This window comes from Cololabis saira, chromosome 23 (assembly GCF_033807715.1).
Source record: "Cololabis saira isolate AMF1-May2022 chromosome 23, fColSai1.1, whole genome shotgun sequence".
Lineage (NCBI taxonomy): Eukaryota > Metazoa > Chordata > Actinopteri > Beloniformes > Belonidae > Cololabis > Cololabis saira.
In genome coordinates, this window is record NC_084609.1 from 24,094,492 (window position 1) to 24,338,284 (window position 243,793).

Genomic DNA, 243,793 nt, shown 5'->3' on the forward strand with positions numbered 1-243,793 from the left:
TTGCTGCAGAGGAAAAAAATAATCTCACGAGGAAAACAAAAATATTGCTCACGCCTCGGAGCCTCTTCAGCATAATATAGCAGTCAAAAAAAAAAAGAAAAGAGAAGAGAAGTAAGAGGGATACAAAACATGTACTGTATGTTGTACTATTATACAAATTTATTGAAACACATGGCTCTTCAGAAGGGATTTCATATGGATCCAGACCGTTAATAATCATTATTTTCTCCATATACTGCTCCCTGGCTTCCTTGTTTAAGGTATCCCGGTAAATTCCAGTTCCTTTCCAGCAGTTTAAAGGTATTGTGACATCATTTTTAACATGCTTTTAACACTATTAAAAGTCTTGGCCAACATCCCTCAAATGTGTCTAAAAGAGTGTAACAAGAAAAACGTCACTCTAGTACTCTTTTCCTGGCTTTTTATTACAGTGTTTTTTTGCGCCGTGAAAAATGCTTCCTTTCCCCCTTTCCTGTCAATCATTGCTCCGCTCCTCCTCCAAACCTCCTCCTCCTCCAGCCATACGCTCACAGCGGCGTCGGAGAAGCCGAGAGCGACAGGCGAAGCATGCACGGAAAAGCAGGAGGGCGAACCACAGCAAACAATCATAAAAATAAAGGCATGCAAGCAGCACTGTCCCCTTATCTTAAGTCCAGTCAGTGGCCGCGGGTCTTCTTAGCAGTTTTCCTCCGGTGATTAGAACAAAAGAGGCTCTAAACAGCTCCTTGTTAAGCCTCATTTATGGTCCCGCGTTAAATCGACGCAGAGCTTACGCCGAAGGGTTCAGCGTATGGTGCGCGTCGCCGCGTAACCTTACGCCGTAGGCTCTGCGTCGGTGTAACGCGGAACCATAAATCAGCCTTTATGGTGCACTGGAGAGGAGAGGAGGCAGGGAGCTGGGTGGAGGGGGCGGTGATTTAGCGGATCGTTACGTAACGATCCGCCACCAAACCACATGCGCCGTTTTTGCATAGTTATGCGGAAAATCCCAGAAAGCACACAATACACTGAATGTTAAAAGTTTGTTGTTTTTTGGGTGTAATTGATGTCAAGACACCCAACAAAACACAAAAAAATCAAGAAAAATGTGTTTTTCATGTCACAATCCCTTTAACATCTTTTTTTTTGCGTTCAGTCTGTTCACTTGGTGAAACAGAAAAGCATCCCGTCTTCTATCAAAACAAATGCAGCGACGGGACAGGAGTTTTCCGGCAGTACGCGCTGGTGCTCATGGGAAACGTAGTGTTCTTTCTGGTAAAACACTACCGCTTTTGTCCAAAAGATGCCGCCAAACTCAGAAAAGCTGAAAGTTACGTTGTGCTGCTTTAACTGTCTGCTGTTTCTCATCATTTGGGCCGACCACCCGTCATGTGGGGTAACCAACGAATGGCAATTATGTAACAAATTCAAAATTTAATGTCTATCAGTTTTGGTTCAAATATAAATCATTGGTATAGTATGCATAAATGGCTTTATGAGGGTGACACTTCCATTAGGCTATAGATAAAATGTATTTCAAAATGGTTTTCAAAAAGTAAAGGACATATGAGTCTATCTTTCTTGAAAAGTTAATTTAATTACTGATACTTATTAAAATATAAATTTTGTTAAGGAAATCTATTAATTTTGAGATAAATAACTCAAAGGCCTTATACATCATTGAGCCACAACTGTGATTCAGGCTTAAAGCTCCCCTGCTACACGTCATTCAGGCAGCCAATCAGCACAGAGCCTCATTAACATAGCCCCCCCTCCCCTCAGAATTCCTCATAGAGAAGGTTAGAAACGGTAAAAATAAAGACATGGCCCAGAGGCTGAATTTCTCATTTATGTAGAAAAAACATTCAAAAGCTTGTTTTTAAGACATTCAATGCCTGTTTAAAATATACATTAAATGTCATAATAGGTCACCTTTAAATAATGTTTAAAGGGATTGTGACATGAAAAACAAATTTTTCTTGATTTTTTGTGTTTTGTTGGGTGTCTTGACATCAATTACACCCAAAAAACAACGAACTTTTAACATTCAGTGTATTGTGTGCTTTCTGGGATTTTCCGCATAACTATGCAAAAACGGCGCATGTGGTTTGGTGGCGGATCGTTACGTAACGATCCGCTAAATCACCGCCCCCTCCACCCAGCTCCCTGTCTCCTCTCCTCTCCAGCGCACCATAAAGGCTGATTTATGGTTCCGCGTTACACCGACGCAGAGCCTACGGCGTAGGGTTACGCGGCGACGCGCACCATACGCTGAACCCTACGGCGTAGCTCTGCGTCGATTTAACGCGGAACCATAAATGAGGCTTAACACGCCTCTTTTGTTCTAATCACCGGAGGAAAACTGCTAAGAAGACCCGCGGCCACTGACTGGACTTAAGATAAGGGGACAGTGCTGCTTGCATGCCTTTTATTTTTATGATTGTTTGCTGTGGTTCGCCCTCCTGCTTTTCCGTGCATGCTTCGCCTGTCGCTCCGACGCCGCTGTGAGCGTATGGCTGGAGGAGGAGGAGGTTTGGAGGAGGAGCGGAGCAATGATTGACAGGAAAGGGGGGAAAGGAAGCATTTTTCACGGCGCAAAAAAACACTGTAATAAAAAGCCAGGAAAAGATTACTAGAGTGAAGTTTTTCTTGTTACACTCTTTTAGACACATTTGAGGGATGTTGCCCAAGACTTTTAATAGTGTTAAAAGCATGTTAAAAATGATGTCACAATACCTTTAAGCAAATGAAGCAATTCTCGCCAAATACAGTAAATTCCAGTTGTCCCTGAACGCACCAGGAGGATAATCGGTCAAATTTAGAATTCCGACCGGTCCCTGAATGCACCTCCTCCGCGGCGCTGCCCGGTCCCGACCAGATCTCGGCTGAAAGCCGATAATAATATAATACAATTGCAAAGCTGCTGTGAAATAAGGTGTAATACATGCACTGTAATTATTTTCTGTATAAAAATTGAATTTAAAAAGACGGGTTTGACTCAAAATCAGTGTGGTTTTATTTAAGTGGTCTCTGTGTCGGTAGAGATATGAAAAAAGCGAGCTGCATGTCGGCAGTTTTACTGGGGGGATGATTTGGACCGTTTTTATTTCAGGGGGGGATGAGGGGGGGACCCCTCAACTCCAGTACTGATTAATAAAGTGTCTTATAAATCAATAATTTTAAAATCTCAATCCTTATTTTCATTTAAAGGTCAGGGCTTATAGGCTACATATTTACACTGTGTAGCCTGAAAGTGAACTGCAACTTACGTGCGGACGCATCTTTGCTGACATTTGGCCGTGTCTTCCTCCAGCGCCTTTTTTTTCTCTCTCCCTCTCGGTGCCGCCTTTTCTCTTTTTCTTTTTTACCCGGCTGGGTGTGCATTATTTGCCTCTGGACTCGTCTCCCGGTCCACTCGCGCACACGCACACGCGGCGACGGCGCGCTGTCTGTTCGGTGATACTGTTGGGGCGGGTGTTAATTTGAAACAAACCAACTATCTTGCCCAACTCACAAGCTACTGGCCTGAGTGGCCTCTGATTGGCCTGGCCTGACTCTCTAACTTAGAAAAAAAGTCAAATAGCCGGCGCTGCGGCGCACCAGCCGCCTGTGTAAAAAAAAAAAAAAAAAAAAAAAGAGAGAGACGCAGGCGGCATCCTAGACCGGCGCATCGGGAATACTCCCGGTTCTCCCTATGGCCAGTCCGGGCCTGGTTAGAGTATTAGTTGCCGCAAAACTAACGGCGTCTCAACACTGATGCACAGGGAGGTGCGCGCACATAAGCGCCCCGCCCCCCCGTCCCCCTGCGCGAGCCGCGCGGGAGCGCGCCCCCTCCCCTTTCTCTTCCCCAACTCAGAGCTGCAAGTTTGCGCGTTCACGTGTGTGACAGTCTGAGACAGGGTGGCAATGATTCATTCGACATAAATATTCATTCAAAATCACGTATTTGAAGGACTTTATTGAAATTCACACAATATTTTCACATTACAGTAAACAACATATCTATGAAGTCGGATGTCAATTTTGACATTTTGTGACAAAGACATAGCTTTTTATGTTATTAGTTAATTTTTTTAATTTTTACAGTGACGGAGTTCTTCAAAAACAATATGTTCCAGTGTATGATTTTTTAGTCCTGTTGTAAGCCAACTGAAACTGCCATTTAATTTTCCTTACACAAAATCTCTGATTTTTAATTAATATTTTACCAGAAATACAGAGTGACATAAAAATGCCAATTCCTTTCAAATTACGACCACGATACGCGACACGGTCAACAAGGAACATACTGACAATCATATGTGTCGATTGTATTAAGATTGGATGAACGAAACAGCCATTACAGCACATAATTTGATGAAAAATGTATTCCTGACCAAAAGGTGGCGCTATGGAGTTCATCCAAGATTGTCATATCCACTTGTTCAGAATGGAAGCCTGATTACATGTATTGATTTTGTGTTGATTCTGACCAATTATGTTTAAGTTACAACAACTTTTATGTTCATGGCGAGACACCGAAATTTGACAACTTCTAACAGCCACGCCCTTCGATAAGAACGTACAGTTTTCTCTGTCAGTCATCGTCAATGTCTTACCTATTATCTGACCAACTTTGAGATCAATACACTCATCTCGCTTGGAGCACAGATGCATACTACAAGACATGACAATTCCTGGTGCCAACAGGTGGCGCTACAACCGATCCTGAATATTCCACCATAGATGTCTTCAGGCTCAACCTACAATCATACACATACGTTTTCAACCACATCAAATCATGTATTGCTGAATTACAGCCAATTGATGTTTGATGGCGAAGCTTAAAAATGACCTCAAACTTCGCCGGATCACTACGGTCAAGCCCTCTGGCAGAAACTTAAAAGCTTCGCAATTTAGCGTCGGCCATGTGTCTAGATTGTACAAACCAAGTTGTGAGCCAATTCGATAAAATCTCTAGGAGGAGTTCGTTAAAGTACGAGGCCTAGAAATGATCAGAATTCATGAAAAATGACATTTTCTGTTCAAAATGCCGGACTTCCTGTGTAACTTAGACCATGGGTCCAAAAGACTTTTTTGTAGCTCTTTGTCTAATATAATACTCACATAAAGGTCATTGCTGTAAGTCAAACCATATTGTGGGGCTCGTCAAAAAACATAAAATAGGTGGCGCTATAGAGCCCATTCTTGTGGACCCATGCCTGTCGCCCATAAAATACGTAAATTTACGCGACTCTGGAAGCGTGTGCAAAATTTGGTGAGTTTTCGAGCATTTTAAGGCCTCCAAAAAGGCAATTTATTTACGGCGAGAATAATAATAATAATAATAATAATAATAATAATAATAATAAACATCACAGATACAATAGGGTCCTCGCACTTTCAGTGCTCGGGCCCTAATTAAAGCTGCAAGCAGCGATGAACGGGCCCTCGCGAGTTCAATTTGCACTAATTATGGTCAAGGACTCAAAACCATTCAAAAGTCATACCATTCAAAAGTTATGGCAGAAAGTAGGAACTATCAAATATGGACTAATCAGATGAAGGGAGGGCGCTCTTTTTGGCGTCTATCGTCGCCACGGTAACGCTTTTGACTGAGAAAGGTAATGCGCATCGTTACAGGATCGAGATGCACATTTTGATGTTTAACACACCTGGCTGCACGTTATGGTTCGGGCGAAGAAACGGCTGAAGAAATGGCATAAATTGGGGCCAAATTTCACGATTAATTCAAAATGGCCGACTTCCTGTTCGGTTTCAGCCATGGCGCCAAGGGACCTTTCTTTAAGTTGTGACATGGTACAGATGTGTACCGATTTTTGTGCATGTACGTCAAACCGTATTGTGGGGCTTGGGGCACATAGTGTCCTAGGGGGCGCTGTTGAGCCATTTTGCCACGCCCATTAATGTAAACCATTAAATATCACATTTTTCACCAGGCCTGGCTTGCGTGCAAAATTTGGTGACTTTTGGGGCACGTTTAGGGGGGCAAAAAGCCCCTCATTTCGTCGGAAAACTAAAAACGAGAAAAAAAACGAGAAAAACAAGAAAAACTTTTTCTACAGATACAATAGGGCCTTTGCACTGTCAGTGCTCGGGCCCTAATTAATGCAAAGCCAATTACAAAAAGTAGCTACCTGTAACTACCAACACATTGCATCAAGATTCTCATTCAACAACCTGACCTAAGCAAGCATAAGGCTACTGTGGGAAGAAAAACAAACCTTTTTACAGGTGGACACGTCTGTCTGAATCTGGCTCAGGAGGGGACCATTAACCAGCTGGGGGTGGAGGGGACAGGAAGGAGGATACTGCATGCAAGGTGAACCACAGCCCACAAGAAGTGCTCTGTAACGGGTTACAAAAACTGTCCAGAAAACATAAGCTCCTTTTTTTCCCTCAGTTGCACATACTGCCAACACCTGTTAGCATAGTAGAGCAAGAAACATCATCATGGACACCTCTCACCCCTGTGGTCTCCTCAAACATTCACCCTCAGGAACATATCACGGGTTAATCAAAACACCAACAGAATAGTTTCCTTCCAAAAAGCCATTTGGTCTCTGAATCAATGATTATACATATAGATAAATTATGTTTATAGTAATATATACTGGCTGCAGTCACCGGGTTTGTGGAGTTTTACAGCAATTTTCTATTTAGTTGTTTTCTTTCTCTGTCTTTCTTTCTTTCCTCTGTCCAGACATGGTTTATGTTATTTTTGCGTGTTTAATCCAACTGGGATGAGCGCTGCAATTTCATTGCATATGATGTAGAGATAATAGAGGCATAAACCGCCTGCAGGACAGCAATGGGCCATTAAAACTGCTTAGGAGGGGCTCAGTGAATGCAGCTAAGTGTCTGAGGTGTTCACCAGGCCTTCAAACCTGACACCAAACTAAAGGGATATACGTATTTATAGGTCATAACCAATAGCCCACAGAGACAACAAAGACCCTCCTGCGGTGTCCCAGAATCCCCTCATCGCCGTTGTTTCTGTGGCACGATGATGATCCACATAAATTCCAAAAAGTTCCAAATTAGGACTTGTAATGACGAAAAAAAAAACAAAAACAAAAGAAACATGCTGGAACAAGAATCCTGCTCTACAAAAGAAATCCCCAGGACGCGGAGCGCCGATATTTATTCAGGCTGGTATGGAAGCAAAGACAGAAATATTTGAGTCTGGGAGCTGCAGCTCGGTGACAGTGAAACAAAACTTAGCAGGAAAGAAAAACAAAAGTCAAACAGAGTTCAACAGCGCAGCCGAACAGAGCTAACAAAGAGCGCCTCATTAAAGCGAATTCGGAAACGGGTCGCTGCAACAATTCAAGAGTGCAAGGAAACCTTAGCAAAACTTGTGCAAATATTTGGAGGTTATGATTTGAGACATTGGCATGAGCTTGTTTATTTGATCCGAGATACACTAAAAGTGGAAGTGGAGTTTGCTCGGGTGGTGGAGCCAGAGGTTGCAGCACAGTACAGTCTTCATTATACAGCAAACAGCTGGAGGCCTCGGGGAAGGTCGCGCGTGTTGATGTGCGAGAGTGCGTACCGGTCCGGGGAAAAGGATTTGGACTTAATTGGCAGCGGCATGTCAAATGTTACTGTGAACCAGGCTGGCACCCATGTTCGTCAAAAACTCCCTCTTCCCATCAGGCGGAGCAGCTCATGAATGCAAATGAGTCCTCCGGCCCCTGAGCGACTTTTAGCATCCCACTGCTGCCGGCAGCGATGATGGAGACGGGGAAGCTGGAGGCTAGAATCTGTAGATTAAACTGATGAATCATAAAATAAACTCAGACTGATGCAAAACCAAAACTGACCATCTGAACCTTCCAAACATCTAAATAAAAACACCCATAATGAACAGATTTTCTTGTTTAGGCCACTTTTCTGTACTAATTTACACAAATTCTGCTGGAGCAACACGAGATGATAAAACATCAACGCCATGCTCGATGTAGGCCTTTGAAACAACTCCCCTAACAAATGTAGACGTTAACGAGAAAAGGAAACCAAGATAACTCCTTAATAAGTGAAGATGCAGAGCTCCTATTAATACTGGCCGTTGTGTGAGGACAAGTAAGCTGACAGAGAATTATTTGCAAATGAATGCGAATTAGCTTAAATAATGACCTCATTACCATAACTACTTATGTCCGATATATCACAGGGATATGGTGGGGAATTAACCCGCTCAAGTGCCTCTCGTTTATTATGCCTCCACCTAATTCGTATACCATATTTCAATAATGAATGTCATTTTCCACTGTCACATGAGATATTTATTTAATATTTTTAGAATGGCTTGTCATATGTATTCTGCTCTGGAAGTTAATCTTCACGGGCTAATGTTAGTGTTCCTATTTTAGGGGCTGGGAAGGCTCTCACAAAGGAAGAGTTGGTCGGGAAAAGAAAAAGAAGTTTGTAACACTGTGTTGCCCATTAAGTTAAATGTAGTTTTCCTGAACCCATCCTTTTTTCTTTACGAATATTTATTGATTGTAAATTGTACATTCATTGATTTTCTCTACCCATTTAATCCTGAACAGGGTCGGGGAGGGGGGCAGTTTATAATAGATGTAATATTTGCTGTTGTAATGTTGAAGTTGTTTCTATTATCTATAATCTTATTATAGATATATTTATATATTATAGATTATATTCTATAATCAAAATATCTCCATAAAACTCAAAATGTTGGGGGGGTAGAGTGGTAGTAACATGCAGGACGGATGTTTTACAGTCCTGCATCAGGCTGTTGTTGGTTTCTTCTCGGTGACTGTCAGTTGATCATGGAAATCCTCTCTCCTGAAATGGGTTTGATAAACTTCTCCAATTTACAGACATCTCCACTGGTAGGGAATGTACCAATCCAACTGCCTTGAGGAAGGGCGGGCCTTAAACAATTAGTCATACAGGAAGTCCAATACATAGACAGATAGGACTGTGAAGCATAAGTTTTACAACACTGGCCATAACAGACTGGTGGAACATCAGAAAGTGGAATCGACTCAGACAGTTCTTGCATAAGCTCGTGCTGTAGGTTTTCCAGTTCAGCCTCCTGTGGAAGTTAACCCCCAGGTATCTGTAGTCCTCACCCAGAACCCATCTCTCTAGTCCTGCCAGGAGAAGGTGATTTCCTCCAGGCACAAACTCCACAAACATGTCCACCAGCACTCTTCACTCCTCCTGTCCTTCCCTTATACACCCACCAATAGGAGCCAAGTTCAATCACTGATTTCTGATTGATGGGGATCGGGTGGAAATGATCTGATTTTTTAAAATGTATTTTTAACAAAATTACATTATTTAATATACAGTTATATACCTCATGTATTCATTGTCTATCAATAAGTTTCACCATTAACAATTACAGTTCATGTCAGGTGGGGGATGGGCGTAACCTTTAACTGAGAGTGGAAGCTGCAGCGAGTGAGTGTTGCTAACTTAATGACTCTATATTTAGAGCTTTTCTGGGGACAAATTGTAAAGCCAGTCGCTACTGGACAACACTGGCTGACGTAGATGTTGAGCAAACTTGAAGCTCCTCTGCATTTCAGCACTGGACAGCGACTGCAGTGGTGCAGCAGCTTCTACTCTGCAGTCTGGAAATAGTTTTTTTATTTTCTTTCTTTCTTTCTTTTTTGTGGATTTCCAAAGTAGCGGATTGGGACTCGGTATCGGCCAATATTCAAAATCAAATGATTTGGACTCAGGAGCAAAAACAGGGCAGACTTACCCACTTGCCAGTATTCACAACAACCGTTATGGTTACATGCTTCCTGCTGTTGATTGCGTTCTTTCTCTGACTGTCTGGATCCCTGTCCACGACTCCAGAGGCAGCTCCTTCTGTGTCCATTACTACTCAAATCCAGAGGAACCAGACTTCTTCTTTGTGTCAAAGAGGAAAATAATTGTGATTTCCAAGTCCAGCCCTTGAGCATCACTGCCCTGCATGTTGTAGGCATTTCCCTGCTCCAACACACCTGATTGAAATGAACGGATCATGAACATACTTGTGCAGACTTTGCTGACAAGCTGATGGGGATCCAGATCAGGTGTGTTGGAGCAGAGAAACAGCTACAACATGCAGCAAAGCAGCCCTCGTGACCTTAATTGGGAACGCTGTTGTAGCGTAGCTAATCTTAATTCATTGTAAACGCTGTAATTGTTAACGTTGACACTAAAAACTCCCAGCCCATTCTCAATATAAACATGAATGCATTATGTGAATTACCAGTCAAAACACTGCTAACAAAGTGATTATAGTTAAAACATTCCCACAAGCTTTTGCTTCACTGCACTTTTAAAGGCTCCGCCAGTGTGGTTCGCTGCAGCAGAATGAGATTTACAGTCAGGGAACAGTGGACTCTAACTACAGCATCATGCATTAAAAAAACATGCAAACAAGGGAGAATAAATCTCTTTAAAGTTGAAAATACTGAGTTCATGTTTTGCTGAAGTACAATGAAGCAACAAACTAACAGCATCAGTAATAGTCCTGTTAACACCTCAGTCATTGCCTAAAAACAACTAAAGCGCAAGAGATCCAGCATTTCCGTAGCTTTGAGCAACATTTATGAACACTAAGGTCTTCAAAAATGGGGGCAATGCAAAGCAGGCCGGCTTTGCATTGCCCCCAGTGCTCACACTACCATAGCTGCGGACGTTACTATGGAAACAAAGTTCCTCCACAAGGTTTTTGGTCGTCTAATGATGCCAACAGCTGCAACAGTACGTGCTGCTCTACAGCCAGCGACTACGTACTTCCACTGCCGTCTAGCCTCAGGCAGGAGCCTTCTGCCCACAGCTACTGGTGAAAGCAACAGTATGGTGGCTGTTTGAAATCGTTCTGCTCTGTGCAGTTCTACCATGGAGCATTATTGGCCACCAAAGTCCTGGTTTGATGTAGACACTGGATCAAAATCTGAATCTTGACTGGACCAGCGTATTCAACACTGATGATTTAAGAAGATGTTTTTATGGTTCGGTAGATGACCCAGTTACCAAACTTGCATGTTCAAGCCTTTAAAAAGGATTAAACGACTCCTGGGAGTTGATTCAGGTAACCCGCGGCTCTAGAGCTGCATGCGGCTCTTTAGCGCCGCCCTGGTGGCTCCTGGAGCTTTTTCAAAAATGTTTGAAAATTGAAATCAATGGGACAGGGAAATATATTTTTTGTGTTAATGTGGTTTCTGTAGGAGGACAAACATGACACAAACATTCTGAACTTTTTCCAATGCTGTAAAAATGTGTAGAATAAATATTACATTTCAACATTTCTGTTAAAAAAGATTTCAACATTAATCTCGACATTTCGACTTTTTTCACGAAATTTCAACTTTTTTCTCAACATTTCGACTTTTTTCTCAAGATTGTACTTCAACATTAATCTTGACATTTCGACTTTTTTCTCGACATTTCAACTTTTCTCTACAAATTTTCCCCCAGTTATAACTAATAGAGATACATGCAGCATGTGTTGCCTTCATTCTAAGGCTCATACATACAAGACTTCATTTTTTGCGGCTCCAGACATATTTCTTTTTTGTGTTTTTGGTCCAATACGGCTCTTTCAACATTTTGGTTTGCCTGAGGTATACGATCGCTACAGTGGTTACACTGACCCGTCCGCATGGTTCATCCCAACTAATCCGTCTTGTTCTTACACCTCCATAAAGAGTGAGAGGTACTTGTCTCTGACATCTTTGGATGTCTCACCGGCCACGCCGGTCCCCCGGTCTCCTCGGCTCTCACCTGTACTCTCGGGTTCCTGTGGAGATGGTTCAGTTCTTCATCCTCCTCTACATTTACTACGGCTGGAGAAATGTTGCTGGAACCGAGGCTTGAATCCAAAACACAAGTACGTTATATCAAAATTAAGTGTTAAAAGTTTTTGCTGCGTAAGTTGTTGAAAAAAAAGTGAATCTTCCTCTATAAGCCCGTCAAGCGTTGTGGCCCAGGCCAGGTTGAGCGGCTTCATGGACGTGATAGATGATGAGAGACTGGTTTGTTTAGCATGTATTTTGTCCACCAACATCCAAGAAGAAGGCATTTGTCAAGCATGCAGACATTTAGTTTAGAGAGAGATTGGACTTATGTTTCTGTGTGTGAGTGTGAGTCATTGTGCAGGGTGCTAATAGCAGTTAGAAGGGTGAGTTACGGCCAGAATGACCTGCTATCCTTTTCATTATTTGACTAATTGCCTCCCTAGCTCACACAATTACAAGTACACCCACACACGCAGGTCACCTCGGTCCACTGCCGTCCACATGGCACACTGAGTGTGTGAGAGTATTATTATATGTCATCTAAATAAATAAAAACACAGGTTGAATCCTACAATGTTGAAGTTTACTTTTTAAATGAAACATTTCTAAAGATAAAAGAAAAGAACGCTTGGTAATTCCCCCGCAACCTCGTCACGTTTGAGACTTGGAAGCCCAGCTGTTACTAAACAGATGTGCAGGTTTGATGCAGCTAAATTTGGAAGTGCCCAAACGCTGTGATTAAATTTTGAAGATCACGACTGTTAAAATGAACCGCTGACACAGATCGTTGCTTATGAAAGGACGAATGCCGAGGAGCTTGGAGTCGTTTTGGAGGGCTGGGACGTGTAGCTACATCCTTCTTCAAAGCACAACAAATCTGGCAAGTCCTCCAGAAAAAGGCACATATGAGCCTTTCAATGCAGGAAGTGTACCACTGGCTCCCGTTTAACCAAAGCTCTTGTGATGTCTCGTGATTATCTTACGTTAAAAAAGACGTTTAAAGAACAAAAAACACTACAATCGAGCGCCAAGTTGTACATCCACGTTACATTGACCCGTGGAGGCTGTGGGTAAACGATCCAGGGTAATTTCATGCATCCAGCCTATCAGACGGCATTTGGAAACTGCTTTTTACATGCTTCCAGTAAGGACCTGAGTTTTAAAACCATCCGTACCAGAGCGCTCCTCGCCCCTGTGGGGCCTTGCAGTAAAACCAAAGCACACTTTTCCTTCCCTGGAAACTGCAGCAGAGGTTTCTGAGACAGCAAATCACTTGTCTCTTGCTTGCTCCCAAAACATTTCGAAATGGAACGAGCTGTCGGTTCCCAGAGGCAGATGTGGTTGCCATGGTGAAGTCAAGAGCAACGATTTATTTGGCTTTGACGAAAAAAGGGTTATTTAGAAAATGATTCCGATAATAACACCGTTTTGCCACTCAGACTTTCCATATTGGTGTGTTATGTTTGTTTCTGGTGTTTTTTTCACTGAAAATACTTTACATGGCAGTCTGGGGGCCGTTGTTGTTTTTCTGAAGCTTTTACACAGAAAGTATAAAGCTAAGAATATATTCACCGAGCTTGTAAACAGCAGCGCCGGAAAAAATTGATGTCAAAATACCTGGAGCATCATGCATCAGCCGCTGAAGTGTCAGTTCAGCTGGAGAGCTGCAGGGAAACGTGCGTCAGCTGGTTCTTATCTATCAGCATCTGTGCTTCCTGTCAAAATCCAAGAAGGTACAACTTTCACAGAAATAAGAAGAAAAAAAACAAGCAAACGTCAAAAACCACTTGAAAGTGGTGTAGCAGTGACAAGCAAACGCTGAGAATGAAGACTGTAGTGAGCAGATCTCGACCCAGACGCCAGTATTAATGGTTAACCTTTGCTGGAGTCTCCACTGAGTCCAGCACAACCACCCAATTAGTCTGCTGGCGGAGAAAATAACATCAGAGGAGAATATCTTCTGGTTTTAGGCTCCTTCACAGTAAAAACCTTGCTCCTCATCAGTTTAAGTTTTTGAATATTTTTTCTGTTTCTGTTGAAAGTCACTTACACTCAATCAATCAATCAATCAATCAATCAATCAATCAATCTTTATTTGTATAGCACATTTAAACCACCAAGGTTGACCAAAGTGCTTCACAGAAGTTTAACAACAAATAAATAATAAATGCTAAAACAAACACAGTAATAATTAAAAACACAAAAATTTTAAATTACTAGTAAAAACCCCAATAAAATTTAAATTGGTAAAAATTACCTTAAAAGTGACTATTAGGTGCCACTCAACTAATTTTGGTTTATTTAGTCCAGGGGTCGGCAACCCGCGACTCTAGAGCCGCATGCGGCTCTTTAGCGCCGCCCTAGTGGCTCCTGGAGCTTTTTAAAAATTGTTTGACCTTTTTTTTCCTTTTTTTCTCTTTTTTTTTTCTTTTTTTCTTTTTTTCTTCTTTTTTCTATTTTTTTCTTCCTTTTTCCTTTCATTTTTAATCTCAACATTTCGACTTTTGTCTCGACATTTCAACTTTTTTCACAAGATTGTACTTCAACATTACTCTTGACATTTCCACTTTTTTCTCGAAATTTTGACTTTTTTCTCGACATTTCCACTTTTTTCTCAACATTTCGACTTTTTTCTCGACATTTCGACTTTTTTCTCGAGATTGTACTTCAACATTAAGCTTGACATTTTGAATGTTTTTCTTGACATTTTGACTTTTTTCTCGACATTTCGACTTTTTTCTCAACATTTCGCCTTTCGCCATTTGCCTTCATTCTAAGGCTTATACATACAAGACTTTTCATTTTTTGCGGCTCCAGACATATTTGGTTTTTGTGTTTTTGGTCCAATACAGCTCTTTCAACATTTTGGGTTGCCGACCCCTGATTTAGTCAAACAAATAAGTACTTAATAAAAAAAAAAGAGTAATATTAACAGATAAAGCAAGAGTCCTTAGCAGAACAACATGACCACTTAGTGTAACTGTTAAGAGACAAACAGGAAGAGTTTTGTCTCGCACCTCAAGCAGGACTCTGTAAAAGTAAACCAAAAGTGGTTTTCTGGGCCTGCATGTGTGTTTGTTGTGATGTATGTGTGATACACGCAGATAATACTAAAGTGGACAAGGAGACTCAGTTGTCAAACCATGTCACCATGTTGGCAGGGATTCACGTGGTAAATGGTGCCGCGGCAGGGAACGTCTCTGTCAGACAAGCTAAAAATAAACTGAATCTCTCAAGTAAAGCAGCGGGGAAGACGGGCCGCTGGCTGACACTGACATGTCGTTTACAGTCATTACAAACTGCCTCTAAACTGTGTGTAAGTTTGCATCACTGTCTATCTTCCATCATCTTGAAATAGAGGAGATGACGAAGGAAAACAGGAGCTGCTACATTTAACCTTTCAAAAATGTCATGCGCTTGAGCATTCCCAGGTTTTTTTGTTAAGTCTCTGCATTTCATGATTTTACAGTCTTGTGTGTTTTTGTTTTATCTTTCCTCTCTGTCTCACTTGCTTGTTGCCACCTGTGTCCTGTCAGCCCTGGATTTGGTCTGTGTGTTTCCGTCTGAAACAAGGAGGACAGCGACCCTCCAGGACTTGGAACCCCCTGACTCAGACTTGGAGATCATTTGCGGCAAATCCTAATTAAAAACATTGTTAATTAAGTTTTAATTATTTAAAGACCATAGTTTTTTAAAGATAGGAACATGAAGCACATATTACCTCCATCATTTCACATTGGACATTTCTATCATTTGTAAATGTAATGTGTACACTATTAACTATTTATCAGTATTTTAATTTCCAACCAACTGATTTAAACGTATTAACTAATGTTTGTATCAAAACTCCCACATAGATAAATCAACTTAGTTTTAAAGGCTTTAAGAAACCGTGCCACCGTCTTCTTACAGGACAAACTCAAAATCTTACCAGGAATACGTGTCTTATTTCTAGTTAAAATGTCAAATTTTTAGTCAAAAAAATCTCATTACACTTAAAACAAGACCCATCACTGGAAAAAACAACAATTTTCACCTGTTTCAAGTAGATTTTCACTTAAAATAAGTAGAAAAATCTGCCAATAGAACAAGATTTTTTTTGCCTGTAATGAGAAGATAAATCTTGTCCCACTGGCAGATTTTTCCAATTATTTTCAAGTGAAAATTTACTTGAAACAGGTGAAAATTGTGAAATAACAAGTTATTTTTCTGGTAATGACTTGTTTTAAGTGTAATGAGATTTTTTTTACTAAAAAGGAGACATTTAAACTAGAAATAAGACAAATATTCCTGGTAAGATTTTGAGTTTTGCAGTGAAGGGAAGGAGTTTCATGTAGGATCTGTGCTCGGAGACATCAGGGCACCAGTTGCTAGACAAAGCTTTGCAGGAAGTGGTTAGACGTAAAGATGAGATGGAGCAAACGAGCTATGGCAAAGAAGATTTTCTCAAACACAGGAGTCAGGAGAGTTGAGGCTCATCCAAGAGCTGAAGCTGTAAACTCACAGCTGTAATTCAGGGTGAAGAACTATTTTGATTTACCGATAGAAGTTGCCGTGTTAGACATTTCTGCAGCAGTCTGTTGCGTCTTACCAGTCCCCACAGGTGGTTACCTGAACTAGCTTCACAGACAAAGCTTTCACACAACTGTCACAGACCATTTTAATTCTTGCACATGCTCAGAACAACAGTGCGGGCAGGCACATCAAGATGTCACTCTAGTATGCATTTTAACATAGCTTTGCAAATGATGGATTTTTATCAAATACACTTATACAGCAAAACAGAAATACAATTCACCAAGACCATTTTTGATTTTCCTCTATCTTTATGGTCAGCCAGGTAATCTGCCATTGGATGTGTCGAGGTATCATCACAGAGAAGATGGATATGTGCAGGGAACGACAGCTTGGAGCAGCATGGAGATGATCCTGCACGTCACCAAAAACCCTCCCTCTAAGTCAGAGAAGGACTGTCATTTTTCAAGCTAGAACTGAACAATGACACCAAAGATCCGTCATGGTGTTGGTGTTTAGCTCCTGTTTCATTTTGATTGGGTGGCTGCCCAATGTAAGCTTTAATGTGTGTAGAAACATTTATGAGTAAGAATGTTTGTAATGAATAAGATTCTACGCAGGTGAACATAAATTCACATTATAAATAATGTACGCATTTATGTATAGATGAATACAGGGGTTCAGGGTAAATAGTGTTCATATACAGTGACATAGAACTGCACATGGCAATAAAAACTCAGGGATCTTCTACTTTATACTCAGGTTTACCACAATATATATTTATACTGTGTAAAATTCTTACAATTAATTTGTGTAACTTCTAAGTACATCAAGATTTTTTTATTTTATGTTTAAGCATTTCTGTTACTTTATACTGCCATCATGTTTGAAATAAAGATCTTTGAAATGAATTGAATGTGCAACTAAAAAGAAGTTGAAGTTCTTTGGCTGACGGCTGGAGGCTGAATCTAGTAACGTGTCAATATTCACTGACTCACATGTTAAAAATGTTTAACTTTACAGCAGAGATGAACATATTTACAGTCTGGTTCAAAAAATAGTTTTGGTCTCCACCGATAATATGATACGGCTACAGGTTGGAGGGGGGGGTGACGGCATCACAGGCTGTCATGGTCTTAATGTGATGTAAGAAAGGAAATCAGAACCAAACAAATCCCAACAAACCCCCCAATGAAGTCCTTTATTTTGAAAGACTTGATAGGTTGTGTGAAAACACACCAAGTGGGACAAAAGAGATGTATTAAATCTGATGGGTTGTGACGATGCTTCGTTCTTGTGAAGGATTCAGTGTTTTGACAGAAAATGAAGCGAAACCATCATTATTTTTTCCCCTTCTGGGTAGTTTGTGCCTTTTTCAAAAACCATAACTTTTCTACCACCAGTGTGCAGCAGGTGATGTCGGAATGAATTCTCCTCGTTGTTGTTGTCCCTTGTGATGTCATAGAACTAAATTGCATCACAGTGGAATCACTGAGTTCCAAAACCAACTGCTTGGAATGTAAATGTGAGCAACATTTACATTTGATCTGAACTTCTGGATACCAGCAGTGACGTTTGAGTGTGAATAATTCCTGAACTTCTGGATACCAGCAGTGAAGTTTGCGTGTGAATTATTCCTGTTTAAGATTAACATGAATAACTTGATTTTTGAGTCGTCCGACGTCCGCCATCTTCCAACCTCTGAGAGAGATTCAGGTGACACATCAGTTGCTTTTCATGCAAAAACCTTCCTGTTGACTCTGTGTTAGTCTGTATTGATGTATATGTCTCAACTTAACTAGAAAATATGAGTAAAACAAATATTTTTACATATTTTTTTACTTTAAACTAAAGATTTTCTGTTTTTTAATCATCAAATTGTCTTTGTTATTCTCTAGGAAACTAGTTTTTTCTCTTTTATGTCAAGAAACACACTTTGTTAAAGCTTACTGGATGCTGCTGAAAACAAATGACATATATTTGTGTTTATACTGTGTTACTTGCAGTTAAACAAGATTTTAAGACGCCGAACAGCATAAATGACTTATTTCTGGGGGGTTTTAGCAGGTTGATGCTGATGTGTGCTGCTTCAGAGTCGCTAGTGAATCAAAACAGATTTTGAAACCAAAGTCTAAAAACACTGTGGATAGACTTAAATTCACATTTTATTTATATAAAAAACTCATTGCCAATATGCTGCTTACTAACATGTATTCACAGGTTACTAACTAGTTGAATTACTTGGGGGGTTTTGTTAATTTTTCCATTGGAAAATGAATATAAATACATTCAAAATGAATATTTCACTGCCAAACCTTTTTGAAGTTATGATAAACATAGTTATTCATATTCAGCCAAGAACTTAACACATTCAGTTAATAATAATAATTGCATATAACTGTAATAATGCAGAACTTTATAAAAGAGAGAGATCAAATATGAACTCTCTGATGTCAGGACTGCAGGTTTTACTACATGCATCCAAGTTAATATGAGCTTCTTTTCCTGGTTTCAGAGGGCGGTGGCAGCACCACCAAACCCATCATCGTCCTCTGGGAGGATGACAGGGTTCCTGCCATTAAGAGGAAGGCCAGCAGGCCTCCAGAGGCCCCTGGAAAGAGGTCCAGGGATGGAGGTGAACCTGCTGCTGTCTCAGCAGAGACCGTCAAGGAGAGGAAGAGGGAGAGCTGTACCGAGTGGCTGTCGACCACAGAGACCCCTGGTAGCTGTGATGTCCAGCCAAGCTCCAGCAACCCCTCAACCCCCCGACAGGACAACAGGAACACCTACATGTCAAACACAGAGAGGAGAGGTACATTCATGGTGGTCTGAAGACACATGAAGGACCTTTTACTGTCATATTTAGCTCACCACCTATCCAACTATAGACATGGAGGGGTTCTTCACTCTTGTAGTGAATGTGTCCGTGTTTGTGTCTGCAGCACATTTTGAAGCAACGTACCTGCAGCTTGAGATTCTCGGGGTAGGCGGCTTTGGATCAGTTTATTCTGGGAGAAGAAGAGCTGATCGTTTCCCGGTAGGTATCACACCTCTCTTCTAAAGCCTCATGAGTACCATCTCTAATTGACACACTGCTGACTCTGACCTGCAGGTGGCCATCAAACACATCCCTAAAAAGATTGTGAAGACTCGACCAGTGGTGAGCAGTCTGATCCTCAGTTTTGTTCTCCCGTTACGTTGTTGACGATCAAGAAGTCACACATACGAAACCGCATCTACTTCATCGTCTGTTTTGTTCCTCACATTTCAGTTCCACCTTGGGAAGGTGCACCAGGTCCCGCTGGAGGTGTTCCTCATGATGAAAGCAGCAGGCCGACCGGCTTCGCAGGGGAAATCTGCAGTCGTGTCGTTGTTGGACTGGTATGACCTGGAGCAGGAGGTTCTCCTGGTCATGGAGAGACCAGTTCCCTCCGTGGACCTGTTCACCTACATCATGAACAACGATGGTCCCCTGCAGGAGGACACGGCTCTGGTACTGAAGCTGGGTGGAAACCTGCTTTGTTGAAGCTTCCACGGAGAGCGGAACCAGCTCCTCCTGCAGCTCTTTAACCCACGTGTATCTCCTTGTTTCAGAGCATCATGAAGCAGGTGGTGGATGCAGTCATGCACATGCACTCCAACGGAGTCTTCCATCGAGACATCAAATCGGAGAACACCCTCATACAGACCGGCTCCGACGGTCTTCGAGTGAGGATCATAGACTTCGGATGTAGTTGCATCGTGACTGACCAAGTTTACCACGAGTTTGCCGGTACGTCTGACTCCCGTTCTCCGTTCCTCTGCTGATCTTCGTGCCTGGTCCTTAACTTCTCCTTCCTCCTGGCTTGTAGGAACCTTAGACTTGGCGCCCCCAGAGTTTTACCTGTGTGACAGCTACGAAGCTGGCCCCACCACAGTCTGGCAGTTAGGTGCTCTGCTCTATTTTATGCTGGATGGACTTCAACAATTTACCACCATCGAGTTCATCTGCAAGGAAAACAGATTCAGCAGTGAGCTGTCGCCCGGTAAGAGAAGGCTGTTTTGGGGACGATCGGAATCTCCCAGAAATAGGTGAGAGTATTTCCTGATCCGTAATGTTTGTGGCCTCTCTTCCAGGCTGCCTGGACCTACTGAATCTGTGTTTGGCTGTGGACCCTTCGGAGCGGGCCACCCTGGAGCAGCTGCAGCGGCACCCCTGCTTAACGCCACACTGCTCACCCTGATTCACCTCCCTGAGCTGTGGACTGGACAAACTCTTTTAATGACACTTTTTACTGTACATATACCGTTCTTTTTACAGTGTCTATTTTATTTTGTACTATTCTATTTCATTTATAGGCTACCTATTCTACTTTTATTACTTTATTTCTACTTAATCTGTTTTTGAAGGAAAACACCACTCCGTACTGCCTTTAAGTTTGTTGTGCCCTGTATAATGACAATAAAAGTCTGAATCTGAATCTGTCTCTGATATTTACAAACTAGTTTTGATACTAGAACTCCATCTCCAGTTACAAAACTGGCTATTAAGCTAATAAGCTAATAAATATTTTGATTGTGTGATTTGTGTCACTGACTGCATGATTATGAATATATTGCAGTGTCAACAATCGCCCCTAACTGCTTATTTCTAAAGAATCCGTTCATCCAACATAGTCTATGAAAAAACAGTTTGTTTTTTTTGGGTGGTGGCATTTCCCAGCTGTCACTGCTGCAAAAATACCATTTAGCTACCAATGAATGAGGACATACTGCACCAGTCACGAGAAAGCACTGAACAGAAGTCATACCAGCATCCTGACACTAAAAACTGCACAAAAAACAAGTCAACGCCTGGCTAACTTCGCTTACTACACTTCAGCCTCCATTAGCATCTGTTAGCAGTGATGCTAACAGACAAAGAGCAGCTGGTCAACTAAAATGACTAAGTTAACAAAACTTGGAGCTGTAAAAATTTAAATTTTCAATCTAAAACTGGGCATTTGGGAGATTGTCTCACTTTTGGAGCCTTTAGTTGTCAGCGGAGCAATAAGAGCCTCAACCTTGAGGTTAGATGTTTGGCACTTCAGCGACCACCTGAAGAGTCAAGGCAATTCTGGTCAGTTCAGAAGGATGCAGGACAACTTGGCTGCAGGAGTCGGCTATTCTGGGGCTGCCAGAAGAAACCAACGAGCTACAAGCCTTCACCTTCACCACTTTTCTGGTCTTAGTGAGGACTCGAGCAGCAGAGTTCTGGATGAGCTGCAGTTGTCTAAATAACTTTTTAAGCTGGATGTAAAGATGCTGTTACAATAATCAAGCTACTAAATATGAAAGCATGGACTAGTTTTTCCAGGTCCTGCTATACCCTTAAGGTGATAGTAGGCTGACTTTGTTGTTGCCTTAATGTGTTTTTCCTAATTGAGGTCTGAATCCATCACTACACTCATTACCTTTACATTTTACATTTACCTCAGTTTTATTTTTGTTTCGCTGGAGAAAGTTATGGCACATCCAGTCATTAATCTCCTCAATGCAATTACCAAGAGCCTGTACAGGAGGCTCTGTCTCCTGGTGCCATCTGCTTAGCTATGGCAGTTTATTTTGTTGTTTTTTATAATCACTAGTCACATCTCAGTCACTACACTTGTAAATACTGGGCGGCAAATGTGATGACAGTTCACTATTTGCTGTTCTAGCTGCCAATCAAAAGACCACACCCCTAATTATACATAAATGTGTTGCTTTTTTAATTTTACCTGATGCGGTAAAACTAAATCCACCACCTGAACAACTGCCATGGATGTGAAACAAACATTGTTAGAGCCCGGCTGTTTGTTTTTCTTCTGCAAAATTGGACATTGCCATTTTTCCATTTCTATTTCATTTTCTTGATTCATTCCAGACATGTCAAAACCTGTGTATTTTAATATGTGATTCAATGAAGATCGACTTGCTTTTACAGCCAGCCTCCAGTTAAACCCTCCAGTGGCCAGTCAAGGAACTGCAACTCTTCTCACTTCTGTATTGGCTCCAACCTGAAAGTCTGATTGTTGGCTCTTGATACCCATGCAAGAATGCTTTATGGTGTTTTAAATGCACCAGTTTTTATCAACTCAAGCATGCCAGTAACAAGAGACGTTGGCTGGCAGTAGTAGTAGTAGTAGTAGTCTGGTTCAGACCTTCATATTAACACTGACATTAAGTTGTAGGAAAGTATCAGTTTGAGTTGGGTTTCCCTCCAAAGATATCCATCAGTTTTCATGACACTGTGGGTCATTATGTGATTTCTATATTTAAGTCTTCATAGCCTGGTGAGTGCCTGACTAATAGGAGAGGGATTGTCAATGTAAAAATCTGATTCTCTTGACCACCGTATTTCTTTGACATCCAGCCACCTCTACTGAAGAGAGCAGACTCGAAATACGTAAACACACCAGATCATCGTCATTATTCTAACACAGTGACTAAAATCTACAGAAGTATCCTGAAGAAAGTCGAGCAGCTGATTGACTTCACTCTGGTGGACTGAGGTAAAGAGAAAACCGCCCATAACAGTGTGTTGACATAAAAGTCCCTTACTGCCACCATGTGGCCCATCATGGGCACTGCAGTTCACCAGTTCAAAGCAGAGAAGTACAAACTCAAGAAGCCAGAGGCATGAAGATACCTTAAATTCTTTTACTTAAATTAAAAAATGTACATCACATTATGGTTTTACAATAGACATGTCTTTTTAAAAACTCAGTGGTTTCTTTTTCAATGTACATTTCAATAACATCGTATACAAATTCCTCTTTGAGACGAGAAAAAGAAAAAAAGAACAAAAAAAAAAAAAAAGAAAAAGAAGAGGCCATTACAGCTGCTGTCAGTGATAAATTACACCCTAATGACTGCAGGTCTCCCAACACTTCCATTTACAATAAACTGACCAGATATTCTGAGTGCTGTCCTTGTTTTTAATTACTCATGTCAGTTATTCTAGCCTTGAGAAAATTAATATGCGCTTTGTCCAAAATGAGACGGTTAAGTAGTGAACACTCAGTGGGTGGATGTTGAAATGCCTTTGGAAAACTTTCATTAACACTGACACGCAATTAAAGGACTGCACAGTTAATCAAACAGTGAGGACACGAGCTTATGAAGAGCGAGACCTGGAGAAGACAACACCACTGTTTTTGACCAGGTCCTAGGAATCCCTTTGGCAGCTCGGCCAGAGCAGTCGACAACTAGACGAAGAGACGCTGCGTCTTCCTGGTCTCCTGCTCACCGCCAACACATCCCTGGAGAATCATTAAGTGTAAAAAAAAATAATAATAATAGAGGAGGATGTAATGGAGAAGATGCTGATCTGCTTTCCATAAATAGCTCCATGTTCAGGGCTTGGACCGGCAGCTGATGGTTTCCATGGTAACCTAACCTGCAGCATTCCATCATAGCACTGAAACTTTGCCACAAACGATCGTTATCTTAAGAGAAGCCCCTAAGTCCGAATTAAACATTGTCACTGTCAGACCAACAAGACATTACAGTAAACATCTGTTGAAAATTTGTCTTTGTTGAGTCAAAAAAATTAAATAAAATCCTGCTTTGGTTCTGTGTTCATCGTACGGGGCAGCTGGTCAACTTACTCTCATTTAGAGCCTTCTAGCAAAATAAACTATAAATCTGTTGCCTTCGAACAATACTTCATCAACAGCATTACATCCATGCTATAGATTTTCCACTTTAATAATAAGATAAAAATAAAAAATAATTATCAAGGCCTGCCCTGCACTAGAGCGGGTAAAAAATATATATATAATTTTCAACTTTCCCATAAAGACATTTAAAAAAAACATCTGACGTGTTTTTTTCGTCCAATAAAATAATGCATGTTCGAGAATTAAAAAAGAAAAAAAAGGTTGCTTTTGGCATTTAAACTAATTTTTCACGCTGAATGGTGCAAAAATAAATCCCTGGCTGGACAGAAAATACACAGTTGATATATTTGCATGAACCACATGGACAAAGTGTCAACAGCAGTGATGTTGTCTTTCCAGTCTAATGAAACACGTGAATCTGGCATTTACAGCAACTACCACTGAAATACGACCAAGTGTTGCAAAATACTGCTCTGACCGGCGTTTTCCAGTCAGGGACGAGTCGTGACGGGTGCACAGCCAATGAGAGGAGACGTTAATTCAACAACAGCAGTCCAGTCTTCATAACTCCACATTCAGGAATTCAAACTGGCTTAATTTCAGCCAAAAGAAAAAAGAAAAAACAACAAAAAAAAGAATATCTTACAACCATCTGTAAACATGAGCGTAGGCAGAACATGGCAGACAGAAAAATAAAAGTTTTGGCAAAAGAAAAATTCAAAATGCTCGACATTTATCACGTGATACATTCTGTGCTTTATCCGAGTGCGGCCCTGGTCGGGGGTCCCGGGGGCCCCCGGAGGGCCGCGCCTCATGTTCAACAGATCACAAAAAGGCTTCAGGTAAAAGCTTGGAGGCTACGACTAGCCGTCTAATCACACAGTGAGTCCGCAGATTCCACCTGCTCAAATATCCGACAGGTGTCCCCGTCCATGGATCCGGTTAATCCTCCACTAAAATTAAAATCCATGTCTGGGAAGGCAGCTGAAAATAAACTAAAACATACACGTGAAGAAGAAGAAGAAAAAAAAACAATAGCTATGACCAATAAGTTGAAATAAAAAAAACTTTTTTTGTTTGAACTGGTCTGCCGCGTCTCCGGCAGCTTCATATCCAGCCCGGCTGCTTCGGCTCGACCGCCACTAGAGGAGCGGTACGTGAGAGAAGCCTTGACACTTCAAACGTGAGAGAAAGAAAATGAACAGATCCAAAGAAAATGTCAAGGTCTCCCTTTTAACAGTGTTGAATGAGGTTGAGGAGGAAAATCAAAGCTTGTGCTGCCGAGATGGGGACTGGCGCTACGCTGCCGTCACTCTCTCTAGAAAGCGCGGGGAAGCGTCCGGTCCCGGGTCACCCCACGAGACCAACCAACGTCTCCCGCAGTTTGGCATTCGGTTTCTACACATGGTGCCGTTCTGCAGGGACAAAGACCAGCTTCGTTCCTGTGAACGGTGTCTCAAAATAAAGTGACGCTGAAATATTCTGATCAGTCTTCACGTCTAGCCACGTACACACAAATACTAGCATTTTTAAAACAAAAAGCCCACATGTAGAGCAACTAGAAGAGTGCTGGGGGGGCCTGAAGGGATTAATCTAGATTTAATAACATTGACCAACAAGCCTGAACACACACTTGGATTTGAATTTCTAGCTTTGAAATATTGAGATGCTAAGATATCTAGAAGTTGTTTGCGACCACAATCGTTCCTGTTCTTTTACTGGGACTTAGAAATACTGAATAATAAAAGGTAGAGGTAAGCCGGAGAACTTTGTCACATTCAGAGAGCATCTCCTCCGCTAGCTGCCCATCTAATGAGTGCACCGTTAGAAAAACACTACATTAAAAGAAAAAACAAACGCACACAAACACAGGCACAGCCCTGGCTCCGTGAGGTGGAAACGAGGTTCAGGCAGCCGCCTCCCTAAACCATAACAACATCGCTCCAGCCGTCACCGACGACGGGGGATAACGAAGTGTGACATCAAGGGGAGGCTTTTTCCTTCTTCTGTACTGGTGAGAGGATGAAGCCCTCCCCGTTTTTGTTGATCATTTCATTTATATAATAAACAGATGGGAGGTGATCCAAGAATCCTACCCTGCCTTTAATTGGGACACGGGCAGGTTTGGAGATTAACTTGCTTCCATGAACCTTTCCATGGTTACCTGTTTTAGTCTGTCAGCCCCATAGGCTACAGTAGTTCCATCATTTGTGTGTGGCGTAGCGCCATAAAGCGATACCCGTCATACGAGACGACCAGGATGGGAGTCCATAGTTACCCTGGGTTCTTTCTAGCAATCGTAGGGATGGAAATAATCAGATTTTACTTCAAATGAAGTGAAACGTGATATCTTAATATGAAAAAAACACAAAAAAAACCAACTCCTTGGTGTCAGTTTAGAAGAGAGGTGTGATAATCGGGACGGAAGACTGCGAGAGCTAGAGGAAACTTCCTGAAAGTGATCAAAATATTCCTTCAAATAAAACTACAAAATATATATTATAACATCCAAAGACACTTGGATAGGATAAAGGTTGGATAGGAGATGTCAGAAAGACCCTTCCTTCATTTCTACCGGTGATTCAGTTCTTTTTTGGTTGTTTTGATGTGAGAGCATTTAATGGCTCGTCATCAGTGTGTAGCGCAAATTTCAGGTAACATACAAAAACAAAAAGTAGAAACTAAAAGGTATCCTACCCAACTTTTAAGTGAAGCATCAACTGTTCTAATTTAACCTCAAGCAGGAACAGGACTTGATTGGCAGCTTTGATACTTTTGCTAACAGACTAGCTGAAGGTCAAACAAAAACCTCAACAGTTCCAGTTCAAACTTCTAGTAAAGTGCAGAAAACAAAGAAAGCTCTCTTTATACAGTTTTTGCCTCAACAAGTAGAGGTTTAAACATGGTTCTCCAACTGTGCCACACGTCAGTGTCCTCTACCACCAGCTACACACCCAAAAAGGCTGTTAAAGACAGAAAAAAAGGCAAAAAGCTCACGGCGAATTTCACGTATGCTCACAAACACAGAAGCAAATGCTGAACAATGCGTGTTCAGGATGGTGAGATCTGCTGTCCCTGCTGAAACGAGGCAGAAAAAAGGAGAACGAAGACAAACGCAGCAGCGATGTAAACTAACAGGAAGGCTTGGCATCCGTCAAGAAGAAACCTGACGTTTTCACGGCTAACAGAAATAAATAACAGTTGCGGACGACTCAGACATGTGCACATCTTAAGTTCTGTTGAGCTGTGCTGACAAAGCACCACTTTAACACCAATATAACGACATTAATGAGTTTGCTGTGAGTTATAGAGCCATAACGTACATTTGTTCCTACACGATTGGAAACTAAGAAAGAAAACAAAAAAAAAAACAAAACTAGAAAAAAAATAACATTATATCTGCTAGTTCTTTTTTTTCTCAAGATAGTAACTTTACATCCAGGTTGAGAGTCCGTTTAAGTCTTCCTAACACGGCGGGCTTAGCTCCGCTGACGGAGGGAGAAAGGAAGATGGAGTCACCTGACACAACGGCGCACACACACTCACACTAACACAGAAATGAGTGATCCGGCCGGTCCGGGAGGGGGAGAGGAGAGCCAGCCCCTCTGCAGCCCTCTGGCCATTGATAAAAACCACCCCGATCCTCAGGCGTCGGTCTAAACACGGGATTCACCAACTGGAGCCAGGCCACGACCGTCCCAGAGGAAGCTGAGGCCCGTCACCGGAGGGAGGGGCGTTTCAAACCGTCTTCCAGTTCAGGTGAAGCCCAGGAGGCGGCGCCTCCGGGTCTGTGGCGGCACGCAGGCGCTCTAGAGCTCCGCGCTGGCCGGGGGTTTACAGGTGGTCATGATCTTCATGTACTGAGTGAAGATGGCCTCGAAAGCCTCGTCTCTGTGGATCATGGCACCGAACACCAATGGCTGCAAGAGACACAGGGATTTAAGCAAGTAGTAAGGCAAGGCAAGTTTATTTGTATAGCAGGTAATAAATAATAATAATAAAGGTAATTCAAAGTGCTTTACGTCAACATTAAAAGCGGCAAGACACAATTAAACAGTAAATAACAAATAAAATGATAAGAAAAAAGGTAACATAATAGAAAGCACAAGTTGTTAAAAAGTACAGCAGTACAGCAGGTACACATCTCATTCTTAAAATGGCAAGAATTACGTTTCTACACTGCAAAAACTCACAATCTTACCAGGAAGATTTGTCTTATTTCTATTTATTTTATATTTATCTATTCTCATTTTTAGTCAAATAATCTCATTACACTTAAAACAAGAGTCATTACCAGAAAAATAACTTGTTATTTGACAATTTTCACCTGTTTCAAGTAAATTTTCACTTGAAATAAGTAGAAAAATCTGCCAGATGGACAAGATTTATCTTCTCATTACCAGCAAAAAAATCTTGTTCCACTGGCAGATTTTTCTACTTATTTTAAGTAAAAATCTGTTTGAAACAGGTGAAAATTGTTGTTTTTTTCCAGTGATGAGTCTTGTTTTAAGTGTAATGAGATTTTTTCGACTAAAAATTTGACATTTTAACTAGAAATAAGACAAATATTCCTGGTAAGATTTTGAGTTTTTGCAGTGTATACGGTCAAAACGTACAAAGACCGGGTCAAATACAGTATTACAAAAGTAATCTGTAACAATTCGTACTGTGAATTAAACCAATTTGATAATTCTATGCCACAATGCCTGTGTCCAGGTCTTATTTCACAGAAACAGAATTACGTTTCTGTACGGTCAAAACGTACAAGTAGTACTCATCTTTTACAACTTTTCCTATTTTTAACAAGGCAAAATCCTCATCATCGCTGCTCTGAATCAATCCTGCTATCCAAGTGCTCTCATGGAGGAGGTAGAGACTCTGGAGGGAGGCTGGAGGAGGCTCTGCAGGGGGAAACATGCTGCAGGGGGAAACATGCTGCAGGGGGAAACATGCTGCAGGGGTTTCTCCCGTGGAGTTTCAGGAAATTATAATCCCACATTCAGTCTTGTGGACTCCAGATCCCCTCCCTGAGAGAAATGTTCACCGGCTTCAAAAACACTGATCATTTTAGCCTCCATCGTGGCAGGAGAGCAGATGTTCAGGCTTTGGAACAAAAATAAGACACCGGTCTCCCTTGATGCCTTTGATTTCCCACAAATCAGCCGCCGCAGGTTCCCCAGATGGTTTGAGTTCAGGCTGCTGCAGGTCAACAGAGTTAATGACGGTTTATTTCCCATCAGCGGCTCGTTCGTGTTCCAGTTGTTACTGTGACGCTGATGTGTCTTCAGCCGTAACAGCCTGACTGTCTGACCCCGTCTGTCAGTCATGACAGCAGACAAAGAACATATCTGCTCCCCGTAGAGAAACAGTGAGTGTCCAGGGTCTGTTCTTATTTCCTCTATTGGCTGTATGAACGCAAAATATGGATGGAAACTTGTCCCCTATTTGTCAATGTAATTTGATTTTAATTGTGATAAAATAAGCTGTACAATTAGCAAGTAATAAACTGAAATTCTTAAAGTTATCGCTCCTTTAAGAGTGTGCGCTGTTGAAACTGACATGAATGTCTACACTGCAAAAACTCAAAATCTTACCAGGAATATTTGTCTTATTTCTAGTTAAAATGTCTAATTTTTAGTCAAAAACATCTCATTACACTTAAAACAAGAGTCATCACCAGAAAAATAACTTTAATTTTCACCTTTTTCAAGTAAATTTTCACTTGAAATAAGTAGAAAAATCTGCCAGTGGGACAAGATTTATCTTCTCATTACAAGCAAAAAAATCGTGTTCCACTGGCAGATTTTTCTACTTATTCTAAGTGAAAATCTACTTGAAACAGGTTAAAATTGTTGTTTTTTTCCAGTGATGAGTCTTGTTTTAAGTGTAATGAGATTTTTTACTGAAAATGAGACATTTTAACTAGAAATAAGACAAATATTCTTGTTAAGATTTTGAGTTTTTGCAGTGAAACACACTTAGACTCATTATTTTGGTCGACTGGGATGATTTAACATTCATCTTTAAGAGGAGGAGAAAACGTTACAAGGTAGAAATGATGACCTGCTATCTGATCAGATGTTTCTTTGTGAGTTACAAAATATCAGTAATCGGCAGACTTGGCGTGCTCACTCAAAAAGAGCAAAAGTGTGTCACCGGGTGCCAGTCCAAAAAACATATCAAAAAATCAAAATCCGACAGCACTCACTTTAAGTACAAAACTTTAATAAATGGTTAAATCACTGCACAGCAGCAGGAAATCTGACGCGTTTCAGCTTACAGCCGTCCTCAGCTGTGAGTTACACCCTGACCAGGTTTATCAAATGCCATTTTCTTGGGACAGACTGGATTGAAGACATAATTTTTTTAACAAAGGGATACAAGTTTGGGATGATTTGGATTCATGTGTCATCCCTGAGACTTCACCATTGATCCCACCTGCTGGGTTTTCTGGTTTGCGTCGTGGCCTTGTACCCTGCTCAACTCTCTCACTTGTGTTGCCTGATTCAACGAGCTCGTAAATCGGTTTAATGTTGGCACAGATGAGGAAATGGCTCCGATCCATCACTACAAAGTTTTCATGTCACAAAAACCCAAATGAAAACCCAAACTACTAAATATGATTTAATGTAGATTAGAACTTCTGCAACCCGTAAAACTCAGACCACCCTCAACTTTCCCCTCATCACTGAGCAAACTTATAACAGAACAAATCCAGCTTCCAGATCAGAGACTGAATTAAAATCTGAGTTTTATACATGATTTTAATGTGCAAAGCCAAACTTTTACTTCCAATCTTAACAGCTGACCTGGACATCCTACCATAAATACATCTCTGCAGTGTCCAGCTAAAGGCAGCAAAAGGTTATTCACCGCATTTTGTTAATTTGTAAATGGTAAGTTGAGTAAAAAGACAAACATATACTAGTAGTCTAGTATAGACAGCAGTCTTTACCTTCTGAGTGGAGGGAGTGGCTATGGAGATTCCCATCCCACTTCCTGGCAGGACTGACAACACTTTGTACTGTGAAGGAGAAGATCAGATGTTTTCATCTCAACTCTTCCACATCCATGCTTCAGTGTCTCCAGGACCAAGAAAACGGTGCAAACCTTCTGTATGTCTGTGATGTCCACCAGCTTGATGACTTTATTCTTCTTGGAGGAGCTGGACCGGGAGCTGGAGCTCTCAAAGCACAAGTAACTGACGGAGAGAAGAGAGAGGGGTTAGGATAGGCAGTCTCAGATCTCTTTTATGATCCTGGTCCTGCTCAACGTTTCTTCCCTCCTAAAGGGGAGTTTTTCTTGCCACTGTTTGGCTTAAGGTTTTTCTCCCACTAGGGGAGTTTTTAACCTGCCATTGTTTATGTTATGTAATAATTGCTCGGGGGTCATGTTCTGGTCTCTGGAAAGATGCTACAGACAACTTCTGTTGTAATAGACGCTATAGAAATAAAATTGAATTGAAAATTGAATTGCCTCCATGTGCAACACACAGCAATCTTCAACTAGTTCGAGAAGATGGCGAGAATTCGGATGGAAAAATCTCATACGCTTTTTTATCATTCCACACATTAAGACTAAACAAACACAACAAAAACAGAATTGTTGGCGAGGGTGTGATCATGTAGTAGCCAATTTTTCTCATATCTTTTGGACAGGTCCAAAAATACAATTATTCTGGCATAATGTTATCCAAACAACGGAGGAAATTGTAAATCTAAGAATACCTAAAGACCCATGGACTGTATATCTGGGACTTAATTGAAAAGAGAGACATCTACCTCTTCAAAATATTGACTGTTGCTGCTAAGAAGGCCCTGACAAGACTCTGGATGAGAAGAGATCCCCCAGAACTGAGACAATGGCTCGACATTGTTGAAGAAATATATGCCATGGAAAAATTGACTTTTTGTTTGAGAATTAGAGGAAGGGATTTTGCTCAAAAGTGGCAAAAATTGTCTACATTTAAGGTCAAATCCCAGCCATGCCATTAAAGAAGGGAAAGAAAAGAATGGCAAAATACTAAATCTCCCCCAGGAAGTTATGATGTTATAATTGTTACTATCATTTTGTATTTTTATTTATTTTTATTATTTTTTCCTCTTTCCTTTCTGTGAAACTTGAAAAAGACAAAATAAAAAGTATTAAAAAAAAAGAGAAAAAAGAAGAAAAAAAAAGAAAATTGAATTGACTATTGAATGCGCTTTCCACAGAGACTGATGCACTTACTTCTCTGTGACGTAAAGAACTCCGTTCCTGATGTAGTCTGTGGGCATCTTGCGGTCTCTGTTTATCAGGCAACACCTCCAGCCGTTCTCACACACTAAGAACACACAACATGGAGAACGTTGTTTGCTTAAAACGACAGAAATCCTTGATACTCTGCAACTAGATCATGTTTCAGTGTACAGCCTTTGAAAACGAAAGTTTTAATTTATTTACAGGACTGTCTCAGAAAATTAGAATATTGTGATTTTCTGTAATGCAATTACAAAAACAAAAATGTCATACAATCTGGATTTATTACAAATCAACTGAAATATTGCAAGCCTTTTATTATTTTAATATTGCTGATCATGGCTTACAGCTTAAGAAAACACAAATATCCTATCTCAAAAAATGTGAATATTCTGGGAATCTTAATCTTAAACTGTAAGCCATAATCAGCAATATTAAAATAATAAAAGGCTTGCAATATTTCAGTTGATTTGTAATGAATCCAGAATGTATGACATTTTTGTTTTTTTTAATTGCATTACAGAAAATAAAGAACTTTATCACAATATTCTAATTTTCTGAGACAGTCCTGTATTTTCAAAAAGCTGTAGTAAGCAGTCTCACCCGCCAGAGGGCGCTCTGACTCCAACAGGTTGAAGATCTCGTGGAAGGCTCCCTTCTTGGTGCTGTGAGAGCGACCGGTCTCCTCCTCCCTGCTCACGCCACACTGGATGGTGGCGAGGCTGCTCCGGGACACCACCGGCTGCACCTGCAGAGACGGGAGGTGGGGAAGATAAAAAAGGGCGGGGGGGAGGAAGAAAGAAAACAGAGGTAGAAAAAAACCCACAACAACGACAACAACAACAGGATGACAGGAAAGCACAAGTGAATTAAAGAGACAAGAAGGAGGGAGAAAAGGGGGAGAGGAGAAGACAAAAGAAAAGCAGTTCATATTATTGTAAAACACTTCTTCACAGAGCTACTGCAGTTGCAGGACAAACAACAAAACAAACGAAAAAAGCTCTTCAACTTTTAAATGCTGCATAATGTGCATCGCTGCACGTGCACTTCATTGCATCAGGCTCAGGTGGAACGTGCAAAGCTGAGAGTGAGGTCATCATTCACTCAGCATCCGTAATTACACAGAAACATTTGTTAGTCGATGGAAATGATGGATTCTCTTACTGGAAACATGTGCTGACTCATTCCTTCAGGTCTTTTCTTACGTAAAACAAAGTTCTGCAACTAACCTATCACGTTTCAGGGTTAATCATTATGTCTGATGGGAAACAGGGTGGATTTTCTTAACTAACTAACATCAAATCAAACTAGTCTAATCAAACTAGTCTAAGTGCATCTCAACTACGACACTTCTACCTCTCACACGGCATCTACTGTATGTCCACGGAGTCAGAATGTCAGCAGTGTCAGAGCAGCTATACCTGTCCGGGCCAATTTTTAAAAAAGAATACCAAAACTTTATGTAGTTGCTGAACTCCTGTTGACATTTTGATCCATTTCGCTCACACATCCACTCACAATCACAAGGCACGTCACACATCGCGCACACACACACACACACACACACACACACACACACACGCAGACACACACACACACACGCGCGCTTTGAGGTGAGCTGGCAGCACACCCAGGCACAGGAGGGGGACCAGAGGGAGGCACACCAGAGCTCCTACCTTCTCAATGCAGGAGAGCTGAGAGAGAGAAACGACAGAGTACACCTGTGACTGAGGCCACGGCAGGGACGCACATGCTCACACTCTCATGTGAGACACACACACACACACACACACATTCTGGTGTCCACACAGCAACAACAGACAGTGAGTGGCTGCTGTGTGATGTATTATTGAGGACTCGGAGGGATGATATTCTGGTCCATCACTGATCTCTTCTTTCCTCACTGTCCCACCACGGGGGGGGCGAGTGGCAGCGAGACCACATGAAAGGCTGAAGCTGAAGGACGAGCTCCACCCACACCGCCATCCCAACATCTGACTCTACCTCCAGTTTAACCAACAGAAATGCTTTTGATTTTAACTTTCAACTAAGATTAGATTAACTGGTCAATAATGTCCAATGAGGACAAAAATGAGGGTTCAAGTACATTTGCAGTGATAGGTACCCATGGCTGAATGGCTTCAACACCCCCCTGCTACTTTCAAAAAATGGCAGAACGATGAAGTGAGTTGAGGTTTTCAGGTTGGTTTTATTAGTTTTTTTTAGGGGGGGGGGGGGGGGGGGGGGGGGCATAGAGCCTACAAGGGCTTTATACTGTATGTGCACGTTTTCTGACCAATTGGTAGTAATAAAAAGAAAAAGCCCAGCTCTTTTAATAAGTTTTCATCAATGATTTCTGTAGAGGATAAACTATGACGGAGTATTAGGGCCAAACTAAGACAAAAAAAAAAATTGGAAATTACGAGAATAAAGTCGTAAAATTACGAGAATAAAGTCGTAAAATTACGAGAATAAAGTCATAGCCTAATGTTAAGAGAATAAAGTCGTAATATTACGACTTTATTCTCGCAACAATATGACTTTAATCTTGTAATTTTACGACTTTATGCCCGTAATATTACGACTTTATTCTCGTAATATTACTTTATTCTCATAATATTACGACTTTATTCTCGCAACAATATGACTTTAATCTTGTAATTTTACGATTTTATTCTCGTAATATTACGACTTTATTCTCGCAACATTAGGCTATAACTTTATTCTCGTAATTTTACGACTTTATTCTCGTAATTTTACGACTTTATTCTCGTAATATTAAGACTTTATTCTCATAATATTACGACTTTATTCTTGCAACATTAGGCTTTGACTTTATTCTCGTAATTTTACGACTTTATTCTCGTAATATTACGACTTTATTCTCGTAATTTTGCGACTTTATTCTCCTAATTTCCAATTTTATTTTCGTCTTCGTTTGGCCCTAATACTCCGTCGTAATAAACAGCTCATTTCATGACAAGTTCATATTCCCACACCTATGTTATTAGAAACACTGAATAAATAGAAATGTGACTGTAAAGCCATTTGATTTGGTAATGTACATGGTATCAATGAAGCAATAATTAGTTTTCCATCTCCATGAACCTTTACTAATTAAAAAGACATCTAGTGGGCAGCTGGTTTCAGATTAGGTCCATTTTCACAGGACATTACGGATGAGCCTATAAAGTTTGGTCATTACTATTTGGAAATATTGGCTTTGAAATGTAGTTATATTGTCAAAGCCCACCAATGAGAAACTGCAGCTGCTCTCTACACTTGAAGCATTGTTGAAATTAACCAGTTTTTTTCCCCTTAACCAAACTTAATTGCTTGATAATATATTGGCATGTGAGATTGATTGTCCTGTAGGGATGACATTTCACAAATATGGTGTATTTTAAAAGAATGTCAGTGATTGTCAGCATTAACTCTCTTTAAATCCTAAGATAAAGTGCATTTTTGTGCCACACACAAGACTTTGAATGGCATGTGACTTGAACATTGATTGTTCAATTTAAATTTTCATCAGCCTGCTGAGGAGATGAAGTCTCCTAAACTCCGTGGAAGTCAGTTGAATGGCATCAGATTTTGGTTCTAATCTAAATGTTACTGCAGATAGCATCTAGCTAGATGCTCCTGTTTCTATTTATTGCAGCCTGTAGCTGTTTGTACTTAAAAACCTTTTCTGTAAAGGCAATGAGTTTAATGTTTGTGGAGCAGGTTTCTGTTAAAGCTGTTCTGTGTCTCCCGAGTCAGTGCAGAGTTAGTTTAGAGGAGTAATAACCCTGAGAGAGAAGGTGATGAGGTAGGTGTATGATGTTCCCTCCTTACCCTCCGCGACACCGTGGCGTTGGTCCTCTCTTTGAGCTGGGGGTCAGTGGGAAGGCTGTTCCACACTATGTAAGGTGTGTCGTATTTGTCCCGAAGCTTCGGACAGCTCTTAAACAGGAAGTCTATGACGAAGAACTTGATACCGGCGTAGACGCCTGCATGGAGGAAAAAAGAGTGCAAAAGAGGAAGTTATGAATCAAATAAAGATCAGCAAACTACCCGTTCCTGTTTTCCAAACAACCTCCCTTTGTGAGGACTTTCATTTTCAGTAGCAAGCTTTCTATCATTTATGTCCTTGGCATTCACCATGCAGCCTTCTGCATCTCTTCAGAAGTCTTTCACTAGATTTCACTTTCAATTCCCCTGCACACAAACGTCAGCTGCATCCACACACCAGGGGTTGAGACTTGAAAAGAACATACTCAAATCTGCTGTAGGAGATCTAAACATGTGATAAGTTTTGTCCTTTCCATCACTAGCCTTAGGGCTGGGCGATACGGACCAAAAGTCATATCTCAATATTTTCTAGCTGAATGGCGATACTCGATATATCTCGATATTTTTTCTTTGCCATAATTGGGGTTTCCCCCAAAGCATTATAGCATAGCATCTCTGTTAGCTTCATTTTCTTCTGAGGCAAACAATTAAAAAAACAGTCAGTTTTAATACAAAGCCTCGTGCCAAATGTCACACAGGTTCCTTTATTAACAGAGGTCTGCACAATATCAAAATGTATAAAACAAATGAAATAAAAATAAACTGCATATATAGAATAAAAATGCTTCTTGAATAAAATAAAACAAATATCCCTTTCCTGCATAACAATTAAATTAAAATACACTGTGCAATTAATACAATGTAGACAGTAACAGGCAGACTTTTCCACTGAGGTTGACAGTTGTGCAAATCTCAAATAAAATATTCAAGTTAATTTGTCACAAAATAAGCTATATCAAAATCATAAAAACATTTTTTAATAAATCAATATAAACGATATTATCTCGTACCATATCGCGTTTGAAAATATATCGATATATATTAAAATCTCGATATATCGCCCAGCCCTAACTAGCCTCAATGTCAATGTCAGCTTTATTTATATAGCACAAATAAAAGAACTATGGTCAACCACAGAGCTTTACAGTAAACAGTCATCAACAATAAGAAACAAAAAAAGGAAAATAAAATATTTTTCTTTTAAAAGGAAAAAAAAAAGGTCTTGAGGCAACTTGCAACAAAAAACAACTTCACAAATGCTGCAGGTCATCCGGCTTAGATGGCTAAACCCCCATTCTCTTCTCTGACTGGATCATACTGTAGCTGACTTCAAACTATAAAAAGATCAAACCTGAGATGTGGTAAAGAACCGGGCTGCTCATTGCAGCCTGGTTCTTTCGCTCCAATCTGCTCTTTTTTCTGGCCTGACACCCAATTTAATACCAAACTGGTTCACAAAGCCATTGCAAGTGTGCAAACATTACTTGATAACCAGAGTGATGTACTGTAAGTAGTCTGGGGATTATAGACGCTCCATTCATTTACAGGAGAAGTTATGTATTTAGGACTCAGTGCCAACTGTATTTGGTTGGTAGATTAAACACAGACTCTGTCAACACTTATTTATACCCAGGGAAATTTGAGTCAGTCTTGAGAGAGTTTGTTTACAAGTATCAACCAATATCAACACATAAACCAGTGTTCTGCAGCTGCTTCTCGGGGGCAGGAGGGGTGGGGAGTGGTTACAACAGTTTAGGATGAATGCATCTGCTTGTAAACACTAGATGGAGTAAGAGAGTGTGTACTGAATGTCAGAAAAAAACAAACACAACAGAATAAACAAGCTTTGTGCCCGTCTCTCACCGATCATGAAGCCCATCAGCTTGTACGGGAAGACGCAGGAGGAAATGAAAGCCACCCACAGGCAGATGTAAAGTTTCCGGGTGCTCTCGGGTTGTACCCACATGAACAGGCTGATGGGAAACACACACACGGGGATATATATTAATTAATATATTAATATTATATTAATAAATATAAGCAAGGGGTTTTATTAATATATGTGATGCTGCGCACATGAACATGCATGCAACATAAAAAACCTACTTCTTAATCTTTTCCAAAACATCTGCCATCTTTCCAAACAGGTTCTGTAAAGAGATGATACACTGCATGAGCAAGAAGAATTCCTCATCTCTCTAAACTAACTAACAGTGTCACGTTTCCATCTCAAACCTGAGCTTTTTGTGCAACATCTAGTACCAGCTGGAACTTTTCCGACACAGTCAAGTCTTCCTTTGGAGGCTCCTGCAATAAACAAAGTCAAAGCTGGAGAGTAAATCTGTGTTCGGACCTCTAGTGGTGAACACATTTCCTTCTGACGGGTGAAGCAGGAAGTGGGGAAGTGTCTCACCATTGGTTCAGACACCTCAGGCACGATGCTCCACTGGATCCTCCAACCTCTGGAAAAACAAGACGTAGCTTTGATGCATTTGTTTCCCCCCCAGTAGTGTTTAGATGAAATTACACTCATCTGTTTTAAAAAGGAATATCAAACAACTCTCTGTCTATTATTAAACAGTGTAAACTTTTGTTAAGGACCAACACAACAGCTACTGAAGCAGTTTCAGGTCAGAAAAGAATATACATAAGCAGCAAAATGTTAGCAGTTGGTTCAATAGAACTGAAGATCCATTTCGTCCCACTTTAGTGTGGATAAAGTTTCAACAGAAAAGCGAAGTAATGTTTCCTTAGTAAGTGTACAGAAAGTCTTTGAAAAGGACAGTTTGTACAGGAAAAGTCTATCCTGACATCTCCTTCCAGTCATGAAGTCTGTACATGTCCAGCAATGTCATCCGCGACTAAATGAGGCAAGCTTATGGCCTCTGGATCAGCCCTCAGATATCTATATATGATTACTACTTGTACTTGACTACATTTTCTGGACATTTGCAAAGTAAAAATTCCTTCGGTAATCTGCAGAAATTCCATCCACACCACCACTTAAATGAAATGACACTTTTCATTCTTGCCAGAAGCTTTAAACATCATTTACCCTGACGTTGGTCTGCTCTGCTAACTTTAATTGCCATTTTGCAGCAAACGCAGTCCAACTCAAAACTATTTGCGGTCACATGGTTCTGGTCCCTGACCAAAACTCCCTCTCTATCATCTAATATAAACTGGAAGTTGACTGAACTCCAGGATGTTCCTTTAAGATGTCCTACTTTGATAAAGCCTCTGCAGTTGTCTCAGTAATAAAAGCGTGGCTTGTTTATTATCATACAGTTCAGTGATGATTATCCACATGAGCATGTGGTTTTAAAGAGAAAAAATAAAGAAAAGGCAATTCACAATATTTCCTGTGTGCTGCCATCTGTTTCCAAATGAAACATCTGAACACTAGTAGTAATAACATAATAAGATCTGCCACAATGACTGCTGCGCTAAAGCACCAAACAAATGATTGTTCTTTTACCTGGCAATGAGATAGTTTAAGGACAAGCGCAGGATGGCCAGGAAGAGGAACATGGGAATCGCCCAGCCGTGCCAAGCAGCATTCATGTAAATCTAGAGGCAAGAAAACAAACATACGTTCAACACCCATCACAGTGGTTGATAACGGTCTCCTGAGCTACGCTGAGAAATAAAAAGGGTTTCCTAAATGAATTAGAGACAAAAATTCTGAGGTTTAAATTCACTGTGCTGAAAGATTCATGGATTTCATCAAAACAGTCATTTCATCATTTTCAGTGAGCAGTTTATATTTCGAGGTGAACAAAGAGACTAAGGACAAGTTGACAACATTTAACCCTTCTAGGGTTGGTTCTGATCCGGATGGGAAGCTTTTATCGTCAGCTGATGTTGCATAAGTGTCAAGAAAAGACAAAAACAAGAAAAACACGAAATCATTGGAGGTGATTAGTCTTTTGCTTTAAAATGCTCTGAGATCCACCCAAGTCACAAAAATAGACGACACCACGTGCTTAAGCTGATATAAAAAATGATAATTGTGTGTTGTCTTTACTGAACACAACCATGAAACATTTAACCTGCTGGAGAAAGAAGTGAGGGGAGTAATCGGCTGGTTGAACTGCCTGTGGCATCGATGACTTTGTTTTTAGTAACTCTGGATCAGACGTCTGGAATGAACTTCGGACAACTTCTCCACAAGGAGGGAGTGACTGCACCTCTGTGAGGTTAAGGTCTAAGAACTGACGAGGTCCCTTCCTGAAGCCAGAGTTTATTTTCCAGAAGTCATTGTGTGGATTTACTTCAATCGTTCGCTGATCATCCTGGTTCATCACCCAACTGCTGCCACATTCTCCCTGTCGGACACCTTGCTAAACTTGGGAATTAATATCCCCCTTAAAAATGGTAAGTGGTCCAGGCCCTGAAGCAGTGAAGACAGACGAGATCACGGCCCTCTCTCCCCCACACCCATCTGATGGGCTGGTAAGATGTGCGGCAAACTGTGCAGAACTTTTATCTTGAAAAATGTAACTTTTGTTTCATCAGAGCAGTGTTGTGAATGGAGGAACCCGTGATGGTCCACCGTGCTCAGTGACTTGTGTGTTCTCAGACTCATAACCTGGATGTTCATCGTTCTAATTCCACTGACGTCTTAAAGTAGATATGCACCGATTGTTTGGTAACCGAAATTGTTCGGCCGAAAATGGCAAAAAAACACTTTCGGTGTTCGGTGGAATAAGTGGGAAAAAAAACAAACAATTATTAACGGCGTTGTAATATAAGGAAATAGACTCCGTAACCGGTTGCGCACCACAAACATAAATCGTTGGCCAACCAAAAGGTAACCACATAAGAATTTTACCTAAAATTCACCAGGAGATGGAACCAAAACAACATAAATCAATCTATTTTTATGTTCAATAAATATTTTATACCTTGTAATTTTGTAAAATATGTTTTGAAAAGCATGCCTAAATCAAATGTATTTGATTTATGCAATGGTGAAAAAATTGGCAAAATAAATGAAAAACTGCAAAGAACCATGTTTGGTATTGTTACGTATTCGGCCAAGTGTTTATTATTATTTTCGGTTTCGGCCACAAATTTTCATTTCGGTGCATCACTATCTTTAAGCCTTATTCACCTCATTTAAGAGTCGGCCTTGTATCTTAAGAGTCATATTTGACTCTCTGTGGTTGGACACCTGCTTCTAAGATGAGTCACAGTACTCAAATATCCTCATTAGTAGTCAGTTTGCATAATTGTGGACTGATAGTTCGCTAAAGACTTCAGCAGAGATACTTATCAACTTAAAATATTAGAACATCAATTACAAATCAAAGTAGATCTAAAGCACACCTCCAAGCTCATTGCCTTCCCTGGTGTGTACACGACCGACTTGACATTGAAGCAACTTCTCTACAGGTCATTAACTTCTTCCATCCACCACCGACTGTTAAATAAGTGAGTCAAGTAAAGATTTAAAAATGATAATTGTCATTAGCTTAAACTCATTGAAACCTCCCAAGGGCCCACATACTTGATTTGAGCTACTGTGTGATGCGACTGGAGTCACACGTCAAATTAAGATCATTTTTAGATGCTGAGATGGTCCTGGCGTCAGAGAGTTGCAAATCACTGAGCTGCAGAAGATTTGGCACGACTGCTTTTTGTTAATAAGCCCTAATTAGAGCTCTGTGGCGGTTGGCAAAGTCACTGTAACTCATCACTGTGAGATTACTTTGCTGTTCGTCTCATTTCCTTGACAAGCTCCAGGACGGAAAAGACAAATGGGATCAAAATAAAAAAAATAAAAACTTTACAGCTTGCATTTTTCCCCATTTAAGGTTATATCTTTAAAATGTGTTTAGGTTAAAACAGTTTAAACGGATGAATACAAGTGTGTTAAGCTGTAGATGGGAAACTTACAATGAAGGCAATAGCTGAGGTGTAGACGGAGTGCCAGTTAGATAAGGCGGAGAGGTTCCTTAAGAAGTTGGTGACAGGCCTGGCGCCTCGCTCTGGGGGAGAAGCATAGAGGGATACTTCCACTGACTGCAGTACAAATATCATCTGCTGATGTTTGGTTACACTTATGCAACGCTTTAAGACAAAGGGCTGTCTGAGTCTTTCAGTACTTTCAAATTTAAAACATTTATAAAATGCCTTCATACAGCATTTCTTCCATTGACATTACATTCTAAAAGTGCCTGTCTCTTTTCAAGTTTTGTGTGTTTGTGTGTTAAAGTACTCACTGAGTCGCCTCATGTTTTCTGTCAACCTTGAAGAGAAGCACAAAAAGTGATGATTAGAATAACAAGCAGAGAAAAAGCAGCTTTTTTTGCATGAGTGGAGGAGGCAGCTGGATGGCCTTCATCAGTGTGCTGTGACTCACGCTCCTTTAAAGAGAGGTGAGATGGAGCGGCACAAGGAAAACACCTACAACTTCTTTGGTTCATCGACTAGCAGCCAAAACAATGTCATGGAGCATTTCAAAGAGAAACGGTGAGCCAGCTAAGGTATATTTCATATAAAACAACAGTATATGATTTTAGTTATTATTTAGGAAGGCACTTAAGTATAAAATGGCTCTATACTTCCTAATAAAATAATACAGATCAGTGAGTTTTCAACAACTACAGCTCAGCTAAACCCCTCCCATCCTCCTACTGCTCTGTCATCTTCCTGTGAAACTGCAGAATTGATACCCGAGTACTTCATGATCTGTTCGGGGGGCACATTTACCTTTTAGCACTTAGCGGTTCCTCTGTCTCCACGGTGCTTTCCTCCGGCTGGAAGCGGAAGTCTTCTATGTAAACCCCAAAGCGCTCGTACAGCCACTTCTGCAGCCGTGAACTCCACACCTCCTTCTGCTGTTTTTCTGCTGTAACAGAAAATAAGTGAACAATTATGTGGTGCTCAGATAAAATGACGTACACCGAGTGATACGATTTTGTTAATCAACATTTATTTCCACTCTTTTAAACCCGGCCTCAGACAAATACAGGGAAGCAGATGTAATGAGGGGTATTTGGAAGTGTAAAAGTCATAAAGCACTAATCCCTTTTCCTCACAACTGAATGGAGAAAACGTTAAATTGAGACAGAGATGATCCATCCCATAAGGAGCCGAGCCCAGAAGGTTATAATAAACCTATTTTAATAGTAATTCACATCATCTGCATGTCTGCCAGGTGGTGGCAGCAGCTACCCATGATGCTGCTCAGTGCTACCCTCTCATGTACTCAAGTATTCAACATTCAAGCCTTCTGATCCTTCATCTGATGTAGATTAAAAGCCACCGAGTAACATTGTTTATATTTTGTAATGTAGAACTGCATCAAAGTCAAGTACACATTTATGAACTAACTGGACCTAAAGGCTCTCCAAACAGAAGCTGTTTGGAAGTAGGAGACTGATATGACCTCATGAGGATAACTTTTTCAGCTCCAGTCAGCTATTGATGAGTGACAACGATGGCTGCAATGATTACTTGGAATAATCGAAGTCATAGATTATAAAAAGTGTAAAAATCGACAGAATTTTTAGCATTGACACGTTGAAAAAGCCTGCTGTAAATACTGGGGATGAAAAAATATTTACCACTCAGTGAGAACTGTCCATTTGTTATTTTAGTGTACTCCAGGAAGTGCGTTTGCTTACTTGAGGAGAACATATAAATGTCAACAATGGAAACTAGAGGAGGGGGAGTAAACAAGCAGCGTCATCAGCAGACGCCGCCGTCTTGCAGCTGTTCAGCGATGATGCTGGTGATGCTACGGAGGACCTGAGGTCCCGGCTACATCAAGCATCTTCTGCCTGCGTAAGCTTTTGATTTTTTTTACCACTTACGCTATGAAATTCTCTCAGATTTCTTCAATTTCTTTATGATATGCACTGCAAAAGGAGGAACATTACTTCAAACATTTCAACGTTTTTTTCCCACTCATCCGTTGCCAGACTTGTCTATTCCCCTCAAAGACTTCTCAGCCTTTCATGATGTCTCCTTTTGAGGGAGATCATCATCACAAGCGCCTGTTGCCATCAACAGATGATTGCTGACACAGTGACAATAAAAGGCCCCTCATCTCGTCACCCATTGGAAACATATTTATCTTCCTACTAGAAAAAAACTGTTTACTTTATGTGCTGTGAGCGTGAAATGGAAAAGGGGCACTTTTGTTAATGAGTAGGAAAAAAAAAAAACAAGAAAAAAAAACCCTAGATGTAATACTGTACATCTGCAGTTCATACTGCACAGAATTTAAAGTCAGTGTAATAACCACTGCATTTCTCCTCCCTTTTATTTGCAATTTCCATATTGTTAAACAATGTTTGACTTAAGTATGCATCAATTAGGTTAGCCAACCTCAATATTTTTAAATCACTGTGGCTGGATTGAGGGGGCGGAGCTAATGAAGCACTTGCTAATGCTGAAGGGCTCCGGAGGAGAGACTAGAATCTTCAGCTGCTGTGATGTAACGCCTAAGTGCAGACTAATTAACCATGATGGTGCTGGGCAGCAGCAGCGACCTGACAGGCCAGGTGATTGTTACAAAGACCCATCTGGGAAACTGTCTGGACAGCATGTGTAAAAGGACCAGAGCTTTTAGAGAGGACTTGGCAGGAGTTTGAACTCCATCACCAACCACCACATGATAGTTTCACCCCATCAGAGGAACAGAGTGAAGCCAGTTGGTAAAGTTTGACTCTAACAGAACATAGACATCTATTCGCAGAGAAAGGCCTGCTATCTTTCCAGATAAGATTAATTCAAAACTGTGCTACTTCTGCTCTGGTGCCATCATCTATTTATCGGCAGTCGTTGTCACAGTGCGCACATCTACTGGAAACGCCAGCCTATTAACTGCAAGTTGCAAATCTGCAAAGGTGTCCGTGGGCAACGGGAACACATTTACGGACTTGACATTGTTGAAACTGCGACAAAAAGTAATTTACGATTCATACATGCGAAGAAAACACAAACAGGCTGTAAGCTCCAGCCAACATAAAAGAGATTAACAACCGTCACATTTACATATTACAATAAGCAAACACCTTTGTGCAAAAAAGACATGCAGAGGTACACAATCTACAATAAACATGGTAAACTGGAAAGTAAGTGTATTAATTCGACAGCTTTCTTGTATGAATTAATAAACTAGAGAGATTATGCAGCTTGTTACAGGAAGTACTCCTGAAAGAGAAGCGTTTAGGAGCTTCCTGAACATGCAGAGACAGTTCTGCTCTTTCAGCAACACGTAGATGCAAAAGCAGAAGGTGTTGAGGAACCACAAACAGTAGGAGAACAGTCTCAAGAACCGTCTCCACTGAGATCGCCTGGTGTGAAGAGAAAGCTGGGCCAGTTGATGTTCTTGTGACGAGCACAACGTTAAAGAAGAAGGTATAAGCCTTTACAACTGAGCCCAAAGTCACTCGGAACTTGCCAACACTCGGCTACAGTTTGATACGAGCAACCGCCGGCCAATGACCAGAGGTGTGGGACGAGCCCTTATCAGTAGAGCCCAGACGCATCACCACATTCTGGACCTCATGCTGAGCCGTTAGGTAGGCCAGCTAGGAGGACATTGGAGTAATCAAGGCAGGATATAACCATGGCCTTGAGTTGAGTGGCACCGAGTCAGGCGATTGGTTGTATGTTGTAAAGCAGCATAATGGGGAGACGGAGGCTTTATAGCCAGAGAGGGATGACTGAACCTTTAACAGTCCATCTTGTTATTTTGTAACCTTGGCAGGAGCGACAGTAGCGCATAGCGGCGTTTCTTCTTTTATGTGGAAAGGTCAGAGAGGCAAGATGAGATTTGTGCAGATTGTGGGTTCATCTGACAGGAACGAGAGGTAAAGTTGCACATCATCTACACGGCAGTGATATGAGAAGTATGTGGATGGACAACCTGGCCCAGAGAGGTGGTGTCCATGCCAAAGAAAAGGGGCCCAAGCACCAAGCCTTGGGGCACCCCTGTGGGCAATGGGATGAAGTTGTTTTTTTCTTCACCACGACACTTTCAAATAATGCCCAGTGTGATAGGATCAGAGCCAAGAACCTGATATCCTGGGATGCCCATGTTTGAGAGTATAGATAAACAATGCTGTGGTTTACTGTAACAAAGGCAGCTGGTTTAGAGGGATAAGGACCAACGCACTGCTCTGGCTGCTCCTAGGACTTCTGTGGAGGTGACCCGTTAGAACCCAGACTGATTAATAAAGAAAGTTACCTTGTGTAAAGAAGTCAGTGACCTTTTAAACATTTTATAGAAAAAACTTGTTTTCATTTAGAATAGGAAATACACGTCTTCATTTAACAAATGTGAGAACTGTGGTAGGGTTGCACTAACCTGGATAGTTTTGTTTACCAATGTATAGTCCCTGATCTATTTATATATTCTTATAAAAGGGGAGATGCATACGTCTAATCAAACGTACATTCTTGTTGGACTCTGATGACGAGCATCAACTCGTGCACACACCTCCAATACTAGCCAAGGTGCAGACAAGTCTGCCCTACATGAAGTGATCTAAAATCACAACCCATTTTCCAAAATTAGCCTGTCCTTCCCCCTTCTCTACCCACCAAGACAGACCGTTAGCCAGACAACACACACACACACATACACGCAAGCATCATGAGGTCACTTGAAGTAAAAATATTAAAACACTTCTGAAAACAACCAACCCCCCCCCCCCAAAAAAAACCCAGGTAACCTTATTGAGCTTAAAATAGACAAAACATACATCAGAATATACTGTTAAATACTGTTCCACCTACGAGATCCTCATTGCCCTTACAATTATGTTTTAAAATAACACTGACAATGATTATGGTGGTGCACATTTGGAAAAATGACGGCAAATAACGGCTCCAGCGTGACAGTTCTCATGCATTATTGTGGTTTAGCAGCGGTTGACTTGCTCGTCGTACCAGCAACTGCACACCAGCAACCCCCCTCTGTGTAAATGTCAACTGTCACGCAATCTGATTCATGTCCTACAGTAACCTGCAAACCCTTCTAACCCACTCTGTTGTTAGTAAGCACTCCACCACCTGCATCCTCCGACTCCATGAACACACACACACAAACAGTCTTCATTTACTCCCCCTCTCACAACACGTCAAAGTCCTCCTGTACCAATTGCGTGTCATTTCCCCAGACTCTCCCTCGTCCGTGTCTTACCCGTTCCATTTTTCGAGGGTGACTGCTGTTTTCTGGGAGGCTGTGGTGGAGAGTCCTCAAGTCTGAAAGGGAGAGAAAATAGGGAAAATTTGTCATGCGTCACTATCACAGCTTGAATATCCCAAGAGGAACAGTTCAGGAAGTGCCGGGATGGATAAATAAAACTGTATCAACAACAGATAGAAGGATGGATCTGCTTGCGTAAAATCAACAATCTTGCAGGAAATGCTTGACAAAATAATTTTTCGTCAAGAGCAAAGAGTGAAAGGGGAGAGCCCACATCAAAGATGTGCATGCATGCTCCTCTAATTTCACATTAGCTTCACACCATGTTCTTATTCAGCTGTGACAAGCAACTTAAGCACATCATGAACAGGAGCAAATACTAGAATGTGAATGAAGCCAGTAGTGGTAAAGACATGCAAGCTTCGCCAAGCTTGTTGTCCTGTTATCGATGAGAGAGGAATGGTTTTCAGTAATCAACTAGTTGTCAAAAAAAGAGCTTAAAAGCCTTTTTTTATTCATTTGTCAGATTTTTGTTTTTGATATTTTGGTATTCTCTCACATTTCCAGATAAATACTGCAGACAGAATATTAACTTGTTCACATATTGACTCCCTGGGGCCGTGCTGCTGAGCTGGTAATCACTTGGAGATCACCAGAGGAATTTCTCTTGGCAATCGCAGCAGTCATCATCTGATCACGGACCCAGACATGCAGAGCCGCACACACACCCGGGCTGACTCCAGTACAGCTTCCTCGTCACAGCATGCACTTTGCGACTCAAACTGGCGCGTGACTTTTTTTTTTCCACCGCCCTGCCCTCTTTCCACCACCATCGAAACACACAAACACACCTCCTTGTGGGATTCCCCGCCCACCAAGCTGCTGATGATGCTATTTATAGCTGAAACCTAGCCAGTACTGGCACACACACACTCGCACACACACACAAATCTGACCCCTCATGAACTCGGCTGGTCTGAAATGTCAAAGTGCTGTGTCACCATTAACCATCTTTCCCTCATGATCACGTCTTTTGTCACACATATCTCTTCCTCATTTTCTGTCATGGTGTCACGAGCTGCTGACTCTGCGTTCTTAGTTACCTGGTTTTGAGCACCTCATTCATCTTCTGCTCCAGGTCTGCCCTTTTGCTCCGCTCTCTCTCCAGCTCCTGTCGCAGCGAGTCCACATTAGTCTCTTCCCGCAGCTTCCTCAGCTCCTCCTCTGGAGAGAAGAAGAAAAAAACATAATAGAAATCCTGTGGATCAGTAACTCATCTGTGGATTTGGTCATAAAGCCTCCTGCGTGCAGAGTCGGGGTCATGAAGACGGCAGCATCAAACTTCATTCATGTGAAATTCCATCCTGCATTTGCACACAGTAACTGTTCATTCCAAACTTCAGCTCGGTCAAAACAGTTAATGATATACATTTACTGCATATGGAGAGATGTTTTAAAAGGGGAACTAATAACGTGTTAGAAGAAGTTCACAGATGGTACAGCTTAGAAAATAACCAAGAACCAGTTTGGTTTTCCTTCTGGGAAAAATATAAAAGTTTGAAGATTGTAGAAAAAAAAGGGGAGAAAAACAAATCTTTAAGTTTGAATTTTCCAGATGTATTTTTTCCCCTTCCTTTTCTCATTTTATATCATTTCAGTTATTTATAAAGTTCAAAAAAGGTATTAGAAAGTGAAACACACACACACACATACACAAAAAGTTGAAAGAATCATGGGGGAAAGGTTGATTACTTGATTAAAAAAGACAAATATAAAAAACAAAATTGAAAGGAAAAAAAATATGAAAAATACAGAAGTGAAAAAAGCACAGAAAAAATGTTTAAAAATGTAAACAAAGTTAAAGTTCAATATAAAAATCTTTCATTTCTCATGTTTACTTATTCAAATATTTATAAAAGAACAAATCTATCCCTTATTTTGCTCCTGAGAAATTTTTTATATTTCTAAATTCAGGTGAAAACGATCAACATTAGTATATAACACACTGGGAAGTGAATGGTGATGTTAAAATATCACTCTTGAGTAAAATGAGAACAATTAGCTTTTTCCATCTGCTGTTGTGGCATCACATCCAACGTGATGAAAAACGTTTTTTTTATTCAATTCTTTAATGTTCCACTTTAAGATTGGAAGACTAGATCCTGTACTGACTCTGAACCTTCAAAACATGGATGTCACAAAGTTTATAGGACCTGATATAACCACTTCTCTGCTTCTGCGGTTGAAGCCGCTACAAAGTTCCCCACCGGCTCGGAACCAGCACCGGAACGTGTTTGGTAGAAACGTGGAAATCCAGTACTTCCTCCTCGTCAATCAGAGTTCACCGTCAACTGGTTTCAGGTGTCTGAACTTTCTCTGAGTTGAACCGTGTCAGTGTTTCCTCAGGGCCCATTATCCTGGTCTAAGAGGACGCATGAATATTGGAGGAGAGAGGCCGATAGAAAGGTGCACGTGTGCAGAGCTGCCACAGAGCTGCCGTCAGCTCCATCACATTAGCAGAGCTATCCAGAAACCACTGACGCAAGTTATATTTCATCATACAGAAAGTTATGTTGGTGATTACAAATCAGTAAAATTGCCTGGACAAATTAGGAGCTCATTCCCATTGAGATTATTTTAATACAAAAAGCACACAAGCACTTGGGGTTTTATATTATAAGATCTTTGCTGCAATTGTCTTCTTACAACCCAATCTCATGTCTTATTCTTGTCCTCCATCTTTTTTACATTAATGTCAACAAAATATTCACCATCTGAGAATCAACTTCACATTCCTGGGGGAGGTCATCTGATGTTTTCCTCCAACATTTCTTAAATATCCTAAAAATTCCTCTCTTTCTCAATTCAAGTATGTTGTAATTTCAACTCTTCACCCTTGTATTACCATAAGTAACTGGGCCAAACAGGAAGTTCATAAGAAAGCATACAACAGAATGATCTACAACAAATTCTGTTTTTGCTTTTCCTTTTTTTTTTTATTCAATAAATAAGAGATGGGGTAATACGTCACGCATTACTGATCATATGAGATTGTATTTACGCAACTACAAATTGTAATACGTATATTTAGTGTCCTGTCATGTACATCAAAATTCCTGAGAGTGAAAGAGGGTGTAGTTTGGTCCACAGCTGTAAACAGTAAATACATTTTACAGCACACACATCCTTGTGTTAGCAGAAAGGGAGAGGGAGACTGACTGAGAGCCGGAGGGCTGAAATCATGACAAACCTCATACAACATAAATGAACCGAGACTGAATAGTCTCAACTAAAACAATCTGGATGATTCATTTCTAAGGAAAAGCTTTACATTTTCCTGAAGCATTCTTATTAACTGTCCTGATCCGTAAAACCGTAGAAGTAGAAGAGGGGGAACTTTCTTTTTCACATAACTGAGCAAGAGGCTGGCCGAAGGTTGAATTTGGCTAAGCAGCTTAATGTTCGCGAGCTGCCTGATGTCAGAAGGTCCACAGCCAAATATAAACCTATTAGATTAATTGCTAGAACCAGTGGCAATGCATTGTGGTTGTTGTAGGCAGAACAAGTTGCTTTAAGCCAAGCTAAATCCAAAGCTATACGACCGCATCATTTGACTCACCAATCAGTGTGTGTGTGTGTGTGTGTGTGTGTGTGTGTGTGTGTGTGTGTGTGTGTGTGTGTGTGTGTGTGTGTGTATAAAACATTTATTATTTTATATATAATTGCATTATATACTACAGGACTGTCTCAGAAAATTAGAATATTGTGATAAAGTCCTTTATTTTCTGTAATGCAAAAATGTAATACATTCTGGATTCATTACAAATCAACTGAAATATTGCAAGCCTTTTATTATTTTAATATTGCCGATCATGGCTTACAGTTTAAGAAAACTCAAATATCCTATCTCAAAAAATTTTAATCTTAAACTGTAAGCCATGATCAGCAATATTAAAATAATAAAAGTCTTGCAATATTTCAGTTGATTTGTAATGAATCCAGAATGTATGACATTTTTGTTTTTTTTAATTGCATTACAGAAAATAAAGAACTTTATCACAATATTCTAATTTTCTGAGACAGTCCTGTATATGCCAATGTAAGGGGGGGGTAAAATTGATAAGCTTTGCTTCCTTCAGCTCCTTCTCAAACTTGTACTTAATCGCAATGTGCCATCTTTTTTCTTTAATATTATTATATATACACACACACCATTTGTTTTTATGCTTGTGCATGTTTGAGACAAATAAAAATCAAATAAAAAAAACCTGTAGTAACTGCATATTCGAGTGAGGTTAAAACTGCAGCGCCTGGGTCTAAACCACCTGAAAGAAGCTTCAATGTTTGGAAGCTGCAAATATTTTATTAAAAATGAAAATATATTCTTCAAAGCTCGAAGCATGAACAATTCACTTTAACTGTATGAAACTTAGGGCCCGATTGTGGCCTGGCGCCTGAACCATGCACGACATCATGTCGTAACGTCTCCGGGGGACTCAGAAATAAAACGTCTTACACAACCGCTGCTCGCACAAACGAAGCCACTGCATTGTTACAGGCTTCCACTCATTAGCCGGCGTCTCCATTTTCATACCTTTTGGCCTTTCAACAGTTCCCCTTCCTCGGCTCTCTCCCCCGTGATAAACGCCACTCCCTTCTTTATCATGTGCTGTTATTTCTGATTACAAAATGATCTTGCTCCACAACCAAATGATCTTTCCTAACGCTACAAAGACAGACGCATCAGCCCATGAATCCATAACATATGAGAAATGGGCCAGCTAGCGTGTGATACAACACAGCATGACAGAATGTGTGTCAGACAGAAAGATGGAGTACAATCATTTCTCTGTACCGCAGAGGCCCTCTACATCAGATACCATATTAATGAATCTGTCAATATGTCTGTTCTGCTTCTAAAGCCTGATAGCTTCCTTCTATATTAGCCTCATCCTGGTTTATAACATCACAGGGTCTCTTTGGCCTTTATGAAGACGAGTAACTAGACCACTTATCTGCAACAAAGAATAGGGATTAGCTAAATGCCATGTCAAGAGATGCCACTTTTAATCATGCTGATCCCGTCTACTGTGCCGGCTTTCCATGAAATCCTAATTCATACATTTAAAAAAAAAAAAAAGCATCAGTTTAATATGAGTTAGCACATGATGTTATCTTTAAATAATGGTTTTGAAAGCAGAACTAAGCGGAGACGCAGCGGGCAGATGTCAGTGAGGCCGAGGGTACCAAAGGGGAGCTGCTTCTTTTGCATTAGAAGGGTTAAAAACAGAAGATGAAGGTGAGAAAGCCTGAAATGTACATTTTTGAGCCACAGTTTGACACGGCTACGGACTGAAGGCAGGTTAATCAAAATTTGACCATGGAGGAAAAGAAACTTTGATAACGGTCAAGGAGCAATATTAATTCATAATAATTCCTCAAATTAAAAATGACAGCATGCAAGACATAAAACAAATTGCAAGCCCTTGAGAGAGATTCTGAGATTCTACTTTAGACAGACATAAGTTTAGGTTAACAGCTTGCTGAGATAACTCAAACTACGATCAGCTGATGGTGACATCTGGAGATGCATCTCAGTGGGAATGATGACAGAAGACAGAATCGAAAACCTCATCTTATACAAAAGTTTATGCCGTAGAACACAATGTTTTGTAATCAGACCCTTCAGGCAGATCTGTAACTTGAAGCCCAGGAACTTACTGAGGCTGATGTTACTCTTGCTTCTGATTCTATCAAACGCTCCGTTGTAGAGCAGCTCAAAACTGTCAAAGGTGCAGTCGTCCATCCTGCACACGCCCAGGCGTCGACCGGTCCCCGAGCTGCTCCCGAAGGACCGGGACGGCAGGGTGGCCGCCCTGCGCTTGTCTACGAACTGAGCCACGGTTTCAGGTTGTTGTAGTCCACCCTAGCTCATTTTAGCCCATCTGCTACACGAACCCCCTCAAACTTCCCTCGAGCGCCTCAAAGGACAGGTACATGCTCCATGGTCATGTCACCTCCAGAGACCAGGCAAGGAAAGTTTTTCTGGTGCAAATTGAGTATTGTGTTGAATATTGTGACGGCCTCCGCAGAGTGAGGGTCAGTGGCCGGAGCTGGGGAGAGTGTGCTGGTGGAAAGAGAGGGGAGGTGGGGCTTTGCTGGGTAGCTGGCACGCTACGAGGACCTGTAATCGGAGATTTCTAAACACGCTGGGCTTGGTAGAGTTAGGAGTTCCACGTAATCATGTTTCCAAACAGCTTCATTTAAAAGGGTGTGCTGTAGGGATGGGCGGTATGGACTAAAAAATGTATCACGATAATTTCCGGCATTTATCCTGATAACGATTAAAAAATACCAATTCAACTCCACCTTTTCAACTATAAATCTATCTCGCTCTCAGATCCGCCATGTTTGTTACACAAATCGTCATCCATGGGAATTTATCCTTTCTTTCTCTTTCTTTCTTTCTTTCTTTCTTTCTTTCTTTCTTTCTTTCTTTCTTTCTTTCTTTCTTTCTTTCTTTCTTTCTTTCTTTCTTTCTTTCTTTCTTTCTTTCTTTCTTTCTTTCTTTCTTTCTTTCTTTCTTTCTTTCTTTCTTTCTTTCTTTCTTTCTTTCTTTCAGGCTCATTTCCTTCCTTCCTTCCTACCTTCTTTCCTCCTGCTCTCTCCTTCCCTTCCTCTTTTCTCCCTTCCTTCTCCCCTTTTCTCCCTTCCTTCTCCCCTTTTCTTCCTTCCTTCCTCCTTTCCTTGTTTTCTTCCTTCCTTCCTCCTTTCCTTGTTTTCTTCCTTCCTTCCTCCTTTCCTTGTTTTCTTCCTTCCTTCCTCCTTTCCTTGTTTTCTTCCTTCCTTCCTCCTTTCCTTGTTTTCTTCCTTCCTTCCTCCTTTCCTTGTTTTCTTCCTTCCTTCTCCCCTTTTCTTCCTTCCTTCCTTCTCCCCTTTTCTTCCTTCCTTCCTTCTTTTTTCCCTTCCTTCCTTCCTTCTTTTTTCCCTTCCTTCCTTCCTTCTTTTTTCCCTTCCTTCCTTCCTTCTTTTTTCCCTTCCTTCCTTCCTTCTTTTTTCCCTTCCTTCCTTCCTTCTTTTTTCCCTTCCTTCCTTCCTTCTTTTTTCCCTTCCTTCCTTCCTTCTTTTTTCCCTTCCTTCCTTCCTTCTTTTTTCCCTTCCTTCCTTCCTTCTTTCCTCCTGCTCTTTCCTTCCTTCCTTCCTTCCTTCCTTCCTTCCTTCCTTCCTTCCTTCCTTCCTTCCTTCCTTCCTTCCTTCCTTCCTTCCTTCCTTCCTTCCTTCCTTCCTTCCTTCCTTCCTTCCTTCCTTCCTTCCTTCCTTCCTTCCTTCCTTCCTTCCTTCCTTCCTTCCTTCCTTCCTTCCTTCCTTCCTTCCTTCCTTCCTTCCTTCCTTCACGTTGTGGATTTAACGCAGAACCATAAATCATTTTTACACAAAAACTTTATCAAAGGGAATTTATCGTTTTTACCGCGAGATGACAAATTCTTATCGTGAGGAATTTTTTGGACGGTATATCGTGAACGGTAAAATATCGCCCATTCCTAGTGTGCTGGTACGGTTTAGTTTTATTTTTGTATCTCTAGTTTGTGTACTGCATGTGTGTGTGTGTGTGTGTGTGTGAGCATATGCTAATGTGCATTGTTACTTCAAACTATGCAAGAAACTGCTTTTTCATCTAAGTGGGCAAAGTGTTTAAGACCTGAAAGGAAAAGTACTGTGTGAGTTTTTCAATCCAGGCCAGAGACAATGGCTTCTTTCATCAAAGGAGGGTGGGGGCACGGGGAGGTTCAGAGAGAGAGAGGGAGAGAGAAAATCTGCTTTCATTGGCCTCTCATTGTTCACATTCACAACAATGTTTGCCAATACACTAACTGACTTGGACTGAGAGGAAGGCTGAGTTTGGTGGCCTCCAGCCGATCTGCAGATGTACGCACTTCAAGGCACTGACCAATGAAGGAAAAAGGCAGGGGAATGTGGGCGGACGGGGGTAGAAAGCACCACCAAGTGAAGAGCCGAGACGTCCAAAAGATGATCACCTCATCATCTCTGCACCTCCCTTCCCTCTCGACGGCCTCAGTTTCACCCTTACACTTCACCATGAGGGTGGACTTCAGTAACTGAATGCCAAATATCACAGCTCTCCTTTTCTCTGGTGTCACGGCGTCTTCACTAACCCCCTGTTGGCCTGGAGCCAGACTCCTCTACGGTCGGAGAGGGGAGCTGCAGGACGCCCGGCCCTGCTGATGTGGATTGGCTGTGTTGTTAAAGTTCATGTTGACGGCCCAGATACATGCCGGGGGAAACATAAGCATGTCATATTTGCTGAAGACAGGAGTGTCCTTGGAGCGATGGCAAGTTGAGAAAAACAAGTTTCCACGGTTCCTAAGAACTAAAAGGTTAAAATTAATTAAAAGGTCGTTTCAACAGTACTACATCAAAGTACGGGGAGAAGGACTAATGCAGAACCTGCAACAACCACGAACATGCCGAGGTTATGTCAGGTTCAGCTCCATTTAACACAGTCATCTTTCACAAACTCATTTATAGGAGCCTCTGCTGTGAATTGTCAAGACACCGTCTGCAGCATTGATTACTTTGTCACCTCCGACAGAAAACACCGTCCTCCTTAACAGGCACTGTGAAAAAAGATGCCTAATTATAATGCAGCATGTTCTGTTGCTGCTTATTAACAATTTATCATCTTCACCATGCAAATAATGAGTGATGAGGCAGAGTGAAACAAAGAACTTGCATAATAATCTCAAAATTTGATTGTTCAATTACTTCTATTATCTCATCTAATTTGGTTCTAAATAATAATTATTTATATTTATATTATAGAAGCTGGGAAGTAACTAAGTAGTAAGTAATTATTAATTATTACTTATTACTTTTGCAGCTTCTAAGAGGATGGCATCTTCGGTTTTGTATTTAAATACAGCTTGCCTACACTTACTGAGCAAACTAAACCAGTGGTTCCCAACCTTTTTTCCTTGGAGCCCCCCCTACTTGTGTCTAAGACCAGCCGGGCCCCCCGACCCGTACGTACTAGCACCAAAAGAGTAAAGTGATTCGTTACAAATCTTTAATTGAAGAAATGAACATTAATTATGTTTTTGTCATACATTTCTCTTTGGTTTACCCTCTATACATATATGACGTTGTCTTTCTCACCTTCATTCTGTGTCACCAATGTATAAAATACGCACAGAAAATAATTGCAAGGACATAAAATAATTTCTGAAAAATGTCTCTTTTAATATGAGAGCAACATTTTTTAACATTTTTCCTTTAACAACCTGTCGGAGTAGTAGTATGATTAAATGTTGAATAATGATATAATAATAAGTTATTACGTTTTTATCCTGCTAAATCACTTAGAAATATATTTTGGTAATTCTAAAATACTACGTGGGTTTATACAGACTTGGACTACAGTATTCCATTAGGTGTGTTATTATGATTTTTTATTTATTTAACATGCGCAAATATAATTTGTACAACTGCATATCCTCAAAGCAGACAAAGTTTCGCGCCCCCCCAGAGATCTCAGGTGCCCCCCCAGGGGGGGCCCGGACCCCAGGTTGGGAGACACTGAACTAAACTTTAACACTGATCTAATCATCTCAGGTTGCAGCATAAATAACTGAGGAAACATTAGTAAACATATAAATAGATGTAATCAAAATAAAGATCTTGTGACTACTATAAGAAAAGTTGGATGAGTGGTATAGGTGGAGTTAGTTGATCAATCAGAAGGTTTCCTAGCACCGTCATGTGACCAGGTGTCCCCAGGCAGGAAACTGAACCCCACATGTCAAATTTAGCGCAGCAGTGTAATAGAAAACACTTTTTTGGCGATTGCCCGTCTCCAGCGTCACTGATGTGACGTGGTCACATGGAAATCCACCTATTGTCCATATTGCCTCTGCCACTCTCAGCACTAAATCCAGATAAATGTGTTGGGTTTGGATGAGATGGATGTAAACAAAATAAAGCAAATAACTGCAGAATTTAGGGAGACCAGGAATATGATGATCATCGTCTCCAGCCTGGGAGAAAATCTGGCGGTGATAGAACTTCACCAGGACAACTGACTGGACAGGAAGTGCAACACTTGGGCAGCTTCCTGTACAGTTCAAGGAAGATTCAATCCTTAAGTGCTCGGAGTAAGTGCAGTAAGGGCAGCAGTATCAGCATCAGAGCCAGCGACTCAAAGAAACTGAAAAACAAAATTAAAACACTTGAAAAAAAGCTGATAATGCCAGCTCTGAGCTGGGGACTGCTCTGGAGCCCATCATAAGAAGATTGTTACGCTAGAAATAATGGACCACCACCACACACCCTTCATCTATAGTTTCTTCACTCAGAGGACTTTACTGTTTCTCGTGGTCAATAGTACCCAGCAACAACTTAATATCTGTTTGAGATAGCTAAGGTTTTTTTGTTTTTCATTCAGTTAAACATGAACCCTCCTTGACCTTTTTCCAGCCTTTCAGCTAAACCACTCAGTGGGTAGTAGGAAAGCTATCAATCACGTAGCTCAAACACCGCACAGTTGTGAGAAGCCGTAGAGGAAACGAAAGTTTTAAATCCGTGTGGGTTGAATGTGTACGTATATATCTCCACATTTGTACAATCCGTGATTTTTAACACCCATCTGTGGTTAAAGAAAAACCCCAAAACAAAACGGACACTTCCTTACGAGCGAAGGCGGTATATACTTACTGCTGGTGAGGTGTATTGAGGAGGAGAGGACACTAAAGGGAAGGCACTGCATTCCAGACCTAATTCATCTCTGATTCCATTAGCTTTCACTTGTGCCTCTGCAGGATTGTTCCCGTTTGTGTGTTCTTCCGCACCGCGTGAATGAAGTAGGGCAGCGGCTAGGACACCATCGATCACCCAGACACTGTAGAGCTCCCAGCCTGGCCCATTCCCCCGGACGACCTTCAGTACACCAACCCACACACACGCCAACACACCCTGGTCCCTTCCAACTTCATGGAACTAGTGCTGGTAAAACCAATAAACCCCAATTAGGGGGAAGCCTGTCTGCTGCACAGAGCCATAGGAGAACACAGACGTAGTGTTGGAGAAGCCCATTTAAGCTAGTGTCCATCTAGGCATCACTAGAAAAAAAATATTTGTTTTTGGGTTGTTTTTTTTTAAATAAACTAATGAGTTTCACTAATTATGCCTTTTGAAAGGCAAAAACCTAATGTATAAAAGTATAAAAACCACAAACGAAGAGAAAAATTATAGAAAAATCAAAGTCAGAGGAGTGAAACACAAAACCAGCAGTATCAAGAGAGAGCCGAGGGGAGAGCGAGGAAGTAATAAAAGCTTAGCACATTAAGCCTGCAAATATAATGACATGAGGTGATTTCCACAGGCACCACCCTGCAATATTTTACCACCAGTTGGAGCGCCTGTTCATTTCAGTTCGTCTGTTACCCAAGGGGCCGATTCTAACTGATTTAATCCCTTCCTTCATATCCAGTACTCAAACAATCGCAGGTGTGTCGGAGTAAATGCTCTACACATACATGTACACACAGACTAACAAACATTAGACATGATGCAAAGACAAAGTTTGGATCATCGTCTTGTGAAGGTAGAATAGTAAAGAAACGGACAGCCTGCAAGCGATGTTAATGCTACTGAATAATTAATGATAAAGATCACGATGAATAGAATTTGTGACAGTGAATAAGTCAATTTTAAAATGCTATTAAAATAATTTATTGAATTGAAATTTTATTTCGAACATGAAACAGTAGTGAATACAAAACAAAACAATAAATCAATAATAAAGTAATGTAAATAAGAAAACAATAAACAAAATAAATATATATAAATAAGTGAATAAATAAGAACATGCATCCATCATAATTAACATGCTCGAAAAGGAGTAGGAAGAAGTAAAAACGTATTAAATCCTACCCCTTAAACTCTATTTCATTATAATCAAAATTAATTTAATTTCTATACAAAAAACAAAATCATATATATATATATATATATATATATATATATATATATATATATATATATATATATATATATATATATACACACATATACATATTTATCGATGTATTCTGAACTCTTATTTGACTTTTTTCAACTCAGGTTCCATCAAAATCACTTTTTAACTACACTTTAACAATATAGAACCAGGACCAACGTGTAAACCCCATCAGAAAAGGTTTGAGGTTATATGTTGACTTTTTATTTAACAGAAGACTGTGTAAACCTAATTTATTTTACCATTTCTCTTATCAACTTAATTGATACATTTTTTACTAGATATTCCACAAACATATACCATAATGAAGGCGGTATATGTTGCTTTAAATTGTATTTTTCTGCATCAATCTTGCCATCACGGAAGTGTAAACGATCATTGCCAAAGGCTCGGAGACAACTCCATATCCCCACAGAGCCTTGCTGTTGGACTCTGTTCAATACTACTTTATTAATCCCTGAAGGGGAATTCTATTTTGCAGCAACTGTCAGTGTTTACTGTAAGTTTCTCTAAAGATTTATTGTGGGATCTCCAGACCAGGAGACTGTTGCTGAATCACCATGCTGTGGACGACTCCAGAACAGTCCCCGGAGCAGAGTCAGCTTCCCTCATCCGTTAGGAGAGGTTTTAAGATTCTGGTCCTGATGCCGTTTCCCCAACAGATGACTGTAGATAAAAACTCACGCTCCACCCCGGAGTTAAAGATGTGCAACATCTTGCTGTAGACAATGAAGAATCCAAACTTCCTTGAGAGGTCATAACCTTTCATGAAGACTGAAGACCCTTAAATACAATCAGTTACTACATGATATAATTTCTCTTTGGATTTAACTAAATATTTTTGAACTGAACTAGTACAAATGTCTAATTGATTATAAAGTTTCAAAGATACAAACAGAGCATCCAAAACCTGTTTAAAGGAACCTTGTTACAACAACATCCTGATTAATATCAGTGCAGATAAACACTTAAATGTGTGGTGGTCTCGGAGGAAGCTCTCACCTCCACTTTGCCTTTACTTGCAGAGTCATTATTCTGAACATTGTGCACTTTCATTATATGAAGATATTATCTAGGGGGCAACCGATGAGTTCTCATATTAAAAATGGTCAGTACTCAGTCAGTTAATCAATCATTTAGTCATTTTCCAACTGTACCAACATTTTCTGATTTGGTTTTGAGACATAACAGGAAACTACACTGAGATATGCATCTGCCATTGATGACGACAACCATATGAGCGAAGTCCATCTACAACACTTTACTTGGAATGGGGAAGAATGTGACAACTATACATATGAAAATAAAAAGGAGGTAGTCTTTTCAAGCCAGTCTGTTGGTATGTTCATAAACACACGAGAAGGCCAGAAGAGCAGGAAATAAAAAGACACTGTACCACGAGAATGTTCACTGGCTTTTCTGCTGTGTGATCTCATGTCCGCAAACCTGGTTACAAATTAACCAATTAAGAGTCCTCAGAATAGTACGGGTCGGTCATGACCAACTCTGGGGGGGAGAGGGGAAAAAAAAGGCAAGAGTAATGGCATCTACACCCACACCATCTGGAATGGAAACTCACTCCCCCTCTGAAGACTGAGAAAACAAACACACACACATACACACACACTTGTGTTTGTTACAGCGTGGGCCCCGGCTTTATTTTAGGCAACAGAAAGAGGGACGTTGGAGAGAAGACACCTACACTCAGTTCACCATGAATTTAAAAAGATTCAAGAAGCAATTGAAAATGAGAACACAAGCCGTGTTTTTTTCCTTTTGCTCTCATTTCCCAACAGTGCATCCTTTCCTCTTTGATATTTTTTTCTCCCCCCCAACCCACCCCCCACAGTGACAGTAACGCTGTGAATGTAAAACTCAAGCTGGAATTAGTCCTGAGAAGATCAGAGGAGTTTCCTTGCAGCTAGAAAAGTGAAGAAGCTCATCTATATTTTAGACATGGAGCGGACGGTCTTTAAATTAATATGCAGGATCTGCTGATTGATGGTAATTGCTAATCTCTGTTAGCCATGGGCAATTTAAGCATGTATGGCTGCATGTGACTATTACTTTCATTACCAAATTGTTAGCTGACCTTTTTTTTTCGTCCTTCCATCAAATCAAACCTTTTCCTGCATGGAAAAATCCATTTACTTCAACCTTTCTAGAGTCAGTTTATACACAGATTCATAAAACCTTGTTTCCAAAGATGCTTTGAAATGTAAAAAAAAAAAAAAGTGTGGAAAAGACAGTTAAGTTAATCTTTTTCAGACAGAGTGGAAACTGCTCGTCTCGGTCTCAGATTTGTTGAAAATGGTAAAAACTCACAGAAAAAAAAAGCTAACTAAATGTTTGGTGCGACCGTGTGGATGGACTTCTTAGATGGTGAACAGGAGGAATTTTCAAAGCCTCCTTCATGTTTTAAACCAGCAGGATTGAGGAGCATAGGGAGGATACTACCACAATTACCACAGCATAGACAGAGGTACATTTTAATATGTACTTTTAGCAGCAGCATGTGAAAAATAATAGTCTAAATCAGGGCCAGGGAAGCCTGGTCCTGCATGATTTAGATGTTTCTCTGCTTCTTCACACCCGGATACAAAGGACTGTGTCATTAACACACTTGTGCAGACCTGAATGAGAAGTCAATGACGATCATTAATCCAGAATCAGGTGTGCTGATGCAAGGACACATCCAAAACATGCAGGACTGTGGCTCGCTAGGACCAGGGTTCCCTACCCCTGGTCTAAACGCTCCAATATTCAATCGTTTACCCATATTACGGGTTGTTGATTTATTCAGTTAAAAAGCAGACTGGTGACATGTTGAACGTGGACTGGCTCATCATCATACACCAACCAGTCACGGATTCACCGTTATCGGACACCCTCTACTCTTTATCTAAAAAAAATTAAAAAACGTTAAATTTTAGATTCCTTGCTGCCACGTCTAAAGTACAATATACAGGCAAACAGACAGACTTCGGATACAATCTTCATTATGAGATGTGAAGAACTTCCCAGTTATTGTTCACGTTATTATTTGTTTTACAGCATATAATCGCCACAGAGGCTGTAAGTTACACAAACTGACTCCACTACCAAAAAAATACCTCTCATCGGGCAGGTAGCTCATTTCCAACCCTAGATGTTGTAGCTGCTACATTGTCCTTTTTTCAGTAGAATATGTGATGTATGCTTCTTTTAAGGGAGGTAACCAAAACAACACCATACTGGCATCATCACTCAAGGCATGTGGAGATCAGAAACATCACAGGACAAAAGTGGAAGAGACGTACTTAAATTCATTGAAAATATGATACCAGCTTAAGAAAATAAGTGGTAAGCAAAGCAGGTATCGTGTCCCTACTGCATTATTGCTGTATTATTATTTTCCTTTTAAAAGAAATTCTCAAAGCATAATTCCTACTTGGTCTTTTGCACATTTAAAATTGCACAATTTTGATCCAAAATTATTCAATATCACGTTAACATGAATGGTGCCCCCCCCCCCACTGATGTGATTCGTGTCATGATCCAAACTGTGAGGTATGTGATCAGTTGCAGCCCTTCAATCTGGTACCAACAGGAGTACAATACGCAGTAATCTTTTAAAGCATGTTGAGTCTAAACAAACCAGATGATTTAGCTTATTATCGTGAGCGGATGTGACGTTGACAGGGCAGTCGTGTCGATGGAAGTCAGTGTTAAATTAACAAAGTGCAGGCTGCAAATGGAAAAGCCCACATTTCTGCCTGCTGCTCTTCCAGTTTGATGTTCGTCTCTATCAACTCTTGAATATTCATAGGTGGTTGTTCACATTTTACACATCAGGCCTTGATTCATGCTCAGAACTATCCCACTTACGCAAATTAATCTGAATAATTACTAGAAACGGACAATTTTTGTAACTAAGCAGTTGACAAAAACAACATATTTTAACTATATTTAAATTAAACATGAGAACATTTTAATAATGATCTAATCTTTCAAATGTTACAAAGAACAATCAAAATGGAGTCATCTGAGTTGTTTAAGAGCTCCCAACAATTCACGCTCCTGAGGAGGAATCACTGTAACAGCAGGCATCCCCGAATCAACCTACTCAACCCTGAACGATACAACCATGTTGGTCCTTATGTCCCCCAATAAAAACTCAAGCTTCACTTCTCTTAGCGCAGTAAACTCCATCCATGCATTTTCTATACCCGCTTAATCCTATACATGGTCACAAGGGCCTGCTGAAACCCGTCTCAGTAAGTTGTTTTTCCTATATCACCCATGTTGCAGGAAATCCATTATACAACACAGTAATCCATAATGTCTTTCTACAAAAACTCTTTTGTCCCCTGCCACTAATCCCATTAGTTTGACCCAATGACAAACTGTACATACAACAACATGAGAGTGTGTGTTCATTTCTGCACAAGCATGGGGCTAAAACCAAGTAACTCACTATTCGCTGCTGGAGGACAACCACAAAAAGCACAGACAAGCATCCAAGAGCAGGAAGGAAAATAGTTATGAAATACTCAGGACTACAGGACCGAAACCACTGAGCTCCATTAGGTTCTAAACGACTGTCAAGGAAAGCTTCGGCGCGCCCTGAAGTACGATTACATCAGACAGGGGGAGATCGAAAAACACGAAGGAAATGGATAACACAGTAAAGAATGACTGGAGGAAAAGAAAGAAAGGGTAGAAGACAAAAAAGCACTTCAAGCAATAATGGAAGGAATTTAAAAATATCATCCTTTACAAGTGTAAGTTTGAACCCTGAAAAAGTCAAGGGGCTTCGTTCTACAGCAGCATCTGCTTTAAGAGTGTGAACGAGAGGAAAAGGGAGAATTAAATGGTAGCTGAGCTGGATGGGGTGAGTTTATTGATGGACGAGATGGCAGATAAACACAAATAAAACATGGCAGCAAGGGAAGGACACACAGGAAGGAAGAGAAGTTTAAGAAAGGAGCCCTCATGTAGTTAGCAACCTGAGTATGAGATTGAAGTGAGGCCTTTTAGCTCAGTCAGGGGCATGGAGGGGGGGAGAGAGGACATGGCCCGAGGTATTCCCTTTCACACTCTCATTCTCTAATAGATGCACACGGACATGGATGTGTGTGTGTGTGTGTGCTTGCTTGGGAGGGGCAGCTCACAATCCATTACACCCCACAGGACTGTCAACGTGCTGCAACAGTACAGGACAACCAGTGCAGATGGGAACAACAATTACAGTAAATGTTTTCAGGCAGAGTTGGTGCTTTTTTTCCTAACCAATTTAATCAGGAGGGCTCACTTTTGGCTTTTTTTTTCTTTTTTTAAACAGAAAAAATGTAAACTACGTCAATGTTAAATTAGGGATCACATATTAGATATTTTTTAGGCTATCCCATTTCTCTGACGTCATTGGGTGGGGGGCGGGGGGTCTGCTCACAACGTCACAGAGCTGCTTTTACTGTGAGCTGGTGTCCTGAATGCAAATGCTCCGCACTCGGTCAAGAAACTGAACCTAAAAATAGGCTGGCTGCTACAACAGGACATTTATGCAAAGCTGATCTCTCGCCCTCCTTTACTGAACCAGAGAGCACGAACTGTTGGATCCACGCATGCATGAAGGGATACAAGGGCATTTAATAACGTACAGCCGGAGGCTTGGACCAAAGTTGTAAAACTGACTCAACAAACTAACAACTAACCATTAAAGCTCCAAACTCTGACCAAATGGTTGCATTTGGCTACCAATGTTTTGAGAGAGTTCAAGTGTTTGTTACAGCTACCTCTGCGAGTGTAACCTGCAACTTCAACACTTTTATTTTATGTTTAAAGACGTGAACCAGCTGTGTTTGGTACATGTAGTCACCCAGAACATGGTTAAGTATTTCATCTGTATGTAGCAGGATATAAGTCACACATACACCACGGGTGCGATGACAAGCAGTCGTGCTAACGCACATAGTACTTTTAGTCCATCACCTGAATCACCCGTTGAGAGTCCACACATTCAATTCCCACCATTTCTATGCAGGCCAAGTTTAACTACAGTAAATTCAAAGCACCGCTGGCGATGAAAAATGGAGCGGGGAGTTCGGTTAAAAACAGAGTTTGACAGAGAAACTGGTTTCTGAAAATTCAAACATGATACACTAGTCAAACATAACACCCTGGAACATAAAATATATCAGGACATATACACCAATAAATCAGCAAGGAATTAGAACTGAATCATTCAGCCTTCAGAAGAAGCTGCAAAATTCAACAAGAGAAGTGCTGCCATTGAATCAAATTATAGTGTTGTTCAACACTAAAACGTTTGAGTGTATTATGGTTAAAGAGGGAGAAATTTGTTTTAATTGAGTTGCGTGTCAATTTAAAGTGTGCTCAAAAGCTCAGCGATGTGAAACACCACCACATCTGTAATAAGCGTTTTTATCAGACGATTCTGGAGAGTCGGTTGCGTGTTTGAAGGATATTGCTGCTGCAGCTCAAGTGCCACACACTTCCCCCACTCATCTAAATAAATCAGTTATGCTGCTACCTTTAGTTGACATGGAGTATAAATCACTTTTAGAGCAAAAACAAACAAAAAAAATGATGTCATGTACTGTAATTTAAATGCATTCTGAGCAACCCTCAGTATCTCCCTCTTTATTAATAATAGCATCTTTGTAAGCTAGTTTTAATAAATATATTTATAGACTGGTTCAAAAAACAGCTTTGGTTTCTATCCACTGATCTCACTTATGACAACTAAAGCCTGAATTAAGGTTCTGCATCAAACCAACACAGAGCACACGCCGTCGCCGTGACGCCGTCGTGAATTTCGTCGCGGTGCAGTACCCCCCGTGACCGCTAATTTGCAATCTTTTCCTGAATGGTTTATCCTACTTTTTCCGGTCACAGTGAATCAAAGAGATAAGGACAATTATTGTGCAAAAAAACAAAACAAAACAAAAAAAAAAGGAAGAAGAAAAAAGCGCTGAAAGTTCACTGCTTCAAACCGGAAACCGGAAATGCGTTGCTACCAAGCGAACCAATCACAGCCTTCTCCGTCTGCGTGTGGTCTGCGTCGCCTCGACGCGTAGTTACAATTTTCGGGAGGTGACGGTGTCAGTGACGGCGTGTGGTCTGCGTCGACGCGTAGCACATGACGTAAGCACAGCGCTGTTTTGACACAGAACCATAACTCAAGCTTAAGGCGGGTCCTTTTTTTTGTGGATCAGCTGAAGAACTGAAGCAGCCGGTAGCCACAGCAAACTTTAACTAACATCTGGTGGGGGTGTCCCCGTCAGCTGGTACATTTCTGTGTTCTATAGACTAAGACTAAGGGAAAAAGAGGCTTCAAAACCTCTTCAGAAAACCCAATAGGTCACGTAACCGATGCTTCACACATGTTATTTTACAGTCCATTATAGCTGTATCGCTTCTTGTTTGTCCAAACTACAGGTTTGGCAGAGGGCCATACTTCCGGAAATGTGCGTGTTAAAAAAAGAAAAATAGTGGCGTTAAAAACAATTTGCATTGAAATATTCTTTTTTTTCCCCCCTCCTCTTTGTCTGCATATATATTAATGGTTAATACCAAGTTTGGTCAAACTTAAAGCGTATATATGCATTTTAATCTTCTTTTTTTTTTCCTTTCAATTGAAACTGAAATATTCTTAATGCATTTGACAGGTGGACACACCTCCCCCTATAGGCCTAATAAAAAAAAATGCCTGTCTTGACAAAAAGACTACTGTATTTTCTGGACTATAAGCCGCACCCGCATATAAGCCGCACCCGCTCTATTTGTAAAAAAATAATAAAAAAAAGATATACAAGCCGCATCCGCTCTATTTACTACATGTACAGAACGATTTTGAACTGTAAATGATGTACATGTTTGTACCTAAATAGATCCTTTCCTAACAGTGTCTTTTAACACGGCAGCAACTTTGCAACTTTGCTTCTACCCACTTCTATCTGCTAAAGAAGAAGTAGCGTATTCTTCTTTGCATTTATTTTGTCTTAGTTTTGATTTTAATTCCGGTTAGAGCGCCCCTGAGCGGTGGAAGAAAAATCCACAGAATAGCCGCATGGTTGAAAACCTATGAAAAAAGTAGCGGCTTATAGTCCAGAAAATACGGTACTATGATTTGTTTAAAAGGTCGTGGAAGTGGAATTCAGTGCGGTACTAACAGAAGGAGTGAGCGGTTGAATGTTTTGGGTTATGTTTGACTGTAACTTAGTGATGGTAACACAGCGAGGGGCTGCTCAGCTCTGCAGGCATCCTTGCTGATTCAGACGGACCCAACACTGAAACACGATCCTCATGATTAGCAGCCCAGATCTCCTGCTGCAGGGGGGAGGCTGTTCATCACCACTTCCTTTATGTTCTTAGTGAAAGTTAAAATATTACATCACCTGGCATCTGACAACCCAATGGAAACAGTTTTGAGGATTGAAATCAAGACATATGAAGGAAAGCCTTGTTAAAACTGAAACCTAAATGACATTTAGTCAAAATACTAACCTTTATATGGCGGGTAACAGACACTTGCATTAAACATTATTGCTTTTTGAACTAAATGCAGGGTTATTGTGGATGCACTGCTACTTAATAATTCTCTGCCTCTCTGCTATAACATGGTAAACTGATTAACACCAGCTCAGCGGCTGCCTGTTCCCTGGATGCGCACACTGTAATTTCATGGCTACTAATATTCAGAAAGCAAAAACAGGATGTCTCAGCCAGTTATAAACATCACACGAAACAATTATCCCAGTTTATTTAGCATCTTGTGCTCCTTTGTTTCCCCCTTCAGAAGACGGGATAAAATACTTAAAAATAAGCATCCCGTGAAATCAGTAATGGCAGAAGTAGAACCAAGTGCTTGTACAACGGTAATAGTCTGGCTTTTATGTTAAAACACAACCTCTTCAGCTTTATGTAGAAACCACAAAGACAAAAGACACTTTCACCGAAAAACAACTTTGTCACTTTGCTGGGGGCCACATAAGTCTAAAAAAATATGTCGTTCAGACTCGCAGGTCACTGTGACATTACTTCAATATGAATACAATTATCCCGCCATCCTATCCTACTGCATTTGCTGAACCCCTTAAGTAAGTGATACAAAGTTGTAATTTTAGATTTTAAAAAGTGGGGATGACTGTAGAAGAAGGAGAGTGTAGTTGGTAGAAAATGTATCAGGTTGTCGGGAAAGAAACGGGTCATCATCATTATTATTGTCAGACTATCGATGATGCATTAAACTTGAGCTGGCGTCCTGCTACACACTTTTTCAGCTGCCTTTTGACATCTTTCCATCTTGGATATACTACAGCCACTCAGCAGAACAGATACAGGTTTTTGGGGGGGGGGGGGGGGTTCTCTGTAGCACATAAGATTCCTGGTGTAGGAATGCTCTAACTGAGACTAGAGGGAGACACATTTCCTTAATGAAAAAATCATTTATAAACACAAAACACTACAAGGAGTGGGGTTAGTGTGTAGCCAGAAAGGTTTTCTGGGGTGTTGAACTTCAGATCAAGTACTCACGTAGGAAATGTTTCTCCAATAAGGCAATTTCCAAGTGACCCTTGATCTCACTGAGCCGCTCCGACTCCGACCTCTGGAAGTCCTGGATGGCAGCTGCCATCACGGGAGACCCCGAACCAGCCTGTCCACACAAGCACATAGACGCACTCATTAATGCACACAGCACATATATAAAAAAGGTGTACATATAATGACCACACACCCAAACCAGCACTCATGGAGACCCAGTTTTTGGAACTCCCTCACACAAACACACCAATCCAAGCAGGGATAGCCCATACGGTCCAACACACACACGGATCAGCGCAGCACCATGACTCACACCACTGTGTCTACTCCACCTTAAATCCAGCAGGAACGAGGGGAGTGGAGCAAGGCGAGAACGAGGAGAATCCCCCTCTTCTACGGCAATACTGATGACTCAAACCGCACAAACAGCTTTCAGACCTGACACAAACACGGAGCAGCTAGGTGGACCCGACTGAGACGACGGCTGGAGCGATGGAGCAACGACTGGAACGAGCGAGAGGAGAGACCAGTGTGCTAGCGGATGATCAGCACTGCAGGTTGAGCATCAGTGCTCGATTACAGCGAGGGTCCTTTAAGAGAATTTCTGCCAAACACACACACACACACACACACACATACACACACACACACACACACGCGAGGCTGCAGCAGTGTGTTCTCAATGGCAATCGCATAGATTGTGTGCCTGCAGAGACGCACTGCATTGTCTCCAACTGATGTGCTCCCTGCAAAAGGAAACTCCAGAGAAAAAGAGAGAAATAGAAAGGAGAAGGATGGAGAGATGAGACTTAAAGATGTATAGTGCCACTCCATAAATAATTACTTATTTAAAAAAAAACGAGAGCCTATTTTACGTGTATATCGAGAGGAGAGGGAAACAAAAAAAACAAAGATGTTGATGCCACACTTCTTTTTGCCTTGGATTTTGTTATTCCTGTCAACATGTGCATCCACACATGATGCACAAACACACGTGCACGGTGTCTGATCTGCGCCTGCAACCCTCAGAGTCTCCTGGTTAGCAGAAGTAGGTCAAGCCCTGACGTCACCCTGGACGGTCATCAACGGGTTAATTATTGCATTCCCCCTTTTCCTCTCTCATGACTGAGGCTGAGGATGTGAGCTTGAAGAATCTGTGACATGCGATGAAAATTATTCATCCATCCCATGACTGACATGCTCTGGATATTTCAAGAGACAACTGTGCAAAAGTGACCACACTTCAAAGCCTCTGAAAGACAAGAGACACAAATAAATGATGAGGCTTAAGCAGGGGAGATGAATATTAGATTCCATTAAAATGGAACTATGATGCATTGATACCAGAGAAAACGCCTACGACCAAGATTAATGAATTACTTCCATCCAAAATAAAAATCTCAACAATTGGAACGAGTATCCATCACAACAGAGATCACTATCACTAAAAAACACAAGCATGTCACAAATAAACACATAGCTTAAACTTAAGAAGGAGCTATAAACTCACACAAGATCACTGAAAAGTACCATCATCATATTATTCTGAAAAACACCAACCACATAAAGCCGGCAAAGTACTTCACTGGATTTAAAAGAAAAGATGTGAAGATGTAATCATCACATTATTAGTAATGTTAGAATGTTCACCTCTCCATACCCTGATAAGAGATTTAAAATAAAACAATTCATAGTCCGACTAAATCAGTAGTGTACTCTACAGGTATAGTTTACATGTCAGAGAAGGATACAAGAACTTAAAACAGGAAACATGAACAAAACAGGCCATCAGGAAGCCTGCATAGATCTGCAGACTCGAGCATGTCGTTTTCCAAACCAGAGGAACAATTTGGGAGAAAAATGTTTGTATTGAATTTAAACTTTCCACGTGACAACTCGTTCTGAATTAAATTAATGAATGAATTAAAATGGTTTCATAACAAGGCACTTAGGTGCGTGCTACGAGTCTAATTCTGTTGAGAAAAAAAAAGTTTTAAATTAATTATCATTATTATCATTATTATTATTATTAAGGGATGCAGTGTTGATTGGCTGAAACTGTTCACCACAGGTATGTCACAGCAAAGACACCAATTTGTACAAGCTGTCCAGTTAAACGAACTCGACAGAACATAAACTTTAATCCATTTTACTACCTTAATAACTCCAGCATTCATTTCCACTTCATTTTATCATTTCACAAAACACAGCATTAAAGTTTCATGATTAATTCAATCAGTCTTACACTGTTCCCATAAAGTCATCAGCCCTTAAACTGTAGGAAAATATTTTAAAAAGCCCAAATTATAATTATTATGATCATCATTATTAGTATCATCATCATTATTAATTATTACTATTACTATATATGCATTTTCTGCAAGAAAAACTACCGGACGACAGTCACAGAACAGGGAGACAAAGATTCAGAAAACTTGCTGGCTTCTCCAGTTTGCTACGAGTCAGCACATTTCCGCTTCTACACCGTTCTGCTTCAGGTAGCCAGTCTCCGCTCTGGGTATTTCATGAATGTGATGAAATACATCCTAATTTTCCAAGTGGATATCAACTGTACCCTCAAGATGAACTGATCCTACGAACATCTCTCAACTCCATTAGGCTTATCTGTCTTACATTTCCTCTGAAACTTGATCTCTTTTCATCCTTCCTCTCACCGAATAAAGAAAATGCTCCTATAAATCGCAAGCTTGCCTGACTGCCGAAGCAAGACATAAATACCGGCTGGTTTACCCAGGAGGACACCTCCAGGGACGTCAGAAACCTATTCTCCCTCCGTGTTTCTCTCTGCATTTCAAGCCTGCAACTGTTGCTGTGAATCTCACAGTTGAGAGAATGAAAACAGGGTGATGTCAAACCTTGACGTGCTCATCCCTCCGGAGATCTTCACGTTTGGCTGATCGCCAAACTAGCCAACATTAGATGTTTTGAAGAGGGGAAAAAAAAACAAGCAAATCTGTCACTTCTGATGATTAAAACAAGCACTAAATGTGTCTCGCCAGTCAAACGCTGAAAAAGAAGTCCTAGAGAGACCACATTAGTGGATCAGTGTTTGTCGAGGACGTGTAAATTAAATGTTAACAAGCATCTGCTTTTTAAAAATGACAATTTTAATACCCTTTCAACGTATTAAAAGATTGTGTGAATGTTTTGCTCCATTCAAAGCAAACATATGCACACAAAGATAACGACAAACCCTGCTATGAATGGTATGAACAGATTAACTACACTGTTTTCTATCTGAATTCGTCTCCCAAACAGCCACAACTTCCTGACACACGTGGGACTTGAAAACGGTAAAAACTATTCTTGGGAATGTACTGATTTCTCAGCTGAGGACAAGAATTGGCCAAGTTTTCATCTCAGTCCAGCCTGACTGATGATTTTTGTTCTTTGAGGTCAGTAAACAGATCATGCACCCAGCATTAAGGAATCTCGTTTTCCTGTTTCCTGTTCCAACTAAAGTTTCAAACACTAGAGCGCCTTGTGCAGGACGGTCCTCTTAATCTGACTCCTCAGCATTTCCCTCATCAATAACTCCTTTGATTTTGCATCCTGTATTTTAACCAATTTGCATTTCTAAAGGCATTTAACTTGACATGCTATCATTGTGTATCTTATTGTAGAATCACAAGGCAATACAAGTGTGGTTTTTGTACAAAACCATGTGCAAATACTAGAAAAAAACAGAAAAAGGTCTGTTTTTTCACTTATACAAACAAAAAAATAAAAGTGCAAGTTATATCAACAATAAAACATCTGTCTTTTAGTCATAAACATACAATAGGGGAGAAATGCGAATTGCGAAGGTTAATAGTGAGTAAGAAAAGAGATAAGCTGTCTGTTCTATCCTTAGTTTTACTGACAGACATACGCAGCCTCGTCTCAGTTCTTTTTATTCTAATCCTCATTCAGACTTCCAGCAGCAACTGATCTAAACCAAGGCAACAAGAAGACACAGGACCTGTGGGGCTGGATTACTTGATTATTAATTATTACTAATCATTTACTAATCATTTCCCTTTAAATACAGAGGCCACACCCAGCCCAGGTTCAATTCTTAGACTGTGAGCCTTTGTGGTACATCTTCCTCCATCTCTGCCAAACTACTTTTTAGCAAAGGCTAATGAAGCCAGAAAAATATTCAAATAACTAAAATAAATAAATTATAAGCTAAAATTATAGTGCAGCCTGACTCAAATCACGCCAAAAACTCTCATTGTTGGTGGATATTTTTGTACCCCAAGGACCCAAACGTGGGAAACTGTATTACCTACAAAGTGTGAATGAAAAAAGGCAGGTGACATCACACTGGTGTCCGTACTGCCTGAACACCATCTGCTCAATGACATTTTGCCTATTTAATATGGATGACGGCAGCCAGTTCATCAGAAAGCATCAGGGCAAGCATCCTGCAGGCCAAGGGCACAAACTGTCCTCTTCCCAGTGGATGAGGTAATGAAGGTGAGGCTTAAACCTGAGTCACATGACCTGATCCAGGAGGGTGGGGAGTCCTCACAGAGGGAAACCAAGAAAAGCCCCATGTTGGAAACAAGAAGTTCTCACCATGCATGAGCATCCTTAGCATGATCACTGGATGATGGCATTTCTTATGAGACAAAACATGCTTATGAATGTGTGTGTGTGTGTCCCAGCAGGGATAAGAGCTAGCTCGGTCTATTTCGGTGCTTCTCAGCGTGACTCATCAGTGCTGTCATGTGGGCGATGGCTTCCCAGTGGGTTGGTTCTCACACAGACAAACACACAAACACTCAGACACACAGATGCACACACGAGGTTCATGCAAACGCTGACACATGTTGCACATGTGCGCTGAAGTGCCGACAGAGCCGGGGGGATAGATCACAGATGCTGTTCCGTTAACATCAGGACTTGAGAAGCTTTCAGAAGCTACAGGAATACTCACAGATATGATCAAAAACACTGCAAAGCTCCAGTTTCATCACAGAAGTCCTCAAGGTTTTCATTTACAAAGTGATTGATCCAGAATAATTAATTTGCTTATCAAATATCAACATGACAACAATACTAGTAAGGACCATTTTTTCTTCCCACTTTGTATCAACGTTCCTCCACTGCCGATCCCGGAGAATGCAATCCTCTAAGGCCAAATTCCTGTCTCCTTTATCATTTTCCTGCTTTAATCTTCCCACTTCCTTCATTTTTCATTGCTCTCCTGCCATCCAACATCTCATCTCAAAACTACTCTCGTTATTTCCTCTGCTGTCTGCTACAGACATGAATGTCATATGCATCGTAAATCCCTAGAACATTCATCCCTGGGGTTTTCTCCATCCATCATCCGTTTCCTGGTCGGGTTAAACAAAGATGCGAGCTCGAAAAAGCAACACAACAACAGCTACTACATGTGTCCCTCGCTCTGTTTTCTTATTAGGAGAAACTGATGCCACATTACTGAGGTTTCACATCTCAGATGGAATTATTCATGAATAAATAATAGAATAATGAACTCTGAGTTTACCATCGCCCACCACTGGGCAGGGAGGAGAGACGGGAAAGAGACGGGGGAGAAGGAGAGCTGGATAAATGACAGAAAGCAGAGATGTGGCTGTGGTATCATGTGGTAGTGGGCACTCACAGGGTCTCGCAGGATGTCCTCCGTATCTCGCAGAGAGGCTCTGGGCTTCAGCTGCATGTCTTCGCTACATTCGTTGTCAGAGGCAGGTGGCGAGTCGCCCAGATCCGGGTAGTCGTCTCGCGTTCTGGGCCCTCGGAAGCGGATCTTGTCCAGGCGCTTTAGCATGGTCAACACCGCGCACCTGGGCTTTACCTTAACATGGCGGACGGCAACCCTGTGGTACACGACACAGAACACAGGAACTTCTGAGGCTGCTCTGTGGCCAACCGGTGTCCAGGGAGGAGTCAATATTCCTGCCGTTATCACCGTCTTCACACCAGTTTTGCTTTCATTTTCAACAAAATGCACCTCATTACAACCACAAAAAATAAATATAGTTTCTTCTGTCTCTGATCTTTTCAAATCTCTCTTGTAGTCAGTTTGTTTGGTGGGTTAAAAGTTAGCATTTCATCATGTTTCTTTATTTTTAAAAACAGAAAAGGAAAAAAAGGGAGGGATATTATAATTTCTATACTCCTAAATTAAATACTTGCCCTTATTTTTTAACAACTTGTGCTTTTTATTATTTTACCTCTTTTCTTATCATTTTATTTGTTATTTAAGACTTTCTGAAAACCACGAATGAGATGTGTACCTGCGGTACTCTACTGCCCTTAGTTTTCAGCAACTTGTGCTTTTTATTATTTTACCTCTTTTCTCATAAATGTATTTCATTTTAGTTGTTATTTACTGTCTAATTATGTCTTGCCGCTTTTAATGTTGATGTAAAGCACTTTGAATTACGTTGTGTTGAATTGTGCTATATAAATAAACTTGCCTTACCTATATAATTATCTATAACAATAAATTATTACAAATTACTATTGTCTCATGTTTTCTATTGTTTATTTCATGGTATTGCAACACACCACTTCTGACAATATATTTTTCTTTTCTTCAATTTAAATGATATTTTTGTGTAACTATATGCATGCAGGGAGGAACAGGAATACCAGCATGGGGGAGCAAATTTAGAAAACACACATAAAAATCGACCAGCGAAGAGCTGGAGCTTGTTCCTAGAGAGGGCCGACCTCTGCACCTCTGGAGCAGAGGCATCATTTGAATCTGCAGACAAGCGGCTCAAGAGATCACTCAGGTGCTCCAAATATCCCCCGAGTCAAAGTCTAGGACAGACATTTGTCTGCAGCCCACCACTCAAGCAAGGAAAGGAAAATGAAAGGAGATACGGACAGCAGGTGTTTTTCACACGTCTGTGAAAAACACTGGACTCCTAACGCTCCTAAAGCTAGAGCAGAGACGTTTGACACGAACTGAGCTGACACGCTGAGATGAAACCAAACAATAAAAATGCTTGGAGCTGTTTTGAAAAATTGACATCTAAAATCATTGTTTTGTATTTTAGAAAAAAAATGTTTTATTTTTACATTATTAAACATTTGCAAAGAAATTAGACATAAAAAGGAGAAATATAATAACTATGAATAATTCATTAACTATGAAAAATTAATAATAATTATACATTTTTGACTACATAATTTAAGCTTTCAACAAAGACATTATGAATTATTCATTTACTGAATTTCCAGAAAAATTAACCATATTGTTATTTATATTATTTTTAGCTGATAAAAAAAAAATTAAATGCAACTTATCTTGGGATGAGACTTTTGTCTCATATGGGTCACATAGCACAGCGCTTATGTGAGCGCCACCTCGTTTAATTAACCTTAAGATGTTGAATCAAATCCATCATCCTTAGGTTTTATAGAATCAAACTGCTGGAAGTTTGCTTTTTTATGTATAAATGGAAACGATAAATGAAGAAATAGACTGAAAAGACAATAATCACTGCAAATCCAACATGACATGTTCATCAGTAACAGACACACGGGTCCAGTTTTTCTGAGAGAATTCAAACAGCATAATATTGGGATAAATGACAACACGGGATGGGCATTGTTAGGATTTTGTTGCGTTAATGCTCCCTTATTAATATTACTCTGTATAATAAAAAAAGAGAACGATTAGACACTTACAAAACAATAAAAACCCGTTTCTAACAGCTTTTTCTGTCACTTGTTCTGTTATATTATTACTGTTTCTTTGCCTTCAGTGGTTTCAGGTGGACCGATCTCAGATCTGCACAGACTGCTCTGCTCTCCGTACTTCACACTTTATCTTCTGTTTACTGATACCAATGTGAGAGCTGCTGCCAGTAAACCTTACCGAGCTCAGCTCGTCACCGCCTGTTACAGCTTCAGCCCATTCTATGGCAAGATTACAGACATGCAGGCCACAGCTGTAATAGAATCACGCAGCCGCTGACGGAGATCAATCCTGACACACGTGTCTAGCACATCATGTCCACTGCAGATCTCCTATTCACCTTTACGTACAAGAAGCATATTATAATGAACTCCAAATTCTGTGCACTCCTACAATGGACAGGCCAGCTTTCCATTCATCCACTAGATAATGGATGGATGGATGGATGGAAATTCTGTGCTTGAGGGGAAACCTCCATGCAGCTTGTAGAGCCACCTGCAGCAGCAATAATTTGAAGTAATGCAATCTTATCAGTCTGTCATTGCTGTGGAGGAATTCTCCTTTACACCTATGCCTCAGTTCATTAAGGATGTCCAGCACCTTCATTCATTTATTACAAATTCTCCAGCCTCACGTCAGCATTGGTCCCTCCGGTGAGAACAGTTTTTCTAATTTGGGCCACTTTAACGTATAACATAATAAGACTGCATCTCGAAGAGAGATCGGCACATTTTGTTCCAGGCCGACCAGCAGACGAGGGGAAAACCATGTTATCACTTCAGGCAATGGAGCCACATCAAAATAAATTGATTTCTCAAAGCCTCTGACAAGACTCAAATGTCATTTCACTTTGGGGATGGAGTGGATATGCTCCTGACAGACGAACTGAGGTCAATTTAACTTTGCATTTACAGAAAAAAAAAAGAAAAAGGGAAGGGGACTGGTTGTACAGGTTGCTGGCATCTCCTTGCAAGTCTGTACAAATCAACTACCAACAGACAGAGCTAACATTAACATTTTGTTCTTAAAATATTTCGTTCTACCTCAAAACTGGTTTAATTCACATCGTTTTGGTCCCCAACAATAGATTACACTCCATGTCTTATAATAGACCCAAGGTAGTTCTGACTCTGAATGTTCCTTTAACAGGGTTATTGAGAGTAATCTGTCCAGATTTTAATTTATCAAAGCTGTAGGACAGATTTCTCATAAGACACCGTGCAGAACACTAGTAGGATGGAGCTGTCTGGAGGGTTTCCGTGAAAGAGACACTAGCAGAGAAAATATATTGTTTGAAATGGGAACTCATGTCCAGCAGCTTTGTGACAGTCTGTATGACGCAACATAATCCAACCTCTAACCTTTAATGCTTTAAAAAGTCTCAACCTCCTCAGTGTTTGGATTGTGTTTCCCCTTTGGCCTACACAGGAAGATGGGACAATCATACCCTCTTCGTCTTGACTAACGGTTCCCAGCAGCACAAATTCTGACTTCACTTATTTATTCATGTAGCTTCCAAAGCAAAAGCAGTTGCTGAGAGGTCGTGAACTTCTTCATGGCTGTGTTTTGGTGTCAAGGGCCAAGTCATGATCATGACAGTGAGCTTACAGAAAAAAAGCTGATCCAATGACAAAACAAATCATGAAGGATTCTGACTTGAACATTTATAGAAGAATTTCTGTACTTGTCACCATTTAAGTTTTGCTCATGACAGCTTAGTTTGGAGCTGTGTTGTGTTCCTGACTTGTAACAGGGGTCATATGCTTTCAAAATGCACCCTGACCATGAAGGAAACACCTACAGAAATTCAGCTAAAATACAAGCACACCATGATCTCATTCAAGGGAGTATTACTCATGATAACTATAGAATATCATTCAAAAGTAAATGCAAATAACTCCTGAGGTGTGTCACAGACATTACCTGTATATACACATTTCTTGGCCAATCGCCACAATATTTTACATCCTAATAAGTGTCCAAGTCAAACTGACAGTGAGAAGTCAACCACCTTTATCAATACAGACTATGAAAGTAAAGTAAGTGACATCATTAATACATTTAAGAGAAGTTAGTTACTCATTCAGGGGAAACTGATATTTTGGTGACTTCCAGGGGAAATGTCAAAGAAAATTCTAATGTGTGTAGTTGTTTCAATGTTGGATCAGCACTTCCCATGTTAAAGAGGAACTTCAGTGAACAGGGTGGGTTTAAATAGTGTGACAAAAGAAAAGATATAAAACTAGAGTCTGCAATTTCATGGCCAGCTCCGATTTCCAAGTCTGACTATGCAAGTTTTATTTTACAGATATTCTTTCTTCCTAAAAAGTATGGTAGGCGAAAAGCCAAGGCCTGTTGATTGATTGTTGTGGCTGATTAATCAGCTCTGGTTTTACGTTTCACCAATAATCAGAATTGGTAGTGTTATAGTCAGCCGCACAGCTTCCCAAATCTCTGCTCGTGACTAGAGCAGTTTTGCACGAACCACTTCACGAACCACTTTGCACTTTCATCTTCAGGAAGAGGGCCAGACCAGCATGCTTTGCAACGGAGCAGACATGTCCCCGACAGCAGCTCCACATGAGTTCATATTTCCTCCCTCAGGGCTGAATGGAAACAGTGTGAGTGGCAGGTTAATAAACACTTTCCTCCCACTTGTTGAGACACCTGTCACCGGGAAACCTGTTCCCACAAAAAAAACACAATTACACTTGGAGCATGCACCAAGCGACAGCTCTGTAGGTCACAAAAGCTGCTTAAACTACCTCTGCTTCATGCCATAAAACCACCCAAAAAATAGTTATAAGGGAAAAAAAACACCTTTATAAAATATTCATGCAGTTATTGGTCTTGTTTGAAGTTAACCATTACATGTTCTCATGCTTTTCTCCGACTCCTTTCAATGCTGGGGTCCTTGGGCTACAGCCCATTCATGTATTTTCTTTTAAAAGATTTGTTTCTGGTCTAGAGCAAGTTTTCAACCACAACATTTTAAAAAGAAGGATGAAAAAGAGGACGGGGGAGGAGGAGGAGGAGTGGGCGGCAGCTCAAGGTCTGATCACTGTAAATTTTACCGTGGAAATATGCACGGCCCTCGCAAGCTGCCTGGGTATTGACAAACATAAATAAGTCATCATCAGGTACTCTAGACACATTGTCTGGGGAGGGTCTGTCAGTCAAGACATAAAAACAACAGCACGTCAAACATGTGCACAAAGCCAAAAATGGCAATGTAGAAACACGTGCAAACTGAGGGTGTTTGTTATCCCTCTAAACACTGGTGAGGCTCGAGTTGTGTGTGCTTCCCCTCCACAAGCCTCATGTACTCACTTTCAACGTGAGCATGCGTGCTTTCTCCCTCTGAGTAATCTGCTAATGACCCATAGTGGCTTGGGGTTACTGTTGGTCACAGTCGCTTCAAGATCCTGTCACGGTAAGTCGCTGAAATTAGGTGGTCAGCGACAGTGTAATGCCTTTTGGCCTAGATAAATGTTCTTAAACTGCATTTACTGCAGGGGATGATTGATTTACAGCAGATAAATTGAATAACTTGTATTCTTTCTTATCAGTTGTGTAAATCATAAGACAATTATACGAGAAAAGCAAACAGCAAGCAGGAGATGTCGTTAAGAAAAGCAGTTCAGACTGGAAGTGCGGTCATCGTGTAATTAAAGAAATTCAATTCACAGTTGCTCTAAAAGGAGACACTAGTTGCTCTTCTTTTTTTTGCATCAGACACTGTTGGAGTGTTTGCTCTGTTTGTAAACCGCTCCGTTGCCATGGCTACTATGGTTGTCAGGACATCTTCCAGGGCTGACAACATAAGCAAAAATGAAATACCCAGTTTCAAAACAGAATTTATTCCTATTAAAAGCAAACTATGTAATCGTACATCTACGGAACAAATGGGGGCGGCGTAACACGAGGCAGCCCATTGGTCGGCCCCTAGCGCTAGATCAAAATGTGTCAACTGAGGTAACCACGCAGAAAATAAAGAGTTCATTTGAAAACAGACTGAAGGAAGAACAATTTAAGCTGCTTGTGTTATGATTTGTTCAGAATGCAAATGAAAAGACAAACGAGTAAAGGAACAGATAAGCGCGTGTCAGCAGCAGAGTATCTGTGCTAAAGAGGAGAGGAAGTGAGTTAAACGTCCCCTGTAATGAAAAGGTAGTTAGATACTAACTAACGACAATTGTGGTGTTTTGGGGAAAGTTTACACCCTCCTCCAGGCTTTGTGGGATCCCCTTCCTCACAGTCACTGCATACATGCAGTCAATAACCCTTTTAAAACCGGAATATAAGCAATAACCCGGTTTTGCACGGCATGTAAACACCAATAACCCCTCTGAATAACCGGAATTTGCTCATATTCCAGTTTTTAAAAACCTGAATATGACCCCTGGGTTACTCCTTTTCTAACCTGAATATTTGGTCATGTAAACGCCTAACGGGATATCCCCATCAATCGGAACATGAATTTGTTTTCTGTGCATGTTCTTTTCGCAAGGAATCTTGTTCTTTTGAGTCCAGGATGTTCTTATAAACACGGAGAAACGCAAGACCACGCCACACTTTTGGAGTGAGGAGGAGGATTTGGGCATTTGTAGACGGTAGAAAGTACCGGGATAGTGAAATTTACAAAAAGGTGAGCGAAAAGTTGCACGAAGCAGCATTTGTTTTGAATTTGGATACAGGAAGAAGCGGAAATGACGGTAATTGCGTCATGATGTTCTACACGCGTCGCTGGTTTGATCCAGATATCCCAAATGATTACAATTACATGTATACAGGGCTAACCCTGTTTGCTCACGCATGTAAACGGAATATTCCAAATGTTTCAGTAACCGGAATATTAGCAATAACCCGAATTTTGACTGCATGTAAACGTAGTCACAGACACCAGACCATGTCTTGGACTTAGTTAGGAATTCCACTCAAAGCTCCAGATGTTTGGCATGTTGAGATATCCCCCAGCGGTCGGTGAAGGCTCAGTGACATGTCGGCGATCATCACCGAGTCGTTCATGCATGACCGAGGGCCAGTTAGTGAGCACCAACTTCTCACCTATTCACCATGCAGATACTCTGAGAGCTCGGCCTAAACTGTTTATCCTTGTGATTCTCTGGACATCGCTGCGAGTAGTATCCCAGCCACTTCTTTTTGAACATAGAAAAGGTAGACTATAAAGATTTATATCCTGTTTAGTGAGATAAAGTAACAGTACCAGTCTTGCTGGACCAGCTCGACTTGCAGCGCAGCATTCTCAGCGCTTCTTACATAAGCGCAGCTAATGTACATATTTAACATGCCACTGAAAGGGTTTTTTCTTTCTTAAATATTTCAAAAACCTACATGTTACATACAGAAGCCTCATGAGAAAAAGCAGGATCATCTGAAGGGCTGACAGTCTAGTTGAACAGCCTCATGTACTAACCTGAAGCCAAGATTGCTTTTTCAGACACACATCCTTCTTGCAAACCACAATACTGCATTTTTTATGGAGTGCTGCTATAGTCACCACATTGTTCAACAGCTGTGTAGACTTTTTGTTTGACTTCTGAACGTACAATGCACAGCATCACGCAGTCATCTTCCTTTCATGGCTATTTAAGTGTGTGCCTTCGCTTTAGCCCCGGGCTATTTACATCCATAAAGAGGATACTGACATGCTATAACCACCGAGGATTGTAGTTTCTGCTTCTATAACTGCATCCTACATCACTGCCGCCTATCCGCTTGAAAAAAGGAAGGCTGGAGGTGCAGAGACTCCCACATCCTGCGTACAATGCCGCTCGGGTTCTTGCACAAGTAGGCCATCTTTTGTGTTTTCTGGGACATTAGGCAGTCACATTTCATAATTAGCACTTGTTGATCAAAACACCACAGTGTGGCGTTTCTTCTGCGATGACTGATGCTAGGCTGGTTTCCTCTAGAAGGTGCTGGTAACATGCTGCATAGAGCCATGTAAGGATATCCTGTCATTATCATCATCATCACGGTGCCTGGTTTCTGTAGAGACGAGGCTGCGTAGAGCCACACTGGAGCTATTCTTCAGCAGTTTCATAAGACACTGGGAGAAGCCAGGAGTTGCATCAACATGACCTTTAAAACGCCTGATCTACAGGTATTGAAGAGAATGTTTACACTTCTGTTCACTCCACTTTTCCACATTAAAATGAAGGGAGCTGTGACAGATGGTATGCTCACGACATTCAACTGCTGAATATAAAAGTGAAAAAAAATACTCTACCAGGTGCCGTTGAAGAAAAAAAAAAAAAAAAAAAAGTCAGAAACGTTGAAAATAGTTTTAAAAGAAAAATGAATATATTGACCCGTGTTACATCATTATTTGCAGAGAACCCTTGGAGATGAGCAGCAGGAGGAAATGACAATACAGGTAAACAAACAATGTGCATCGCTAGCTGATGAGAGATGTACACCGATTAAGGCTGTCAACATATCCAAGATATTCTGAGGAGTTATTTATCAGTTTCCTCGTCATATTACAGCTCGTGTCAGCCCCCACCGCTGTCCTTGTTTTCACTGTCAGCCATGCACTATGTGCAACTATTATTTCATCATGTAGTTATATAAGACAGAGCATATAAACAATCAATACAACTTTGGTACATCTGCCCTGTGGCTTGTAAACTTAGACACACGGGGACTCAAATCAAAATCCAATCAGATTTCTAATTCTGGAAATGGAATGAGGCAGAAAAAAAATTGAAAACAGAGATATATTGCTGGGCATTTTATTTTGTTTAAGTATCCCTTTTATGGCAGATTTTCAAATCTTTGATATGCATAAGTAATGAGGTTATTTTAGGGCCAAGTTTTAATTGTGATGATTAATTTTTATAGAGGAGGATATGTTACAACCAAAAACGTAATAATGGCCAATAATGTAATAATTTTGGCCATTTCAAATGTAATAAAGCCAATAGTGTAATAATGTGCCAATAATGTAATAAAACTTTTGAGCCAATAACGTAATAACTTTTTGCCGATAATGTAATAAGGCATTACATTATTGGCTGGTTATTACGTTATTGGCCTGGTATTAAAAGATTATTACAAAATTATTACATTATCGGCAAAAAGTTATTACATTATTGACTCAAAAGTTTTATTACATTATTGGCACATTATTACACTATTGGCTTTATTACATTTGAAATGGCCAAAATTATTACATTATTGGCAGTTATTACGTTTTTGGTTGTAACAGGATAGTTTTTTTTTTTTTTTGTGAATAAGTCACAATTAAGATTTGGTGATGGGGTTAGTTATAATGGGTTTTTTTCCCCCACATTTTCTAAATACTGGACTCTAGAGTCTGGGACAGCCTTGCACTAACTTGGACACATTTATTCCCCTGGAAAAGGACTTATAAAAGAAAGAAAGAAAGTCAAAGCACCTGAACAGAAAGTGACAGGAAGCCCAACCACAACCAGCCTGACTGTTTCCTGCCTTTCTCTGGTCATTTCTAGTGTTTGCATTAGTTTTGTATAAGTACGTGTAATTTCCATCTCTTGTTGCTCCATCCGTGTAGATTTCTGCTCATGCTTTGCATCTTATGTTGTCCCTGCATGTTTTTGCAGGATCCTCGTGGTTATTGATGGTGTCTCTAGTTGTCGTGTTGCTGCTGTTTAAGACAACAGAGTCTCCTCTGTGTTTCTCTGACATACACACGCATCTTCAAAAGGCTTTAACTCCATTAAGGGCTCCAGTTTGAAGCGAGGGCCTCGAGCTCAACTAGTGAATACAAAAACGCTTCGATGCATGTCAATAGCAAACATGGAGAGACACAATTACGACGAAATAATCCGCATTTGGACTTGAAGGCTGATTCATGGTTCCGCGTTATACCGACGCAGAGCCTACGGCGTACGGTGCGCCTCGCCGCGCGCCCTACGCCGTAAGCTCTGCGTCGATTCTTTAGACCGTGCAAAGAGGCAACATCACGCCCGCTGGCTGGTGGCATGAGACAATACCCTCTTAAAAAACACAGGAAAATAAAGCAGCGCTTACCCAGCACGTAAATCGTAGCAAAGTTTCATGAACACCGAGGTTTTTCCTGTGTTGTGCCGTATCCGTCGGTGCACCTGCTGCTCAGGAGGTCGCGGGTAGCGGCGGCTGCGCGTCCATCACGGAGACACTCGCTCTCTGAGAGGACCGGGGGGTGCGCTCGTCCTGTGGGCGGGGGCGGGCCGGCGGCGGCGGGCGGGCGAGGGGGGCGGGCACTGACCATCAAACAGGGAGACGGAGAGGAAAAGCACCGGTTGCGTGTGTCGTCCTCCCCCGGAGACAGCTGCCCAGCGCCTGGTAGCCCCGCAGCTCGCAGACGGTAAAGCTCCCTGCGTCTGGAGCTCTGGAGACGGAGCGCAAGGCCGAGGAAATGTCGTCAGCGGGCCCGTTCAGCTGTCTTAAAGGAGCCGCGGCCGCCCTGGTGACAACGCGGGCGGGCGGGCGGAGCGCTGGCCCCGCCCCCTCTCCTGCCGCCCACCGGCCGGTCACGGATCAATAATGAAACACATGGATCAACAAAGGCCTTGTTATAATGTCATTAAAGGGAACCCTGCATATTAAGACATGTAGGTCTTAAAAGATAAATGTTGGTATCAATTATAACAATGTGATATAAAAAACCTTGTTGATGTCTTCGTTTTTATAAAATTTGAAAATATAATTTAACATGTAGGTCGCCATTGTTTTTTACGTTCTGGGTAGTACGTCACACGGTGGCACCTGCTAACCCCCGTCCACTGTTCTGACACCCAGAAACAGATGAAAACACAGCTAAACAGATGACGGCGCACCAGAAACACAGATGAAAACACAGCTGAACATTAAGGTGACGGCGCACCTACAAAAAAGTAAAATAAAATTAAAAAAAAGTGCAGCCCCATACAGCATGAACTATAAAAACACCATAAAACTCAGATAGACTAACAGACCACACGTTTCAACTAGCAGATAACCGATGCTACAATAAAAACCCCAGCCAGATCTGGCGTCATTAAATTAAATAAAGATGTTCTTGCCTATTTGAAGCGAAGTCTGCGCCTCCCGTTTCGTCAAAGTCCCGGGCCAGTCCCCTCAGCGTCGGATCTGTCATCAGCACCGAGGCCGGTTTTAGGGGGGAGAGGGGGGCGCTATGCCCACTCAAACGTGCATATTGCCCACCGGCGTCTCCATCCCGGCGGCTGCAGCGAGAGCGGAGAGCGCAGAGCGGAGAGCGGGTGGCGGAGCGCTGCGGGCTGTAGAGCCCCGGCTACGCAGGCTACGGCGTAGCCTACGCAGGCTACGGCGTAGCCTACGCCGTCTACGCCGTAGGCTACGCCGTCTACGCAGGAGCCTAATGCACTGGTAAGATGCGCACAACATTGATCATTTTTGCAGATCTCCCGTGCATCACAGAACTTTGATCCAGTTTGCCTGAACCGAGACGTCTTATGGGCTCCCTCGTCAGCCTCCACGGCCGGGAGAGAGCTGCTCAACTATGTTTTAGATACCTGTCCCAGTTAAACTAATGGGGCTTATCTTCCCAGAGCCACCGTCGTACGTCATCGCCCCCAGAATGCATTGCGCAGGTAAAACATGGCGCCTCCCGCAGGTCAAAATATGTAATAAACATTGTAGATTTTTAAAGCAATTAGATTATTTTATGTGTTTCTAACAACATATTTTAGTATAAGAGAACAATTGTGGCTAATTAGGGACTACATGTCTTAATATGCAGGGTTCCCTTTAAACGCCACTGTAGGTCAGTCGTCAAAACTTGTAATAATTATTATTACTGCAACGATGACAAGCTTACTGGGTTTATTTTTTTGTTTTTTTGGGGTTTATTTTTGTCATTTAGCCTCTCCCTTTTTAGGATTTTATGAAATTGTTAAAAGTACAGAGGTGTCAAAAGTATTCACATTCATTACTCAGGTAGAAGTATAGATACTAGAGTTTAAAAATACTCCTGTAGAAGTTGAAGTATCAACTCAAGTTTTTTACTCAAGTAAAAGTATAAAAGTACTGGTTTCAAAACTACTACTACTAAGTATAAAAGTAAAAGTAATGTAAGGGGGGAAAAAGCCATTAAGGACAAAAGCCATTGAAAATGAATGCATCTTAGTATAATGCAAATATATTAAAGAACCATATATGTGTACTATTGAGCATTAACATGTGTTTCAGAGAGCAGAAGATACTACTGTATACTGAATTTCTCCTCTGGGAGATCAATAAAGTCTTCTTCTATTCTAAGATATAATGACTAGTTGCCTATAAGTATTGTAATGGTGCAAAAAGTCAAACTTCAGAGGCATGTTATCATTTATCCTAACCTTTATTGGAATGTACATCCAAGTTTAGTTGCAGGAATCTGAGGGAACGGATGTAAGAACAAAACTGGACAAGAACATCTGAAACCACCACAACCAAATTCACTCTATCCGGATGGAGAAATTTAACTAGTTTTTTTTTAAAGGCCGAAATGAAATAGAATAACGAGGCTGTTTTAAAAATGTAAGGAGTAAAAAGTACAGATAACTGCGTGAAAATGTAAGGAGTAAAAGTAAAAAGTCGTCTGAAAAATAATTACTCCAGTGAAGTATAGATAACCAAAATTTCTACTTAAAGTAACGAAGTATTTGTACTTCGTTACTTGACACCTCTGTAAAAGTATGAGGGGTTTTTCCTATAAGATTGTGCTTTGATGGTTGCTCTCAGTGCAGAACCACCTCCTGTTTTTATGACCAGCCTGATTAGCTGAGTTCTTCTTTAGGTGAGGACGGTGAAGAGGAACGGATGTTTAATATTGATGGGTCCCCCCCTGTTTTTCTCTGGGTTTTGGTTGTCGTAGATCTTTGCTGGGTTGGCATGTCAGATTAAAGATAGACAACAGAATATAAATGGCATGTTTAAGTTTCTTTCACTGCAGTTGGCCTCCCAGATAAGGTTCAACAGATAAGGTTCAACATCGGCTACAAAACACCTCCCTTTTTCAGTATAAATATGACTGGATCGATGACCACAGTGTGCATTTCTCTCCTACCTTTGTGGTTTGAGAAAAGTGAACCTCCGTCTGGAAAACATTGTGCATGATATAATAAAAGCTTGTATTAACATTTGATTCTGTTCACTGGTTTTCTTATGGTCCACCAGACAAACGAACACGAGGATCTTTCACCCTTCAAAGGAAGCACCAACATCACAACTTCTAAATTAAAGTGACGGACTAAAAATGACTGCACTGACCTTTTTTGATGTCACCCGTAAGCTTTTTTGAAGCATCTTGTTCCCAAGTGGCAACCATTCAACTTCTGTACTGAAGCCAACCCGGAAGTACCAAGGTTGCGGTCACTGCTGGTCACCAGAGGCCGGCTGCAAAGCAGTCTATCTCCATGCACTACCATTTTAAAATGCCAAACCTTGCAGGATAAATAAACATATAGCCTTGGTCTCCATGGCTAGATTTCACCTCATAGTCTACGCTGGGTAAAGATCTGTTTTGTTTGTTTTTGGGGTTTTTTGTGCCCCATCAGGTAAAATTATTTAGTGCAACAACTTAATTAGGGGCAGGGACTTTTGGCAGAGCCAAAAGCTCACTGTCATCACTTTTGCCACTAAGCTCTTAGCATTGTATGTAATTATGAGCTGAAAAAAAGGGCTCCCTGAGATATCTTATTGAGAATACATTTCGTTGTGCTGTTAATAATTATTGTTATTATTATTTTGTACAACTCCTATATGATGATAAGAGTTCAGTCCTCTGAAGATTATCAATTACGGTGTTTTGATAGGAATAAGTGGGTATAGATAATGGATGGACGGACAAAGCATTTATCTGTTACACTTTTAGAGGAAAACACTCCAGATCTGTGATTTTAAAGCTGAAATGTAATTTGAGCAAGTAAAATATGTAAAATTGGCAAAAAAAAATGTTTTACTAACAAAACAGTGGGTGGATGCATGGGTGAGGTTTTGGGGGACGGGGTCAAATTTCAATAAGAAACTCCATAATTACTGTTTTCATAAGTTCATAAATTTGAAAGACAAAACTCTGAATTAATGACTTCATACACTCGTACATTTGTGAGAAAAAACTCATGCACAAACCAATTTAAAAAAACTGTTGATTAATTCTGACTTTAAAAATGTTGAAATGATTTGAGAAATAACTGCAAGCAGAAATTGTACTTTATAAACTAACAGTAAGTACGTACAGTAAATGTTCTTAAATAAAGAAATAAAGCTTTATTCTGGTGGTTATGCGACGTTGTAGCTTGGGAGCCCCCTAGTGACTCCTGGTCCCTGATACACCCACATGTAGGAAAGGTAAATACAAAGAAAACACAATAACCAAAAACAAAGTAAGTTGTAGATGAATATTTGCTGTAAAGAAAATATTTTTGTTAAATTTAACAAGTTCCTGGTTTCGGCAAGCGCTCGTTGTAACATGTGTTGGACTCTAATCTCCTGGAGTCGTTGTCATTAGCTTCCTAAAACTGAAACAGGCTGAAAGGATCATAGCTGTCTCTCTGTCCTTAGAGGAGCATCGTCTGATGACGAGATATGTGCAGATTTAGTTGCAGCTCAAGACAATGAGACATTGCAAATTTCGATTCTATAAACCCTAAAACTCTCATTTTAAAAAGAGTTTATAGAAACGCGAAACAATCTCCTAAGTGTCTGAAATGTGTAGAATATAGTGACACCTAGAGGCACAAATTGTAAACTGCAATCAAATTAATACCAGACTCTTACCTTGGAGTTAAAAAGCCAGGATTTGTTTCTTCCTTCTGAACCGCTGCAGAATAAAAAGACATTGCAACAATACAGAAAGGAAACTAGAGGAACCCGTGAAATTTTTGAGAACAAATTCCTCACAAAAAAATTATTGTTTTCTAACTTAAAATACTTTAAACTTAATAAAGACTGGAAATGCTTTGCGATATGAGACCTGGCTGCAGTCTCTCCTTCTGAAAGCTCAGGAAGAATCAAGAGACGGTTGGTGACTCTTTTCATGAGGGTTTAAATGACACTGCTGTGGTCATAGATGGCTTCTGCTGTCTTTCAACACACAAAACAATCTTTCTATTTCCCCTGCCCTGCTATTTTAAGGCCTATCTAAGATTTTTTTAGCTCCAGAGATTGTGAATACCAGAGTAAAACCTTCTTCGTGCAGTCATTGTGATTGTCCACCGTCGGTTTACAGCTGTATTTATGATAAATGTGTTTTCTACGGGAATTTGTTGGTATTTAATTGAATGTGTAGTCATTTCTACCAGTTAAATTTCCGAAAAATCCCATAGCATGGTTAATCCACCCCCTGCTTGGCAGTTGGGGAGATATTAGTGCTGCCATTCAGTACAGCAGGCCGTTACTCAGCATCCTCACACGCTCAAGTGCCTTCAGTAGGATACTGAACCCCGCAGCGCCGCTTTTGAATAAACCCAGCCACTCAGGCATCACACGCCAGTGTTCTCATTGTTCCATTTATAAGCCCAAATAAATGGGTTGCATCAAGAAAGGCATCAACTGTAAAGCCCTTCCTAAATGATGATCCACTGTGGAGACTCTAAAAACAGGAAAAGCTGACTGAATACTGTAAGAAATGTGTTTTTTTTTCTCCAGTACCTTTGCTCCTTGTGAGCTCAAAGCCAAACTACAACGTCATCACCCAACGGAGTGGCATTCCCAAGTGTATCAGGCTTGTTAGGATGCATGACTGCAAATGCATAACCCAAAATATTGTGGGGAGGTGACAGGAAAGGAGTTGGCCTGAGGATTCCTCCACCAAGCTTTGCACAGACGTAGCTTCTCAATACAACCCCAACCCTGCAGGGTCTCCTTCATCTTCCTTAGGGGTTGCTTTACAGGTAATTCATGCTTTGTGTCAGCAAACATACATGTCCCACAGACCTTTTGACCTTCAAACTTTCGGAAAGACTCCCACGTTCCTGATTTATTTATTTTCTTTATCACTTTGCAAAGTGAGGAACCAGAAGTTAATTAACTCTCGTCTGTAAACATTTCACATAGATGACTTCTGTTCGGTGAGCCTCAGTTATTTTAATTTGAAGTGTTCAGCAGCTGCTTGGAGGAACTCTTGCTGGTTCTGTGGGGAAGGTTGAAGGAGTGGGAGTGCTCAATAAGCTCATCCAGCCATTAATTATTACCATAAGTCAGCTTAGTCAACTCTGAGTTTCTTTACTTTTTTCCAGTCGAAAAAAAAAAGAAAAGAAAATTAGAGTTTAATCTCAGCCTAAAGTGAAATGTAATCCCAGCGTCTGTTTTGGTGCTCAACTATGATCCTGCTTGAGGAGTTTTTTCTTTGGTGGAAACACGTTTAGATTACTTCAGGATCCAAATGTTTCAAGTCAAAGTGAACCACGTAAGCGGCTCACGAAGGCGTCCTTGTTTGATGGAACATCACTTAAATCTGTCCGTCTCCTTTTCTGCAGCAGCTGTCATGTCACCAAAAACAGCACAGTGACACGGGATCTGTAAGTACGCCGCGCTCTGTTGGTCATCTCAGATTGTGCTACAAACAAGAGGACTAATGCTATTAGACGGGATTCCCCTTAGTCCGTTTCACAACACACACACACACACACACACACACGCACGCACGCACGCACACACACACACGTAAACTCACACACTCAAATCCACGATGGATTGCATGGCCTGTGCTCCTCTTCAGATAAACTGCTGCAGTCGAGATTTCCCAAATCTCTGTGCTTGTTTAGAAAGACTCTAATAAACCTCTTAATCCCAAACCAGCATTTTCTGGAGGGTTGCACAACCACGCATGTCTTATGCAACCGGCAGGGCATCCATAGTCAATTATAGAGCAGTTGGGAGGACGGGTGACGAGGCCGCTGATGCAGAGCACATTTAGATAAGCATGTTTTCTTCAGCTCTCGGTTCAACAAATAAATTATAAGACAGGATTTTCAAAGGGATGCTATGTTTCCTTCGTATCATTATGAAATATGTACATCCGTTTCATATGTAGGAGACAGTGCATGGATGGTTTCTATCTGCTTTGGATCTGTGTTACTATGGTGACATGCAAAGCCTGGGACCTCCTTCATGATGATGATCTAACCCTCAAACGTTTTAGTATTATACTCACAATCTCAGACAAACGACGTTCAACTTTTGACATCATGCCATTATTTGTTTAATAAAAATATCAGATAAATGAGGGCAAAAGGATAAAAATCTGGGCAACACATGTGCTTCAAAATAATAATCTAAAACCAAACAAAAAAAATGTAATGTCACTGGCTTGCACAAAGATGACATGACCCTCAAATTCATAATTTGTTGAACATTTCCAAGCAGTTGCTTGACGTTTCCACTGATGTTCAACAGGATCCAGGCTTAGAAGAGTCCAGTGTTGTGTTGTCAGTCATTCTCGGCTGCCTTTAGTTGTGCGTTTTGAGTCGTTTTCCTGTTGGAGGACTTCTGACCTGCGACTGAAATCAAGCTTCTGACACCGGGAGCTCATTTGGTCTCAGAAAACCTTGATAGTTTGAGTTTTCAATCATTGCATCCTGCACAGGTTCAGGACCCCCTGTACCAGACACAGCAAAGCATCTCCAGAACATAACCGAGCCTCCTCAGTGTCTCACAGTAGCTGCAGTCTTCTCTCCATCGGATGCTTTATTTTTGCTTTGATGAACAAAAGCAGAAAGCTCCAGTTTTATGCAGAGTCCTTGTCACTACCTGATGTGAGTCGCTACCCAATTTGAGTCACACATGCGCAGTCGCGTCCAACAACAGGGAATGTCATGCTATATAAGGGTATTGATGCAAAAAATCTTTATATTTTTAGCAAAAAATATTTATATTATTTTTAGCAAGCATAGCTAAGCATGATAGCCAAATTACCTTTCAAGATGTAATTACTCATAGAACGAGTAATCTTCCATTTGTCAGCTTTTTCCAAACTGGGATGGAACTTTCCGGATTCCATGTAGGCATGGAGATGATGGAAAACATTAAAATTGCTCATTTTAGTCAATAATCGGGTAATGACAACACTACTTCTCCACTGAAATGCACATGTTGGACGCGACTGCGCATGCGTGACTCAAATCGGGTAGCGGACTCACATCAGGTAGTGACAGTCCTCCTCGTCCTCGTGACAGATGGTACACTATCCCTGATGTACTTTGACCGTGGAGAGCTTCAATCTCTTTGGAGGCTGTTCTGGGCTCTTTGGTTATCATTCACATTGTCTGTCTCTTCATTTCATGAGTTTTCTCTTTGGTTTCCACATCCAGGGAGGTTGGCTAGAGTCCTGTGGATCCCCAAAACTTTCCAGCTGCAGTCACGGGAACATCACGCTGCTTGGAAGATGGTCTTCTAGTCTTTTTATCTCAACATGCTTGTTGGTCATTTTCTTTCTCTCTGTGTGGTGAAAACCATGATAGCAAACAGCAGAGTCACAGCTTTTAACCCTTTAAATAGTCAGACTGAAGCTTGAAGACACCAATGATAATAATTACAGGGCACACTTTAACATGTTACTATGGTCACATGACTTACAGTCTTCTCCAGGATAACCAGCTAATGTTGCCATTTCTTTTATTTTTTAGGATTTTGTTGCACTGCAATTTAAAAAAAAAACATGGATAGCAACAAGTGTCTCCACACTTCATGTCAAGACAGGCTTACCGGGAGGAAGCATTTTATCTCCAAAAGGAGCATAACAGCACAGCTGTTTGCAACGTTGAATCTGAACAAACTACACAACTTTTGGAGAGATTGTCTGTCCTGGGGACAGATTAGACCAAAGTGTTTACCCTTAAAACACCACCACACTAGTCAGAAGTATATCAGGGACACCTGACATCAGCTGGAGAGGTGATGATTCAGGCTGGACCTGGATCCCCTGCAGCTGAGTCAGCGAGAGGCCGAGTGTCTGTCGTCGGAGCTGCTATCGGGTCAGTCAGCAGGTTATGATCCCAAGTAAACCCACAGATCTATAACAGGAAAATAATCTGGTTGTTACGTTGACCTAGTCGAAGTCAAGACTTCAGCCGGATTGATTATCTTATCTGATAGAGCGGTGCACAAACAAACGGCTGGAGAGTTTGTAAATAAAATTCCTTCCCAACGCTGTGAGCAGCTGACAACACCGAACAGAAAATGTTTACTTTAAGCTCCTGCTGCTGAAGGAGGATCTAAAAACTGTTGCATCATGGGGTGCACTTTTTTAACGGCATGATGTAATATACCATAATATTGTTGTTATACCGTGGGCTATTCTAATTCTGAAAACATGGTGAGGACCAAACTATTATTTATCTTACATGTAGAACTGAAATGTGTTGTATTCTCTTCATTTTCATGCACATATATTTATATAACCTATTGTACCAGGTTATACCATAATTTATATCTATGTCAGCTAGGTACTAGTTATATATGTCTCTTTTAGGAAAAACTAACATCTTTAGATGCTTTCAAGAACTGAAAACGAAGTAGAGGACTGGTTGGTTGAGTGTAATTCCCATGTCTGCCGGCAGATGGCGCTATTTCACCAGTATTTCACCAGTCTAGACGGCTCTGCCGGCTCTTTCTGATGCCAACTGCAGCTTTAATTATCTAAATAACTTAAGTTACCTGGATGTGATGAGACAACAGATAAATAGGAGTGCACAGGGTCAGTTACAGCCTTAAGAGCAGTTTCCGTCGCTTCCTTATTATCTCTGGTTAAAAAAATGGTTTCAATCCATCATACAAAGCACTTTAAAACAAACAGACAATTGTTTTAAGCAAGTAACTAGGTAGGCTGTGTTAATTTATATTGAATGGTGACACGGAGGATGTAGTATAACTGCTGCACACTTACCACACACAGGTTCTACTATTAGGAAAACGAATCCCACCACCGGTTGTATTTTGTAAAGTTAGGACTGCTTTGAATGCTTTGTCACCGGGGGGAGGACTGACTTCACTTACTGACTCAACAAAACACCTACTAGCCTGGTGAAACTTGATTCTAGCATCTAACCTTTCACTCTGCATGTCCACAAGTATCTGCTTGGCAGAATTTAACACAGTTGACTCTTCCAGGTTAAGAAATCGGACCCCAAAAAACGGACATATCAGACACGTCACTGTTCTTTTATTTTTTTTAAGTCATTTTCAGGCTTCTGTGGGTTGTGCATAGTGATTTTACCTTGTCATACTAAAGCACCAAAACATCAGTAAATAATATGACATAAGTACGATAAGGAAAATTTATGATTTACATTTTTTTTTAATAAAGTAAAATTTGCTTAGTGTACCAAAAAAAATGTACAGCCCCAACATGGGTTACGTGGGTATAGAAATGAATGAAAGAATAAGTTTGATAGTGCTTCTTTCCTTTTACTAGACATACAACAAAAGCTATATGAGCAGCTTACTAGTTTAATTGTGTATATTTTCTGAAATAAACTATATTTTAACATATTTTAACTCTGTGAAATCATACAATACTCGTGAAATGGGTCCAAAGGCAAGCTAACTGTTGAGCTAGACCAAGCTGAAACTCACTGCTGGTAGCTTTACATATTTATGCCACAATTTCGATATTACTCATAAAATGTAAAGGAAGATGTATCCAAACATGTAAAAGGAAGATAGTTGTTATTACCTGTTTATGTTATGTATATACTAATTGCTCAGGGGTCATGTTCTGGGTCTCTGGAAAGCGCCTAGAGACAACTTCTGTTGTAATAGACCCTATATAAATAAAACTGAATTGAGCTGAAATACTAGATTTCTCAAATTAACAGAAATACAGTCAAAGAAACCAACAATGACCCCTTAAACTCACCTTTGTTGTCATGGAGTAGCCAGAACAGCCAGGTCTGAGGTCAACCAAGGTTACTGACACGAAAGGAGATGTTGGCAGTTTAGATCGTTTTCCTGGAAATGACAAACTTTAAAGTGCAAACACGATTACAACGCAAAACTAGATGTAATCTAAAGTCTCATGAGGGGTTTTAATATTTCAAACCAATTTTCTCTCTGATCACTGAGCAGGAGCAGGTGGCGATGTGACCAGTGGTAATGTCTCCATCTGGGTCCTAGGTGGCAATTAACCATTAATGAATACCATTTTAATTGCTAATTGCATGGCTGTCGACGGAGGTACAGTACACCTCCATTTCAGTCAACATTACTGGAACTATTCCATCCGTCTTTTTGTTTCTTTTGTTCATGGTTTTTCCGGTCGATAGTCGAACCTAGAAGCAGTGTGGGTTCTCCACACCCCCGCTAGGATCTTGGAGAACTTGTACAACCGTTTCACGTGTGTTTCTTGGACTTGGACGAGGCGTTGAACCTTGTGCATTGGGGTAAGGGTTGGTTGCTACAGGAGAGACTTTGATCTGCATTGCCAGTAGTAAGTTGAATTTGTTCCAGGTGGGAGCTGTCAGCGCAGCTTTTAGGGACAGATGTTTCAAGCAAAGAGAAGAGGGTCAGGTTTGGTGCCAAGGGATTTAATCCCTGATTTTTGCAGATGATGCAGCCCTGTTGGCTTCAACAAGTCGTGACCTTCAGCTCTTATTGGGGCAGTTTGCAGTGGAGTGTGAAGCATCAGGGATGAGAACCAGCACCTCCAAATCTGAGACCGTGGTTCTCAGTCGGAAAACGGTAAAATGACCTCTCCAGGTTGGGAGTGAGGTCTTGCCTCAAGTGGGGTTGTTTTTCTCTTGTGTGAATCACATTAGAATATTATCACAGTATCGTACACCCATACTGAAGATCTACAAGGTGTTGCACTTTTTTCTTTTGATTAAATATTGTCATACGTAAAACAGTCCAGGAACATACAAGGATCCAGCTGGGGGCGTTTGCCATATCTATCCACGATTGATGATGTCCTCACATTTCAACTGAAAGAGACTCTTTCAACTAGCCAATCAAAATTGAATTGGAAATGTTAATCAGAAAATTTAATTTGAAATTTTAATTAGAAGATTTGGTCAATATTTTTTGGTAAAGACAAAAAGGGAAAAAAACATGGACTTCCATTGAAAAAAATGGAAAAAGAAAAACTAAAATAAAAAAAATGGAAATTGTTAATATATGTTTTATCTCCCTGCAAAAAGGTTCTGCAGTTATATTCAATGAGTGGCTAGTGTACCAGTAGGACCCAAAACTGATCGCCGACCCCTGTGTAAAACCACGTCAGTTATTTCTTTCTGAAAGGTTGTTGTCACTTCTTTTCTTCTTTTATATCTTTCATCAAACCACATTTCCTTCCCCCACAGAACATGCAAAGGCATGAAAAGATTACAAATTTCAATAATGTCATTTTTAATTTTACAATCACAATAATTTTCTCTTTCCAGTGTCTTAAAACCATAAAAAATAAATATACATTATGTTACAAAACATTTCCAGTGTCTTAGATCATACAAAAACAAGGATATTTAACAGCATCAATTATATAAGGGCGAAACACTGCGGATGTGCAATGTATGAGGTACAAAGGCAATTATTGATAAATGTAGCCTACTGTACATCGTAAGTTGCCTTAACTTAGCTGCAAAATACATTCGAGTTGGTGTCATTTGGACTTGTAACTTGCAGAAAATGGAAAACCAACTTGAACCAATTATCAAATTCTAAGACATAAAATAGTGATTCACTTTCATGATTTAAAAAACAACCAACAAAACAAAACAAATGTCAATTTTTCAGCAATTTATGGAATAAATTGAACTTAAAATGACCCGACTCCAACGCTCGTCTGCTTATTTATGGTGTGTCATGACTTTGGTTACCAGGAGTGTTGCAGACCAGGCTCACAGTGCTCCGGCTGACTTTACAACGGGAGGGGAATTCCTCTTCTTTCCACATTATTATTATTTGGGTAGGCACAACCGTTGTCTTTGTACATGAGTGTGAACGTTGCTAAAGGCTGGGAGTGTTTAAGGCCTCGGCCCAGGATGAAGGCCCGGACCTTCCTTCTGTATTAAACCAGCATATGCAGTGATTTTCATGACTGTTTCTAGGTTTAACAAATTGTCCTTTGCTTCAAGTGAAATACAAAATAGATAGTTTGTTCTTCACCGTTAAAAAATATCTACACAGTAATTACACTCTACTGACACTGCACTGAGAGGTTGTAGGAACCTTTGCGTTGAAAAATGTAAAAAAAAAAAAGAGCACTTTGTGTTTGACAGAGTCAGAAGTCTTCAAACTGTCCTTGACCTCCTTTGGGACTGAACGTGCAGCTGTACCAGCTTGTGATAATACATCAGCCCTTTCCATGAGAGGATGCCATCGGAAACACATCATAATGAACATCTCCGAGCTCCTCGTGACCTCCAGAGAGGAGCATCGCTGTAGGTCTGCAGAGCATCCTCGGTTCTTCATCATCTGACGTTTCTTTAGTGGTTTTGGCACGTGAACGCGTCTCCACCGAGTCACCGCTCGGTACAGTCCCGCAGAGCTTTCCCTTTATTCCCGCTCGCATCTCTCCTTTGTCCATGCTTTCGTTCTGGTCCCAGGCAGTCCTGAAAGTCTGCCGTTAATACTGCTCTCCGGAGAGAGGAAACGTGCGGAGGAATGGACGGGCGGATCTCCCGTCTTTGTTTGGTTTCACTCCTCCCCTCCCGGCTCTCCGCTCCTTCCTTCCCTCGCTCCCCAGCGGGCTCGTCCTCTCACAAGGGCAGGCTGGTCTGGGTTTTCCTAACAGGTCAGATGGAAGTCTCGTTACTGCCACTGGGAAGGGAAGGGTGTCGGGGAGAGAGGAGGGGAGGCGGGGATGAGGGGAGGAGATGTGCGGGGAGGGAGAAGGGAAAAGGAGAACATGCGAGGTGAAGACGGATGCAGGGAGTTCTCGTGCAACATTTAAGGAAGATGGGCATGTTTTTTCATGCTTTAGTAAAAGGGATCGTTTGGATTTAATGAATGCTACGGATTTTATTTATTTTATTACTGTTGTATTTTTAATCCATAAGAAAATACAACATTAGATAAATAAATGCTGTGGGGAAATATCATTGAATAATGATACGTAGCGTTGAGCTGTGATAAGCACAGAGAAATATGTGAAACCATCACTCCTACATGCTGCCTGGTTGCCATGACACCAGAATTTTAACTTCTTACTAACAAACAGGAAAATATCCTTTTCAATGCTAATTGAAATAAATAAATTATCATTTTATTTAGCAGGGTTCCAGACGTTTTCACAGATTTTCCACATACTTGATATTTTAGGTGTCTAAGCAGAATATCTAGCAAATCTGGCGGCTAGTTCAGCGCCCACCTCAGCTCGGTCACAATCTAACTGATGTGGAAACAACTTCAGTTGCAGTTCCCCGGCTGACCACTGGGGGGCTGGTTTGCAAAGGGCCAAGTAGCAAAACTGATGGTAACAATGCGTTAACACTGCAATTCAGCCGTCACAAAAAACTACATGTAAAAATGCCTTTTAATCAAGCAAAAATGTGTGTTATAGATTTGGACCCTAACTATGGAGACCAAAATGTTTTTTTGAACCAGGCTAAACATTTTTATTTCTGCAGTATAGTTAGACAATTTTACAGTTTTGTAACTGGCCCCAAGGAACTGTATTTTCTGGAAAAGTCCATCAGGTTAATCACTCGTTGGTTCAACATCCTCATAGTCTGATGGTGTCCCACAGGGTTCAGTTCTAGGGCCAAACCTGTTCAGTTTATACATGCAGCCCTTGGGAAGTATAATCCAGAACCACAGGATCAGTTTTCATTGCTATGTTGATGATACACAGCTGTATTGGTCTATGAAGTCAGATGGAACAGAACCATTAGCCAAACTTCACGCATGTCCTAGGGACATCAAGGACTGGATGTCCACTAACGTTTAGCTGTTAAATTCTGAAAAAGGTTATTGTTATATAAAAGAGGTTATTGTTTTTGGTCCCACAAACCTTACAGTAGGAAGCGATTATATGATGTCAACTGTATGAAATTTTGGTGTTTTTTTCAATCAGGATTTGTCGTTTAACTAGCATATTAATAATCAGGTTTGTAAAACAGCGTTTTTCCATCTCCATAACATCGCAAAGAAAAGGAACATTCTCTTGCAGAGAGGATGCGGAAAAACGCCTTTGTATCTTCTAGGCTAGATTACTGCAATGTGTTATAAGCAGTTAGCCTCACTCCATTGGCCCCGTAAAACTCAGAATCCAATTCAGAATTTTATTACTAGCATATAAAGACCCAAACAGCCTAGCCCTGTGATATTTCCAAGACTTGATAGTACCGTATGTTCCTAACACAGCTCTCCATGCTCAGAGTGACAGTTTACTCGTAGTTCCTAGAGTATCCAAATGTAGATTTGGAGGGCGGGCGTTCTGCTATCAGGAACCATTACTATGGAACCAACTTCCAATCTGGGTTAAGGTTTATCTAATTGTAAAGTTTTGTCATTGAGTCTGGAGCCCTGATGAAGATAGAAAATCAGCACAGTCCAAACAAAGTTTAATCAGTTTTAAGTGGGGACGGCAGTGTTCAGGTGTTAGTTTGTTCTGTGTGACTCTGACGTCAACATGGTCTGCTTACTCTGAGTCGGACTCGTTGCCCCCGTTGACCGTCCCTGACTTTAAGTGCATGGCCACGCCCCCGTTGGTCTCCCGGTAGATGCCTGCCGACGGCGCTCCCACGGGAATCTGGGGTTTGGGAGCGATGGGAGGCTTCACCAGAGTGCTGCTGTCGTGGTTGCCGTGGTTGCCGTGGTTGCCGTCATGAGCGGCCTGTGAAGGCGCCTGGGACGAAGGGTTCATGATGTTGACGGAGGAGAGGGGTGGGGGGGAGCTGCTGTTGTTGGGTGGGGGGGAGGTGATGGTGGGGGAGTTGTAGTCGCTCAGCTTCTCCCTCAGACGGTTCTTCATGTTCTTGTCGGTGAGCGGAGGAGGGTAGCTGATCTTGTTCTTTAAGATACCTGAGCAGGACGAGGGATTCACGTTAAGCTGCATCAGACAACAAGGATTCAGGCGTTCAGCTCCGCCGCAAGGTTCCTCACCTTTCCTCTGCTCTGGTTGGTGGTTGCTGTTGGCCTGACTCCCCGGCGCCGGCTCTTTGGCGTTGCTGGGCGTCTGTTTGTCTCTCTCCAGCAGAGCCTCCCTCTCTCTTTCACCGATGTGGTTCAGCTTGTTCTCTGGGTGCAGCTCCACGTTCACCTTGGTCTCCACCCTCAGCCGGTCGGGCCGGCCGGGGTCCTCGCTGTCGCTGGCTGTGGTGGGGTCCGTGGGCCAGTAAGGCTTCACGTGATTAGAACCGGGGTCTCCTAGAATCAGAAGAAAGAGAAATCAGGACGGTTGAAGGAAAAAAAATACATAAATAAAAACACTTTTTTCTTTAAAAAAAATAAGAAAAATGTGTCTGACTCACCTTTGGGGGTGCTGTGCAGAGGCCTCTCGTTGTTCCACTTATGCTTGATGTCGACGTCGTCGTCCTCGCTGTCGGAGGAGTGGGACGAGGCGTAGGAGGAGCTGTGCTCATCTACCGACAGCTCACTGTCCGAGTCAGAATCTGATGGGGAAACGGAAGAAGGGAAGATGATAAAAAAGGATAAACTTCCATGAATGAAATACAGACTACACTTGAATGATGAGGTACAGTGACAGTCATCCACTTATGAACTGGTTCTGATCCATGAGGCCGTTTGTGTGCCCGGAGTTCGTACGGTACTGTTTTGATACCCTCTGATAGCCCTTTTCCACCAAACCGGTTCCAGGGCTGGTTCTGGGCCAGTGCTGGTGCTGGTTCACAACTCGTTCGACTTGTGAACCAGCTGGGTTTGTTTTTTCATGGCTCAGGTGCTAATGGGAGCCACGTCATTACGTTGCTGCGTTTGCACGAAAGTTGAAGCAAAAACAAGGTTGCTCTAATACGGACTTGGTCCATGTAGCACCTCCGTGGACCATATCGCTAAAAGACTGGTTGTCTCCTCCTCAGATCACTAATGCTTTGGTGCATCCACATTAATTCTTATTTGAAAATGTCTCTGTCTCGCAGTCTTGCTATTGCCGTTGGTCTTAATAACTCCATTCCCTCTGTTTACGTAAGCGGTTCTTTCCTCCGGCCCAGCAAAGAGTTGGTGCTACCTTGGAACCATTTTTTCTAGCCCGGAGCCAATTCTTTGTCAGTGGAAACAGAAAGCTGGTTCCAAACTCAACACTGGCCCAGAACCAGAACCAGCCCTGGAACCAGTTTGGTAGAAAAGGGGTAGGAGCTTCACGCCGCATTTCAGTTAATTCAGAAGATGGAGGTCAGATCTGGGAATTTTTTTTTTTTTTGTTATACTGAACGTCACTATGGTGTGGCAGAAAAATAAAGTTTAAAAAAAAAAAAAAAAAAAAAAAAGATCTGGGAATTATGTCACAACCTGAGTTGACCTCAGAGTCGGGAAACTAACATTTCCAAATGTTAGGGCAGTCGTTACACTGCTATTGATGCGTAGCAGTGCTGGCCGCAGCATTTAGCACACACGAGCAGCATAGCAACACGTCCACCGATGAAAAGCGACACCATGGCAATGCTCCAAGGTAGCTGGGAGACGTGTGGACACTTCATTGACCTGAACTCGGTTAAACGGAGGTTCATGGATGGCAAAGTGGACTCTGAACTGGGTCCCTGAGTTTTCTTTAAGTCAAATCTGACTTTAGGAAGCATTTAATTCATAACAACTAGCAACTCAGATGGCTGCTGCCATCACGTGGTGGACATGGGAATTACACAAACTATCCTCAGACGCTAATCTGAATCCAGAAACCACTTTGTGGTTAAAGTCTGCGTTTCGTTCATGAGTAGGGACTATCTGCTCCTGGGCGTAGCTCACCATCTCCTTTGTTGCCGTTCCTGTGGAACAGAGGTCCGTCCAGATCTGTGTGTCCCTTCGCCGTTCCTGAAGACACGCTGGGCTTCTGACCAGACTCTTCCCTAGAAAGACACACAGACAGCGACAGAAAAGGCAGAAAAAGATGTTACAGCTTCACAAGAGATGAAGAAACAGCATCGGGGGAAATTAATTCAAGCCTCAACTCGTCCTTCTAAGCTGATTATATTCAACAGATGAAGAACCCAGCATCTCCGATGACAAAACATCTGTCTGTTTGCTTTGACAAAATATGTGGTTTAGGTGTGGTTGGGTCAGGTTTAGTACATATATAATCATTCATAAACCTGAATCCCCATCAATTTGATGTGTTGATTGAAATTCTTATCAGGAGAAACCGCACGTTTAGAAGTTGAGTCCAAGAGAGATCATTTGTTTCTATTATCTGAAGCTTTGGTTGCTAAGTGCGACGAGGTTCTGCCTTGTTTTCCAGATTGGATTCGCCTCCCCGTCACCTGAGGGGGAAATGCTACCCGAGACTGCGAGCAGTCTGACGGCTGATCTGAGAGAAGCTTCTGGAAGTCCCGCCAACAGCTGCAGGGACCGAGTATGCTCGTCTGCATCGCGTTCTCCCCTCGACAGGTACAATCTCATCCCCCCCTCTTCCCCGCTCTCTCCTCTCACTTTTCCCTCCATTCGGCCTCCTCGTTTTAGCGTTCTCGTACAGGCAGCATGCCACATCTCTGCTCCCCGCAGCGTTTTTGCCCTGACTGACCCCGCCGTCGGCTTGTATTATGACAGTTTTATGAGGCGCACGGTAGATTTGACTCTTTATTTTATTAGATTTTTTTTATACAAAACTGGTAACAATACAATCGCATACAGGTACAGGACAAGAGGGGGCACTAGAAAACAGACAAAACAAACAGACAAACAAGACAGTACAAAACAACAAAGTCAATGTTTTTGCTGTTTAAGTATGTATGCAGTACTCGAATTGAGGGGGGATGAGGGGGGATGGCATCCCTCCTGAAATAAAAATGGTCCAAATCATCCCCCCTGTAAAACTGCCATCCCCCCTTTCCATCCCTTATGTCATTTCATCAATGAATGTGGTTTTACTGCTATTTCAACATTTAGTCATCACCAGAAAAATAACACCAGAAAAATCACTTATTTGACAATTTTCACCTGTTTCAAGTAAATTTTCACTTGAAATAAGTAGAAGTGTTTTGATGTATTAGATGTAAGCCCAGTGGATATTTAAAGCTTACAGAAGGCTGCATTTAACTGCTGCTATGTCATTCCTGCAGTATTTCTGCAGGTGTTTTGGTCACTGCTCCCTTTGTAATATGTTATATTATTTGTAATCAGCACAAATGATCTGTCCCAATATGATAAAATCCACCATCCTCCCTGATTTTTTTTTACAACTCGAGTACTGTATGTATGCACATGTGTGGTGTGTATGAGTATGATGGTTTTCTACAATAATGGATATTTAAGGAGAGAAAAGTCAAAAAAATAAATAAAGCTAAATAAATAAATACAGTAGGATAAAAAAAATTGTTTAAAGGGGGAGTCATTAATGCCGGAAGAAATGAGAGTGAAAGGGATGGGGGGGTTGCGCCAGGGCGGGACCGGGCCGGACGGCAGAGCCAGTTTTTTTTTTTTTTTTTTGGGGGGTTGTTTTTTTTTTTTTTTTTATTATTATTTTGTTTTGACTTTTGTTTCATTTTCCCCTTTAATTTGCTTTTTAATTTGGTATGTTTCATATTCAAGTTCTCAATTCACCCCCCCCTTCTTTCTAGCTGTCCGTAACTTTGTGCCGCCATCAGACCCATGACGAGTAACGTCACTCTGCAGTGTTGAAAACACATCCGGGATTCACAGGAAACCGTACAAGGAACACAAACCACTGATAACTCAACTCCACGCTTCACGTTGATTCAGAGACAGATTGTTGAGCCTCCTTTTTATAAATATTAACTATTTAAAGGTTAAAACATATGTTTTATTCATACGCTTTCTAAATCCCAGTCTGGATGGACCTGTTCTCCATCTCTTCATCAGCAGTTGTGAACACAGACTCTCCCACCACTCCTCCCCACATCGTCTCCAACTCTCTGCTGGTCGGTTAACTTTTGAACTCTTGCCGAGTAAATTAATTTCATTAAACCTTAATCTCTGTGTTTCGACAACATTCCAAGAGGGAACCACAAACTCAGATCAAAGCGCCGTGCGCTCCCTGATCAAAGCTCTGGAGCAGAACGGGTCCAAAACCTCAAACTCAGCTGTCAAAAGCTCTCAGACTAGATTTTATCACAGATTGAAACATTTGACATCTGCATTCTTCATTTTGGGTCAAAAACAGCAGCGTTTAGTGGGATTTGTTAATATCTTCAAGTGTATCGTAAACAGTTTCCATTTAGTGGCTGCTTCATCAAACCTTATTTTATCTATAAACACCACATAACTACTGGAGCCAGGTACTGAAAAATCCACATCAGCTGTTGGCAGCAACATCCACATGTAACACATGTATCTCTCAAACGATCTAAAACTAAACGAGACAGACAGCCTAATTCTTCCAGACGGGGTTGGACTTGACTTTGAGCTCCAGACGGCACCAACGGACGGAGAAGCAGGTTCAGAAGTAAACATCATAAACATAGAAAACAGTCATTTTATCATCATCATGTCAACTAAACAATAAATGACTCTGATATCTACATGTTGTATCAGTTTCATCACACGATAATCATCAAAACACCCCATCACCAACATGATGATACGTTTAGACCCAAGTGTTCATGTGCTTGTGGGATTCGTGCGACCCAGCCATGCATGTTTCAGCGAGGTCACTCACGCTGCCTCTGTTCAGTTCAGGAGCCGTTACAAGGCAGAAAGCATGTGAAGAAGAAGATAAAACCTGGAGCTCCATCCTCCAGATGTGCAGAAAGAACAAGGCGTTGTATGAAGCAGAGAACAGAAGGTGTGTGCGACTGATGAGGTGTTTGCATGTTAGTCAGTGTGAGACATTTGATGCATTAAAAGAGAGAAACGAGCTCACACACACACACACACACACACTCGCCATGCAGCGTTGGCAGCGGCCGTGCAGTCAGTGACGTGTTGTACCTGAGTGTGTAAGCCAGGTAGCTGCTGCGGCTCTTGGCTGACCTGAGCGTACTGTCCAGGGAGACGTTGGACTCTCCGATGGCCGAGCGGTACAGCGGGCCGTCCTCCGTGTACGTGTTGTTGCAGTTCAGGGAGCGCTGAGGACGGAGCAGCAAGAGAAGGATTGAAAATAAAGAATGGGACTCACGGATGCTAATCCTCGCCTAACAATCATATTTAAAAATGTTTTTCTTAAACTCACCGTGAGCAACGAGCCCCGGGTGGTGCTGGACTCGTCTTGTACGCTCTTCTTCCCCGTGAGGACGTTCTTGATGTTCTTCCTCACCTCTTTGTTGAAGATCACATGGAAGAAGAAGATGAACACTCCCTGTGAAGAAAGAACAAGCAGAATGTTTTACAAAGTTCAACGAATGAACAGCAGATCCTGGAAGAAGACGCCGGCAGCGTGTTTCACCTGCAAGCAGCTGCAGATGGCGAACAGGTAGTGGAACGTCATGACGTTGCTGTTGACGGCCATGAGGCCGAGCAGCCAGGTGGCGCTGATGAGGAGGAGGAGGACGAAGGCCATGCGGAGCGCAGGACTGAACGGAGAAAAACAAGAGTCAATAGAACTAATAGATGTTCACGGTACAACTGTACACGCAGATGACGTGATGCGGGGAACCTACATGGCTCCAGACCTCTCCACGGCCTTCTGCCTGCGACCACAGGAAGCCTTCGCCGCTAGAATAAAGATGACGATGTTCACCTTGAAAAAAGGGGAGAACGTTTTGAGGATTTTTTTTTACTGCATGTCGTTTTCTTTCTACAATATGATAAATTCCAATAATATTTAGTTGCATTCAGACAATCTTCATCAGTTGTATTTTCAAATGCTATATCTCTCAGCACAGCATTACATAAACTTATTTGCAGACATAAAGATGTGAGAACTGTCTGATTACCATTCTCTCTCACCGATTATTTAAGTCAGCCAATCAGATGAGACGACAGAAACAGAATAAATGTGGCACGTACCAGGACGACTACAAAGATGGGTCCAGCGAAGCTCCAGATGAGCGTGTCGTGCACAGAAAGCCAGCAGAAATCGGGGTTTCCGTAACCTTGAGGATCGAGACCTACAGCCAAACCTGCACACACAAACAGAAAAGACACATGGGATTTTCCTTCATTTCACCCTTTTAAACCTCCTCTGCTCACTGAAATGATAATAATACTGGTAATAGTTATTATAAATGAGTGCGGGAGTGTTAAGCCGAACATGGACTTCCTCCCTCACCAGTGATGACGGCCGGGATGCCCCAGCCGATGGCGTAGTAGAACCTCATGTGGCCGTGGTTGATGTTCCGCAGCTCCGTCAGCATGCGGTAGATGTGCAGCCCCTCCACGAACATCCAGGCAAACGTGCACATGTAGAAGTAGTGGAGGAGGATGGCTATCACCGTGCACACAAACTGAAACAAGACCAAAAAAACAAGAACAGATTTAAAACTAGTTTGTCATCTGGTCAGTTCAACATACCATAAATCTGTTTATTCAACGTAATCTAATAACATCTTACAACCTATTATACCTGATAAACACATCATTTTTATCTGATAAAAGATTATTATTAACAACTGATTTAAAAATATGCCTCAATTTAGATATTTAATGTGACTATTTGAACTTTTTCAGCTGCAAATTGACGAGATGCCAGCAGCACGTCAGGTAGCGTCTCAGCAGGTGACGCCAAGCTGCGTCAGTCGGAGCGGGAGAGAGACACTGCACTTCAGCAGGATTATAAATCTACCTTCAAACTGCCTCGGGTCCTCACTGACAGCATTCCACACGCACGCTCACACACACGAACCCACACACTCACACACACACACACCTATACTGTCAACAAGCACTCGTGTTTTACAAGAAGAAGTCAAACTCTTTCAGGTCATCCGGTGCTCCCGACCTTACATAATCCTGATTATTCCCTCATTTATCCATGCTGCTGCATTTGAAGATGAAGGCAGGATGCTCAACCTCAGAGCATGCCCATAGAGAGGAAACAACAAACAATCTGAAGCCTGCTCTGACAATCAAATGTGACGGGTGAGCAGAGCTCGTCTCACAGGAACCGCCTTTCCTGCTCTTCTCCCAGTTTTAGATTTATAGCAGGTCTACAAACAAGTGCGTTAGTCTCATTAGTGGGCGGTTATGAACTTGTGGATACGGCACTGACATGTGCGGCCCTGCGACATAAATAAAGCTAAATCAGTGCAGAGGCAGCAGACTTCCCAGCTCTGACGAGCCTCCAGAGCGGAGCCGTACATCTGGATCACAGCTGGAGGGCTGCAGTTGCAGCTCTTGATCTTGTTTTGGTGGTTTGAAGCTACACAGGTGACTCCCGCTATTTAAATATTCACCATATGGCGTTAAGAGCTGCTCTGATTCCTTCATCTGTGCTCTGGCGAGGACGGACCTGATTCCTTCAAACCCATCCCCTCGTCTGTTCTGTCTCAACGGTTATTCCAACCTCACTCCTGCTTGAAATACTAATCCATCTGAGTTACTCGTCAATTAGAAGATGAGTTATGCTCCAGTAATGCGGACCAGCGAGACGGTTATCAGGCTCAGAATGAGACGTTGTTTGTGGCCTCCCAGCCCGAGGCCCGCCCCTGCAGACGGGTACCAGTCCCGGCATGTTTCCTCCGCCGGCCCACAGACTGGTTACGCTCGCATGAGTCGCAGCGTCCGTGGAAGCGCGACATCAAAGAGATCCTGCATCTTTTGATCCTTCATCGTACACAAGCGCGTGCAAATGCAGGCGTCTGACTGTGAACATAGTTTTATTATTTTCTTCAAACTCGATTAAACTGGTTAATTTTCAGGGGTTTTTGGCAACGTTCTTCACAATTTCAGCCGCTAACTGATCATGAAAACAGGAGGGAAAGCGCGGAGACTCTGTGGGCGGCCTCAGCCCGCTAAACCGCGTAAAGCCCTCGCGAAGCCGGAGTGAGACTGCTGCCTGAAGGCCAAATAAATACCTTCAGGATACCTGCCAGCTTCTTAAGCACTGATACAGTAAACACCAGTAAGTGAGACACCTTTATCCTACATCATGTCGCACCACGGCACCAAAGCGTGTTCCCTGCCACTTCACTACTGTTTAGGCCTCTTTCATGCCTAAATGATCAGTTAATAGTCCTGAGCAGCTCTAAAATGATGTTTTTTACTGATTAGTGCATAACACCAGAAATGAGTATTGTTAAAGGAGACATTTACCTCTTTTTATGTTTTCTGAGGTCTTATTGAAATATCTGTGGTACGACTTTTTCAAAATACCACAGCAATATAAACTAAAGCTCTATTTTTTAACCATGTCTTTGCAGCTCTGTTTCCTTTTTACGGGGGTGGAGTCAGATGTTTAGCCCCACCTCCTTCTATAGGATGTGCATCTTTTAAAATAACATTAACACCTCTGTATCTTCCCTTTTACACCTGCCACACTCTGCCCTCAATCTGAGGTCCAGTAATTTCAGTAAACTCTCCATCCCCAAAGCCCGTACAGTCTTTTTGCTGCAGCTTATGACTGGAACACACTCCAAAACACTCACATATCACAAACAAAATCTGCAACAAATTACAGTTGACTCTTGCACCTGTTGATTAGGCCGACTTTCCACATCCCATTTTCTTAAAGTTTTTCAATGGTATTGTATTTATATTTATTGTACATAATTATCGTACTGATTTTATGCAATTTTACATAACGCTGTTTTTTATTTCTAGCACTCCCCTTCCCCTCTCCCCTTCAAAGTGCTTGTGCTCTTTGTTCAGGCTGCATTTGTAAATACGAATTTGTGCTTAAATTGCTTGCCTGGGTAAATAAAAGTTAAATAAATAAATAGATAAAATAAAATCAGCTTTAAAGCTTTGTGCTACCTTCACCTGAACTACTGCAAAAGCAGCATAGTTTCAAAATGGATAAAGATAAATCGCAAATCTGAGCTGCTCATTGGACGATATGTTTTCTAGCCCATTAAGTGAAAAGGCTGTGATATGCCGCGGTTTTTGAGTTCATGCTTACTTCTTACAACCAGATACACTGACTGAATAACTTATAAAAGAGTTTGCTAAGTTGGACCTTGCTTTATTTCTCTGGGGTTCTACGTGCACCTGACTGGGCGTGGGAGGAAACTGCACTGACCATGTTGTCGGTCTGATTGATGCCCAGCAGGAAGACGAGCTCAGAGAAGAAGAGCGTGGCCACCAGGTTCCTGTGGATGGCGTGCAGGTTGGAGCGGAGCCGGCGCAGGAGGCAGAGCAGCACGAAGGTGAGGAGGAGCAGGAACAGGGAGACCGACACGGTGGTGTAGGTGACGATCTTCAGCGGGAGGACGTCTCCGTGCTGTGGATTTCAAAGACATCAAGTCAGAAGTCAGGGTTGAGCTCAGCTGGAAGCTCTGACGTTCATGTGTCTGGACGTACCTCTCTCTTGGAAATGTCCATCAGCACAGCGAAGCTGGTCATGTGGTTGCACTGGCAGCTGATGTGACTGTTGTTCCTGTTGAGCACCTCGCAGCCTTTAGAGGACCAGCCGCCTGTCCCCCCAATCCTACGAACCCCAACATGAGCACAGACGTAGTTAAGAGCAGAAAAACAACAACTTTCAGATGCTTTATATCTGCAAAAAAACTGCTGAATTCTTTTTATTTCTGTAATTAAAGTGCAACTCACGAGATGGAGTGGTCCCAGAACACGCAGACAGGTTTTGTGCGCTCTTCCGTCTCTAGAAGCGGGTACTCCAGCGTGATGGGAGGGTCCAGGATGGGCGGGAGCGGGGAGTCCTCGCTGTGGACGGCGGCGCTCACAATGGCCGTGTTAATCACCGGGCGGTTGGGGAGCCTGCAGACAATAATTCAGGGTTTAATAGTACTGCAGGTTTTTTTAAAGGCTCTTAAACTTTACCTGAAGGGATTCATCTTTCTACATTTTACATGAATGGCTGTAATCGTGCACGTGTGCTCCAGCCTTTTCACCCATTTTCACCCATGAATGTATGAGAACACTTCATAAATTAGTAATATGTGTATTAAAAAAAACCAAAAAGCCGTAATTTGCCCTATGATTGAATTCATTTTTTAATTAAAGCCAGAAGGTTCACAATTTTACTGAATGTGAAGCTTAGAAATTCATCAGTGAAGTACAGAAAATCAAAAAAGTTTACGTTTTAACCCTCTAATGCCAGATACATCATATGTATTTACTCAATATTTTTAAAAAAGCAACAGCTGCAAATGAAAAGCAGCGGAGCTAAAATAAAACATGTGGTTGAGAGGACAAAAAGAGCAGTAGCTGGAAGTACGAGTGCAGGAGGAGGAGCAGAAACGTCTTTGGGAACCAGGCGACACATGAACCAGCCATCATCACTTTAACGCCACGGAGCAGAACGAGAGCATCACCCTCGGCTGCAGGTATTTATAGTTAAATGACAGTAAATAATAAAAAACTGATAAACAAATGTGTTATAAGTTAAACTTTAGGAGCTTTTTTCCCTTTTTTTCCCTCCATTTCAGCATCTCAGGCTTACGTTGCTCTGAAACGACAGCAGGCTTGGTGTGAGGAACATGTGAGCAACTCCTCCACGCCATCACAGCATATTTATCTTTTAAAAAACATGTGTAGGAAAGGGATATTTTTATGTTTGTAGAATTTCTTCAGAATATAAAAAACTTAAATAAAAATAGAGCGACAGGAAGCTAAAGAAAAAGATATCAAAGTTTTGCATTGTGCCACTATTCTTTGTTTCTTGAGGTCAGCTGTCGTATTGTGCAGGTTTTTTTCTTCAACATTTCAGAAAGGCTACCTGAGACTTCGGCGGTCGGGGTCGTATCTTTCTGGAAGGAGCTGTCCCAGCGACTTGTACACTATCACCACGGCAACGGGCAGAGGTGCAGCGGGCTCCAGGTGGCGGCGTTTCCTGTCGGCCAGAGTTTGCTCTTCAACCAGGGGGCCGCTGGTCTGGGTCGGAGGGGCGGGAGTGGGCTCTGCTACGTCAGACACAGAGAAGACGGAGCTCAAGACCAAGAAGCGTGAAGCCAAAACAAAAAAAAAAGCAGCTGGGTTTGATTCTGCAGCGTTCTGACCTTTCTGGAGATGAGTGCGCAGGTTGAACTGCGGGAAGTGGACCGAGGATCCCAGCTCTTTGGGGTAGGACTCCTGGATGTCCTGGAAGCGAGGTAACGTTGCTCTCTCCGGGTCCGACATGTCCAGGTAGTCCACAGTCAGAACTGTGGCGTTGATGTTCAGGAGAGGAAAAGAGAAGAGGATACAGAGGAGAAAGGATGAACATCATGTGACGTGTAACCTGATACAGTTATGGTGTCAGTCCCTCCACTCACTCATGTTCTCCGTGACGATGGTGAAGGGTTTCAAGTAGGTCTTCCTGACGTTTTTTGCCAGTGTGTTGGCGTAAAGCTCGAAGTTGTGGAGCAGATGAGCAGTGCCGCCTTCGGTCCTCTGGATTTGCTCCCAGTGATCTTTGGTGTCGGGATCCAGGATGGCGCTTCCTGCTCGCACCAAATTCTGGACAAAAAAAACCCAAAACAAAGTTAATACTATAATTTAAGGCTCAAGTTAAGAACCAGAGAAGCCTGATGATGAAGTAATAAGCTCTATTTCAGTTCAGAGTGAGCCTGTTCTCTCAGTAACACGCACCGGGCCGTCTCTGCTCTCCGTACAAAAGTTTCAAAGTTCAAAAGAACAAATCCGCTCCTTTATTTTCTACCTCGTTAAACTCGGCATCCTTCATGGCGGAGAGATCAAACCCGGTCTGCCGGCTCTCGTACAGCAGCACGTGGTTCAGCAGCTGGGAAGCCATCTTCACGTCGTTGCCGTAGAAACGGTCCGTGTTGGACGTAGCGCCGTGCAGCAAGCGCACGATGGCCTTGGAGTTCTCGCTGTCCATGTGGGAACTGTTGCGGCGCAGCTCCTCGTTCTGGTTGACGGGTGAAAAAGAGATGAGACAATAAGGAAACGGGGAGAGACCGGGCCGTCTCGGGTCGGGAGACAAACCTCAGCCATCACTGATCAAATCCTGCTGAAGTCATTAAATCTCTTAGTGCAGGGTGATGAAATCATGTCCAACACAATCAGGTTCCTTACTATTTATTTTTAAAGGTCCAAGCAGTCGAGCTGCTAGATCTCTGATAAAGACACCAAACTTGATCCCTATGGAAGTCAAAGACCCGTGCTGACCCATAGGTGGCAGTATAAGTCCTCTTATGAACCCTCGTCCACCTCGCTGAGCCCATCTCTAATTATAACATTTCGCCCCATCTTTAATATATAAAGAATATAGTTGAACTTCAAACTTTAAAAATAATGTTTAAAGCAAAACATAGATCGTTACCAGAACAGTTACAAAATGTGTTCAGATTGGAGGATGAGGACAACAGACTTAAACTTGATTTGAAACATACTTTTGCAAGGCTAAACATAAAACAAATGTGTTTTTCTGTTACAGGTGTAAAATTATGGCATGGACAAAGCAAGGAACTGAAAAGTTGCACAAGTTTGTATCAGCTTAAGAAAATGTTTAAAAAAGAAAAGATAAGTGCCGACAAAAAAGAAGAAGGAGAAAGAGAAAAAAATAGATAGAAGGGTGGTATTTTTGTTTGTTTTCTTGTTATAAATATGTGTATAGATAGATTGGTGTTCAGTAAGTCAATGTAATTGTATTAACAGAGAGGGGCAGGTATCATAAGTTTTCTTCTTCCTGCTCCTTTTCTTTCATGGTGATAATGTGTACTTCAAAGAATTTTGTACAACATTATTAAGATTATATACCATGAATGGAATAAATGAAATGAAATGAAATAAAAAGAGTAAAATGAACTCCTGTTCGATGGTTCATCCCGCTCATCATCAAACCTTCTAGCTACCACATTCACATCATTACATATTGCAGAAATTCAACTGTAGTGGCGTTACAGTTACTTCTTGTCAAAAACTCTCCCACTGAAAACAGCATCAGCATCTCCATGAAACTTCATTCATGAAACGTTGTACCAAATATGAAGAGAAATGGTCACTTGGTGGCAGAAACGCTTTTACATTTTAACTCTCAAAGCAGCAACCTCAGGTGGTTGGTGGCCGATTGAAAACTCCTCCTCATCAGATTCCTCGGAAGCTGCCAGCTCCAACACATCCATTGGAGTTGCCTACAGTCAGTCAGTGTTGTGTTGCTGCAGAACTGCTCGGATCCCGATAATTGCTGCTTGCAGCTTTATTTCAGATAACTATTGATCATCATGTCTCTATAAGCAACGGTGGTAGCTTTCATCTTTCTGAAATGGCAGGATTTGTCTGAGTTGTGTGCGTTCCTCACCAGTTTCTTCAGGTTAGAGAAGGTGGCGGTGGTGCAGTTGAAGAGCTCGGGTGCCAACCAGCCCTTCTCATCGCTGCAGTGACGGATGGCGGTGCCTGAAAGACATTAGAAGGACAAAAGCAGGACATTTCCCCGGTTAAGGTTAGGCAGCCGAGTCTAACATCAGTCCATGTGAACACAGCGATCGCACAGGAAGATTATGTCATAACCCGTTAAAACAATACACACATTCATCATCACCATGGTAGCAGAGCACTGGTGGCGTAGATGAAAGCAGCTCTTAATAAATGTCATATGATAAAGTTAAACCTAAAAAAAAAGTTCCAGTTGTCCAAACGCAGGAAGAAGAAACCCAACCCACGAGTGCTGACAGAGGGCACTGATGCCCACAGTCACCGCCGAGTCTCGGGAGACAACAAAAGGGTTGCCATGGTGACCTCAGTTACTATGGCGGTAACCGGGGAAGTGAGTGTTTCCCTGGGACGAGATCAGTGAACTTCTGAGTCACTGTCACATGTGAGTGCAGCCGTGTAGTTGTACCTGTCGTCTAGAGAGGAACCTGTGCACGAGCGCCTGGTGGGAAAGCTCCGATGGATTAACTCACTGATAACAGAGCCTCATTACCGAGTTTTAAAGCCCCACCGAGTGTGTTTATATGAGTTTAAATACATTAAGAAAAAAACCCACAGGTGCAGAAACATGTGAGACTTACAGGATGAATGTTTCTCTATTTCAAAACAAATCTGTGACTTGTGATGAAAGAAACAAGACTTTTATTTGAGAACTCAATTAATGAATACATTTTTGTATGAAACTGTTAAGTACAAGTCAAATGAAACAAAAGTTCCAGTTTATTCTCTTTAATTCCCATTATGAATCCCCAAAGATTCCCAGAATACTATTCTGAAAACTATCACGGCTTGATTTGACCAGATTTATTCATAAATAACTAGTCCACATGTCACATATCACTCACCGATGGATCCTCTGGGACAGTTCATGGCAGCAGGGCGTCCAAACTTGGTCTTCGGCCACCAAATCCCAGCATCAAACGCCTTGGGACAACCCTCGTACACCACTGCACAGAGGAGGAGAAATGTATTTAAACATGATGAAAGTTGTTTGGTGAGCTTCTGTATTCTTTGACCGTTTCCTTATTGACACTAGACCTCGTTATTCTGACTTCAATCTGAGCCTCTGCTATCCATAAAGATGACTTCCTCTACGCCACAAAGTGGTGTTGTGTCATCACAAAAACGCTCAGCGAGTCCAAGAGCAAAGTTGTTCACACAAAGCTGACAGACGGGCCTGTCAAGCGTGGTCACATCACCGTGACCCGCGGAGCAAAACCAAAGGAACCTCGTGCTTCAGTTACTCTCCATCGTCATGTCGTCTATCATTACCTCCCAGCATCTGGAGCTGCTGGAGTGACACGTTTAGACGGATGACTTAAACATATTGCATCGTTTAAGGTCGCAGTTTTGATCTGGAGGGAACCAGATAGGGACAAAGGAGTGGAGTTTATATCCATTAGAAGTCCAAACACGTTCTGGGGCTCCGAGGAGCTTCATGTCCAGTCAAACAGTAATAACAGTGACATCCGTTTTTTGTGTGCTCTTCATCTCTGCTGAATTGTTTGCATTCAGGCCGCTGCCAAGTCAGCGAGGTGGCCAGATTCGCCTCTTCTGCTTGACTGGCTGCTGACAAAGATGAGAAGTCAGCTCAGCTGAGAACCGGCGGATGTGGGTGGCAGGATTTGTTTCATCTTGGCACTTCTCTGATTAATCCAAACGCAGGACACCAGAGCTGCAATAAATCCCACTCTTGACAATGATATTTGGAGTTACTGCCTCCTTGATTCGTTGAAGTAACATTTTCTTCAATGTTCAATAACTTAAATATGTGCAAGTCAGTCTTTGTTAAAAGCCGATGCATGTTGTTTTACATCAACTCATTTATCATCAGCGCTTAAGTATTGAAAAGAACGTCACAGTTTACTCACCCTCACAGCCAGTGGGCGTCACTTCAGCAAAGGGGTTATCGCATCGATTACACTGACGACCAATGACTCCTCCTTTGCAGGGACACTGACCCGTGACGGGGTCGCAGGTCCGAGACTCGGAGCCTATAGAGAAACACTCGCAGGGGTAGCAGGTGTCCTGGCCCTCCGGCCGATAGTGGTTGTCCTGCAGGACAGAGTAATTAGATAAGAGCTCAATTCAATAGCTGAGGGGAGAGGTGCAAAGTTTTTTGATTTTTTAAGCAAGTGCATTAAGTCTTTCCTAAAAAAAATAAAAAAAAAATAACCTAAAAATAACCAATTAAATAAAAAAGTAACAATAAAATAGTGAACATGTTGCAGTATGTTTAAATGAAAAGGTAGATTTTTTCGTGTCAATATCGCCCCTAATGTGCTCGGAGTCTGATTATAGAGGAAATAACTGCTTAAAATGAATTAAAAGGATGTAAATGATCTTCACTGACTGTAAAAGTAATATTAAAGGTCTCCATTTTGTCAGCTTGTTCCTTCACAAACAAGTTTGCAGAGAAATCTGGTCCACGTCCTCTTAGACCCTCGCTGAGCCCTGAATGTCTCAGTCTAAATCTGAAGTCACCTTTTGACCTTAACTTCTTTACAAACGGCTAAAGGTTAAATCACATGTTCATACTAATTGCTGTGCTAAAACAATTTAAACAGAGTCTTTAACACTTTGTAAAGATCTGGCTCAGTGAGTTACCGACAACAATTCAATTTGGTTCCTTTTTTTTACCCTTTCAAATGTATGAGAGTTGAAATGAGAGATATATCTAGATGTCTAATATACTTTATATTAGAATCAGATTGTGGTGAAATTAAACTGTCGTCTTTCCTTTTTTTTTCCAAAGGAGACATTGTTGGCTTTCTTTTGTAAAGGTCTTAATGAAAGGATATAGAACAAAAGCACCCAGTTGGACCCTGTCCTTTCTAATCAGTTCATAGCAGCTGGTTTTAGGGGGAGTCAGCCACTTGCCTTCACTCCCCCCTCGACTCTTGACGATTTTCCTCTGATCAGGGTTTGTGATGTCATCTGAGAAGAGCTGGAAATGTGGACATTTTTAAACGTAGACTAAAAACTCATATCTTTGGTCTGGCTTTTATGTAGCATCAAATTTTACAGTTTTATTCTGTTTAACATTTTTTTAAGGGTATCTGTTTTATTTATTTTTCTATCTCTTGTAATGTTTTTATTATTATATTTTATTGTTGTGGACTGATTATTTTTTAGCCTTAATCCTTGAACTTTTATCCTTTTTTTTTCATTTTAATTAACTATATTGTATGTCAGTGTGCATTGGTCTCCCAATTTTAATTTTTTTGGTCTCCCAGTTTTTATTTTTTTTTGTTTATTACGCTTATTTTTCAGTCAAAATGTCAAAGCACTTTGTATTTCATGTACCTGGATGAAAGGTGCTATATAAATAAAATTTGATTGATTGATAAAACGCTCCAAAATCAGGTTCACTAAATCAGATTTAAGATTTGGTTATCGTTCCTACACAAATGAATTAATGTTCTCAAGTAAACAAAATCATTATTTTCATAATATGTCCCATAATATGTCTTCTGGAGACAGACTGTCGCCCAATGAATCAATGTGTATTGAGCAGAAATTAAAAACACCACGAACGTAGGAAGAGGAACTGAATTCAAACTCAGATGAACAAAAAAGCATAAACAAACAGGCAGAACAACCAAGTAAAGTTGTGACGTTTGGAGTGTAGTCACCTTGCAGCGACACTCTCCGGTGGTTTTGTTGCAGTCTTTATGAAATCCTTTGCTGGTGTCACAGTTACACGGCCCGCACATGGGGCTGCCCCACCAACCCTGAGGGCACGGCTTCTCCATTCTGTTAAGACAACAAAAAAAGTAATTTAAAAAAGCCTCAACATGTCAACAGTTTCATTTATGTAATTCTGTTTTACAAGCTGCGTGACAGTGGCTCAGGGAACCGCGCCAGAACAAACTAACTCCACACATCTGCAGCAGGTCACTAATTAGTTTATCTTTCTATTTAAGGAGAAGTGTGCTGGAACCAGATGAGAAGAAGGAGCTGTGACCGTCCACCTGCATACTCTGTTGCCATAGTGCTCTTCAAAGAGTGGATCAATCGCATGTCTACAGACTGCTGCCAGTGTACGTCGTATGCTAGAAAAAGGTCTCTCCGGCGGCTGGTTCACACTCCAGCGACTTTCAAAGCAAAGCAATTGTTTTGACAAGTTACTGACATGGTTATCTACCCAAATGAATCAAACAAGAGAGTGATTATCTGTTCAGTTTATCTCCAAGTATGTGATTCTTCAATAAACTTCCTCTGCACTTCCCAAACACCATTACTGTAACGTGATACGATACGGGACAAGTGGCAGAATGAAGGCAGAGGAGACTAAACATCTATGGAGGATCAGTGGAGCGTGGAAGGGGGGAATCCCACATCCTGCGTGGCGCTGAAGAGCTAAAGGTTCAGGCAAGAAATTCACGTAAACTCCTCTTAGTTGGTCAATAGATGGATTTCTTTTACCCGTTTCTACTGGTCCACCTCTCACACACACACACACACCCACACACACACTCAGTCGAGCTCAGATTACAAATAAAGCTGCATCAACAGATTGGAGAAATTAAAAAAACAGTAAGAGCCTAACAGAACCAAAGAAGATTAAAAGCCTTTGCTGAAGCCAAAGTCCATTTTTAGTTCGTATCGTTACAAATATCTGCTGCTGAAATCACTGGAGGCTAGGGCTGGGGATCGATTCAAATCTCAAGAATCGATTCGATTCCGATTCCTAAGATTCAGAATCGATTATCAAGATATCGATTATCAGAAACATCATGTGGGTCAGAATTACCAAACAGATCCAGGGAGGAAACAGAGACGGATGAAATCGGTTTTATTTTTTCCCACATTCCGTTTTTATTTGTTCCATTTTCGGTCTATTTTGGTTTTTAATTTTTGAGCATTTGGTTTTTAGCATTTTTTGCAAATGTAACCCCAAGACAGTATATAAAGTAATGAAATATAGACAAGTTATGCAATTATAACCTAACACTTTAATGTTTTAATACCTTCAAACATATTTAAAGGCAATAACATGGCACCAGTTATTCTCGTGTCCAACAAAACATTCATTTTCTTGGGGATAAACAAAAAAATAACCAAAAGTTGTAATGTAATGATGAAAAAAAAAAAAAAAACATAAATAAATTTAAAATTTTTTTTAAAAAAATCGATCTTTAGACATATGAATCGATTTTTAGGAATTAATATGAGAATCGATTTAGAATTGGGAAATCGATTTTTTCAACACAGGCCTACTGGAAGCATATCTTGAAAGGGACATGGAGGATGGTTGATGGTTTTTAAAATGCATTTAAAAGCCTCTCCTTCAAGCATAAACATAGGTGCATAACTTAGAGAAAAACGTACTTGTTTTCACAGTACTGGCCGTAGTGGTTGTGTCCACACTCGCAGGTGTATCCGTGGGAGGAGCTGGGCTTGCGGACGCATGTGGAAACATGCTCACAGGGGTTGAGGTGACAAGCGTCCATGCAGTTCTTGCCGAAGTATCCTGTGAGACGGAGAGAGGAGGGCGAGGTGACGCTCGAGTCGCAGTGAGTGCAGCGAGCGTGGGTGTGTTCACAGCCGGGCGTGTGTTACCTGGGTCGCACACGCAGGTGTGGGCGCTCCAGTCGTCGCTGCAGTGGCTGTTCTCGGGGCAGATGTTGGAGTCGCAGGGGTCGGCCAGGTCGCAGCCGTCCTCCACGCGGATCTTCAGGCCCTGAGCCATGTTGATGTTGGCGATGTTGGTGGACGTCTCACCCATGCGTACGCCCTGATGGAGAGCACACGCGGCGGTGAAGACGAAGCCCGGGGGAAGTCCAAACACACAGCGAGCACGAGTCATATCCAGCATAGACAAACCCACCTGTATGCAGCCGACAAATCCCTTGTTGACGTGGTTTCCCTCCCCGGGCAGACCTCCCACGTGCAGCGTCTGCAGCTTCAGGCCGGGCAGGTCGTTACCGATCTCCACGGACTTCTGCTTGAAGTCACACACATTTGTTAAGAAGCATATTTACTCTGCCTGACAGCACGACTTCCACCAAGTCACAATGGGAACGGGACATTTGTTCATCTCTCACTTCAGATCAGTGGAACCTAATATTAAAGCAGTCAATATCTATTTGCAGTTGTGTGAGATATAAAATTATACAATTTAAAATTATACATCGAGCTTATATCACACCACAATTGGCTGAAGGACTTTTTGGACTTATTATCAATGGAAAAGGCAACCGCAATCCTCAAAGACAATGAAATGACCAATTTGCCCCATGGGCTGTCATTAGACAACAGTTGAGAATAATGTAATAATGATATGACCTGTTGTGTTGGTCACATGCTTCTTATTTTATTTTACTTATTCTTCTTTTAGAGCTGGACCCGAACTGACGCTAGAGGCTCCTTTATTCTTAAAGTTAATCTGTACCAACCCTTCCCCCCACCCCCTTGTCTTTTTTTTTTTGTGTTATTGTGATGTTTCTTTTTTTGATTATGTGAAATGTGGTGTTGTTAACCTTTTTTTTTTTTATTGTCCCTGTCTTCATTTTGAAAAATAAAAATTATAAATAATTAAAAAAAAAGAAGCATATTTGAGCATTTCTGTATGCAGTGACCACTGGAGTTGTAGTGTACCTGGTACATGTCGTAGTCCAGCGACACGGCAGCCATGTATTTGATGTCCTTGCCGTCTTTAATGCTCCTTAGTTCCACCAGCAAGTGGTGCCACTCGCCGTCGTTGACGCGGACTTGTGGAAAGCTCAGCGACGCCAACAGCTGCTGCCTGAGCGTCACCTCCATACGGACCTGCTGATCCCTCACCTGCAGGGTGAAAGGATGACAGAACGGAGAAATCAACCCACGTGATACCTTTAACCAAACTGAACCACTTGTGGAGAGTGCTGAGAGCCGCGTCTCACCATGAGGTGAATAGTGGAGGAAGCTCCGGCGTTGATCTGCATCAGGGTCCCGGCAGGCTGCCTGGTTCTGAACATGAGGCCCATGTACCAGGGGACGGCCACGGTGATGTCCGGCTCGCTCCAGGACACCAGCGCCTGCCCGTCAAAGAACTGAGGAGACGGCATCTCTGCACAGGACCGAGACGGGGGGAAGTAAATCTGTCAGACTGATGTCAAAAGCTTGGTCTGGTACTACACGTGTTCTGGTGCTGAGAGGAGCACACGAGTCCTGCTCCATTTAGAGTGTCATTGGAGAAAACAGTAAACCTCCATCAATATGCGACTGTAGAAACAGCGTTCAAACATGCTGGATGAAGTGAAAGCAAAGTAAAACAGAGAGCTAATAAAAAGAGAGGGAACAGTTAAGGAAGACACACTAAGGTGCTTTCTAGAAGCAAAACGAGGTTAAAATCAAATGATATTCAGATCGTTTACAACAGGGGTGTCAAACTCATTTTGCTTGGCGGGCCGGATTTGACCAATTTTTTTCTCGCGGGCCCACGCTCAAAATAACAAAAAACGAAGCGAAATTATTTTTTTCTAATTTTTCTTTTTTACTATTGTTATCTAATCCAATATCAGTTTAGTTAATTTTAAAGGAAATATGCACTTTGTTTACACTCTAATTATGTAAAATATATTTCTTCAGGATCTTTTCTTGAAATTTCTCGGTTTTTTTCAAATTATGTAAGATACTTTTAATATAATTTTACAAAGATAAACAGAAACAAGTATGTTTTTTTTATATTTCGCTTTTTTATAGCAAATTTAATTAAAAGCTAAATCTTTCTTATTACATCTGATAGTGTTTCTTTGTGATTTAGAGATTACAGTACAATTAAGTGTATTTATTTTTAAAAATTGGCGCGGATATTTACGACAGTGTGCCGAAAAAGTCAGCACTTCTCTTTTAACTGTTTTACTTTGTCCCTATCCTCGTATTCAAAACTGAAATTCTCCGAATAAATATTTTCTATCATCTTTTTTAGCAGTGATATTTTTCCTGCGAAAATATATAATAGTAGTCAGTTAATAAAAATAAACGACCATCTACAAAGAAATAAAATCGGCAAATGCATTCTAGAAAACTAAAAAAATGTAGAAAACTGCGCTCTTTGTGGAATAACGATGGATTTGTAGAAGAAATATATTATTGGATATGCTGCGATTAATGGCAATTATTTATGCCTTCCTTTTTAGTAAATTAACATTTCGTTTTTTTGCGTTGGAAACTTCTCGCGGGCCGCATGAAAACCTCTCTCGGGCCACATGCGGCCCACGGTCTGCACATTTGACACCCCTGGTTTACAATATGAAGGATATGGTGCAACATGATATTAGACATTGTTGTAATTCCTATGAATATAAAATGAGGTAACAGACACCAAGTTGTTATTTCAGAATAATTAAGCAGACAAGCATCTAACACCTGAAGACAAAATGAAACTCTACCAAAAACTTCAGTCTTCAAAAGCGTTTGTGGCTGTTGCAGAGTAAAACTGCATGTTCTTTGCTCTCCAGAGTGCACATTTCAACCAAATCATTAACAAACCACCTCCGACACAAGCTGTAATTATGACACAAAGCACATATTTGTTCTCTGGTGGGTTTAGTCTGCTCTTGACTAAATCTCCGTTTCTCCATAAAAGAGAACAAATCTGCAGACAAAAGCAGCCACTCCTTAGTTACGCTGAAGCAGAGTCTCGCAGGAGGGAAGTTTACTTTGACACAACTGACCGAATATAAACGTGAGTGTCCCGAGAGGTTCACAGATCAATAACCCTTACTTCAGATTTAAGATAAACGCGTGCCCAATGTGTTTTTTGAGCATATTCTTGTAGAACGATCTGTCAACGTAAACCTGATCTGATTGAATCAGAAGATAAAAACAACTTCCAGCAGGTTTTGTCACACCCGTCCAGTCTGGATGATTCCTGCAGTGTGTGAAACACATCTCCAGTTTCTTTTGTCGCAGCAGTGTGTGTGTGTGAAGCCTCGGTTCTGGGGCGGCCAGAGCCTCCTTCCAGCCCGCTGTGATCCCGGCCCAGTTCAGATACTGGATACCGGGCCTGGCACCGGCTGGCCACCTCACGGGGATATTCACACCTCTACAGCATCGTTTGGAAAGTTACCCTGAAGGAAAACATCAATGATCTCTCCTTCGCACAGGAGAACATGAGCAGTGTGATGAAAAAATGCTTTTATGTTTGACTAAGAGGGACCAAGTGGGAAATTAAATAGCCTCCTCTATTCATCTGGATTAAAAAAATGTACACGTATTGAGTTTATATTTAGTATTATGGCTCCGAGTGTCTTTCATTTCATCCTTGCAGTCCAGGTTTTGATAACTGAGCCACGGTGAGAGATGTCTCTTTGTCCTAAAACTCCAAACCTCGGGCCACGTTTGGGACTTGTGCATGAGTCACGGTGAGTCACGGCGGGAGCTGCTTATCCCGTGTGATCTCCACAACCTGCACGGTTTCCTGGATATCTTCCAGCCGCGCATGCGGCGGGTAAACAAACGTGTCGGTGCAGAAGCTCGGAGATGAGCAAGCGGGCGCATGCACGTTCAGCCGGAGACGCGTCCGCACATGAAGCCGTATGTTAATGGACGGTTATTCCGGTTCGGCGTTGCTCACCTTGCTCGCAGTTCTTGCCGCCGTAACCCGTCGGGCAGTCGCAGCTGTACGTGTTCCACTTGCTGACACAAACGCCTCCGTTCAGACACACGTCGTTCGTGCAAAAGCTTTTCTTTGCTGGACAACCTGAACGTCAGACACCAGAGATGGAAATTGTTATTATTATGCACATGTTTAGAAACGTCAGCCATTATGGCCTGCGCTCACAGAACTTTATCCAAATGCAGGTTCCGAGAGCCAGAACTGAACTGGGTAAAAAGGCATTCAAGTTTTCTGCCCCCTCAACTTGGAATGATGCACAGAAGGACTTGAAATTGGTTGATCTTGTATCCTTGGGTAAATTCAAATCCATTTTAAAAGACAGAGAAATTAGCTCTCTCGGTTCTTGTGACTGCCCCGTTGTGTAATTTTACTATTGTTTTACTATTGTTTCCCCGGAATGTGTGACTGACTGTCTGTGTTCGTATGTATGTATTGTTGTATTGGTTTTATGCTGCCATTTTGGCCAGGTCACTCTTGAAAAAGAGGTTTTAATCTCAAAAAATATTATTATTATTATAACCTTTATTTAACCAGGAAAAATTGTTGAGATTAAAAATCTCTTTTACAAGAGAGTCCTGGCCAAGACAGGCAGCAGCACAAACACAAAGTTGCACAAACCAACCATAACAAAACAGTTAAAAACAAATCAGAAATACAGATCACAAACAAAATCAGCAGTCACAGCATCTACAGCCTGTTGTACTTGCTTCCAAGTCTTTCAGGAGAACCTAAAAACCATCAAGTGACACCAGATTATTCAATTTTAGGATTTTCTGCAGCTCTTTCCAAGCAAAGGGGGCAGCAGAGCTGAAAGCCCTACTAGCTTGTCCAGGGCGGACTCTTGGTACAGTCAATAAAAATAAATCCTGCGACCGAAGATTCTGCCTCCCTGCTTTTTTGAGAGAGATACCTCCCCAAATAAGCTGGAAGCAGGCCCAGAATGGCCTTATAAACAAAGACATGCCAATGATAAAGTCTACGGGTGGCCAGAGCAGACCATCCAACCCGGGCATGCAATGCAATGAAATGACTTAGAATAGAGAATAACGATAACTGAAGAAGTGGCTGTTTCCAGCTCAGCGCCTGAACTCCGCTCGCTGCAGGTCCTACCTGCTGCCGTGCCGTTGTTAGCGATGTAGCTGGCCATGTCGATGGGTTTGCTGTCGATGGTGAGGTTCCTCATGCAGCCCACAAAGTCTCTGTTCCTGACCGGGAAGTCCTCGGGGAGGTTGGGAACTCCGCCCAGCAACAGCGGTCCTGTCAGGTCCAGTGATCTGCAGAAGGTTCAGTAATACGGTTAAATTATTTTTTCCCCCTTTTTTATCATGTGAAACACATTTTTTTGCCCAAAAACTGCAATTTTGGTGTAAATAAATCCAAACTGTGTCAGTCATGCCCCCAGTTTTACCTCTGAGAGGCTGGACCTCAGAATATTTGAAAATAAGGTTATTGTGTTAAAGTTTGAAAGCTTTGCAAAGCTACTGTAACTGACTGTACCCTCATGACTCTGGTGGTCCGGTTTAACATACTTGCTCACGTAAGAAGCTGCTTACATATAGAGCTTTAAAACACTAAACATCAAACACTAAAAAGCTTTAAGAGTCTTAATGTGGTTTCAATTTTGCACAAAAAGACCACTGAAAGTTGAAACTGTACAGATGACCCAAACTCAGTGTGATGAAATAAATCAGACTGGAAACTATATTACTTCCTCTAAAGTTATTTAAAATGACCACTCTCAATTTTGCAGGTTTTCTTAAACATGATAACTGATAATTATGATTTCTTGTGTATTTATTGCTGATATCCCATAAACATCGACGATACTGGAGAAAATGACTTCAACTGGAGTCAGTGGTTTAAACTGGACACTTTTCAAAGCTGCTAGGAATGTGTTTTGTGGACTGATGACTACAAAAGTCAATTTGTTGAGGAAGAATAGTCACAGAGGAAACAGCTTATCGATGTCAAAACTCTGCTCTGATAGTGAAGCACGGAGGGAGAAGCATCATGATTTGTGCGTGTACGGCTCTGGACCACTAGACTAAACCATCTGTCCAACAGCTGAAGGGAAATCTAATTAATCCAGTGCAGAAAGGCCTCAGTGACCCAGCCAGCAAACACAACCTCCTTTGATTAAAGGTTTTGAGTTTTGTTACGCCTTTGAGTTGATGTCACAGTTTTGGTGTTTAGTTCCTGTTTTATTTTGAAACCCCATATCTTTGTGTTTAAGTTTTGTCTCGACTTCCCTTGTTTCCATCTGCCCTGATTGTTTGCACCTGTCTCTCCTCAAGCCTTCTGTGTATATCTTGTCTTGTCGTTCCCAGCTCCATGCTGGTCTGTATTGTGTCTACCCCCCCCCCAGGTTTCAGCTCAGGTTTTTGGATTAAGTTGTGTTCATGCTCTGTTTTTTTTTTATTCCTGCTTAGTCCTGCAGTGATTTTTATTTGTTTAAGTTTGAAATAAACACGTTTTTTGGAACTCCAGCCTCTGGGTCGTATCGTCCACATCCCTGACATTTCCCTCCAGTACTGTATATACTGAACGGGACTTATATTGTGTGACTAAAAGCACTAATACTAAAAGATCCAGTGATGATGATAAGCAGACAGAGTTAGAAACAGTTAATGATCAACTGGAATTGAGTGATGCTCACGTTTATTGTTTCAGAGACATTTTACCTCTAAATTTTGGTTAAAGGCTCAAACGTTACCTAGAATTGTATACGGTTCTGATATCTACGCTCACGTTGTCTGAACACTTCTCCTTTTTGTGGAGCAAGTTCCTAAAGGAATGTAACATCTTCGTTTTGAAGCTTCCCTGCGTCTCCACCCGCCACGAACTAAATGTGCCCCAGCACGCCAACTCTCTGTGGGACGTATTAAAAAAACTCTTGAATTATGACAATAAGATCTGATTAGTGGTAGGTAAACACTGTAAATCCTCTAAAGCTTGTGCTGAGGTGAGCTTTTAGTCTTCTAAGGCTGTGTCTGACAGCAGAAATGACTCGGGGATGAACGCAAAAGATTAAAAGATAAACGGAGAAAAGGATGGCAGAATGCAGATTGTGTGGGCCGACGTTGCGCCGAAGGTACGGCTAACTCCCGACTAACTCCCGACTGTCTGACTGGGGTGTGGGACGGACCGGAGGGAGGGGGGGAGAGGGGGAAAGTGGGGGAAGCAGCTGTTACTTCTTCTGTCCAGTCTGGGTGCCCTGGGCGGCGCAGGAGTAGTTGCCAATCTGCTTTCCAAAGCGAATCGCCATGGAGATGTCACACTCGTCCACGGCAACCACGGCCACCTTTTCAGCAGAGGGCCCGTGAGGGACGCCCAGGCGCCCGATGTTAGGCTGGAAAACACAATAAAAAACACATTGTTTCACTCAACGACACATGAACCTGCGAGCCGCTCTCTTGTTTGTCCAAACTAAGCTTCTTTACACCGTTTTTTTTCTAGGTGAATTACCTCAGCGGACTATGTAATGCCTGATCTCTCTCGTTCTTTTCATGAGATCTGAGGAAGTTGACTTTTCGATCAGTGCGAGGTCAGCGCTACGCAAACTGGCCGGCTTCAAGCGACTTTGAGCCGACGCGCAAAAAGCCTCTCGTGGCTTAATGTGTCAAGAAATGCCACCGTGCGTTACCTTGCACCGAATAATAACAAACTGGGCTAATTCCTTGATCAAGTGTGGCCGAAAAATGTTGATCTGAGAAAATGTGAATCAGCTTAGAAAAACCAGGCCAGTTGTAAATAATTCCCAACCTGAGACTGGAGGTCAACCGGGTGTTTTTTCTTTCTTGACTCTGGACCAGGAACAAACATCATTTACTTAAGCTATCCACATTAGTTTAATGGGTACGGTTTACACAATCTTTACTGCTCAAACATATCAGAAGTCCAGTTTTATTTCCCTGCTGTCCAGGGCCGGTTCTAGAAAATGATGACTAGGGCTGCATCTCAGATCAGAGGGGGTGCACATGCCTGGCACGTTATTCAACACTAAATTATGCATTTTCCCATAATTTCAAGCGGAATGATACTAGTAAAACAAGAATATTTAAAGTGTATTTCAAATGCTTTATTGCAGCAATATTGCTGCAGAACAAAGAAAATGCTACATTTAGTCTGGGCTACCTCACCCATCAGATAATCTACACTGCAAAAATTCAAAATCTTAACAAGAATATTTGTCTTATTTCTAGTTAAAATGGCTCATTTTTAGTCTAAAAAAATCTTATTACACTTAAAACAAGATTCATCACTGGAAAAAACAACAATTTATACCTGTTTCAAGTAGATTTTCACTTAAAATAAATAGAAAAATCTGCCAGTGGAACAAGATTTTTTTGCTTGTAATAAGAAGATAAATCTTGTTCCACTGGCAGATTCTTCTACTTATTTCAAGTGGAAATTTACTTGAAACAGGTGAAAATTGTCAAATAACAAGTTATTTTTCTGGTAATTACTCTTGTTTTAAGTGTAATAAGATTTATTGACTAAAAATGAGACATTTTAACTAGAAATAAGACAAATATTCCTGGTAAGATTTTAAGTTTTTGTCAGTTTTTTTTCCCGTCTTTTCAACTGAGCATGCAAACACATAAACTAAGGGTGCAATGCATGCTTATGCACCCTCGTAGAACCGGGCCTGCTGCTGTCTGTGCTGTTAGAGGCGTGAATTTGAGTTATGAGATAACAAAACGATGAGAAGCCGTGTTTACATAAGACACCTGGGCTGCAACAAGAGATGGAGACAGCAATACAACACAGCTCCATGTAAAGAAAACATTATTTTCACTTCAGATTCATTTCTAGGCCACGTTGTATCATCTTTGTTCAACTGCACATGAATTTGAGCGTCACAAACGCAGTGGAGGAGCTGAGGAGAGAAAAGATGCATGCATAAGAAAACAATGCCGGTGCATGTGATTATCTGCCGTAAAAATAGGATTAGAGTAATGAGATACTGGCGGGGCCGAGGCTCGTCCAAACAAAGGGGAAAAACAGAAAAGAAAGGACGACAGACAAAACTGGGGAGAGAAGCGACAGAAGGGAGAAGTGTCCTCTATTTTAGTGGAGGTGGGCTCCGGTCCGGGCATAGTTTCGGACCCAGAGGGACGTTTATTGTCGCTTTCCCCTGCCACTCCCTTCAACTGGCCTTGTTTCCATGTGTGCCACCAAAAACAACACTTTCCATGGGGCGAACAGGAAGTACGTCGCCGCCGATGTTTTTCTTTCTCTTTCTCATCTAATCTCATTTGGACAATCCCTGACACTTTTTCCTTAAAATCTCAAAAGCAAAATCGTGCACACACACGCACACACACACGAACATATGGAGCCGAGCACCGATGTCGAGGATTAGGCGATAAAAACTACAACGAGGCTGCTGATGAACATTGAAAAAAGGACCCACAAGTTTTTTTTCATGTTAAAATATCAGCTTCAATTTTTCTGCTTTTAGGAAAAGTCCGGCGCTGAAAGTCTCCCTTCACCACTACTGACAAAAACCAGCCTTAGTATCTTCGCAGTTGTCAACATTTGCGTGTCTATCTTTCAGACTGATGGTGGACGTCATGGCAGAGACTTTTTTTTTCCTTTAAGAGTCTCAACAAAGCAACGACCGAAGAGACGAAGCGGGTAAACCTTTGTGTCGTATAAGTGAATTAACCTCCGTATTCTTAACTGTAGCCAGCCATCAGTCAAAAGACGACACACCTGATATGGTGCAGAGGCATTCAACCCTCTCCAGGTTTCATGGTTTCATTTCAACTTTTTTTTTTTTTTATAAAGATGCCATAAATGTTTATTTCTGCTACAAAGTTGGACATTTTAACGGGAGGGTCAATAGAGAACGACCTTCTTTTGCACCCGGGCTCCAGTGGTCAGCTGAGGGACTGCAGTTTTCTCCATTTCCAGGTGACCCTAAGGCTACGTTCACACTGCAGTCCTTAATGCTCAATTCCGATTTTTTCCCATATCCGATTTTTTTGTGTGGCTGTTCACATTATCTTTTAAAATGTGTCCTATATCCGACTCGAGTGTGAACGCATCGCGGCCCTGAACTGACCCGCATGCGCAGAGGCGTGTGATGATGACAATGATGGATTTGCATCCAACAGGTGCCTGTGAACTGCCAATTATCCATCAAGCTCCACAATCCTATCATGTTAACATTAAATCAGATAGATTTGTCAAGGACGTTTCTCTTGCATCTCTATCATTGTGCGGACATGAATTCTCAGAGTTTTGCGGGAGTGGGCGGGAGCGGATGTAAACACTGCGGGCGCGGGCGGGAGTGTAACACACGTTGCGGGTGCGGGCGGTAATGGTCAGAAATGCAGAGGGAGCGGGATGAAGAAAACAGTCCTGCTATAGCAGGATGAAGAAAACAGTCCCGCTATAGCAGGGCTCTAGCTCCGCTCCCCGGAGTGTCAGCTCTGCTCTCCGGCGTTCAGCTGGGTTTATCACCTAACACACGGTCCAGCTCGTTGTAAAACGGGCAGGTTATGCGACCACGACCGCTTCGCTGAATTGAATCCTTAGCTTCTTTATTTAGTAATATGCTTAAATTCAGCGGGTTGTCTCGTCTGATCTGAGGTCGTAGGCGGAAAAGAGGTGAGCGGTGGGGAGGGGAGGAGGAGAGGCGGAGGCGGCCCGGAGGAACCCCCGCCGTCTCCCGTGTCTCTCCCGTGTCTCGGGGCTCTGCGTGTGACGTCAAAGTCGCATTAATTCCGGCCTGCCTGTTCACACTGAGGTCGCATTGCAAAACATCAGACCTGTATCCGATTTAGAACCACATATGGAAGCGACCTGAATCTGATTTGAAAAGATCAGATTCCATGTGACTTGTGCTGTTCACACTGTCATAAACAAATCGGATCTGAGTCACATATGAGCAAAAAATCGGATTTGGGTCACTTGGGAACTGCAGTGTGAACGTAGCCTAAGAGTCTGGACGAAGCCCGTTGGGAACGACAAAGTGACCTCCGGTATTACAGGACGCGCCAGATGACCCTGACGACTGACAGTATCGTCGTCCTCCTCTGTCACTGCAGATCTCTACACCCCCTTGTGTTCAGAGGTAACAATGTGTTTAGAGCCACTTTTGTATCATTTACTTTTTCTTAATTCCCTGTTAAAAACATAAATCCATGCTGTCCACCCAAGTGTAGGTGCTAAAAGACATGCTGAATGATATTAAAGCTTGATTTTCTCAAAGCAGAAACAATCGATCCACAGGATTGTACACATTCATATATATCTATTATTCAGCAAACCTTGGAAGTACATGATTGATTTGAAAGAAATCACAATTTTTTTTAATAATTGGTGCAATAAAAGGTTTGGAAATGCTTGTGCTAATTACGTTGTGAAACCTGCATGGATGTCCCGTTCAGGCGATCCGGGTTGAAATAAACCCAAAATCTATTAAAGTAAAGTACAAATAAGCAAAACGTTCAAAGAAATAGACTATGTGAAGCAGCGAGCAGGAGGAAACGAGCATTTCCAGCTCGGGAACACAAGCTAAAAGTGGTGCATTTTGACTGGAACATATAAGTGTATTAGTGTCACGACTCCCGAGAAGGATCAAATTCCTCTAAAATCAGATTAAAGAGCATAAAAAAGAGAGAAAGGTGCAGTCAGGAATATCTACTTTCATCTGGAGCTTTGTGAATATCAGCTGTGACCAGGTTTTATAGAAAAAAAGCCTTTAAGTATTTTTCCTTTAATTATTCTGATAAAGAGAGAACAAATAAAATGACTTCATTCAAACAATGACAGAAGTGATGTCTGGAAAATGAGAGTGTGATAACAGCGACATAAAAACAGCTTTCAGAGACCACAAAAGGTAGTTTTAGAGAACGTGTAGTACCTCCGATTACAGTCTTATCTCTTTGAAGTCAAGTCAAGCAAAAAGATGAGATAAAGAGACAAAAGAGAAGAAGGAGAGCAGAGGAGGGAACAGAGAAACCCTCGTCGTGGTTGAAATGGACCCACAGAGCAATTAACAAACCACAACACACACACACGGATATACTAAAGTGGTGTGCAATAAATGGGACATTACACACAATTAGGAAGTCTGCAATGTAAATGTTTTATGTATATTAGCATTTCTGTAATAATGGTTCATGAACTGTAACAATGTTTTTAGTATTTTGTCCTGCATCTGAGTCAAAGTTTATGGATTATGATGCAGGACTGGAAGTACACCTTTTCTTGCCAGAACACCACAATCATTTATCTTCGCTTCATGCGTCCTTAAGGAAGGTAAAAAAAAAGAAAAAGAAGCAGAAAAAGAAGGGTTTAAAAGCACAAAGCATCGGGACTGCCGAGGATGCGGGTGGGACACACCACTGCTGATATCTTCCTTTCTTTTTTTCCTTCTTCTTCTAACTACAAAAAAATATTAAATCTGTGTAACAAGTCTTTAAGATACACAACTAAATTCAAGGCTCAGGTATAAAACCATGTCATATTTTCTAAATGCACTCGTTAGATGACATGAATCTATAATATCTATCTATAAAAATCCCAAATGCACACAATCCCAAACATTTATTTTATCATTCCGTTTAATCAACATCTTTCACTAATTCATACAGTCCTTCACTGTTTCATGTGGCTGCTTTGCCCACTCGGGGATACGATTCTAGCCCCTTTCACATCGGCGGATAACCCGCATTTTAACGCATGGATCTAGCGTGTTGTGTGTCACTTTTACACTGACAGACGTTGGGTGGCGGGTCGAGCTGCCCAACGAATAACTCACCTCCGAGGGTAATCCTAATATAAACAGAACTAACCCGGGGAGGGGTTTGTTGATCATGTACCCTAGTACAACCCACCAGGGACATTTTTATTTATTTATAAATTCTATAAAATAAGGAAACAGCTGATGAGAGTAACAGCAGCGGGACATTTCAGGTAAGATCTGTCTTAACAAGATGAGAACTGGGGAGACGAGGAGATCTGCGAGTTACATAAACCAGCATGTGTCCAAAACCACAAAGGATGCTTCATTGTTTGAACAACTGGACACAAAGATGACAAGTCGGGACTTTGCAAGACTAGACCAAAAAACGCTCATGATGTTCATCCATCCTTGTTTTGAAACCTACACCTGTCTGACAGCGTATTAATCCTGCTGATATAGGGACAATACGTCATTCTACACACCCACACATGTTAGGTTATGTTTCACAGATAACGCCTCTCCACTCACTTTCCCTCCCCTCAACTCGCCTTCAGGCCTGAGGTGACTTAAACACGTCTTGTGTTTACATTAACGCACGTTAAACACGCGTTCATCATCCAGCCATATTAGCGGGATCCAATTTAAAACCCTAATGTAAGAACTTCTGGCCTCTTGTGGGTGTGAACGCTGCTCTGTTCGGCTGCAAGAGCTCCACAATCTGTCCACAAAACTCTAAGCTGCTTTAAATCAGACCGCTAACGTTTCACAACTGGTTTCAAAATGAACAAACGTCCCCGAGCTTGATTAAAAGTGCCGTCTGAGAGGTAAAAGTTATGATTTTCCGAATATTGAATGCATATCTTTCCCCCCGGTCTGTGAGAGCTCTTGGCCCAGCGTTGACGGGCCCCATCAAGAGCCTGTTATTTACCCTACGACCTCCGTGTGGCTGCTGGAGATTCTCTGTCTCTACGGTGCCGTCTCCAGGGGCGACGGGCCTGCCGCAGCCATGACGACGCACTTGATCCCCGCAGCTTTTCACGGAGACAAAGAGGCCGGAGGACACAAGTGGCATAGCTGCAGAGACGGCCACACAAAGTGGTGGCAGGCACCCAAACGCACCGCGGTCCGTGTGTGATTGCAGCTCACAGACACACCCAAGCGCACACACACCCTCTTCCTTCCACCAACACACACACACACACACAAACATAGACACAGAGACTGACACCTCTGTTAACACCGGCCTTCCTGTCAGACCTGACATGATCACTTAACCAGCCCTGCAGCCGGGATAAACAGCCTGACTGTTACACGCTCACTTTAACAGCTTAGTCAGAGAACGCCGTCAAAATGAGCACCTAATGACGAGGAAACGTGTGTGTGTGTGTGTGTGTGTGTGTGTGTGTGTGTGTGTGTGTGTGTGTGTGTGTGTGGGACAGAAGTGGTAGTTGTGTGCTGGTACATGGGTGATTGGGCAGTTGGGGAAGGATGTCTGCAGTGTGTTTAAGCGAGTGTGTTGAGTGAGCAAGGGGGCAAACGGTTGTGTGTGTGTGTGAGTGTGTGTGTGTGGCGGCCAGGAAGTGGCTTGTGGGCCTGCGGACGGCCACGAGGTTCATTCTGATCATAAAGGAAAACGGGCGCACACGGACTCCATGTTATCTGTGTTCATCTGAGGAAGCGGCATTGTTGCTCCGACTTTGAGATTAAAATGACACTCGCCTTCGGGGGCCGGAGGGGGTGGGAGTGTGTGTGTGTGTGTGTGTGAGGGAGGTGGGAGGTCTGGATAATGTCGCTGCTTCGAGGCATGTGGAGCTAAACTGCAGCACACAACAGACAAAGGCCTAGAAGGAATAGTTTCTTTTCTACCACATACAGACACACATTTACCCAAAGACAAGACCGTGTGTGTGTGTGTGTGTTTCAAGTTAATTTCTGGCCGTGTCATGTATAACCTGGTGTGTCCCATCTTTCTTCTGGCAACAACAACCCATCATGGCCACATTACTTCACCTCCCCTCTGGCCGTGTAAACCTAGAAGTGTGAATTATTCAAACACACACACACGCACGCACGCACGCACGCACGCACGCACGCACGCACGCACGCACGCACGCACGCACGCACGCACACACACACACACACACACACACACACACACACACACACACACTTTCTGGAGGGCTTTCATGATGCTGCAAGGTCTTGTGCGTCACCGCCGCGTTTATCGCCTCTCTGCGTGACAGATGGACGGCGGTCATTGTTGCCGTGTTTTCAAAGAGACAAATATGTGACGGTGCACGAGTCGAGTAACCGTAAGAGTAACCGTATCCTGCAACTATGTTCAGGAAAAAAACACTAGGACCCTGCAAAATGTGATTAACAACATAATTGCAAAGATCAGCAGATGGCATAAACCAATAATTGGTTCACAACGGAACGTAGAAAACGTATCAAATGTTGAACTTGACATACTTTACTAGGTCATGAAAAAGGCTCATTTTGTAAACAAAGAGAGCAACACAGCTCAAGATAGCTGGAAAAGGCTGAAAAAGTGAGCGGTTTCAGAAATTAAGACCTGGAGAAACATCTGGCAGCTCATTTGGTCAACTGGTGACAGGTCAGTGGTATGACGGGGTCATAAGAGCATCTTAGAGAGGAAGCCTCGCCTAGAAGGAAAGCTGAGCTCTGGCGAAAACTGCATCTACAAATTATGAAAGAACTTCCTAATTCAATTATAAAGACTTTGAAATAGAACATAACATCATCACAAGATCCCAATAATCAGAAGAAATATCTGTGTGTATGGGAGTGAAAAATCAGTGCTGGCTGCCTGTGATCTGTTATGTCAACCACTGTGTGGGTTCAGGAGCACGTCTAAAGATCAGTTCACTACGACATCTAAACATGCAGGTTTAAAACTTTTGCAGCTTGCGGTTTGCAGCTTTCAGCAAGACGTAACCTAAGCACATCCTGCCTCCGTCACAAAATATAAGCTCCATGAATCCTACATTAGAGGACAAGAGGACAATATCCTTCTCCTGAAACTCCAGGAACTGGTCTCCTCAGTTCCCAGATAAATACAGACGTTGTGGGTAGAATACGAATTTAGGAGATATGAAAATAATCTTAAATTTTCTTGAATTTGGATTGTATCTAACATGACTGAAACAAAAAGTGCACCCAAGCCCGAATGCCTCCAAACATCTAAGGGGGACATTATGACATTTAGGCAAAAGTTGACCCTATTTCTTGAAGTCGCGATGTCATGATTGTTAAAATACACAGACATGCAGTACAAAAGCTCCCTTTTCAACCACGTCTTTATACCTCTCACAGCAGCTGGTTTTATGTGGCGGGGTGTTAGTGATGCTGAGGTTTGTGAAGCTGGATAACGGTACTCTGATCTGGGTTTGTGAGGTCACAGTATCCTGGAGATCTGAACAGCTCGCCGAATGACACGTTTTCAGTTTTATATGTTCTCAAATGAAGCGTTGCGTTATCTCAATGTTTTTGAGTCATTAGTCCCTTCACAAGCCCATGTATGTACTTTAAAGCCATGAATAAAAAAAAAAGGTTTTTTATAATATTGTGCAGATTTGTTGCTTTTCCAACTGAAATTTCAGTTTAAAAAGAAATTTAAAGAGAAAAAAATAGCAATGTATGGATGAAATAGTCAAAATTTATAATATATGCGTATGGAAACGGACAATCTATCTTTGATTTTTTTGTTTTTCTTTCCTTGTGATATTAACTAAGTAATTGTGCAGACCATCTGTTATTATTGTTCAATTTTGTTTTGAGGGACGGGCAGGTATAATAAGATTTTTTTCTTCCTGCTCCTTTCTGGTTATGGAATATGCTTTTGATTGTGTTGTCATTTTACTTGTTTGTTTCTTTTGTTTGCACATTTCCATGATCGGAATAAATAAAAATGAAATGAAATGTGGATAATCCAGATTATTTTAAAACCAATTTCAGCATAAAAGTAAGCAGTAATTCACAGGTCTACCACCTCAACAGGAACAAAGAAGACTGATAAAAGTGTTTTGTTGCAACATTTCTAAAATAAAACCTCCGCTCTATTTCCAAATGTCAAATACACAACATAGATGTGGATCTGAGCAGACAGTAGCCGCTGTGCAGCAGCCGTGTGATTATCACCTAAACAGCTTTCAGGGAGCGCTTCAGCCGTGATCTGGACTGATGCGAATGCTCGGCTGTAAAAAGCACTAGAACGATAAAGATCGCATCTAATGAGGAGCATTTAAGAGATAAGACATAAGTGGAAAACGATAAGAGAGACGAGTCTGGAGACAGAGAGACGGGAGAGCGGGAGGAGGAGGACAGTTTCCTGCCAACAGAGCTGCTGTAAACCGTATGAATGTTTCCTCTCTCCAGATCTCATCTTTATCTCTCCTCTTCTCCCCCCAGATTCCACTGACTGTCTCCTTCTGTGTTACCGAGACATTAGGTTCATGGTAGGTGAAGTGTGTGAAATGTACTCCTTTCAGTGACATCACGGGAGTGTGAGGGAGGAGTGAACAAATCTGAGCGGCTGTACAGAAAAAGCCATGAAGTAAAGCTGCGTAGCCAGATCTTCAGTCTGAACTGAAGTGGTCACTGAGTTTGATGAACATCTATTAGACGTATTACAAACATGCTTCTAGAAAAAAGGCTACAAAAGAGAGAAGTCGAGTCATCCATGAATATCTCAGGGCTGAGTCTCTTGTTAAAGTCTAAGGACACGCAGCACGGGAGAGGATCCAAGACACTAAACAGAAGCATGTGAGCTGAGTCACATTTGCCGTCCATATTACAAGAACCGCCGCTGACTGACTCTGAGCTCCGTTAATCCACTTTGACAGAATCACAGCTTCAACCTGCCACTCTGCTGCCAAACTAAACACCATCCTTCTTCACTGAACTTCTACACGTCACCTGAGCGCCAGTCAAAGGAGGACGTCGACAACATCATTAAAAAAAGACCGAAAATTCGTATAATTCCTTCAATATATCAAAATATTAGCTGCTTATATATATATATATATATATATACACAGTACAGACCAAAAGTTTGGACACACTTCCCCATTTGTTTGAATGAGAAGGTGTGTCCAAACTTTTGGTCTGTGGGACTGCATATATTAAAAAATATAGAATTGGACAGGGGTGTCAAAAGGCTCAAAAGTAGGTGATGTTAAAAACAAACACCTGGAGGACATTTCTCACAACTACATTACCTTCAGGTGTAAAAAAGAGCATCTCGGAGGAGGTACAGTCTGTTAGAAATAAAGATAGGCAGAGGTTGACTAATCTTTGAAAAAGTGTATTTACATATTGTGAAACTATTTCAGAGTAATTTCACTCAAGTTGTTATTAACTTTGAATAACTCATCTTCTACAGGACATAATATCAAAAGAGTCGGGAAACTGGAGAAATCTCTGCGTGCAGGGAAATGAGGTAAATAATCAGTTTTGATGCCTGCAATCTTAAGGCAGTTCTGGATTAGGAACAGGAAATAAGTGTATGAGGTTAGAAACAACTCTGGTAATCACTATGAACACAGATCCTCACATCCTCTAAAGCCGGAGGAGAAATTTCTACCGTGCAAAGTAATAATAAGTGGACTTCATCCATTATCACTGACACTGCACCCTCCAGACTTAAGAGAAGAGGGATCGTCAGACTTGTTATCAGCACTCAGATCAGGACTGTGCATCTCTGATGGTAGGGACGTGCGAATGGGCAGTTTGCACATCTGGAAAAGAGACTTTGATGCTGAAAGCGACATGTTCTCCCATCCAGATGAAAGACGTTTACAGTGAAGGTCTTGCTTCTTTCAGAGTTCAATGCTAAACTGTTTCTACAAGGCTTCGTAGTGGAAGAGTCCGGCTGCTGAACCGACCGGCCTGCAGACCAGACGATGAAAATCTGGTGTCACGAAACGAAAAATAAGAAGATTTTCTTGAAACATATTTCTGACATAAATGACACAACACTCCTCTCCTGAAACTCCTGAAATCTTTTTTTTTATAAATATTGTGTATTTCCTCTGTTTAAACATATTCGATAGTTCCTGGGTACATCCATGAATAAAATAAAGAGTTTTTCAAATCACTGTGTTGAGTTTTTGTTTACGCTCTCCACTGGGTCCTTACGCCTGGATTTGGTTTGTAAGATACGTAACAACCCGTACGCTGCTGCTGATAATTCCCTTCGGTGTGAATGTTGAGAAGAGCTGAAAGAAAGCCAGATCCCCCAAGAACCCACAGAGGAAGTCCACTCACCCGCTACAGCCAAACCGGGACGCAGCCAGAGCATCTACGGCAGCGTCACTAAACAGGCTAGACTACGCCAGACTAGCCGAGAGCCCGGCTCTCAGAGGCCTCGCTGCCTCCGTGAGTCTGAACTACACAAAGCAGTCTAGCAGCTGGAACTAGAGGCAGAGCGGGTACTAAACCCTACCCAGGTTCAGGGGAAAACACCAGTAACTAGGCTAGAGGTCAGAGGTTACCTCCTTCTGATCGAGCTCCAGCCAGGCGGTATAAAGCGGGACACGGAGGCCCCCGCTGGAGTCCACCAGACTCCCCCCGTCCTGGGAGAGACACACCGTGAGAAAGAGAGACACCACGTTAGACCTGCAGCCCAAAACCAAGCCACACGCCGTGTGTGTGTAGTCCAGGGGTCAGCAACCCGCGGCTCTAGAGCCGCATGCGGCTCTTTAGCGCCGCCCTAGTGGCTCCTGGAGCTTTTTCAAAAATGTTTTTCCTTTTTTTCTTCTTTTCCTTTTTTTCTATTTTTTTTCCTTTCCTTTTTAATCTCGACATTTTGACTTTTTTCTCAACATTTCGACTTTTTTCTTGAAATTTTGACTTTTTTCTCGAAATTTGGACTTTTTTCTCAACATTTCAACTTTTTTCTCGACATTTCGACTTTTTTCTCAACATTTCAACTTTTTTCTCGACATTTCGACTTTTTTCTCAACATTTCAACTTTTTTCTTGACATTTCAACTTTTTTCTTGACATTTTGACTTTTTTCTGGAGATCGTACTTAAACATTAATCTCTACATTTCTACTTTTTTCTCGACATTTCTACTTTTTTCTCGACATTTCGACTTTTTTCTCAACATTTCAACTTTTTCTCAAGATTGTACTTCAACATTAATCTTGACATTTCGACTTTTTTCTCAAAATTTCGACTTTTTACTTGACATTTCGACTTTTTTCTCGAAGTGCATAATGAAAAAAAGAAATCTTCCCCCAGTTATAACTAATATACATGCAGCATGTGTTGCCTTCATTCTAAGGTTTATACAAGACTTTTCATTTTTTGCGGCTCCAGACATATTTGTTTTTTGTGTTTTTGGTCCAATATGGCTCTTTCAACATTTTGGGTTGCCGACCCCTGGTGTAGTCTGTTCATGTAGTGTGAACGGCCGGGGGTCTGTTGTGGCCTGATATGCTGCAAACCTATTAATTATTTGTATTCTAGCTTTATCAAATGCACATAAGGTCTGCGTCCATGGCAGAGTTTGCACCCGTCACCGACAGCAGGTATCAACCCCAGCACGACCCCCTGCGCCTGCACTACAAAGGCACGTCGGCTGAGGTGTCTGTGGTTTTATTTGCCACCGGCTGGTCTGCCAACAATAACACTTTCCAACCCGCAGCATAATTTCCTCCTTCCCACTTCAAAACCACCTCTCCCACCGCCTCACACAATAGAGCGCCGCTCTTGCACTGGCGCCCTCGGACAGAGGTGCCCCGGGCAGATTTATATATATATAGATTTATATCACGCTGCGAAACGCTGAGCTGCGTCAAGAGTGGGTGAAATTTACAGCAGGAAAAACAGGAAAAAAACAAACAACAAGGGGAAACATTTTCTGGTGACACCGGAGTCCAAAAGCCCAAGAAAGTCCAGCTCTTAAACAACGGCACAAGAAACGAGCATTTTCTTGCGGTTTGTGACGATGGGACAACGCTTAGAAGAGATCAAAACAATCAAAATTTTCTCCTCTGAGAGGAACTTACAACAGTAGTAAGAAGCAGCGCCTGTGTTTATGTAGCGATAACATGACCTGTCTGAGGTGTGTGGAAACATACGTCAAGAAGAGCGAAGAATAACATGGCCTCTTCCTCTGAAAACAAACCCTGCCGGGGAACGCAGCGTCTGGGGCTTCACCTCAGAAACATAGAAATACTTAACCTTTCTGCAAAGCACTTAGCAGAGAAAACATGTGCAACCTGCACTCCTGTCTGTACGGAAACCCCTCGTACGGTAGCCCGTCTTCACAAATACACACACACACACACACACACACACACACACATCCCTCTACACAGCTGACAGAAGTGCCAGGCCGATGCACCAAATAAGGACTGCATCTGTCCCTCTATCCCTCTCTGACCACCCAGGAAAGACACATGCATTGGCAGTAAAACTTTAACAAAAGGGGGAGGACGATGGTTCAAAACCACCTGCAGGCTCTCCAGAGTGTATTTTAAGAGTCATTATCTCCCAGGAGTGATTGAGTAACTTTGAGAGTGTGTGCCTGACTACATGTCAGCTCACCCTGCAAACCTGCAAACATCCTGAAACATTAACAAAGAAAGAGAGTACAGATAAAAGGGTAAGAGCCTGCTTATTCTACAACAGACACTCATTCTCACCATTACACTGGACATCGAGTGGCCATTTCTGTCTTGTCGGATTACTTAAGCATGAGCTCTGCAGCCATTAGAACTTCAAACTGTTTGTAATGCACATGAAGGACGGGGGTGCACTGAGATTCAACAATACAAAAGAGCCACACCTGTTTGAATTCGACTGACAGGTTTCAAAATACAGTGGAGTGGTTGAGTTTCAGTTACTGCAGAGGCTGCACAAATATACACAGTGCATTAAAAAGCATGTGACACTATGCTGCGAACTAATTTGCACTGCTGCTCTGGTGATGAAAGCTCTGCCATGAGTCCGGAGAGAAGAACTGCAGAGCCAGAAATGAGTGAACTTTTGGTGCTCGCGGGTGATAAGAGCTGAGTAAGCCCGTCTGGGAATGCTGTCAACACACCCGGGCAGGAAGATTCATAGCCCAAATTATTCAGCACGACACAATCAACATGCTCAGCTTCAAGTTTCATGTTTGCAGTTAAGGTTTGCTGTATTAGGACTGGTTCCGATCGCTGACTCCAACGATAATAACGGGTTCGGTTCAGCTGCGGTTTACAGTAAGTGGCTCACTTGGAAGCTTAAAGTCGTCTCTGACATCACAGCGACCCTCACGGTTGCAGGATACTCCTTTGAATTATATTTCAACAATTTTTTTTTCTCTTTTTTTTCACAATAATTTTCACAATTCACATTTTAACATTCACGATTTCTATTCTACCCACATTCCAACCCTCTCCATAATTACCCTAGGGGAAAAAAAACAAAACAACAAAACAAAAAAAAAAAACATAGATTAAGGGAGAACAAAATTAAATAAATATTTAAAAAATAAATGAATAAATTAAAAAATATATAATGGCAGCAACAGCGATATCAAACTATATATATATATATACTCATACATACATACAAACATACATACATATAAGGCAAAAGTTTGAAAATAGAGATACTCATTGGTCCCCTTTGGAAAAATTCTCCAGTTTTGAAAATAATGGAAACCAAAATTCTTGAAAAATATGACCACGGTTGTATTTTTCCAAAGTAAATTTTTCCAATGGTAAAAAAACTGAAATTTGATCAAAAAAAAACTTGAAAGTTGGAAGGGAATCATCTTTCCAAAGTAAAAGTATGCATTTCTTAGCGAAGTATGTGATCATAATTAATATCCTGCTTTTTTTCCGGTCTAGCTGAAGATCCAGTGTGTCCTTTGATAAATACAAATTGGAGCTTAACTCAAAATTTCAACACATTTTTGATGATTTTTCTTTAGTGTCGTCTGGTTCTCTTCTCCCATCCTAACTATAAACAAACATCACACTGATGTCCTGTTCGCACTGGACTAAAATTAACCCTGGACAAGTGTTAACTCTGAGATTACACCACGACATCTGTATTTAGTTCAGTGCATTGATCCCGGAAGTGATTCTATGTCAACAAGAAAAAAAAAGAGTCACACTTGTAAAAAGAGTGACATTTGTAGGTTATCAAATCTCAACTTTGACATAAATCAGTCAAGATCAAGTTACACACTTAATCTTGCAGACTTAATGTGATAAAGGAACATTGATTTACTTATCAAACAAACAGACAATCAATCAATTAGATATTTCCAAGTGACATACTGACGGCCACAGGTCAAAAGGTCCAAAATACTTTTTCAGATTGATTTAGTGCTTCTTCTAAAATAAAATCTTGATTTGAGAATATGTGTTTCGGTCGTATTAGCTCATGGTTGGACTCGGCGGGAACACCCATGCAGGTGCCTTGGAATACAATTAAGATACAACTGACATCCTGCCCAGCGTCCTGCTAAACTGCATCATTTCCTGCAACAAAAGATGTAGTTTCCCGTCGTGAGCACATCAAAAGTCAAGACAAAACCTCCTGCTGCCCCGAGAATATCCTCCCACGCGTTTGTGTGTCTCTGCATCCTGTTTGGATCTGGCTCACTGGCAAGGACGACTCTCCTTGAGACGGCTCTGGAATTTCAAAAATGTGCCTCCCGTTCCATTTCTGTTGCACAGCATCTTTAAAAATGGTAGAGACCTCTGCGGACATTTAACCCCCCCACATGCAGACACACACACACACTCAGACACACACACACACACACACGGCTTTCCAGCCGAGCCTGATCAATGCAACAATGGCAGGCCATGACGGTTGCCATGCCAACCCTCCCCTGACCTTTGGCCTCTGCCGTTTAACAGAGGCACCCTGATATTTGTGGAGACGGCAACGGCGGTTTTATAAGGGGGCAACCCTTAAAACTTGAGTCGCCCGATGATCTGACAAGTTAAATCACCGTCTCCGCCTGCGTGCGGGTATTGTGCGGCTGTGCCGTTGGAGCCGTTGAGCAACGAGCTGTAGTCCCGCTGTGCCAGCTATTTGTTAACGTGTTTGGATGTTTGAGCATAAAGTTCTGGACATTTATTGGCAATATTCACGCTGATGATTCACTCCGTCACGTTACCCCGTGTTGTTAGTTTAATCAAAAGTTACCATACAGAGTACCTTCCTACTGTCCTACAGAAATGTCATGAAGGTCCCAGGAAGGACATCTATTTATAGGCACATGTTAGTTTTCTGTTGAGGGTGATGAGGATCTGCTGAAGCAGGGTGCACCCTGGACAGGTCTCTCGTCCATTGCGGGGTCACCGGATTTGAACCAGGAACTTCTAGCTGTGAGTAGGGCTGGGCGATATGGACCAAAAGTCATATCTCGATATTTTCTAGCTGAATGGCGATACTCGATATATATATCGATATTTTTTCTGTGCCATAATTGGGGTTTCCCCCAAAGCATTATAGCATAGCATCTCTGTTAGCTTCATTTTTTTCTGAGGCAAACCCTTAAAAAAACAGTCAGTTTTAATACAAAGCCTCGTGCCAAATGTCACACAGGTTCCTTTATTAACAGAGGTCTGCACAATATCAAAATGTATAAAACAAATGAAATAAAAATAAACTGCCTGCATATATAGAATAAAAATGCTTCTTGAATAAAATAAAACAAATATCCCTTTTCTGCATAACAATTAAATTAAAATACACTGTGCAATTAATACAATGTAGACAGTAACAGGCAGACTTTTCCACTGAGGTTGACAGTTGTGCAAATAACAAAACATTTGTGCAAATCTCAAATAAAACATTCAAGTCAATTTGTCAAAAAATAAAACGATATTGTCTCGTACCATATCGCGTTTGAAAATATATCGATATATATTAAAATCTCGATATATCGCCCAGCCCTAGCTGTGAGGAAACAGTGCCAACTACCACTACTACCATCAATATTTACTAAAATCATTCTTTTAAACTGGCTCGAGAGCACAAAAGGCATGAGTGTGGATGAGTGTGGAGTTTGGACTGGATGAAATCAACTCAAATCACTATCACAATTTTCCCTTGATCATGATTAAAGGGATTATTTTAGTTTTGTTGAACTTTTCCACTCACAGAACACAGACGAGGGATTAAAACTGGGATATTTTTCTAATGAAAGAATACTTCTTTAAAATCTTAAAATTAATGGCACATGAACAAATGACATGTACATTCAAAGTTGGTGACTTGATTCCTGATCTCACAGAACCCCACGTTCCCTCCGATGTGTGACTGTGTGTGCGCTGTGCAGAATTAATACAAAATATACTAATGGAGGTAATGATCTTTATAGACTTTAGACTTTATAGACAGTTCTGCGTGGATGGGTGAATGTGGTTTGAAAGTCCTTTAACTGGTCAACGAGACCAGAAAAATGCTGCATAAATTCATTTATATAGCATTTTACTACAAAAGCTCCAAGATTGATAGCTAAAGGACAATGAGGGAACGTTATCTATGTATGACATGAGCCTGGATGACATCACACCCACAGGCTCTGATCTTCTGCCTCTTTCTCTGGGCTATGAAAGCAATGCTACCCGCAAAGTGAAAGAGCCCTGTCATGCACAGCAAACATATGCGTCCCTTCATTCACGTCCATGCATTCACATGTCAACACAGCACATCTATTGTAAGAACATTGCTGCTTTCTGCCAGATAGGTTTCCACTAATCCCTCCAGCAACTGACGTAGGGATTAAATTACCATCAGTCAATCTGACTTCTGATCATTCAGCGCGCGAAGAAAAGCCGGCCCGATGTCGGTGCTACAGTCGGCCTTGGGCTAATTTAACGGAATGTGGCACCGGCTCTACAAATCACTGGCCCGTATTAGGACGGACTCGGTGGAATGCATCACTCCCTCCCTGCGCGCTACACACCCATGACACCAGGACCCGCTCACAATCCTAGTGTGATACATACGTGTGTCTGCATGTCATAGCAGCAGAAAGCAATAAGCCTATAGGATCAGTGAAGTCAAATAAATAAGAGAAACGAATTCCACAGAACAGACATGAAGCAGGAAATCTCCTAAAATGTGACCATAAATCTCTCGTTTCAAGGGTGATGTTCTTACAACCCCCCAGAGAAAAAAAAGACTATCCTGCAAATGATAGTTGTGGTAGTCAGACGCCTTGCAGCAGCACTAAAGCAAGGTCAAACCATTGTCTCTAGAGCATCATTATGCTGTTTAGGCGCCGAAGAGAGGGACACGGAGAGTAACTGCACCTCAAACAATAGATACATATGTGACCCTGCAGCTAACATGCTAAAGAACAGTGGGCCGATTCATCACCTTTGATGAACGCCGTCAAGGCGGCCGAGAACGCTATGGGCTCTGCGGCTGAAAGACACTAGAAAGAGGCGAACAACCTGTGAAATGTGAGCAGGTGTGCATTGTCGGGGAGCGCGAGGGCGAGAACACGAGCACGCCCTTTACTGCGCAACACAGGTCCTGCTGAAACATGACGCTGGATGTCTGGCTCAGTGATGCTGCAGCTTTGAGCTTCACATACATGAAGGAGGAAACAGAAAGTAAAGGAAAGAGGAAAAGATGGTGCTTTGCATGCACGTGCACGTCCTCCCACTGGACAAACATCACTGAAAGATGAATTTTAGCTGCTGTTTTGACTTGAAAATGGCTACAATATTGATATTTCTACCGCTGTACACTGATTAAGATGATGTAACATTACATTTGTCATTAAAACAGCTAGTGCTGGGCGGTATACCGGTTCATACCGAATACCGGTGTTTATTTTTCTTATGATATGAATTTTTCATATACCGTAATACCGGTGAGTAGCGCACACAACGTTGGGAGCGCCGCGCAGCGCGGCGGAACGCAGCGCCGCTGGACCCTGTTTGTGAGGGGACTGTTTAGCCAGTGAGCAGAGCCGGCAGGGAAAAGTCAACAGTGCCGCGTGTCCGCGTGTAACCTAAATCTACCATGGCCTCAGCTTTAGGGCTCGGCCAAGTGAGGCTTTATTAATATATGGGCTTTATAAATTTATTAAAAATATGAGCTGCGCGCGGCGAGGAGTACGAGCCGGGCGCACAGTGAGTCGCGCTGTGAAGCCTGATTTATGGTTCCGCGTTAAATCGACGCGGAGCTGATTTCCCTGTGAGCAGTACTCGAGTTGAAATAAAAACGGTCCAAATCATCCCCCCCCTGAAATAAAAACGGTCCAAATCACCCCCCCTGAAATAAAAACGGTCCAAATCACCCCCCCTGAAATAAAAACGGTCCAAATCATCCCCCCTTAAATAAAAACGGTCCAAATCATCCCCCTGTAAAACTGCCATCCCTCCTTTCCATCCCTTATGTCATTTCATCAATGAATGTGGTTTTACTGCTATTTCAACATTTAGAGTCATCACCAGAAAAATAACTTATTTGAGCATTTTCACCTGTTTCAAGTAAATTTTCACTTGAAATAAGTAGTAAAATCTGCCAGTGGGACAAGATTTATCTTCTTATTACAAGCAAAAAAATCTTGTTCCACTGGCAGATTTTTCTACTTATTTCAAGTGAAAATCTACTCGAAACAGACTGATTTATTGCTTGTGTAGTTGTAAAATACATGAGAACAGGACCTTGAAAAAAATAATCGCATATTAAATCGCAATATTGAGGAAAAAAATCACAATTAGATTATTTTCAAAAATCGTTCAGCCCTACATTAGAATCATAAGTGCCGCCACCTCATTGTAAACGGCATAATTTTGTGAGGCCATGCAAACCTGTATTTATACTAGTGTTAATGTTTTTCTACAATATTTCGTCCTCATGACAGTAAAATAGGCCATTCTAAGCCAATTTACTGCAGCAATTCCTTTCCAAATCATTAGAAAATGTGGTTAACACCCAGTTGTGCATGAAAAAAAAAAATACCGTGATATACCGTGAAACCGATATAATTTTGAAAAATACCGTGATATAAATTTTTGGTCATACCGCCCAGCACTAAAAACAGCCCAACTTTGAATTTTCAAGTTAATTGATCGTTATAAAAAGATCCACACAATAGCTTGTGCATCCAAAGAGGAACAGTCTTATCTTATTTCCCGCCCGGTTTAATGTTATAAGAACGACGCCGGCGGCTGTGGAAGTTTGTTGGAACAATAATACCAGCTCTTGAGTGCAGCGTAAGTCAGTATATCAAATGAAAGCTGAAGAGGATACATGAGCTCGGCTTTTCTGATTCAGTGAAGGAGCGTGGGAACATTTACTTTGAGCACTGTGAGTTAAGTTACGATGTCTTATCATCGTGATCAGGCAAAACGGAGCTGGATGACAGTCGGTGCTCTAGAGGGAGAACACGGCTAGTGCACATTTGAACCATGAAGATGTAGCTTAGCTTGGCTACATGTCAGATTATCTCTCAACTCAGTAGTCAAGGTCTCAGTAACCAAAAAAAAAAATGGTTTCACACAGACGACTCCTGCTAAACAACTACCCGATGATTGAGCTTCGACTTACTATTTATGTCTTTCAAACGAAGCAAAATGTTAAAAGTGGACCTGTTAAAGAAGCGGATAGATGGTTGATTACTCACTTTGTTGTAGTAATGGAGCTGGACGGAGTGCCACTGCCCGTCACTGACTCCGCCCAGGACATACGGAGACACCTTGGTCTTTCTCTCTCCTGGATGACAAGACGAAGGGGGGGAAATAAGAGGAGAGGGGTGAGATGGGAGACGGGATGCAGAAAAATGATGACGGGGAAGTGAGGATCGGTGATGGAGGAAATTAAACGGAGGGAGTGAAGGTCATATGTCAGTTGTGTCACAATCGTTGGGACCTGCACACCTAAACAGAAGTATATTACACACCAACTGATGATGTTCCTGTCTTGGACACAGACTGGGATAGTGATGCCTCACCATTTTGGAGAATAGCGTAACTGTATCACAGAATAACTTACTTTGAACTAACCAGGCCATAAATAGTGTAGACTGCCATCCTAATGGTTTTACTCTGATATCCATGAACACAGAGAAAACGCCAAAACCCACTCTTGTGATTGGTTCGGTACGTTTGGAACCAGTGAAAATGGCTGTAAATGGCCCATTTTACAAGTATTCACAAGGTGAATGGATATGACATTGAATTGGCTGAAAATGGTGACAAAAAAAGTGTTTTTACATGAGATGGGAAGGTACAAAAGATTTAGAGGTGACCAAATAAACCCAATAGGCCCAGGATGGATCCAGGATTGGAAGCAAACCATGTTTTTTTTTAAATAAACTTAACTTTCAGTGAGTACCGGTATACAAAAAGTAGATGGGCTTTACCTTTTGCATCCCCTGAATCCTTAATTTAACCTGCCAGTTTTAATGTGCATGTTGCAGCATGGAAGCTGTTTTATGCCGATAAGAAAAATTGTGGAGCCAAACCCTTTCGGCGAGGTGCTGGTTCAGCGCTTTTAATGGGCCAGAACAGAGCAAGTTTCATGTTGGTACAAAAGGGGTGTCTTTAATGAATTCAACATCTTTAGCCTATAGGTATTGTGTGACTGAATGTGACTGAATAACAGAAAAAAAACCTTATCTTCTGGTTATAAATATGTTATCTTTAACGGGAAATTATCTTAACATACACAAACACACAGAGGTCGTCAATCAATGGCTCCATGCGGAAGGATTGTAGGGTACAAAAGCACCGGATTTACTCAAGGTTTAATCTGTTTATTAAGGGCAGGAGCAGCCTGCGCAAAAATCCTCCGCACTTGACATTAGCAAACACATCTGCAACGGTGAGTGGAAGTCCATGTCAGCCTTTGTTAGGCAGATGCTGCTTAGATGAAAGAAGAAAACACCGCTAATAAATCAAAGCGCTTCCTTCACCCATCTCTCATTAAAAGCATGACTCACGATTTAAATGTTGTAACGTTTAAATGCATTTGATTTTACAGAATAAAACCGGATGATGGCGTGGGAAAGTGGCCGGCGACTAAAAACAACTGTCGCCGTCCTGAAGAAGCTGTGTTTGATCAGCAGTTTTGATCAAGCAGTACTTGAAATATACTTAATCATTCTGGCAGCTGCTTTATAGAATAGTAAAACACACCCACTTACCTCCACACAGACACACTAACACACGCACATATACACACGATCGTGTTTAAACTGGAACATTTGGATACACACTCACACAAAAACACACACACCCTTGTCAAAAATCAGCACGCAGTGATAAGAATTATTTTACCTTCTCTTTGCAAAAGTCACTTAAGATAGAGGGCATTCAAAGCTGAGTTAATCTGCTTAAAATGTGTCTGACAAAGAGGGATAAAGGCACACACACACACACACATTCGAGGCCTGACCTCCGGAGAAGGTGAGCTGAATCTGCTCGTCGATGATCTCCAGGGCGATGAAGTCATGTTTCTCGTTGAACCTGCCATTGTAGAGGAGCAGCGCGTTTCTTTCTCTCGTCGCAAACCTGCAGAGACGGGATGGATTTCAGCTGTTTTATTTGGAAAAAGGGTCACTCTTAAAGCAACAAACACTCCGACTTGTGTCACTGAACAACCCCTGGTGACAGAAACTTGTGTTTCCGGGCACATTTCTGAGCACGGCCCCTCCTTCAGCTGAAACGAGGCTCGTACTGAGAGATTGAAGAGCTTGCTGAAAGCTTCATCGCAACAAAGGCAGAGAGGCGCTCCTGAGGAAAAGTGGCTGGCCAGGGAAAGTGGGTAAAGGATGTGCAACGCAGAGTGGAAACGAAGTCCCCTGCCTTAAAAGACGATGAGTAAGTGCCCTCTGGTCGGCGGGCCGCTGGTGTGTGTTGTGAAAGGGGTGGGGAGTTCAGATGTGTAGCTGTTTGTTTACGTGTTTGGCATGTAAGGTGAGGGCAGAGGAGTCAGCCCACAGATGCCAGCGAGGCCAGGGGGGCAGGAAGACAGGATGGCTGTAGCCAAACACTGATAAGGCAAACCCCTTGCACAGTCCTTCCTGTTTTCACCGCACTGCAAACCTTTTCTCACCGCCGTGATGATGAATGTACACTATAAAACTCACCTTGTGTTTATGAACTACAAAAGAAGCCAAAGCCTCTCACTTTTATCGTTTGATTTGAGTGCAAGAGGAAAAGAAGGACACAGTTGCACATTCAGGTACACAGACTAATCTGCTTTAAATGTGAGTCTGCATGTGTACTCAGGGGAGGGAAAAGATACACAATGGAAAAGTGGGCACTTGTCCCAGCACGCCCTACCTGACACAGTTTAGCTCCCTGAACTCAGCTGTGAAGAAATGAGCATTTATGACACTCACCGCTGCATGTATCACGATCAAGAGAACTTGATGTCACACTGCCCTGAATTCCTGCTCTTTTTTTGTTTGTTTTTTTAAACACGGTATTATGTCAGGATCCAAAACTGTCTTTTGCATGCAGTAAACCTTCTTATTTATCTTCAAGATCTGGAAGATATCAATCTACCTACACTGTAATCTGTTCAAGTGGCTGTCTGACTTTACCGTGCAAGTTTAAAAGCACCAAAAAAATAGCAAAACACAATCCAACACTAAAGAAAGAATTTAGCGACATAGTATCTTATAAAAACATAGTTTGCAGTTTGCAGGAATCTGTACGGAGACAGTGCATCAGGATCTGTAATCCAACAGCGCAACTCAGCCTATGGTTTATTTTCTCTCTCATTTCTACTAATTTAACTCTATTAACCAACTTTTTAGCCAAACTAAACCAAAACTCAACAGCTGCTTATCAGGCACAGATGACAGTCATTCTTCACAGTGCTTGTGTTGTGAGAACTGATACTGCATGTTATTTATTTATTCTATTCTGTTATGTATTTTAACTCAAGATACATTATGTGATAAACAAAGTATCACGGTTTTATCTGGTTTTAAGTTTTACTCACCACTTAAATAGTTTGTAGAGGTCTTTTTTTCTTAGCATTTCTTTGTGGCAATAAGTAGCACATAACTGGCTAACTAGTTAAGATGGCACTTTTAGCTGTATTCCTGTTTTTATCTTATATTTCACTGAGTGAACCATCTTTAAGAGCATATTTTCCCCCACAAATGTCATTGAAGGTTACCTGGACTCAATAAAGAGCTGAAAACATGCTTATAGCCACATTAGCTACAATACTGTTTGGAAGCAGTCGCTTCGTTAGCAGCACCTGCTAATCTGCTCGCTAACGCAATATAATTCTAATCAGTCTAATAAATCCAATCAATGTAAAGCTGAAACGGACTGTACACATGTAAACTTCAAACTAAGAAGGTGGCTTTAACCCCTTAATGCCTGATATATCAAATACACTGATTTTATGTTTTTAATTTAATATGTTTATTATGTATTGAAATGAAAAATGCCCCAAATTTAGTCCTTAAAATTTGTCTAATTCATATTTTTTTTTATCAATGAATATATTGGGTTATTGAATTGATTTTTCTGGACATTTTTTAATTGTATAAAACTGTATTTTTAATTGTTTCAATTAGGGGGCCTGGTGATGAGGTCTCATCATTAAATATGACACATTAGGCATTAAGGAGTTAAACGTGGCTGGAACGTGACGAGGAGTTTGACACCGGCTCATTTATGGCACAGGTCGGAGAACGATGGTCAGTAGAGCCAGAACCTGCTTTCTACTGCGAGAAAAAAAACACCTAATGTTACAAGATGACGCGCTATTTAGAACATCCATGATCTCTTGTTTGGCTTTTAATGACAGTATGTTTGCACTCATCCATGTTGCCCCTTTACGTCCGCGCTCTCTTCTCATTACTATCTATGCAGGTTCTGTTTACATCAGGAGTATTATTACTAATACACTCAAATTCTGAATATAATTTTAACCTGTAAGGAAGAAGGAAACTACTCACATGAAGGACACGGTGAAGTGAAACCTTTGCCGCAGGCCTCTGAAGGTGATGAAGGACTGTCCGGGGAAGCTGCGGGTGGTCATCTCACAGTAGGGTTTCTCGTACTCGCCTAGTGGACACTGGCACATGAACCCGCCCGCCAGCCGGTTCACGCACTTGCCACCGTTCTTGCACACTCCGGGTATACACCGGTCCGAGGACGCATTGAGCTCGCAGTGCTCGCCTACAAACACAACAAAAGAAAACAAACCCTTTCGTTAAATCAGCGCTGTTGTTTCTGTGCTCCAAAATAACACAGCTCCTTCCACGTCTGAGCTGCTTCTGTCAGTTGACATGCAGTGAGGATGATAAATGACCATAGCATCAAGCCATTCCTTCTAATTAATCACCATTTTATCATTTCTGTGAAGCATGTTGTCCACCGGTGACTGAATCACAGACTTCATGTCAGCTGTCTGGAATTCACTTGTTTTAACAAGATGCTTTGATAATCAGGCAGGGTCATTTATAGAGCCGTCTCTTTTTGCAGCACAGCTGTCTGCCCTCGCAGTTCCTCAAAAAGCAGAGAGAGACACGTTTTACTCTAAATATTTGAAAGAAAGAAAGAAATTCTCCAGTTGCTGAATTCATGCTGGTACAATCTGTGAGTTATTTCCTCTCTTCAGTTAAAAAGGACATATTACTGCTTACTTATTTGTTTGTTTGAATTTGAAAATGTATGTTTTGGGCTGCAGGGATGAACAACCCTTAATCTTTGAGAAAACAGGATGCTTTCACTTTCTTTTGTGCATGTTTTCTTTCTTTCCCATTTAGTATGGGGCTCCAATTTGCAGAAAACTGTGACATCCCAGGTTCATTTTGTTAAAAAAGAGACAGGTTGTATTTTTGTGCGGTTGTAGCAATTAAAACATGCAACAGAAATATGCACTATACCTGGCCAATCAGCAACTACACTACCTGTATCACGGCTAAAACTACTTTCCAGGTGAACTGGATGTTGAAACAAGTGCAGCTGAATCTATCTATCATAAATCCCTCCTTATTAAAAGCCAGTAATTTACATTTTGCAGTGGGTCACAGCACGGGAAATACCTCTTTAATGACCGTGTGGATGTAGCTGTTCCCAAAAATGGGCAGGCTGAGCCCGGCTTCCTGTCTCCTCTCATTTAAATTCCACAGACGTCTTTGTGACAGTCGTATTATTTGTTGTGACTCTGCGTCTCAGGCAGTGTTATGTGTCAACCTGCTATCCAGACGAGATCTCTCCATGCGGGGCACATCCAGACCCCCAACATCACAGGTTGGAACCAGCTAATGGCCCTTCTCTCCTCGGCATAATCCTTTTTTTCCGAGGGAGAATTATAAGGATCTCTTTCCCTATAATGTAGGAAACCCAAGGAGGACAGAACGGGCCCCTGCTGTCATCAGGCCCATAATGGTCCCTGATGGGCCCTGACTATCTGCAGTTGAACTGTGACCTTCAAAGACGGGACACTGAGATTGTGGGTAAGGGGAAATATGATGGGTTAGTGGAGAGGATGGACATGGGTAGTGAAGGGAAGGAGGCGAGAACCCCTGCGAGCGACAAAGGCAGGTATAATCAGGTAATTACATCAGATAAGGTAGAGGAAGAGAAAGAGAAAGAGGGGGGGCAGCGTGTTGGGAGAGATGGACGGAGAGGAGGCATGAGGGCAGCCAGCAAGGATCTATTAGAGAGGGACAGCAGAGACAGTCGCGTATCATATGTACGAGGGGAAATGTGGGAGGGAAATTACAGACGTCTGGACATATTTTACAGTGATTACGGTGGGAACAAGGAAGCTTCAAAGTCTTCCCACTGCTCATCTACCACAGGAACTCTGCACAGAGGTAGTATAACTTAGGGCTGGGCGATATATCGAGATTTTAATATATATCGATATATTTTCAAACGCGATATGGTACGAGACAATATTGTTTATATCGATTTTTAATTTTTTTTTTTTTTTTTTTTATGATTTTGATATAGCTTATTTTGTGACAAACTGACTTGAATGTTTTATTTGAGATTTTCACAAATGTTTTGTTATTTGCACAACTGTCAACCTCAGTGGAAAAGTCTGCCTGTTACTGTCTACATTGTATTAATTGCACAGTGTATTTTAATTTAATTGTTATGCAGGAAAGGGATATTTGTTTTATTTTATTCAAGAAGCATTTTTATTCTATATATGCAGGCAGTTTATTTTTATTTCATTTGTTTTATACATTTTGATATTGTGCAGATATTGTGCACGAGGCTTTGTATTAAAACTGACTGTTTTTTTCAGGGTTTGCCTCAGAAAAAAAATGAAGCTAACAGAGATGCTATGCTATAATGATTTGGGGGAAACCCCAATTATGGCACAGAAAAAATATCGATAATATATCGAGTATCCGCCATTCAGCTAGAAAATATCGAGATAAGACTTTTGGTCCATATCGCCCAGCCCTAGTATAACTCACAGTTTCTCCACAAAAATCAGGATAGGTTTTTCTTTTCTCTTATTGTAATATTTAAATGGCTTGCAATACACTTTTAGACATGTTTTTGCTTCCATCCAGCCATCAATTTTCATGTACTTGATCCAGAACGGGGTCGCGGGGGCAGCAGTCTAAGCAGAGATGCCCAGACTTCCCTCACCCCCCACACAGTGGGACATGCCTGGAAAACCTCTCTAGGGAGGCATCAAGGAGGCATCCGGTACAGATGCCCAAACCACCTCAGCTGACTCCTCTCAACGTGAAGGAGCAGCGGCTCGACTTTCCCTTCACTTGTTAACAAGATCCCAAGATACTTAAACTCCTCCACTTGAGAAAGCACGTCCTCGCCACCTATCCGGAGACGGAAAGCCACCGTTTTTGGTCGAGAACAATGGCCTCGGTTTTGGAGGTGCTGATTCTCATCCCAGCTGCAAACCGGTTCAGCAAATGCTGATGGTCCTGGTCTGATGAAGCCAACAGGACAACATCATCTGCAAAAAGCAGAGATCAAATCCTGTGGTTCCCAAACTACACGCCCTCTGGCCCCTGGCTACACCTAAAAATCCTGTCTGTAAAGATTGTTGCTTCTATTCTGACCTAAAAAGCTGCATTTTGACCAACTGAACCCAAAACTTAGCGCATCCCAAACTGTTTTCCATGGATCTCAAAGATAATCTCAGTCATATATCTTCTGTTTTCCTATTGAGGTCTAGACTGCAGGGTATATTAGACCAATTAAACCCATTTCAGTGTCTGTCCTCTCCAACAGACCTCCTAGGTGTGTCAACGTCTCCATCCTGGTCGAATTCTTTCACTGGAAAGTAGACTGAAGCTGTATTAACCCAACATACGTTCCTGTTTACAAGGTAACAACTGTGAATCAACGGGAGATTCAAGTTTAATTACTTAGTTTAATTGAAATAAAGCAATAAAAGACCCTGTAGTAGTTTCTGTGGTTGAGAGGGGCCAGAGTGTTTTAGGTAACCAGTTCAGACAGCTGAATCTTGGAGACGGAGGTGGGATGAATTAGATTTGTAGCATGGATATATGTACATTTGTTAGGTGCATATCAAATTCAGCAAAAAAGTGTTGTTTTTTTTAAACATTGATTTGAACAGTTTTAAATTACTATAACTACTCAACACATTGGCTCCCCTGGTCCTTACCTGGGATACATTTGCCACTCACTGCTTAGTTACAGGACAGCCAAGTGTTATATGAGAAAGGCAGAGTTATAGCATGTTTTGTATTGGCCTGATATCGTCCAAATGTTTTGAGCTGGCATTAGCATGGGTAATGACCACTGCTGTGAGACTTACAAAAGGCCCAAAGCCCCAATTAAAAAGAAATTTGGACTGGTAGATGCACTATATCTGGCAACCACATTGACCCTTAAAGGAGCTGTATGTAAGAGCAATAATAAAACGAATCATAAAATGACCCCGATATGTCAACAGACATTTAAAAATCATGTTCATTTCAAATACTTATGTCACTGACAACAGCACTCAAGCCAGGATATTCCAGTTTAAAAAGAGGAGTTGGAGCCCTCAACTGATGTTTATGTTGTCATTTTTTGTTTTGGCCTGAAGCTCCACCCTCCACCTATCTCCCAATCACCAAGTCAGTATTGTTTCTGAAGCTCCACCCTCCACCTATCTCCCAATCACCAAGTCAGTATTGTTTCTGAAGCTCCACCCTCCACCTATCTCCCAATCACCAAGTCAGTATTGTTTCTGAAGCTCCACCCTCCACCTATCTCCCAATCACCAAGTCAGTATTGTTTCTGAAGCTCCACCCTCCACCTATCTCCCAATCACCAAGTCAGTATTGTTTCTGAAGCTCCACCCTCCACCTATCTCCCAATCACCAAGTCAGTATTGTTTCGGCATCCGGGTTGCCAGCTCGGCTCTAATTATCGCAGCCATGGCAGCCTACGTTCCTGCTGCATTCTGCAGCCTACCTGGCAACCTCTGGTCGGGGGGAGGAGGGGGAGGGTACACGCCGCTCAACAATATTTTGAAAGTGACTGCAGTACCAGTTTTGGACATTTCTTACAGACGGCTCCTTTAATCAACTTTAGTCAATGCAGAAAGTGAGCCAAAGAAAACTGCAGATGTGGACCAATCTGAAGAAGCCAATCCTTCATTAGAAGAAAATTGGTCTACTTTCCAATAATCCTTACTGATTCCAATGTATCTCCCAAGAGACACAAATGATGGCACAACATTTTGAAGCTTTAGTTTCTTACACTTACAGGTTGTACAGAAACCATGAACCAAAACTCATTTTAGACACTAAAAATGTGTGAAATTCTTCATTATGCTGCTTCTATTTAAGTATAAAGCAAGTTGTTGTAATGTCAAGCAATGGTTAATACAGCTCATTTTCTTCACGTTAGTGAGCTACACGTTGCTTGATAAGTATCTGGTCTGACCAGTGCAGTCGGCATTCCATTCAAATCTTCGCAGCAATAAATCTACTTTATTGTATGGACGTGCACACGCAGGTGGTTATACCTGCAGGATTGCAAAGCATGTATTTTCTTTATGTACTGGGGTCAATATCAAGTTTCAACTGTAGGTAATTAAGTCTATTCAGTTTGGCAGTTGTGTTCTCATAATTTACACCGAACTCACCTGTGAAGTCTTCCAGGCACTCGCAGGTGTAGCCGCCCTCCCGGCTGCGGCACCGCCCGTTGTTCTTGCAGGGCCCTGAGTAGCAGAGGTCGATCTCGGTCTCGCAGTAGTCCCCGGTAAAACCAAGTGGGCAGCGGCAGCGCAGGCCGTTGATGGGGTGAATGGGCCGAAACAGAACCGTTTCGGAGGCGATGAAGGGAGGGGAGCTGTCAAACTTCAGCACCGATACACACTTCATGTAGTTCTCACAGGGCTCCCGCAGGCAGATGTTATCATCAAAGGGCAACACCTGGGCAAAGGGGGGACAGGATTTAATTAACATGAATATGAAATTGACCTTTTAGGTCCTATTATTTCAATTTCTGAGCTTTAAAATACTACCTCTTGAGAGGATATCAGCCTGAGCAACGTCCTGTTGAGGTAGATCTGCTCCTGCAGCTCCTCGGAGGGGAAAAAAGTCCCTTTACCCGTAGCACCTCCTGGCTGCATCGCCGAAAAGGTCACGTTGAGGATGGAGCCTTGGACGTCCGTGTCGTTTTGGATGTTGAACACAAACACTGCTTCCCGCTTGGTGGAGAGGACAGCGGCCACGCCCTCCAGAAAGAGGGTGAGCAGGGGAGAGAGGAAGCGCTCCTGGGACATGTTCTCCAGACGCACCGTGATGCTGTTGGTCAGCATGTCGTCTGTGATGATGGTGACGCGCAGCGTGCAGAGAGCAACGACGTGATGGAGGCCATCTGGAAGGAAACAGGAGACTCAGTTAGTCATGCTCCATTATTGCTCAAATGAAGCCATGTTAAACTACAAAAACAAAACAAAAAACTAATTTCAAACAATAGCAAAGTTGCCGGAAAAAATGGCTGTATTGTGACACATGATGCCAGGTCAAATTCAGTGGGTTTCTAAGATGATGTTCACGACAACAAAGCAGGAAACACAGATTTGTAGCCCAGAAGGATTACTAAACTATCCAAGAAAACAAGTGATGAATAAGAAGATAAATATTCTTCACAATAAAGGCATTTCAGAATAAAAGACACTGACAATACCCCTATAAAGTTTCCCTTTCTGTCTAGATTTCTTCAACAACTTCCTGACTAAGATCACGTTGCACTGAGATGACGTGCTTTACCCTGAATGCTAGAGGACATTGTTTTGGCCAGACTTTCTTATAAAACAATTATAATAAAATTGTATTTTAATAAAGACTAAAACCATAAAGACAAACTAAAAAGACTTAAATATGACTATGGAACAGTAAAATGGAAAAACTGCAGCACAAACAGCAGCAGCGATTTTTATGTCTACAGTCTGAAGCGTATTTATTTCAATTTTGTATTTGTTTCTGTATCTTTAAATATCAATGAGCACTTGCCTGGTTTAAATGTGAAGAAAATCTGATGAGTAAAATGACACCAATCTGTTGAAAACTTCAACAGGAAAATCTTAAAATCAGTTTAGAAACTAAAACGGCTTTTAACCGTTCTGGAGCGTTTCATGTATTTAGACCAGTGCATCCCACTTTTTCTATCTGAAACTTAAAGCCACACAAAGGAGTGTTTTTCATATAAAAAGATCAGTTTCAGTTTGAAAGAATATGTGATTACTTTCATGACGCTTTGTTTAGCTCTTGTGGAATCACCCAAAGCAACTTTGGATTTCATCCAGATCATCTTTTGTGACAACTGCCCATCTCTTTACGTGAATGTGACCCGTACACAATGAGTGGACCTCATAGCAGAGGTGAGGAGGAGACTTAAGAACATAATAAAGGAAGAGAAATGAAAGAGTTATTGGGCAAAAACTAATTAAGATTACATCTTGGATAGTGTGGTAAAAGTGACTTCATTTCCATCCCTGGTGGGTTCTTTATAAACTGATATTTTTGCATGGACACATTTTTTACATACTAACTAATACATTATTCTCTCCCATCTAAAGACTATATACGTCGGAGTCTTAAGTTGCGGACTAAAGGTTTTGTAAAGAGTAGGGATTCTGCAGGACCACTGTTTATATGATGACACCCAACACACACAGGGCTGTTGGTTGGTGAAACCATCTGCATCATCAAACAACAGTTTATATGAGACATGGGAGCCCCTCCCCCCCAACTTGAGAACACCCCCCTTGATTATACTGTTGAAATATGTCTGCGACCTTGAAATTTCTCATTAAATCAGTTTAGAGATGCACCGATGTTTTGAGAAAGAAGTTATTTGATGTAAAATCTGACACGTAGAGTCTGACAAAGGCCCTTTAGCCTAATATAGCATAGTCGCTGGAAGCAGCAGGGATACAAAATGTTCTTATTTTAATGTTGTGACTTGTTGTACACTGTGTAGGAACAACTATTTAAAATGAAATATATTCAGATACATATAATCTCAGCGTAGCACCCCAACCTGGGTTCAGTGATTGCCTGCAGCAGCACTCTTCTCAGCCAAATGAGAATGTGGTTGCCTGTATGAATCTGCTTATAAGACTGTTGCATACCTCTGTGGTTGACATTTTGCCAAGTGTTGCCGTATTTCTTTAAGTCTAACTTCAGTATAAGTTAACAAAAAGAGTGTTTCCTGAGGAGATGAGGAGAAGTTAGATGGATAATTAAACATCAGATAGTTTAAAACCCCAGCCTTGTTTACTGTTTCTTTCAAGGTTTTACGGGTTTGACGTGAAATAAAAGCATGATTTTTAGTAAAACACTGGATGTTTCAAGCATGACATCTTGACTTTATTACGGAGTAATAATTTCAAAGTTTAATTGAATTAAGTACTTGAGGGGCGGCGTGGGCTTGATCTGAGTCGACCATAGATCGGGTGTAACTAGATCAGTGGAAATGTTAATTCGTGGGGGCTTTTGGAAGTGGTCTCCAACCTACTTCTGGCACAACTGTGAGCGCTGGAAGACAGAAGAGGAGCGACAGGCCGCGGCGGACGACAGGTGGTGAGGCCAGATGAAATTCACAGGGGAGGGTTAATACTGTTGAAGCGGCACAAGGAGGCGGGTCGGATTGCACGGCTTCGCTGCACCATGAGGAGCACACGAGTGGGACGTATATGTGTATTCCTGTTTGTGTGTTTCAGTTTCAGGGGGGAAAAGGTCACCGTGAGGCTCGGTCACAGGTGCCCCGTCATAGATGGGAACTAGGGATGGGCGGTATGGACTAAAAAATGTATCACGATAATTTCTGGCATTTATCCCGATAACGATAAAAATGACGATAAAAAAAATACCAATTCAACTCCACCTTTTTAACTATAAATCTATCACCACATTCAGTCTCTGGAGCCCCCAAAACACTGCTCTAAAAGAATACTTTCTTTCTTTCTTTCTTTCTTTCTTTCAGGCTCATAGCTTTCTTTCTTTCTTTCTTTCTTTCTTTCTTTCTTTCTTTCTTTCTTTCTTTCTTTCTTTCTTTCTTTCTTTCTTTCTTTCTTTCTTTCTTTCTTTCTTTCTTTCTTTCTTTCTTTCTTCTTTCTTTCTTTCTTTCTTTCAGGCTCATAGCTTTCTTTCTTTCTTTCAGGCTCATATCTTTCTTTCTTTCTTTCTTTCTTTCTTTCTTTCTTTCTTTCTTTCTTTCTTTCTTTCTTTCTTTCTTTCTTTCTTTCTTTCTTTCTTTCTTTCTTTCTTTCTTTCTTTCTTTCAGGTTCATAGCTTTCTTTCTTTCTTTCTTTCTTTCTTTCAGGTTCATAGCTTTCTTTCTTTCTTTCTTTCTTTCTTTCAGGCTCATAGCTTTCTTTCTTTCTTTCTTTCTTTCTTTCTTTCTTTCTTTCTTTCTTTCTTTCTTTCTTTCTTTCAGGCTCATATCTTTCTTTCTTTCTTTCTTTCTTTCTTTCTTTCTTTCTTTCTTTCTCTCAGACTCATCTTTCTTTCTTTCTTTCTTTCTTTCTTTCTTTCAGGCTCATAGCTTGCTTTCTTTCTTTCTTTCTTTCTTTCTTTCTTTCTTTCTTTCTTTCCTTCCTTCCTTCTTTCTGGCTCATTTCCTTCCTTCCTTCCTTCCTTCCTTCCTTCCTTCCTTCCTTCCTTCCTTCCTTCCTTCCTTCCTTCCTTCCTTCCTTCACGTACGTTGTGCGCGGAATTTTTTGGACGGTATATCGTGAACGGTAAAATATCGCCCATTCCTAATGGGAACCCCAAAACCCCTCACACACACACACACACACACACACACACACACACACACACACACACACACACACACACACACACACACACACACACACACACACACACACACACACACACTCAGTCAGTCAGGAGAGCAGGGTGTGGACAGGCCGGTCTGTGCGCTGGCCTCCGGCTCACTAGTCAGAGGTCAACGCCATCTGCACTCGCACTAATAACTCACAACAAAAAACAACACAAGGGTCAAGTAGTTTCATGGATAGAAGTCTCACGGCAAGGAGGAAGAAAAATCGCAAGCATGCGGACGCACATAAGTCACTCTGGAAGACAAGTCCTGCAGCTGTGATGTACCGAGCTGCTGGAAAGTGGTGAAATCTGGGCCCTTTTTTCAACACAGTGATAACAGACTGAGTATCTATTGACTACAAAGCCCCCCCACACCTGTCTGTTCCTGTGGCCTGAGACCAGGATGTTATCCCACTCCGCCGTGAGAGATCCATCACCTGGCACTCTCTGAGACACACATCCTGCACGGACTCCCGTTACTCTGTACACACCATCAGGGTAGACAAAATAAAGCAAACTTGATGGTTTCATGTTTTACACACACATGTCAACACATGTGCTAAAAGCTAAAGTCACAACATTTTAACAGCATCATTAAATTGTTATGTAACCAAGTATGTATTGACACAAACTGTTAACCAGTGAGCCAAACCACATAAACAGAGTAGCTCTACGTAACACACACATTATTTATTCTCCTTTTACACGACATTTACAAGTTTCCTTCCAGAGTGGGTTGAAACTGCATCGTTGAGGCTGGTTTTGTGTTAATTTGTCATTAAATGTAAAAACCATCTTCATCTCAGTCACAATATCAGGTCATCATAGTCTTCTCAAGCAGATGACACACAAGCGATTGTAATTTATCCTGTATTTACTAAACACTAATTAAATATTAAAATATTCAGTTGTGGACGAATAAGTAAGTAAAGCCATGTACTAATTACTACACTGAAAGCTAATTGGAATCCACTTCTAAGAGCTAAGACTAACTGACTAAGAGCTGCTTGGTAGAATGCAAACTTTTAAGTTTAAAGCACCTCCTGACGTGTGAACCAGGCCTGAGGACATACTGTAATATTTGAGTACTCAATCTGCACGAGGATAGAAAGGGATACGAAGTCATCTCAAAATCCTCAGGCATCCATCAGTCCACAGTTAGACATTTGTCATTAAATTGACAGTTCAGTGTCGTGGCTCATCTTCCTAGAAGCGGGCGCCCAGCCAACATGACGCCACCAGCACGACACAGAATCCTCTGAGGTTAAGAAGAACCCATGAGTTACTTGCACATATCATTGCTCATGAGTTTACCACTCATTAGTCATTGATCTGACAAGACACCCGTGACATGGTGGTGGGAACATCATGATTTGGGGCAACTTCAATGCTTCAAGGCCTGATACATTAGCAGTCATTCATTTCCATGTTTATCATACAGAATAACATCAGGGTGGCTACCCACCGACTGGAGCTAAGTAGAAGTTGGGAGAACAAGTAGGACGATGACCCTAAGCATCTATTAGGGCTGTTCGATTAATCGATTTTAAATCGTAATCGCGATTATGTAATTAGAACGATGTTAAAACGTGAAAATCGTAAAATCGATTTTTCACTTTTTTTTTTTTTACCTTGTCTGCACACATATTAATGATTGATACCATATTAATGATTGATGGAAATACCTCTCAATACCTGCGACAAGTGCCCCATCGGAGAGGCTCTTTAGTGTAGGAGGGGGCGTTGTAACATGCCACCGGTAGACCGGCTCGTGTTCCTTGCAAAAAACTTGCAAATGTGAATAGCAAATGTAATGACTATTTAGCATGCAAAGACCCAGTTTAGTTTAATTAGATAATGTCTTGTTTTATTTAATTGGAAATATAACTTACCGGTACTGTATGTTTGCAAGTGCTGATTTGCACATTTTTTTTTTCAGAGATAAAACTTTATATTTTATTATATTTTTTAAAACTTTTTTTCAACTTATTTTACAGAGTTTTGCACTTTATTCATTCATTTTTGGTTTAATAAGAGCAAAGTTTGCACTTAAAGCCCAATGGGGCAAATGTTCAATAAAAAAACAGCATATTTGAAATCATTTCTTTGCCTTTTGTCAATTCACAAAATAATCGTAATCGTAATCAAAAATCGGATTTTGAGAGAAAAAAATCGAGATTTTATTTTTGGGCAAAATCGAACAGCCCTAGCATCTATAACAACCAGAAAATGTCTTTAGAAAAAGAAAAGTGGCCCAGTCGAGGCCCAGACCTCGTCACAAACCAGCTTCTGTGAAAACGTCCCTGTGAACTTTGTTCAGATGTGATCCGGTTTGCTGCTGTGAACGTGTTTGACCAGCTTTTAACTTCAGCGGTTGGATTTAATGAGCCTGTTTACACAGAAGAAACAAGTAATGATAATAATTATCAGTTTAAAAACACTGATTTAGTTTGTTGTTGTAACTTAGATGGTGATTAGATCACATTTTATGGCAAATTAATGAAGGAAAAAAGTTCCAAAACAGTTACTTTGCCACTGCATTTTCTGTTTTCCATCCCAGCCAACACTATTAATAGAGCCCACCAGCTGCTACATGGGATCACACACACACATACGTGCATAGGATGGGCTGGACCCTACAAAGGGAGTGTCAGAGGCATGAAAAATAACATTCTGTGTGTTTAGGCATCCTACCTCGCACACACAGACACCGGCAAACAGGCGCACACATGGGTTTAACAGGATTTATGACTACAGAGAGTGATATAATACACCTTCTAAGTAAAACCAAGCTGACGACATCAAGGCTGCGGTGCTGTACGGCTTAAAGCATCAAGAGAAAATTGTTTATTAAGTACACACATACCCTTATCTGACAAAAATATCCTTTAATTCACCAGTCAAACTGTTGCAACGTTGCGCAGTGGGACGGCTTTAACTGAGTCATGCCCTCAAACAAGTTTTCCCCGGTGGTTTGCAGTTACATAAATCAACGACAAAACAAGAAAAAGGGAGCATCAAAGGAGTATATATTTAGAGGTCTGCGTTGCAGGTGGTGAGGGCAGGAGAGGTGATAAAAGTCGTTAAAGAGCTGCGAAGCAGGCCGCCCCAGCAACACACTTGTGTTTGCGTACAAAGACAAGTGACCACACACTTGCAGACACACACAGGGACAGAGAAAAAGCAAATACATGTGTTGATCAACCCCCGGCGTGCCCTGCTAACCCCACTCTGACTCTTTCACGCGAACACACAAGTGCCCTCGTGCAGTTAACACTCATGTCAGGTGCAGTGTGTTGCCACCTCGGTTGACAACTACACAAATTCCCTAAAGTATGTGAAACATACATAGATGAAGCTCTGGAAGACAGTCCAACGGTTGTCCAGCAGCAGCACACAGGACCAGATCAGGACTCCAGGGAACAACAACTGCAAAAGGGTTGCACTGGGGCCAAACATTTGCAATAAATTTGCCCAGAAACTAGTTTGCAAGCTTTTCACGGAAATTAAATGGAGTATAAAGGAATTAACAATAAATGGGAATTATTAATTGAGAGAAAATGACCTGGAAATTAGTTTTAATTTAACATATCGAGACATGAAAATAAAGAGACATGAAAATTGACACAAATGTTTAAAAAAAAATCACATTTGAGACTGAAATATTTGTCAATAGAAATATTCTTATCCTTAAATATTCTTATAACATTAAAGGAATTATTTTGATTTATCAACAAAAAATCATGATAAATTATTTAAAAAAATGTAAAATTGTTTTCAAAATTTCCTTTTCTTGTACAATAACAGAAAAACTAGCCAACAGAGGCCAGAAGAAACAGCGTTGCAGTAATAACTTATCTAGCAACATGGTAGCTAACCTCCTCTCACACGCGACTCACTATATTATAATTTACTAGATTGTTTGATGCTGTAGAGGTGAATGTTATACCCTGTTTACTACACAAAGCATCAAGAAATGTAGTGTGCATCCGATGGTCACTACACTAAGGATTTTAGGATTGATGTAAAAATTGTGCACGTACGTAGCTAACAGGTGGAACATACATCGTTGTTTCTTTTCCATTGTTCTTTGTGTTGCTTTATGTTGTGCAGCTATAATTTTGTCTTTATTTATGAATTTCCCTTCAGTGATTAATAAACTATTTTTAAACTGAATTGCATTTGCTTGCTAAACTGTAATTCCACAGCTCAAATATAATTACCCACATGATAACAAGATTAACTTTGAATGGAACATTTCCAACTTTGAAAATCCCTGGAACTTTTGCATCCCTAAATAGAACTGAAATATATATAACAGTTTGAACCTTTGACGCGACTTGCTGGTAACTGAAACAGGGAAGCAGCCAGTGTTTCCACCGGGGGCAACCCGCCTCCCAAACTCCACGGTGCAAAAGCAACACCCGTGTTTTGTCGGTCACGTAGCACACAGGTCTGTAAAACAACAGAAAACATTTCCAAAAGGTGACAGGCCCCATGCAGAGTTTCTGCATGGGGAAAACTGGAAGACAATATACGGAGTAAACCGTCTCCTCTGATATCAAATCACTAAATTCTTCTTCATTTATCAACTTATCCTGCAATTTCATTGTTGTCTTGTTTTTTTTATTTGAAAAAATGATCTATATTGAAAACTTTTATATCCAGCTGGAGAGAGAGGTACTTGATACCTTAAAAATATTACAGCCACACAGGAGGACTGCCACAATAAAAGCAGGAGGCCTCTACAACAGAGCATTGTGCAAATCCCCGCTATTCACTTTTAAAACCCTGACATTTTAAAACCCTTTTCACAGCAGTTTTACAGCTGAGAAGCCAATGAAAAGTCCTTTCAGACAGAGCTGCAGGAAAAGTTCGTGTGCATTTCCCTTTTCATTTCTCCCCCTCTAAGGCCCTGCTTAGGTGGGAAACAGAAAAAAACAGGCTTCGAATATTTGAATCAACACAAAAAGACTTCCAGCCAATCCCAGAGCAGATACTTAACCGACAGGCTTTTCTTTTTGGACACACCTGAACACCTTCAGCCTATCATCGGGGACAAACAAACTCAAGCTGGCAACATTCCTCCGTCTCTTTGCTAGTTTTTATCCTCTTTCTAATAACTTTCAGCTGATCTCAGCTGATTTCAGCAACAACGCTCATCTCTTCAATCTGTCCTTGTATGCCGTCACTCCCATAAAACGTTTTATTTTTCCCACAAAGGAAGTATTGCTCCCAGTTACAGCTTTAGTTTTCAGCAGCAACTCGATGTGGAGCCTCATCTCCTGTCATCTTTTACTTTCCCATGCCAACCAGCACCAGCATCTGATCAGATCATGTATCAGCAGGCAGCAGACACACCGGCAGACATCCTGTGAGAGGGACAGAGGAAACGTGCCCCGCGAAAAGCGGAAAAAAAAAGTCTAGAGGACAGAAAGGCAATCAAAGTATCATTAATCAAAAAAATAAGATACAGGAAATAAAAATACAATCAGCTTTGCAAAAATAAAAGCTAAATGTGAAACGAGAGTAGCACATCTTTAGAAATGGATAGCAGCAGACTACAACTGTGAATGGTGACGGAGTGACTCACTGGCAGAAACCTTACTACGCTGAGAGGTTTCAGCTGGAAACCCCCGTAATTTCACCATGTGAAAGGTCCAGGATAACAAAGATCTGATCACTGCTGGAAAACATCTTTGTTGTTTCCACCAAGATCTAGAAAACTTACATAGCTCTCCTCTACAATTTAAACATAACTAACAAGTCTGTAGGAGAAGTGATATATCGTGAACTTCATTTATTGCTACTGCATTATTAATTGTAATGCAAAAATAATCCATAAAATAGCCAACAGTAGTTGTGGGAAAGTGTGATAACTTATCGTGGCTAGACTTTTGTTTTATTTTTAAATTAAAAAAAATGTCTGTGCTTTCTAGTTTCATAGTGTATCTTGTTTTTGCTTTACTTTTGTTCCGAGTTCATCTAATGACCTCACTGTTCTGTTCCTGCCATCCACACCTGGTTGAAGTCGTTACTCTGCGCACTCATTATCAGACTTCTGTTGTTCGGTCAGGTGGTCTGAGCTCCTCAGAGACAACCTTTCCCTCAGCTTTTCCTTGATTTTTCTCTTTTGCCTCTCTTATGCCTGTACGTGAGTCTGTTCATGGAGAGCCTTTCATGCCACTATATCAAACAGCCTGCAATTCATCAATGGAGGCGTTGCAAGATGGCTCTTACTGAATTTCTCAATGGCGAAAACAATTATTTACGATAACAGATTCAGCTGGTGGAGGCTCCTCCAAGGTCACTGAGGGGGTTCAACCAGCAGCTAGTGCAGTTAGTCACATGACAAAACTAGTAATACACGTCTCCTGGTCTCGGCCACTCTGACCAGTGATTGGAAACCCTACATGTTTGTTGTTGTTGTTTTACCCCTGCAGCATCTTATGCTCGCTCGTCAACCAGCTAGGTGTTCTGACTGCAGGCAGTGATGGACTGATCCCCTGCAGAGGGTGTGCTGCCATCCCCGTGCTCCCGTTACACCTTTCTGCAACGCAAATTCCCACGGCACTCACTTTGACCCTGTTAAAGCTCTGTGGCTTCTGCCCGAGGCAGAACAGGAGTGGAACAAAACGTTACACCGCCTCACCTCTGTTCCACTCACACAGAGCAGCGGGGGGGGATGGAGATGTAATGAACTGGCTAGGTGACTGATGCTATAGACATTCCCAAATCTCACCAGCTAGTTTTTACAGTAAGATGTTAGAAACCGGTTATTGACCAAGGCATTGCTCAAACATTGAGGCACATTTCTAACGTTTCTGGCCGCATCTCTCAAGCTGATGATTTACCGGTACATAAATGATCTAAAATCTTTAATCCAAACAAAAAGTGCACATAGTTTTGTTAACTCTAGGTCAGGGCCAAGCTTAATGCTTAGCTAGATGAGCAAACCAGTTGCTCGCCGTAGTCGAGGAGCAGACGTGGCATTAATATATCTGGCATTAGTAAATCTCAGATGATCTCACCACAAGAGAACGCCTCTACTTCCTTTATCTACATACATGCTGTGGTCTTAATAAAACATCTATGGTGGGTCAAAACAACACATGTATCTACTACAACAGGAACTGATTCAACCAACACTGGTTATGGTTATGGTTTTTAGGGGTGGAGTCATTCACTCGACTTTGCTGTATTTTTGACATCTGTTGGTGTGTACTGCTTTTGAAATCGAGTAATAGCAAATTTTACAGCAAATTTTACAGAAATTGGATGGAAATGAAGATGTGCGTCTTAGATAAGTCCATGTTGATCTGCACATGCGATCCCACAGTACCCTGTAAGTCAGAATGACTCAAATAGTGTCATATGGTTGTGTTATCTCAGTTTTTTGATTTGGTGGTCACTTTAAACACCCAAACATGTTTTAAAGCCCAGATAAAAAGTCATTTTTCACAGAATATCTCCTTTAATCATTACTTGCAGGAGCGTCCAAATGCAAGCAAGAGTTAACCAAGTGTGTATGATTAACCACAGGAATGCCAGAGGCAGCAGGTTAGGAGATCCAGTCACAGAAAGAACAATTTATGGGTTTTAGGAAAGGAAGCAATGTTACCAGACTCCAACTGTACTTCATTTCATGAACACCTAAATACAACAATTTTCACATCAAAGGGGTGAAGTCCTATCAATCTGTCAACACCTGCCAAAACACTACGCCACTACGGTTAAAGCCAAAGACACCTCGCTATTAGTGAAATCACTGAGCCGAGCCTCTGGCAGCCTGCGCTGGACTGGAGAGTCTCTGTCTGCAGTCGCCTCCCCGCTCGTGCACGTGTGAGCAGATATCTGGAAGTGCTCGGTGAAAGCCCCTCTCATCCGGGTGGGTGAATTCCTCTTCTGATCAAAGTGCTGAGGATGGAGGTGGAAGCTTTGAACACTTGCAGATACATGTGGGTATGACAGGCAGCCAGGAAGCGGGACGTTGGAAACGGGAGGGAAGCATCTGTGAGAATCTGCCTTCACCTCAGTTTTCTAACACAGGTGACTGCTTAACTAGCATGTGCATGTGTGATCGTATATCACGAAGCCTTGCTTGGATACTCAGCTGTCGCAGGCTGATTTCCCAACAACACCTGAAGCTCTCTGGGAGGTCAAACCAGCATTTCTCCCTTGCTCTTTTTCTGTCCTCCTCCTCCTCCTCCTGCTCTCCGTCCTCCTCTCACTGCGGTGACCACACTAGCGGGATTAGCTGTCTCTTTTCAATCTCGTCTTTAAGCTTCTTTAGATGAAAATGTAGGAGGGAGCACACAAAAGATCCCTTTCTCCTCGGGACTGAGAGGTTCAGAGGGGAGCTGCCTGGGTGAGGTCTGGGTGGGTGTCGGGTCAGGGGTGGGGGCTGTCAGAGGGATAACATCCCCACCACAGCCGGAGAACAGGTGGGATTACACATCAACATGCTGACTGAACCAGGAGCAGTGATTGAAGCAACAGAAAAGGGAGCAAACAGGTGGGATGACAGCTTGTGGATGTCAACTGGACAGGAGGAAAAGACTTGACCGTCTGAGGAACAAAACCCACATTTACTGCACATCCCAAATTAGATTACATATTTCCTTCAAGACTAAGCTCCCAATCAGTGTTTGTTTATGAGTGAGACAAGCAATCTTCTTCTGACTCATGATTGAACCGTCCTCATTGCCACCGTCTGCTTTACTGCATTTCCCAATCTGAACCACTCCCACGTGGCAGATCTCTCTGCTGATGTCTCAAACTGGGCGCACAACATCTTTGTCTAGTTTTGCAAGGCTTATCGTGATACGGACAGCACCATCTCAAAGTTAGAACTACCATATTTAATGCATTGTCACGGAGGAATTACCTTGTCAGACTTATGCATTTGCAGATTTTGCTTTAGGTCACAACCCAATGTAGAAAGTGGGTCAACGTTTGGGTGTCTACAGTCCAAATACCTGGCTACCCCAGCTCTACACCAGCTCTTCAATGTAGCTATCCTTAATGCTGACATTAACCCAGGTCAATCTGACCATAGCTGTCTCAGGACGGCACCATGCCAGAAACATTAGGGCAGTATTAGAATATATACAAGTAATAAAAGCTTTACCATGGTGCCTTTATTCCACCTTACTGTGCTGTGTGAAATGAACAGAGGCACAAGGGTGTAACAATACTCCAACTGCTGCTACAACTCTGCCCCACCTTGGAGGATGGTTTGGGATACAGGCGTAACAGGACAGACATTTGTAATGTGTGAAATGGGAGTGCAAAAAAGCACAACAAAGCTCCAAGAATAGCTGCAAACTCTGGACTCAGGATAGACGTCAGTCCAGTACAAGGATGGTGGGAGTGGCCATAGAGGCCCGTTTAATAAATCAGCCCTTAACCGGAGACATTGGGGGCTTGTAACTTACTATGGATACCAAAGAAGAGGAAAGGATGGTGCTGTAGGGTTTGGAACGCAGTGATGCTTTAGGAAAGCATTACCTGGTGGGACAATATTGTATCTTTAAAGAAATGACTTTGAAGCCACAGTTGGAAAGTGGAGGCAGAATAAAGAGGGGATCTCCAGCACGTCTTTATATCATGATCTCTGTATGAAAGTGGCTTCTTAAGAGAAATATTGACTCAGATAAGCCCTCAAGTAACATCATTTTGTCATACACACAAGTATTCACCGCCTGCACTTTTGTGGTTCCAGCCATCATTTATCAAGTTTCTGGAACCAGATCTACTCAACCTCCTTTTGAATGCATGTCAGAGCTAAAACACATTCAATGGGATCCACACCGGCACTGCTTGACTTTTTGGTCATCTGCACACATCTATAAGGTTAGAAACCCCCCCTGCACCGTGACATAGCAGTTTGATACCCTTAACTCGGCATGTACGGGAGTTCAGAGGCCCGGGCCGCCGTATCAACTTCTCCTCCACCCTCATCTTTAAACAGAAAAGACTTTCACAAGCCATCCACAAGTGCCTCCGCGGCTGCAGTTAAGCAGAGCACTCAGGGGCATCAAGTGCCAGTCCAAGAACCAACCCAGCTTGAATATCTATGTCCCATTTAGGATCCCTGGGAGAGCCCGGTGGGAAGAATGGAAGCACTGTTCCTGCCCAGACAATACTAAACGAGTCCGGATGACAAGGCCAAACAATGTGAAATGGGCTCTAATGAACAAATGGTTTGTTTTAGTGGCTTAAGCTTGTCTTATATTAGTGATCTTGTTAACCCATCGCCAGCTAAATTATTGCCAAAAAGCTGTGATCAATCAATAGAAGGGAAACCCATGAAATAGAAACCACAGATGGAAAAGGAAATGCAATCAGGTTTGTTGTTTTGTCCACGTTCATAATCACACAACCAGAAACTGCTAATAAAAACCACAGGCCCGGTGAATATACTGTAAGTTTTGAGGAGACACCTTTGTGACAGAGAGGAGTAGAAATGAGTGTAAGAGAGTTGAGAATTTTGCGGCAAAATGAATTAAACCATTCAACCTGTGTAATCAATGAGGAATACAGTCTTTGTCTTCTGAATTAGTTGAGGGTCATGCGATGCTTGCTTTTCCAGGACCTCCCAAACTCAATTATAACATTTCAGAGCAAAACACCGGCGGTGTTGCACAACACGATGCCATGAGGAAGCACAGGCACTCTGAAAAGCATGGCTCTGAATATGTAAGCAATCAGAGGCAATTTCAAATCTCTCTCAATGCAGCTCTTCTTCTCTAATCAGTTTTAAAACACAGTTAAATCCACTTAGCTGGTCCACAGGAGAACTCTGGAATCTCGCTATGCCTTTTCCGTGTCTGCCTGTCTCTCTTCTGACTAATCAAGTTATAACCCTCCACTTCTTCCTACTAAAAGGGTCAGAGCAGGGTTCACAGCTTCCAGGTGTCATCTGGTTCTGCTTTCACCAGCTGTAGGAAGTGCTTAAGAACTTTTAAATAAAACCCCTTTCGTTGACAATGTGGCCCATGTTTTAGCCCACACAGTGGCAGAAAACACCCAGGACCTGCTTCTTTGTATTATAGGCAGTTTAACAATTTATTCTGGTTAAACAAATTCAACAGTACCTCAGTGTCTAAATGCAAATTTTTTTTTTTTAATTTGCTGTCGTTTTAATATTTTCTTTTTTGAATTAATTTATTTATTCAGTAATAGGGTCAGTAATTTATACAGTTTATACAGTCATAAACAAAAGTTAATCTATGCTTGTTGTTGTTCTTTTCAGTGTGTGTATGAAATCATAATATACCTTTTTAGATCGTAGCAGGTCTTATTTTTTTAACCATGCCACAATTCATTTAACAAAAATGGACTCAAGTTGAAAATTAAAATTGTGGGCAAAAGTAAGTAACCCCTTTACTGCTTCCATAGTATTTAAGAAGTTAAGCTGGAGTCAGGTGCTGGTGACCAGCATGGTCTGTCATCGTTTTGCAGCCACAGGACCTGGACAGCTTGCAGTCATTGGGCAGATTGAAGACACGTGTGTCAGAACAGCTAAAGTTTGGTTGAAATTGTTTCCTGCAACCAGACAGAGATCTGAAGTACACAAACAAATGTGCATCAGACTGACAAAAAAAATAATGAAATGAATGAAAACAAAGTCTACACATTTAACTTGACTACAGCAAAGAGTGCAGACTATACAAAAAGTGAAAATGAATATACAGTACAAACAGGAGCCTTTTACAGAACAGTCCAGCATCCAGCAGCATCCAGTCGCGTGGGGAAAATTGGGTAATTTGACAAGCTTTCCTCTGCCAATGAATCTGAGTCCATGTTTTAATTAAAATGTCTGATGTGAGGTCTTTTATTTACTTTAAATTAATTTACTATTTACTTTAACCGTAGGAATATGAAAACAATGATACTCACTATTGACGTATATGAATATATTGAGGTGTTTATTAGTGTCCATGTGGTTTGTGTTTTTTATTTTCTTTCCTTTTGCTTTGTTAGCCAAGAACAAAAAAGAAAAGCATATCAGAAATGGAGTACCAATTGGTGCACATGACTGTATATTGATTTACTTAACCAATCATAACCTGATGGGACATAAGCACTTTTTATCCTTCAAGCCTAGAAAAAATTTATATGTTCCATTAACATTTTAATAAACCAAGTATTGTAAATTATTTAACTATAAATGTTTAAATATGAATTGGACTGTGAAGGGTCTTGAAATAACCTAATGAACTAACACAATCAAATTTCATTCAATTTATCAAATACAGAAAAATAAAAGTTTTCACTTTGAAATCTGGACTGCTTAAAACTTATAAATAGAAAAAATAATTAAATGACCCACATAGCAGACGGATGAAGCGCCAAGCTGAATGCAGAATCAGCCTTTGGCAACTGAATCCTGAGACCAACTGACTGAACTTCTCCAACACAAGTCCAAACTCGCACCACAAATCACCTCCAAAAGCTAATGAGGATCATTAAGGCTTGTCAGAGTTTCAGAGTTGAGGATGAGAGGAAACAAATTATGTTTGCTGAGGTCGAAGGTCATGCAGTTTTAAATGTTGTTCTCAGAGAGGTCTTGTGGTCAATTACAAATATATTCATTTTCAGAGAGAAAACAAAAAACTCAATTTCTGACAAAATACAGAAGTTGTGTGCTTTGATGTGCAGAAAGTCAATTCCATCACTTTACTGCTAGTTCAACCCTCAGTAGCAACCACAAGAGCAGGTTTTTACACAAAATGAAATATGAAGAGCAAAAACAGACCTTTTCTGAATCTTTCTATGAAGATGGAATTGCGGGATTTAGTTTAAGAAAATACGTTTTTTTTCTGGCTTTTAACTGGTTGGTAAGAATATGCATTATCCAATAACACTTAAAGCAACACAAAGGAACTTTTGCAACTTTTAGCTCAGTGATTCCTCCTATAGGAATGGAGGTTAAACTTAGCCGAGCTACAGCGGTAGCTCAACTAGGAGATTTAATTTTGACTTTCTTTCTTAGTGCTAATATACATGAATGCAAGAAGAATCGTTTCAACAAACAAAATATGTTGTATGCTTGTTAGCATAACGCTTTTTTAGGTAGACCTACAAGTCTGAGGAAGGAACTGACTAACATGCACAGCGTTGATGTGATGGTGTATCTACACTGTAGTGGGGAACTCTAGGCCATAAATTTACTTTGGCAGGTTTTTTCCAGTAACAAGAAACAGGAGACAGCGAGAGCTGCACAGCACTTACTTGAAGTAATCCAATATTCCTTTAAACAAAATTGTACCTAAGTTATGTCTCACAGACAGGTGAAGTCAAACGGTTCTCTCTCTTTTTATAGAGGGGAATCACTCAACTATAAACAAGGATTCATAAACACACACACACACGCACACACACAGAGACTGACACCTCTGCTCAGCACTGGCAGTATGCACATCACTCTCAGGCCCCGTTTACACGGAGCAAAAACTGAGGCGTTTTCATGCGTTTTGGCCGTTCGTTTACACGAAAACGGAGCTCAAAGTCACCAAAAACGATAATTTCTGAAAACTCCGGCCAAAGTTGAGATTTTCAAAAACTCAGTTTTCACGTTTGCATCTAAACAGAGGAAAACGGAGATTTAGGCTTCAGAACGTCACATTATGCAACAGAAACGTCACTAGCGTCATGTGTGCGACCTGTTTACAATTAGTTTGGCCACCGTCAATATTTTCTTGTATTTTACCTGTTTTATATTCTAAAGTCACACTTAAAAGTAACTCCACTTCTCTGTCACTCCAAACGAAAGACTCTTGTTCCATCTTGGAAGTAAAGCCTGAATTATGGTCCCGCGTCAAATCGACGCAGAGCCTACGGCGTAGGGTACGCGGCGATGCGCGCCGTACGGTGTGCGTCGCCGCGTACCCTACGCCGTAGGCTCTGCGTTGGCCTTAACTGGAAGTTACACGTGTCATTTGTTGATGTTTTTTCCAGGATTCTGATTGGCTGGCATGACGTTAACAGCCTATTTATGCGGATTCGTGTAAACGAAGAGATTTTGAAAACGATCTCGTGTAAACGATGGAATTTTTCAAAACGTAGAGGGGGAAATATCCGTTTTTGTAAATACCCGGCTATGTGTAAACGGGGCCTTAATCTTTATTAGCACATGAATACAATTAAATATGTTAACTTAAATACTGCAAACATTGACTGGACACTTTCACGTGCACTCAAACACACATCCCATATCAACATGCTTGTACATACAATGCCTCTTCTTTCCTCCACTGTCACGCATTGATCCCATTGATAAGCTAACTGGACAAATAGTTTTTTTGCAGGGAGACGTGGGGATGGGGCATAGGGGGGTCAAACTGATCAAAAGCCTCCTCTCAGGTCAGTCTGCAACGCTCTCTTAAGAGCCACCCAGCCATGAATGGCCTAATAGGACCCAAGTATCCATTACGCAGACACTGGATCTTTATCCCTGCCCCTGTCGTTAGTGTCGCCTTATCGCTCATCTCTGCTCTTTTTGAACATATTTCTATAATTTGACTCCATAACAGAATGATATTTATGTAAAAGGTTGAGATTTGAAGCGGAAAAACTATTTAAAAGCTCAACAGGTGTTATCAAATGTACCTAAAGATGTAAACTAACAAAACCAATAAGGGGAACCATCAACTGAATTAAAAAAATTGTCAATTTTCTTGAAATTCCTCACTTTGTTTACCTTCCTGTCCTTTTCTTTCCAAGTCTCATTCCAACTCTCGTCTTTTTCTCTCTACTCTCAGAGGAGGTGTCGGGTTACACTTATTGTCGGTGCTGGTTACTGATAAATAGGGTGCCTAGTTACCAGCTGACACATGATTGGCTCTTTTCAACAAAGCAGAGAAGAAAAAAAAGGTGTGTGTGTGTTGGGGGGTGGGGGTCGCCCAGGGAAACCATGAGACTTGTGTCAATTTAAATAGGCCAAATCTTTGAGGCATCTGTGCATGCGTGTTTTGAGTGTGTTCGTGTTCTCGTTTTCAGCGTGGCTGCACAGACAAAGCCAGGGAGACAGCGACCCTTCAGACCCCCTCCAGCCCCCCATCGACACCTGCTGAATGCTTGCTGTGTCCCCCCGTCCTGCCTCCATCCCTGCTGGGAGGTACGCGGCTCGCTGCCAGGCAAAGAAAGGAAGGGGCGGCGCCTAGAGGGACAGTTTGGCCCGACATAATCTCATCCAAGACTGCATTTCACTTTCCTCCACTTAAACTTTGAGTTTATACATCTACATATAAACCTGATTTCCTAAGAGGTACTGAAGTTACTAAAATGCATGAGAAATAAACTTAATTTAGTACATTTTTAATTTGTATGAGACATTATTGAACCCGTGCTCAGGAAGCAGTAGCATTAGCATTAAGCACTTTCTTACAGAGACAAAGAAAATATCAATAAATAAAGATTTGAATATCAGCAACTTTGTTAATTCCCGGAAGTGCAATTATAACTACCCATTTACAAACACCCACTCATATCAAACTCCATGTCAACACACATATACACATTGGTAAAGACAAGCAAACTAATTAAATAATGCTTAAAGATATACGAATAGCAGAAATCTATTCAACTTCAACTGCTAAGACTTTGACAACAAATGGTTTCATCACAAAACAGACAGGGTCAAACATGCTCATGGCTTTGATATGGTCAATGATGCCAATTTACCTGACACATTAAAAATCTGGCATTTCTTTTATGGCATTAAACTGGTTCAAGCCACCAAAAGTTAGATCAATAACAAATTCTTAAATGTCCAGACAAACAATCTTGCGTCCGCCTTAGAACAACTGTTGAGTGGTGTCCCTCAAGGTTCAGTCTCGGTTCCTATACGTTTCTCTCTATATGTGCTTTCTTTGGGTCATTTGTTAAAAGGCCACGGTCATGCTAAATATATACAGATTTACTTATCAGCTAAACCTAATACCCTCAACCTACTGTACTCTCTTCCTAATACGGGAAACCAGAGAAACGCAAAACATCAAGTGAGGCAGAAGCATAGAGGGTAAGGAGGTTAGCAGACCTAGGCATCTGTGGGCTCACCTCAAAAATTGGAGAAGAAGAAGTAGGGTACAATCAGCAGATGGCTACAAACTCTGTGCTAATGGGAATTGTGAAAGACACGCACACACATAACAAAAATAAAAAACTACAACACAAACAAGAAACAACCAAACAAACTACAAAACAAAACCTTTTCACTACGATGGTCAGGGAAGCAGATATCCCAAAAGACGTATTTCAAACTTTCTCACTTGACTCGGGGGACTCGCTACTCAGGAAACCATACTTAGCAATATGACGGAGTCTCCACCGGTTGAAGCCCGGCTAATGCCTCTTTCCCTCTGAAGCCCCACCCTCTTGCTGCAGTGATGGGGAAACTGGTGGGAGGGAATATTGTCCCATCATGGGATCACTACGAGAGCACAGCTGGTGAGTGGCGGATTACAGAGAGCATCCCCAGTATATTGCTATAGTTAAATCACTACATGAAAGTCGCTAGTCAGACCACTTTACATGACTTACAACTGGTTCAGAATGATTAAGTGCAGCCACTAAAAAAAGACACTTTTTGATACCAAATGACTCCTCTTCCAGCATCAATTCCTACAAAAGCACACCAACAGAATCAAGAGTAGCCCACATGTCATGTGGTCCCAGATATATCTGAGATGGGGCCCCATTGACCAGACGGTAGACGTGCATTTGTGATGAAGAAACAGAAAGGTGCTGCAGAAATCTGGTGAAGCTATAAACCCCTTGGCTGTAGTCTTGTACTCAATACTCACACCCTCAGCAATCAACAAGTAACTGCTAATTTTAGAATACTGCATTCCAGTATGTTTTCTTGAACCTTTTGCGTTACTCCCAACAATGTCTAGATTAGTCGAGGTGTACTAAATACAAATAAGCAACACTGATAGTAACTGGCTTTGTACTTGAACATCTATCCAATTTTACATTTAATTCTACAAAAAAAAGGCTTTGTAAGTTAGACACTGGATGGATGTCTGCTTACATGTTGAACTCTAATCTTTCTTAATTACATAATTGATACAGTTTTCCTTTGGTTTGAACAGAGATGTATCAGTGTGGAGGGAAATTAGACATAGCTTTGCTTTTACTGTTTAACTGCACCCACTGCAATTGGCAGGTCTGAAAGCTGCTCACATAAAAGGAATACCTGCATTCCTCATTTTATGTTTGCATTCAAGCGATGAAGGAAATAAAAAGCAAATCAAACAAAGTGACTTAAAAGGTTAGCTGCCAGAATTGTTCGTTTTCAACCTTAATTATGCACAGCAAGGCTCCTTCACTCGATTTGCCTTCAGTGCTCCTGTTGAGTATTTGAGCCTGGAGGCTTGTTTTCAGACCTCCTGTCAACTTCAGGAAGTCTAGAGAAATCCTATAAATTGTTAATGTATTTGCTAGAACTTTGAGGCTGTCAGAGGAAAAGAAAAAGCAAAGAATTATCTGAAGACAGTGCTGCAAATTATGCGCCTTGTAAACCGACTTAAAAGATATCTTCCTTAATAACTGTAGGGCTTTTAACTAGAATCAAACCCACTTAAGACGCCCATCAAGTTAAGGTTTTCCTTTTTTGTGTTTCTGAAAGTGTTTCAAGTTGTTGACATAAACTGATTTACCCTTCCACTGCAGGATCCATTGGAGCTGACTTCCAGCACTCCGATTCCTCCCACAGTTCAAAAACATGCATTTTAGGTTGCATAGTGATTCTAAATTGAGCATGCATGGTGTTTTGTCTCATTTTTCTCTACATCAGCCCTGTGATAAACTGGCAACTAGGGCTGGGGATCGATTCAAATGTCAAGAATCGATTCGATTACGATTCTTAAGATTCAGAATCGATTATCAAGATTTGATTCGATCCGATTCGATTCGATTCCGATATTGATTTGGGTTAGTGTTATTAAAACTGTTTTTTGAGCTGTTGCATGAATTATATGACTGTAGTTATGCAACATATTACTACTAGTATTATATTGAGATTCAACAGCAAGTATTGCAGCTAATGATGCTGTAAGGACCAATCACCTCCCAGAATGCTGATAGAACTGCTTTCAGAAACATCATGGGCCAGAATTATCAAACAGATCCAGGCAGCAAACAGACGGATGAAATCGGTTTTAATTTTTCCCACATTTTCGGTCTATTTTGGTTTTTAATTTTTGAGAATTTGGTTTTTAGCATTTTTTGCAAATGTAACCCCAAGACAGTATATAAAGTAATGAAATATAGACAATTTATGCAATTATAACTGAACACTTTAATGTTTTCATACCTTTAAACATATTTAAAGGCAAAAACATGGCACCAGTTATTCTCGTGTCCAACAAAACATTCCTTTTTTGGGGATAAACAAAAAAATTACCAAAAGTTGTAATGTAATGATGAAAAAAACAAAAACACATAAATAAATAAAAGAAAATAACACCCCCCCCCCCCCCCCCCCCCCCCAAAAAAAAAAAATTAAAAAAAATCGATCTTTAGACATATGAATCGATTTTTAGGAATTAATATGAGAATCGATTTAGAATTGGGAAATCTATTTTTTCAACACAGGCCTACTGGCAAACCATTCAGGGTGAACCCCACCCTGCACCCAGTGACAGCTGGGAGAGCCTCCAGGATGAAGCGGGTGTAGATATTGATGGGAATTTTCACTGGAGAATACACTTCCAACTGTTTGGTTAATTGACCTAACTCGGGCATGGGATTAACATGTGTATCAGCTGTTCAGTTGCTGTTGGCCAGTTTGCCACCCAGCAGAACATTTGGTTAATGAAGGAGTCAATAAAGCTACCGGCCATCCCGGCTTGGCAGCTAGTGAAGCGGTTAATTCACTGATTACATCAAACACTCACATCTCCTGGCTGGTCACTGAGCAAGGCTGAGACAGCCCTGGTGCTGTTTGGGCTCTTCCAGCCCACCTGGAGCTATTGGCTCCATGCTGAATTCTTGATGTTTCTATCCTCCACTGGACCTGTGCCAGCACTGGTCCGGCCTGGACAAGCCATATCTGGAACATCTCACAAACTATCTTTCATCATATGGATAAGCCAAAAACAAATCCAAAATATGTGGAGTGGCTCAAAGGCATCATTTTATGAGATACGCCTAAGATAAGCCTTAGAAAACTACATATGAAAAGACCTGTTTTTCTAACAGAAATATGGTAATACCATTATTGTATGAGCTATAATGGTATTGCAGCATCAAAAGCCTTTATATGGGCCCTTTAATATCCCATTTACATCACTTTTGTCTGAGGAAGCAATAAGCAAATCTGGTCTTGATGGGGGTTGCAGAGGTGGAGGACGAGGAGGGGGGCCTAACAATGCCGTACGGTTGAGCAGAGATGAATAATTCCTTCCCGACAGGAGTTTCTTTGAAGTCAGAAAAGAAGGGAATGTCGGACAGAAAAGGATAGCTAGGCCCCCAATTCAACACCCACCTTCTTCCTTTATATTCCCCTTTTCTTCTCTTTCTCCCCTCAACATTTCTTCCACTTTGCTGTATTTCACTTCAGCCTTTCTCAGAGGTACAACTCCTTTTGTCTCACCGTATGTCTCCTCCTACTCTTATGGTTATTTCTTACCTTACCTACCCTCGTCTTTTCCCTTACAGGGTCAGGTAAATGTCACTCTATTGTGCCCTGCAACGTGGTTGACAAGAAAGCTGCCTCATAATGAGTCAGCCTCAGGAGAGAAAAGAAGCAGAGGCAAGGACACATATCAGTTACCCTCATCTGTCCAGATTCTTTACAATCTTCAGAAATCTCTGAAGAGTTTTCACATAAGAACTTTGAGCAGAGATTGAACTTGATCCCCTGGTTAAAGTCAAGAGTTGGCTTTTCGTACGTAGTTCACAACACAGGAAACTGTCCATACCATCATTCTCAGTACAAGAAATGGTTTAGGTGAGAGGCAACATGTAGATAGAGTGTATCTCATCCATCCATCCATTATCTATATCTGCTTCTTCCTATTCAAGATCACAGGGGTCTGCTGGAGCCTATCCCAGTTGGTTTTGAATGAAAAGTGGGGTACACCCAGTGCAAGGCCTCACATAGACAAGCAATCATACACACTCGATCCTAGGATCAATTTAGACTCATCACTCAACCTAACATTCATATTCATTTGGACTGTGAGAGGAAAACAGACTACATGGAGAAAATCCATGGAAACCCTGTGAGGTAGAACATGCCAGCTCCACACAGAGCCAGCTAATGATTCCAACCAGGAACATTTTAGCTGTATGGCAACAGTGCTCACCACCAAGCTACCTGCAGCCCTTCCCAGATCATCATGCTTTCAAACAACCAAGTCTCTTGCTCTACAGTGAAATGGTTTTCACTGTAGAAGTTCAACATACATTTTTGATGGTATCTTCATCTCAAACAGAGGAATGTCTGTACTGTAAAGGTTTTCCAGCGGTGAAAGTATCATCACGCTCACTCACTTGTTGAAAGTTCTTCTGACAATCACCTTCTCTATTCATACATGGGCTCAATTAGACATCAGGTCAACCACTCACTAGGTTGCTCTTGCAAGAAAATATGCCAAGACATGTGATTTGGACAATCTTAGAGAACATTAAACTACTCCAGGGGATGAATAAAAATCTTCAGAGTTAACATACATATTTATAAACACAGGTGGGAACTGGATGGACTATTGTAAACTATTGGAGAAGATGGACAAATAGGATCAAGATGAAAAAGTGTCTCTGGAAGCTCCCCTTTTCTAACCCTATCCTCTATTTTAGTTGTTTCCCGCTATTACCGTGCCCTAGTACAAAAAACACAACAATCTGGTCAACCCCCAAGGAGAAAATCTTAATGATTTGATGAATTATAATTTCAGCACTACACAGCAATCATCTCAGAATCTCAGTTTTTCTTGAATGAGGTTTGTGGGTTAGACAATGTTATGATGGTTTCAAAAGAAGATAAGAAGATAAGAGCGTATTGTGGACTAAAGGACCACAGACTCTTGTATGAAGCACTTCAGTTGATTCATTCAGACAATGGAGACACTTTTATGAACATATAGGTTTGAGTGAGCAGCACATTCAGGTCTTTCATCAAAGGCTCAGCACACACTAGAACTACGTGACTGCACATGCACACACACTTGTGAGCAGATTTCAGTCTAATTATGAGGATGTTTCTTGGTTTGTTTATAGGTGAAATCATTCCTGTGGTCCAAACTGGAATGCTGAGACTCATAAGAAGTCTGTGAAAACATCTAAAATAATACTAAGAGTAAGAGACAACCGAAGGTGTGTGTGTGCACGCCAGTAAGCAGTGCTGATTCTGACTCTGCCATTCAATGAGACATGGCTCAATCCAGGTGGGAGGTCAGGAAAAATAGTAGGTCTAGGTGTTTTGGTGAATTCCACCATGATGTGCCACATGTCTATAAGAGAATTGTTGTGTTTTCCAGCCAATAATACCAATTATGATAAGTGTTATTGGTCAGAATGGGTTTTAATTTATCTAAAATGAACCTTTGTTCCTTTTTGAATGTGAGAGACCGTACAGAGATGCGGCTGAGGAAAGTAGGGACGAGTAGCATGGATAAACATACAAATAGTCAAACTCTAAATTACTACAATTGAGCAAATAAGGGCTTTATCGAAGTGGATGGGGAGTCATTACATAGTTGATGCAACAAACAAGCCCTGAGTCACTGCATTCCTACTCGTTTCCACTTGCTCTCTGTAAGTAGGAAATATGGATCATGCTGTCATGTGTTCAAGCACTTTCAGCTCTTTATGGATGGGTTGGCTTAGCACTAATTCTACCTATGCTTGCATCAGTAATGCCGAGGAAAAGAAACGTATTTGCTGGTGTCTAAAAGCCTACACTTCTAGCCTGTACCACTCCACTACAGCACAGGCGTCAGACTCCAGTCTTGGAGGGCCGCTGTCCTGCATGTTTTAAATAAATGACTGTAATTAACAGACTCATGCAGACCTTGATGTCATCCAGAGGATGACTATTAATCGGGGGTGTTGGAGTTGTTGTGGAATTTATCAAACCAGTTCAGAAGTCCGCTTTGTGGTTTTTATGAGGTTTTATTGAGCCGGCGGTGAGCGTGTCTACACAGGCCAGAGGTCTGGTAGAAATGCTGACCTCGAGTGAGGTTGTAATCAGATTCTTATACAACAAGGAGTTTAACAAATGCAGGAATACACTAATCAGGCAAGAGACAAAAAGTAATTTACAGTCGGATGTGAATCGGGCCAAATGTCATTATCAGACATTTGGCATGACTGACACAGACCTCCAAATCACCCCATGGGGTGCTCTCTTGATTCCTGTCTGTTTGAACCAACTTCCAGGTGTCGGGATCTGCCCGGGGGGTAGGAAGTTGAGTAGCAAGTTGTAGCTTCCTCAAAAGGTCTTGAGTCCAGTTCAAAGCCCTGCAGGAGGTAGGACTGGGGCGACCTCCCCCTGCAGGGGGCCAAGCTGTCAAAATTCTTCATCAATTCACAATTTTTTTTTTTTTTTTTTTTTCTTTTTGTTGAATTACAGTGGAGTATTTTGCAAGTGAACCTTAAACATGTGATCAGAAGTCAAATAACAACAAGCCAACAAAACAAATTCAAATATCAAGTAACCAACGTGTCCTAACTGTTCTTTAAAGCAATCAAAAAACTAGTTGCGACAGTTGTATGTAACGTTTTAGCAATGTCTTTCAAGTGATGCGTTATTTCTTGGACTGTGGCATTGCGGGTATAAATGTACAACATTCAGTTTTAATGACAGCACAAGTTCCCCCTTGAGAAGCTAATAAATCCATCATCCCTAAAGCAGTCATTTCTTGTGAGAGCATAGGCATGTCTTTTGCAGTGGTGTTGGCTAATCTTCAACTGCATGGGATAAATATCTTATCTGTTCCAAAGCTGCCATGACTCCGTAAGTTGGAACGAGGGCACCAAAAAATCTTGTCCATGGTGTTTGTGTGTGTGTGTACAATTCTCTTCTAACAATGTGAACGATTCTCATGGCTGGTACCGCATGGCCCAGACCACATATTCCAGACCAACCGTTTGGAAGATATTCACAAGCCTTCACGCCACAAATCCAGTAAACATCCTTTGGTAGAGGTATGGAACAGCGATTAACCATTGTAGCAAGGTAGCTATAATAGTGGATTTTGGCTGGTTTTAGGCTTAACAAGCGGTTCTTCAGAAGGAGAGCATGTGGAGTCACAGTTTGGCCTGTGCTGCTCCTTTGCTCCCCTGCTCCCCTGCTCCCCTGCTCCTCTGCAGAGGTCCCAGGTGCTGGAGCTCAGCTACTTCCGGGCAGGAAGAAGAAGGAATCGGCTGGTTTCCGCTGCATGGTCGAGGAGTTGTGTTCTTGCAGTGGGATGCGTGGAACTAGGTTAGACGCCCCTCACACTTGACGGCGGTGTTGGTGGTGAGCAGGACGTGTTGAGGTTTAGACCAGCGAGGTTTCAGGGCGTTTTTCCGTCGGAACTCCCTGACACAGACCCAGTTGCCGGGTTGGAGGTTATGGCACGGTTTGTGACTAGGAGGAGACTGGACAGCTTTTACTTGTCTGTGGATTGACTGGACAGCAAAAGTTTAGAGTACAACAGAATGATATCATGGATTCATCCATGGCATGGAAGTCCATCTTCTTCATATATACAGAACTGAATTGCTTGGTATGGTCATAGGTCTACCCATAATCCTTTCATGAAGCGTGAGTTTTGTGCTTCCTAATGGGTGTTAACAGGTGTCAACATTGTCCATTTAAGTCCAGTTTAAAATTCTCTGCACATACAAAAACATTTTCATACATGAACATTTTCATACAAGAATAATTTCATATCCCTCACATAATGTCTATTTGCAGAGCTTCAAAAAAAAATCACGGTGGGGGGAAGTGTTGATAATGTTTGCAATATTTTTATAGGATGCAAATCTTGGAGCTTATCAGTCTTTCAACACTATCTGACACATTCCCCCTTTTTCTCATCTGTGATTGCCAACTGTGATCAACTATTCACGTGTACAAGGATGTGGGTGCAACAACGCGGCCGTCGTTGCTGACCCACAAATTATTTACATTTTTACAACCATGGGAATGCTACAATCCGTTTTTTCTTCACCTCAGTAGTCTTCTTGTAGGAGAGCTACATCATTAGGAGAAACCAGGTCGTTAGCGGGTATAGAAGGGCAAAGTTTTACATAGACAGGTAAGCCAAATTTGGCAGTTTCTTTTGCTGCATGGTCAGCTGAAGCATTGCCTAGTGAAAACAGGGTTGGACTGGGTGTGGGCTTCACATTTAACAAAGCAATAGATGAAGGTAGTTGACAGGCTTGTAACAGTTCACCAATCAATTAACCACATTTATCTCCGAGGATGAGATAAATGCTCGGTTCGCCCACAATATATAAAATCTATAAGATACAATATACACAACCAAAAGCATATCTGGAATCTGTATAGATTGTAACAGTTTTACCTTTTGATCAGTATATAGTTTCATCTACTTGGGTGGAGCTGGAGAGGGGGGCGCTTTCAACAATTAAGAATTATCACAAATTGTATAACCTGCGTATGGTATTCCATTTTTATAAGCAGAGCCGTCAGTGAGGAAAACAGGAAAGGTCAGGACGAGTGTTAAAGACAGAGGTGTCAAAAGTATTCACATTCATTACTCAGGTAGAAGTATAGATATTAGAGTTCAAAAATACTCCTGTAGAAGTTGAAGTATCAACTCAAAATTTATTATATATGCATTTTTTTCTAGTAAAAGTATAAAGTACTGGTTTCAAAAGTACTTAAAGTATAAAAGTAAAAGTAATATAAGCGGGGAAAAACTATTAAGGCTAAAAGCCATTGAAAATGAATGCATCTTAGTATAATGCAAATATATTAAAGAACCATATATGTGCATTATTGAGCATTAACATGTGTTTCAGAGACCAGACACGTACAAACCAAATATGTTTATACTTCTCATCCAACCACAACCAAATTCACTCTATCCGGATGGCACAATTTAACTGGATAGTTTTTTTTTTTAAAGGCCGAAATGAAGTAGAGTAAGGCTGTTTTTAAAACGTAAGGAGTAAAAAGTAAAGATAATTGCGTGAAAATGTAAGGAGTAAAAGTAAAAACCGTCTAAAAAATAATTACTCCTGTGAAGCATACACAACCAAAAGTTCTACTTAAGTAAGGTAATGAGGTATTTGTACTTCGTTACTTGACACCTCTAGTTAGAGATTAGTTATACATGCATTCAGAGACGTTATAGTAGGCCACAGACAGATTTCCATGCACTTACATGATGAAGTTACCATAGGCAGGATACGATTATGTAAATTGGGATGCTCTGATTTGGCTCACCCCAATGGGAGCCGATCATTGGCTGTTTCCTCTGCGCCTCCTCTCAGCGCTCAACCTGTGTAGGAAACACTTTTGAAAAAGACATTAGTATTTTCATACATTTCAGATTCTTTTTTTTGCGTTATCCAGGCCTACCCTTTGTGGAGGGCAATTAGCAAATATATATTTTGCATGTACCCTGGAGGGAATCCATCAATCTGATCTCGTGACAGACCACAATTCTCTTTTGCTGTCAAAATTGTTTTAGCATAAAGTTCCCTGGGATTATCAATTTTCCCTTTGAACTGTTAAGGCAATAAATACTGTGAAAAAAAGTCTGAGCTTGCTCTGGTGTGATTTTGGCAACAGCTGTGGGATTAAAAGGGAATTCTACAAGCATCAAGTACTTTGCGCATCAAGTACTTTACTTTTCAAATCATGTGGCAAAGTTAGTTTAACCGCTGTTTCCTCTAGCCATTTTGTTTATTAATTTAAAATCTCTTACCATTATTTGGCTCCAAATTTTGTAGGCAACAGATCTTGGATTTTTGTAAAATCCAGTCGTCATCAGAAGTGTCATCGTCATTTGATTCTTTAATCAGTTTCACCGGATAAAGGTTTTGATTTTATCATTTAACTGGTTCTCTAATTTCATTTTTCGTCTGCGTTGTGTTTTTAAATCCTTGTAGTAGAGCCATCAGCTTTTTATTTAGATCAGTAAGCGAAGCTATTTGGGATTCTGCATTACGGCGTCTACTTTCATCCCTCCAAAAATCTGAGGGAGTTTAAAGTGCTTTTTAGTTATTTTAACAATTTAATACTAACTAAGTAACAAACAAAACTAACAAATAAAAACTATCGGTACCGTGATTACCATACATGTATTTAAAGAACTGAAAAACTTCACTTGACAGAGCATACAAATCATTCCTGTTGGTGCAAGAAGAGCAAGTCGATTCTTGCAGAAATGAAATATACCTCATTTTGGGAGAGCGTGTCATCCCGACTTATAAAATAAAACAGTTTCTCTACATACATTATGTCTATTTCTCACAAATATATCAGTGTTCCAACACTTACGGACCCCACGTCCTGCATATGCATAAGAATAGTCCCCCTGGACTATCTTTTTATTGGTACCAGACCAACCATGGCGCTCTTGGCCATTTCTCTCTTTAATGTTACCTGAGATATTAAACCTTTTTTAGAAGAGCGAGTCAGATTCTTAAGGCAGGAGAAGCAGAACATTCTCACAACACAATCAAATTCAAGTGTTATGAAATTGCCAGCGTTCCTAAAAACATCTCTACAATAACGTTCCCAATAACACAAAATAATAAAATAACCTTCACAACCACACAGCGGACTTACCTAAAATCTCAGGATGACGTCAACCATTCTCCGGCACTCCAATTCACAGACTTTCGACAACAACTCAGCAACAATAATTTGGGATTTTGTAAGTGGATCCCTTAACCTCTAAAATTTTAGATAGAGTCGCTGATTGCGCCGTTGTTCTGGAACAGGAGTTTCCATCGAAGGTCTATTGTCATCCGGGTCACGGCGCCAAATTGTTGTGGAATTTATCAAACCAGTTCAGAAGTCCGCTTTGTGGTTTTTATGAGGTTTTATTGAGCCGGCGGTGAGCGTGTCTACACAGGCCAGAGGTCTGGTAGAAATGCTGACCTCGAGTGAGGTTGTAATCAGATTCTTATACAACAAGGAGTTTAACAAATGCAGGAATACACTAATCAGGCAAGAGACAAAAAGTAATTTACAGTCGGATGTGAATCGGGCCAAATGTCATTATCAGACATTTGGCATGACTGACACAGACCTCCAAATCACCCCATGGGGTGCTCTCTTGATTCCTGTCTGTTTGAACCAACTTCCAGGTGTCGGGATCTGCCCGGGGGGTAGGAAGTTGAGTAGCAAGTTGTAGCTTCCTCAAAAGGTCTTGAGTCCAGTTCAAAGCCCTGCAGGAGGTAGGACTGGGGCGACCTCCCCCTGCAGGGGGCCAAGCTGTCAAAATTCTTCATCAGAGTAGAGAAACATTCAAAACATACAGGACAGCGGCCATCAACGACTGAAGTCCGACTACTGTGCACTACAGTGTCAAACAACGTATTACAGCACACATTTACACTTACATATACACTGTCCCAATTCATCAGGCAATACAACTATTTTTTTCTTTTTGATTCATATCTAGTGGTCTAAATGTCAAAACAATGTGTATTGCACAAAGACAGGAACACAAGACATTTTCTGTACAGACAGTGGAGCCCATTTAGTTAAAAGTTCATTCAAACTGTCAATGTTGATGGTAATTGTTGACAACCTGGATAGTTGGAGATAGTTGAGGATAGTTGGAGACAGTAATCGGCGTCTCCTCAGATAGCTCGCAGCACTGACAAACTTGAACCTCAGCAGCAGAGGTGATGTATTGGGGCGAACCAATACAAGACCAAGGAGGGCATGTCTTCCCAATGTCTTGGCATGGCCATAGGATTTTTAAATTCATGCCCAGCAGTCAATCATGCTTTTGGCATGGACTGCCTGATGTGAGTGCACCTAAACAGTAAAACACTACCGTTTCTACTGCTACTGCTTCTTGTCACCCATTATACTCAGAACAGAAAATATCCACAGCAACGACTTTTTTTTTTCTGGGATGGATATACTCAATAAAATAGTGATATAAGGACGCAAACAGTGCAAGCAAACTGATGTTTGGCAAGTACAAACACTACTATATGGTCTTTTAAACTTCACAAATATTTTCTTGAAAGAAGCATTTAAAGAGGTAAATGACAATAAATGTATAAAATAAAATTGTTTTGAAAAAAATGTCATGACATTAACGGTCATCATCGCTGAAGTAGCAGTGGATGCAGCTGGATGCATTCTGATTATTGCCCCTTGATTAAGGACAACGGCCGCTCGGCAGGTCCAGCAGCTCTTATGAATAGTTTGGATGTGGAATTGGCGATGCAAGAGGTAACAGTATGCTTCACAGTCGGTTTCAACTAATCACAAGTTCTGAAAATATCCATTTTAATACAACTCAACCTGAAAGGCAGTTAGTGTTGTTTTAATGAAACGTAATCGTCATTTTCTGTCTTCCACGCCCAAACAAACATTTTTTCTGTTAAATTAAAAGCAGTATTAGACTGCATTCTCTCTGCAAGAAATAGATAAGAAGAATGAAAAAGTGCATGGATCTTTTATATCCCAACAGTCAGTAACTTTGTGTAATACAGTACCGTTCAGCTTACGCACATCTAAAGGCATGCCAGTGTGTGATACCTGCCCACAGCGGCTGTCATCACCTTAGTAATAATAGACCATTTCCACTTCATCATCCCCCCAGCCTTCTGGATCCCTCTGAATGAAGAGGATGTATGGATGGATTGGTGTGTGGCAAATGAGGATGAGCGCAGCTGCAAACCAGCTTCCCCCTGAAGCAAAACCACAACAACTAACCACAGCTCTCCTCTCTTATTTTATGGATACCATCTCACAAGACTGACAGGCCTTGACTCATTTCAGGATGTCCTCAGCATATACAGAAAACTTCATTGGGGCACTGACATCATAAATACCCAGATGGTCCTTGTACATGTTTATGTGGAGAAGGAAGAATAGCAAAAGTTGCAACATGCCATCCTCTGACCTGGGAAAAACCTTGCTCACATTTATGGAAAAGAATTGTTATTTTCTAAATAAGCCCAGATTTTATCCTTTAATGTTTTGTATTTTTCAGAAGCAGTAGACTGCTGCTCTCCACTTGCACATGAGTGTAGGGCTGTGCAATTAATCGATTTTAAATCTAAATCGGATTTATTAATCAAGACGATGTTAAAAAAAGGAAAACCGGAAAATCGATTTTCCTTTTTTGCAGCTGGCTGCATTACAGACAGAGCTTGTCTAGTCATCTTTGTTTGGTCAATAAAACTTTACTAAACTCAAGGAGGATTTACAGTATCTTTCAATTGCACTTCATTCCCAATAGGGAAATGTGTTTGCTATTTTTCTTTAAAAATAAAGATAAAATATTTGAAACAATTTATTCCATTGTCTTTTGTAGTTTTACCAAAAAAATCGAAATTGAAAATCGGGTTTTCAGAGAAAAAAAAAACGATTTTATTTTTGTCCAAAATCGCCCAGCCCTACATGAGTGTGTAGGCTTCTTGAAGGAAGACTTTGAGGGCAGCAGCGAGTGTGTGTCCCTGAGCCAGCTGTCAGCTCTCGGACCCTCAGCGAGGACACTGTAACAACTCAAGTGTGGAGCTGAGCAGACTCATTCCTAGCATAATTTGCATATTTCAATTTCTGTTTGGGACACTGGGTATCTCAGCTTTACCTCGGTCTGGTTCACAGAACACATATAGTGTCAGATTTATGGCTGAGGACCCTGACCACAAGAACCCATCTAAAAGTCTAATATGATGGACTACATTAGTTACAGTATACTATACTTATACTTGGGAGTACTCACACTAGTTGTGGCTACCTTTGAATGTCTCACATCGCTATTCAAATGCCATGCCTTGTGATTCTGTTACAACCACTGAGACAATCACTTCACACATACAAAACAATGCTCCTGGGTTAAACACTTGGCTCTGCGAAGACAATAAGCATTTAAAGGCACAAACACTTTCACACTTTTGACATGTTAAAACCAGGCAAAGGTATCTAGACACACCGAGGAAAATGTCTGTGACTGCATTCAAGTTTTTTAAATGCAAATGAAGGTCAGGATCCTGAATGTGAGCTATGGGATCTTTTGTTTTGTCTGAAGCTTTGGGCGTGTTCCCCCCTCAGACTGAAATGTGAGTTCTCTACCTGGTTTGGCTTCTCCAACTTTATCCAGAGCAGTACTTGATCACAACATTACACACTTCCTCATACGAGAGAAACAAGCCTGTAAATGATTGCTCTGATGGATAAATTATTGTTTTGGTCAAACCGTAAACTGGTTTGGTGAGGTTTCAATTTAAGTTTGCCCCCAGAAGACAGCAAATGGGACAAGCAACGATGAATAATAGAAACTGTACACGACTGTGGTTATTAATAGTGAATCAGTAGCCGTCTTGGGTGCACTGGGAAATCTAAACCTTGAGATCGCACAGCTATGAATTCATTACCACTGATATGAATTAGGGTTTGTGTTGTTTCCATGGATCTTAACACGCAGAAGTACAGCAGAGCGACAGGCCATAACCAAGCTATCATGAGGTGTTATTTTTAACCTCACATAAAGTAGAAATGAAAAAGAGACAAAACATGTCAATACAAGTCCAGTTAATTTATAAAGCACATTTAAAACAACCAAAGTTGACCAAAGTGTTGTACAGATAAACTGCATAACAACAATAAAACCAGATAGAAGATAAAAAAGAATATACAAAAGTTTGATAAAAATGTATCCTGTAAGATAAAAACCACAATAAATGGAACACGGATGTCAAATTAAACTTAAAAGCCAGTGAAAAGAGGAGGGTTTTCAGTCCACAAACTTCATTTCAACCCATAATCTTGCACGAATCAAACAAAGCGTAACCCTGGATCTTTATTTCAAATTGAGACACCAAGGTTGGGGTGTGGTTATTTACATGGGCTTTCTACTTTGCACAATCCATTTCTGAGGTGCAGCAGCTGTAAAAGTAATTGGGTTTCAAATAGAAAGGGTCTGGTAAAATCTAGGAGGATGGAACTTTTAGACAAGACAAACCTACTCCTCTGTAGTTTCAATTGTCTCCCTTTACATTGTCGACTATGGTAGGATCCATTGACATAGCACACTAATACTTCATACCACTTTGTGACATTTGTGTAAATAAAAAGAAGACTAAGGATGCATTCACACCAGCCATGTTTGGTCCACTTCTAATGGACCAGAGTTTGTTTGCTCAGAAAGTTCAGTTTGTTTACGGAGGTGTGAGATGAGCCCTCTGATGCAGGCCCTAAGAAGCCGACTATGGCTTGCCTTAAAAAACAGGCTTGGTCTGCTTCAAGTGGACCAAATAAAGGAAGTGGACTATAATGCAGGGCAGTACGGGTGAATATGACCTAAACAAACAGGTTAGTAGTGCAGTTTCCAAGAAAAATGTCTTGTGTTCAGACATGGAGTGAGGCCGAGGTGAAACCTTTGATTGAAGTATAGTCAGATGAAAATATCTCACCATCGCTGGGAAATACTTACAAGATCAAGGAAATTTGCATACTAACTAGGGTGGAGGAAGTGCTGCATTTGTTTGTCTTGTCATCTCTCGGTTTGGTTTGTTTGACAAAGTTCAGTTTGAAGCAAACTTGGACTGGCTGAACGTTACAATCCCAATTGAACCGAGTCCCCAATCGTACCAAGGGCCAATCCCAATTCTCCTTCACTCGCCCTTCTTTTCTCCACTTGCACTTCTTTTCTTCCCTAACCCCTAAAAAAGAAGGGGGAGATTTTAGGGCACTTGGCCCAGGTGCCTGTCCCATTTCTCCCCCTACCCCTCGTTTTCATCCCTAACCTGATCAGGAAGCTGAGAGCCAAAAGCTGTTTTAATTTCAGCTGTAGCGCTGTTAATATGGCACTGTATTAAGTTTTAATATTTTTTCAGGCATAAAGGTAACCTTAAGATCCGCAACCGGGGCTCAGTTTATCCAAATAACTCCGATGTTTTCGGAGATGAGAATAGCCGCCGCCCCCGGGGAGCAGCCTCAGCTCACAGCCCGAGATCAGACGTGTCCGCCGGGTGAAGCTGCTCCGTCACCCCGGGAGAGAAACTCTCCCGGGACGCAGCTCTGTTGAGAATTATGCTGGCTGAAATAAATCATTTAGGAAGATGTTGGTTTAATAGATGAAATCTAACAGTTGTAGCTACGCCTGTTAAGACATTTGCTCCGAAATTTAGAGATTTCTGCCTGCCGGCTCCGGAGTTTGGGTCCGCGTTAAATCGACGCAGAGCTACGGCGTAGGGTACGGCGTACGGCGCACGTCGCACGTCGCCGCGTACATCGACGTAGACCTTACGGCGTAGATTACGTAACCTACGCCGTAGGCTCTGCGTTGGTGTAACGCGGACCATAAATCCCTTTATTCTGGCGTGATCTTCCGCAACTTTATCTGAAAGTGTGTAAATTACCCAGATAACAGCTGGATTACTTTGTGGTTTCTGAAGACTATTATATCAGAAACATCCAAAACAAATCTGACGAGTCACAGGATTATTTCTCTCTATTTCTCTGAGACGAGTCTGCCTGTTTGCCTTCGGTCGGCGAGTCAAATCGACGCAGAGCCTACGGCAAAAGCATTCTGGGAAATTTTCATACCCCCTCGCTCGCCAAGTCAGCATCTGAAATCCCTCGATTTGAAGGGGCTATTCTCAGCCCCTAGCCCTCGTTATGCCCCCTCCCCCTAGGTGAAAAGAGGAATTGGGACACCACTAGCTTCACGGGAACGCGCAAAAGTTAGGGTTAGTGAAGAAAACGAGGGCGAGGGGGAGTATTGGGACGCACCCTAAGTCTACCAGACTATTGGCGCTTTTCCACTAGTACCTACTCAGCGCAACCCGGCTCGGGACGGCTCGTCACGCCTCGTACCGCCTCTAAACGCTTTGTCCTCGTTTGTTTTTCCACACCCAGGCTCTGATGAGAAATCAGCTGGAGCCACGAGCGGCTGAGAGTAAAACAGAGCGCCTGTGGATCTGATCGTTCCTTATCGCCCGTCTACATCCCTTTTTTAATTCTCTCCTCAGCCACCAGGCTTATGAACATCTGCACCTCAGAGTTGGATCACCAAACAGACGTTTGCGCTGTATAATAAAATCGCCGCGAGTCGCCTTCGCGCTGACTCCTGCTTCCTGATTCAAACGTTTGACGGCCCCGACCCCCGACCAATCAGTGGCCTGTAGTGTGATGACGTCAGATCCAGGGCCGACTCAGCCCGGTTAGAACCTCGGCAGCCTCGGTACAGAAAAAGTATCTGCTTGGCACGGCTCCACCCGTCTCGGCCCGTAGTGGAAAAGCGCAAGACGGGGGCGTGGCGAGTAGAAGCGCGCTGAGTAGGTACTAGTGGAAAAAGGCCATATTAGGTGTGAAATCAACCCAAGGTTGTAAAGGTAAAAAAGCAGGAAAAAAACTGGGACAACAATATCAAGATTGAAGGAGTGAGATGGTTGCTACACTTCTGTTTGCACCCAGTGCAATGTTGACAATGAATGCAAAGATACGACTCATTGAAAGGGCTGAACAACACATCTCCTGCCTACAGCATACCATGCCATCTAAGTCAACACCCAGCAGTGTTTTGAGGCTGTGCTGAATACCCAAACCAAGGCAGAGCCTTGTTACCTCATCAGAGTTCCTAAATAAGCAAAAAGCAATCAAGCTTGCCTTAAAAACTACCTTGGACCAATGCTAATGGAAACCCGCCAAACATGTGGAGTTGGATGGAGATAAAGATGTCTGAGTCTTAGCTATGAGCAGTGATGAATCTGTCACGGCATGCCATGACATATTTTCATGCAGAAGAAACCGCATAACACAGTGGTTTTATTATAGAACTTTAGGTAATAGTTACTTCAGACATACCAATACAGGCCTATTCCTCCTGACTAACTTACTCTTTAAACCAACTTAAGAATAAAAATGCTATAACAAGTCAAAAGCATCCTATGAATGTCTTTTGCAGCATTTTGCAGTTACTGGCAGCATTTTAGTGAGTGTAAGGTGAGTGATTTGCAGTGAGGAGTATCTGATTGTGGTGAGATTGTGCATGCTGCCACCAATTTCTGACAAAACTGAGAAGGATAAAAATACGAGGAAACTCAGCCTTGGGAAACATCTTTTCTTGCAGTGCATCACATTTTGAATCAAAAGATCGCAAAAGAAAAGGAGCAGTATGGATCAGTGAGATAGCATTTGCTTCCATCTTGTTCTTGTCAAGTTTATCTTTTTATTTAAAAACTTTGCATCACACTCCAACACTGTGGGAATTTGTGAAAGCTGATTCTGTGCATTACCTTTCTGTAAGGGCATTTTCTGACCCCCCGCACAACAACACGCACTCAGAACTCCTCACTGTAACCCCACGTGTAATCTGATAAGGGCTACCGAAGGTAGATGGCAGCATGTATATTATTTCCAGACATCACATGGGATGAAGAGAAACAGAGTGAGGCTTTGTAGTTACTTGTTCTGGTCTGGGTGTTAGGAATGCTGCTGCAAATCAAATTCACATTAAGTAAAAGAAAAAAGGCTTCAATTCCATTGTCACTTAGTCTCCATATATTAATTTGTTACGAAATCACAGAAAATGGCAATATTCATTGGATTTTTAGGTACTATTGAAAATCGGACTAAAATGACCTCTGGACCTGCAGTAAATCTACAATCACACCCCAATGTCTGTATTTTGTTCAACGCATTTGCGCTGGATAAGCAAAGTATCTGTTTTACTATCAAATACAGACATCAGGGGCTTGAATTGAATCAATCACTGACCTTTAATTTTAACATTAATTTTGAATATTTCATTAAAAGCATCTAATCAGACACTCAACAGTAGATTTCAGTAAGCGTTTTTAGACTGAATCTCGCTAATATGGCTGGATGATGAACGTGTGTTTAACGCGCGTTGGTAATGTAAACGCAAGCCGTGTTTAAGTCACCTCGGGCCTGAAGGCGAGTTGAGGGGCGTTATCTGTGAAACAAAACCTAACCTGTGTGGGTGTGTAGAATGACGTATTGTTCCTATATCAGCAGGATTTATACGCCGTCAGACAGGTGTAGGATTCAAAACGAGAATGGCTGAACATCGGGATTTTTTGGGCGGGTTTTGCTTCTTGCAAAAATCCGGTTCGTCATTTTTGTGTCCACTTGTTCAAACAATGGACCATCTTTTGTGGTTACGGACATACGCCGGTTTAGGGAGTATATCCGTAACCGTAAAAGGGGCACAAGACACGCTTGATGATTAAACGCGGGGTATTCGCCGATGTAAAAGGGGCAAGTAACTTCTCATCACATTTTGACAAGTGAACTTCTGAAAATAGCGTGTCCCCTTATCATTTTAATCCTGTGTGAAGGGGCCATTAGACACTACAAAAGAAAATCCAACTGTTTGAATAACACTGATAACATTAAAAAATGTAAGAAGAAATTAAATTGTAAAACTTTCTATAACTACTTCAACCAAATCCACATATTACATAATTTATAAGCATTTCCTAATGCACTGTTACACACTGTATGAAAGGGGTAATCACCGTTAACATCTGTCAAAAATGCTCAATATGTGCTTTACATACACGTGCGAAGAACAGTAATTACATGGTTACCAGAAATAAATGCCCCCAGAGGAATATTTGGGCATACACTTAAAGGCTTAATGGGTTTGATGTTTTTATAAAACCTGCCCTTCACACTCAAAGCAACAAGGTCAACCTCTGCAAAGTCCACACCTGACTTTCTGTGCAATCTGGATCAAGAGGGACGGGAACGAAGGCGGGTCTCGTTGACTGTATCGATGAGTGCAAATGCATACTCCTGAACTGTTTATAGTTGTTATTGTTATGTGCATAAGTCACCCTATCCAAATTGTAACAGGAGGATCTCCCAGTTCAAAGGAGCATCTTGACAGGTTATCAAAAGGCAGAGCAAAAGCCAGTATACCTCCGAGCTCCCTCTTGTTGACATCTCCCTTTCCCTCTCTGTTAAAAGACAGAGCCTGGAGGGGCTGGAGGGAACACACAAGGCTTCAACCTGCATGTCTTAGTCTGCGTCTTTGAAATGCTTACAAAGGCCAGGGCTTCTCCCCCTGGAGGAGCCAAATGTAACCCAGGGTGTGTGCGCCGGTGTGCTTTTCAACACTGTGGTGGTACTCCACTGTGTGCATAGTGTAAGATACTAATACTGGGCTGATTGATCCATTTTGTTACATGTCAGTTCATACTTCTAGTTTTTTTTCCTTGATTTGTGTCCAAGTGTGTGCACGTGCATTCTTCTACTTCAGCTTGACACGAGAGAGGGACTGTCTGAGGTTGAAAGGGGACACTGATGCTGACAGCAAGGAGCAGGCTCTATTTCAGGGTTCAAATCTCCTCATGACCGTAAACACACGGACCATTGAAGTGGTTTTGGTGGTATGGAGGTTGGAAGCCGTGTGGTCTCTGCAGGTAAAATCCTTCTAATGATTACAATGATGGATATAATGGTATGCTAGACATAGGGCTCACTTCTGCTTTCAGCTTGTCAACCTTTTACCGCAGACAACAGAACAAGAAAAATCTTTAGTTTAGCTGATCAACGGCAGATGGTGAAATGGACAGACTCACACCTTCGTACATTTTTTTTAAGTTCTGCATATTTAAGTTTTTTTTTTTCTTCTCTGTTCACTTCATTTTGGTTGGTTGTTTGGTTGTTTGGTTGTTTGGATGTTACACCATGGTGAAAACCTCAAGTTTATATATAAGTTTCATATAAAACCAATCCCTATTACATTTATTCCCAGAAAGGAAGAATTGTTTTTCAATGGCATGCAACTTACTTTCCATTTTGCGTTATTCTGTTGCACACTCCTCAGGCGGTCACGCACACATTAATTTGCTGTCATGCACCCCTCTCATTTGGTCACCCATCTATCCACCCTAATAGTTCGGTCTCGGGTGTGGGCTCACTCATACATTCATATCATATCACAGAGTACCGCCTTGTCTTTGCTAACAGGATCTTAACAATATGATCCATAAACAAACTCAGGAACTCAATATATCTAATCTCCAAATACTTTTTGGGATCTCTCTATTCCCAACCACACACAGGCAGCATACTTTGGTTTTGAGCTACTGGTATTTTGTTTGGTCGTCTTCAAGGAGGAAGAAGCCTCAGGTGGTGACTGACAGCCAGGAAGAGTTCCTCAGTCTCATAACACTGCACATAAAGAGGGAGAGACTAATTACGAATCTTCAACAGCTGTGACAAATAGTCCTTCCTGGCAATGAACTGGAAAATTACAGAACTAATTGTACAAAACACAAATGGAACAAAAAACAACAACAAACTATGACAAACAAGGAGTTTGCCTCGTCTTTTGGAAAATGATTCCTCAATACATACTCAACATTTGAGTGTTATACTGTGTCTCAATACAACTCTTTTTATGCTACCAAGCCAAATGATGGTAGCTTTGATATGCCTGACATGTAGCACATAGCTAAGCTGGTAGGGTGGATTGTTTTTAACAGGTATTATCAAGCCATATCAAATACACAAAGTTTGGACATGCGTACTAAGTAGTTCATACTTGGCAAATAGAACTCAAGAAAATGTACTGTGGAGGATAGGAGGACTCAATCTTTCTGCAACTGGAAAAGAAGTGTACTCGAGATGAACCATGGATACTGTTGGTCAAAAGATGAAAGAAATGTTCCTTTACATTACTTTTTTTTAAAGGTTTTACGCTTTTCCATTTTAGGCATAGTCATAAACTGCAGTGAAGGCAAAAGAAAAACAAAACTTGAGATGTGATGAAGGAAATTTCTTAGCGCATTTTGCAATATTTTCAATATGATGATATGAAATGAATGCGTGCACCTTTTTTCTTTTCTTTTTCTTTTTTATATCAATCGAGCAGCTTGAAACCTAAAAACAATAGTCTTTAAATCAGACTGGCTGAATTGCAGCTTATTTTCCAGCAAAATACTTCTGCAACAATCTAAGTAGAAAAGGAAACTACAGTAATCTCATAAACACATAATCACAATATGTTTCAGAAAATCAAATGCTCTCTGACAGACAGTAAGCCAAAAAACAAGGGTCAACAATTTAAGTAGCAGTCCTGCATCAACAAGTTCAAACAGAAGCTTTTAACTGTAAAGATTACACATGTCACCAGCTCGTTCTTTAGCTGAGTGGGAAATGACTATAACTGACTCCATGAGCACAAACCGGCATGACGTCCTTTAGTAGTCCAACATCAGCACTAAGGGGATTAGTTTTAAAGCCTCAATTAAGGATTTTCTTTTCCTCGGGATGCAATTATGGTATGGTGTCAGTTTTCAGGCATAAGAGATGTTCTCATAGAACTGAAATGCAAAAGGTTTTCTATTTACTCTTGGTATTTATCCCACCACCAGGTATATCTTCTCAATACTCTCTTTCTCTCTTATTTCCTGTGTCAGAGCTATGTTGGTCCGACATACGATATCTTCATGGATTGGGTTTCTGCAGAAGGGCTTGTTTAGTTTAGTTTAACTCTGTGGGGCAAATATTGCTCCGTTTGTGCCGGTGAACTCAATCCATTTAAGCCGTTTGACATTTCAGCCTAATACCTGTAGTGTCAGTTCCTATGCCAAGTCTTACTAGCAGTGAGTGACGATCCCGGCCCAATGTGCTGCTCACAGCACTTTAGCAAAGGAGATGTTCCTCAGTAATGTTCAAAACATGAAGTTAGACAATGTGGAAAGAAAGGTGGAATAGTACCCAAAATAAACAGTATTTTAAGCTTTAAAATGGAAGTCGGAGCAGGGTTTTATGGGCAGGAGAGATTGTTTTTCCTTATTTCTTCTTCTGACCTGTTAGAACTGCTGGAGGTTTCCCTCTTTTTCAGTGCATCATATCATCTTTTTTTTTTTTTTTTTACATATATAACATCTTTGCAAAGGTAAAAATCCAAAAGCGCACAGCAGTGAAGATAATCTCTCCAACAGAAGACAGTGCTCCATCATTGCCTTAAACATCTTGTTTGTAGTCCAGGCCCTTCTTACTTTACTACACAACAATCATCACTCTTTTATGGCCTAGTGGCAACTATTTTGAAATGCCTCAAACTAGGGCTGGGCGATATATCGAGATTTTAATATATATCGATATATTTTCAAACGCGATATGGTAAGAGACAAAATCGTTTATATCGATATAGCTTTTTTTTATGATTTTGATATAGCTTATTTTGTGACAAATTGACTTGAATGTTTTATTTCAGATTTGCACAAATGTTTTGTTATTTGCACAACTGTCAACCTCAGTGGAAAAGTCTGCCTGTTACTGTCTACATTGTATTAATTGCACAGTGTATTTTAATTTAATTGTTATGCAGGAAAGGGATATTTGTTTTATTTTAATCAAGAAGCATTTTTATTCTATATATGCAGGCAGTTTATTTTTATTTCATTTGTTTTATACATTTTGATATTGTGCAGACTTCTGTTAATAAAGGTACCTGTGTGACATTTGGCACGAGGTTTTGTATTAAAACTGACTGTTTTTTTAAGGGTTTGCCTCAGAAAAAATGAAGCTAACAGAGATGCTATGCTATAATGCTTTGGGGGAAACCCCAATTATGTCACAGAAAAAATATCGATATATATCGAGTATCGCCATTCAGCTAAAAAATATCGAGATTTGACTTTTGGTCCATATCGCCCAGCCCTACCTCAAACTAAGCTGTCGTGCACTCTCTTCTGTAACCATTCAAAGCTTACTAGGCCTTTCAGTGAGGGGCCCTCAAAGAAACAGGAGCCAAAACCAACGCTATGTCCATTACAGAACATTGTCCTTTAAAAACATAAGCTGTCCATTCACCTTGAATGGGGTAATGTCAAGCACTGCCGAACCTTAACTATGGTTTCTGTGTGTAGCAGTGTCAATGTTCCTTCTTTCAAAAGTTGGTGAATTTTAAACTTTTCACACGTAAACCAATCAAATTGTGGCTACACAACTAGAGCTAGCCAATGAGATTGTACATGGGAGATGGACAGTTTGATTGGTTGATAATGACAAAGGGATGTCAGAAACACTCGGTCTAGTGTTGGGGCTGTGTGACCCCCAGTTAGGGTCTTGGCATTTCTTTTTTTTGCTTTGGATCAGGTGCTGTTTTAAGTAGCTGGAGTTGTGTTTCAGTTCAATGACTTTAGCTCCTTTGGCAGGTTGTTCATAATTCTAGGAAAGCTGAACGTGAACTTTTGCCTTCCACCAGATTTCAGGCTCAACTTAAAAAGACTATGACTACCAGAGGTTACTGTCTGGAGTCAAAATGTCAGTGATAAAGCTGAGGGGGCAAACCATTCAAGCATAAGCAGTTTAATCCTTCACAGAAGACATATTATTCCCTTTTTGCACAACCTGATATGGCTCCTTCATGCTTTGATCAAATACCACAGGATTACAGTACCACAGCTCCCATTTCAACAATGTCTCAATAAGCCAGTCAAGAAGTACACTGTAATTCCTCCATCCCACGTAAGCTCGGTAAACCCCGGGCTACACTTGAGGTCCATTCATCTTTGTATATTTCAAGTATTTGGATGCAAGGTAATGGTTTTAAGAGGCATGTTTTACCAATGCTCGTTCTTGTACCAACAGAACTTCAGTTGATGTACTAATGGTGCACTATGCTAGCAAGAAAGATGACTCAAAACACTAACAAGAAGTTAAATAGTCTTATCAGGATATGTGAGATTAGAAAATACTGGTAAGACATCATGATCTCATTTAAGGTTAGGTAAATAGTACAACTGTACAACTAAAAAGTGCAAGAAAAAAGTAAGAGCAAAGGCTTTTTACACCAGACTTTCATGGCAGAGCAAATGCATCTTAATTTGAAATTAAGTGGAGATTCTTTTTTAAAAAGTAGGCTGACCTTGTTCTGTGAAAAACAACTTAATGAACGGCATGTTTTCACACTAAGATGGTCCCAAAAAAAGGCAGGATTTGACATTTTTGAGTTGGTAGTAAATTCAAGCACAGAAAAAGTAATGTCCTTTTGCACATGATGTCACTTTTACAAACCAAGATAAAAAACAAGACCGAGATATGTACATTTACCACATCTAAAGACAAGTGAGTTGCAGTGCTTATCTTGACTCCACACATTGTTCTGCTGGGAAAACCTGCATCCTGGCATTCACATGGATGTTACTCAGGCTGCTGCCAATTAACCTAAACAATTCTGCAGACAAGTCTGTCTCTCACACCCACACACCCTGACGTGGCAGTATTACTACTCGACAGTGGCCGCCTCCTCCACCAGGACAGCAGCGAGCCCTGGAAGCACTTCTTAGGAAACTTCTTTGTCACACAACAAAGAGTGTGAGGTGTTTAGCCCACCTCCTAATTCCCCTGATACAATGTGATGGGATCTGACAGTATCCCTGAGAAGCAAGGTTAATCCACAAAAACCTCACCCCTCAACCCACAGGGTTCAAGGGATCTCTATCTAAGGCACTGATAATATGAAAATGCTTCTGCTGAAAATGCTCAAGTATTTCCTTTACGTTTTCAAAAGATTTTCCCACCATGCAACAACGGAGTGAAAATGCACTGCAAAAACTCAAAATCTTAACAAGAATATTTGTCTTATTTCTAGTTAAAATGTCTCATTTTTAGTCAAATAAATCTCATTACACTTAAAACAAGACTCATCACTGGAAAAAACAACAATTTTCACCTGTTTCAAGTAGATTTTCCCTTAAAATAAGTAGAAAAATCTGCCAGTGGAACAAGATTTTTTTGCTTGTAAAAAGAAGATAAATCTTGTCCCACTGGCAGATTTTTCTACTTATTTCAAAAGTTTACTTGAAACAGGTGAAAATTGTCAAATAAGTTATTTTTCTGACTCTTGTTTTAAGTGTAATGAGATTTTTTTGACTAAAAATGAGACATTTTAACTAGAAATAAGACAATTATTCCTGGTAAGATTTTGAGTTTTTGCAGTGTGATCCAAAGCACATGTACAGTATGTGCAAAGATGACTGAAAACTGTGCAGTCTTTATGCCAGGCCAGTGGTTGTCTGGGTAACTTTGTGATCATGCACCACACTTGCACATATACGTGCTCTTGTTTAGAGACGTACAAACGATCACAGTGATCGTAAAACAAATGTTCACTTTGCTGGAGGAATGTTAATTAACTCAAGAGTAAGCAGCACATGTACAACTCTGTGGTTCAACGCTGAGGCTTTAGTCTGATACATTTTAAAAGTACGTTTCAGCCTAACTGATGCAAGAATTTGTTTTTTCTAACCTTGTTTAAACCCAAAAGTGAAGAGTAAACCAGTTGCCATGTCAGCGGCAGTGTGATCACATGTTTTGTAAATGCCATTAGTCCCATCTGACCTCAGGGTTTCTCACAACTGGTGTTGCCTGCTAACCTGGAAGGATTCAAGGTTGCTGTGACAAGTTGCCGTTGTCGACTTGTTAGCATGCGAGACAAGAAGACACAAAAACAAAAGATAAAGCGACAGGATAGAAATTATTTTGGCAAAAAGTAGATTTCTTTTGTTAGTGCACCATTAAAGTTCAGTCTCGGTTGTTCATCACGCAGGTTGCAACAGGTATCCAGCAAAAACGACATATGAGCCACAATTAGTAACTGAGCAAAAAGCCCTGCGGTGTGAACACTGCCCAACTGAAAACTAATGATGAGAGGCTCCGACTGTCTCCTTCTTTTCTGCCTCCCTCCCTCTCCTTCCCTGTCATTGGTTCTAGCTACAGACTGTAGATACACCCTGAGCCCCCCACCCATCACCGCCACTTAACATTCCAACAGCTGGTCACTGCACATCTTGACGCATGTAATGTCACACTCGTGGGCTGCTGGCAAGCTCTCCTTGCCCCCCCCCCGGAGGTAGAGACAAAGAACAGTATTGTGTCATCCGAGTGAGACAGAATGAAAAAGGAGGACAGGGTGAGAGAGGTGTGTCCGGTTACAACCAGAGACGACCCCCTCCACCCCCCGAAAACCTGTCAGAGTTGGTCAAATCACTGTCCTGCATCATGGAAATGAGATGTATCTCTGCCTCTGTGTGTGTGTTTGCAACATGACATCCACATACTAAATATACATATTTATTAAAAATAAAATACAATAAAATTCAGCCAAAGTCAGATTGAACAATGCAATAAATACAAAAACCATTGCCCAAATGATATTCTATTGAAAATGCGCCCAAGGCAGAAGTGTTTGCCTGCAAACAGCCAGCCATTAAAACCTCCACATCAAACAAACAAATATGCCGGAAGAAACCTCACTTTGTTGGTCTCATTCCAGCCAGAGAAACAATATCTTCTTAGAAAGATTTCCTGCTGGGTACAAAGAAATCCACTCGTGCACTACGAGTGTGGCACGAAGAAGGTGGACAATATCGGTAGATTTTGGATGTCACACAAAAAAATATAATTATACCTTTTAATTGAAAGTAATATCCTTTTTAGTTATATTTTAAGATTAAAGGTCTGTGTTTGCTTTGGGAAACCTGTCTAACAGTAGTTATGCGTCCGTATTGTTTCTCGTACCAGCAGACAGCCTCGGACCGCATACTTGAACATCCCACCGCTCTCTCGGCTGTAATTGAGAGTTCAGACCTCAGTGGAGTTAAACAGTGACCAGTCCTGATCCCCTTGGTATTTACACTTCAAACTTTACACTAGGGCCCGGAGGCAACCATGCCCACCTTGCAAAACACACACACAGACGTTGAAGCCCCGACTAAATGTCCAAGATTAAGCCTGAATGTGATTCTGTTCTCCTCCACTGAGCAGATGAACATGAAGACAAAGAGACAAGAACACCGCTACTCTTTTTGTTATTTTCAGAGCCTGGCTCAGAGAGCACCAAGCAACACCTTTACAGTACGCTGAAATAGACTATTCTAAAAAAAAAAAGTGCTTGAATTGTAAGTTTCGGACATACGGTGACTGTCAAAATGATATTTTACAAGCTCCACAATTAGGGCTGGGGATCGATTCAAATATCAAGAATCGATTCAATTCCGATTCTTAAGATTCAGAATCGATTATCACGATCCGATTCGATTCGATTCGATTCGATACGATATTGATTTGTGTTACTGTTAATAAAACTGTCAGCTGTTGCATGAATTATATGACTGTCTAGTTATGCAACATACTAATACTAGTATTATATTGAGATTCAACAGCAAGTATTGCAGCTAATGATGCTGTAAGGACCAATCAGCTCCCAGAATGCTGATAGAACTGCTTTCAGAAACATCATGTGGGTCAGAATTATCAAACAGATCCAGGGAGGAAACAGAGGATGAAAGAAATCGCTTTTATTTTTTCCCCATTTATGAGAATTTGGTTTTTAACAGTTATGCAAATGTAACCCCAAGACAGTATATAAAGCAAAGAAATATAGACAATTTATGCAATTATAACTGAAAACTTTAATGTTTTTATACCTTTAAACATATTTGAAGGCAAAAACATGGCACCAGTTATTCTCGTGTCCATCAAAATATTCCTTTTTTGGGCATAAACAAAAAAGTACCAAAAGTTGTAATGTAATAATGAAAAATGTATTTATTTATTTATTTTTTTTTTTTAAATCGATCTTTTGACATATGAATCGATTTTTAGGAATTAATATGAGAATCGATTTAAAATTGGAGAATCGATTTTTTCAACACAGGCCTATGCACAATTTGCAGGAGAATAGTGCGGTGCAGCCGGCCGCCCAGTCTCAGTCTAAGGGAGTGAAATCCTGTCATTCTGCCTCGGGCATAAACTGTTTCAGTACTATTACAGTTCAAAAGAAAACACTTTTTCCTTTTTTCATTTGAAAGTCTGGAGTATTTCAATTCAACGAGTGACAAATACAGCAGAAAACATTTGAGGATTTATCTTAGAATCATGACAAGCAAAAACACAAATTCTTTTAAACATTTTGGTGTGTATACTCTTTTTTTTTTATTTGTGGTTTTTATTTGCTTACACCTACGAATTGTACTTGGGTGGTTAGGTTTAGGCACCAAGCCTCTGGCATAAAATGCATTCACTTTGCTTCACATCACTAACCCAGAGAAAAATTAAGAAAACAAATGCTGCCCTTGCAAAAAAAAACAGAAAACAAGTTTCAACTAATTTCCTGATGTCTTAATGGCAGATTTCTGGTATATTTTTGTAAAACTACCACAAAGATACAACAGAAAAGCTTCTTTTTTTTAACCATGTCTTTACAGATAAGTTGACGGTACCGCGTCTTTCTGTGTTTCAGATACTCCACTCCACACCGCCCTTTTCTGCGATGTGTCCTTTATTGGAAATATGTTACCAACATGACCCACTTCTGAGAAAAAACAGCTTAATTTTAATTTGGGTAAAGATTAGGGCTGGATAATTCAACTTTGAAGTGGGTCAGTTAGTTGCTAGTCACTTCAGACAGCCGAAGTATTTACTTTTTTTTAAAACATGATATATTTCTTTTTTAAAGGATCTCTTTTTGGAGCCAAAGGCAACTGACAAACATCAGTATTTGACATGTGAGGTTTCTATCTTGGAGATTATGTTACCTTGTAGGGTGGGCTCACACATGATAAATTGTACCGTGAGACGAAGAATCATGTTGTGCACGGTGAGTGCCCACTAATCACAAACTAGACTTACGGGATCAAATGTACTTCGGTACGGTGGAGTTTTACCTAGCATGAGTGCATCCAAAATTTCCCTAATGTATCTTTTCATTAGATAAAAACCAAGAGCCAGGAACCAGAAAAAAGTACCAGACTTAATGCATTTTTACATGTCAATCTTTGTAAAACAGTTCAGCCTTCAAGCTACGTTGTAATTCCAAGTTGAATGGAGTAAAGTGGGAGCGACAGAACAAACCAAAAGGGGATTCTGAACAGGAGTCACTTTAAGGAAATTATTTTTTTTGTTCGTATCACCCTTGTACAAGCTGAGGCACATTAGTTCTTAAAATTGCATTTTATGGCTTTTTTTTTTAGCTCCAAAGTCATATAGACGGTACTCTCCAAACTCTAGAAATGCAAACTATGCTGTAAATATCCCATGATTGATCACACATATGACAGCAGCTATATAATTTACTTTTTGAAGAACAAAAAATTGTGCTGACATTCGTAAGACTTTGGCTACAACAACAAATCACCTGATCTTAGTTACAAAAACTAAGCTGGATTCCTAACTTTATTGGGTCAAAATGAGATGCCAGAAAAATCATGCAATTTGGACCTCTCTCAAACGGATACTACATCATTTTGACATGTCTATTGCAGGTATGAATGCAAAAGAGTAAAAAGGATTTGAAGATATGGGAAGTGTCAGGGAGGGTTACACTTTCAGGGAAAGTACCGTGGGCTTTTTGCTCCAAACGCACATAAAAGCATGCTTGGCAATCCTGCAGTGGCTCAGTTGAATCACTGGTGGAGTGAATCTTGTGGTGACCGTAAATATCTGGACAAAATAATAAGAGCGCTTCTGCAGAAGCACCGAACCACCTGACCAAGTGAATGAGACTGGAAGGACACACTTAGCCGAGTATGCACTCATCAACATAAAGCAAATACAAGAGACACTCCCAGGGGCAGACAGGCATCCAAGCCACAAAGACAAGTGAGAACAGTAATTCAATAAGTTTCTAAAACCACTCAGGACACATGTAGCCATGACAACCATGTGGCAAGAGGGCAACACTTTTGGCAGGCACGTGGTTGAGCAAAGAAAATAGTCTTCTCCACATGTATCTGAGTGAAGAACAGATACACAAAGAGATGGGACGAGGCTGTTAGGGGGACTGTTTAAAGCAAAGAGAGTGTGACATCTAAGAAATGAATGGGATCTCCCGATATCAGTGAATGAGCGTGTCAAGCCTCGGACACATACATGCAAGAAAGATTTATGAGCGGCTGCAAACACACACACTATCGTACACCGCCTTAGCATTCCTTGGTGGTTATGTCACACCATTGACATCGGAAGGGTTTCTTGATTTAGGGATTAAAGTAGACAATGTGTGAAAATAAAACCAAGCTGAATAAATAGATTTTTGACTGCTGAAAAGTAGTTTTTAGAGAGATAAATTATACACATTAACTGTTCTTTTCAGCACATATGCTCCTTTTTTAAATTACACCCCCTTCCCATCCATCAACCTGAGGTCGGAAGTCATTTGAGGAAATTCACGGTTATTTGTCACCACTAAGTGTATGCGAAAAAAAAGGTATCCAGTTTTGATGCTGTAAGTCAAAGGAACAGTATGCCTCCTGCCTATACCGCACTGCCACACCTTAGCTTCAGTTGTAGTCGGATCAGGACGCCAGTATTTGCCCCCTGGTCCCCCAGAGGAAGAAATGTGCCTTTTGCCAGTTAAATTATTGTCTAAGATCGACTTGCTGAAATTATCTTATTTTTTTATTATCTATTGATCAGATGTTGATTTAAATCATTCAGCTTTTGCAAATAATTCACTTTTGTGGTTGCTGCCTAAAACACAGTTTACAGTAAATAGTCTCCGCTCAGACTGTAGACATGTTCAGATTGCTGCTTGAATGGAGTATTATTTCAGGAAAAGATAGTTTGAGAGCATATATTTGAGTGTCTGTGGTGACTACCAGATAAAACCCTGTGATTAACACAACCTTGTTACTTGTTTGGGTCACCCTGGTCTGAGATATGTCAATCTTTCTGTCAGACATTCACATTTGAATAACATCGTTGCATCAGAGACCCAGATCACAGCTACTCAAAAGATGCTCAATCCTCAGGAGAAGGGAGGTGGAGCAGACTTCACTGTCTGACTCCACCCCCTAAAACCAGCTGCTTTCAACAGAGCTGTGAAGACATGATTGAAGAGGAGCTTTTGTACTACATCTCTGAGGTATTGTAACCAAAGCACATCATTGATATTTTAAGACTTTTAACGACTCATCTATTTTTCTTGTATATTGACTCCAGAATTTACTCGTGTTTATTACACCTCCATATGTTATCATCTTTATTGACTTATTTTGTTCAATTGTACATTTTATTTTATTGTAAATCACTTTGGTAAATTGCATTAAAAACAACAATAATATTACCTTACTTTGAGTTGGATGCCTGCACTCATTTTGCATGATGATTGCATGATGGTTACATATCAATCCACCAACATAAAAACAGCTCAAGTAAGCAAAGAGAAATGACACGCTCCACCACCAGAAACCCCTTCGTTAAACCGTTCAACTTCAGCCTATTTTCAATGCCCATCTGCTTCTCTGCAGGAGAACGGAGTGATTTATTCTGATGGCCTTTTTTTGGGCATCTGAAGTCACTGCCACCTCAAAAACATGGTCTGAAACTTTCTCATCCAGCGCTATAAGAGTTGAACTATTCAGCTTCAACCCAGTTTCATATCTTGCTGCATTTTGTTTACCTCTAAAGTAGATAATAGTGCAAAACTCTGAAAAGATTGTAGAAAATAACTTTTGTACTGCATCTTTGTGGTCTTTTGTCTAAAATACGTATACATACACAAGAGATACATTCACATCATTCACGTCTCCTGTGAGCACATACATAGAAGCATAAGTAGTGACATAAAATGACCAGAAAAACCTAAATATTTTGATAAATTATTGTAATCCTATTAGTTGTGGAGCAAAATGTTATGATTTTGAAAGGGTCAAATGAAGATGATACAAGAGAGCAGAGGAAGAACGACTGATTACTCCCTGGATCAGATGATTTAAATTAATCATCCAATTTACCAGTTTTTGCATAAATGTAGCTCGTTACAAAGGGTTATGAACTGAAATTCTGTAAAACTCAGTTGAATACTGCCTAAATGTGGAAATTAAGTAAGCACATGAGTAAATTCTGTTATCCCATGGCTTGCATTTAAAATGAGATTCGAGGTTCCTGTTTTGGGAGTAGGAATCTCATTAAAGCACATTAAGAGAGAGGGATGGAGGGGGAAAAGCAGAGAAAGTGTATCGTTTAGGGGGTGGGCCCGCGAGCACAGAAATGTGAAAAAGCTGAGCTATGCAACTCCTCCAGCAGGATTAAGGACCAAACCCGAGGAAGGGAAGCTAAGCAAAAGCCCCATGGGGGAAAATAGGGGGAAGCGCAGGGGGGACGGGGGGAGGAAGGGGTGGGGTGCACAAGCGCATGTAGCATCATGCCGTCGCGCTCTCTGAAGGTAAGGAAAAAAACACATCAGAGCTCGGGTCGAGAAAAGACGAGTGAGCATCCATCATTCCTAATCGTTTATGTAACAACCTGCTGCACTTCTTCGGTGTAAAATTCCACCTATAGCCTGTCCGTGCACGCTGTAACATTAACTCTTATCAGCTCCACATACGCTGGAAATTCATGTGAAGCTTTTACCAATCAGAAAAGAACAACTTGATTGGACGCAAACATCAAAACTGTGCAGGCTGCGTTGGTGGATAAGCTAGTGGAGGCAGCCGTAGAGATTGATCAACGCCATTCCTGCTCCGACACGCAACTGTTTTATTGCTGTCCAATAAAACACCCAACACATGTCCAATGTAACATTCTGCTCCTTTTTTCCCCCTTTTTACAAAAATAAATCTTGTGCAGTAAGTCATCATGTAAAGTATGTGTATGGCAGTGCTATAAACCACATCAAAAAGTGGTTGCTTGGGACAAGTTTAAATTTGCTTTAAACTCAAGAGGCCATCCAGGTAGAACTAGATTTAAAGAACACTTGACTCCACCCCTTGCCTCTAAAAGGGGGGCACCTTTTAAAGTTAGGGTTACAGCTTTGAGCAACACATTTCAGAGGAAAATCCATCAAGATATGAAGCTTGGGTGAAGTAAAGGAAAGTAAGGCTGGGTAATTCTACTCTACTCTGGATCTGAGATGTTCCTGTGGTCTGCAAATATAAAAAGCTCATGGATTTACAAATCTGCAGGCGAATGCTACCCAACGAAGGGACAGTTTTGGAGTTGGTGGCGACACAGGATACCATTAATCAAGGAATGATTTATATATTTTTGTTATCATGTCTTTCTTTAAACCTTATTCTTTAAAAAAAAAAACAGCGAGGTCTGAACTCTAATCACGCTGTTAGTACAGTAACAAATGATGAAATTATGATCAATGTGTTGATTTATTTTTCAGAGGTCCTGTCCCTGCCTGGATATGGCTCTGACATAGATATGGCTCTTCAGAGCTTACAATGAATGGACTCTCTCAGGGAAACATGAAGACAAATGTGCTAACTATCTAAAACTGGCATACTCATCTTTTAAAGGAGATATGTCATGCCCTCCGTTTCCCTCTGCCACCCCTGCTGAAGCATTTGTTGAACGCAAAGAATTTCTCTCTGAGGCTCTTCAGTTTGTTAATGACCCGAGATTTGTTTCCTGCAAAGCTGCAGTCAGTCATTAAGTAGCCAAGTGCAGATAACGATTCTGTAACCTGCTGATTTATGGCGTCCGCAGCTCTGACTGAGAACATCCATGTCTTGTTATTCACCAGTCCCGCCCACCACTCGCCACCCCGCATCAGTTCTGTTTACATTAGTCCTGACCCGAGATTGAGATACCCTCGGAGGCCAGTTATTGGAGGGGCTAGCTCGACACGCGTAAAAGGGGCTAGTGTGTGATTACACACAGCGTGCCCCTCTTACCAATGACAGTTGACAGTATCTCATTTCCCAGCTCGCCCCCCCCCCCCGAGCAGATGAACAACGAAAACATCTTCCCATTATCTTATCCTTGAAAATGCTGCTTCAAATGGTTTTGTTATGTCAGCGTTTTAGAGAGAGTAGACATCCACATCCGCATCCTTCAGACATCCACACAAACGCTCTCGAGCACCGGTTTTTCTTTTTAATGTCCCCTCTGAAGAAAGTGAGAACCCCCCAAAGGTTTTAAGTGTAATTTGACAAGCCAAAGAGAACACATGGCACTTAGGCATTAAACGGCAGAGCTAACATCTTACACACACACATACACACAAGTGAATGGAGAAGGATGACAGATGGAGCAGTGTTGTGGCTACAAAAGTCTGTTAAACAAGTGTATCTCTGTACTTATCAGGGTACTCTTGTGTTTCAGCAGAAGGCTTGAGGAATATTCTCAGGCCTTCAAAATAAAAGCTTTCCGGGCCCAGGTTGAAAAGGTTGCCTGCAAAAATTCTCGTGACAGATGGCATTCATTTGTATGCATTGACCTGCCAGAAAAAAGGACAAATCAATTCTCATTTCAATAAAACAATCACTGGAGGTGCTTGTTATGTTAATCAGGGCAACATCTGAGATCAGTCGGAAGACTGTTGACGATCAGAGCTGATGTAATGAGCTGATAAGGCTGCCAACCTTCCAAGCAAGAAGTTGTCACGCGTCCAAATAGGTGGAGCACACCCAAAACAGACATGTAGAAAATGTAATCAATCTTCAAAAACAGATTCACATTGCACTTGTCCCAAGAAATTGGTCTAATTTAGGACAGTTTTGGGGCTCAAAACAAAAGGGACACCAGACATTTCTAAAGCTGAAAGGTGAAAACAATAACCACAGGAAAAGACAAAATACTTGACCAAATTACCCAGAGGGGACTGAATCCAGGAGAGTTTGAGACACAATCGGTGTCTTGTCTCTTGGTGCTTGTAAAGGAGCTGATTACCTACCAACCCCCTCGGGCCTTCCTCTCCCTGGACCCCTAGGTTGTGAGGTCAAGGCTTGAGGTAGTCGTTACCTAACACTTGACATCAGGGTGAACCCTACAAAAGCAGCAGGATTAGATCAGTTCTAAGTGTGAACCTGCACATTTGTTTAATTGTGCATGAATGCATGCTTAGATCCTGTAATTCCTATGCAGGAGGCTACAGCCAACAAAGAGGTCCAGCCCCCATTGGGTTCATCATGAGGTCACTGTTGTCAAGGATACACCAAAATTTGTAAGGCGTTATTGACAAGCATGAATGCAGAGACAGAGAATGAGGGCTATAAGGCCCGTAACCTGGTGAGTGGCTGCCTCCTCAGAAGCTACTGGGGGTCAACTACAACAGCCATAAAGCACTTAGAAAAGGGCAATCTGCCTTTTTGTTCAAGACAAAGATAAAGTGTAGATCATTAAGAAAAATTACTGTCAGGAAAAAAAAATGACTGGACCTCAAGTGAAGGCTTTCCAACGCCATGCGAATCGCGAGTCTAGTTTCCATTAGTTTTGGGGCAAAACTTAACCGAAACTTCGAAAAGCCACTAACAATTGTGAAATTACTGCTTATTCTGTCATTTTATGGGACTATGTCACGTTTTCTCCTCTCACGAGCAACGGGAGCTCTTTAATTTTGCCAGGTTCATTTCTACATCTGCAACTACTTTAGCTTTCATCACCCATAACTATTGGATTTAAAACTTTAGGCGGACTAGCGCAGCTTTTCTTGAGTTATGCAAGACAAAAACTCCTCTTGTTGACCTTGCTACTTCAGGCTCAAAAGGAGCCACTTAGTATAGAAAAAAAACTCTTTGGTACCTCGTGCGACTTGAAGATTTGGAAAAAGAAAAAAAAAGAGGCAATTTTCACTTCAGTGTTGCAAAATACTCCTTTTCTGAATCACGTCATACAAAAGCAAAAACCTTTGTGCGGTTATGAGAGTTTTTGTGGACTGACATATTTCTATTAGGTACGCTTTCTATTTTCACTTTCACGTTGCACAATTTCAAGAGTGCGACAGAAGCACCTAGTGATTAAGACACTGTTTGCAGTTTCAGATCAACAGATCAGTGTTTTTGTCAAAAACAATAATAAGACAAAATAATGCAAATTGTTCAATTTCTGACAAAAGGCAACCCACAACCTTAAAACAACTACGAGCACAACGTAGATCCCAGGTGAACAGGTCAGGCTGCGTTCATGCTGTTTGCCAATTTTAGGGCTTAATGGGCTTTGTGAGATTTAACTAAACTGCAATGGGAAGATTGAAAAAATAAGAAATAAAGACGGTGAGGTAGTAAAGTTTCTCCATCAGGATACTAGATTTCTGCCATATGCATGTCAGAGAGGGCTTTTCTTGCAGAAGTGAGCGTGTGTGCTGGCTTGTTTTGCTGCCATCATCCTGCCAGTTTGAAGTGAGAATTCTCAAGTGTTTGCATCCGACTAAACTTTAACTTTAAAGAACAATCTCTGCTTCTGTCTTGGGAAAAAAAAAGAAGAGAAAAAAGAGACTCAAAACAAATTCTTTCTACGTGACCTTGCAGCACAAATGACCCCACAGCATAAACCTCTCCAAAAGCATCTCTAACTCAAAATCAAGAGAGCAACAAGTGTGAAAAGTGGATACAGAGCAAATTCTTTTGTGTGCAAACGTTACAACAATCATCATGCGGCAAGATGCTCGTCCACCCCCCTGCAGTGCTCCCACAGGAGGCCACAAACTGAGGACAGGAAATAATTAGCACCACCTGTATGTGTAGCTGTGCGTTTTCTCTAGACAGAAAACCACATAAGTGCAACAACAAAGCAGCCTGGTTATGCAGGGTGCCCTGCTAATAGCACCTTTTTATTACCCGAACCAACCACTTGCTCACAATACATTTATCACCCAAAAGCAGCACAACCGGATCCTGTGCAGAGCCTGCAGCAAACACTTCACTGGCCAAACAGTCAACACAGCTGAAACCAACCTCTGCCTCTATTCAACAGAAAATTTGATACTGACGGTGCAGTGTAACGATACATCACATGTGGGGACTCAAGTTTCCACCTTCACATGCTTGCTTGAAAGTAGGGATACCTGAGGCGCACATAAAAGCAGGGGGTTTTTTTCAGAGGGAAAGATTTTTGAGAAATGAGATAACTGCTTACCTGTGACAGAAATAGTCATGGGTGCTTCCAGGGGCCTGTCGTTGTCCAGGTCCCTGCTCAGCCTCAGATCTCCAGTGTCTTCATTCAGCAGCAGCAGGCTCAGCTCATTCCCTGATTCAAACTTGTACCGTAGCTTATCCGACACATCCGGATCGTGAGCTGGTACCTTTCCTATTATTCCTGATGGGAAACTGTTTGACTTGTTGGTAACATAGTTGTTAAAAATGATCTCAAAGTTCTGCAGCACTGGTATGTTGTCATTCATGTCTACTAGCCGGATGTGGACGGTGGCCCTGCTCACTAGCGGTGCCGAAGTGGCCTGGACCACTATGACGTACTCGGTCTTAACCTCATAATCCAGATCCGTGAGTGCCGTTAGGTCGCCGTTAAAAATGTCCAGCTGGAAAACCTCTGGAATATTCCCTTCTACGATCTGGTACATGATCTGAGCATTGGTGCCCTCGTCCGGGTCGGTGGCAGTGATCTGGGCCACGACGGACCCCACTGCGCTGTTCTCCTTTACATCAATAAAAAGCTCATCCTTCTCAAATACTGGGGCGTTGTCATTTATGTCTTGGACTACAACGTGAACGGAAACAGCTGCTTTCAGGGGAGGAACCCCTCTATCCACAGCGTAGACCTTCAGATTGTAAACGGGAACGTTCTCGCGGTCCAGTTTACGTGCCGTTCTAATGATACCAGAGTAAGGCTCTATCAAGAAATCCCCGTCTCCGTCGTCCCCACCTTGAAATGTGTAGCTCACCCTGCCGTTGGAGCCAGAGTCTCTGTCTGAAGCAGAGATCTGAAGCACACTGGTATAAACAGGTGCGTCCTCAAATACAGTCCCCTGGTACCGGTCTCTGATGAACTGGGGAGTGTTATCGTTAGCATCAAGGATGATAATCTCCACATAAGTGGTATCGGATTTCTGAGGGATGCCGTTGTCTCTGGCGATGATGGCTAATGTGTAGGACGCCTGGTCTTCGTAGTCAATCTCCATTTGTGTTGTGATGGCACCCGTGTCTTGGTCGATTTTAAACTGAGGAACGTTGTCCTCCATTACGTATGTGATCCTGGCATTCTCCCCCGTATCCTCATCCGTGGCGCTGATCACCACCACAGTGGATCCCACCGGTTTCTCCTCGCTGAGCATCACCTGGTAGTTGGCACTTTGGAAGACGGGTCGGTGCGTGTTGGCGTCCGTCACGTTGATGAACACCTGAGCTGTGTCGTAGCGTGTTCCATCGCTGGCGGTGATGGTCAGGACATACTGACGTTCCTGCTTGTAGTCCAAGGGAAGAGCCAGAGTAACGAGGCCCCCGCCGCTCTGGCTGGTGATGGCGAAGCGGTTCCTGGTGTTCCCACTGGAGATCTGATAAGTCACCACGCTGTTGACGTCCCTGTCCACGGCCGTCAGCGTCAGCACGCTGGTCCCCACCACTGCGTCTTCGTTGATCTTCAGGGAGTAGGTCTTTTCCGTAAATGTGGGCACGTTGTCATTCACATCCAGAACGGTGATGCTGACGCTGGCTGACGAGGACATCACAGGTATGCCATGATCTCTCGCCTCCACACCAAAGGTGTAGAACTCAGTGGTCTCTCTGTCCAGTTCTTCGTTAACCGTAATCCAGCCCGTGCTGTTGTTGATGGTGAAGGGAAACCCAGGCATGGTGTCGGTGAGCCGGTATTCCAGACGGGCATTTTCCCCTGAATCATTATCGATTGCTTGAATGTGAATAACAGAGTAACCGAGGGGCACATTTTCCAGCACAGAAGCTTGGAAAGGTGTGCTGACAAACATGGGGGCGTTATCATTGACATCAACCACTTGCACCACCACCATCCCTGTCCCGTTTATCAGTGGAGGCCGGCCACCGTCCTGAGCTTTAATCCGCAGGTTATACTCCCGAATCATCTCATAGTCCAATGGATTAATGACGTCAATCACGCCGGTGGGAGAGTGAATGTAGAACTGCCCTTTAACATTACCACTGATGATGCTGTAGTGAACTTTGGCGTTGTTGCCCTCATCTTTGTCCGTTGCTTCCACCTGGATGATTTTAGTGTTGACCGCCACGTTCTCCGGGACCTGAAGGACGTACCGCTTCTCACTGAACTGCGGGTAGTTGTCGTTTTCATCCTCCACAGAGATGTGAACGGTGGTGCTGGCGCTGAGCGGACCTGGATCTTTGCCCTGATCGTTGGCCTCAACAATCAACTTATACTGGGACCGGGTCTCCCTGTCGGGCCGCTCCCCGATCCTCACCAGACCGTTCCGGGGGTCAATTTCAAAAACAGAGTCGAGGTCGTCCTCATTCACAATCTTATAAATCATGTTGGCGTTGGAGGGGGCATCGCCGTCGGTGGCGCGGATCGTCATCACCTCAAAACCAACTTCCACATTCTCTCTGATGCTCACGCGATAATCATTTTGCTCAAAAACAGGGATGTGGTCATTAGTATCACTCACGGTGACAGTGAGGTAAGAATTGGCCTGTCTTTTCGGGGTGCCGTTGTCAGTCACGGTAACTTTGAAAACATGGGTGTCTTTTACTTCCCTGTCAAGCACCTGGATGGTCGATATGCTCCCCATCTGTGGGTCGATTTCAAAAAAGTCATCAGACCTCCTGTCAAAGATAGCCTCCATGCTGTACTCCAGCCTCCCGGCTTCTCCATCATCCGGGTCAGTGGCTTTCAGGGTGATGACCCGGGTGCCCGAAGGCTCATTTTCAGGCACAGACACCTGGTAGTTGGGTAGCTGAAACTGTGGGGATGAGTTGACCTGTCTCTTCCCCCTGTGGGTTGATTTCCCAGCCCTCCACTGGGTGTTTTCTGACAGGGATGAGTGCAGGAGGGTTAAGCTCAGCCTCACAGAGAGCCTGTCCCCGGGAGAGCTGTGCAGGGCGCACTGCAGCTCCACCTCCGGCTTTCTCCTGCGCTTAAAACACAACTCACTCACCAGGAACAAATCCCCACGCGTGAACACTGCAACAAAGTCTTTCCCAACGCACTCCGCGTCCAAAAGGGCGACGTCCCGCGTGAAGGCTGGCAGAAGTTCTGTGACATTCAACAACAACTTACCTGCGGGTAAGCAGGAAGTCGCCTTCAGGTGTAAACGCTGCTTAATCTCCACGTCTGGCTTACCTGGCGCGCTCTTTCTCCTGTATTTGATAAAACAGTCCTGGCCGTGCACAAAAACATTAAAACGTGTGAGAATAAGGTCTCCGGGTGTGGAGGAGAAGGCTCTGAAGTAAACCATCGCCGGGTTGCGCGGCCAGTGCGCGCAGCGCGCCGCGCGGGACAGGCGCAGCGCGCCGGAGCGCGGCTCCACCTGGAGCAGCTCCTGCACAAACTTAGGAGATAAAGTCCTGTCCAGCTTATAAGTCCAGCCAGGGCCGAGGGAGAGGTTTGCCAGGGGGGTCCCGGGCTGTGAGGTCTCCCAGAGGTGCAGGTCCAGCCCCCCGGCCAGCGGCACGGCCAGCAGCAGCAGCACGACCCAGACCCAGCGCAGCCGCGGCGGCTCCATGCTCCGCTTCTATCAAACTCCTCGGGGTTAGCACTGACGCTCCCGCTCCCGGCACGGAGTCTGCTGCTTTTTCTCTCTCATTGTGAAGTTTTCAACGTGGGAAAAGTGGCCGGGTATCCATGGCAGCCGGAGCGCCCTCGGTTCGGTCTCCACGGCGCGCAGGGGGCTGCGTGAGTTTGAAATGAGCACAAAATGGCTGAGTCTCTCCTCCTCCTCCTCTCCTCCTCCTCCTTCTCTCCTCTCCTCCTCCGGGGCTTATTTCCATAAACCTGTTGTGTTCTCCCTCTGGGACGCTTTGGGCTGGGAAGGGGGCTGTTTTTTTTGTTTCTTATGCAGATTTAAACAGTTCCACTGAGCGAGTGAGTAACGCCCGGAGAGCTTTGTTTCAAATCCACCACGACGCTGACCGTTCATTCCAGATGTAACTTTAATGTAAAGGTGATGCCAACCTGCCACAAACACCTTATACATGTTTCTTTTATATTAGACCCCCACACGACAATTCAGTCAAAAAACACTTTACAGAATTGAGTCTCACAACACTTTAAAATGTATCAAAGTATATAGTCGACAAATTACTTTAATCTTAAACCACCTTAAAAGTCTGTTATCTTCTGAATTCTTCAATTTTGATTTTATTTGATTGTTTTTCCTAGAAAGTTTCAAACTTGACACACTGGGAAAGTTTGATAAAAATGTATCATGTTCTGGGGAAGAAAAAAAACAAAACATATGACTGAGTCAAACTCGTAAAACAAGGTTAAGTTGTGAATCTTATTATCAATAATTAAAGCTCAGTGTGTCGTTTGGGAAACTGCTGCTAGAAATCAACAGGTTGAAGTTTTGGGGTATTTTGTTGTGAAACAGCGCCCCCGCGTGGTTCGTAATGTCTAAGACAGGTACCGCACTTTATTGTTATTATTATTATTATTATTAAATAACTGCATGGAATATTGATGTGCAAAAAGAGGAACGAAAAGCAACTTAACATTTTTTATTCTATTTATTTTTTGTCCAGTTTTCTAAAAACAACTTAGTTCATCAACAAGAACCAGCTTCACCACTTTAAACTTTAAACAAATGTTAGAAAGCGCATTGTCTGTTTTCACCTTAAACCCTTTTAACTTGAGGATTTTGATAACATTTTAAAATGTTTCAAATTATATAGTCGACAAATTCTTACTTTAATCTTAAACCACCTTACTTAAAAGTTTGTTATCTTCTACACATTCAATTTTGATTTGATTTTTCCCCTAGAAAGTTTCAAACTTGTCACACAGGGAAAGTTTGCTAAAAAAGTAACATGTTCTGTGAAAACAAAACATATGACTGAGTCAAACTCGTAAAACAAGGTTAAGTTGTGAATCTCATTATCAATAATTAAAGCTCAGTGTGTCGTTTAGGAAACTGCTGCTAGAAATCAACAGGTTGAAGTTTTGGGATATTTTGTTGTGAAACAGCGCCCCCGCGTGGAATGTAATGTATAAGACAGGTACCGCACTTTATAATAATAATTATTATTATTAATAATAAATAACTGCATGGAATATTGATGTGCAAAAAGGAGGAAGCAAAAGCAACTTAACATTTTTTATTCCATTTATTTTTTGTCCAGTTTTCAAAAAACAACTTAGTTCATCAACAAGAACCAGCTTCACCACTTTAAACTTTAAAAAAATGTTAGAAAGCGCATTGTCTGTTTTGACCTTAAACCCTTTTAACTTGAGGATTTTGATAACATTTTAAAATGTATCAAATTATATAGTTGACAAATTCTTACTTTAATCTTAAATCACCTTACTTAAAAGTTAGTTATCTTCTACACATTCAATTTTGATTAGATTTTTTCCCTAGAAAGTTTCAAACTTGACACACAGGGAAAGTTTGCTAAAAAAAAAAAAAGTAACATTTTCTGTGAAAACAAAACATATGACTGAGTCAAAATTGTAAAACAAGGTTAAGATGTGAATCTCATTATCAATAATTACAGCTCAGTGTGTCGTTTAGGAAACTGCTGCTAGAAATCAACAGGTTGAAGTTTTGGGATATCTTGTTGTGCAACAGCGCCCCCGCGTGGTTCGTATGGTCTAAGACAGGTACCGCACTTTATTATTATTAAATAACTGCATGGAATATTGATGTGCAAAGAGGAAGGAAAAGCAACTTAACATTTTTTAATTCTATTTATTTTCTGTCCAGTTTTCAAAAAACAATCAACAAGAGCCAGCTTCACCACTTTAAACTTTATATTTAAAAAGGCACTTATTTAGTTATTGTTTTTCAATGTGTCCTATAATCGTATCGCTCTGATGTTCAAAAGTAACATGCAAATATGTACAATGCTATAAAACAGGTCATAAAAATGCCAGGTACCTTTACACGTTATTGTTCTGAACATCTTAACTAGTAATTACATTAAATAAAAGAAAACACGTACATATTTTCTAGTAGCAGCATCAGGTGATGTCATTTTTCTTACCGTCCCATTTTAGGCCCCAATATCAATGAAAAACGTACAAGATACAACAAATCATTTTCATTAGCTGTACAAGGTTGCAGGTCATTGTCTGAGAAAAAGGCAAAAGAAGGCCGGGATATTTGTCGACACTTGAGCAGCCGTTACAGGCCAAACTACAGCAAACAGCTTTAAATTCTATTATAAAGATTAATGGAAGACTATGAAAAGTTCCTGTGATTCACAGTTGAGTTACTCATTCACCAACGCACCCTACATATCCTCCCTTTAAAGTCACAGCTATATTGTTATTACAATAAGTTAGAGAATACAAAAAAGGTCCTAAACTACAAAACAGCTGCATAGACTTTAGGCTAAAGAAGTGCTGGTTTGGTACATTATCAGGAAAAAAACACCACATGCTTTTTTTTTTTTTCCTTTTTAAAAACACACACTGCACTTCATAAATTCACAGAGTATAAGTTTCTCAGCTGTTTCTTTAAGCATTCATGCCCGAAAGAGACTCTGTCCACATTGGCATATTTTCATTTTAAGGTGTCTTTTCTTTAAAAAAAAATAAAAATAAGGTTGGAGCAGATCTATGATGTCAGATGGTTGAAGGTTTTGTGTTTTTTGTTTATTTTTCCCCTCAATATGAGGGATACTGTTACTGAGTAAACCGTACCGGCTTTGGTACAGAGGCTTTATCTGTGCATCCAACAGCAAACCGTATCCTTGCCTCATCTGGAGGCAAAATACCGAGGAAACACAGTTGAGACGGAGAATTTCAAAATACTGTCAACACGGAGCCCTTCTCAGAATCGTCGTTCCTCCTGGACCGCCATGACGCAGCCAGTCTGGGCCAGATTAGCTCATCTCAGCTGGCTGGGTCAGGACCCGGCTGCTCTTTGTGCTGCAGACGTGCCACAAACTGCTCTCTGCCCTTCTGCAGCGTGTATTCACTGGGACCCAGCTGGATGATCTTCCCGCTGCCCAGACACTCGTCACCTTTGTAGAGCACCGCGAACTGGAGCGAGGACAAACAGAAGGACTTAAACTTCCACCGTGAGACAAAGGAAGGGCCTTATCTCTCAGGATCAAAGCCGATGGTCAAGAACGCTCCAAAACAATTACAGCACGCTTCTTAACAGTGGTGTGTTTGATGTTACCTGTCCAGGTGTTAGAGCTCGGACCGGCTGGGAAAGTGAAATCCACACAGAGCCGTCCATGTTCAGAGTTACGGTGCAGGGAACTGCAGAGCAAAAAAAAACAAACAAACAAAAGCTGTGATTCCTGTTTATCATCATCTATCGAAGCCCAGTGTCATATAACTCACTCAGGGGCATCTGGTGGATGAAGCGGAAGTGGCACTCCAGCATCTGGGTCCTGACCAGCTCTGGAGGGGGGTCCACCGCTACCCAGTGGAAGCGGTCGGTCCGAACCGTGTCACGGAAAAGAGCTGGGTGATTGGTAGTTGGAGCCTGAGGGGGGAGAGGTTTTAGTTAAGTTTTCCATGTTAAACATCTACAAATACCTTTGAAAAGTGTTCTGAGTAATTATGAATGCTGAATAACGACATGCATTTTTAAAGGAGAGAAAATATTCTGCCTTTTTAAGAGAGTGTGGCTTTTAAAAAGAACCCCAAGTCAAAAAACTGAAAAACTAGAATTACCCTTTAATTCACCTTGAATTCTATTTCTTTGTTTCATAATATATCAGTTACGGGATGCAAAGACTAATCATGTTATTTCAGACGGGTGGTTGTAATGATTTGATACAAAAGCAGTATCTTTGAAAGGGGGGGGGGCAAAAGGGATCTGGATGACGTCTGCTCCAGATAAACAAAGAGATTGTGAGTAAAGTAAAGACTCTTTGAATCCAGAGCAAGTAAGAGTACAAAAAATTATTATATACATTATATTAACAAATTAAATTAGGTTCATAAGGAAAAACATCACATCTTTGATTACATTGTTACATTTTGGGGTTGTATTCCCTGTTTTACATTTTAGATATCAAGCTCCTTAAAGGATTTCCTCACCACAAACACGTCTCCGGTGACGGTGTCTTTGTCAACCACAAACAAGGCGTCTTTCTGTCCTCCTATCCTTGCCCCCTGGCCCAGAGTCATAGTGAACCAACCTGGAGGGAAAAAACACCCACCAGGGACACGTGAAGGTGCAATTAAGCCAAATGTGAAAATAAACAAGATGCTATATCTCAAAAACAGAGAAAAATTAGCAGTGTTACGACCCTCATATTTAACAAACCTATTGGCATATAAGTTATAGTTTAGGCCAGCTAAACATTTATGAACATACCTTTGTGTGTCCCCACCACAGTCCCGTCCTCAATGGAAACAAAGTTCCCCGGTTTAGGCTCCATATACTAAAAATGCAGACACAACACTGGATATTTATCACCTCAAACAAATGGGAGCCCCAGTTACAAAGACAAAAAAAAAAAAAAAAAAAACAGTTCTGTTTCTTACCTCTAAAATGAAGTTTTCAAAGTTCCTCTCACCAATGAAGCAGATACCCATGCTCTGAAGGAACAAAAACACACCGTTTAGTCACAAATGGTAAATAAAACTGTAATAACTCCCTTTGAGCTCATTTTCACACACCTCCTTCTTCTTGAGCACATGGTGGAAACCTGCCTCGGCTGCAATCTTTTTCACAAACTCTTTGGTGAGTCCAGCGAGTGGGAACATGGTTTGTCGCAAGGCGTCCTGCGAGATCTGGCTGAGGAAGAAGGTCTGGTCTTTGACGAGGTCGGCACCCTGGAACAGCCTGACGGCTGGAGGAGGGAAGGGGGAACGTGGAGTTCAGCAACGTACACTGTTTTCTGCATTTGCCTTGTCAAAAGTTGGGAATGGTACCAAAATAACAACTCCATACCACCCCAGCACATCCCAGTACCACCCGATCTGAACGGCTGGATCTGAACGCCCGTTAAAACAGATAACGGCGAGTACACAACGCAGCTCTGAGTGAGGGGATACAGCTCAAACACTTACGATTCCTGATTTCAAATCGATCTCTGAAAAGAGTGGTGGGTGGGGCCGTGTGTGACTGCTGGAAAACCTCTTCGTCCTCCTGTGATGTCCTGGCGTAATGGCCGGTTGCCATGGCATCAGCACCTAAAACAAGAAAAACCCAACTCTAGCTGAACCTGTTTTCTGAAATCTTCTGTCCAATTCAACATTTTGAAATTACATTTTCCTCATGTCTCCGTTACATACCCAGAATGTTGATGGCATACTTGTGGAAGTGGTTAAATTTGATGTGTTTGTTGCATAGAATGTCAGGGTTTGGCGTCCTGCCCTTCTCATACTCCTTTAACAGATTACTGCAAAAGATGAAGATAAACAGGACATTTACAATCATAGCAATGATTATTATTCTTATACACTCCACTTTAGCCATGTTATTACAAGGTACACAACACAACTGCTCTTTAAATTCAGAAGACTCCCTGCAGGGTACAGCCTCATGATCACTGGGGGGATAGAAATGTTGCACATGTTACTAAGGCAACCAGTAGTGATGCTGTAACATCACTACTATAACAGCGTGTTAGTACAGTACCACACTGTAGCCTTTTTTTTTTTTTTACACAACAGACTGTTTTTAAGGTATTCATGGAAGTTTTGTGATAATTTTTGGTCAATATCCTGCAGGAAAAAAAATCTAAAGTGATTATGGTGCATCTCATCCATGTTCTCCATCTTTGGCGTCTTTTACTTCTTTGTTTGTGTCGCACAATCGAGTATGTCACAGCAGCTTCACTTCAACCCCACCTACTTCTGATCCGGGTATGGAAAAGAAACGAGGGCAAGTTGAGTCGAGTCGGGCTGAGTTGTGGAAAACTTGTGGAAAAGCGCCATTAGAACATCCGCAGAATAGATACAGAAAAAGTATCTACTTTGCACCATTAGACCCCAAGTGGAAAAGCACCAAACTGAGGCGAAAAATTGCTAAATCCGGATATTGAATTTGGTTGTGGTTGTTTCAGATGTTCTTGTCCAGTTTTGTTCTTACATCCGTTCCCTCAGATTCCTGCAACTAAACTTGGATGTACATTCCAATAAAGGTTAGGATAAATGATAACATGCCTCTGAAGTTTGACTTTTTGCACCATTACAATACCTATAGGCAACTAGTCATCATATCTCCTGCTCTCATTCATTTTCAATGGCTTTTGTCCTTAATGGCTTTTTTCTCCCTTACATTACTTTTAGTTTTATACTTTAAGTAGTTTTGAAACCAGTACTTTTATACTTTTACTTGAATAAAAAACTTGAGATGATACTTCTACAGGAGTATTTTTAAACTCTAGTATCTATACTTCTACCTGAGTAATGAATGTGAATACTTTTGACACCTCTGACCTCTGGTCCACATGCCTTCATGGGCTGAGCTGATACCTGATTAAATGTTTAACTGAAGGTAAAGTAGCTGTACCTGAGAAAGTGTGTGTTTGGGTGGGGTGTGTACATGTGTGTGTTATCTCCAGTTACCTGAACACATCGTGCCAGTACTCCTTCACGTAGGACACCTGGTGGAAGGAGATGTTGAGGTCCTGGCAGACCCGGTATGCGTCCTCGCAGTCCTTCTCCGAGCTGCACACGCCCTGCTCGTCCAGGGAGTCCCAGTTCTTCATGAACACCCCCGTCACCGCGTAGCCTTCACCAGCAGAGAAGAGATGATAAACCAGCCCAGGCCTGACTTACACTCACACACACACAGAACCTGCATCTCAATGTTTTGTCCTGTTTCTCACCTCGTTTCTTCAGTAACAACGCCGCCACGGAGCTGTCCACCCCGCCCGACATGGCGCACACAACGTGTCTTATCAGTCCCATCCTGTTTACCGGGGAAACACTAGCAGCGAGAACATTTATTTCTTGCGTAACATATAAATATTTTCATCTAACCGCTCTCCATCCAACACGTGTCCGTGAGGAAACAGCGTCCGACTAGAAACACAGCACACCGGAACTGTTGTTTCCAAGAGAGCTGTGGAAAATGTACATCACTATTTCCGAGCTTGCACACGTTGTAAAGCCCAAAAAGATCTTCAGGTCGGTATGAAATATTAACAGACAGATTTTCTGCTGAAATTTAGGACCGTCGTGTTCAGTCAGTGTACTAACTCAAAGGTCTCTAGATTTTCCAGATAAGTCTGGGGTTCTTGGACTGTGATTCTCCAGGATCAACAAGACACTAACACCTGTCTTTGCATTTAACTGTTAACTGGTCTTTGTAACTGTATCAGGGCTGAGAGAAAGAAAGACGTGGAAATGTCATACAATGAGTCTAAAACAAAATAACTGAACAAATGAGAAGTATTTGTTTCTTTATTCTTTGTTTAATTATTTTTTTAAATCAGATAAACACTAATAATTATAGGAAATTCACACTTGTTTGTTTTTTTTTTTGTTTTGTTTGTACTGTTTATTCCGAATATGCCAGGAAGCAAAATAATAAAGCATAGAAAACCCGAAAATAAATGACATATTCGAAAAGGAGTGAGAAGAAGCATAGCTTATTAGCTCTCACCCCTTTGTCTAAAGTAAAAAAATATATATATATTATATATATATATATATACATACACATATACACTGTATATACATACACACATACATATACACATACATAGTCTAGATACTGTATCCATATATACACATACACACATACCTAAACATACCTACACATACATGCACACATATACATATACACATATATATACCCACACATACACACACACACAGGCTTCTCTGCCTCTCATCGCTATGCCATATCAAATGAATGATAATAAAGAATAATCATGGATGAACTTTATCCTTCGTACCCTTTAAACAACATATTTTTGTACATTTTCTTGAACTGTTGGATGTTTGGACTTTGTTTGAGTTCCTCCCTTAGGTTGTTCCATAGCTTGACACCGGTAATAGATATACAGAAACCTTTCAAGGTTGTTCGTATGTTTAAGATTTTGAAGTTATGTTTCCCTCTTAACTGATACCCTCCCTCCCGATTCCTAAATACATTTTGGATATTTTCTGGTAATTGTCTGTTTTTTGCTTTATACATGATGATTGCTGTTTGGTAAGATATGATGTCAGTGAATTTCAGTAATTTTGATTGTATAAAAAGTGGATTTGTGTGTTCCAAGTATTTGACCTTATGAATAGTCCTTATTGCTCTTTTCTGTAGGATGGTGAGTGACTGTAATGAAGTTTTGTAATTATTTCCCCAAATCTCAGCACAGTAATGTAAATATGGCAAGACCAGTGAACAGTAAAGTGTGCGAAGTGAATTGTGATCCAGTAGTTGTTTTGCTTTGTGTATGACTGCAATGCTTTTTGAAACTTTGGACTGTACATGTTTGATGTGTGGTTTCCAACTCAGTCTGTCATCTACTGTAACCCCAAGAAATTTGTTTTCGTGCACCCTTTCAATTTCAATCCCATCTATTTCTATTTGCACCTTTGTGTTTACTGTGCATTTGCCAAATAACATAAACTTGGTCTTACTTACATTTAATGATAATTTATTCCAGTCAAACCATATTTTTAGTTTTTTCATTTCCTTGTTTATAACTGTTTCCACTTGTTTAATGTTTTCACCCGAATAAAAAATATTGGTGTCATCTGCGAAATTGACCAATTTTAACCACCTAGATACTTTACAAATGTCATTAATATACAGGATAAACAATTTGGGGCCCAATACTGACCCCTGTGGGACACCACAAACAATGTCCAGAAATCCAGAGCAGTGATTACCCAACCTTACAAACTGTTGCCGTCCTTTCAAATAACTTTTTACCCAGTCTAATACCAGTCCCCTTATCCCATATTTTTCCAGTTTATTGAACAGTATGTTATGGTTAATTGTGTCAAATGCTTTTTTGAGATCAATGAATACTCCTATTGCATGTTTTTTGTCATCTATTGCATCTGTGATTCCCTCGATTGATTCCATTATTGCCTGTGATGTTGATCTGTTAACCCTAAACCCATACTGGCTCTCTGAAAATAATTTGTGTTTTTCCAAAAATGCATCCATTCTATTGTTAAAAAGCTTTTCCAATATTTTTGAGAGTTGTGGCAGTATTGAGACAGGTCTGTAGTTTGTAAAGTTGTGTTTGCTCCCAGTTTTGTACAGCGGAATGACCTTAGAAATTTTCATCTGGTTTGGAAATGTACCGGTTAGAAAAGACAAATTGCAGATGTGTGCTAGTGGCTTCGATACCCCCTCAATGACCTGTTTAATTAATGACATATCAATGCCATTGTAGTCTGTAGATGTTTTATTTTTACATTTTTTTACTATGTTGATAATTTCGTTTTCCTCAACTGCTTTCAAAAACATTGAGTGGGGATTCCTTTCTATTAGGTCATTCATGTAGTCTCCCTCTGGCCCTGGATTTGGAATGTTTTTTGCTAGCTCAGGACCCACATTTACAAAAAACTGATTAAAACTGTTTACCACCTCATCCATATTGTAATTTTCAGTATCATTTATAACAAAGTATTTAGGTAAATTGTTTTGTTTAGCACCATCTCTAATAATATTATTTAGTATATTCCATATCCCCTTAATATTGTTTTTGTTATCCTCTAATTTCTTTTTATAATATTCTTTTTTGCTTAATCTTATAATATTAGTTAACTTATTCTTATATCTTTTATATTTACCTTCTGCATCTTCTGTTCTTTGCTTTATGAAGTTCCTGTAGAGTAAGTTTTTCTTTTTACAGGCATTTCTTAAACCTTTAGTTAACCATGGACTGTTCTTATGTTCTGTCTTTTTATTATATTCCCTAATGGGACAGTGCTTATCATATAATGAAGTAAATGTAGTCAGTAATTCATTGTATGCATTATTTACATCTGCTTCATTATATATTTCATCCCAGTCCTGTTCCATTAATTCATATTTTAGATTAGCTATTGACTCATCTGTCCTAATTCGTCTATGTTGTTTATGCTCCCCTAATTCAATTCTACAATTATTGTCATATACTGTGAATACTGGAAGGTGGTCAGTGATATCATTAATTAATAACCCACTTATTGTCTTGTTTTCTATTACATTGGTAAATATGTTATCTATCAGAGTGGCACTATGAGACGTTATTCTACTGGGTCTAGTGATTGTAGGAAAGAGACTCAAACTATGCATTGAATTTAAAAAATCTTCTATACTTTTCTGATTGTTGGGGTTTAGTATGTCAATATTATAATCCCCGCAAATGAAGATATTTTTGTTGCCCATTTTTGTTACCATGTTTTGCATCCATTCCCCAAACTTGTCAATGCTAGATGCCGGAGCTCTATATATACAACTGATGATAATATCTTTTTTTTTTCTATACAAATCTGTATTGTAAGACATTCAAGAAGGCTGTCCACCACCTGTGTCAGAGCCTCCACCATCTTGAAATTCAAATTCAGATCCACATATATTGCAACACCACCCCCACCTTTGCTCTGTCTGTTGTTATATATAAATTCATAGCCCTCCATCTCAAAATTCGTTCCCTTTTCAGTGGTAATCCAGGTTTCAGAAATAGCAATTATGTTAAATGGCTGTTGAAATGTGTGCAGATAATCCCTGATGCTGTTAAAGTTTGTATATAAACTTCGACTATTGAAGTGAATTATAGATAGTTTGTCCTTTGCTATAATGTTCCCATTATACTGATCATTGTTGTAGTTGTGATTCTGGAATGTCAGTAATATACAACAGGAAGGTACTCCTGATAATTTTTTAAATCATCATTATTAGTATTAATATTATTTTTCCCAAAACCAATAAATACATGTACTTCAATAATAAAGGCAAATAAATAAAATAAAAAGATTTTACAAGATGTAGCCCAGGCTGGATTACACATAGTTTGCTTACATCAAAATTTCACAAAGATCCAGGATCAATCAGCACAAAGTTTTTACAACAGTTCACCATTTCTTAGAGATGTTTTTTTTTAAGGATATCAGTTGATTCCTATAAAAGGTGATTAAAAAGGTGTTTTTCAAAAACTTCCTGTGCATCAGTCTGGCTTGAAGCGAAAATGCTCTACTGTCTCTGACAGAGGCCCAAACAGAAACAAGACCCTGTTTTCATCTTTTATAGACCTCTCGTCAGTTACTGATGTGGCAAATCAAAGCATCCTGATGTGTTAATTATCTGAACTGAGAATCTCAGGTGTGACACAAATGTGGTATCTCTGGGCCTTCTTTCAAACTATAAAGGCAAGGACAGTCATCCATGTCCCATCACCTCACTACCAGGGTGTCTCAGGGCTCAATGTTGGGACCCCTTCCTCTGTGAAAAATACACCACCTTCTTAAGTATTTTAATCCAATCATATGGCTTGTCGTATCACTATTAAGCAGATAATACCTAACAGTAACCTTCACTCCCATCAATTTACAGTTTCAGCTTGAATCTCACTGACGTTTAAACATTGATAAAGATAAAGCAGTACCACATTCAGCTAAACCCTTCTCAGACCGATCTGTTAGCCAGTCTGTCCAAAACAAAATGACCTCTTCAATTATCAACACCAAAAAAACTGTAAGACATCCTGGTGTCATGTTAAACAATCACTTATCCTTCTCAGATCGTGTTGCATCAGACTCTTGAGATTTACAACTTGTGAAAAATTAAGAAAAAAATGGACTCAGTGCCCATCTGTCAATGATCATGCTGTAGTCTTCTAGCAGGTCTCTGTTCGTACTCTCTCATCTCTCTGCTTTCCTAACACCTCCAACTCTCTAAAGACTCATGATTCTCACCTGCTCTGCACCTGTTCCATATTTATTTCTGTCATTTAAATAGATTTAAACCGATTTAGAGGTTTTTATCACATGCTGCAAGCAAACACTGGCTTCGTAACCTGGAACTGATCAAGATGTCTAATCTAAAGTTTTTGTAGCTTGAATCTTTCACACAAATTCAAACCCTAAATTCATCGGCTCAGTTAGCATATTGATAAGTGTAAGACTGTTAGAAGTCTGTGTTTGTGTGTCGTTTCCTCAGATGGCTGAGGTGTCTGCAGACGGCATCACCCTGGATCTCTTGAAAGAAGCCAGGGAGACGGTGAGGAGCAGCCCCCTGGGTGTCCTGGACACCCCCATGATCTCCTGGTGCCAGACCGCCCTGCCCCTGAGCATCAGCTGCAACATCCACATCAAGCTGGAAAACATGCAGCGAACCGGTCGGTGGGAATCCCTGTGATCTAGTACTGACAGCGGCCCGCCTTTCTGCATCAGTGTGCTGATCATTTCTCATTTTCAAGGCTCTTTTAAGATCAGGGGAGTGGCCAATCAGTTCGCCAGGAGACCAAGGGGAGGCCACTTTGTCACCATGTCTGCGGGGAACTATGGGAAATCTTTCGCCTACGCCTCAAAACACTATGGGTCAAAGGGGAAGGTGGTGATGCCGGAAACTGCCCCGGAGTCCAGGTCCGCCCTCATAAAGGTCAGAAACAAGCTGTGACGAATAAATTATTACTTTATGTAAGTCTGAGCTGACTTCTTGACTCTTGTTCTCAGAGTTTTGGAGTAGAGGTGGAGCGAGTTCCTACGTCCTGCCTGATGAACGTGGTGAACCGCTGTGTGCAGGAGGAAAACATGACCTTCCTGCACTCCTTCGATGATGCAGATCTAATAGCCGGACATGCAAGGTACTGACCATTTAATTGTATTGTATTGTATTCAGTCTTGCAGTCGGTTGATTTAAACTTCATTTAACACCCCACCAACGCTTCCCGTGCAGCCTGGGCTTGGAGGTGCTGGAGGCGGTGCCGGAGCCCGACGTGGTGGTGGTGTGCTGCGGTGGAGGCGGGCTGCTGGCCGGAGTCGCTGCTGCCATCAAACTGTCAGGCTGTGACCAGACCAAGATCTACGGCGTGGAACCAGATGGAGGTAAAAAAGTGACGGAAAGCGGTTTAAGATTCACATAGAGGAATCGTCAGGATTTGTTGTGAGCCCGTGTGTGTCTGATCCCAGCATGCACCATGTACAAAAGCTTCATTGAGAAGAAAGCAGTGGGGATGGACGCCAAGAGCATCGCCTCAGGTCTTGCTCCTCCTTTTGCAGGTTTGTCTGTTTTTACATTTTTCTTTCTTGCTTCAGGTTGTAACACAGAATAACTTTTGATGCTGCTTTTCCGTGCACACCAGGCGAGCTGCCCTACGAGCTGTGCCGGCGTTTTGTGGAGGGGATCGTCCTGGTGAGCGACGAGGAAATCAAGGCAGCGGTGGCCACGCTCTACAGAGCTGGACTCGTGGTGGAGCCTTCAGGTTCTGCCGCCTTTGCTGCCGTCGTGAACCAGAAGATACCCAACCTGGAGGGGAAGAACGTTGTGTGCATCCTCAGCGGAGGCAACATCGGAAAAGACGAGCTCGCCCATTTTCCAGACTAAAAAAACAACATGCAGCGGCAAGAAAAAATGTGTGAATCCTTTTAAATGAAGGGGTACTCGACATTAATGTGATTTGACCTTAATCTAAGTCACAATAATAATGTTCTAAAGCTGATAACCTGATTATAAATGTTCATTTAATTGAGGATAAGCATTTAACATTCACATTACTGAAGGAAGACGTGAACCTTGGAGTTAATAGTTAGTTGAATTTCCTTTGACAGGAATCACTTCAAGATGTGCTTTTGGATCAGATCTGAACAAGATTTATGACTATTTTCTTTTTCCACGACTGCATCAGCCCCCACTGGTCCCCCATCCCGGGTCTGGTCCTGCCAGAGGTTTCTTCCTGTCAAAGGGGAGTTTTTCCTTCCCACAGTCGCCTTGTGCTTAATCAGGATGCGCAGTTGTAACTAAGGAAAGTCTTTTAATTATATTTTAATTGACTTTGTTGTTGACTTGTCTTAATCTGGTGCATATAAATAAAACATTTGTGGGATGTCTGGTGTGATGGAGTATTGAGGTTGCACCGCACCTTCGTAGGGTTAAAGTCTGTTCAGTGATCGGGATCACTCCGAAATATGGATCTTATATTTCTGAAGCCGTTCTTTGGGTATTTACCTCACCGCTGAGGGTCATCGCCCTGCCATCCAACTTCTGCAAAGCTTTAGGTGGTGGACAGACCGCCGGACATTATCCTGAAGGATACTTTGGGGAATGTAGGCATTACTTCTCCTGATGATAAGGGCTGCTGATAAAGAAATCCCGGACCACGGTGCTCCCTCCGCCATGCGTCACTGTTGGCATTACTATGATGTCTGTAAAGTTTCCCCTTTTTTGTACCATGAACAGTGCCAAGTATTCTTCCAAAACACTTCAGTTACACTCTCTCCCAATAGCGTTGCAGTTTCCCAGGGTGCACTTTGGCAAACTTCAGACATGCAACAGCGTTTTTCTTTGGAGAGCATCATCTTTCTCCATGGCATCCTACAAACTCCTGCTTCACTGATTTACATTTATTGGACTCATGAACGGAGCGATGGGGACGTCTTCGAGCCTTTAGCTGCTACTCGTGGCTTCTTCTTTAGCTTATTGAGGATTCTGCAGTGTGAACTTCATCCGTGTCCCTCAGACGGGACTAAACTGTCGCGGTTCATAAGCAGCTTGTCCGTCTCTGGACTGACGGATTACTGAACACGTCCACATGATTTTATACACTTATACAGATAAACTACTCATAAGATAAGTGAAGGAAAATATTTTAATTACTTTCTATTTTCTAGTGTATCCAATATTAAACAATTAACTAAAATGACGAGTCAAATGATTTTCTGACATTTAATTTTTTCAAAGTTCATTAAACTTTAGATTAAAAACCAGCGTATTCATGTTCATTTAAGAGAATAAAAGAATTGCTGTCAAAAAGTCCAACAACCACTTTATTAATAATTCCTGTGACTGCGTTTGAAGCTCAAATCTTTCATGTCAGCCTTGTGGATGTGGGAAGGCGTTGTTTTTTCTATCCACCAGAGACGTCTCTTGTGTTTGGCCCGAAAGCGCTTTGGATCTATTATTCAGACCAGCCGGGCCCGGGACCGTGTTCGCATCACGGCCCCCTGCTGTCAGGAGCCCTCGCATTATTAATGCAAGTCCACGTTATAAACGGCTGCCACCGAACACAACGTTGTTAGAAAAGTGAGAAGTTGCAGCAGAAACTTGTGACGATGGAACCGTTTTACTGCTCGGTACGGCTGGGATGCAGAACAGATCCGAGAAGCAACATTACAAACATGTCCAACGAAGCAAAAAAACTTGTAAACTGAGTTCAGAAAACATGACAGATTTAGGTCTCCTTTGAGAGCCAGATCGACGTCTGGAAAATGATGAAGAAAAAAAACTATTTCCAAATAAAAACACAATAACTTCCCAGCTGGAACCGACATGTTCTGGTATCAAGTCCCGGTGGGCTACAGGACGTCCTTGGTGGCCATCCTACACACGACTGCGTCCAGAAGACTCCCCACCTTCTCCTCTTGAGGAGGGATCTTGTACAGCTGGAAAGGAGAAAAGGGAATACAGGTTTTAAAAAGATGTTCCTGAGTCTATAAACTGAGAGTTTAAAGAATCAGATCAACGAGTTACAACTGTGGTTTGTCAAAAGATGATCAAACTTATTCAATAATTTGGGACCTACATATCTTGTGAAAGTCTTGTTTAGTTAACACAGGTGTACATGTATTTAAAGTTAGGGTGAGGGATTTTATGCAACTATTCAGGCTGGTTTATGCCTCTGCGTCAGGGAGCCCCGTTTCATAACCTTTGCTGTATCCTGATGTGTAAATCCTTCAAACGCAGATCAACGCAGAGCACGAAAAATGTAAGTTGTCTGCCGGTAGCTTTGTATTTCCTCTGCTGCTAACCCTCTAGAGTCTTGGGTATTATTGGCAATTCAACACTACTTACGTCATTGTAAATCCGTCATGTGATTTGGACGCGTCTGTTAACTGAAGAAGTTAAATGTTAATGTAGTAAAAGTTCATTTTTCAGTTCCAGTTCGGTTCTCTGTGTTTTGCTGATGATTTTTCTCATTTTTGCCATCATCCATAAATCCCTTACCCTACCTTTAATGTATTATGATGGAGCGTGCATGCTGTAAGTTTTCAGTTCAATGAATGTGTGTTAATACATAAATACCCTCAATGTATTGGACACTATAATGTTTAATGAGTTAAACAGAGCAGGGGAACCTTTTTGATCTTGGCGAGGTCCGACAGGCAGGAGACGTCCCCCGCCGGGACCTGCTGCCCGTCCACCATGGTCGGTACGTCTGACAGAAACTGCTGCTCATCTTTGTTGTGAACCACAACCACCAGCACAGAATCGTCCCCATCTGAGATCCCAAATCGTTTAAAGGCCTCCGAGATCTGCATCAGTTGAAGCATAAAGAAAGCTTATGTGGTGTGTGAATTCATCTTGAAGTGAGGAACGTGACTAGCTTGTGTGTGACAAAACAACAGACGTAAATATATAAAATAAGATTTTTACGTCCAGAATACACAGACCGATGCAAAGTTAGTACAGCCTATTTGACAGTCGCCTTTTCTCGGCTCTGTTAAGAAACCACCGGGGCATTTCAATGGCGTTGAGGTCTTGACTTTGACTAGAACATTCCCAAACCTTGTTTCATTGTGTCAGGAATTCTGATTTTAGCTGTGAGAGAACATCATGATTGTTTTGAGAGTAATCCCATACAGAGAAGAGTTCGTGGTTCACTCAATGACCGCAACGTGCCCAGGATCTGTTGCTGAAAAACAACCCAGATCCTCACCTGTCCACCGCGTGCTTGACTATGAGTGTGAGATGTTCCTGCCAAAATGCTGTTTCTTTCAAACACAATGCTGGATCCAGAGGTCTCATACTTATCTCAGACTTACCAACAAACTGTACATGTTGATTATCCTGTACATGTCGACACTCAGAGCTTTCATTTCATTTATTATTTCAAAATACTCAGTGAGATCTGGAGGGTCTGACAATATTATCTTTTTCTCTGAGCATTGCAAGCCTTCCCTTGAAATCCATCTGCTGGAACATCCACTCTTGAGAAAACTGAAAACTGCATTGAATGTTTCCTATTGAATAATTGTTTTGTCCTTAAAACATTGAACCCCAGGTGGTTTAAAAATGGCTTTATAACCATTTCCAGATGGATGTGCAACAAACAACAGCTCCTCTAAGACAATTTCTTGTGTATTTCCCTCTTGATATTGTGTTAATGCTTACCAGCAAGTTGCAGACCATAAAACTGCCAAAATGTCGACTTGCAGAGGTTTGGACGCCTCTTGATGCACTTGGCTCCACAGAAGCAGTGAGGGGGTACTGAACATTGCTTTGTATTACTTTTATCTTTTGTGCTTCATTTTTGTTAACAAAATAATGGCAAAGTGGGAAAAGCTTAATTTTTTCTGAGATTGCATTTGCCTGATAATAACAGTCACATGGATCAGCTGATGTATATTAAAAAGAGGGTAAACTAGCATTCGCTCAAGTTGGGGAAATGATTTATTCTGACTAAATGTGTCAATATGACTTACATTATTAGTAGGTGACAGGTTGTAGATTATCTCCGAGTTTAAACTTCTGGTCTTCATCTTCCCAGTTGTCTGTAAGTGGACGGCTTTATTTGCAGCCACCAGCACTTGAAAGGGATCTACTACCTAGAAATGAAAACAAAGTATTATTTTACATGTACCATAAATGTTACATGTGAGAATTACACCCTCGTTTTAGTGTGCAGGGATAAACACATGTGAGCAGGAGGCAGAAACTCACCATGCTGGGGTTGATCAGAGCGCCGTCTATCTTCCCCTCCACCGCTCTCTGTCTCAACTCTGCCGCGTTTCTGACTTCTGTGAAAAGCAACTGGGTCACTCTCTTGTTGGGGAAAAGCTCCAGCTCGTGTGTAAAGTGCATTTTGAAGGCAATAGCAAAGTTGTTGGACAAATATGTCAAAAAGCGATTCCCATGTGCAGGTCCGCACACGGGGGAACCATAACACTGTGGCACCGCTTGGACAGATGTGGAAAATATAACGTAAAATAACTGAATTTGGATACTTTATTACATAAAATACACAATGCGCACGAGAGGATAATTACAACTTAAAAATAAATAAATATCTGTGATGCAAACGTGTTTACCGGCACATAGGAACTAGTGATCATACAAATGATTCCCGGTCGGACACTTTCCCCAGGCGGACTTCCAGGTGTTAGTGTACAGCAGCACTTTAGCAGATTTCCGGCTGATTCTCTCCGATTGAAGCTCGGCGAGGGGTGTTTTTTGTTTTTCAACCGGTATGGACAGTACACAGCAGAACCGCAGGTAGCTTGGACCCGCAGCCCAGCAGACATGGACCGGTGTGAAGGTTACCTGTTCACGGCGCTCTGCAGCACCAACTTCCTGGTGTCCTGCCTGCTCTTCTCCTCCATCACCCGCGAGCAGAGACAGCCCTACATGGACGAGCTGTTCCACGTCCCGCAGGCCCAGGAGTACTGCCACGGCCGCTTCAGCCAGGTACTGGTACTGGTACTGTTGTTATTAAAGCCAGCAGGATTAAGGCTGGAGCTCCATCACTCTAATCCCCAGTCCTGATTTATGGGATGCTTTATCCTGGTGAGCTCTCACATTACAGAGTAGAATGAAGCAAAAAGGACCAAACTAAATAAATCAGTGTAGTTGTCATCCATCATCCTGTTCAGGTCCTACTGAGTTCATCCCACCTGTCTTCAGGAGGATCTACCTGGACATGTGGACACTAAAACACCATCTCTCATACTGATAAAGATCACCAGTTAATCTGACATCTGTTTCCTGACTGTGGGAGGAAGCTGGAGGACCTGGTGAAAAGCCACACACTGAAATGCTCTCTCCCATCGTCAGGCAGCCCAGACCGTAGATCAGGGGTGGGCAGTCCTGGTCCTCGAGGGCCGGTGTCGTGCCAAAAAGTGATTGCCTGCCAGAATCTGATTTCTTCTGATTTGTGGCCGCGGGAGTGTGCACAGCAGCCCGTTGAACGACAGCGCTAAAACGTCAGATTTTCAGATTATGAAGGTCAAGAATGAGATCAAATCATATTTAGGCAGAAACAACTTTTCATTAACTGTATTTGGCCTTCAATCAATTTTTGGCAGGTGAAAATGCCTATTTTGTGTTGTAATGGTCATTTAAAAGAGTTAGTAAAGATCTGGAGGCTGATGCACACCTAAAAAAGACTTGGTAAAACAGGTGCGTTGGAGTAGGTAGGAGTGAACAAAGGAAAAAAAGGGGTCTCCCACACACTGTTAAGTCACTTGCAAAAGACTTTAATAAAGTAAACAAACAAACAACGTTTCGGTCCACAGGACCTTTCTCAAGCAGAGAGAAAGTTCAATCAATTTTTGGCAGGTAAAAAGACCCATTTTCAGGAGAGAAATCAGATTCTGGCAGGCAATCACTTTTTGGCACGACACCGGTGTCTTGTATGTTTTCTCTGCTTTAACACACCTGATTCTAATTAATCATTGTCATTAGTTTGTAATCAAGGTCTGCACAATTCTGTAACGACACAGTCACTTTTATCATGGTAAAATGAAGCAGGGAAACATCTAAAACATGCAGGACACCGGCCCTGGAGGACCAGGATTGCCCACCCCTGCCGTAGATGCAAGGCTGCCAACAAAATCAAGGAGACAACACCTGTCTACATCTCTTTGCACTGGTTACTGGTGTGTTTTATAGTCAGTTTTAAAGTGTTAGTCCTCAGTTCCTGAGCCTTATGTGGTCAAGCTCCTGCCTGCGTCTCTGACCGTCTTCTCCAGTCTGAGGTGATTTTGGGTTTCTCATCTTATGACTAGAGGTCCTCATTACGTTAAAGAAAAGTCCTTTTATGTACCTAAACTGTACACTCACATGGCAAACTTTTACTGCCCAAAAATTAAAAAAACACAGTTGCTTAAAGTGACAAAGACCTAGTATAAAACATCTGCAAAATTACAGTAAATAGACCACAACAATTAGAGTTCACAGGACTATGAACGTATGTCAGGGACATTTAAAGAGGTATTAAGTGGCTACAAAATCAAATTTGTAATTGTGCAGCTTCTCCACACTTCCTCTCCAGTGGACAGGTCAGTTCCTGTACTCCTCTTCCTCAGTCACAACTTTATGTGTAATTTTGAAATCTCTTTTTTAAAAATGCTCGGACATCCTTGGAAACGATGTCCTGAAGGCAGCGCGTCTGCTCCAGAACTCAAAATTGCACATTTCTGCATCACAGAAGTGTAAAGGAGCTTTGCCAGGGGCGCTGATACGAACCCAACCCACCACGTCTCTGGCTTTTGGTCCTGTTGCTCATGACCCTTTGGTCCTGAATCATCTATAGTTATCTACACCTGCTTTGATCCTGGTCATGTTCATGGGGGTCTGCTGGACCCTACCTATGATCTGATTTAACATCTCTTTTTTCTTCGTATTTCCTCCTCTTTACTAGCACTTTTTTCCACATCACCCCAAGTTTTTCTGATTCGAGCATCTACTGAGCACAGTTAGATCACCATCAAGTCGTGCAAATCCTGTCTTGTAAAACTTCGGTTTCATATGTTCGGAACCTTTGTCGTGACAACTGTGGATAAACGTTGTATCAGGCTTTAAAAAACAGTGAAAAAGACACAAAATGACACCAACAAGATGCAAAATAAGAGCAGAAAGGCTGCCAACCAGACAAAGAGAATTAAAGATTGATGCAAAGCATCTTCAAAGAGACGACATAAGAGTGGGAAAAAGGCAGCATGAATAGATACAAAAAGGGACAGAATGGCCACCCGCGGAGATGTCAAACCTGATTTTGCTTCTCTTTGATGTTCGGTGCGTTGATGTTTTTGCATTAAGAGAAGAAGCCTTTTATCTCTGAGCCCAGCGGCCCAAAGTCTCTTCAAACTCTGGATTTGACAACAATGGAACCTTTTAACAGTCGAGAGCACGACCTGATTACGGCTGGATCAGCATATCGAATGAATCAGACATTCTGGTGTTTTGACTTAAGGTTTTTCTCCCACTAGGGGAGTTTTTACCTGCCATTGTTTATGTAATAATTGCTCGGGGTTCAGGTTTTGGGTCTCTGGAAAGATCTTAGAGACAACTTCTGTTGTAAAAGACGCTATATAAATAAGATTGTATTGAATGGTTTGAATGTTTCCAGTGGGACCCGATGATCACGACCCTCCCGGGCCTCTACTTCATCTCCGTGGGCGTCATCAAGCCGGTGGTGTGGCTGGCCGACGTGACGGGCGACGTGGTCTGCTCCACGGCCATGCTGCGCTTCGTCAACCTCCTCTTCAACTGTGGGATCCTGTACCTCCTCTACCTGCTCATCTGCAAGCTGCACCTCAGGGAGAAGGTCAGCGTGGACCATGACGATTAGGGATGGGAATTGATACGATTTTTACGATTCCAATTCCATTTTCGATTCTGCTTAACGACTCGGTTCTTTATCGATTCCCTTATCGATTCTCATTTGGGGAAAAAAGGACAACAATGAGACAAATGGTGCTAATATGATAGGCAGTCTTTGTTAGTTAATTAGTTACCTGGAGTATTATTATCCAAGGACATGCTAACGTTGCTGCTGCTGCTGCTGCTGCTGCTGCTGCTGGGTTGAGAATTACTGATGTTGGTCCGGAGCGGATCGAAAACGCGACATTGATTGATAGTTATTGCATGTTGTGTGCACTAATGTTTTTGCATGTTGGTAGTATTTCCTCCCTTTGACGAAATATTGACTTGGCAAGTATTGCAAGTTGCCCTTTTGTCATCTTTTTTGTAACTGAAATGTTACTGGACTGTTGAGCGTTTGATCACTTGTGCGCCATGTTTACTGTTGATGGCTGACTATTGCAACGTGCGTGATGACATCGTTCGTTCCCACTGGAATTGAAAAGCAAATTGTTTGCAAAATTTCCAAACGATTCCAAGGAATTGAAACACTGGGAACCGGTTCTGAACAAGAGCCGGTTCTCGGTTCCCAACCTTAGTCCCGATGGAGGCTTTTTACTTCCTCTCTGATGTTGCATTTCTCTTCCAGACGCGAACGACCTCACGCCGGGTCCTGTCGGCGCTGTCCCTGTCCACCTTCCCCGTGCTCTACTTCTTCAACTTCCTGTACTACACCGACGCCGGCTCCACGTTCTTCATCCTCTTCACGTATCTGATGACGCTGTACGGCTGCCACAAGGCGTCGGCGCTGCTCGGCGTCTGCTCCGTGCTCTTCCGGCAGACCAACATCATCTGGGTGGCGTTCTGCGCCGGCACCCTGGTGGCCGCCAAGATGGACGAGGCGTGGAGGGTGGAGCACGCCAAGAAGAGGGACGAGAAGTCCCCGCCCTCCCAGGTGCCGCTGTCCTTCGGCGGGGCCAAGCGGGTGCTGCTGTTCTCCCTGGAGTTCCTCACCTCGCCCGGCCACGTGAAGGCGGTGCTGGCTGTGGCCTGGCCGTACGCGGCGGTCGGCGTCGCTTTCCTGGCGTTCGTGGTGTTGAACGACGGCATCGTGGTGGGCGACCGGACCAGCCACGAGGCCTGCCTCAACTTCCCCCAGCTCTTCTACTTCTTCTCCTTCAGCCTGTTCTTCTCCCTCCCCGTGTCGCTGTGCTACCACCGCCTCCTCCGCTTCCTGCAGGCCGTGAGGAGGCAGCCGCTGTTCTTCCTCTCCGCCGCCGCCGTCGCCGCGCTCCTGGTGTGGAAGTTCACGTACGTCCACAAGTACCTGCTGGCCGACAACCGCCACTACCCCTTCTACGTGTGGAAGAAGCTGTTCCAGCGGCACGAGCTGGTGCGCTTCGCCCTCGTGCCGGCGTACGTGTTCGCCGCGTGGAACTTCTTAGACTCGTTCAAGTCGCGCTCGCTGTTCTGGAGCCTGGCCTACCTGGCGTGCCTGGCGGCCTCCACCGTGCCGCAGAAGCTGCTGGAGTTCAGGTACTTCATCGTGCCGTACCTGATGTACCGCCTGCACATGCCGCTGCCGTCTCTGCCCAGACTGGTGCTGGAGTTCCTGCTGTACTCGGCCGTGAACGCTGCCACCATTTACATCTTCGTCGCCAAGACCTTCCACTGGCCCGACAGCACGGCCACGCAGCGCTTCATGTGGTGAGGAAAGGTTGGAGACCCACAGTAAAGTAACTGCTGTTGATACAGAGGATTCACCATCTGTAAAACCTTTTTAAAAACCTTTTTCCTTAAACTCTTGATCCTGGTGAAGTGTTCCAACAGATGGTACAGAGTGAGACAGCATTTTCCTACAATAAACTATCTTTGTCACAGTTGTGCGAACAGTCTGTGAATACGATTAAAGAGACCAAAACTGACCGCAACCATGTCCAAACCTTCAGAACCGTATCTACGTGACACATGACTTCAGTTTTTGTTGTTTGTTTTGCCGGTGAAGAACTCTGATGAACTCCTGTGATATTGCCACAGCTTTAAAGTAACGAGACACTGATGATTTACACGTTTTCCTTTTTTACCTTATGTTTTAATTTACATGTCGTGTTTTTGTTCTGTACTCAGTGTGGTATTCATGGCCCGTGTGTGCCCTTAATCTCACTGTTGGTTTCCCACACGGGACATGGATAAATGTGACATGGATCCCAAACGCAGAAAAGTCTGTTTTACATCCTTCCGTGGGTTGAGGTTGTGAATTGTTCATGCTCCCGTCCAGCTTGTCTTTGTTTAGTTTTTATCTCAATCTGCTCCTTTTTGAAATTAGGAAACAAAAATGGTCCGAAGCAACATACAAATCTCTCTGAAAAGCTTCATCCTCGACTCTTTGCCTTTTATTTCACGTTGAATGCCTCTGTGTTTTGATCCTGCTGCCTTCTGTGTTTGTCCATCAGCTGAAAGTACGTTGTTCCTATGTTAAAACAATCTTTGAATAAAATGTCTTACTTTGCTTTGCAAAGTAAGACAAAAGTACTTTGCCTAACTCTGTTGAGTTTGTGTAAACTTCATGATTCATTGTTTTAATCACATTTATTTTCATGTTCGAGTGCTTCGCTGTGTGTGTGTGTGTGTGTGTGTGTGTGTGTGTGTGTGTGTGTGTGTGTGTGTGTGTGTGTGTGTGTGTGTGTGTGTGTGTGTGTGTGTGTGTGTGTGTGTGTGTGTGTGTGTGTGTGTGTGTGTGTATATATATAATATATATACAGAGCGGGTCTATGGGGGTATTACAAAGTAAAAAAGAAAAAGAATCTAAACTAAAAACATCTTTAAGAGTCTTAAATACGTGGAGACTTGAGCTCAGATGAAAACACCACATCTGGGTATTTCTCCTTTGCACAATGTCCCCACCCCTTTTTGGATGAAAATAACAAATTCAATTTGATTGTCATTTGATACTATAAAGGT

At 41.6% G+C, this 243,793-nt stretch overlaps 6 protein-coding genes across 12 annotated transcripts; 2 read left to right on the top strand and 4 right to left on the bottom strand.

The window, feature by feature from the left end:
* Window positions 1–24,068: 24,068 nt before the first annotated feature.
* Window positions 24,069–84,773, bottom strand: gramd4a (GRAM domain containing 4a). 4 transcript variants are annotated; one of them, XM_061714453.1, is made up of 20 exons: window positions 84,437–84,773; window positions 74,351–74,564; window positions 68,704–68,824; window positions 48,239–48,359; window positions 47,130–47,191; window positions 42,683–42,818; window positions 42,193–42,218; window positions 41,867–41,958; window positions 39,444–39,535; window positions 38,379–38,427; window positions 38,201–38,272; window positions 38,072–38,115; window positions 37,829–37,938; window positions 35,969–36,123; window positions 33,808–33,825; window positions 32,735–32,879; window positions 32,123–32,216; window positions 31,004–31,094; window positions 30,849–30,917; window positions 24,069–27,813 (listed from the first exon to the last, which is right to left on the bottom strand). In XM_061714453.1, exons 1-20 carry the CDS (start codon window positions 84,463–84,465, stop codon window positions 27,703–27,705), a joined length of 1,851 nt encoding a protein of 616 aa, XP_061570437.1. In that variant the 5' UTR covers window positions 84,466–84,773; the 3' UTR covers window positions 24,069–27,702. The 4 variants fall into 4 exon arrangements, with proteins under 4 accessions (XP_061570437.1, XP_061570436.1, XP_061570439.1 ...); XM_061714452.1 differs by having other exon boundaries at window positions 42,683–42,821; XM_061714455.1 differs by lacking the exon at window positions 74,351–74,564 and having other exon boundaries at window positions 42,683–42,821.
* Window positions 84,774–96,731: 11,958 nt separating this feature from the next.
* On the bottom strand, window positions 96,732–219,124 carry celsr1a (cadherin EGF LAG seven-pass G-type receptor 1a). Of its 4 annotated transcripts, none has more exons than XM_061715292.1 (36): window positions 215,434–219,124; window positions 157,649–158,004; window positions 157,268–157,556; window positions 152,127–152,349; window positions 149,597–149,712; window positions 147,825–147,913; window positions 126,686–126,843; window positions 124,605–124,768; window positions 123,453–123,578; window positions 120,775–120,941; window positions 120,491–120,676; window positions 119,721–119,834; window positions 119,453–119,627; window positions 119,222–119,363; window positions 117,523–117,643; window positions 115,759–115,942; window positions 114,733–114,834; window positions 113,757–113,851; window positions 112,155–112,364; window positions 111,769–111,952; window positions 111,514–111,657; window positions 111,234–111,414; window positions 110,105–110,272; window positions 109,856–109,982; window positions 109,575–109,775; window positions 106,668–106,842; window positions 106,406–106,518; window positions 106,057–106,136; window positions 105,843–105,969; window positions 105,630–105,755; window positions 105,389–105,525; window positions 102,251–102,351; window positions 100,801–100,941; window positions 100,433–100,696; window positions 99,973–100,351; window positions 96,732–98,113 (listed from the first exon to the last, which is right to left on the bottom strand). In XM_061715292.1, exons 1-36 carry the CDS (start codon window positions 218,957–218,959, stop codon window positions 98,086–98,088), a joined length of 9,219 nt encoding a protein of 3,072 aa, XP_061571276.1. In that variant the 5' UTR covers window positions 218,960–219,124; the 3' UTR covers window positions 96,732–98,085. The 4 variants fall into 4 exon arrangements, with proteins under 4 accessions (XP_061571276.1, XP_061571277.1, XP_061571274.1 ...); XM_061715293.1 differs by having other exon boundaries at window positions 105,431–105,525; window positions 111,234–111,417; XM_061715290.1 differs by having other exon boundaries at window positions 111,234–111,417.
* On the top strand, window positions 219,009–232,922 carry srr (serine racemase). The gene is made up of 7 exons (XM_061715294.1): window positions 219,009–219,129; window positions 231,476–231,653; window positions 231,735–231,916; window positions 231,991–232,121; window positions 232,214–232,362; window positions 232,447–232,536; window positions 232,620–232,922. Exons 1-7 carry the CDS (start codon window positions 219,079–219,081, stop codon window positions 232,859–232,861), a joined length of 1,023 nt encoding a protein of 340 aa, XP_061571278.1. The 5' UTR covers window positions 219,009–219,078; the 3' UTR covers window positions 232,862–232,922.
* trmu (tRNA 5-methylaminomethyl-2-thiouridylate methyltransferase) lies at window positions 221,985–226,374 on the bottom strand. Its single transcript, XM_061714300.1, has 11 exons — window positions 226,200–226,374; window positions 225,937–226,102; window positions 224,659–224,765; window positions 224,434–224,556; window positions 224,041–224,213; window positions 223,906–223,959; window positions 223,736–223,802; window positions 223,456–223,556; window positions 222,751–222,895; window positions 222,584–222,666; window positions 221,985–222,441 (listed from the first exon to the last, which is right to left on the bottom strand). The coding sequence occupies exons 1-11, from the start codon at window positions 226,279–226,281 to the stop codon at window positions 222,292–222,294; spliced, it is 1,251 nt and encodes a 416-aa protein (XP_061570284.1). The 5' UTR covers window positions 226,282–226,374; the 3' UTR covers window positions 221,985–222,291.
* A 1,096-nt stretch (window positions 232,923–234,018) lies between the features above and the next one.
* tprkb (Tp53rk binding protein) lies at window positions 234,019–237,407 on the bottom strand. Its single transcript, XM_061714439.1, has 4 exons — window positions 237,194–237,407; window positions 236,956–237,078; window positions 235,609–235,785; window positions 234,019–234,915 (listed from the first exon to the last, which is right to left on the bottom strand). The coding sequence occupies exons 1-4, from the start codon at window positions 237,332–237,334 to the stop codon at window positions 234,829–234,831; spliced, it is 528 nt and encodes a 175-aa protein (XP_061570423.1). The 5' UTR covers window positions 237,335–237,407; the 3' UTR covers window positions 234,019–234,828.
* A 202-nt stretch (window positions 237,408–237,609) lies between these two features.
* On the top strand, window positions 237,610–242,552 carry alg10 (ALG10 alpha-1,2-mannosyltransferase). The gene is made up of 3 exons (XM_061714232.1): window positions 237,610–237,937; window positions 240,600–240,797; window positions 241,482–242,552. The coding sequence occupies exons 1-3, from the start codon at window positions 237,773–237,775 to the stop codon at window positions 242,541–242,543; spliced, it is 1,425 nt and encodes a 474-aa protein (XP_061570216.1). The 5' UTR covers window positions 237,610–237,772; the 3' UTR covers window positions 242,544–242,552.
* The last annotated feature ends 1,241 nt before the right edge of the window (window positions 242,553–243,793 follow it).

Coding starts and splice junctions, on each gene's coding strand:
- gramd4a (XM_061714452.1), bottom strand. CDS start 84,465: ATGAAACTTTGCTACGATTTACGTGCTGG. Junction 74,565..84,436: donor TGCTACGATTTACGTGCTGG/GTAAGCGCTGCT, acceptor CGTGTACCACAG/GGTTGCCGTCCGCCATGTTA. Junction 68,825..74,350: donor AGGACATCCTGCGAGACCCT/GTGAGTGCCCAC, acceptor TTGTGTGGACAG/GCTGGTTCGGGGTCTCCCGT.
- celsr1a (XM_061715290.1), bottom strand. CDS start 218,959: ATGGAGCCGCCGCGGCTGCGCTGGGTCTGGGTCGTGCTGCTGCTGCTG. Junction 100,942..102,250: donor GAACGGCAACAAAGGAGATG/GTGAGCTACGCC, acceptor TTTCCCCATCAG/ATTCTGACTCGGACAGTGAG. Junction 100,697..100,800: donor TCTGCACAGCACCCCCAAAG/GTGAGTCAGACA, acceptor TTCTGATTCTAG/GAGACCCCGGTTCTAATCAC.
- srr (XM_061715294.1), top strand. CDS start 219,079: ATGGCAGCCGGAGCGCCCTCGGTTCGGTCTCCACGGCGCGCAGGGGGC. Junction 231,654..231,734: donor GGAAAACATGCAGCGAACCG/GTCGGTGGGAAT, acceptor CTCATTTTCAAG/GCTCTTTTAAGATCAGGGGA. Junction 232,122..232,213: donor CTAATAGCCGGACATGCAAG/GTACTGACCATT, acceptor CTTCCCGTGCAG/CCTGGGCTTGGAGGTGCTGG.
- trmu (XM_061714300.1), bottom strand. CDS start 226,281: ATGGGACTGATAAGACACGTTGTGTGCGCCATGTCGGGCGGGGTGGAC. Junction 224,214..224,433: donor TCGATTTGAAATCAGGAATC/GTAAGTGTTTGA, acceptor TCCCTCCTCCAG/CCGTCAGGCTGTTCCAGGGT. Junction 223,557..223,735: donor TGTGGTGGGGACACACAAAG/GTATGTTCATAA, acceptor TTTTCCCTCCAG/GTTGGTTCACTATGACTCTG.
- tprkb (XM_061714439.1), bottom strand. CDS start 237,334: ATGCACTTTACACACGAGCTGGAGCTTTTCCCCAACAAGAGAGTGACC. Junction 237,079..237,193: donor CTCTGATCAACCCCAGCATG/GTGAGTTTCTGC, acceptor TTTCATTTCTAG/GTAGTAGATCCCTTTCAAGT. Junction 234,916..235,608: donor ACCTCGCCAAGATCAAAAAG/GTTCCCCTGCTC, acceptor TCTCCTTTCCAG/CTGTACAAGATCCCTCCTCA.
- alg10 (XM_061714232.1), top strand. CDS start 237,773: ATGGACCGGTGTGAAGGTTACCTGTTCACGGCGCTCTGCAGCACCAAC. Junction 237,938..240,599: donor GCCACGGCCGCTTCAGCCAG/GTACTGGTACTG, acceptor GAATGTTTCCAG/TGGGACCCGATGATCACGAC. Junction 240,798..241,481: donor AGCTGCACCTCAGGGAGAAG/GTCAGCGTGGAC, acceptor TTTCTCTTCCAG/ACGCGAACGACCTCACGCCG.